The sequence below is a fragment of the Heptranchias perlo genome, chromosome 2, assembly GCF_035084215.1.
Source record: "Heptranchias perlo isolate sHepPer1 chromosome 2, sHepPer1.hap1, whole genome shotgun sequence".
Taxonomy (NCBI): Eukaryota; Metazoa; Chordata; class Chondrichthyes; order Hexanchiformes; family Hexanchidae; genus Heptranchias; species Heptranchias perlo.
The window spans coordinates 124,207,177-124,453,233 of NC_090326.1; the positions used below are offsets into that span (position 1 = coordinate 124,207,177).

A 246,057-nucleotide genomic window follows, 5' to 3' on the forward strand; every position below is an offset into this window, starting at 1 on the left:
ATGGAGTTAGATCACAGATCAGCCATGATCTTATCAAATGGCGGAGCAGGCACGAGGGGCTGAATGGCCTACTCTTGTTCCTATGTTCCTATGAGATGTGATGCTACAGATGCATGCTAGGTACAAGTGCCTTGAATTTCTGTGGAGGTTCTACCAACCTACTGCTGTAACTTCGGCAGAAGATCGGTGGAACCGCCCGAGAAATGGTGCAAATGACTGTTCATGAGTTCTTCAGGGTTTCTGCTTCAATCTGCCACAGGAGTTCGGGACAGCTCTGTGGAAATTCTGCCCAAAGACTTTTAATTATATGGATATAATCAGTAAATCTTGAGTAATTACATTTTCTTTAAGTCACTCATGCCACTGTATACTTTCCTTTTCAAAACTCATCTCCGTTTCTAGTTATCAAACACACGCAACCTTCAAACACCTCCACCAGCATCAGTTCTCTCCCATCCCCATCCCATCCACAACATTTCAGTCAGAAACAAACATCTATAAATTACTCAGCATAACTTATGATACACAAACTGACAAATACCCAGGAGAGAAGGACTTCCAGCCAATTCCTCAGATGATATTCATAAACTGCTCAGGTTTCATTCTCTTCATTTATAATGTCATTTCAACTACTTCAATAGAATTACCATCCTGCAACCTATTTCCCAGATTTTATTCCCGGATTATGTCTATATCACCTTCCTTCTCATCTTCTTATTGATTCAACTTTGTAAAATGTGCGCCAGTCCGATTTGAGTTGATGCTTAGTACTAAGAATTTCAGCAAAAAACAGCAAGCTTTTGTTTTTTGATTCAATTAAGATAGACGAATTCAAAGCCATAGCTTTTAACCATGTGTATTTACTTAAAACGAAAAAATCAGCATTTGATAAGTATTTTTGAAAATGAAAATAAATGTGGCAAAAGTTAGTTTATTTTATGAACTAAATGTAAAGCATGTGGTTCTCAATTAAAACCTTACACATGATGACAGCATTTCACCAGTTCACTGTAGATATCATTATTCAGTGAGTTTCTGTTCCATGATTCCAGATTTACGTCTTAAAAGAAGGGGTAATTCCATAATCCTGCATTCCGGGGGGAGGAAGCTATGCTAACAGGAAGCACGAGTCAGAGATAGGGCTACAGCATCATAGGCTGCATCTTAGTTTCACGCAACCTATGAGTGTGGCTCCCTGTTTGGAGCACAGATCACAGAATCAATCTTAGACTTTCTATTTATTGGTGTGTTTAGCTGCACCACTGCATCATCAGGTCTCATATGTAAATCTCACTATAGATATGTCCCATATTGTTATTGTGATGCAGAGCTGCCTCCAGATCTATCTCTAAGTTTAGAACCAGTGGAGCCAAGAGTCTATAGTCCTTCCGATTCATTCCCGAGTGTGCTGGAAGAGGCACAAATTAGGTCAGGGCCCGGTTATGCTAGGTCCTTGCCTTCCCTGGGAGTTTTCTGGGAGCTTCCACCTATCCCAAACAAGGCCATCTACATAGGAGAGAACAGGGACTCCCTACATCAGGAATTCCTGGATCTCTAGCCCCCAATGGGACCTGACATCATCTGGTCAGACCAAGTGGTTATACCAGCCATAGGGCAAATACGAGCCTGGGACATCTGGAACCGAATTGTGTTCCAAAAAAAAAATTCCCCCTGGGAAATTGGAGTGAAGAATTTGTATCCTGCTACTCAGTTTTCCAGCATTTTCCCATTTCTAGGGGATCGGAGGGATCATTATCTGTGACTGATTTAGAAGATTTTTAATAACTACTACGTTAATTGAAGACAGTTAACACTGTCATTAGCATGCTATTTCTCTGTGATTTTTGCAGCATGATTTCATACACAACAAATTAATTGTAGTGTCACTAAATTATCCTCCATTCAACCTTAACAATTATTAGTGACTCGCATGGCCTTTGCTAAGAGTGTGGTTTCCAGTACACAACTGATGAAGTGCAGGAAATTGCACTTAAGATCAAATATAATGTATGATATTAGTAACAACTGGATTAATGCATTTGTATAAAGTTCCTTTTTCTGCTATTTTAATGATGGTGTTGACGTGCTGAAATAAATAGATTAATTCCTTTGTTGAATTAGGAATGTGTTGATTTGTTTGCCCTACAGAATCGGTTTATACCCCTGAGGGGCAAGAACTCTACTTGCCAAAAAAAAAGCCATGGACAACTAAACAGGTAAGGGACAGTATAAGACATAAGGAAAGGGCATACAAAAAGGCAAAAAATGGCACAGATCCTGGTGAATGGGAAAGATACAAAGATCAACAAGGGGTCACAAAACAGATAGTAAGAGCGACAAAAAGAAAGTATGAAAAGAAACTCGCAAGGGATATCAAAACCAATATGAAGAACTTTTATAGTAATATTAGGAAAAAGAGGGTGGTCAGGAGCAGTGTTGGCCCCTTAAAAACTGAAAGTGGGGATATTGTCATTGACAATGGGGAAATGGCGGACATGTTGAACAATTACTTTGCATCAGTATTTACAGTAGAAAAAGAGGATAGCATGCCGGAAATCCCAAGAAAACTAATATTGAATCGGGGACAGGGACTCGATAAAATTAACATAAGTAAAGCAGCAGTAATGAAGAAAATAATAGCACTAAAGAGTGACAAATCCCCAGGACCAGATGGTTTCCATCCCAGGGTTTTAAAGGAAGTAGGTGAGCACATTGCGGATGCCCTAACTATAATCTTTCAAAGTTCTCTAGATTCAGGAACTGTCCCTCTAGATTGGAAAATTGCACATGTCACTCCGCTTTTTAAGAAAGGAGAGAGAAGGAAACCGGGGGATTATAGACCAGTTAGCCTAACATCTGTTGTGGGGAAAATGCTGGAGTCTATAATTAAGGATAGGGTGACTGAACACCTCGAGATTTTTCAGTTAATCAGAGAGAGCCAGCATGGATTTGTGAAAGGTAGGTCGTGCCTGACAAACCTGATTGAATTTTTTGAAGAGGTGACTAAAGTAGTGGACAGGGGAATGTCAATGGATGTTATTTATATGGACTTCCAGACGGCATTTGATAAGGTCCCACATAAGAAACTGTTAGCTAAGATAGAAGCCCATGGAATCGAGGGAAAAGTACGGACTTGGTTAGGAAGTTGGCTGAGCGAAAGGCGTCAGAGAGTAGGGATAATGGGAAGGTACTCACATTAGCAGGATGTGACTAGTGGAGTCCTGCAGGGATCTGTCTTGGGGCCTCAATTATTCACAATATTTATTAACGACTTAGATGAAGGCATAGAAAGTCTCATATCTAAGTTTGCCGATGACACAAAGATTGGTGGCATTGTAAGCAGTGTAGATGAAAACATAAAATTCCAAAGCGATATTGATAGATTAGGTGAATGGGCAAAACTTTGGCAAATGGAATTCAATGTAGACAAATATGAGGTCATCCACTTTGGATCAAAAAAGGATACAGGGTACTTTCTAAATGGTAAAAAGTTAAAAACAGTGGATGTCCAAAGGGACTTAGGGGTTCAGGTATTCAGATCATTGAAGTGTCATGAACAGGTGCAGAAAATAATCAAGAAGGCTAATGGAATGCTGGCCTTTATATCTGGAGGACTAGAGTACAAGGGGGCAGAAGTTATGCTGCAGCTATACAAAACCCTGGTTAGACCGCACCTGGAGTACTGTGAACAGTTCTGGGCACCGCACCTTCGGAAGGACATATTGGCCTTGGAGGGAGTGCAGCGTAGGTTTACTAGAATGATACCCGGACTTCAAGGGTTAAGTTACGAGGAGAGATTACACAAATTGGGGTTGTATTCTCTAGAGTTTCGAAGGTTAAGGGGTGATCTGATCGAAGTTTATAAGATATTAAGGGGAACAGATAGGGTGGATAGAGAGAAACTATTTCCGCTGGTTGGGGATTTTTGGAGTAGGGGGCACAGTCTAAAAATTAGAGCCAGACCTTTCAGGAGCAAGATTAGAAAACATTTCTACACACAAAGGGTGGTAAAAGTTTGGAACTCTCTTCCACGAACGGCGATTGATACTAGCTCAATTGCTAAATTTAAATCTGAGATAGATAGCTTTTTGGCAACCAAGGGTATTAAGGGATATGGGCCAAAGGCAGGTATATGGAGTTAGATCACAGATCAGCCATGATCTTATCAAATGGCGGAGCAGGCACAAGGGGCTGAATGGCCTACTCCTGTTCCTATGTTCCTATAACCCTTAGAGCCACCTGAGGAGGAAGAAGTGGAGGCATGAGAACAGGAAGATCAGTAGGAAGCCAAGGATGAAAAGGAAGAGCAAGGGACACCAATCCTGCCAGCTGCTAAAGCTGTAAGGTAGCAAATCATTGACAAATGCTTCAGTTGAATCTAAACCCCTCCCACCCACCCCACCACTCGCACCATCAATCCTACCATCACACTCAGTCCTTACATCCTCCTGATGGATTTCCTCAAATTCTACACACACATAGCTATTGGAATGACATCACTAATCATGGTCAAAACAACACCAGTGCACGGAAACTGTGCACAACAGCAAACTGGTTCAGAACGATGCTTTAGAGAATTGTAAACAAACAAGTTTAGAAACTAAAAACGACCCTAGTGCAAACCTCTAGTGCTTGTCTTAATCTGATGCTCCTATAAGGTGCTACCCCAGTGGCTACAGCATGGGAGGTGGAAGCTTGCTGATAATCACCGATGGCACCTTGAGGAGCTCTGTCCTTAAAGGGCCCAGCTGCAAGTTGCAGCATTTTGGTGGTGGCTTGAGCAGTCTGGCCCAGCTGGCTGTCTTGCACCAACACAGGCACAGGTTGAGAGGCTGGCAGGGGAGCAGGAATGCTGTCATCCTGAGAGAGAACAGTACGCGCCTCTCCCATGGCTCCACTGTGGTTGCACCTCAGCACTCCCACTGCTCTGCTCAAGAACAGAGTGCAGGAGTGATGTGACACTTTGGAAGCCCCGTTCCACGCACTCCTTCATGCTTTCAAATGTGGCCTTGCCAGAATCATGTCTTGAATCTGGTCTATTTAGCCTACTTGGATGTACAACCATTAATACTATAATTATACTGTCATTATAAATGTCAAGACTACTAATAATTATAAGACATCTTTTATTTTGACATGAGCCTATGTGGGATGCTGAATACTTCCACATCGGCTGAATAATGTAGGTTTCTATGCATGTTGCAAACATTTATTTAAAATACATTTTTTTTTTATTCGTTCACGGGATGTGGGCGTCGCTGGCAAGGCCAGCATTTATTGCCCATCCATAATTGCCCTTGAGAAGGTGGTGGTGAGCCGCCTTCTTGAACCGCTGCAGTCCGTGTGGTGACGGTTCTCCCACAGTGCTGTTAGGAAGGGAGTTCCAGGATTTTGACCCAGCGACAATGAAGGAACGGCGATATATTTCCAAGTCGGGATGGTGTGTGACTTGGAGGGGAACGTGCAGGTGGTGTTGTTCCCATGTGCCTGCTGCTCTTGTCCTTCTAGGTGGTAGAGGTCGCGGGTTTGGGAGGTGCTGTCGAAGAAGCCTTGGCGAGTTGCTGCAGTGCATCCTGTGGATAGTGCACACTGCAGCCACGGTGCGCCGGTGGTGAAGGGAGTGAATGTTCAGGGTGGTGGATGGGGTGCCAATCAAGCGGGCTGCTTTATCTTGGATGGTGTCGAGCTTCTTGAGTGTTGTTGGAGCTGCACTCATCCAGGCAAGTGGAGAGTATTCCATCACACTCCTGACTTGTGCCTTGTAGATGGTGGAAAGGCTTTGGGGAGTCAGGAGGTGAGTCACTCGCCGCAGAATACCCAGCCTCTGACCTGCTCTCGTAGCCACGGTATTTATATGGCTGGTCCAGTTAAGTTTCTGGTCAATGGTGACCCCCAGGATGTTGATGGTGGGGGATTCGGCGATGGTAATGCCATTGAATGTCAGGGGGAGGTGATTAGACTCTCTCTTGTTGGAGATGGTCATTGCCTGGCACTTATCTGGCGCGAATGTTACTTGCCACTTGTGAGCCCAAGCCTGGATGTTATCCAGGTCTTGCTGCATGCGGGCTGGGACTGCTTCATTATTTGAGGGGTTGCGAATGGAACTGAACACTGTGCAGTCATCAGCGAACATCCCCATTTCTGACCTTATGATGGAGGGAAGGTCATTGATGAAGCAGCTGAAGATGGTTGGGCCTAGGACACTGCCCTGAGGAACTCCTGCAGCAATGTCCTGGGGCTGAGATGATTGGCCTCCAACAACAACTACCATCTTCCTTTGTGCTAGGTATGACTCCAGCCACTGGAGAGTTTTTCCCCTGATTCCCATTGACTTCAATTTTACTAGGGCTCCTTGGTGCCACACTCGGTCAAATGCTGCCTTGATGTCAAGGGCAGTCACTCTCACCTCACCTCTGGAATTCAGCTCTTTTGTCCATGTTTGGACCAAGGCTGTAATGAGGTCTGAAGCCGAGTGGTCCTGGCGGAACCGAAACTGAGCATCGGTGAGCAGGTTATTGGTGAGTAAGTGCCGCTTGATAGCACTGTCGACGACACCTTCCATCACTTTGCTGATGATTGAGAGTAGACTGATGGGGCGGTAGTTGGCCGGATTGGATTTGTCCTGCTTTTTGTGGACAGGACATACCTGGGCAATTTTCCACATTGTCGGGTAGATGCCAGTGTTGTAGCTGTACTGCAACAGCTTGGCTAGAGGCGCAGCTAGTTCTGGAGCACAAGTCTTCAGCACTACAGCTGGGATGTTGTCGGGGCCCATAGCCTTTGCTGTATCCAGTGCACTCAGCCATTTCTTGATATCACGTGGAGTGAATCGAATTGGCCGAAGACTGGCTTCCATGATGGTGGGGATATCGGGAGGAGGCTGAGATGGATCATCCACTCGGCACTTCTGGCTGAAGATGGTTGCAAATGCTTCAGCCTTGTCTTTTGCACTCACGTGCTGGACTCCGCCATCATTGAGGATGGGGATGTTTGCAGAGCCTCCTCCTACCGTTAGTTGTTTAATTGTCCACCACCATTCACGACTGGATGTGGCAGGACTGCAGAGCTTTGATCTGATCCGTTGGTTGTGGAATCGCTTAGCTCTGTCTATAGCATGTTGCTTCCGCTGTTTAGCATGCATGTAATCCTGAGTTGTAGCTTCACCAGGTTGGCACCTCATTTTTAGGTACGCCTGGTGCTGCTCCTGGCATGCTCTTCTACACTCCTCATTGAACCAGGGTTGATCCCCTGGCTTGTTGGTAATGGTAGAGTGAGGAATATGCCGGGCCATGAGGTTACAGATTGTGCTGGAATACAATTCTGCTGCTGCTGATGGCCCACAGCGCCTCATGGATGCCCAGTTTTGAGCTGCTAGATCCATTCTGAATCTATCCCATTTAGCACGGTGGTAGTGCCACACAACACGTTGGATGGTGTCCTCAGTGCGAAGACAGGACTTCATCTCCACGAGGACTGTGCGGTGGTCACTCCTACCAATACTGTCATGGACAGATGCATTTGCGACAGGTAGATTGGTGAGGACGAGGTCAAGTAAGTTTTTCCCTCGTGTTGGTTCGCTCACCACCTGCCGCAGGCCCAGTCTAGCAGCTATGTCCTTCAGGACTCGGCCAGCTCGGTCAGTAGTGGTGCTGCCGAGCCACTTTTGGTGATGGACATTGAAGTCCCCCACCCAGAGTACATTTTGTGCCCTTGCTACCCTCAGTGCTTCCTCCAAGTGGTGCTCAACATGGAGGAGGACTGATTCATCAGCTGAGGGAGGACAGTAGGTGATAATCAGCAGGAGGTTTCCTTGCCCATGTTTGACCTGATGCCATGAGATTTCATGGGGTCCAGAGTCAATGTTGAGGACTCCCAGGGCCAATTTAAACATTCTGTAACTCTACATCATTTGATTAATTAGGAATTTACATAAATTCATACTTTGGGCTTCATTTTTGGAGGTTTCAAAGTTGAGGTCCTCCAAAACAATATTTGAAGCTGTTGTGAATTTTGAGGCTTTTGTAGAGAAGTGGAAATGATGATAGTTCTTGCCCAAGATTAATATAGGAAGCATTGGAAAGAATATATGCAATATAGGCTTCTAGACTCTGCAGTTCTAGTAGAGTGGTTTAACCCACCACTAGTCTATTTATCCTTCTACTCAGTACATTGGCAGGGATCAGATAGATGGATCACCACCACAGGATTGCAAACTGTCCTTCCCTCAGACTACCAAAGATCACTGGCCATTAAATTGCCAGGGATTAGATGAAAGCACAAGATCTCAGTCCTCGAGCCCACTGGGAATCAGATAGATACACCACTGTCGCAAAATCACAGGACACCTCCTAAGTAGACTAATAATAATCAGGTAGACACATCATCACCCCAGGAACATATACCACTCTCCCACCAAACCAAACAAAATTACAATTTTTAAAATAAGATCAGTTCCTTCCTTTGTCATTGCAGCTTCAGCTACTCACAGCAGCATTTGCTTGGTACTACTGTTAAGGTGATTACAATGGCCCCAAAAAATACCCGTATTTACCTGCAGATTCAGGATGCATATGGGGTGGGTGAGAACCTTTGGTGGCTGAAGTTGAAGCTCATGCCAGGGATTTCCTATGTGGGCAAGGGTAGCTGGTTGTTGTGTCCATCCACTTGCAGCCAGATGGAGGCAGGACCAGCATCACCAGCTAGAATTCTCGCTAGTCCCATCTCCTCTGCCCACAACATACTATATACATGCAAGATTTAAGCATACAGCACATTTTTGTAGTGAAAATGGAGCCCACAAGAGTTAGTTTCATGCCCTGGAACATTCAGGAGGAGACTTTTTGTCAGAAGGTCAATGACCTTCCTGCAAAGGGGTCACTTTTTTCTTTTTGCTTAATTTTTTCAGCCAGACCTGCCAGCTTTGCCTACAAGTGGCTGGCTAGCCCCACATTTCGATGAGCCACCCACCCCGCAGTGCCAATATTGGTGTGGGCACCCACAACAGTTTGAAAATTGACTGACTCCAGAAAACCCAATAGGTTCAGGCTTATATGTCACTGGCGGGAAAAAATCTCACTCCACCATAGGTACGATGGAGAACCGAGATTTAGGGTTTTGGGGCTGATTTTTCTGATGCCCATGTTGGGGAGTACAACATGTGGACAACAAACTAGGAGTGCACTTCATCTAAGGTCTAAGAGTAGCATGGCAGAAGTGCACTGTGCCAAAGGTCAGAGAGTAACACCCTGCTTTCTTGTCGGGGCTTATTCATTCTTGAGATTTGGACGTCACTGGCAAGGCCGGCATTTATTGCCCATCCCTATTTGCCCTTGAGAAGGTGGTGGTGAGCCGTCGCCTTGAACCACTACAGTCCGTGTGGTGAAGATTCTCCCACAATGCTATTGGGTAGGTAATTCCAGGATTTTGATCCAGTGACGATAAAGGCACTGCGATATTTATCCAAGTCGGGATGGTGCGTGACATGGAAAAAAACTTGGAGGTGATAATGTTGCCATGTACCTGCTGCCTTTGTCCTTCTTGATGGTGGAGGTCGTGGGTTTGGGAGATGCTGCTGAAGAAGCTTTGGTGAGTTGCTGTAGTGGATCCTGTAGATACTGCAGCCATAGTACACCAGTGGTGGAAGGGGGTGGATGTTTAGGCTAGTGGTTGAGATGGCGATCAAGCGGACTGCTTTGTCCTCGATGATGTCGAGCTATTTGAGTATTGTTGCAGCTGCATCCATCCAGGCAAGTGGAGAGTATTCCATCGCACTCCTGACTTGTGCCTTGGAGGCTTTGGGGAGTCAGGAGGTGAGACACTCGCCACAGAATACCCAGCCTTTGACCTGCTTTAGTAGTTATGGCATTTATGTGGTTTGTTCAATTGCATTTCTGGTCAAGTGACCCCTGGATGTCAATGGTGGTGTATTTGGTGATGGTAACACCATTGAATATCAAGGGAAGCTGGTTAGGCTCTCGTGTTGGTGATGGTCATTGCTTGGCACTTGTGTGGTGTGAATGTTACTTGCCCTTTATCAGACCAAGTCTGGATGGTGTATGTGGGCATGGATTGCTTCATTATCTGAGGAACTGAGACTAGAGCGGAATACTGTGCAATTATCAGCAAACAGTCCCACTTCTGACCTTATGATGGAGGGAAGACAATTGATAAAACAGCTGAAGATAGTTGGGCCTAGGACGCTGCCCTGAAGAACTCCTGCAGCAATGTCCTGGAGCTGAGATAATTGTCTTCCAACAACCACAGCCATTTTCCTTTGTGCCAGTTATGATTCCAGTCACTGGAGAGTTTTCCTCCTGATCCCCATTGATCTCAGTTTTACTAGGGCTCCTTGTTGTCACACTCAGTTGTATACTATCTTGATACCAAGGACAATCACTCTCACCTTACCTTTGGAATTGAGGTCTTGAGGTCCTGTGTGTATGTTTGGATCAAGGCTTAAGGCTGTAATGGAGTCTGGAGCCATGTGGTCCTGGTGGAACCCAAACTGAACATGGGTGAGCAGGTTATTGGTGTGTACTTGACACACTGTTGATGACTCCTTCCATCACTTTATTGATGATTGGGAATAGCCTGATAGGTAGTAATTGGCCTGGTTGGATTTGTCCTGCTTTTTGTGTACAGGACATACCTGGGCAATTTTCCAGTTAGATGCCAGTGTTGTAGTTGTACTGGAAAAGCTTGGCTAGAGGCTTGTCTAGTTCTGGAACACAACACTATAGCCGGGATGTTGGCAGGGCCCGTAGCCTTTGCTGTGTCCAGTGCACTCAGCCGTTTCCTGATTTCTAGACACAGAAGGCATCAAGGGGTATGGAGAGAGAGCGGGAATATGGTATTGAGATAGAGGATCAGCCATGATCATATTGAATGGCGGAGAAGGCTCGAAGGGCCGAATGGTCTACTCCTGCTCCTATTTTCTATGTTTCTACGTCATGTGGAGTGAATTGAATTAGCTGAAGACTGACATCTGTGATGGTGGGGTCCTCAGGAGGAGGCCGAGAAGGATCATCACTTGGCAGTTCTGACTGAAGATGATTGCAAATGCTTCAGCCTTTCCTTTTGCACTCATGAGCTGGGCTCCACCCTCATTGAGGATGGGGATGTTCATGAAACCTCCTCTTAGTTGGTTAATTGTGCACCCTGCTTAATGGGGCTTGTGCATGTTGGGGCTTTGGAAGAGCCTGTGAAGGAAACAAAGTTAACAAAGGCAAGATTAATGTTGGAAACCTGGAACTTGCTGCCGGAGGTCAGTGGAAGTTGGTGCACTCTCTCCAGATCATTCCATTTCCACAACATTCAGCCTCCCCTTGATCAACCTCTTGAGCCTGAAAACAAGCAGAGCTAGGCTGCCCTGCACCAGTGGAAGAGCAGCAGTGCAAAGACAACTGATCTTGTAGCCTGACTGACAGAGATTGAGAGCCAACTCGGGTCCCAGAGGCTGACAACAGCAATCAGCCATCATCCTTTAGCCCTGTTTGTAGCCCTGGGACATCACTTCGGAGAAGTACCAGATTAGTTAACCGTGCACAAAAGGCATCCGCAATTAAGAACGATGGGGAAAGAATTAGATAGACGATAAGATGAAAATATCTGTCCAGTAAATATGGTGACACTGGTCAATGGTGTGTGTAAATTCCATTTCATGTTAGAAAGAATTGAAGGCTCTGAAGGTGGTGGAATGGTTGTGGTAGGTTGTGGTGACAGAATTTTTCCAGGAAGGTCAAGATGGAGGAATTGAATGATGCTGTTATGCAGTATGACAACTTTAGGTGAAAGTAACCAGAATGATTCTGCAGATGATTCTTCCTGTTAGTGCCTGCATGCTGTAGGGCTTTTCTGGAGGCTCTTTCTCATCCTCCAGCATATCTTCCTACTCCTCATCAGGCTGAGCCTCTTACTGGATCATCTAGCTGATTCCCCTATCTATTTCAATGCTACGCAGGACACAACATGCTACCATGGTCCTCAGTCCAATCATCTTCAGCTGTGTCATCAATGACCTTCCCTCTGTCATAACAGCGTCAATATAACGACAGCCACATCACTACCAGGTCTACAATTGAACATGATATAGGGCTGCTCAAGTTGCGCTTCAGGTGCCTTGATCGTTCTGGGGGAGCGCTTCAGTATGCACCAGACAGAGTGGGACGCATTATAGTCGTGTGTTGTGCCCTGCACAACATGGCACAACAGAGAGGGGTGCCGCTTGAGGAGGCCCCATCCACATCTGCCATCCACATGGAGGAGGAGGAGGAGGAGGAGCAACCCATGGGCAGAACAGCGGCTCACCTGGCTTCTCGTGAGGCCAGGGAGCCACTGATGTGTGAACGGTTCTCTTACCATCAGACAGTGTGAAGAGTCCAGTCCTCACCACCTGGACAGAGCAGCGCCCACACCAGCCCCACCCCCTGCACAAAATAGTCTTGCAACTACACATACACCCACTGTAGAGTGATCCAATGGGTGGCATCAAGTGTGGGCGTTCATGGTGAACCTCATGAAAGGGCCTTATTTCAGAAGTCAGTCAAGAATGGCCAAGACGTGGCAGTAGTGGTGACAATAATAATATTTAATGTGAGTTTAACAAAAAGCAAATATAAATAAAAAACATGACCAACCGTCAAACACACTTGTGCATCCCCTTCATACTCACAAAACCTTCGCCTTTCGCTTCCGACTACCTCTACATGGTGCATCCCCTGTGGCTGCAGCAGAGGTAATGACAAGTTGCTCTTATTCATGCCCTGACCAATCAGATGCTTCGGGCCTACGCCCTCTGAGTTTTGGTGCCCGTGAGGGCCCCTCCAAAGACTGCTCCACCTGCACCTGACTCGGCCACCTGGAGAGGAGGCAGCATTGCGGGTACTGGTTGAGAGGAGGGCAACGGGTGAGACGTGGGAGTGCTTTGAGTGGCGTCCCCACTTCCATGTCCCCTTTTGCCATCATCCCTCCCCTGGGCCAGGCCCACACCACTCCTACCACTCTGCTGGATGACAGTTTGGAGGACATGTGTGAAGCCTTGTAAGGCCAGTGCTAGTGTTTCTGCCTGCCTGTTTAAGGCAGCAGAACGTATTTCACCCTGAGTCCGAACGGCCATAGTCAGGGCCTGAATGGACTCATTTGTGAGCCATGCTTTAAGCTCCATGGAGGCTCATCTTCCCTCCATCGCAGACCTTCCCGCACTTACCCGCGACAGTATGTCAGAGATGCCCTCACGTCCCTGTGACAGTATTTTTTTTATTCGTTCATGGGATGTGGGCGTCGCTGGCGAGGCTGGCATTTATTGCCCATCCCTACCTGTACCTGTGCCACCATTCCACTCATGCAGGAGTTGGACTCCTCCATCCTCTGCACTATTGTAGAGAGTGCACATGGCACCTGTTCCAGCACCTCGCAAATGTGCTGCTGCCCCTCGATCATTCTCCTTTTAAAGGATGGCCCCTGGGGGTCAGCATCTGTGTCCAGCTGAGCAGAGCCTGGAGAGGAGTGCTCCCACCGACGGGACTCTCCACAGCTGCCCCTGCCACCAGTGTCTGCTCTTGCTCACATGTGTGTGGTGACTCACCATGTGCGACCCCAACTAACTGCGGACCGGGACCCACCGAGGTGTGTGTATCTGCGCTGGTGAATGGCTCACTCAGATGTGACGGTGCACCCTCAGAGGCTGGCAGGTCCTCTGAGGAATCGCCCTCTGCCATCACAGCGGTCGCTGAAGGCCCTATAAGAGAACAGAAGGCAATATTAAGCATGATCACAGATGTGTCATGTTGTGATGAGCGTACTGAGGTGCTGAAGATGGCGGGGCATGTTAACATCAATTCATATTGTGTGTGCTGAATGTTAAAGTTCTCTCACCAGACGTTTGTTGGGTACCAGTCTCGGTGTCCCCAACGGACAGGCACTCGAGGGTGTGGCTCAGCTCCAGCACCTCCTGCTCCGCATCTGTGAAGATCACAATCTGTTGCGGCCGCCCTCCAGTCCTCGCCCTCTACCATGCATTCTGGGCTGTCTTCTCCTACAAGGGGAGAAAGTACAGACGCATGAATGAGTGATGGTGATGTGGCCAACTGATGAATGCATTAGTTTGGGTGCGGCTGACCGTGAAAGAGATGCATCAGAGGGTGAGTACGAGACAGAGCCATGACATTGTATGAGGATTGGGTTGAGTGGTAGTGGTGGGGTGAGTAATGGGGAGGTGAGAAAGTGCTGAGGAAGTGCAAGTAAATTGAGAATGAGCCTTAATTGGGTGTGAGGAGTGATGTGATAGAGTAGTGTTGGCAGTGCAGAATGAGTTGGGGGGGTGGGGGCGGTGATGTGGAAGATGGAATGTAGGAGAATGAGTAAGTGTACTCATTTTGGCTGATCTAGTCAGGTCATTGAAGCACTTCCTGCACTGGATCCTGGTGCGAGAGATGTTGCTGCTGCTGGTGACCTCCTCTGCCACCTCAAGCCAGGCCTTCTTGGTGGCAGAGGCAGGCCACATCCTCCTGTCTGCTGGGTAGAAGACATCCCTCCTCCTCCTCACCCCATCCAGTAGCACCTGGAATGAGGCATCATTGAATCTGGGAGCAGCCTTTCCCCTCTGCTGCTCCATTGTGCTGTGTGGGTGTTTGCTCCAAGAGCAGCCATTGGAGGACTGCCCCTTTAAATAGAGCTCCTCCAGCTGACAGCCTGTGATGTAGGTGTGCAGTCCGCCCGATGCGCAGCTTTTGGACGGCAAACCCGGAAGCCACGTTAAGTGGCTCCAATTGACCCGCGATCGCGTGGGAAACGGACAGATTTTATTGGGCGGGTTACCCACACGCCCAATCGCCCCCCCCCCCCCCCCGCTGCCATTCTGCCTCCCCGCTAATATCGGCCTAGTGTCACTAATGTGCTACAGCAGAATTTCAGCCCCGTGGTGTCCGGGTCTGTAGAGTGGCCCTGGATGGAGAATAATGGTCCAGGTCCTGGTCAATAGATGGAGGGCAGTTGTTGATCCAGAGTAGTATGTGCAGACAGCGATTTGTGATCTGGAGATTTGGTTATCTTTTCTCTACCATCTGCTAAGACTTTAAATGCTGATTTCTCTCCCCTATCTACAAAATATACAGAATGAAGAAAGAAGCTGAGGAATTTAAGCTGATGAAGTGACTGGAACAAGTGCTGCTATTTTTATAGCAGTGAAGTGATTGTGCAATTTACTGGCCAAAACGCTTACAATTAGAATTGCAGATGCTTGTAAATTTGCCATGGCCTGCTGTTCTGCAGGGCTATGCCCTCCTTTGTTTTCTTTGTTAGAAACATTTTACTGTAAAATAAATATGTTAGAAGATAATATTTGTGGCAAAACACAGCAGGTTGATACCTGCAACAAATACATTTTTTCCTATCTAATCCAACGTAATAAGGCAGAGAACAGTTCCTATTACACTTAGAAGTGAATTGTGATTTCAACAAAATTGGAATGGACAAGAACCATTCAAAGCACATGGTACAACCTTTCTTGAGTTAATGGGGAATTTTCCTGGTGGGTTTATGGGCTGGTTGTTGCTCCGCATCAAGTATCAATACTTCTATTTGTCATTTCTTATCCTACAGCGGTTTCTCACAGAATACATCTAAACAGACAGTTTTATCAGCCACAAAAATGGGATTTGCCCTCCTACAGTACATAAGTGCTGTTTGGATTGACTAGCTATATTTCACAGTAAATCTCTTTCCACTGCTGCACATTCATAAATAATGAATTAATTCGTCACCCACATTAATGATTACTTGCTTTCTATTTACTTAGTACTAGTGGGTTGAATTATTGTTAGCACTACAGCATTGTTTGCGGCAGTACTGACAACTTAATATCATGCAAGCTTGGAAATGGAAAACAAAATTTGGTTATATGATCCTAGAAATTACTGAGAGCGATATTATCGTATGAACGCTTAGTGCAGTCATATCCAATTCCTCGGTCTACTGTTTTAATGAATGTGTTAACCCATTTATTTTAGAACCAAGTTTTACACAATTACATTGACACACGGCACTCTTACATGTGTCAAGTTTGCTTTAAATTTTTTATGTGATGTAAAACTGTTTGCAAGGGCTCTTAATGTAATGCAGAATAAAGCTCCGTATGTATCTGCTTTAAGTACCATGAAACTAGCTGTCCGAAGCCATCCATGATTTTGAAAGTACACATGTGTAGTGCTATTGGCTGTGCACCAAGACAAAAGTGCTACACACATCAAAGCATAAAGTATCTACTATAAGTCCACTGACTCCCACAGCTATCTTGATTACACTTCCTCCCACCCTGCTTCCTGTAAGGACCCTATTCCATTCTCCCAGTTTCTCCATCTCCGTCACATCTGCCCACACCATCCTCCTCTAACACCTCTCCTCCGTCACATCTGCCCACACCATCCTCCTCTAACTCCTCTCCTCCGTCACATCTGCCCACACCATCCTCCTCTAACACCTCTCCTCCGTCACATCTGCCCACACCATCCTCCTCTAACACCTCTCCTCCGTCGTCCAGCTAGGTGAGACTGTACTTGCCTGGTTCCATTCTTATCTATCCAGTTGTAGCCAGAGAATCACCTACAATGGCTTCTCTTCCCACCCCCGCACCGTTACCACTGGAGTCTCCTGAGGATCTATCCTTGGCCCCCTCCTATTTCTCATCTAAATGCCCCTCAGCGACATCATCTGAAAATACATTGTCAGGTGCCACATGTATGCTGACGACACCCAGCTCTACCTCACCACCACCTCCCTCGACCCCTCCGCTGTCTCTCATTTGTCACACTGCTTGTCCGACATCCAGTACTAGATGAGCAAAAATTTCCTCCAACTAAATATTGGGAAGACCTAACCACTGACTCCATCCCTCTCCCTGGCCATTGTCTGAGGCTGGACCAGACCATTCACAACCTTGGCGCCCTATATGACCCTGAGATGAGCTTCCGACCACATATCCACTCCATCACCAAGACCGCCTACTTCCACCTCTGTAACATCGCCTGTCTCCGCCCCCGCCTCAGCTCATCTGCTGCTGAAACCCTCCTCCATACCTTGGTAACCTCTAGACTTGACTATTCCAATGCTCTCCAGGCCGGCCTCCCATCTTCCACCCTCCATAAACTTGAGCTCATCCAAAACTCTGCTGCCCATATCTCACCAAGTCCCGTTCATGCATCACCCCTGTGCTCGCTGATCTACATTGGCTCCCGGTCTGGGAACGCCTCGATTTTAAAATTCTCACCCTTACTTTCAAATCCCTCCATGGCCTTGCCCCTCCCTATCTCTGTAACCTCCTCCAGCCATACAACCCTCCGAGATCTCTGCGCTCCTCCATTTCTTGCCTCTTGTGTATCCCGGATTTTAATCGCTCCTCCATTGGCAGCTGAGCCTTCAGTCCCTAAGCTCTGGAATTCCCTCCCTAAATCTCTCTGCCTCTTTACCTCTCTCTCCTCCTTTAAAACGCTCCTTAAAACCTAACTCTTTGACCAAGCTTTTGGTCACCTGTCCTAATATCTCCTTATGTGGCTCAGTGTCAAATTTTGTTTGATAATCGCTTCTGTGAAGCGTCTTGGGACGATTTACTACATTATAGGCGCTATATAAATATGAGTTGTTGTTGTTGTTGTTGTTGTTGTTGTTGTTGTGGTGGTGGTGGTGGTGGTGGTGGTGGTGGTGGTGGTGGTGGTGGTGGTGACCATGCCACCTTTCACACCAGTGCTTCCGATATGTCTTCCTTTTCCTCAACTGAGGATTCCCCTCCACTGTGGTTGATAGGGCCCTTGGCCGTGTCTGTCCCATTTCCCGCAGTTCTGCTCTCACCCCTTCCCCGCCCTCCCAGAACCATGATAGGGTCACCTTCTACCCCACCAGCCTTCACATTCAATGGATCATCCTCTGCCATTTGTGTAATGTGCTACACACATCAAAGCATCTCCAGCGTGATGCCACCACCAAACATATCTTCCCCTCCACTCCTCTTCAGCATTCCGAAGGAACCATTCCCTCCCCGACACACTGGTCCACTCTTCCATCACCCGCTCTCCTCCCCATGGCACCTTCCCGTGTGAGCGCAGGAGATGCAACACCTGCTTTTTCACTTCTCCCTTCCTACTGTCCAGGACCCCAAACACTCCTTCCAGGTGAAACAGTGGTTTACTTGTACTTCTTTCAATTTAGTATACTGTATTCGCTGCTCATGCTGTGGTCTCTTCTACATTGGGGAGACCCAACTCAGATTTGGTGAACGCTTTGCTGAACACTTCCATTCAGTCCGCAAGTATGACCCTGAGTTTCCAGCCACTTACCACTTTAATTCCCCATCCCACTCCCACTCTGACCTCTCTGTCTTCAGCCGCCTACATTGTTCAAATGAAGCTGAATGGGAGCTCAAGGAACAGCACCTCATCTTTTGATTGGGCATTTTACAACCTTCCGGACTCAACATTGAGTTCAACAACTTCAGATCATAGCCACTGCTCCCATTTTTTCAGACAGCAGGTGCTAGTAATGGTTTTGCTGTTGCCATTTACAGCTTCTCCTTGCCTTGCACCATCATCCCTTTTGTCATTCAATGAGTCCTGCTCTCCACCCTATCACAGACCTTCCCTTTTGTTCTTTCCTCCCCTCCCCTTCCTCCTCCCCACTTTGCCTGGCTCTGTACTTGCTTAAAAACTGTTAAATCTCTAACTTCGTCCAGTTCTGATGAAAGGCCCTCGAACTGAAATGTTAACTCTGCCTCTCTCTCATAAGAACTTTTAAAATAGGAGCAGGAGTAGGCCATATGGCCCCTCGAGCCTGCTCTGTCATTCAATAAGATTATGGCTGATCTTTGGACTGAACTCCACTTTCCTGCCCAATCCCCATATCCCTTGATTCCACTACAGTCCAAAAATCTATCTATCTCAGTTTTGAATATATACAACGAATCAGCATCCACAGCCCTCTGGGGTAGAGAATTCCAAAGATTCACAACCCTCTGAGTGAAGAAATCTCTCCTCATCTCCGTCTTAAATGGCCGACCCCTTATCCTGAGACTATACCTCCTAGTTCTAGACTCGCCAGCCAGGGGAAACAGCCTCTCAGTATCTACCCTGTCAAGCCCTCTCAGAATCTTATATGTTTCAATGAGATCATCTCTAATTCTTCTAAACTCTAGAGAGTATAGGCCCATTCTACTTAATCTCTCCTCATACCAGGAATCAACCATCTCATCCCAGGAATTAATCTAGTGAATCTTCGTTGCACCGCCTCCAAGGCAAGTATATCCTTCCTTAGATAAGGAGACCAAAACTGTACACAGTACTCCAGGTGAGGTCTCACCAAAGCCCTGTACAATTGTTGCAAGACCTGCTGAGTATTTCCAGCATGTTCTGTTTTTATTTCAGATTTCCAGCAACTGCAGTATTTTGCTTTTGATAAATCTCAACAGGATGATTAAATTAATAGTGTTCACTAGATCTTTTATCAATAAAACCGTGTCAATCTGAGAAATATAACTATTATTACTTTTAAATGCATTTGAATGCATTGAATAAATGAACTAAGCTTTACTTTGTCAAGAGTCATTAAAATTCAATCTTGTTTCATTAATTTTCATTGTTTTTACTCATTGCAGTGCTTACTGATATTGTGAATAGACATTTGCCAAATCAGAAAGGAAACTGATGTAAACATAACACAGAACTATACCCTTCTAAATGGATGGATAGGACAGTGATCTCTCAGAACATATCTAATGAAGAAACGTATGCCCTTTATACCCTTTGTCAATTTGTCTTTTAGAGAATACGATATTATGAAAGATAGATGATCAGCCATGATCATTTTGAATGGCGGAGCAGGCCCGAAGGGCCGAATGGCCTACTCTTGCTCCTATTTTCTATGTTTCTATGTTTACAGTAGGATTAGAGTCGTATAATGTAATATACCTACCCAAAATTCATCAAACGGCATTGTACAAGGCTGTCCCAAGCTGTAACACAAATTCATCATGGATGTAAAGAGCAGAAATATTGGAATACTTTTTCTAATTTAGGACTGAAGCACATTATCAAGATTTAGTGACAATATATAATTAGCTCTAAATGGTACTGTATCTGAGAAATGCTAAAACTGAGGAGAACATACAGAGTATTTTGTTCTCCATCACTGACTTTATCCCAAATTTGCATTACCTGCAGAATCACTAAATAATGGCCATGTTCATCACCAATGACCAGAGTAAATTACATTTGTTTACTTGCAAAAATTGTAACATTGCCTTAATTATCCTGCTTTTAACAGATCTGTCATATTTATATATCATGGAGAATTCTTCATCTATGCTAATCCTTATCTGCCATAGACTGACTTACTTACCCAAGTAACAATGTTTCATTCACACTTCAAAGATGTTGAAATGCCAGAAGTGGATGTAGAGCCAATAAGACGGGATAATGAGTAATTGCCAGATGGTTGACTAGTCTAGAAAAGTAATGCTGTAATACTGTATGAAATGCTAAGCCATATTTTCTTCTTTTCACTAATTTTACCAAAAAATTAGTTGAGTGAAAAGTGTTGTAATATCAGTAGAAAGCTCCAATGTACTATTAATAGGTGTTTAACACTGCTCTGAGTATTACTAACCCCCAAACAAAAGAATAAAAGAATGGCAATTGCAAAGGGAGAAAAAAAGATTCTTTTTGCTTGGGGCTTGTCAAGGTCCCTAATGATGAACTTGCGCCACTTTCGACAGCTGCAGTTAAATTGAAAAATGATCATTTTGCTGCAGGTAGCTTCACAGTAATAAAATAAATGATTGGTACAGACACGGTTTCTGCCCAAGAGCACGGATGTTGCAGCCATCAGTTGGTATATCGCAGTGGAGCAGGAAGAGTTGGTCTGCCCAGGAGCATTTAAAGCACATGACTCAAAGCAGGTACTACCCCAGGCAGTGGTACATAATAGAGTGTATGGGCACAGCGCAGGAGCAGTGCATGAGAAGATTGACGATCAACAGGGGCTGTGGGACTAAAATGTGCTGCCTATGCCACAAAGATTTGCTGTGACAACCAACTATTCTTGAGGCACAATCAATGGCGGGGAAGATCACCTCTTTTCTCAGCCTTTACGTCACAGGGACCTTTCATAGGCACATAGGAACAGGAGTAGGCCATTTTGCCCCTCGAGCCTGTTCCACCATTCAATGAGATCATAGAATCATAAAAAGTTACGGCACAGAAGGAGGCAATTCGGCCCATCATGTCTTGGCCGGCCGACAAAGAGCTCTCCAGCTCAATCCCACTTTCCTGCACTTGGTCCGTAGCCCTGCAGGTTACGGCACTTCAAGTGCACATCCAAGTATTTTTTAAATGAGTTGAGGGTTTCTGCCTCTACCACCCTTTCAGGCAGTGAGTTCCAGACCCCACCACCTCTGGGTGAAAAAATTTATCCTCAGCTCCCCTCTAATCCTTCTACCAATTACTTTAAATCTAAGCCCCCTGGTTATTGACCTCTCTGTTAAGGGAAATAGGTCCTTCCTATCCACTCTATCTAGGCCTCTCATAATTTTGTAACCTCAATTAAATCTCCCCTCAGCCTCCTCTGTTCCAAAGAAAACAACTCCAGCTTATCCAATCTTTCCTCATAGCTAAAATTCTCAGTCCTGGCAACATCCTTGTAAATCTCCTCTCTACCCTCTCTAGTGCAATCACTTCTTTCCTGTAATGTGGTGACCAGAACTGTACGCAGTACTCAATCTGTGGCCTAACTAGTGGTTTATACAGTTCTAGCATAACCTTCCACCCCTTATATTCTATGCCTTGGCTAATAAAGGAAAGTATCCCGTATGCCTTTTTAACCACCTTATCCACCTGTCCTGCTACCTTCAGGGATCTGTGGACATGCACTCCAAGGTCCCTCTGTTCTGCTACACCTCTCAGTATCCTACCATTTATTGTGTATTCCCTTGCCTTGTTTACCCTCCCCAAATACATTACCTCACACTTCTCCGGATTAAATTCCGTTTGCCACTTTTCTGCTCACCTGACCAGTCCATTGATATCTTCCTGTAGTCTACAGCTTTCCTCCTCACTATCAACCACATGGCCAATTTTTGTATCAACTGCAAACTTCTTAATTATACCCCTTACATTAGGTCTAAATCATTAATATATACCGCAAAAAGCAAGGGACCTAGTACTGAACCCTGTGGAACCCCACTGGAAACAAGCTCCCAGTCACAAAGACACCCGTCAACCATTACCCTTTGCTTCCTGCCACTGAGCCAATTCTGGATCCAACTTGCCAATTTCCCTTTGGATCTCATGGGCTTTTACTTTTCTGACCAGTCTGCCATGTGGGACCTTGTTAAAAGCTTTGCTAAAATCCGTGTAGACTACATCAAACGTTATCTCCTCAAAAAATTCAATCAAGTTAGTCAGACATGACCTTCCCTTAACAAATCCATGCTGACTGTCCTTGATTAATCCGTGCCTTTCTACATGACGATTCATACCGTCTCTCAGAATTGTTTCCAAAAATTTGCCCACCACCAAGGTAAGGCTGACTGGTCTGTAATTACTCGGTCTATTCTTTTCTCCCTTTTTAAATAATGGTACAACATTAGCAGTTCTCCAATCCTCCGGCACCATGCCTGTAGTGAGAGAGGATTTGAAAATGATGGTCAGAGCCTCTACTATTTCCTCCCTTGCTTCTCTTAACATCCTGGGATACATTTCATCCAGGCCTGACGATTTATCTACTTTCAAAGATGCTAATCCCCTTAATATTTCCTCCTTCACTATGTTTATCCCATCCAATAGTTCACACTCTTCCTCCTTAACTACAATCTCTGCATCGTCCCCCTCTTTTGTGAAGACAGACGCAAGTTATTGATTAAGAACCATACCCACATCTTCCATCTCCACACATAGGTTACCTTTTTGGTCTCTAATAGAGGCCCTACTCTTTCCTTAGTTATCCTCTTGCTCTTTAAGTGTTTATAAAATATCTTTGACTCATTTGTGACTTAACTCCATATATCCGCCTTAGCCCCGTAGTCCTTAGTACCTTTGGTTAACAAAAATATATCAACCTCAGATTTAAAATTAATAATTGAGCTAGCATTAACTCCCATTTGCAGAAGAGAGTTCCAAACTTCTCCCGCCCTTTGTGTGTAGAAGTGTTTCCTAACTTCACCCCTGAAAGTCCTGGCTCTAATTTTTAGAGTCCCCTAGTTCTAGACTCCTCAACCAGTGGAAATAGTTTCTCTCTATCTACCTTATTAGTTCCCCTTAATATCTTGAAACCTTCGATCAAATCACCCCTTAATCTTCTAATTTCCAGGGAATACAACCCTAGTTTGTGCAATCTCTACTCATAATTTAACCCTTGGAGTCCAGGTATCATTCCAGTAAATCTACGCTTCATTCCCTCTAAGGCCAATATATCTTTCCTAAGGTACGGTGCCCAGAACTGAACACAGTCCTCCAGGTGTGGTCTAACTAGGGCTTTGTATAGCTGTAGCATAACTTCTACCCTCTTGTATTCTAATCCTCTAGATATAAAAGTCAGCATTCCATTAGACTTTTTGATTATTTTCTGTACCTGCCCATGACATTTTAATGATCTATGTACATGGACCCCTAGGTCTCTTTGGACCTCCACTGTTTTGAGCTTTTCACCATTTAGAAAGTACTCTGATTTATCATTTTTAGATCCAAAGTGGATGACCTCACACTTGCCTACATTGAAATCAACTTGCCACAGTTTTTCCCATTCACTTAATCTATTAATATCTCTGTAATTTTATGCTTCCATCTACACTGCTTACAATGCTGCCTATCTTTGTGTCATCAGCAAACTTGGATATGTAACTCTCTATCCCATCATCTAAGTCAATAAATGCAGTGAATAGTTAAGGCCCCAACACAGATCCCTGTGGGACACGGCTAGTCACATCTTGCCAATTTGAGTACCTGCCCATTATCCCTACTCTCTGTCTCCTGCCGCTCAGCTAATTTCCTAACCAGGTCAGTAATTTGTCCTCAATTCCATGAGCTTTGACTTTAGCTAACAGTCTCTAATGAGGGACTTTATCGAATGCCTTCTGGAAGTCCACATAAACAACACCCATAGACATTCACCTGTCCACTACTTTAGTCAACTCTTCAAAAAATTCAATCAGGTTCATCAGGCATGACCTACCCTTTACAAATCCATGCTGGCTCTCTCTGATCAGCTGAAAATTTTCAAGGTGTTCAGTCACTCTATCTCTAGACTCCAGTAATTTCCCAACAACAGGTGTTAGGCTAACTGGCCTATAATTCCCTGGTTTCCCTCTCCCACCTTTCTTAAATAGCAGAGTGATATGTGCAATTTTCTAAATTTTCTAAAGGAACAGTTCCTGAATCGAGGGAACTTTGGAAGATTATAGTTAGGGTTTCTGCGGTGTTCTCACTTACTTCCTTTAAAACCCTGGGATCGAAACCATCCGGTCCTGGGGATTTGTCACTTTTTAGTGCCGTTATTTTCTTCATTACAGTTAATTTACTTACGTTAATTATGGTGAGTCCCCGTCCCTGATTCAAAATTAGTTTCCTTAGAGTGTCCAGCATGCTATCCTCTTCCTCTACTGTAAATACTGACGCAAAGTAATTATTTAACATGTCTGCCACTTCCTTATTTTTATTTACAATATCACCATTATCAATTTTCAAAGTGCCCACATTGCTCTTGACCACCCTCTTTTTCCTAATATAATTTTAAAAATTTTTTGTGTTGGTTTTGTTATCCCTTGCAAGTTTCTTTTCATACTCCCTTTTTGTAGTTCTTACTATCTGTTTCGTCACCCTTTTCTGTTTTTTGTATCTCTCCCAGTCGCCAGGATCTGTGCTATTTTTTGGATTTTTGCATGCTTTTTCTTTTAGTTTGATGTTGTCCCTTACTTCTTTTGTCGTCCATGGCTGTTTTTTTTTGACAAGTAGAGCTCTTGGCCCCTAGGGATATAAACTGGTTCTGTATCAAGTTAAATTCTTTTATGAACACTTCTCACTGATCTTCTGTTGTTTTACCCATGAACAGATTTGCCCAGTTTACTGTGGACAGTCTCTGTCTCATTGCGTTGAAGTCAGCTTTTCCTAAAATTAGAATCTTAGTCGCTGATACGGGTTTCTCCCTTTCAAACACAACATTGAACTCGATCATATTACTTCGCTATTAGATAAATGTTCACGCACGTTGGGCTGTTAACTAAATCTGGCTCAATATTCATTAAATCTAATACAGCCTGCCCCCATGTTGCAGAAAGCTGTCCTAAACACACTCAAGAAAGTCACTACCTTTCTGACATGAGCTCTTCTGTTTATCCCAATCCATATGAAAATTAAAATGCCTCATCAAAACCACTCTGCCTTTGCCGTATGCTTGTCTAATCTCTGCATTTGTACATTCTGCCACTTCACAGCTGCTACCAGGGGGCCTATACACAACTCCCACTACAGTCCTTTTCTTTTTCTTAATTCTACCCATAAAGTGTCCACTGCCTGCTTACCTCTCGTAATATCCTCATTATTGAAATAATTTAATTCTTAATCACTAAGGCGACTCCTCCCCCTCTACCAGTTTCCCTGTCCTTCCTGTAGACCTTATAACCTGGTATATTCCATTTCCCGTCCTGACTGTCTTGCAGCCATGTCTCAAGTAATGGCTACCATGTTGTAACCTCTAAGTTGAATTTGCGTCTGCAATTCATTCAGTTTGTTCCTTATACTCCGTGCGTTTGTATAAAGAACAATTATTTGGGCCATACATCCTAACCGGTCCTTCTGCTCTAAGGTTGTTTTTCTTACACATTTCTTATTTCTTTCTCCTAATTTAATTACATTACATCTTTTAGTTTTCCCTTTACCTGTAGTGCCTAAAGCATAATTTCTGACTATTATTCTACTCTCTTCCTTTTTTTTCTTTTAGAATTATTATTTATACCACCTTTTCCACCTGAGCCCTCCCCCCATTTACGAGTTTAAAGACCTTGTGACCGCCCTATTTATTCTTTCTGCTAGGACTCCGGTCCCAGCCCGGTTCAGGTGGAGCCCGTCCCAATGGTACAGTTCCTTCCTCTCCCAGTACTGGTGCCAGTGTCCCATGAAATGGAACCGCTCTTTCCCACATCACTCCTTTAGTCACGTGTTCACCTCCCTAATCTGCTTATCCCTACGCCAATTAGCATGCGGCTCAGGTAATAATTCAGAGATTATAACCCTTGAGGTCCTGTTTTATTAATTTAGCTGCTAGCTCCTGGTACTCTCTGAACAGGACCTCTTGCTTACTCTTTCCTGTGTTGTTGGTCCCAACATGGACCACAATGACTGGATCCTCCCCCTCCCACACCAATATCCTTTCAAACTGGTTCAAGATGTCCCTCACCCTGGCACCAGGTAAGCAACATAACATGTGGGATTCTCAATCCTGCTTACAAAGGATGCTATCTGTCCCCCTAATTATTTTTTTTATTCATTCATGGGATGTGGGCGTCGCTGGCAAGGCCAGCATTTATTGCCCATCCCTAATTGCCCTTAAGAAGGTGGTGGTGAGCCGCCTTCTTGAACTGCTGCAGTCTGTGCGGTGAAGGTTCTCCCACAGTGCTGTTAGGTAGGGAGTTCCAGGATTTTGACCCAGCAACAATGAAGGAACGGCGATATCTTTCCAACTTGGGGTGGTGTGTGACTTGCAGGAGAACGTGCAGGTGGTATTGTTCCCATGTGCCTGCTGCCCTTGTCCTTCTAGGTGGTAGAGGTCGTGGGTTCGGGAGGTGCTGTCGAAGAAGCCTTGGCGAGCTGCTGCAGTACATCCTGTGGATGGTACATACTGCAGCCACGGTGTGTCGGTGGTGAAGGGAGTGAATGTTTAGGGTGGTGGATGGGGTGCCAATCAAGCGGGCTGCTTTGTCTTGGATGATGTTGAGCTTCTTGAGTGTTGTTGGAGCTGCACTCATCCAGGCAAGTATTCCATCACACTCCTGACTTGTGCCTTGTAGATGGTGGAAAGGCTTTGGGGAGTCAGGAGGTGAGTCACTCGCCGCAGAATACCCAGCCTCTGACCTGCTCTTACATGGAAACATAGAAACATAGGAAATAGAAGCAGGAGTAGACCATTCGGCCCTTCAAGCCTGCTCCACCGTTCAGTATGATCATGGCTGATCCTCTATCTCAATACCATATTCCCGCGCTCTCCCCCTTGATGCCTTTTGTGTCTAGAAATCTATCTAGCTCCATTTTAAATATATTCAGTGACTTGGCCTCCACAGCTTTCTGTGGTAGGGAATTCCACAGGTTCACCACACTCTGAATGAAGAAATTTCTCCTCATCTCAGTTGTAAATGCCCTACCCTGTATCCTGAGACTGTGACCCCTCGTTCTGGACCCCCCAGCCAGGGGAAACATCCTCCCTGCATCCAGTCTGTCAAGCCCTGTCAGAATTTTATAGTTTCAATGAGAGCCCCTCTCATTCTTCTAAACTCTAGTGTATACAGGCCTAGTCGACCCAATCTCTCCTCGTACGTCAGTCCTGCCATCCCAGGAATCAGTCTGATGAACCTTCGCTGCACTCACTCTATAGCAAGTATATCCTTTCTTAGGTAAGGAGACCAAAACTGCACACAATACTCCAGGTGTGGTCTCACCAAGGCCCTGTATAACTGCAGTAAGACATCCTTGCTCCTATACTCAAATCCACTTGCAATGAAGGACAACATACCATTTGCCTTCCTAACTGCTTGCTGCACCTGCATGTTTGTTTTCAGTGACTGGTGTACAAGGACAACCAGGTCCCTTTGTACATCAACATTTCCCAATCTATCACCATTTAAATAATACTCTGCCTTTCTGTTTTCCCTTCCAAAGTGGATAACTTCACATTTATCCACGTTATATTCCATCTGCCATGTATTTGCCCACTCACTCAACTTGTCTAAATCGCCTTGAAGCCTCTTTGCATCCTCCTCACAACTCATGATCCCACCTAGTTTTGTGTTATCAGCAAACTTGGAAATATTACATATAGTTCTCTCATCCAAATCATTGATATATATTGTGAATAGTTGGGGCCCAAGCGTTGATCCCTGCGGTACCCCACTAGTCACTGCCTGCCACCCCGAAAAAGACCCATTTATTCCTACTCTCTGTTTCCTGTCTGTTAACCAATTTTCAATCCATGCCAGTATATTACTGCCAATCCCAAGTGCTTTAATTTTGCACACTAACCTCTGATGTGGGACTTTATCAAAGGCCTTCTGAAAATCCAAATAAACCACATCCACTGGTTGTCCCTCATCTATTATACTAGTTACATCCTCAAAAAACTCCAGTAGGTTTGACTCTTGTAGCCACAGTATTTCTGTGGCTGGTCCAATTAAGTTTCTGGTCAATGGTGAACCCCAGGATGTTGATGGTGGGGGATTCGTCAATGATAATGCTGTTGAATTTCAACGGGAGGTGGTTAGACTCTCTCTTGTTGGAAATGGTTAGTGCCTGGCACTTGTCTGTTACTTGCCACTTATTAGCCCCAGCTTGGATGTTGTCCAGGCCTTGTTGCATGCGGGCTTGGACTGCCTCATCATCTATGGGGTTGTGAATGGAACTGAACACTGTGCAATCATCAGCGAACATCCCCATTTCTGACCTTATGATGGAGGGAAGGTCATTGATGAAGCAGCTGAAGGTGGGAGGGCCTAGAACACTGCCCTGAGGAACTCCTGCAGCAGTGTCCTGGGGCTGAGATGATTGCCCTCCAACTACCACTACCATCTTCCTTTGTGCTAGGTATGACTCCAGTCACTGGAGAGTTTTCCCCCTGATTCCCATTGACTTCAATTTTACTAGGGCTCCTTGGTGCCACACTCGGTCAAGGGCAGTCACTCTCACCTCACCTCTGGAATTCAGCTCTTTTGTCCATGTTTGGACCAAGGCTTTAATGAGGTCTGGAGCCGAGTGGTCCTGGCGGAACCCAAATTGAGCATCGGTGAGCAGGTTATTGGTGAGTAAGTGCCGCTTGATAGCACTGTCGACGACACCTTCCATTACTTTGCTGATGATTGAGAGTAGACTGATGGGGCGGTAATTGGCCGGATTGGATTTGTCCTGTTTTTTGTGGACAGGACATACCTGGGCAATTTTCCACGTTGTCGGGTAGATGCCTGTGTTGTAGCTGTGCTGGAACATTTTGGCTAGAGGCGCGGCTAGTTCTAGAGCACAAGCCTTCCGCTCTGCAGCTACAACTACCACTGCATGCTCCTCCTCCTCCTCCCCCCTTTGGACAGCCTCCTGCTCCAGGGTGCCATGGTCAGCATTCTGGCTGTCTTTCCGACGGTCTTTGTCCTCATCCTCACAGGTACCAAATACATTGTACCTGTTGGATAGGATCAGTTTCTGTGGATCCTTGTTCTCTATCTCACCTGGGTTCCGCTTACTCTGTATACTATCGGTCACACCAACCTTGTGCAGATCCTGTACCTCTCTACGAGGTGTGACCAAGGTCTGGAGCAAACTGTCTAGATACCCCTTCTCCTCCCTTACGTGTCAGAGTGTCTCCAGCTCGCACTTCAATGACTCTGAGCTGGAGAGATTCGAGACGGAGACATCTGCTGCAAATGTGTTCACTCGGGACATTCTCGATGTCCACAAACTCCCACATACTGCCGTCCAGACACACAGGAGGATAAAATTTGATAAGGGTCATTTTTGGGTGGGGGTAGCATGATGCCTTATTACCCCACGCCCAATGACCCCTGCGCAGGCAGGACGTGACTTTCAGCCGGCCCGAGGACTCACCTGGAATCAGTGTTCCATTCCGGGCCTTGCATGTGGAATCAATGCAATTCGCACTTTCCATCAGCAGGGGAACCCAATCTCTTAAAGGGAGGATGCTTCTTAGAAATCTCTTAAAGGTAGCTCGTTCATGTTATTTTCTGAAAATAACAGTCTGATGTCTGCACGGTGTCAGACATCATACAGGTAAAACACAGATGCAGGTCCTATCACTATGTTTACACACTGATGAGTTATATTAAAACATTAAATAAAGGTTGCGCACTACTAAATCCCATATCCACCAATCTGCACACCAGACCTCACCAATCGGCTGATCTGAGTTGGTACCAGGCTTGTGAGAGTGCATGCACCAAGGTTCTCTGCTGATGTACTAGAGACCTTGGTGCAAGAGGTGGACAGAAGGAGGGACATCCTATATCCTCAGGGAGGGGTGGGGGGGCGCAAGAGGCCCTCCAGACATATATTCAAACGGCAATGGGAGGCAGCGGGGGTAAAAGTCAACACCAGGCGCACAGCATCATGAACATGGATGCAGTGCAGGAAAAAGTTCAATGCTTTGACATGAGTAGTCAAGGTGAGTGAGGTCAACTGAAAATGGCATCTCCTACCAACTGCACCACACACTACACCTCCCATCCCCCACATACCATCAGTACTCAACTTTTCCAATCAGATGCTTCCTCTCACCCTTTACACATTACCACTGTTGCAAGCCGCCCATCCACAACTCACAGGCCACACACACTGGCAGCTATTCAACCATGACAGGCACATCACCCAGATACATGTCCCTCTTTCTTGCAGGAGAAGGTGGCGCATATCAGGAGGTAGCAAGTGGCAGTGGCATTTAGCCCCTCAAGCCTGTTCTGCCATTCAAAGAGATCATGCTGGACCTGTGACCTAACTCCATATACCCGCCTTAGCCCCATATCCCTTAATACCCTTGGTTCACAAAAATCTATCAATCTCAGATTTAGAATTTACAATTGAGCTAGCATCAACTGCCGTTTTCAGGAGAGCGTTCCAAACTTCTCCCACCCTTTGCAAGTAGAAGCATTTCCTAACTTCACTCCTGCACATCCTGGCTCTAAATGTTAGACTATGTCCCCTAATCCTAGTATTCAAGTCTAGGGGACCTCCAAAAACAGTTACAAATGTCTCAGCAGCCAGAAACAATAATCCAGCCACTAACCTGTAAATCCTGCACGGTCCCTTTAAATAGCACTGGCGGGGGGGGTCCTCCAGGCACTCAAAGACACGTTCAGATGGTCAGGGTTAAGACTGTGCATTGAGTTGAGCGTTAAGTCCCAAAATAGTGTCTATCACTTTAAATCAGCGTTACACACTGATTGAAGCCATTTTCTCCCTACTTTACATGATTCCAGCGTTCCTTATCTGCGCCTGCGTTAACTCCTTTACTAAGAGTGCATCCAGCGCACGTCACGCTGGAAACGCAGCCAAGGCACCATCTTGGATGTTGGTGAGGCCGTGTAGCGCCGAAACAATGGGCACTACATAGCCCAATTTAGTGCCCATAATCTGCTCTGCCATTCCTTATTCTATATTTATTTATAGATAATTACTTTTTAATCTGTTCTGTTTTTGTTTTGCTTTTCTTAAAAAAATTAGCACCTCCTTCCCCCTCTATACCTAATTCCCACTCTCATCAAATTCTCAAGTTCCCACTCGGTTCACAATCCACTCTCTTCGCGATGTGCTCTATTCTTCAGCCTTTCAGTTACAAGTGATATTTCAAGTGTCAACCATTTTGTTTAATTGCCTTTTTTCTTTCCATTCACTTCAGTGCAAGAGAAAATTGAGCAGGGTGTAAAATGGGCAGCTGACCCGCTGCTGCCTGTTACCCGCCCAGCAGGAATAGTTAAAACAAGCCCTAGGTGTTTTCCTAGCTAAGGCAGCAGCAGTTTTGTATTTGTTTTTTGAGGACAGTAATGCTTGGAGTTGCACTAAGCACAGATAAATAATGCATTAGCACTTTTTCCCAACATTCCAGCCTCTTTACTCACATCTACATATTCCTCTAAATTTCACGAACGGGAATTTCAAGTGTGACCCTGAGCTCTCTGTCGCTTGCCAATTTAATTCTCCATACCACTCCTACTCTGACCACTCTGTCCTTGGCTATCTACACTGTTCCAGTGAAGCTCAATGCAAGCTCGAAGAAGAGGACCTCATCTTTCTACAAGGCACTTTGCCGCCATCTGGCCTTATAATGACATCTGTAAACAATTTTACAACACCAAGTTATAGTCCAGCAATTTTATTTTAAATTTACAAGCTTTCGGAGACTTCCTCCTTCCTCAGGTAAATGTTTCAGGAGCTCCTTGAAGCCTACGCATTTATACATATAGAACAATACATGGTGTTTACAGACTGCCCCTGCAACTGCCCGTTGCCAAGGCAATCACCGTGTTCAGACAGAGAGGTGTCACCTGCAGAACCCCCGAATACACATTCAACAAAAAAACAAACAGGGAAAAAAAACAGAGAAAAAAAACAGAGAGAGGCAGAAACATCCGGAAGGCAGAGAGAGCCAGCAAATGACCCATTATATTAAAAACAGATAACATTTGTTCGCTGGTGGGGTAACGTGTAGCGTGACATGAACCCAAGATCCCGGTTGAGGCCGTCCTCATGGGTGCGGAACTTGGCTATCAATTTCTGCTCGACGATTTTGCGTTGTCGTGTGTCTCGAAGGCCGCCTTGGAGTACGCTTACCCGAAGGTCGGTGGATGAATGTCCATGACTGCTGAAGTGTTCCCCGACTGGGAGGGAACCCTCCTGTTTGGCGATTGTTGCGCGGTGTCCGTTCATCCGTTGTCGCAGCGTCTGCATGGTCTCGCCAATGTACCATGCTCTGGGGCATCCTTTCCTGCAACGTATGAGGTAGACAACGTTGGCCGAGTCACAGGAGTATGAACCATGCACCTGGTGGGTGGTGTCCTCTCGTGTGATGGTGGTATCTGTGTCGATGATCTGGCATGTCTTGCAGAGGTTACCGTGGCAGGGTTGTGTGGCGTCGTGGACGCTGTTCTCTTGAAAGCTAGGTAATTTGCTGCGAACGATGGTCTGTTTGAGGTTGGGTGGCTGTTTAAAGGCGAGTAGTGGAGGTGTGGGGATGGCCATAGCGAGGTGTTTGTCCTCATTGATGACATGTTGAAGGCTGCGGAGAACATGGCGTAGTTTCTCCGCTCCGGATGTTTCTCCTTCCGGATGTTTCTGCCTCTCTCTGTTTTTTTTCTCTGTTTTTTTTCCCTGTTTGTTTTTTTGTTGAATGTGTATTCGGGGGTTCTGCAGGTGACACCTCTCTGTCTGAACACGGTGATTGCCTTGGCAACGGGCAGTTGCAGGGGCAGTCTATAAACACCATGTATTGTTCTATATGTATAAATGCGTAGGCTTCAAGGAGCTCCTGAAACATTTACCTGAGGAAGGAGGAAGTCTCCGAAAGCTTGTAAATTTAAAATAAAATTGCTGGACTATAACTTGGTGTTGTAAAATTGTTTACAATTGTCAACCCCAGTCCATCACCGGCATCTCCACATTATAATGACATCATCAACTTAAAACCTTAACTACAGCTCCCATTTTATCTCTGACAGTAGGTGCTGGTAATGTTGTATGGGTTTACCAGCGCTTCTGATTTCAAAATTTGCAGATGACACAAAACTTGGAAGTGTAGTAAACAGTGAGGAGGATAGTGATAGATTTCAAGAGGACATAGACAGGCTGGTGGAATGGGCAGACACATGGAAAATGAAATTTAATGCAGAGAAGTGCGAAATGGTACATTTTGGCAGGAAGAACAAGGAGAAGCAATATAAACTAAATGGTACAATTCTAAAGGGAGTGCAGGAACTGAGAGACCTGGAGGTATATGTGCACAAATCTTTGAAGGTGGCAGAACAAGTTGAGAAAGCAGTTAAAAAAGCATACGGGATCTTGGGTTTTATAAATGGAAGCATAGAGTACAAAAGCAAGGAAGTTATGTTGAACCTTTATAAAACACTGGTTCAGCTACAGCTGGAGTATTGTGTCCAATTCTGGGCACCGCACTTTAGGAAGGATGTGAAGGCCTTAGAGTGGGTGCAGAAAAGATTTACTAGAATGGTTCCAGGGATGAGGGACTTCAGTTACGTGGATAGACTGGAGAAGCTGGGGTTATTCTCCTTAAAGCAAAGATTAAGAGAAGATTTGATAGAAGTGTTCAAAGTCATGAAAGGTTTAGATAAAGTAAATAAAAAGAAACTGTTCCCATTGGCGGAAGGGTCAAGAACCAGAGGACACAGATTTAAGGTGATTGGCAAAAGAACCAAAGGCGACATGAGGAAAAACTTTTTTACGCTGCAAGTAGATATGATCTGGAATACGCTGCCTGAAAGGGTGGTGGAAGCAGATTCAATCATGGCTTTCAAAAAGGAATTGGATAAATACTTGTAGGGAAAATATTTGCAGGGCTATGGGGAAAGAGTGGGGGAATGGGACCAACTGGATTGCTCTTACAAAGAGCCGGCACGGGCTCGATCGGCCAAATGGCCTTGACAAACATCATTGGATTTTGAGGAGATAACAGACATGGTATATGGGAGAAATGCAATGGATGCAATGTACATGGAAGTCAGGAAAATCTTTGACAAGGTACCGCACAGGACTTTATTAGAGAAGATTGTAGGGTATGGAATTCGGAAAAGGATAACAAACTGGATTAAAAATTGGTTAGAAGAGAGAAACCAAAGAGTAGGAATTAAGGGCAGATTTTCAGAGTGTTTGGAAGTGAGTAGAGGTGTCCTTCTGCTCACTCTATATATAAGAATGATTTGGATATAAGCCTAGATGGATCGAAGCCACAATTCGCAGATGATATCAAAATAGGAGGCATATTAATTCTTTAGAAGACCAAATGAAGTTGCAAAAGGATTTTGATAAGATGGAGGAATGAGCTAAAAAGTGGCAGGTGGAATTCAATGTCGGTAAGTGTGAGATTATATATTTTGGTAAAAAACTAGCAATTGTAATTATACTCTGAATGGAAGTAGACACAATGTTGTGGAAATGCAGAGGGATTTGGGGGTAAAGGATCATGGGACATTAAAAGCAGCACCTCAGATTGATACAGCTGTAAAAATAGTTAATGGAATTCTAGGTTTTATCACAAGAGGTAAAAATATAAAAGCCAAAAGGTAATGATGAGCCTTTATAAAACCTTAAGACCTCCGTTACAGTGCTATGTGTAGTATTAGGCTCCACACTATAGGAAGGATACTGAGGCTTTAGAGAGGGTATAATGCAGATTTATTAGGGTGCTGCCTGGTATAAGGAAATACAAATACGAAAAAATACCAGAAAAATTGGGATTTTTTTCATTATTTTTTTTTATTCACTCATGGGATGTGGGCATCACTGCCAAGGCCAGCATTTATTGCCCATCCCTAATTGCACTTGAGAAGGTGATGGTGAGCCGCCTTCTTGAACCACTGCAGTCCGCACGGCGAAGGTACTCGCACAGAGCTGTTAGGGAGGGAGTTCCAGAATTTTGACCCATCAACGATGAAGGAACGGTGATATATTTCCAAGTCAGGATGGAGTGTGACTTGGAGGGGAACGTGCAGGTGGTGGTGTTCCCACGCACCTGCTGCCCTTGTCCTTCTAGGTGGTAGAGGTCGCGGGTTTGGGAGATACTGTTAAAGACGCCTTGGTGAGTTGCTGCAGGTGCATCTTGGTACACACTGCAGCCGTGGTGCACTGGTGGTGGAGGGAGTGAATGTTTAAGGTGGTGGATGGGGTGCCAATCAAGTGGGCTGCTTTGTCCTGGATGGTGTCGAGCTTCCTAAGTGTTGTTGCACTCATCCAGGCAAGTGGAGAGCATTCCATCACACTCCTGACTTGTGCCTTGTAGATGGTGGAAAGGATTTGGGTAGTCAAGAGGTGGGTCGCATGCCGCAGAATACCCAGCCTCTGACCTGCTCTTGTAGCCACAATATTTATGTGGCTGATCCAGTTAAGTTTCTGGTCAATGGTGATGCTAAGGATGTTGATGGTGGGGGATTCGGTGATGGTAATGCTGTTGAATGTCAAGGGGAGGTGGTTAGACTCTCTCTTGTTGGAGATGGCCATTGCCTGGCACTTGTCTGGCGTGAATGTTGCTTGCCATTTATCAGCCCAAGCCTTGCTGCGTGCGGGCACAGACTGCTTCATTATCTGAGGGGTTGTGAATGGAACTGAACACTGCAATCACCAGCGAACATCTCTAATTATGACCTTATGGAGCGAAGATCATTGATGATGCAGCTGAAGATGGTTGGGCCTAGGATACTACACTGAGGAACTCCTGCAGCAATGTCCCGGGGCTGAGATGATTGGCCTCGAACAACCACTATCATCTTTCATTGTGCTAGGTATGACTCCAGCCACTGGAGAGTTTTGCCCCTGATTCTCATTGACTTCAATTTTACTAGGGCTCCTTAATGCCACACTCGGTCAAATGCTGCCTTGATGTCAAGGGCAGTCACTTTTACCTAACCTCTGGAATTCAGCTCTTTTGTCCATGTTTGGACCAAGGCTGTACTGAAGTCTGGAGCCGAGTGGTCCTGGTGGAACCCAAACTGAGCATTGGTGAGCAGGCTATTGGTGAGTAAGTGCCGCTTGACAGCACTGTCGATGACACCTTCCATCACTTTGCTGATGATTGAGAGTAGACTGATGGGGCGGTAATTGGCCGGATTGGATTTGTCCTGTTTTTTGTGGACAGGACAAACCTGGGCAATTTTCCACTTTGTTGGGTAGATGCCAGTGTTGTAGCTGTACTGGAATAGCTTGGCTAGAGGCGCGGCTAGTTCTGGAGCACAAATCTTCAGCGCTACAGCCGGGATGTTGTCAGGGCCCATAGCCTTTATTGTCTCCAGTGCATTCGTGGAGTGAATCAAATTGGCTGAAGACTGGCGTCTGTGATGGTGGGGATCTCAGGAGGAGGCCGAGATGGATCATCCACTCGGCACTTCAGGCTGAAGATGGCTGCAAACGCTTCAGCCTTGTCTTTTGCACTCACGTGCTGGGCTCTGCCATCATTGAGGATGGGGATGTTTACAGAGCCTCCTCCTCCCGTTAGTTGTTTAATTGTTCACCACCATTCACGACTGGATGTGGCAGGACTGCAGAGCTCTGGATCTGATCCGTTGGTTGTGGGATCGCTTAGCTCTGTCTATAGCCTGGTGCTTCCTACTGTTTAGCATGCATGTAGCTTCACCAGGTTGGCACCTCATTTTTAGGTACGCCTGGTGCTGATCCTGGCATGCTCTTCTACACTCCGCATTGAACCAGGGTTGATCCACTGCCTTGATGGTAATAGTGGAGTGAGGGATGTGCCGGGCCATGAGGTTATAGATTGTGGTGGAATACAATAATGCTGCTGCTGATGGCCCACAGTGCCTCTTAGATGCCCAGTGTTGAGCTGCTAAATATGTTCTGAATCTATCCCATTCAACATGGTAGTAGTGCCACACAACACGATGGATGGTGTCCTCAGTGTGAGGACGGAACTTGGTCTCCACAAAGACTGTGCGGTGGTCACTCCTACCAATACTGTCATGGACAGATACATTTGCGACTGGTAGATTGGTAAGGACGAGGTCAAGTGGGTTCTTCTCTCATGTTGGTTCTCTCACCACCTGCCGCAGGCCCAGTCTGGCAGCTATGTCCTTCAGGACTCGGCCAGCTCGGTCAGTAGTGGTGCTACCGAGCCACTTTTGGTGATGAACATTGAAGTTCCCCACCCAGAGTACTTTCTGAGCCCTTGCTACCCTCAGTGCTTCCTCCAAGTGGTGCTAAAGGTGGAGGAGGACTGATTCATCAACTGAGGGAGGAAGGTAGGTGGTAACCAGCAGGAAGTTTCCTTGCCCATGTTTGACCTGATGCCATGAGATTTGCAGGGTGGACTGGGCTTGGTTTGCCTTTGTCGTGTCTGGTGCCTAGTGGTCTGATACTGGATGGTCCATCCAGCTTTATTCTTATTATGACTTTTTGTAGCGGGATTGTACAACTGAACAGCTTGCTAGGCCATTTCAGAAGGCAGTTAAGAATCAACCACATTGCTGTGGGTCTGGACATATAAACCAGACCGGGTAAGGACAGCAGGTTTCCTTCCTTGAAGAACATTAGTGAACCAGACGGGTTTTTACAACAATCCAGTAGTTTCATGGTCACCATTACTGATGCTAGCTTTTTATTCCAGTTTTTATTTAATTAACTGAATTGAAATTCCCCAGCTGCCGTGGCAGGATTTGAATTCATGTCAACCAGGGATTATTAGTCCAGGCCTCTGGATTACTAGTTGAGTAAAATAACCACTATGCTACCGTACCCTTGCATGGTAGCATAGTGGTTATGTTGCTGGACTAGTGGTTAGAACAATACAGATTATGATGATATGAAAAGGGGATAAAGGGGAACCAGTGGACATAGTGTATTTAGACTTCCAGAAGGCATTCGACAAGGTGCCACATAAAAGATTATTACTTAAGATAAAAAATCACGGGATTGGGGGTAACATTCTGGCATGGGTGGAGGATTGGTTATCGAACAGGAAGCAGAGAGTTGGGATAAATGGTTCATTTTCGGACTGGCAACCAGTAACCGGTGGTGTTCCACAGGGGTCGGTGCTGGGTCCCCAACTCTTTACAATCTATATTAACGATTTGGAGGAGGGGATCGAGTGCAACATATCAAAATTTGCAGATGATACAAAGATGGGAGGGAAAGTAGAAAGTGAGGAGGACATAAAAAACCTGCAGGGGGATATAGACAAGCTGGGTGAGTGGGCGGAGATTTGGCAGATGCAATATAATATTGGAAAATGTGAGGTTATGCACTTTGGCAGGAAAAATCAGAGAGCAAGTTATTTTCTTAATGGCGAGAGACTGGAAAGTACTGCAGTACAAAGGGATCTGGGGGTCCCAGTGCAAGAAAATCAAAAAGTTGGTATGCAGGTGCAGCAGGTGATCAAGAAAGCCAACGGAATGTTGGCTTTTATTGCTAGGGGGATAGAATATAAAAACAGGGAGGTATTGCTGCAGTTATATAGGGTATTGGTGAGACCGCACCTGGAATACTGCATACAGTTTTGGTCTCCATACTTAAGAAAAGACATACTTGCTCTCGAGGCAGTACAAAGAAGGTTCACTCGGTTAATCCCGGGGAGAGGTTGAGTAGATTGGGACTCTACTCATTGGAGTTCAGAAGAATGAGAGGCGATCTTATTGAAACATATAAGATTGTGAAGGGGCTTGATCGGGTGGATGCAGTAAGGATGTTCCCAAAGATGGGTGAAACTAGAACTAGGGGGCATAATCTTAGAATAAGGGGCTGCTCTTTCAAAACTGAGATGAGGAGAAACTTCTTCACTCAGAGGGTGGTAGGTCTGTGGAATTTGCTGCCCCAGGAAGCTGTGGAAGTTACATCATTAGATAAATTTAAAACAGAAATAGACAGTTCTCTAGAAGTAAAGGGAATTCGGGGTTATGGGGAGCGGGCAGGAAATTGGACATGAAGCTGAGTTCGGATCGGTCAATGCCCTGTGGGTGGCGGAGAGGGCCCAGGGGCTGTGTGGCCGGGTCCTGCTCCTACTTCTTGTGTTCTTTAGATTTGTGGTTGGGATCAGATCAGCCATGATCTTATTGAATGGCGGAGCAGGCTCGAGGGGCCGATTGGCCTACTCCTGCTCCAATTTCTTATGTTCTTATGTTCTTATGAAAGACATGCTTAAAATTATGAATTGTAAACAATTTTACAACACCAAGTTATAGTCCAACAATTTTATTTGAAATTTACAAGCTTTCGGAGGCTTCCTCCTTCCTCAGGTAAATGTCAGGAACTCCTCGAAGCCTACGCATTTATAAATCACAGAACAATACATGGTGATTACAGATAATCTTTGCAACTGCCCGTTGCCAAGGCAATCACAGTGTTCAGACAGAGAAGTGTTACCGACAGAGCCCCCGAATATACAGTCAACAAAAAAAAAACAAACAGAAAAAAAAACAGAGAGAGAGAGGCAGAAATATCCGGAAGGCAGAGAAAGCCAGCAAATGACCCGTTATATTAAAAACAGATAGCTTTTGTTCGCTGGTGGGGTTACGTGTAGCGTGACATGAACCCAAGGTCCCGGTTGAGGCCGTCCTCATGGGTGCGGAACTTGGCTATCAATTTCTGCTTGACGATTTTGCGTTGCCGTGTGTCTCGAAGGCCGCCTTGGAGTACGCTTACCCGAAGGTCGGTGGCTGAATTTCCCTGACTGCTGAAGTGTTCCCCGACTGGGAGGGAACCCTCCTGTCTGGCGATTGTTGTGCGGTGTCCGTTCATCCGTTGTCGCAGCGTCTGCATGGTCTCGCCAATGTATCATGCTCTGGGGCATCCTTTCCTGCAACGTATGAGGTAGACAACGTTGGCCGAGTCACAGGAGTATGAACCATGCACCTGGTGGGTGGTGTCCTCTCGTGTGATGGGGGTATCTGTGTCGATGATCTGGCATGTCTTGCAGAGGTTACCGTGGCAGGGTTGTGTGGTGTCGTGGACGCTCTTCTCCTGAAAGCTGGGTAATTTGAGGTTGGGTGGCTGTTTAAAGGCGAGTAGTGGAGGTGTGGGGATGGCCATAGCGAGGTGTTCGTCGTCATTGATGATATGTTGAAGGCTGCGGAGAACATGGCGTAGTTTCTCCACTCCGGGGAAGTACTGGACGACGAAGGGTACTCTGTTGGTTGCGTCCCGTGTTAGTCTTCTGAGGAGGTCTATGCGATTTTTCGCTGTGGCCCGTCGGAACTGTCGATCGATGAGTCGAGCGTCATATCCCGTTCTTACTAGGGCGTCTTTCAGCGTCTGTAGGTGTCCATCGTGTTCCTCCTCGTCTGAGCAGACCCTGTGTATTCGCAGGGCCTGTCCATAGGGGATGGCCTCTTTGACGTGGTTAGGGTGGAAGCTGGAAAAGTGGAGCATCGTGAGGTTGTCCGTGGGCTTGCGGTAGAGTGAGGTGCTGAGGTGCCCGTCTTTGATGGAGATTCGTGTGTCCAAGAAAGAAACTGATTCTGAGGAGTAGTCCATGGTGAGCTTGATGGTGGGATGGAACTTATTGATGTTATCGTATAGTCTCTTTAGTGATTCTTCGCCGTGGGTCCATAGAAAGAAAATGTCGTCGATGTATCTGGTGTATAGCGTTGGTTGGAGGTCCTGTGCAGTGAAGAAGTCCTGCTCGAACTTGTGCATGAAAATGTTGGTGTATTGTGGTGCGAATTTGGTCCCCATGGCTGTTCCGTGTGTTTGGGTAAAGAACTGGTTATCGAAGGTGAAGACATTGTGATCCAGGATGAAGCGGATGAGTTGTAGGTAACCTCTGCAAGACCTGCCACGGTAACCTCTGCAAGACATGCCAGATCATCGACACAGATACCACCATCACACGAGAGGACACCACCCACCAGGTGCATGGTTCATACTCCTGTGACTCGGCCAACGTTGTCTACCTCATACGTTGCAGGAAAGGATGCCCCAGAGCATGGTACACTGGCGAGACCATGCAGACGCTGCGACAACGGATGAACGGACACCGCGCAACAATCGCCAGACAGGAGGGTTCCCTCCCAGTCGGGGAACACTTCAGCAGTCAGGGACATTCAGCCACCGACCTTCGGGTAAGCGTACTCCAAGGCGGCCTTCGAGACACACGACAACGCAAAATCGTCGAGCAGAAATTGATAGCCAAGTTCCGCACCCATGAGGACGGCCTCAACCGGGATCTTGGGTTCATGTCACGCTACACGTAACCTCACCAGCGAACAAAAGCTATCTGTTTTTAATATAACGGGTCATTTGCTGGCTTTCTCTGCCTTCCGGATGTTTCTGCCCTGGTCTCTCTGTTTTTTTTTCTGCTTGTTTTTTTTTGTTGACTGTATATTCGGGGGCTCTGTAGGTAACACCTCTCTGTCTGAACACTGTGATTGCCTTGGCAACGAGCAGTTGCAAAGACTATCTGTAATCACCATGTATTGTTCTGTGATTTATAAATGCGTAGGCTTTGAGGAGTTCCTGACATTTACCTGAGGAAGGAGGAAGCCTCCGAAAGCTTGTAAATTTCAAATAAAATCGTTGAACTATAACTTGGTGTTGTAAAATTGTTTACAATTTTCAACCCCAGTCCATCACCGGCATCTCCACATCATTAAAATTATGAAAGGATGGGGCAGGGCAGATAGAAGGTGACTGATTCCAGTAGTTAAAGGGTTAATTAAGAGGGGCCATAGAAACAAGATTAAATGTAAAAGATTTAGAACAGAGGGCAAGAGAAACTTATTTACATACAGAGTTGTGAAGCTGTGACATTCACTTTCAGGATTAGTGTTTGAGGTAAGTCAACATTCAAGATTAGATTGGATAGCTGGATGAAGGAAAAGAGGATAAAGAGATATGAGAACGGGATGCATAAATGTGAATAGGATTATTTGCTCACATGGAGGGTAAACACTGACACGACACTGAATGGCCTGTCTTGGTTTTGGAACTTCTATTTATTTCATATGTTATCCTAACGTTCCCAATGCTTCCTAAAATTAGACAAAAATACTATTGGTATAGAGATGTTCACATTTCTAACAGTAATTTTGTTTTGCACCTCTTCAAACATTAATGGTAACCGGCCTCACCATCACATCTTCATTGTTTTCATCAATTATTTCATTTTCCTGAAATGGTACTGTAATGGATTGAGCTGATAGTTTCAGAGTCCTTATGAGTTTACTAACAAAGCAAAAAAAAAACCATAGGGTAGATTTTAACTCTTGGGCAGCAGGCCAACAGTCAATTTCAAGGACTGGGCCTCAGTATCATGCAGCCAGTGAACTGCACATCCCAAATGGGTGTCCTGTTGCAGCTCGCAGGCTCCAGACTGATGCAATATCAGGCAACCCAGAGGCCGATTCGGCCGGCAGGAAGGTAGATCCGGAGGGGGGGAGGTGTTGCGATCGTAGAGCTTGTGGGGCGTGGACCTCGAAAATGCTTCGGGCCCTATATACATCATAAGACCCCGATTTGCATACAGTAATGAGATTCCCACACGATTCAGGCGGTACCAGGGCCATGCAGATAATGGCCCCAACAAATACATCGGCACGGTAACAGGGCGGTAAGTTCACCACTGCTATTTTAACTTTGCTTAACGCTCGTCAGGTTTTGCACCATCTCAATCTGGAGCCCAGCCCTGTTTCTGGTGGGTGGCCCGAGTTATTGTTATATGTCATGTTTCTTTCCTTCTTTCTGTGATAATTTGACAATGAGCTCCAGACAAGAACATGGAAATGTAGGAACAACTTACTGCATACAGTAAGGGCAAAGGGGAACAGTACCACATGATGCTTTTTACATGTAAGAAAAACTGCCATGGCTTTCAGTAAGGGAGGTCACCCTAACATTCCAGCTTTAAATTAGTCCTCTGAATCTGCTCTATATCTATAATTTACTTCACGTGCACAATATCACACTGAATACACCTACAGACACACACACTACCGATATATTTTATTAACTGGTCCACTCGCTCCTGATTGAGATGGTGTGAAACCTGACGTCTGTTAAGTGAAAGGGGCAAAGTGCAGTAAGAGCCTCGCGAGAGTGTGCAAGGCACGGATCGCGGAAGAACAGCCGGGCTGGTGAGTGACAGGCGGACCGGACTGGACCTGGATCACCCGGGCTGGTGAGTGACAGGCGGACCGGACTGGACCTGGATCACCCGGGCTGGTGAGTGACAGGCGGACCGGACTGGACCTGGATCACCCGGGCTGGTGAGTGACAGGCGGACCGGACTGGACCTGGATCACCCGGGCTGGTGAGTGACAGGCGGACCGGACTGGACCTGGATCACCCGGGCTGGTGAGTGACAGGCGGACCGGACTGGACCTGGATCACCCGGGCTGGTGAGTGACAGGCGGACCGGACTGGACCTGGATCACCCGGGCTGGTGAGTGACAGGCGGACCGGACTGGACCTGGATCACCCGGGCTGGTGAGTGACAGGCGGACCGGACTGGACCTGGATCACCCGGGCTGGTGAGTGACAGGCGGACCGGACTGGACCTGGAGCACCCGGGCTGGTGAGTGACAGGCGGACCGGACTGGACCTGGAGCACCCGGGCTGGTGAGTGACAGGCGGACCGGACTGGACCTGGATCACCCGGGCTGGTGAGTGACAGGCGGACCGGACTGGACCTGGATCACCCGGGCTGGTGAGTGACAGGCGGACCGGACTGGACCTGGAGCACCCGGGCTGGTGAGTGACAGGCGGACCGGACTGGACCTGGAGCACCCGGGCTGGTGAGTGACAGGCGGACCGGACTGGACCTGGAGCACCCGGGCTGGTGAGTGACAGGCGGACCGGACTGGACCTGGAGCACCCGGGCTGGTGAGTGACAGGCGGACTGGGACTCGATTCGTGCAACCGCTGTACCGACAGTGTATGGAGTCATAGATCTACTGTATTTAGACTGATTGTTGCAGTTATGTTACTTAGTTCATTTTAAAGTGCTAAGTGAGCAGAAATAGTGAAGGTATTCTGCTGAACTAAAAAAGAATTACTTGTTTGCACTTTCCCTTTATAGAAAGACAAGAAGCTATTATAAGAGTTGTTGATACTGTGGGATATTATCACGTTTTTAAAAAAAATCTCTTGCGTGCAAAGGTTACTAAAGCTGGCGGACGATAAATGCTGTGTTCGCGTTACATTATATTACATCCGACCTGTGTCCTGCTATGACTTTCAACTATTTGAAAATGCTAATTCCTGTTAAGTGTAGTGTTCAGGACAACCTTTCTCATTAAAGTATACGCGGGCTTGCAAACAAGCCACAACTAATCGACTGTTTGCTCTTAGTTTCCAGGTGTGCCTCAAGAAAATGCCAGAGTTGAGTGGGAAAGTTCAGACTGTGCTGGGTCTGATCGATCCCAGTCAGTTGGGCCGCACCCTGACCCACGAGCACTTGACAATGTCTTTTGCTTTCTGTTACTCGCCACCACCACTCAGCCAAGAAGCGTGCTCTGAAATGCCGATAGCCATGAACAACTTGTACTGGCTCAAACAAAACCCATATTCTCACAAAGGCAACCTCTTGTTGAGCGAGGAGACCGAGGCGGTAAAGGAGGAGCTGCTGCATTTTAAGAAAGTGGGTGGTGGAACTATCGTGGAAAACACAACTGCTGGGATCTGCCGAGATGTGAAGACCCTCAGGCGTTTTTCTCAAGAGACGGGGGTCCATGTCATTTCAGGGGCAGGATTCTACGTGGGTGAAACTCATTCACCTGAAACGCGGAACATGACCGTGGAGAAGGTAAGTGCACATAACTGGGGTGAAATCAGGGCCATGGATAGACAAGGACACAATATTGTGATGGATTAAATTGAATAAGCCCCTTGCTTTTCACCAATTGCGATTGATGTGATAAGTGAACCTGTACCACTGTAAAGGGGGGGGGGGGGGTGATACCAGAAGAACACCAAATGGGTGATCTTGAAGTATTCTTTCTCCAATGGATTTGTTTTATTAAAACATGCTGGCGATGAGTTTTTGACCCAGAGCAGATTTTTAGTATTACTGGACCTATTTCACTTAGGGGGTGGGTGGGTGTTAATCATGCTAGTGCCTTTCTTTTTTGCCTTCCATCCATTTTATCATTACTTCAACACTGTACTGATTCACTCAAGCCATATAGTCAATAACCAAAACATGCTGATCTTGAAAATCAACACAAACGAGCTGTGAAAACCATTCCATTTGTCCCAGTAGAACTTGAAATAAATGGATTACATATTGTCAGCAATAGATAAAATATTATCAGACATGTAATTTTGTGCAACTTAAGTATTTTTTTTAAAAAGCAATTCAGTAATTTCAAGCCTGCAGAGTAACCTCTCCAGCAACAGACGATACGTTGTTGACCTCACGAGTCAGAGTATCTCAAGACCACTTAATTTCTAATGGACCTTGGAATGTTATAGAAAATGTACCTTGTGGAGTTAAAGGGACAAGCCATGTAGCAGCAGAATAATACATTGTGTCTTACATGGTATAATGCTCCTGTCCTTTTAGAATAAAACAACACAGCCTCCAAATTATCAGGAGAAATGCAATGGAATGTGTGTATTTGTGTGTATAAATTTTATTTAATTAGTATACATTTCATGATACTCACATTTCTGTGTCATGCTTCAAAAGAACTAAAGGATACTGGAGCTAGAATCATTCCAATTTCTGAATGGGATAATGAGCCTCAAATGAATTTATCAATTTACACCTAAAATTAAAAGCAAGCATTTGACATAGGAGCCAGAATGACTAACCTCTGAATGAGTTTACTAGTCACTTTTTTTTTAAAAAGGAAATAAAGCTAGGGTTGTGACCTTAAGCCTCAAGAGAAATTAAACTGTGACAATACACAGTGTTTAGTTAATAGCTATTAGGCTTTCTTGCCTGAAAGAGATGCACTTTAAAACATCGTGCAGTACATGGTTTAACCTGGTCCTTATAAACACATCTGACTTACCATAAGCATACATTATGTGTCCATCACACTTCAAGGGTTGCACGGAAATTTCTGTCAAACTTTATATAAAAAAAAGTATTAAGTCACTTGGAATGTAGAAAATAAGTCTCACTGCAATTGAAAATACCTTAATTGACACAGGAGTCAGAAGGCCTGTAACCTCTGACTGATCTTACCAATCACAAAATAAAGCCAGGATTCTGACCTGCAACCTAAAGAACATTTCAACTCTAACTTTACCTACATTACAAAAGTGATTACATGTCAGAAGTACTTCATTGGCTGTGAAACACTGTGGGATATCCCTAGGATGTGGAAGGTGCTATATAAATGCAAGTTCTTTGTTTCCTTCTTAACTTCATCATCTGTTTGCTTAACAGCAATTAGACTGTAACCTTAAAGGAATATTGCTTCACCTTTGCAGCAAGGTAGTAAGTTGTGCATTACATGATATAACAATGCTATTCTGGTATAAAACAGAAAATCATCTTATTTACCATAAGCAATGCCACTGATTTTCTGTTTTTTAATATTAAAAAGTCTTGTGTCTGGTTTGTGTTTGGCACACTTTGATACAGATATAAAACATTTTTTTTTCTAAAAAGGAAACCAGTGATTGACCTGGAGCCTGACATTTACCATTAGTTATGCAATATCAGCAATTTCTAAATAGCTACAGTTACCTGGATTTTCTATTAAGACAAGTGGCCTTAAAAAGGATAAGCTAGGTTAGCAATTACACAATCACAACCGTGCTCTAGATATCCATGGGCAATGCTATAGGAAATTTGCATGTATCTGTAAATATTTAACTGTTGATGTAACTTGGAAGTTATTTGTGCAGTTGTGTGTTTAACACCTGTAATCATTAATTTGGTCTAAGAAACGAAGAAATTAAGTTTAAAAGTTGACAGAGGAGGTGTGCAGAAACTGGGTTTATGTCAGTCATGCATGTACGAGCTATAACTAGCTTATATGCATTCACATAACTAACTAGCATTATATGTACACAAAATGTTTAGTTATTCAGGTTAGCTATTTATTCAAGAGGTAATACATAAAATGAATGACTAGTCGCTGAATTTGTGTTACTGTTTGAGGTAGAATCTACATTTTTTTTGGGTGTAGCTAGAAATTGCGTTGAGGAAAACCAGTTCCAATGACTATCCTGCTGTAGATGGCTACCAGGACTCTAGTTGGCCTTGATATGTTAATACTTTTTAATTGCAAAACCAATATTGTTGATCTCGTTAGAAGTACTTCTCGATAATTATCAGTATAGTCAACAATCCATTTTATCTGGCTGATGGTCCACTCGTCACATTGATAGCTAGTCAGGCTTCTGAAGGCCCTGTTCCTTTTGAAGTCCAATTGACAGCTCGGAGCTTGGTAACCAGAGGATATTGATTCTGTAGTATAAAGGTGACAGCCTTTCCTAGTTCATCCGTTCTTTTCATACTACTGTACTGCAGCCTTTGTAGGGTTGATATGTTAGATAAAACCTTGCATTCAAATTTTAGATTGTAAATGCTGGTTTAGTACTACATTTTTAAATATATTTTGTACTTGAAGGGACATGAGTTGGAAATTCTGTAAGTGAGTGAAATCTGTCTTAGTGAATTTTTGCTGCTTTTAATCTTTACTTTTAATAGACTTGTTTCATAGGGGCTGGTTTTCGCTTTCAGCAGGGTTGGAAAACTAGAAGTAGCGGATCGATCGCCGCTTATAGACCCGCCCAATTTTCCTTTCCATTGAAGTCTACCGCCAGTTTTCCATCCTCCCGCTGAAAGTGAAAATTATCCCCCATAGTTTATGGCCTAGGCAGCACAGTCTGGTAGAGTGTTTATTGTTCCATTATCCAAAATTAGGAGAACTTGAGCGTGTTCATGTCAATTGAGTAAGCTATTACAGTATCAAGACCCCCCATGCAACGTTATGTTGCCAGATAAAATTACACTGTGGTTCATAAGGACTGAGGACTCGCTTTTGGTGTTGGGCACTAGAGAAGTATCTTTTAAAGACTAAACACATAACACTAATAGCTTTCTTCCTCCTTCACTTTCATAACTCTATGGATCTCATAGATGTGCCACTTAATTAATAAATCTTTTCAGAAGACTAAATTTATATATTTCACAAATAAAGCCACAATTTCTCCATTAGTCTGTTATTTGCACTCTAACATGGAACACAGTGTTGATCCCAGTGTGTGTCTAGTACTTGTAGTATGAAAGCAGTATTGGTAAATAATTGCCTTTTATTTTGTTAGCATTATATGCCTCTTCTGAATGTGACATATACCGTTACAGACAGGTAATTACATCCTGCAGAAAAAAAATATAGTTCAACTGACCACACTGCTGCACTTGATCCACCATAAATATAAAGAAAATCAGTGAAAGGTTAACTAGTTCTAGCATATGACTACATCTTGGGCATGCTTCATTGAATGTTTCCTTTGGTATTTTCCATAGTAATCCTTAGCCAACCTAGAAACTCACTTAATAGGGTATAAATATTAAAACCATTATATGCGTTTTCTGTTTTTAAAAATTGCCTATTATTAGTAAATCATTTAGATGCCAGACTGATAACTGATTGCCCCATCACTGACTAAGGATTTATTGGTTAATGAATCATTCAGCTGTCATTTTGGTAAAATACAGTTGCATGGCAAATAAGTTGGAAGGGCATTGTTTATATTTCAAAGCGTCATGCAACTCATAGGAGGTCATTTTCACTTTCAGCGGGGGGCAAAATTGGCAGTACCAGATCAGCCACCCGTAATAGAGCCTGCCCTATTTTCCTTTCCGTTGGGGGCGGTTTTCACTTTCACCGGGCTTGAAAACTGGCGGGAGCGGATCGGGCGGGGTGTGTAACAGGCAGCCAATCCGCTACTTCCAGTTTTCCACCCCTGCTAAAAGTGAAAATCGGCCCCTTATAATAGTCACATTGAATCATCAGATTTTATTGTTTGTACTAAACGCAGTAAAGAGAGTTTTCAAAATATTGATGAACATTTCTGAAGGGTGCACTTAGTCCTGAATCCCATAATATGAAATTGGTTGGAATGAACAAAATAGTTTTACATACAACAAATGGTTGTGAAAATGCTAAGAAAATAAGCAGTCATAAAATTGAGCTGAATAGATAATTTAACCAGTTAAATTCCTCACAGAGCACAATCATTCCAACTGTGTATTTTCATAATGTAAAATCTTAATGTTCTGCTCATGTGAAATTAAACTAACCTACAGAATTGAAATGACTAGGGCATAGAAGTACACTGATTATCAAGGGATTTTAATTCAGCCTCCTTGTCCTATTGGGCTCAGTAACTTCTCCAGGTCAGTTAAGCTAAATCATAGTTACATCGAGAACCATTGAAGATTAGTGACATTGAAGTGTTATTGGTTGAAGTGGAGCAATGCCATCACGTAACTGCAGAAGCCCTGCAATGGGGAGGGTAATATAACTGTCTTCATGTACCTGTAGCTGCTGAAATCATTAGTGTAGTGCCATGTGTGTGTGCATTCACAGATAGTGTTTTGTTATCCCATCCCTTGCCCCTCACCCCTATCAGTTTACTATTGCTCTAGGAAAGCATTTCAGTGAGTAAGCATTATGCTTCACAGATGATAGTGTCTGGATGTTGTTGCTGGTAAGAATTCAGTCACCACCTTGAGATTGTTTTGTTTATCCTGCTGAAGTAAAGGTCAGCACAGGCACGTAATTGTACTTTTAGAATGGGGTTGAGAAAAACCTTGGCACATAACAAGCCCTGAAGATATATTTTAATGATGTAGCTGTCCAGTAACCCATTTTGGTTGCCTAATATGATGAAGCTGAGAAGACATGGCCTTTTTAAGTAGAGATGTAGCAAAGTGAAGGGTTTTTTCCCCACAGATTACTGGGGCAAGTTGGTTGCAGTCTCTGCCAACAATGGTAGAGCAGAGGAGGGAAAGTGTAGGTTGCAGGCAAGTACATGGTCCTGGAGGAGAACTTGCAGCTGAGCATGAATATTGTAAAATTGCTGCACTGAGGGACGGAAAACCAATGGAATCCGGCAAGGATCAAGGGAACATATGAGCAAGGTTTGTGTAGAATAGAATGTGGACAACAAACTCTGGAGGAATTGGAGTTTGTGGGGTGGAGCTTGAGAGGCTAATGAGGATATTAAAAACTTCAAGCCTGTAGTTGTTAAAGATGTGGATGAAGGTTTCAACTGCATTTGGGATGAGATAAAGTTAGAGCGAGGTAATGTTTCATCAAGTGGAAGTAGGTGGTCTTGGTGATAGACAGGATATGGTTTTTGAAGCTTGGCTTGGAGTCGAGTAGGACACCAAGATTGTGCACAGTTGTGTTGAGCTTGAATGGGTATTCAGGAAGATGATGGAATCAGGTCAAGATATGGCGTTTCTGGTAGAGGCCAAACAGGATGGCTTTCCATTGTTGAGTTGCAAGAAATTCTGGTTTATCCATAGCAAGTCTTTAGATCAGCAACAGCATAGTGAAAGTTGAAGTATCGAGGGTGCAATGGCAAGGAAATGTCAGGTATTGAAGATGTACACATGAAAACTGACCATTTTTTTTATTCGTTCATGGGATGTGGGCGTCACTGGCAAGGCCAGCATTTATTGCCCATCCCTAATTGTCCTTGAGAAGGTGGTGGTGAGCCGCCGCCTTGAATCACTGCAGTCCGTGTGGTGAAGGTTCTCCCACAGTGCTTTTAGGTAGGGAGTTCCAGGATTTTGACCCAACGACGACGAAGGAACAGCGATATATTTGCACGTTGGGATGGTGTGTGATTTGGAGGGGAACGTGCAAGTGGTGGTGTTCCCATGTGCCTGCTGCCCTTGTCCTTCTATGTGGTAGAGGTCGCGGGTTTGGGAGGTGCTGTCGAAGAAGCCTTGGCGAGTTGCTGCAGTGCATCCTATGCATGGTACACACTGCAGCCGCAGTGCGCTGGTGGTGGAGAGAGTGACTGTTTAGGGTGGTGGATGGGGTACCAATCAAGCGGGCTGCTTTGTCCTGGATGGTGTTGAGCTTCTTGAGTGTTGTTGGAGCTGCACTCATCCAGGCAAGTGGATAGTATTCCATCACACTCCTGACTTGTGCCATGTAGATGGTGGAAAGGCTTTGGGGAGTCAGGAGGTGAGTCACTTGCCGCAGAATACCCAGCCTCTGACCTGCTCTTATGGCCACAGTATTTATGTGGCTGGTCCTGTTAATTTTCTGGTCAATGGTGATCCCCAGGATGTTGATGGTGGAGGATTCGCCGATGGTAATGCCGTTGAATGTCATGGGGAGGTGGTTAGATTCTCTTGTTGGAGATGGTCATTGCCTGGCACTTGTCTGGCGCAAATGTTACTTGCCACTTATCAGCCCAAGCCTGGATGTCATCCAGGTCTTGCTACATGCAGGCATGGACTGCTTCATTATCTGAGGGGTTGCGAATGGAACTGAACACTGTGCAATCATCAGCGAACATCCCCATTTCTGACGTTATGATGGAGGGAAGGTCATTGATGAAGCAGCTGAAGATGTTTGGGCCAAGGACACTGCCCTGAGGAACTCCTGCAGCAATGTCCTGGGGCTGAGATGATATACTTATGGATAATGTCAATGAGGGACAACATCAATGAGGAATAGAAAGGGGCCGAGGGCAGCATTTTGTGGCACACCATGGGTAACCTTACAGGCACGGGATAAGCCATTGCAGGTGGTATGCTAGTTACATTAGACAAGTAAAGAAAGAACTTGTATTTATATAGCACATCCCCAGGATGTACCAAAGCACTTCATAGCCAATGAGTTACATTTGACGTATCTTAACTGTTTTGTAGGCAAACACAGCAACCAATTTGCACACAGCAAGATTGTCCTACAAACAGCAGTAAAATGTAGGATCAGAACCATGTGAGGACAGTGCCAAGGACGTGAACCATGGAGAAGAGACAGTGGAGGTTGATGGTGTAGTTGACCATGTTGAAGGCAACAGAAATGTCAAGGAGGATGAAGAATAATAACACATCACAATCACAGAATGTTGTTGGTGACTTTGACCATGGGGGTCTCAATGATGTGGGTTGGTTGCAAGCAAGGCGTGGTGAGGGGGCTAGCCACAGAGTTGGCTGGCAATAACACAGATCAGAATTTTAGAGAGTAGAGAGGTTGAAGATGTGGCAGTAGTTTGAGCAGTTAGGATAGGCTTTTGAAGAAGTATGGAAACTATGGCAGTTTTGAAAGGCGGAAGGAAACATTTCCTGAGGAGAGGGAGCAGCTGACGATGTGTGTGAGCATTGGGCTGAGGAGGGGTCAAAGAATCAGGAGGTGGGTCTTGTGGAAGAGATGAAGCTATAGTTAGCTGCATTTGAAGCTGGTGTGGGGGTGAGCTGGGAGTTGCTGGAGGAGGCTAGTGTCAGATGTGAGGACAGTGAGAGCATGATGGTGAGCTTGGAGGAGATGGTTTCTAATGGAGAATGAAGTTTGAGATTTCCCTTGCATTCCAGAATGATGCTGGAGTAATGAGGTGATTTGACGCAGAGAGGCACTATTTTTCCAGGTGATCGAGCCAGATCCGGTGGTCATTGACCAGGCTGGTCATGCACCACATGCCTGTAGCCCTTGGATTTGAGTATATGAAGGTGGGAAGTGGCAGAGGTGGGAGATTTCGGGGAGTTCTGGTGGTGATGAGGTTACTGAAAGAGGAGACAGGAAGCTGCTGAGTAGGTCAATAAAGCAGTGGCATTGTAGCAGGTTGAGAGTCACTGAGTAGATCAATGAGATAACAGCATTGTAGCAGGTGGGGCTCAGAGATGAGGGTGAGGGCAGAGGCTGGTAGTGGAGGGATTGGGGTAGACAGGAGGATATAGATAGCGAAGGGAATGAGGAAGTGGTTGGAGATGGCCTTGTCAAGTGTTAGAAACCTTGAAGTGGTGAGGGCATGTGTAATAGCAGGATTGAGGGAGGGGCTGGGCATGGATATGGGTGAGATTGATCAACAACATGAGAGCAGAACAATCGAGGAGAGCAGATGGGGCAATTTGGGTGTAGGTTGAAATCACTGAGCAACCTAAAAGAGTTATCTTTGTCATGAGCGCTATTTTTAACAGAATAAATTGTTGTGGGCTGATGGCTTAATTATACCACCAGGTTTGGTTTGTTGTAGTTAACAGATATTCTAGTGAATGAAGTTCTCCATGGAGCTGATGGAACTGACATCAAATGTGGAGTGATTGGAGAAATTGGCTGCTCGTGGCCAATGATGGAGAGTGAGAAAAAAGTTCTTCAAGCCACAGCTCAGGCACAGGCACAGCTTGGCTGCCCTGTCATCATTCACCCAGGCAGAAATAGTGACTCACCTTTCCAGATCATCCGAATACTACAGGAGGCTGGGGCTGACATCTCCAAAACAGTCATGTCCCACCTAGACCGGTAAGTGAAGAATGTTGTAGAAGAGCAGATGTCCAATACTCTTTCTTCAAATTACATTTATTGAATAAGGAGGATTTATGGAAGAAAAATGGGATTTGACTTGCCTGAAATTATCCTATCCAAATTAGATGACTGACTACCATAGGAGAGCAATCCAAAAAACAGTATATTTGGGTAAGTGAAAAGAGGAATTATTATTTGTAAAGCTAATACAATGTAACGGAAATATATTTAGTGCTTCAGTTTCTGTATGTCCTTTTTGGACAAGTGAAAAGAAAGTACCATGAAATATTTTTGCCTTACTATACCATACTATACCATTCTAGCAAGTTTAGATTTATGCTGTGATTATAATATGATGTTTACTGTTTGTTGTATTTAACTCACAGGTTAGAATGTATGTTACGCTTCACAGACTTTCCAGAAGCAGAAACTCTTTACTGGTGCTATTATTACATACCTTTTGGATAGCGCTGGAGGAAGCTAGGATTACAAGTTTCAGTAGAAATATTAGCATGAATAGTTTTTTTCAAAATTTGTACACCTGGTCTGTCATCTTTAAAGTATGACTGTATCAATTGAATACACAATATAAATTGTATTAATTATTGCAGTATTATCAATTTGATGCATATCCCTATAGAATAGTCAAACTTCTAACATGAGATGATCTGAATTTGGTTAATACTTCGGTATCTACACAAATTTGGAGGGTTAAAAGCTGTAGGGGGATACGTATTGAGGAAGTTGCAGAGATAGTGTGGGGTGAGGTCATCAAGGGATTTGAAGATGGGATCAAGGATTTTAAATTCAAGGTATTGAGTAATGTGAAGCCATATATCTTCATAGCCAAACTTTTACTTAGTCTCGGCGCCATTTTGTGCTTCTGTGAAGCACATTGGGATGCTTTTCTATATTAAAGGCATTATATAAATGCAAATTGTTGTTGTCTTGGTGATAATGACATTTTTGAGAGGGTGGTCCCTGAGCAAACGGATGATTAATGAGGTCGAGGGAACCAGGAGGGATAGTTGAGTGGGGGGGGTTTCTAGGGAGCAGGAGGTAGGTCTCGTAGTATAGATGAGCTTGGAGAGGATAGGGGATAAAATGGAAGAAAAACTGAAGAGTGATGGGATTGAAGGTAAGGTGGACTTGAGGTTAGGGGAAGAGGAGGAAACTAACAACAAGAGTCAGCGACATAGATGATCTCAATCTTAGAGTTGAGGAGATCCATGAACTCTTCATATTTGGTATTGGAAGTGAGGGTGAAGGGGAAGAGAAAGGGATTTGAGGAGGTAGTTAATCATGAAGAAGAAGCCTTGATTTGTTCTTGCTCTGGAAGTAAGAGGGCCTGAAGACATGGCATAAGACATCAGAATGACATGGTATGTTCAAAGGTGCATATTTTGAAAATGATAGGAGAGATACCATCAGGACCCAGATAACAAATGATCAAATGTGGTGAGGATAAAACTTGATGTAAGTAATAGTTGTAGAACAGAATAGAGTGGAAAAGAAAAGTGAGGCAAATGGTCAGTTGTCTCTTTAGGAAAGCTAGCAACTGAACCAGGAAAGCAGAAGGTTGGAAAAGATGATTCACAAGAGGCAACCTTGACAAAAGAAGGAAAAGCAGCTGAAGGAGCAGGAAGACAGCATTAGAATCATAGAATGGTTATGGCACAGAAGGAGGTCATTCGGGCCATTCTCTGCAAGAGGAATCCAGCTAGTCCCACTCCCCCACTCTTTCCCCGTAGCCCTGCAAATTTTTCTCCTTCAGGTACCAATCTAATTCCTTTTTGAAAGTTGACCCTGCTTCCACCACCATTTCAGGCAGTGCATTCCAGATCCTAACCATTCGCTGCATAAAAAAAGTTTTTCCTCATGTCACCTTTGGTTCTTTTGCCAATCACCTTTTGTCCTCTGGTTCGCGACCCTTTCACCAGTGGGAACAGTTTTTCTTTATTTACTTTGTCTAGACGCTTCGTGATTTTGAACACCCCTATCAAATCTCCTCTCAACATTCTCTGCTCTAAGGAGAACAATCCCAGCTTTTCCAGCCTATCCACGTAACTGAGGACCCTCATCCCTGCAACCATTCTAGTAAATCTTTTCTGCACCCTCTCTAAGGCCTTCACATCCTTCCTAAAGCGTGGTGCCCAGAATTGGACACAATATTCTAATTGTGGCCGAACTAGTGTTTATAATTGTTCAACATAGCATCCTCGCTTTTGTACTCTGTGCCTCTATTTATAAAGCCTAGGATCCCGTATGCTTTCTTAACCGCTTTCTCATCCTGTCCTGCCACCTTCAACAACCTGTGTATATATACTGCCAGGTTCCTGCACCCACTTTGGAGTTGTACCTTTTAGTTTATACTGCCTCGCCTCATTCTTCCTACCAAAATGTATCACTTCGCACTTCTCTGCGTTAAATTTCATCTGCCACGTGTCCACCCATTCCACCAGCCTGTCTATCTCCGCTTGAAGTCTATCACTATCCACCTCACTGTTTACTACCCTTCCAAGTTTTGTGTCATCTGCAGATTTTGAAATTGTGCCCTGTACAACAGTAATGAAGAAAATAGTAGCACTAAAGAGTGACAAATCCCCAGGACCAGATGGTTTCCATCCCAGGGTTTTAAAGGAAGTAGGTGAGCACATTGTAGATGCCCTAACTATAATCTTTCAAAGTTCTCTAGATTCAAGAACTGTCCCTCTAGATTGGAAAATTGCACATGTCACTCCGCTTTTTAAGAAAGGAGAGAGAGGGAAACCAGGGAATTATAGACCAGTTAGCCTAACATCTGTTGTGGGGAAAATTCTGGAGTCTATAATTAAGGATAGGGTGACTGAACACCTCAAGAATTTTCAGTTAATCAGAGAGAGCCAGCATGGATTTGTGAAAGGTAGGTCGTGCCCGACAAACCTGATTGAATTTTTTGAAGAGGTGACTAAAGTAGTGGACAGGGGAATGTCAATGGATGTTATTTATATGGACTTCCTGAAGGTATTTGATAAGGTCCCACATAAGAGACTGTTAGCTAAGATAGAAGCCCATGGAATTGAGGGAGAAGTATGGACTTGGTTAGGAAGTTGGCTGAGCGGAAGGCGACAGAGAGTAGGGATAATGGGTAGGTACTCACGTTGGCAGGATGTGACTAGTGGAGTCCCGCAGGGATCTGTCTTGGGGCCTCAATTATTCACAATATTTATTAACGACTTAGATGAAGGCATAGAAAGTCTCATATCTAAATTTGCCGATGACACAAAGATTGGTGGCATTGTAAGCAGTATAGATGAAAACATAAAATTACAAAGGGATATTGATAGATTAGGTGAATGGGCAAAACTGTGGCAAATGGAATTCAATGTAGGCAAATGTGAGGTCATCCACTTTAGATCAATAAAGGATAGAACAGGGTACTTTCTAAATGGTAAAAATTTAAAAACAGTGGATGTCCAAAGGGACTTAAGGGTACAGGTACATAGATCATTGAAGTGTCATGAACAGGTGCAGAAAATAATCAATAAGGCTAATGGACTGCTGGCCTTTATATCTAGAGGACTATAGTACAAGGGGCCAGAAGTTATGCTGCAGCTATACAAAACCCTGGTTAGACCGCAACTGGAGTACTGAGTGCAGTTCTGGGCAGTGAACCTTCGGAAGGAAATATTGGCCTTGGAGGGAGTGCAGCATAGGTTTACTAGAATGATACCCGGACTTCAAGGGTTAAGTTACGAGGAGAGATTACACAAATTGGGGTTGTATTCTCTGGAGTTTCGAACGTTAAGGGGTGATCTGATCGAAGTTTATAAGATATTAAGGGGAACGGATAGGGTGGATAGAGAGAAACTATTTCCGCTGGTTGGGATTCAGGGAGTAGGGGGCACAGTCAGTTAGAGCCAGACCTTTCAGGAATGAGATTAGAAAACATTTCTACACACAAAGGGTGGTAGAAGTTTGGAACTCTCTTCCACAAACAGCAATTGATACTAGCTCAATTGCTAAATTTAAATCTGAGATAGATAGCTTTTTGGCAACCAAAGGTATTAAGGGATATGGGCCAAAGGCAGGTATATGGAGTTAGATCACAGATCAGCCATGATCTTATCAAATGGCGAAGCAGGCACAAGGGGCTGAATGGCCTACTCCTGTTCCTATGTTCCTACACCCAAGTCCAAGTCATCAATATATTTCAAGAAAAGCAGTGGTCCCAGCACCAACCCCTGGGGAACACCACTCTACACGTCCCTCCAGTCTAAAAAAACAGCCATTCACCACTACACTCTGTTTCCTATTACTTAGCCAATTTTGTATCCATGTTGCCACTGCCCCTTTTATTCTGTAGGCTTCAATTTTATTGACAAGCCTATTATGTGACACTTTATCAAACGTCTTTTGGAACTCCATATAGACAACATCAACCACATTGCCCTCATCAGCCCCCTCCGTTATCTCATCAAAAAACTCCATCAAGTTAGTCAAACGCGTTTTGCCTTTAACAAATCCTTGCTGGCTTTCCCTTATTAATCTACACTTGTCCAAGTGACTATTAATTTTGTCCCAGATTATTGTTTTTAAAAGCTTCCCCACCACCGAGGTTAAACTAACTGGCCTGTAGTTGCTGGGTTTATCATTACATCCTTTTTTGAACAAGGGTGTAACACTTGCAACTCTCCAGTCCTCCGGCACCATCCCTGTGTCTACGGAGGATTGAAAGATTGTGGCCAGTACGTCCACAGTTTCCTCACTTACTTCCTTCAGCAACCTAGGATGCATCCCATCCGAACCTGGTGACTTATCTATTTAAGTACAGCCAGCCTTTCTAATACCTCTATCAATTTTTATACCATACAGTATCTCACATACCTCTTTTTATTTGTTCATGGGATGTGGGCGTTGCTGGCGAGGCCGGCATTTATTGCCCATCCCTAATTGCCCTTGAGAAGGTGGTGGTGAGCCGCCTCTTGAACCGCTTCAGTCCGTATGGAGAAGGTTCTCCCACAGTGCTGTTAGGAAGGGAGTTCCAGGATTTTGACCCAGCCACGATGAGGGAACGGTGATATATTTCCAAGTCGGGATGGTGTGTGACTTGGAGGGGAACGTGCAGGTGGTGTTGTTCCCATGTGCCTGCAGTAGTTGACCGGGGAAAAGCAGCAAAAATTCTGAGTCCATCCTAGTTGGTTGATTGGGGGACAATTTTCCAAGTTTTCCTGCCACCAGTACATCCTCAGAAAGTTACTTCTGTAGTATCAGACAAAACGGATCTAGTTTATAGAGAAACTATTCAAAATTAGTCCCTGAAGAGAAATGTGATCCCTAGAGTTTTAGCAGTCTGAAAATATCATCATAGTAGGTACAGCACAAGGGGAGGCCATTCGGCCCATCATGCCTGTGCCGTCTCTTTGAAAGATCTATCGAATTAGAACCACTTCCCTGCTCTTTCCCCATAGCCCTGATATGTTTTTCCCTTCAAGTATTTATCCAGTTCCCATTTGTAAGTTATTATTGAATCTGCATCCACCACCCTTTCAGGCAGTGCATTCCAGATCGTTACAACTCGCTGTGTTTAAAAAAAAAATGTTTCCTCATGTTGCCTCTGGCTCTTTTGCTGATCAACTTAAATCTGTGTCCTCTGGTTACCAACCCTTCTGCCACTGGAAACAGTTTCTCCTTATTTACTCTATTAAAATCAGTCATGATTTTGAACACCTATCAAAACTCCCCTTAACCTTCTCTGTTCTAAAGAGAACAACCCCAGCTTCTCCAATCTCTTTGCATAATTGAAGTCCCTCATCCCTGGTACCATTCTAGTAAATCTCTTCTGCTCCCTCTCTAAGGCCTTGACATCCTTCCTAAAGTGTGGTGCCCAGAATTGAACACAGTACTCCAGCTGAGGCCTAACCAGTGTTGTATAAAGGTTTAGGTGAATAATTCCCCAGTACAGTAAAAGTAGTCGAAGGTCTGTGAGTAGCATTTAACTTCAATAGAATACCAGTAGCAGTTTTTACAGTTTCTAAAACACATGTATAAAGCCCTTTTGTAAATGAACCACAGCTGCATTTGACCTGTGTACACCATTGTCCAGCTATATGGTAAATACCAAGCCTATCTCCATTTCTGGTGCATGTGTACTCTTGGATAATAAATTGCAAAATGTCCTCTTGGTCTCGTCAAAGGAGTTATTTTCATCCAGCTCAGTAATGACCTCAAAGACATGACCATCTTGGAGGGCAGTAACTAAGCCGATGAGAGCAAAGAATCAATTGGTAAGGGGGAATGGTAAATTCTAAACAGTTGCAACATAAGAACATAAGAAATAGGAGCAGGAGTAGGCCACACGGCCCCTTGAGCCTGCTGTGCCATTCAATAAGATCATGGCTGATCTTCGACCTCAACTCAACTTTCCCATCTGATCCCCTTAGCCCTTGATTTGCCTAGAGTCCAAAAATCTATCCATCTCAGCCTTGAATATACTCAATGACTCAGCCTCCACAGTCCTTTGGGATAGAGAATTCCAAAGATTCACAACCCTCTGAGTAAAGACATTCCTCCTTATCTTAGTCTTAAATGGCCGACCTCTTATCCTGAGACTATGCCCCCTAGTTCTAAACTCTCTAGCCAGGGGAAACAACCTCTCGGCATCTACCCTGTCAAGCCCCCTCAGAATCTTATATGTTTCAATGAGATCACCTCTCATTCTTCTAAGCTCCAGAGAGTGTAGGCCCAATCTACTCAAATTCTCATCATAGGACAACTCTCTCATCCAGGAATCAATCTAGTGAACTTTTGTTGCACTGCTTCTAAGGCAAGTATATCTTACATTAGATAAGGAGACCAAAACTGTGCAGAGTACTCCAGTTTGGCCTCACCAAAGCCCTGTAAATTGTAGCAAGACTTCCTTACTCTTGTACCCCAACCCCCTTGCAATAAAGATCACCATGCCATTTGCCTTCCTAATTGCTTGCAGTACCTGCATGCTAACTTTCTGTGTTTCTTGTACGAGGACACCCAGATCTCTCTGAACACCAACATTTAAAAAAATTCTGTTTTTCTATTCTTCCTACCAAAGTGAATAACCTCACATTTCCCCACATTACACTCCATCTGCCATCTTAGTGCCCACTCATTTAACCTGTCTTCATCCCTTTGCAAACTCTGTGACCTCTTCACAGCTTACTTTCCCACCTAGATTTGTATCGTCCCTTCACTCGGTCCCTTCATCTAAGTCATTAATATAGATTGTAAATAGCTGAGGCCCAAGCACTGATCCTTGCGGCACCCCACTAGTTACAGCCTGCCAACCTGAAAATGACCCGTTTATCCTTACTCTCTGTTTTCTGTCTGTTAACCAATCCTCTATCCATGCTAATATATTACCCCAACCCCATGAGCTCTTATCTTGCATAACAATCTTTTATGTGGCACCTTATCGAATGCCTTTTGGAAATCCAAATATACTACATCCACTGGTTGCCCTACCAGTTACATCCTCAAAAAAACTTTAATAAATTTGCCAAACATGATTTCCCTTTCATAAAAATCATGTTGACTCTACCTAATCATATATGATTTTCTAAGTGCCCTCTTACCACTTCCTTAATAATGGATTCCAGAATTTTCCTGACTACTGATGTCAGGCTAACTGGCCTATAGCTCCGTTTTCTTACTCCCTCCTTTCTTGAATAGTGGGGTTACATTTGCTACCTTCCAATCTGCTGGGACCATTCTAGAATCTAGAGAAATTTGGAAGATCACAACCAATGCATCCACTATCTCTTCAGCCACCTCTTTTAGAACCCTAGGATGTAGGCCATCAGGTCCAGGGGATCTGTCAGCTTTTAGTTTTTAGCTGTTAGTTTCTCTAGCACTTTTTCTCTACTGATATTAATTACTTTAAGTTCCTCACTCTCATTAGCCCCTTGGTTCCCCACTATTTTTGGTATGCTTTTTGTGTCTTCTACTGTGAAAATGGATACAAAATATTTGTTTAACGTCTCTGCCATTTCCTTATTTCCCCATTATAATTTCTCCTGTCTCAGCCTCTAAGGGACCAATGTTTACTTTTGCTACTCTTTTCCTTTTTACATACTTGTAAAAGCTCTTACAGTCTGTTTTTTTATATTTCTTGCTAGCTTACTCTCATACTATTTTCTCCCTTTTTATCAATTATTTGGTCATCCTTTGCTGGTTTCTAAAACTCTCCCAATCCTCAGGCTTACTACTATTCTTTGCAATATTATAAGCCTCTTTTAATCTAATACTATCCTTAACTTCTCTAGTTAGCCATGGGTGGATCACTTTTCCCGTGAAGTTTTTATTTCTCAATGGAATTATATTTGTTAACAATTTTGAAATATTTCTTTAAATGTTTGCCACTGTTTAGCTATCGTCATACCTTTTAATCTAATTTCCCAATCTACCTTAGCCAACTCACCTCTCATACCTATGTAATTGGCTTTATTTATGTTTAAGACTCTAGTTTCGAACTCAAGTACATCACTCTCAAACTTATCATGAAATTCATCATATTATGATCACTCTTCCCTAGAGGATCCTTTACTATACGATTACTAATTAACCCTGTCTCAATACACAATATAAGAATTAAAATAGTCTGTTCCATGGTTGGTTCCTCGACGTATTGTTCTAGGAAACTAAAGAATCTACAGTGCTACCAGACAATGCGATGCCCAGTCGCCTATTATCTGATATTCTCTGCAGGGGCATGCGGTGGAGGTAGATGCTGGGTCTTTAATAACACCCAGTCTGGGAGAGAAAATTGTACCTTGTGGAGGAAAGTGTATGCCTGCATAAGCAGGCCATTGATAATGTACATACCAGTATATAATTTAGAATCAACCATATACACACTATGCATATTGTACAGTTGGGCTGGGTATAGTTATGAAGCAAATGGGCACTCTTGTAATTTGCTCATCACGCTGATGCTGACCCAGAATCCTACTCCATTCTGATCCGGGATTCAGCTGTTCAGAGCTTCCTTAAGTCATCCAAGAGCCTTTCCACACTGGTTCCAAGGCTGTCGTCCACTCCTCTGTGGCTGAGTCATTCACATCTGTGGAGCATTTTTCAACACATAGGTGCTCCCAGAGCTGGCTAAGTAGTTTTCTGTAAACCTGTAAATGGAATACACAATCACACTTTAGTCTTGTAACCAAGTGTAATTGTAGTATTGGTCTCCCCCACACTACAGAGAGTACCTTCGATTTTTTTTTTGTTTGCACAAAAATTGTGCCATCCATGGCTGAATTAGCTTGTTAACTGTTTGAGAAGAATTAAAGGATCATTATTGCAGATGCACCATGATTGTCTGGTATTTTTCATTCCTGCAAATGATATTTTATTCTAAGGAATTGCATATTTCTAAGTTGCATGTTCCTGCAATTTCATTAGCAGTTTATTAACTATGATGAAAACAGGCTTTTCTACTGCTTTACAAAAAAAGAATGTCAGACCCCTAATCTTTTCAAATAACTACCTCAGATTGTAGTAGAAATAACCACAATGGTATATTTGTTTTAAAATAAGTTGTCTGTTTTTCTTGCATATGTCTCTTCCTCCATGTGTCTTTTGATCCCATTCACTATGTAGAGTTGATCCTTCTGTATGGCAGCTGTTCATGTTCCTGCGTGTACCTGTAATGGTTCAAATCATGGGTGGCACTGTCTTATTCTATGCATCCTGTTCAAATACTCCTATTGAGGGAATCTTGAGGTGTCAGTTTTTCATCCATATGTTGTAATTTCATCAGTTTATAATCTGTGCATTCATAGTAATGTACTAATATAGCATAATACATAGTGTGTTATTTAATTGCCCCCACCACCACCACCACCACCATAGTTTCAACTTCACCTTTACTCCTCTTCCTCTGTTGACTTCCTTGGCCTCACAACTTGTCTGACCTCAAATGGAATTCCCACAACCACCCAATTATTAAAGATACTTCCAAGAAGCTCAGTTTTATCTTTCATGCCTAAGGGTTCTCTTTCACTCGAAATCATCCCTCTCAAAACTGTCATCAACTTTTTCTTTCTTTGACTGAATTATTCAGATCAGTTTTAACAAATCTATCATACTGACTTTACTCCACCCACATAGATGACGGCCTGGTCAAGGTGCAACATTCAACTCCATGTGAGTCTGCTGGATAACTGTGCAGGATCTGAAGCACCAGTAATGCTAATTGGATGTGCCTGCATCAAATAACTGTCTTGATTATTCTTATTCTACCAATGTAAATGATGCGTTTATATTTCCGACATTACAACAGTGACTACATTTCAAATGTACTTAATTGGCTGTAAAGCGCTTTGGGACGTGAAAGGTGCTATTTAAATGCGAGTCTTTCTATGTTGGGATTTACCTAATTTAACTTCTCAATTGCCATTTTCTGCATGAAAGTACATTGATGTTAGGTGGAAAATCACCAGCAAAATTGCCTTGCATCCAATGGGACAGGGTTCTACAATGTCAGGATTGACGTGTTTGTTCTATATCTATCTATCTATCTATCTATAAAAAATATAAATAGCCTAAGACGTATGAAGCAGTGCGCAGCCATTCTTACCTAGTAGTTGCAGTCGTAGCGGTGGTTCATATGTAAGCATGATGAAAGCGAATGTAAATAAATATTTTTGTGTTCATATTCAAGCACTGCTAAATAGAATGCTCTTCTTCTGACCTAGGAAAGGCAATTGCTATTTATGTTATTTCAGCACTGATGTTATGGAACCATGCTTAAAGTGAAAACCTAAAGGTTAAGAGTTCCACAAAAAATGAAATGCCACCATCTCTGCAGTAGGTAATAACATAGCTGAGATACTGGGGTAATGAGCTTTGACTGTTATCTATATAATATCACAGTAGTCCCACAATTATGTTAATATAGTATTCTGTTAATCGTACACAAAGATATCATGTTTTAAATTCCATGAGGAACAGGTGGCATTTAGTTATGTTCTTTCACCCCCCGAATGTATATAATTTAAGGTATATTCTTGAGGCTGTAGAGAGGCCACTTAAGCCCACAACTGACCTGGGAATGCTTAATGCTGATACTGTAAAAATGTTAAAATATATGCTTTTCCGTAGTAATTGTTCCCAATTTTATAAAAATGTTAATCTTTTTATAAAGTTTGGCATTACTAAACTACCCCTTACATCTGTGTATCACCACATCAAATGAAATAATTTGAAAACATGGCCCTATATATGCAATACAAAATAACTGGTGTTTACTTAGGTTCCATCAGTTTAGCTTGGATTCAAATGAAATAAAAGTGTCAATAGACCAAACCCAACGTAAAAGCATACCATATGAAAATCAATGGAGTTTTATCAGAATGAATGGCTGAATTTAGCATCTCAAAGAGCTTCACACAAGGAATTTCTTTTAAGTGTTAGCCATTTTGCCCAAGCAACATTTCACAAACAGCCATGAGATAAATAATCTGTTTTTAAATGGTGTTGGTTAAGGGGGAGATGTTGGCCAGGACACTGGGAGAACTCCCTCCTCCTCTTTGATTAGTGCATGGGGTTTTAATGTCATTACTTGCAACAACAGACCAATCAGACAGAACCTCAGTTTAAGGTCTCATCTGCAGGACAGAACTATCAACAATGTAGCAGTCCTTCAATGCTGCACTGAAGTGTTAGTCTAGATAATGTGCTGACGTCCTAATTTGGTGCCTTTTAACCCACAATCTTTTGATGTGGAGATGCCGGTGATGGACTGGGGTTGACAATTGTAAACAATTTTACAACACCAAGTTATAGTCCAGCAATTTTATTTTAAATTCACAAGCTTTCGGAGGCTTCCTCCTTCCTCAGGTGAACGATGTGGAAATCCACATCGGAAATGTGGAAATCCACATCGTTCACCTGAGGAAGGAGGTAGCCTCCGAAAGCTTGTGAATTTAAAATAAAATTGCTGGACTATAACTTGGTGTTGTAAAATTGTTTACAACAATCTTTTGACCCAGAGGTGAGAGTGGTGCTTCATAAAATAAACTGAAACTGTTCTAAGCATTTAAAACATCCAACTAAAACTCCAAGTTAATTTACCTTTAACTGAAAGTAGCCACAGAGCAGACAAACTCCTAGGCCGGAAGAAACCAGGAACTGGATTCATAAGCAGTCCCATTTATGAATCAAAGCTGCAGCTTCTGAGGTCTACTCAATTCCCAACCGTTTTGCTACCTGACTGAGCTGCTTCAACTCTCCTTTTGTCCTTTCACAGCCTAACTGAGAAGATCTTTATAGATCATCCATTACCTTTTACTTCATTTCAGCTTTTTAAAAGAAATATTCACAGGATATCTTTGTGATGGTAGTTAGCATACCTGACTCTACTTTTACCTATTGTTCCTTATTCCCCCTGTGGGTTTTGTTCAGTAATATAAGGTGGTTCACTTACCTTCCAGTTCTGATAACGCATCTCTATCCAAAATGTTAACCTTTTTTTCTCTCTCTCTCATGCTAATGGACCTGCTGTGTATTTCCAGCATTTTCCATTCTATTTCAGATTTCAAGCAGTTGCATTTTTTTTTCTTTTTATCTGTTCCTTTTAACTCCATTTAAAAAAAAAAATAAGTTGGTTCTTGCGCATTGTTTTGGGGTGATCTAGTAATTTTTATTACCTACCTTTCCCTAGACTAAAGAAAAGACAGGTGACCTATTCCCAGGCCTTTATTAAATACCCACAATGAGATGCAAGAAAGATTGGCCTCAAATGAGCTCCTCCTAAAAGCTTTCTTTTTCCATTTTTCTCCTGTTTACCTCTTTCTCTCCCCCCCCCCCCCCCCCCCCAACGTTAAAATACCTTATCTCATGGTGGCCACAGTACTTCATCCCACTAGTCTGTGACACACCATATTGGTACTCCTAGTGTATTGTGCTATCAGAAAGGCCTATTCAATTTAAATTAAGATTGGATATGGTAGTAGCCATTGGGATGGCCTCGCAAGTGACAAAGATTGAACAAATGCATTGTTCGAAAATTTTTTTTTTGAAACCTTTGGGTTCCCAGTTTGCCAATAGTTATTGAACATTAGATAAATGTATTGTGAAATTACAGATGGTCTTTGTGAGAGTGAAGGTTAATTGGGACAGTTTGCTCTTTGGTGTATTTTTTTTATTAATTTGATGCCATGCAAGGTGCAAATGTCTCAAGAATTGACCTTGATTTCTGGGCATAGAAAGACCATAAGAATTTATATTTGACTTCTACGTGGCAAGCTAGAGCCCTCCTGTGACTTGCTTCCTAATCTGAACAACTCTGGTTTACCAAAAGCAAAATACTGCGGATGCTGGAAATCTGAAATAAAAACAGAAAATGTTGGAAATACTCAGCAAGTCAGGCAGCATCTTTGGAGAAAGAAACAGAGTTAAAGTTTAAGGTCGATGACCTTTAGTCAGAACTAAAGGAAGTAAGGAACAGGCTACCCATTGTTTCAACCTGTTCTTGCCCCATGGAACTTATTTCTTCCTATCTCGACTTTTTTTTCCCCGGTTCAGTCTCTTCCGACCTACATCCATGACTCTTCCAATGCCCTCTGCCACTTTTACAGTTTCCTTTGCACCATGGATGTCCAGTCCCTCTACACCTCCATCCCCCACCAGGATGGCCTGAGGGCCCTTCCTTGCTTCTTCCTTGAACGGTTCCCACCCTCCACCACCCACCCTCCACCACCCACCCTCCACCACCCACCCTCCACCACCCACCCTCCACCACCCACCCTCCACCACCCACCCTCCACCACCCACCCTCCACCACCCACCCTCCACCACCCACCCTCCACCACCCACCCTCCACCACCCACCCTCCACCACCCACCCTCCACCACCCACCCTCCACCACCCACCCTCCACCACCCACCCTCCACCACCCACCCTCCACCACCCACCCTCCACCACCCACCCTCCACCACCCACCCTCCACCACCCACCCTCCTCTGCCTGGCTGTACTTGTTCTTACGTTGAGCAACTTTTCCTTTGACTCCACTCACTTCCTCCAAATAAAAAGTGTCGCTGTGGCAACCCGCATGGGTCCTAGGTATGCCTGCCTTTTCATGGGATACGTGGAACATTCTTTGTTCCAGTCCTAATCAGATCCTCTCCCTCACCTCTTTTTCCGGAACATTGATGACTGTCTTGGTACCACTTCTTGCTTTCACCCCAAACTGGAAAATTTGATCAACTTTGCTTCCAATTTCCACACTCCCCTCGCCGTCACATGGTCCATCTTCGACTCTTCCCTTCCCTACATCAACTTCTCTATCTCCATTTCTGGGGATTGACTGTCAACCAATATCTACTACAAGCCCTCCTACAGCTACCTCGATTACACTTCCTCTCACCCCGCTTCTTGTAAGGACTCTCTTCCATTCTCTCAGTTTCTCCATCGCATCTGTTCTGACGATGCCACCTTCCACATCAGTGCATCTAATATGCCTTCCTTTTCCCTGAACCGAGGATTCCCCTCCACTGTGGTTGACAGGGCCCTCAACTGTGTCAGTCCCATGTCCCGCACTTCTGCCCTCACCCCTTCCCCACTCTCCCAGAACCATGATAAGGTTCCTCTTGTCCTCACCTTCCACCCCACCAGCCTCCACATTCAACGGATCATTTTCCGCCACCAAACACATCTTCCCCTCCCCTCACCTTTCAACTTTCCGAAGGGACCATTCCCTCTGCGACACCCTGGTCCACTCTTCCATCACCCCCAACACCCGATCCCCTTCCCATGCAAGTGCCGGAGATGCAATACCTGCCCTATCACCTCCCTTCCCACAGTCCAGGGCCCCAAACACTCCTCCCAGTTGAAACAGTGATTTATTTCTGTCAATTTAGTGTACTGTATCAGCCGCTCATGATGCGGCCTCCTCTACAATGGGGAGACCAACCGCGGATTGGGTGATCGCTTTACTGAACAGCTCCATTCAGTCCGCAAGAGTGACCCTGAGCTTCCCGTCATTTGCCATTTTAATTCTTTGTCCCATTGCCACTCTTATCTCTCTCTGTTCTCTCAGCCTCCTACACTGTTCCAGTGAAGCTGAATGGAAGCTCAAGGAACAGCACCTCATCTTTCGATTAAGCACTTTACAACCTTCTGGAATCAACATTGACTTCAATAACTTCAGTCCATAACCACTGCTCCCATTTTTTTTGGACTAGCAGGTGCAGATAATGGTTCTGCTGTTGCCATTTACAGCTTCACCTTTTGTTTCTTTACTTGTCCCGTTACTACCCTCTATGCCTTGCACCATCATCCCTTTTGTCATTAAATCACTTCTGCCCTCCACCCTATCACAGATCTTTCCTTTTGTTCTTTCCTCTCCTTCCCCCCCCCCCTCCCCCTCCCCTCCCCCCCCTCCCCCCCCCCCCCGGCTCTGTACTTGCTTAAAAATTGTTAAATCTTTACTTCATCCAGTTCTGACGAAAGGCCATCGATCTGAAACGTTAACTCTGTTTCTTTCCCCACAGATGCTTCCTGATCTGCTGAGTATTTTCCATTTTCTGTTTTTATTAACTGGTTTACCAACTGATGGTTAACAGCATTTGAATCATTGCAATCAGGGAACGAGGTTCAGGCAACAACACTAATATCTGGAGAGAAAAAAAGAATGGATGAATAAGTTAAGCTAGCAATTGTTGCCCAGGTCTTCCAGTTATTATATTATAGAAGACTGATAGCCCTGCCAGCATTGTAGAGCAGTCGGTCTTCTGCATTGATTTTTTTAGCTTTTCGACAGCACAGCAAAGGTTATTTCACTCGTGTGAAGACAGCTATTTGGTCCAGCAGTTGAGCAGCAGCAATGAAGTACATGATGCAAAGATTCTGCATGAATGGTTTACCTGGCCATGCTTAAGCCTGGATTGACTAGAAAATTGGCCATTTGGAGTTGTATTCTTGTTTTAAATGAAAAATTGTAGCAATAGCTAAAGTGGGTTTATATGGGAATAAGTGGTTAACATACTAAAAGTACATAGAGTTACATAGCGCCTACAGCACAGAAACAGGCCATTCGGCCCAAATGGGTCTATGCCGACGTTAATGCTCCACACGAGCCACCTCCCTCCCCTCTTTGTAAAAAGCAAATGGAGGAAGGGAAGAGATGTGAGAATAAGTATTTACATTTTTATTTTAAATTGTTGATGTACTTGTAGTCTAGAATTAATATTACAATAATAAAGATACTACAGACATTTGAGTATCTTACTATTGTTACTCTGTTCTTTGTTTAAGCTTAAAACTTTCAACCAGCCTAGGAAGCATGTGTTACCGACTAATATCGTTTCATGAAGGACTTTGCCAACACACCTTTGTAATTTCTGAGCTGCTTCATCTGATTCCACTGCCCTGTCCAATTTAGTATTATCAGCAAATTTGATCACTTTGCATTGAGTTTCTGAGCCCAGGTCATTTATGTAAATGAGAAACAGTAGTGTTCCCAACACCGAGCCCTGTGACCCCTCCTATTTCTACACCCCCCCCCCCCCCCCCGAGATAACTCCTGTAATGAGTAGTCGTTACTTTCTACCCATCAGCCAGTTCCTTATCCATTCATATGGTTTACCCTGAATTCAGAATGAGCTGGGCAAAATGTGAGTGGGCGTAACAATTACAGATGAAATTTAATGCAGACAAATGCAAAGTGCTGCACATCAGATGGGAAAATAAACATCACACTTAATTCATGAATGGTGTTGAAATTGCTGAAAATGAAGTGGAAAGGGACCTGGGAGTTGTAGTAGCCTCAATGTTCATGTCCAACCAGTGCAAAGCAGTAATCAACAAAGTAACTATAAGGTTCACTACATAGCCACAGAATAGAAAAGAAGTCAGAGGAAGTCAAGATCAAACTACAGTGTTTTGGTCTCCTAGTGTCATGGTTCTGAATTACAAGGAAAAGCTGGAGAGATTTGCGCTTTTCAACCTGGAAAGAAGGTGTCTGAGGCAATCTTGGGAGGTATACAAGGTAGCAAAGATTAATATCTGGAATGTTACTTTAAATTAAATTGTGGGAGTCGGACAAGGAGACACTGGTTCAAATTAATAAAAGGTAATTTTATGACATATCAGGAAGTTTTAAGGCAGAGAGTGATCTCCACTTGGAATGGACTACCCAGAAGAGTGGTGAAGGCAAAAACCCTGGATTCATTTGAGGACCAATTGGACGGTGCCCTGGGAGGGGGGAGGGGGGGCTGTGAGTTGCTTCTGGGTGGATGAATTAATATGGTTCTTCATGGTCGTCGGCATCCCTAATTATCACGTGATCTACCCGCAGTTTAAGGGTTAATGGCTTTGGACTATACTGAGTCTAGGAGCAAGAGATCATTTTTCATGCCAAACAGGCATGTGGTATTACATCACTGGGCAAATACAGACTTTATAGTTAGGGAATCACTGGCTGTGACAAGTGTCGAGTATTGTGGACCTTTTGTTGTATTTATTGTAATGAACCAAATTATAGGACAAAGAACAATTCGTTTGTCGTTTTAGTTCTTGTGTTGAAGTCGTACATGGACTACTATTGAAGCACAGATTCTTATAGCTTATGTCAAATTTAGGGCTTGTGTTGTGTGAGTTGCTCCATTCGGCGCTTACCTGCCACTTGACTATTTTAACTTATTTAGTGCTATTCTAAAAGAAAATGCAGGCGCGTTAAATTGGATGTTACTGAAATCAGTAGAGCACCTTTCGAAACCTTAATGGGGATAATAAGGAGATTTTGACGTTTTGGTAGCTCGATGGATTTTTAGAAACACTTTATAATTTTTGGAGACAAGTGGGCTTCTCGTCCTCCAACACAGGAGTACCGGGAATCGAGACATTACTGGAGAGCTGGCTCCTGTGGTCGGCCACCGTCATATCACATTCCAGTGGTTGCTGAGTATCTGAAAATCAGTTTAACTTGTTTATATTAAATTTGTGTTGTCGTAACCTACCGCTCTATTACAGTATACGTTAATTGATTATACTTTTCCGCAATCGTACTATTAAACCATGATAATTCTAACAAAAGGGCTTTCATTCATGCTTTCAAAACCAATTCTCTGCTGTGTTGTAATAAAGCATATTGCATGGTCAAGAAAATGTAAACTTGATAACGCTTTGAAACAAAAATATCTCCGGACTCTCCAGGTGACCCAGTATGTGCAACCAGTGACCTTTTCAAGAATGTTTAGACTAAGAAAGTGGAGAAAATCGTTTTGGTTTAGAAAAATCTTCAATTGTAAACTCCACCCGGGTAATATCGCTTGTCTGAGGGGGCACTGAGCGAAACTTCGACCAATGTTTCAAACGGACGCTGCAGAATCCAGTGTTGAGCAGGAACGTTGATGGTACTGAGATTATACAGCGTGATGTTTCTGGTATGGTGATTCATTAACCCTTTGGAGCCCACGTGTCTTTTGAAACTTGCCAAATGCGCTTCAATCGGATTGACAAAGCGCAAAAATGAACATTGGACATAAAGGACACGGATACCAATGGGTGGTATGGCGGGAGTACCGTTCGCTGTTGAAATGATGGTGCAAACATGTTGCCCCAAGGGGCGGTGAAATTCGACCTGAGAGTGTGTGCATTTCTACTTGGGACTGCATTTTCATGTTGGTGACTTTTTTTTTTACTAGGACCATACTTGACCAGGATAAGCTGCTCGAGTTTGCCAAACTGGGAAGTTACCTCGAGTATGATCTGTTCGGCACTGAAATGCTGAATTACGTTTTTAGCCCCGCTGTGGATATGCCATGTGACATTGAAAGGATCCATCGGTAGGTAGATACCTAGAAACGATGTCACAGGGATACAGCCCTGGACTGCCTTTTATTGTGTTATGGCAAATAAGGTTTACTTTAGTGGGTTAGAATTTTATATGATTATATATTCTGTAGTCTATTTGATATGTATATTTTTAATTAATCTTTGCTATGGCGCAGTTAATTCGATAATCAGAATAGCTCTTGAAGCTTTTAAAGAGTCATTTTTTAAATGTAAATTCTCATACATGCCTTTTCAAGTAATTTCAAGTTTCAGGTGTTCTCCACAAAGTAAACTACCATTTCTTTATTTTTGCAATTACACTTAAATTGCAATGATTGTGTTTACGGAACGCGGAGGTTCAGCTGTAGATCGATTCTACGGTGCGAATTTTTAACTGTTAAAAATACTCGACATTAGAACGAGTTTCCACGATGTCCAATAATGAAATACTGAAATCAAAAAACTTTGTATAAATAGCAAGGAAACACACGGGCTGTTCGCTGCAAAATGTACGTTAAATTCCATGACAAACTGATGGTTCTCACTAATAATAAAAACAGAAAACGTTGGAGAAGCTCAGCAAGTCAGGCAGCATCTGTGGAGAAAGAAACGGAGTTAACGTTACAGGTCGAAGACCTTTCGTCAGATCTGGAAGATGTTAAAGTTTTTGAGCAAGTACAGAGCCAGGGGGAGGGTGGAGAGGAAAGAACAAAAGAGAAGGTGTGGGATGGGGTGGAGGGCAGGAGTGACGGTGCAAGGCAAGGAAGTTGGTAATGGGACAGGTTAAGAAACAAAAGATTGGTCAGGAGTAGTTGTAAATGGCAACAGCAGAACCATTACCAGCACTAGCTGTTCAAAAAAATAGCAGGAGTGGTTATGATCTGAAGTTATTGAAATCAGTGTTGAGTCCGGAAGGTTGTAAAGTGCCTAAATGAAAGATGAGGTGCTGTTCCTCCAGCTTACGTTGAGCTTCATTGGAACAGTGTAAGAGGCCGAGGACAGAGAGGTCGGAGTGGGAGTGGGAAGGGGAATTAAAATGGCAAGCGACCGGCAGGTCAGGGTCACGCTTACGGACAGAGCAGAGGTGTACAGCAAAGCGATCACCCAATCTGCGTTTGGTCTCCCCAATGTAGAGGAGACCGCATTGTGAGCAGTGAATACAGTCTACTAAATTGAAAGAAGTGCAAGTAAACCACTGTCTCACCTGGAAGGAGTGCTTGGGGCCCTGGACGATGGGGAGAGTGGAAAAGGCAGATGTTGCATCCCCTGCGCTTGCATGCAAAGGTGTTGGGGGGGAGGGCTGCAGGTGTTGGGGGTGATGGAAGAGTGGACCAGGGTGTCGTGGAGGGAGCGGTCTCTTCAGAATGTTGAAAGGGGTGGGGAAGATGTGTTTGGTGGTGGGATCGCGCTGGAGGTGGTGGAAATGGCGGAGGATAATCTGTTGAATGTGGAGGCTGGTGGTGTGGAAGGTGAGGACAAGGGGGACCCTATCATGGTTCTGGGAGGGACAGGAAGGGGTGAGGGCAGAAGTGCAGGAAATAGGGACAGACACGGTCGAGAGCCTTGTCAACTACAGTGGAGGGGAATCCTCGGTTGTGGAAAAGGGAAGACATATCTGAAACACTGGTGTGGAAGGTGGTATCGCCAGAACAGATGGAACAGAAATGGAGAAACTGGGAGAAGGGAATCGAGTCCTTACAGGAAGCGGGGTGGGAGGAAGTGTAATCAAGGTAGCTGTGGGAGTTGGTGGGCTTATAATAGATACTGGTTGACAGCCTATCCCCAGAAATGAAAATAGAGAAGTCCATGTAGGGAAGGGAAGATGGACGATGTGAAGGCGAGGGAAGGGTGGAAATTGGATGCAAAGTTGATGACATTTTCCAGTTTGGGGAGAGAGCAGGAAACGGTTCTCACTGTTTTGTAAAAGCAGCTGCATTTTGATATTTGATTAGTTCAACACTCACAATGTATCAGCATGTAGAATAAAAGAGGGCATCTCGTTTTAAAGAAAAGTTCACGTTTCCTTTACTTTGAAACTGTAATCTAAAGTGCACTCATACCTTAAACAAAAGGAGTAACCCGCGTATTGAAAAGGTAACTCTACCTGAAAATAATACCTATGAAACTTGTGATCTAAATTAGGATGGATGCCTTTTATCATTCATTCCACAATTGCCACTTGGTGATTGTTTTTGCTGCGATATAAATATGCGATTGAAAGTAACGTTTAGTTCTGTATAAATAGATTATTTATTTAATATATTCATCAATATCGTGACGTATTTCCGTATATATTGCACTGCCCCAAGAATGAATAACGCCTTTTACCAAAAACGTGATGTTTTTTTCTTTTAAATTCCATTTCTCTTTTTGATAGTTCGATTAATTGAACATTAACGGAAAACTCGTAATCTGGCAAGTGATAGGTCGTAATCTTGTTTCTAGTTTTGCTAAAGCCTACACGGGACCAGGGAACAAGGTAAAGCAACTTTAGAAGTCTAGGCATTTGAGGTAATTTGAAGAGTCAAGTGGTAAACTGTAGAAATTTTGCCTGAGGAAGGCTGCTATTACCTGACCATTGTGCTTTTTAAAAAAAAGTTCCATGGAAAGCGTAAGAAGTGGATTGCAGCTCGGGTACTGGTCAGCGTTCTGTCTTGAATGGACCACTAATGGGGGTTGTATTTTCAGGATCCGTTTGCTGGTTGAAGAGGGTTATGGAGACAATGTGCTGATAGCCCACGATATTCACACGAAGAACAGGCTGACTAAGTACGGAGGACACGGCTATTCCCACATTCTAACCAACATAGTTCCGAAAATGAAGCAGCGAGACATTCTCCAGTCTGCTATAGACAAGATTTTAGTGGAAAACCCGAAACGTTGGCTAACGTTCAAGTAATTAAATGGACACTATCCGTTTCTTCTTAAGTCATTTACAATTGATTTTAAGGCCTATGTTTCCCAATGGACTGATTTAAAAGTTGATTTAAAGGCAGTGTTTTCTCTATAAATCCGTAATTCCTAACTCACTTACGTATTCTTGACCTGTGCAGGTCAGAGAAACGATGGATTAGTGGCATAATTTAAAGAGTGCTTGTTTTGTGGTGGCCTCCTATTTGGTTGTGCAGCGGTAAAGAAACGTTGAACAAAATTAATGAGGCGGATCGTACAATTTGTTGCAGCATTTACTGTAATAGGAAAGGATTTGTAGCAATTAAACAACCCGCTTGGGGCTAATCTGACTCGGGCTATAAGTTCTCGACTTGTTGCCTGCCTTCCACGGCGTGTAAAATTGGTGCTAGGGATACAGCAAATGTCAATCAAAGTGAAGCAAATGTATGGAATATTTCTGAAATTTAAACTATTTGCTTACGTAACAATAGTGGCTGCATTAAAAGTAATTTGTTGGCTGTAAAGCACTATGGGATGTCCCGAGGACTTGATGAAGTGCCGTATAATATACGAGTTCTTTCTATTATTGAGCCTTCGCTTTTGTTTCCTATTGATTATCAATAACTTTCATATTTTAATGTTAGCACCATGTTAGCAACGCAAATATTTTGTGAAAATTATGTATGTAACAAGCGAATCCCAATAAACAATTACTTTGTAATAAAAACAATCTGGTTGTATCAAGCCTGTATAATGAAAGGGCGAGAAAATGAAAGTGGACCTGTTGCTTCAGATTGTTTAACTACTTGTTTGAAAGGTATTTATTTGAGGAAAATTTCTTCTAACCTCTGACCCAAAGTGTAAGACGATCTTTCCATGTACAGTGCAGAATTTGTATGAATTGACATATTAAAACAATGCCACTTTTACATTAAATTTTACATCAAATCAAAGAGAACTTGAATTCTAAAACAAAACAGTCCAGACATTTGAAGGTGTTGTATCCTCTTTTAATGAACAGCAATATTGTATAACAGTAACTGAGTTATTGTAATAAGTAGCAAAAATTTAAAATATAAATGGGAAAAGGAAATGTCTGCCTTATACAAAACTTCAAATTGCGTCCTATTCCTAAACTAAACAATGATAGTTGTGGAAGTAAAAGCAAAATACTGCGGATGCTGGAAATGTGAAATCAAAACAAAATGTTGGCAATACTCAGGACAGGCAGCATCTGTGGAGAGAGAAACAGAGCTAACGTTACAGGTTGATGACCTTTACATTTCTAACTTCTCCTTCTGATGAAACAGTTTATAAGCAAGTACAGAACCAGAGGGGGAGAAAAAAAAGGGGGGGGGGGTCCGGTTAAATCTCCAACTTCAACCAGTTCCAATGAAAGGTCATCGACCTGAGAGGTTAACTCTGTTTCTCTCTCCACAGATGCTGCCTGACCTGCTGAGTATCAACAGCATTTTCTGGTTTTAGTTGTGGACGTAATTGGGTGTAAAATGTCTTTTTTTAAAACTAAATTTAATGTAGAGGCCTAAAGCTGGAAGCACATTTTAACACTGTCCAAATATTACATGATAGGTTCTCGAAGAGAATCCCACCGCACTCGGTGGAATTACTCCTCAGCCAGGTAGAATGTATCCTATTAAAACATAAGAATACCGCGAAGGAACCTGCAAGATTGAATGGTTTGAACCCATACAGTTTAGTTAATCGGTCTAATAAGGTCATATTGTGGGGTATGAAAGGTTAACTAATAATCAAAATGTAAGCAGTCAAATCAACGTGCCGACCATACTGAATTTAAAATCACTATTGTCCTAGCGATTCTTATGTATTGCATGAAAATATTGAATACTTTAACACTCATTTATATGATCAAAAGATTTGCTTTAAAAATCTATGGCATCTTATTGCATATACATATATATCGAATTTGAAATTCATGCCACAGCGATCAGAAAGCTGCACAGTATCTATTGCACGCATGTTATTCTTTATATTAATTTGTGATTTTTAAATGAAAAGATGACTCCAATAGTAGGCAAACATCTTTTTAAAAACAGCAGCATACTCATTTAATAATGCAATTATAATAGTTGTTAGGAAATCGTTGCTCACCACAGCGATTAATGTGGAAACTCCAAGCAGAGAAATGGCTAGTCACGACAACCAAAGGGATGCTGCATGGATAAAGCTGTGAGTTCAATACATCAAAGCATCAGAGAATGAGGAACACTTGAAAATCCTGCTTTTTTTCCCCCCACACGATCTTGAGGTGGGGGACAGACTTCCTCTCACAAACACAATGCTAATATTGAGAAATTGCTTTGGGTGGAAAAGTCAGACTAACCCAAACAGCCTATTTACATGGACATGGTCTTTTCGAAGTGTGCAAGTATGTTTCAAATAGCTTTTTTTTAAATTGAAAAACGTCTAGTTGTATCCAGAAGTACGGTGCACATCTGGTGACCGTCCATTTGGTTTTTGCAGTGATCTTTCTAGGCCGTGGGGATCCCGCCCTCAGTCGTTCACGCAGGAGGTGATTCGATTTGGTTCCTTCTTTATTTGTTCGCTCTTCCCTCAGTCTGCGTAGACTATAAATCCAGAGAAGGTGCTATACTTGTTGTTATTACCGCCATGCGCCTTGCCACCATCCAGTTTAATATAGACTTCATCCCCTGCATCCAAGTGCAGCACCACGCTGTTACTGGCATAGTCGTAGTTCTGGTCGGCGTCCTGGGCAATGGCACTGGCTCGAACCTGCAGAAGGTTACGGAAAGTTATAGAAACTGCAAGGCGAATTTGACAGCTACTTTCAAGCAGCACCAATAGCCGGGGAGCCCTTTGCATCAGTTTCCATCACTCATATCCTTTTATCTGATCTATTTTGTCAGTGTCTGTCTTGTTTAATCTGCTCTAGTTGTATTATTTGTGTTTATATCGGCCCATTTGCACGTCTCCTGTCAATTGGCTTATGTGATTGTTCACGTCCAATCTCTCCCGTTCTCTTATTTTAGTCTTAAGCACAACCGATTTACAATAAACATTAATGTTTGCATCCCCACCCCAATGGAAACACATTTACTTATAGATCACCTGTTCCTCTCTGGTTAATATTAGTGATGAATGTTACAATCATGTCAACCGTTTTGTTATTAAAAACACAGCATAGATATACTTTGTTTCTAAGCTAAATCTTTCCTGGGAGCTTTATACAACAGACAAGTAAGTTGTGCTAAACGCGGGAATCATACGGTTCAATTCATTGGGAAGTCTTGCAAATTCATCAACGAATTGGAAACTCACGCGGCGTGGCTTGTCTGCACGCACATACCTTCATAGGGTAACAAAAATAAAAGAGCATGAAAGTCTATTAAATATCCAATGATAACTTTCCCACAGTTCCTGCAACTTGTTTGAAGTATCGCTCACCTGCCCGTTTTTACAGAGATCAGCCCACATGCTGGTGCCGTCCCCTCCTCTCATCAAAACGTGGTAAGTGAAGAAGTAAATCCCCGGGATGGAGCAGGTAAACTTGCCGGTGGTCGGGTCGTAGTGGTTGCCCAGATTGGTGACCACGTCGTCGAATTTGAGCATCTCGTAACCCTCGTGTGGTCGTTTGAGGCCGGCGTAGAAGGCGATCTTCGGCACTGTGCTGTAGGTGGCAGCGCTGATGGCTCCGGCATTTGGTCCCGGAGGTCCCGGCAGGCCTGGTAGCCCCGGTCTGCCCGGATCCCCCTTCCCCCCCGGCGGCCCAATGGGCCCCGGTGGCCCTGGTTCCCCGGGAGGACCCCGCGGTCCAGCTTTCCCCGATCTCCCGGGCTCCCCTTTGGGTCCTTGGATGAAGGTGGGCAAGGGCATCACACTGTGATCTCGCACCGTCTCTGCCGCTGCCGTGGTGGCTTTCGTTCCGTAAGGGTCGCAGACCATCCTGCAGGTTCCCAGCATCTCGTAGTGAGCAGAGGTACCGGCCGAGTTGACCAGGACTGGGATCAGGATGACCAACAGAAGGACCATGACGACTCCCACCGCCGCGGCGATCAGTCGCTTCTTGCGGACGACCCGCGTGAGAGGTGGGCGATCGTCCTGTCTGCTTTTGGAAGAAATCGTGATGGCTATGTAGAAACCTCGACCAGGGAGAAAATAAGTACTACTTGTCCGTGCAGTTTGGCCGCGGCTTGACTTGACTTGGCCGGCTCCCAGTACAGTGGCAGATTGGATGCGCTCAAGTCTGAACTTGGGCTGTTGAGTGAGACGGTTGTTAGACGGTGTCTGGAATTTAAGCGGGGCCACAGTCTAAAAACATCTTCTTCTCACGCCTCCAGCCAGTTTCCACCTGCCCCGATCCTATATTCACGTGTGAGTGGAAGAGCAAATCATCTGAAAGCACACACACACAAAAAAAGGTTCTTCAGTCCTTATCGAATTAGTGGCGATCGACTCCTCTTTCAAATGTGCCACTCCACCTGACGCCTCACAGCTATTCCGACACAGCAGCGAAATAAAAGCATCAGTAGATGGCTGAACGTGAGGATTGGATAACCTGTTGGACTTCACGCATTCATGCCATGGCTGTTATTTATAAACAGTCACTGAAAGTTCCTTCCCGTAGATCCAATCTTCATAGCAGGAGAGAGAGAAACCCCCAAATACATTAACACAGAATACATTCTGAAACACAGCTAGACTGAAAAATTGCCTCGCGATTCACGAACGAGCAATCTGAATGGAAGGCTAACTGCAGGCTCCCACCGGGGAAAGGTAATTTGAAAGTCTAATGTCAAGAAAAGAAGCACCCCTGTCATTCGTGGCAGCGCCTGCAAAAAAAATATTTGCCTACCAAATCAGTGATGAATATAGTATAGTGGGCAGCGTACACTGTGCAGAAATATTTAACAATCTCCATCGACATGCAAGGGTACTTTACCTGCACCACCTTCACATTTTTATGTGATCCGTTAAGGTCATGTACCGTGACACTAGAAAACAAAGATACATCGATCGTTCGTCCTTAAGAATAAATGTCAGATCCGCTGTTTACAGGCGCTGGAGTGAGCTTTAAAGCTGCCCAGTTCGGCATGTGGGAAGGACACAAGGCAAGTGCTTGATATTACTGTACCACTCTATGTTCGCCAGGTCAAAGCCGATCAGAACTCATAATACTTGGCGGTTTTTAAACACGTTAATGTCACTGCATTGTAGAAATGTCACATAATTAAGTGTGGAAGTACTGCCTGTGATTATTTCCCGAAACATAGCTTCATGTTAGGCGCCATCTAAAAATGCCTCACATCTAAATTAAGATCCACTTCTTTCTATGAAATAGACAATATTTTGTTGGATGGTTTCTATCTGCTGAGCAATGACGGGCTTCGATAAATAATGTTAAAAGTCAGATTAACAAAACTGGGAGCTTCTCAACGTGGGTTTAATATTTTAAAAGATCAGAGTATAAAATACAGAATTTTACAGAAGTGGCACGTTTGATATTTAAACGGGGGTTGCTCTTTTTTTGCAAGTCAGAATGTAAACAAGACAATGTGTAAACCTCTGTTCCCTTTATCTTTCTCATATGAGCATAAAATAGGATTTTGAACTTCACGCCTTACCCGTGTAATTGTGGACAATGGCAAAGAGCAATTGGCCTTATTCACATGTTTGATAAGATTTCACACGGACCACACCACATAAGAACTTAATTGCCAACCTTACCAGGGCCGCCTTCTGATAGCTGTTAGATTGCAGTATTGAATCTCTTGGCGGGGAGAGAGGAGTCGCAAATGCCGGTTTCATTAGTGCAGTATTTGGGGAATATGTTTCGAAATGTTATTCTGTGCATTCGCTTAGCCCCACAGTTTTACACATGTGGCATAAACTAAATAAGAAGCTTGGAACTGTCCCGTTGTACATGCAGGTACAGCAAGCAATCGGGAAAGCAAATAGTATGTTCGCCTTTATTGCAAGGGGGTTGAAGTACTAGAGTGAGGAAGTCTAGAGTAAGGAGACCACACCTGGAGTACTGTGTACAGTTTGGTCTCCTTACCCAAGGAAGGACATATTTGCCTTAGAGGCAGTGCAACAAAGGTTCACTAGATTGATTCCTGGGATGAGAGGGTTGTCCTATGAGGAGAGATTGAGGAGGATAGGCCTATAATCTCTGGAGTTTAGAAGAATGAGAGGTGATCTCATTGAATCATATAAGATTCTGAGGGGACTTGGCAGGGTAGATGTTGAGAGGTTGTTGCCCCTGGCCTGAAGTCTAGAACTAGGGGGCATAGTCTCAGGATAAGGGGTCGGCCATTTAGGACTGAGATGAGGAGAAATTTCTTCACTCAGAGTGTTCTGAATCTTTGGAATTCTCTATCCCAGAGGGCTGTGGATGCTCAGTCATTGAGTATATTCAAGACTGAGATCGTTAGATTTTTGAACTCTAAGAGAATCAAGGGATATGGGGATCAGGTGGGAAAGTTGAGTTTAGGTCAAAGATCAGCCATGAACTTATTGAATGGGGGAGCAGGCTCGAGGGGCCGGATATTCTACTCTTGTTCCTATTTCTTATGTTCTTATGTTTTCTAATAATTGATGTACCGATTAATACAGAGCATCTACTAGCATCTATCATAATATTACCCATTTGCTCAATAAGAATTTACTTACATAGACGTTACAACACGGAAGCAGAGCATTGGGCTCAAACAGTTCCTGTGAGTTTACCCTTCACTGGGAGCAAATAGTCCTAATCACGTTTACCTTTTTGTTCTCATATCCCTTCTTCCTGTTTTTCTTCATCCAGCTATCCAATCTAATCTTGAATGTTGACATAGTTTCTGCCTCAACCACTAACTCTGGAAGCCTCACAACTCTCTGGGTAAAGAAGTTTCTCCTGCTGTCTGTTCTTAAACATGCTGTGCCCAATGTTCATGAATGATAGTTAGATGACTGGAAATTTTAATTTTCATCTTAAAGAAGGAATATACAGTGTGAGTTTGGCACTTTCCTTGGGCTTCGATTGTTTACGCGATTTCTGCTTGTTTACATCCATTTTTATATTCTGGCATATGTTAATGAGATTGGCAGGTAATTTGGGTCTAAATAGATATTGGTAAAATGAGTGCATGAATGGGCGTAATTCTGCATGTAACTTCCCGATTACAGCCCCACAGGAAATTCCACCCCGAATGATTATTTCCTCTATGTATTCACGAGAAGACACGAGTAACTTCCCCTTCGCAAACAGAGTTATCCCAGTCAAAATTAATTACTTTGATATAAATGAGATGCAAATGCTAAACAAGCTAAAAGAGCTCAAAAGCTAATAAATCCTCAGGGACAGAAGGTATATATGCCAGATTGCTGAAGAAGACTAAGAAGGAGATTTTTTGAGGCATTGACAATCATTATAAGGGAGTCACTGGACGCTGTAGAGGCAGATTGAAAACAGGTCAAGGTAGTGTCCATGTTCAAAGAGAACAACAAACAGGCACAGGCAACTACAGATCGAGTAGTCTTTCATCAATTCCATGTAAAATAATGGAATAGATTACCAGGTGTAAAATTGCAAATTATCTATACAATAAAATGTAATTATCAGCAGTCAACACAGATTTTGAAGGGTACATATTGTACCTCGACTTCCCAAAAGCATTTGACAATGTTCCACACAAAAGGGTATTAGTTAAGTTCAAAGCTGTGGGCATTCAGGGTAAATCTTGAGTATGGTTAAGAAATTGGCTGAACGGTAGAGAACAATGAGTACTTCTTAGAGGAGGTACTTCTGGGAGAGGGAAAGTACTGATTAGGTTGCTTCAGGGATCGGTGTTGGGACCACTACTGTTTCTAATTTATATCAGTGATTGGACTCGTCTCTATAGTTCATGTGCCACCAATCAGATTGACAATAGCCAGAACATTGACTCTTCAAGGTGATGGCTAAAGTATGACCTTTCAATGTGAGATGTGTGAACTGTTTTGTATCTATGTCCTAGAATAGAGGGTGCACACTGGGATAGATATAATAACTTGTTGCGTTAGCATAATTAGATTTTAAGAAGATGAGTGATGTTTTTGATGAATTGACTTTGAAGCAGTTTAATAGATTGAATTCTGCATTGGCATAGCAGTCATTGCACTATGAATATGGAGGTGTAATATCAATATTTTTTGAAATCAGGCCCATAACTTAATGCTATCCATTAATTAAACTCCTGTCCTCATAAGACCAGATAGCTTGTGGCCAAGATTTTTACAATTCCATTTTGGAATACCCAATATTTTATACTTTTTGGGCAAACCAAAGCTAAGCCTACACCACCACTTGTTCGATGGGTTTATGTAGCTGTGCTCATAATGTGGCTTTCATAAACTGCTAGGGATTCTTTTACACTCTTCAAATAACCAATAAAGCTTTTCATGGCCAGATAGATTTTATTCCACTAGACTATCAGGATCAGGTATCCAGTACCAGACAGCTAGGGATTCCAACAACAGAGATGTGTACCTATTCCCTACAATGTATGAGAGTATAGATAAATAACTATCACTGGACTGCCACAGGTATTCAGATCACGAGGTAGTGTGGATGAGAAAGGCCATTAAACTCATCCAAGTAATCCATCTGAAAAGACCATAAAGTGCCTCCATTGCAGCATCCAATTATTTTGTAAATGATTCCAGGATTTTGCCTCCACTACTTATAGTAGTCCATTTCATGTGCTGATCACACTTAAGACGGACTTTCTGATATTAATCCTAAATTTGTTTTTTATACTAATTTGAACCTTTATCCCCTTCTTGCTCTTACAATTTAGTTTCAAGTAATTTTATGGATTTACCATTACCATATCTTTTACTACCTTATAAACGTTTATGGGATCACCTGTCAGACATCTTCTTTCAAGGGTAAAAAGTTCAAGTTTCTTATGTGTTTCTTCATAAATCATAGCTCTGATGCTGGGGATTAGCCTTGTTGCTTTATTTTACACTGCCTCCAGTGCTAGAATGTCTCTCATGCATCTTGGTGATCAGAACTGCACACTGTAGTCAAAGTATGTTCTGACTATACAGTTGCAGCATGGCTTCCTTTGACTTGTATTCTATGTTGTATGTCAAGTATCCAGCCTACTAAGATTCTCTTTCAATTGCATTTATTGTTCACTGTATGATTTAACCAATTGCATGCTCAGCATAGCAGAATAATGTCCCCAATGGGTGCAAAAGTACATTTATAAAGTAAAGATGTACTATCTACTTATGACAATGGGTAAGGAAAAATGTCCACATTCTATTTATAAGAGTGAATAGAGACAATTTTCTATGTTACACGTAATCTCAAACAAATGCATTTGAGATCTTTCAGACCACAGTATTCCAAGTAAAACATCCATATTCAATCATCCTTACAGGTTTCATTTGGAGTTGTACAGAAGGTAGTGCTACCAATCTGCTAAGCATGAGAGAATCAAATTGGTTTTTCCATCCTCAAATCACAAAGTATGTTGAGAAACTCAAAAAAAAACTGGTACCTAAAAATCTTGAGAATAGAAGTGAAAAACTGCTTTGAAATCTGCCTAAATATATCACTGAAGCAGCCTCCTCTTTCCACGATATCCCACTGGTTTCAAGCAGAAGAATCCATGGATCAAGTGAAAAGTTTTTGACCAAGCTGATGAACTGGGCAAGTAAAGTAAATGAATGGTAAACCAGCACTGATATCTGTTAACAAGTTGACAAAGGACCATTGTGGTTAAGTTTGCAGAATGAAAGGAAAAGTAGCTACCCGTGCACTGTACTGACCTAAAGGAGAACTGTGATATATAAATGGAATCAATGGTACCAAAGTCTTTATTCATCAAAGATGTAAGGGCACGAAGTGAACATACAAAGGGATATGCAGATCTCTTCACAAGCAATTAAACATCACTTAAACAGTTTTGAAGACCTCTAGCTCAGTTACTGCACGTCAGGGTCACGGCGGAGCTGTCCAAAGGGGAAACTGAGACAATAACTTTTGTTTTTCAACGGTGTTCGATGACGCCCAAACTCTCTGATCTACAACGATACCAACAGAACTGAACGTTAGAGGAAAAAATACATTAATGTGCAAGAGAGAACCTTACTACTGACTTGATGGAAGGAGGGGGTTAAAATAAAATTTGCAAGATGAGAAGACAACTGTAATCATGATTTTCTAAAGGAATGAGAGATCACAGTGTGTGGAAATTAGTCTTATAAACTTAACAACTTGCTTTTATATAGCAGGCGACCTCAGGACGCCCCAAAGCGCTCCACCGCCAATTAAGTATTTTTGAAGTGAAGACATTGTTGCAATGTAGGTAACACTTGTTAGGAAAATAAAAACAATAAATTGAGTCAGTTGAAACATGTTGGGCAAAGACTGTTACTTTGGTTACCCTCGCTGGACTAATTGCTGCAGATTTTTCTGCTGTCGCAACACAAATTAAATATGTCAAAAGGAAAAGAACAGCTCCTAGTGTGACTGACTACAGCGATTGGACGCGAACGTTGTAGATCAGACAATTCGGGCGTCATCGGACACCCTTGAAAAATGCAGTTATTGTCTCAGTTTTCCCTTTAGATAGCTCGACTCTGTCCCTGACATGCAGCAATCGTGGGGATTTATGCAGAGGGATTCAATCCACGGGCTATGCAAAAACCATAAATCACCGGCTGAAAATCAATGCATCTTGGTCGGAATGGATTTCTGCGCCCTTGAAATGTAAACTGAGTAAATGAAAATGACAATTTTCCAAAAAGACTTCAGCAAATGAGCAGACACAAAGTGTTTTGTCATCTCTCGATTGAAGCTGAATCATATTTGAACACATTGATTACTTTCCATTGACTGCATATGAATTATGTTAAACACGGCATTTAACTTGATCTTAACTATAATTTCTTGTTAAAATCGATTGAGGGTTGAATATCGAACCCGTTTAACGACTCTTGACACTGACACAAAGTACAATATGAACTAAACCCCGTGACGTTTTTGGCCACACATTTGCGTTAAGAATCCAACTTTAAAATAATCTTAACCAAAAACAGACAATGCTATAAAGACATAGCAGGTCCGTCAGCACTTGTACAGAGAAAATGCAAGTTAAATATTCTGATTTGTTTCAGGGTGAATATAATCCTGCCAGGATTGTTTTAGGCACAGAATGTTGGGTATCAGACCATCTCTATTTTGACTGCAAACAGATTACATCAACAAAACAGACAGAACTAAATTACTGGGAAATGTGCATTTTACCATAATACCTAACATCCCGTGGTACCCGGGGTGTAGTTAGGAATTGATGTTAAACTTTTTGCATTCAAAATGGAGATATGTACCCATATTTTTGTTGATTTCTTTATTACAATCCGCTGAACTTCGCTTGTATCCAGTTCAGTCAGTGAATTACTGTATTTTCGTTCACTATTTCTTTAGATGATCGCGAGAAAATAGGAATGAAAACGTTTTATTTTTCTGTTTGGAAAGAAGCACATTTCCGATGTATCGTAATTTCCTGGCAGCAGAGGTACGAAACTTCTGGAGGGTGTGTGGTCACACTGCATCACTGGAGGACTTGATCTGGACAGTATGTCGTTTAAGCAATTATCTTCTGGGTAGAAAGTCTCTTTCCCAGGCTCAGCCTTAAGAAGGCAATGCAGTGGACGGTGTGGTATATCACGGAACGATTATCATGGTAGATGTGAATGTAGTACATACTGTTCACGTGAAAGAATGACTGTAGTCAAAGGAAAATGTACCAGATTGGCCAACTGTCATCAGGGATATTACAACAACGACGTGCATTTATATAGCCCTTTAAGGTAGTAAAACGTTTTGTTTGATAACGCTTCAAAGGAGCGTTATCAAATAAAATTTGGCATCGAGCCACTTAAGGAGATATTAGAACAGGTGACTGGTCAAAGAGGTAGATTTTCAGGAAAGTCTTAAAGGAGGAGAGAGAGGTAGAGAGGCTGAGTGGTTTAGGAAGGGAATTCCAGAACTTAGGGCCTAGGCAGCGATGAAAATCGGGGATATGAAAGAGGCAAGAATTGGAGGAGCGCAGAGATCTCGGAGGAATGTAGGGCCAGAAGAGGTTACAGGAATAGGGAGGGGCGAGGCTGTGGACGGATTTGAAAACAAGATTGACCATTTTAAAATCGAGGCAATGGCAGACCGGGAGCCATTGTAGGTCAGCGAGCACAGGGGTGATGGGTGAATGGGACTTGGTGCGAGTTAGGATACAGGCAGCAGAGTTTTGGATGAGCTCAAGTTTACAGAGGGTGCAAGTTGGGAGGCTGGCCAGGAGAGCATTGGAATGGTCCAGTCTAGAGGTAACAAAGGCATGAATGAGGGCTTCAGAAGCAGATGAGCAGAGGTAGGGGCAGAGACGGGCGATGTTACAGATTATTAGATATTAGGGACATTAGATAATTAATAACAAGGCATGTAGCCTCAGTGATACAGTGAAAACCAGTGACTTTATATTCCTTCTGAAGTACAATGTCTTTAATAGGACTTATAAAGCATAAAGTAATTATTAGTTTCCCCAGGAATAATATGCTTGGAGCAGGGTTTCAATATTATATTTGGAGCAGGTTCTTTATATTGTACTTGGAGCAGAGTTTCTATATCATACTTGGAATGAGGTTTCTATGTTGTACTTGGAGCAGGGTTTTTATATTTTACTTGGAGCAGAGTTTCTATATCATACTTGGAACAACGTTTCTATATTGTATTTGGAGCAGGGTTTCTATATTTTACTTGGAGTAGGGTTTCTATATTGTATTTGGAGCAGGGTTTCTATATTTTACTTGGAGTAGGGTTTCTATATTGTATTTGGAGCAGGGTTTCTATATTTTACTTGGAGTAGGGTTTCTATATTGTATTTGGAGTAGGGTTTCTATATTTTACTTGGAGTAGGGTTTCTATATTGTATTTGGAGTAGGGTTTCTATATTTTACTTGGAGTAGGGTTTCTATATTGTATTTGGAGCAGGGTTTCTATATCATACTTGGAACAAGGTTTCCATATTGTACTTGGAGCAGGGTTTCTATATCCTACTTGGAACAAGGTTTCTATATTATACTTGGAGCAGGGTTTCCATATTATCCAACCACATATCTGCTCCATCACCAAGACTGCCTACTTCCACCTCTGTAACATCGCCTGTCTCCACCCATGCCTCAGCTCATCTGCTGCTGAAAACCTCATCTATGCCTTTGTTTCCTCTAGACATCACTATTCCAATGCTCTCCTGGCCAACCTCCCATCTTCCACCTTCCATAAACTTGAATTCATCCAAAATTCTGCTGCCCATATCCTAACTCGCACCAGGTACCGTTCTCCCATCACCCCTGTGTTCACTGACCTACAGTGGCTCCGGTCCGGGAAGGCCTCAATTTTAAAATTCTCATCCTTGTTTTCAAATCCCTCCATGGCTTCACCCCTCTCTATCTCTGTAACCTCCTCCAGCCCTACAACCCTCCAAGATCTCTGTGCTCCTCCAATTCTGGCCTCTTGCGCATCCCTGATTTTAATCGCTCCACTATTGGTGGCCATGCCTTCAGCTGCCTAGGCCCTAAGCTCTGGAATTCTCTCCCTAGACCGCTCTGCCTCTTTACCTCTCTCTCCTCCTTTAACATGCTCCTTAAAACCTACCTCTTTGACTAAGTTTTTGGTCACCTGTCCTAATATCTCCTTATGTGGCTTGGTGTCAAATTTTGCTTGATAACGTTCCTTTGAAGCACCTTGGGACATTTTACAATGTTAAAGGTGTTATATAAATGCAAGTTGTTGTTGTATATTATACTTTGAGTTGGATTTCTATATTATACTCGGAGCAGGGTTTATATATTGTATTTGGAGCAGAATTTCTATATTGTATTTGGAGCAGTGTTTCTATATTGTATTTGGAATAGCGTTTCTGTATTGTACTTGGAGCAGGGTTTCTATATTATACTTGGAGCAGGGTTTATATATTGTATTTGGAGCAGAATTTCCATATTGTATTTGGAGCAGTGTTTCTATATTGTATTTGGAGCAGGGTTTCTATATTATACTTGGAGTAGGGTTTATATATTTTATTTGGAGCAGAATTTCTATATTGTATATGGAGCAGTGTTTCTATATTGTATTTGGAGCAGTGTTTCTATATTATACTTGAAACAGTGTTTCTATATTATACTTGGAGCAGTGTTTCTATATTATACTTGAAACAGTGTTCCTATATTATACTTGGAGCAGTGTTTCTATATTATACTTGAAACAGTGTTCCTATGTTATACTTGGAGCAGTGTTTCTATATTGTACTTGGAGCAAGGTTTATATATTATACTTGGAGCAAGGTTTATATATTATACTTGGAGCAGGGTTTCTATATTATACAGAGCAGATTTCTATATAATACTTGGAGCAGAGTTTCCAAATTGTACTTGGAATAGCGTTTCTCTATTGTTCTTGGGGCAGGATTTCTATATAATACTTGGAGCAGGGTTTCTATATTATACTTGAAGCAGGGTTTCTATATTATACTTGGAGTAGGGTTTCTATATTATACTTGGAGCAGGGTTTCTATATTATACCTGAAGCAGGGTTTCTATATTATACTTGGAGCAGGGTTTTTATATTGTATTTGGAGCAGGTTTCTGTATTTTACTTGGAGCAGTGTTTCTATTGTCAAAATAGTATTTTATTTTTATATTCGGTTTAATCAATAACAATTCACATTTATCTAACACCTTTAATGTAGTAAAACATCCCAAGGTGCTTCACAGGAGCGATATCAAACAAAATTTGACACCGAGCCACATAACGAAATATTAGGATAGGTGACAAAAAGATTGGTCAAAGAGGTAGGTTTTAAGGATCATCTTAAAGAAGGAGAGGTAGAGAGGCGGACAGCTTTAGGGAGGGAATTCCAGAGCTTGGGACTTGGACAACTGAAGGCACAGCTATCAATTGTGGGGCGAAGGAAATCGGGATGCACAGGAGGCCAGAATTGGAGGATCGCCGATTTCTCAGAGATTTGTAGGGCTGGAGGAGGTTGCCTTGATAGGGAGGGGTGAGGCCATGGAAGGATTTGAACACAAGGATGAGAATTTGAAATTTGAGGCGTTGCTGGACTGGGAGCCAATGTATGTCAGTTAGCACAGCACACGGGGCACCTTAGATTCATTAAGCCTACACAAGTCACTGCACTTCAAAGTAATTCATTGTTTATGAAGAACTTTGAAAGATGTCTATTATAAAGGATGTGCTAACAGGACACTTAGAAAATAATAATAGAATTTGGCAGAGTCAACGTGGATTTTGAAAAGGAAATCATGTTTGACAAACCTATTGGAGTTCTTTGAGGATGTAACTAATAGATTAGATAAGGGGGAACCAGTGGATGTGGTGTATTTGGATTTTCAGAAAGCTTTCGATAAGGTCCCACACAGGAGGTTGGTGAACAAAGTTAGAACACATGGAATTGGGGGTAATATACTGGCATGGATTGAGAATTGGTTAACAGACAGAAAACAGAGTAGGAATAAACGGGTCTTTTTCAGGTTGGCAGCCTGTGACTAGTGGGATACCGCAGAGATCGGTGCTTGGGCCCCAGCTATTCACAATCTACATCAATGATTTGGATGAGGGGATCAAATGTAATATTTCCAAATTGGCTGATGATACAAAACTAGGTGGGAAAGTGAGTTGTGAGGAGGATGCAAAGAGGCTTCATGGGGATATGGACAGACTAATTGAGTGGGCAAGAACATGGCAGATGGAATATAATGTGGAAAAATGTGAAGTTATCCACTTTGGTAGGAAAAACAGAAATGCAGAGTATTTTTTAAATGGTAAGAAATTGGGAGATGTTGATGTTCAAAGGGACTTGGGTGTCTTTGTACATAAGTCACTGAAAGCAAACATGCAGGTGCAGCAAGCAATTAGGAAGGCAAAAGGTATGTTGGCCTTTATTACAAGAGGATTTGAGTACAGGAGTAAAGCTGTCTTACTGCATTTATATAGGGCCTTGGTGAGACCGCACCTGGAGTATTGTGTACAGTTTTGGTGTCCTTGCCTTAGAAAAGATATACTTGCCATAGAGGGAGTGCAAAGAAGCTTCACCAGACTGATTCCTGGGATGGCGGGATTGTCGTACAAGGAGAGATTTAGTAGACTAGGCCTGTATTCTCTAGAGTTTAGAAGAATGAGAGGTGATCTCATTGAAACATACAAAATTCTTACAGGGCTCGACAGGGTAGATGCAGGGAGGATGTTTCCCCTGGCTGGGGAATCTAGAACCAGGGGTCACAGTCTCAGAATAAAGGGTAGGCCATTTAGGACTGAGATGAGGAGAAATTTCTTCACTCAGATGGTGGTGAATCTTTGGAATTCTCTACCCCAGAGGGCTGTGGAGGCTCAGTCATTTAGTACATTCAAAACAGAGATCGATAGATTTCTAGATATTAAAGGCATCAAGGGATATGGGGATGGTGCAGGAAAATGGCATTGAGATAGAAGATCAGCCATGGGAGCAGGCTTGAGGGGCCGAATGGCCTACTCCTGCTTCTATTTCTTATGTTCTTATAAGGTGCTTTAAAAATGCAAATCTATGGAAAGTGACTTTAAATCTGCAGTTCATTATCAGGGTACCCATGGTCCCCTGAAAGTTACCTGAAAGTGAATTGGGGTGGAATTTCCCAAAACTTTTTCTGAAATTACCCACAGGTTTTTTTTGTCTCACCCAGAAGTTAGTATGGGTTGTACTGTCTAGTACATTGAGTGAGCATTGCTGGGCCTGATGGTCCATATCTGCCCTTCTTTTCATTTGGTTCAGAGATCCCTATGTAAACACAAGCACACAATTTAATGTATTTAGGTTGACTGTTGGCCCTTGGCCACATTAACATCTAAGGGTGTAGTTAGTAAAATGTGCACTTCATTACAAGATCTGCTTCTAGGAAGCACTTCATTATCACTGAATGTGAATGGTGTTTCAACAGCCCAAAGTGCAACACGCTACCATCTATTTGCATGACGTTTTTTTTCAGATCTTGCTTTTCAAAATTTTACTATGTTTACACATTTGGTAAAGTTGCTTTATATATTGTCCCTGTGGTAACTTCAGGAGTCTACATTACCACTGGGTTTGTTGCCATTATTATGTACCCTCAAATGGCACTGCACATTAAGATGATTTGTTGGAAGTGGGTCTGGGCTAGGGGTCTTGATAAGAAGAATGCAGGATCCTTTCTATATTGTGTTTGGGTAGAAATGGGTTCTTATGGAAGCTTTGCAAAAGATGTAACCATCAGCGGCCCTTGGGTAAATGGGCCCAGGGATCTGAGAACCGGGGAGCCAGGGATCGGAGGCCGGGCAGGGAGTGGCAACGATTTGAGGGGGTGGTGGGACAGGTGGCGATTGGGTTGAGAGGAGCACTGTTGCTCCTCCCAGCTCCACATTCAGGTAAGTTACTCACCTTCTTGGTTGGGCCTAGCAGGCGATCCCTAGGCTTGGTTTCCCTGCGTGCAGCCAGCACAGGCATTGGCTGCCTCAGGGCAGACTGATCTTGGAAAGGAGGCCTCAAAAAGGCGTTAGACCCCTTATTTGCATATGAAAAGGACACAATGCCTGCTACAGGCGTGGGTAAAGAATGCATATGTTTTGTCCTTAGCCAATATGGAGGGTGACACACTTCTGGCCGGAAATGTGTACACGCTTCCTACCTGCCATATTGAGGCCTTAGTAGCCTGAGTAGCACTCGAAAAACGGGTGCTGTGTGCGGACCAATTTCTAGACCAAAACGTTCTAGTACATTAATTTTCCCCAAAATGGCATCCAGGAATATATTTTCTGGCTGGCAGGATCAGTCCTGCTGGTACAGAATGTGCGAACAGGTGCCAGGAAATTGGACCAGGATCCCTTTTAGGACACCTAAAGTTCACCTTGCATGAAATGTGTGATAGTTTCATTTAAACATTTAAATCTATGGAGATAATGCTCAGACTGATTTTTTTTCCATGCTCAGACTGATTTTTTTTCCCCATCTGTTTAGAATGAGATTGCACTGTGTTCTGCTCTCCCATCTGATGTTTACGTAGTGATGTATGATGGAGCTCTTAAAGGGAGAAACCAGTTTTTGTATTTTTAATTTAATTTTTTTCAGTATCTTTTTAATGCTGGCTTTTATATTTAGTTAATTTATTTTCAAAACATTTTTTCAGAATACATAGGGAATGTTTACGTTAAAACAAAAATTGCTGAAAATTATCTGCCAAAATTGCAGGAAAGTTGACTGCAACTTAAATATTTAAGACTTCAGTAGAACATGAAGAGCTTAGCAAAGGGAATTGTAAAGCAACTTTTCTAATTCAAACTTTCTTGGGAATTCAGGGAGTGACGAGGCATTTTGTATAATCTGCAGTGCTGTGATGGTCATGAAATTAAGTTAAATTTAATGATGAGGATTGGTTTTAAAGCGTATCAAGTACAATAATTCACAGTTGAAGAGGTACTATAAGAAGGCATTGCCAAGAAAATCTACAGCTACCAGAGCCAGACAACCTTCTCCTATCAATATACCATCAAATATGAGGTCCTGGAACCAATGACTGCGGACAACTACCTTTGCAGGCTCTGGGTCAACACAGAGCCAGTTGCACAGTTGTACCGTCTGCTGTAAGAAGATCTGCAAGAAAAATTCAGTTGAATCTTCAGTTACTTTTTCCAGCTATAATTCTACTGTACAAGTTAAACATCATCAATCATTATTCCAGAGCCATCCATTTATTTTGCTTCACTTTCAGGAACTCTATCTAGCATTTAGACACAGTTCAAAGTTGGAATGTCTTTGTGGGTGGCTTTTGCCTTAATCTTTATAACACTAGCAAAAGACCACATACTGCAATCTAACCACTAGCATTAAAATATCTAGTTTATAACGTAAATATTTCTCTTACAACTGGAGAAGATTCAGGTCAGACCTCGAGCCTCAAGCAGCCAGTAGAGACACAGTCCAAGTATTAAACAAGCTGGACTATTTACTAATAGAAGCAAAGTAATGGGGAGGTCATACTTTGAATACAACAGAGATTTCTGTTATCTAGCTGTACTTAAAGTAGATAAGTCACCCGGTCCGGATGGGATGCATCCTAGGTTGCTGAGGGAAGTAAGGGTGGAAATTGCAGAGGTGCTGGCCATAATCTTGCTAACATCCTTACATACAGGAGGTGTGCCAGAGGACTGGAGAATTGCAAATGTTACATCCTTGATCAAAAAAGGGTGCAAGGATAAATCCAGCAATTATAGGCTAGTCAGTTTAACCTCGGTGGTGGGGAAACTTTTAGAAACAATAATCTGGGACAGAATTAGCAGTCTCTTGGACAAGTGTGGATTGATTAGGGAAAGCCAGCACGGATTTGTTAAAGGCAAATCATGTTTAACTAACTTGATAGAGTTTTTTGATAAGGTAACAGAGAGGATAGATGAGGGCAATATGGTTGATGTGGTTTATATGGACTTTCAAAAGGCGTTTGATAAAGTGCCGCATAATAGGCTTGTCATCAAGATTGAAGCCCATGGAATAAAGTGGGCAGTAGCAGCATGGATACAAAATTGGCTAAGTTACAGGAAGCAGAGAGTAGTGGTGAATGGTTGTTTTTCGGACTGGAGGGAAGTGTACAGTAGTGTTCCTCAGGGATCGGTACGAGGACCAATGCTTTTCTTGATACATATTAATGACTTGACTTGGGTGTACAGGGCACAATTTCAAAATTTGCAGATGACACAAAACTTGGAGGTGTGGTGAACAGTGAGGAGGATAGTGACAGAATTCAAGAGGATATAGACAGGCTGGTGAAATGGGCGGACACGTGGCAGATGAAATTTACCGCAGAAAAATGTGAAGTGATACATTTCAGTAGGAAGAACAAGGAGAGGCAATATAAACTAGAGGGCACAATTCTAAAAGGGGTACAGGATCAGAGAGATCTGAGGGTATATGTGCACAAATTGTTTAAGGTGGCAGGGCAGGTGGAGAAAGCAGTTAAAAAAGCATATGGGATCCTGGGCTTTATAAATAGAGGCATAGAGTACAAAAGCAAGGAAGTCATGATGAATCTTTATAAAACACTGGTTCAACCACAACTGGAGTATTGTGTCCAGTTCTGGGCACTGCACTTTAGGAAAGATGTGAAGGCCTTAGAGAGAGTGCAGAAAAGATTTACTAGAATGATTCCAGGGATGAGGGACTTTAGTTACGTGGATAGACTGGAGAAGATGGGGTGGTTCTCCTTGGAGCAGGAAAGATTGAGGGGAGATTTGATACAGGTATTTAAAATCATGAAGGGTCTAGACAGAATAGATAGAGAGAAACTGTTCCCATTAGCGGAAGGGTCAAGAGGACATAGATTTAAGATGATTGGCAAAAGAACCAAAGGTGACATGGGGAAAATCTTTTTTACACAGCGAGTGGTTATGATCTGGAATGCACTGCTAGAGGGGGTGGTGGAGGCAGATTCAATCATGGCTTTCAAAAGGGAACTGGATAAGTACTTGAAAGGAAAAAAATTGCAAGGCTACGGGGATAGGTTGCGGGAGTGGGACTAGTTGGATTGCTCTTGCATAGAGCCAGCACGGACTCGATGGGCTGAATGGCCTCCTTCCATGCTGTACCCTTTCAATGATTCTATGATTTCACTATATTAGACATCAGTATTCTCAATCTGTTAACCCATTGTTCAGGGAGATAAACGGACATTAACTGGCCATTATGAAACTAGAATAATTGAAGATTCAAAAACCACAAGTCAAGGTATGTACAATCATTAAATAAGTGATAATAAATACTGGGAGCTGCAGCAGGACTTTTGTAAAGATCATTGTGAAAACTGGAATGCAGTTTCAGTCCTATCTCTTACAAAGTCATTATGCTGGGTGGGTGTTGGTAGATATATAGAATATCTATTTGAGCTATATCATCACAATTCTTAGTTATCTGGTCTATGGTACTGTGGACTCAGAACAATTGTTAAGTATGTTTTCTTTAACCTATAAATTTTGAATTTCAATATAAAATATATAAAACCAAAAAGCATACCATGGGAATTAAAGGTGTAATTTTTTATGTCTGTAGTGAGGAAATATTGACATCTATTATAAGAGAAGCAATTTAACAACATACATTAAGATTAATAGTAATAACCTCATACCACATGGGTTTATGGAATGCTGGTGATAAAGTATAGCAATGACTGAAGCTACTGCAGTTGATACTATATATTTTGAGGTTTAAGAAACACTTGAGGCTGCTTAGAAACAGAAAAGAATTTAGGCGCAAAAATGTGTCCCTTCTCAATAGATCAGATCTCATAGTAAAACGTAATAGGATCAAACGGGAAATTGTAAACTGGATAATACTTTGGTGAGGTAATAGGTAACCAAGGGTAGAAATCAATGGGAATAGTTCTAATTGTGTGGCCATTAAAGCACTTAAGGTGTCCAGGGCATTTAGTGGACATAATTATTAATTATGTTCATGAGGGTGCTGTACGTCAAATGCATATCTTCCTAGTATCCCTCTCCACTCACATCGCCCTTCCTGCTCCCAAACCCACTTCCTTCTGTGTCCACCTCCCCAAGTCACTTACAAACGCACTTTCAAATTCCCAACTCTCTACCCTTTGGCCCTCCATTCACCATGACATTTCTGCAGCTACCGATCTGCTCAATCGCACCCTCACCTTCACTTTTGATGCCCCTGTCCCCATTAAAACCATTACTCTCTGACACCCTGGTCACTCCCCCTGGTACAGCCCTCATCTCCGCTCCCTTAAGTCCAAGGACGCAGACTTGAACGTTTATGGCGGATAAGTGATTCAACCATTCATCGGCAGATCTGGCTGGACCACATAAAGCTCTGTCGGGTCCTGCTCTCCTCTGCCAAAACTGCTTATTACAATGATAACCCCCGGCTTCTCTTTACTACACACCGTCTTCTTAAACCGCTCTCCCCTGCCCCCTCCACCTTCACCTCCAACAAGTGTGAGGAGCTCCTGGACTTCTTTGTCACTAAAATTGACACCATTCATTCAGCTGCTTCTGCCACTTCCCTCTCTTCCCCAGCTCACCAAGTCAAACTTCCCCTAAGGTTCCCCCCTGCCCTAGACCTGAACTTGCATTTTGCTCTAGTTTCTCTTCCATCTCCCCTCATGTCCTCTCCAAGCTCATCTTGACCATGAGACCCACCTTCTGTTCCCTTGACCCTATTCCCACCAAACCGCTGACCACCCAACTTCCCTTCCTGGCCCCAATGTTAGCTGATATTGTTGATTGTTCTCTCTCACAGGTACTGTCCCCCTGTCTTTCAAATCTGTCATCACCCCCCTCACAAAAAACCCACCCTTGACCCCTCTGTCCTTGCAAACTCTTGCCCCATCTCCAACCTCCTTTTCCTCTCCAAAGTCCTTGAATGTGTTGTCGCCTCCCAAATCCATGCCCATCTTTCCTGCAGCTCCATGTTTGAACCTCTCCAATTAGGTTTCCACCCCTGCCACAGCACTGAAATGGCCCTTATCGAAATCACAAATGGCATCCTATGTGACTGTGACCATGGTAAACTATCCCTCTTCATCCTTCTCGACCTGTCTGCAGCCTTTGACGCGGCTGACCACACCACTCTCCTCCACTGCCTCTCCTCCGTCGTCCAGCTGAGTGGGACTGCTTTTGCCTGGTTCCATTCCAATCTATCTAGTCGTAGCCAGAGAATCACCTGCAATGACTTCTCTTCCCGTTACCGTTAAGTCTGGGTCCCCCAAAGATCTATCCTTGGCCCCTTCTATTTCTCATCTACATGCTGTCCCTTGGTGACATCATCCAAAAACACGTCAGGTTCCACATGAATGCTGACGACACTCAGCTCTACCTCACCACCACTTCTCTCGACCCCTCCACAGCCTTTGATTTGTCATGCTGCTTGTCCAACATCCAATACTGGATGAGCAGAAATTTTCTCCAACTATATATTGGGACGACTGAAGCCATTGTCTTCGGTCCCCACCACAAATCCCTCCATGGCCTCGCCCCTCTCTATCTCTGTAAGCTCCTCCATCTCTACAGTCCTCCGAGATCTCTGTACTCCTCCAATTCTTGCCTCTTGCGCATCCCTGACTTTAATGGCTCCACCATTGGTGGCCGTGCCTTCAGCTGCCTGGGCCCTAAGCTCTGGAATTCCTTCCCTAAACCTCTCTGTCTCTCTCCTCCTTTAACATGCTCCTTAAAACTTAGCTCTTTGATCAAGCTTTCGGTCACGTGTCCTAATATTGCCTTATGTGGTTCAGTGTCAAATTTTGTTTGATAACGTTCCTGTGATGTGCCTTTGGACATTTTACTACATTAATGGCGCTACATAAATGCAAGTTGTTTGTGAAGAATATTGAGTTGAATGGTTAAAGCCGGATTTTAAATGGAAAACAATATTGTGTAAAAGTCCAACTAGCAGAGGAATAGCAAATACTTAATACCAAGAATTGCAAGATAATCTATCTTTGGTGATGTTGGTTGAGGAAAGAGTGTAGACCAGGACAGTGGGAGAACTCCCTGCTCTTCTTCAGGTTAGTGCCACGGGTTCCTTTAACATCCACCTGAACAGTCAGACATGGAGTCAACAATGCAACACTCCCTCACTAATGCAGTAGTGTCAATCTAGTTTATATACTGAAGTTCTAGAGTAAAGCTTAAACTTACAATCTTCTGACTCAGAGGCAAGAGTGCTCCCAACTAAGCCGATATTGAAATTTGAGTGACTATCAACATAATCTCAGCCCCAAGGTGAGCTCATGCTATGAACCACATTCTAGTGTTACTCAAAAGATAATAGATTACTACATGCAGTAATAAAAGCGGGACAACTATTAAATTCTACAAAGCTTTTCAGTGAGTAAATTTAATTTCTTAAATCAATTAAAAGTTCTATTAAATTGAAATATCCTTTTCCTTGACTTTTAAAAATTTGAGTTTTGAGAGAACAAAGGAAAGAAACATTGCAAGAAGCAATTTAAAAATCAGCTCTCAATAATGAAACTTGACCTTCATATCCTTTACATTATAAGGGTTGCTAAGCAGTTAAAAGTATACATGTTTTCATATGTACTTTTTGTGGTCTTATGCTAGTTTTATAAAGATTAAGGCAAGAGCCACCTACAAAGATATTGGCCCAGATTTTGCTGCCAAAATAATGGCGAATGTGTTATTAATGTGTAAATCATCCAGCAACTTGTGGAGAGGAAGAGATACCCCGTGAATTGTGAATCCCCACAAGTTGCTGGACGATTTGCGCCGCTCCATTGTTAACCTTGCAAAAATGGCATCTAACCTTCAATCTCCCTGTGAGTTTCATGAAATTGATGCATTTGCATATTAACTGCCCATTAAACTCAGCGCAGAAAGTTACGGCTGGAACTTAACAGCATACCTTTTTAATTACTAGATTTATATTCCTGCAATGCCAATCAACTTCTCCAGCCCAGAAAGGGAACAATTTAAACTGTGGAGTCTCATTCCTACAGGTAGTAAATCGTTGTTAAGAGATTTTTAAAATTTAAACTGTTTTTCCTTTGTCTCTTTTTTTCTCTCTCTCATAATGCAATCTTTCTTGCCCTCTCTTTATTTCTATTTCTGTACATGATTTGCCCTCTAATTCACCCTATTGTTTTTCCTCTGTTTCTTTCTCAATTCTTAAATCGTGTTGGTTAAGGAGATGGACTGTTGGTCCTGTCGTTCACCAAAGTCCCAGATGCCCCATTGCCCTTGCCATGCCGTCATCAGCTCGCACTTCCAGCAACCTGCAGGGCAAAATTTTTTCAAGCTGAAGGGTGAAGAAAAAACTCTTAAACAGGGCACATCGCAAGACGCCCCACTTCAGCAAAATCTGGGCCGTTCTTACTTTGAACTGTGCATAAGTGATAGAGTTCCTGAAAGTCAAGCAAAATAAATGGATTGCTTTGGCATAATACTTAATGACAATTAAACTAATGTTTATCCATTTCCATGCAAATCACCTGAGTTTTCAGATACTTAGCTGATTTGCATGTGAACTACATTACTTTGCACCTTGTTGCTGTTTGTGGGATAAACATGAATGTATTGTGAGGCCCAGGTCCCCAAATAAAGGCTTAGGTCAAGAGTTGGTTAGAACTGAGCACAGGCAGTGTCTGGATGTATGCTAAGTATACTCAGCAGAGTCATCATCAGGAATAGTAAAAATAAAACCCAGGAAATACACAAACATGAGCACCACTAAACATCTGAGAGGCAACACAGGGAAGGTAAATCTGAAGTGGCTGTAATGAGCGAAGTCTGTTGGAAGATGTTTTTAGATGGGGAGTAGTTTCGTAGAATTTCCTTGTTTATAAATGGGTCGTCTAAAAAAGAAAGCAGATGCATGACTTTTACTGGTATAGATGAGTACTCCACTGAGTGAATTACAGTATGCAAGACTGTAACACTGAAGGGTTGAAATAAGAAACAAATACGTGCATTTTTATAGCATCTTATCACATCTCTCAAACATCTCAAAGTCCTTCAGATGCACTGAATTACTCAATGCTCCAACATAGTTCCCTTCCACCATCCCAAACCCTGGCTTTAACATCGGCACATCAAAATGATCAAAAAGTGGAGAAAATATTCCATAATTTGTTTTCAAATGCTCGGACACCATTCAGATTTCAATAAGGTATAGTGGAAATTAAGTTAATTTTGCAGGTTCACCTGAAACACTTCAGCACTCTTCAATCTGTACTGCTAAGTGCAGTCCAGCTCATACATATAAAGATGGTAGACAACAGATTAGTCATAGTTTTTAAAAAATACAAAATTTTTATTTATATTTCAGTGTATGGACTCAAGATATATAGAATGTATCACAGCTTACAGAATCTAATCCAGTCCAGAAATTCCATACAACCACCTCTTATCACACAGTTTAGGGTAACACTCATTATTTCAACCCACCCACACATGGGCAGATGTACTAGTAACTATAAAGACTGAATGTTCCTTACAAACATTTTTACGAGTCCAAGTATTGTTTCACAAGTTATATATTAGACAAATGTATACATTTGTCACTGTAGGTAGAGCTGATTGCAGCACAAGACATTAGTATAAATAATTCAATTAAATTGTGCGGAATCACAGAATTTCATATATTTAAACGAAGGCAGTCCCAACAAGTTGGATAATGGAGGAGAGGCGTTGGAGAAAAATGATTTTGTCGGTCTGTCAAAGACGGCAGAAAAGCAGAGGATGAAGAGGAGGGTTAATTGTACGTGGTCACAGCCACAGAGAATGCAAGTCGTAACTCTGGTTAGGGTGGTTTTGGTGCTAATGGGAAGGATGGAAACCTGATTCAAGATGCTCAAACAAGGAGTTGAGGGAGATGGGCATGGATCTGGGAGGCAACAACACGTTCAAAGTCTTTGAAGAGGAAAGGGAGGTTGGAGATACGGCGGTAGCTTGGGAGGACAGTGTTTGAGGGTAGGTTTTTGAAGGGGAAGGTGTTGGCAGCCATTTTGAAAAGGAGGGGGAATGGTGCCTGAGGAGTGAATCCACTTACAATGTGAGCTTTTATGGAGGCCAGGAAGAAAAGTTAGGTGGTCAGTAGTTTAATGGGATTGGGGTCACGGAAGCAGGTCATATGGATGAGATCAGCTCAGAGAAGGCAGGGGGAGAGATAGGAGAGAACATAAGAACATAAGAAGTAGGAGCATGAGTAGGTCATATGGCCCCTCAAGCCTGCTCTGTCATTCAATCAGATCATGGTTGATCTTCGACCTCAACTCCACTTTCCTGCCTGATCCCCATATCCCTTGATTCGCCTAGAGTCCAAAAATCAATCTATCTCAGCCTTGAATATACCCAACGACTCAGCATCCACAGCCCTCTGGGGTAGAGAATTTCAAAGATTCACAACCCTCTGAGTGAAGAAACGCTTCCTCATCTCAGTCTTAAATGGCCGACCCCTTATCCTGCGACTATGCCCTCTAGTTCTAGACTCTCCAGCTAGGGGAAACAACCTCTCAGCATCTACCCTGTCAAGCCCCCTCAGAATCTTGTATGTTTCAATGAGATCACCTCTCATTCTTCGAAACTCCAGAGAGTATAGGCCCATTCTATCCAACCTCTCCTCATAGGACAACCCTCTCATCCCAGTAATTAATCCAGTGAATCTTCGTTGCACTGCTTCTAAGGCAAGTATATCCTTCCCTAGATAAGGAGACCAAAGCTGTCAGGTGAGCTCTCACCAAAGCCCTGTACAATTGTAGTAAGACTTCCTTACTCTTGTACTCCAACTCCTTTGCAATAAAGGCCAACATGCCAGAGAGAAACTCTAGAGAAAACATCCAGAGGCTGCAAATTATTTGATCAAGGTGGTAATACCAGCACAAGGACTTGTGCAGTTTTAAAATCTTTTAGATGTAGAATTTCAACTTCATTTTTTTACAGAAAGAGGCAAAAAACAACTCTGTGTTACTCATGTCTTAAACTGTTGAGTTTGTTCTTTTACTATCCTGACATAGGGTATCAGCACTTGTCAAATGCAACACTGCACTGTTGCTTAGTGATTATGAGAATGAAAATGTGTGGGAATCCTTCAAATGTTTAATTAGCTGAAGTAGCAACAAATCTTCAGATAAGGTGCTCGACTTTAATGATTAAGTTTGTTCTTTTGTCATTAAGACCAGTTACCTGATTTGATCTTTCTGGATATCAATACTAATGACAAGAGGCAGAGGAGGAGGAGAAAAGAAGTTAAAAAGAATTAGGGAACTGCCTGTTTCTACATCAGAATACATTTTTCATAGGAAGGCAGCTTGAACATCAGTGTAAATTTACTGGCAGATTACATGCAAAATTTTGTTTCCTTCATTTTCACAAAGCAGTTTTAAGGAAAGCTTTGTTTAGTGAAAGTTAGTTTATCTCCAAAACCCCTGTATGTAACCTCAATTATGTTTGGACATTCCCATTCCTATGGCAGTACCAATGTAAACTTGTTGTCACCCCAATTGCTTTCGAGGTTTCACAATGGTTAACAAAGTTTATCCTTTAAGAAAATGATGTAGCAGCATGGATCTTTTGAAACTTTATTGTGTCTTTTTTTAAACTGTGGTAATAGAGGTTATAAAGTTGATTTGAAAACACATTACTATTGCAGGAACTCGAAAATCAGCAGCAGCTCCCCAGAGCCACATGACCAAGGTGTGTCATTGAACAAGCCATAGGCATGTTGAAAATGCGCTTCAGGTGCCTGGATAGGTCTGGAAGAGCCCTTCAGTACTCACAAGTGAGGGTGTCCATGGTGTGCTGCGTCCTGCACAACACAACGCAGCAGAGGGGATTAGAGGTGGAGGAGGACAACGGCGCTCATCAAGCATACTCTGCTGGTGGCAGAGGAATATGAAGATGGTGCACCCATTGCCAGACCTGCCGCACACATTGCCACCTGTGATGCCCTCATATCTCACAGGTTCTCAGTGAGAGTTGCAAATTAAAGAATTTAACATACTCAGGCCGCCACCAGCAACACCCACCCCATCCTCCCCTTTGCACAAATCAGCCCTTCAACCACGCATACACCCACTGCACACCCGGCTAATGGGTCCCGTCACGTCTTGGCATTCATGATAAAGCAAATGAAAGAGCAGCTTCACACTCGGGACACAATAAATGCCAAGATATGGAAGCAATGATACTCAATAAATTTAATGTGCCAATGTAAGAAAAATTATAAATTAACATGATATTTCTTCAGACACCCTTGTGCATACCCACGATGAATTACAATTGCGTACTTTTACGCTTTCTACCACTTCTACGTGGTGCTTTCCCTGCGGCTTCAGCAGAGGTAGGGGCGGGTTGCTCAGATACCGGTCCAGACTGCTGAGATGCATCTCTAAGGAATCTTACAACACCAGGTTATAGTCCAACAGTTTTATTTGAAAATCACAAGCTTTCGGAGGCTTTCTCCTTCGTCAGGTGACACTCAGCTTTCGGAGGAGAAAATCACAAGCTTTCGGAGGAGAAAGCCTCTGAAAGTTTGTGATTTTCAAATAAAACTGTTGGACTATAACCTGGTGTTGTAAGATTCCTTACATTTGTCCACCCCAGTCCATCACCGGCATCTCCACATCAGAGATGCATCTCGGCATACACCCTCTGGGTTTTGGAGCCTTTGAGGGCCTCGCCAAAGACTGCTCTACCTGCACCTGTGTAGGGGCAGACTTGGCCATTGGGAGAGGCGGCAGCATTTCAGGAACTGGTTTGGGGGGGGGGGGGGGGGCAACGGGTGAGACGTGGGAGCGCATTGAGTGGAGTTCCCACTTCCATGTCCCCATTTGCCATCATCCCTCTCCCAGGCCAGCATCACATCACTCCCACCAGTCTGCTGGACAGCAGCTTGGTGAACAAATGTGTCGCCTTATAAGGCCATGGATAAGGCATCAGTCAGTCTGTTTAAGTTGAGAATTCTCCTTGAACTTGTGAAGGTCCTGGAAAACAGAAACCGATTATTCATTGGAAAAGTGACAATCTTTCCAATGACCATACTGAGGTCTGTCACAGTTCACTCATTGATGAAATAAATTCATCATGTGTGAAAGATGTTGAAGTTCTGTCACCAGCCATCTGCGGGATCCCAGTCTCTCCATCTCTGATGGATAGGGATGCAACTGTCCCACTTATTTCCATGGCTGCCCCCTCCGCATCTGTTAACTGCACTGTGGTGGTCCACCTCCAGTTCTTGTCCTTCCCTTTGCGATTTGCGCGCTCTTCTATAAAGGGAAGAAAGAACAGACCTGTGAGTGTCTCAAGGTGCCGTATTCACCTGATGAATGATTGCTTTGCGTGAGGCTGACCATGAAACAGATTCATCAGAGGGTGACTATCAGACAGATGCATCACATTGCATCAGGATTGAGGTGAGTGGCAGCGGTGGGTGCATAAATGGGGAGGTGAGGAAGTACCTGGAAAGGATGGTTGTTGCTGAAAGTTAACTGGATGTGAGGAGTGACGTGATGGAGTTGGCGTGCCAATAGAGTGGGGTGGGGAGGGTTGCACAATACAGAATGTGGGTGAAACATCAAATGTACTCACTTTTCTTGGCCTGGTCAGGTCATTAAAACACTTCCTGCACTGCAGCCTAGACCTGGGCACAGTGCTCCTGCTGCTGACCTCTTCTGCCACCTCCAGCCAGGCCTTCTTAGTGGCAGAACCAGGTTTCTTCCTCCAATCAGTTGGGAATAATACCTCCCCCTCCTGCTTCTCACAGCATCCAGCAGTGCTTGAAGGGGTATGTCTGAGAACCTGGATGCTGCCTTTTCTCTATGTGCTTCCATAACATTATTTCCGTCTTTCTCCTCCAAAATCCATTTCTGTACTGGCCCTTTAAATAGTGGAGTTCAGATCACGTAATGTGTGTGCGCAGTACGCCCGCTCCGCAGCTGGGAGAAGCGAGACCCGGAAGTAAAATTAAGCACTTTCAATTTAGTTGCGATCGCAGATTTCGACCCGCTCAGATGACTTACGGGTAACTTTTTAAAAATTCGTTCATGGGATGTGGGCGTCGCTGGCTAGGCCAGCAGTTATTGCCCATCCCTAATTGCCCTTGAGAAGGTGGTGGTGAGCCGCCTTCTTGAACCGCTGCAGTCCGTGTGGTGAAGGTTCTCTCACAGTGCTGTTAGGAAGGGAGTTCCAGGATTTTGACCCAGCAACGATGAAGGAACGGCAATATATACACTCATGCAATTATCTACCCAGCCGGAGTTCCTGCCTCCAGGTAAAAATTATGCCCTGAATACTCTACCTAGTCAAGGATCTACAATGGTCAAGACTGATTTTCAGAGCTAGGGAACTCACTCAGTACCAAGATCATTGAGGTTTCACACTTGAATTCAGTGCACTTATAAACACAGGCACCAGCTCCCAAACAGTTACCTTCCTTCTATAGCCTTCTGGAGCGCCGATAAAATGGTTATGCCTGTACTTGAGTCAGCCATTGCACGTGAACTGACTTAAGAAAACTTAAGTTTAGAATAAATCTTTAATCACTAGTGCCACACACACACACAAAACATGTTCACACTTTAAAAAAAAAATGATTTTCTTCAGCTGGTCTCCATGCAGCAGCCAATGTAGGCAGGGGAGGAGAACATCTTGTATGGAAGTACAAGCCAGTGCCAGGTTTTGTCTTCCTGACTCCTCAAAAAAAAATTCAGAACACTTAATGCAGCCAATGGCCAGAAATATTCAAAAGCAAATCCCAATATCCCTTTAATACACAGGACACGTTGCGGTAGCACTGGTAATAGTTGGGATACTGATATTTATAGCTGTGCCAGATATGAAGTGTGTGGTTTGTATATTATTTCATTTAGTTTCTAACCATCTTGGCCAGCCATTCTTGTTGACATTTTGGGGCACAGCCAGTTTCATTGTCAGAAAGAGAAAAAACTAAGCTGCCCTGTACTTTTTGTAGCACACCTGAAGATATTGCATTTCAGTCATAGAGTGAGACATCTAGAATGAGTCAATATATCAGCGCATATTGTAATATTGAGCTAATATTCCATTTGTAGTTCAACAATCGATTGACAAGTCATCTTGGAGAATTTGGGACAAATAGGGAGTACAAAATTGTTACTGGGAAATGATGAGCTTGGTGGGACTATGAAATTATTTTAATGTTATCCCGTAGGAAAAAAATTGATAAGCTTGAAAACTAAATTTAAATACTTATATAATTGAAAAAGATTATGAAATGATTGCAAGTAGGTATCCAGTTTTCAAAATAAGACAAATGCACCATCCACCAAATCTGCTGTCCATTATTTTACTGGAACTCCAGATGCGACGGATGGCTTTAAACTCAAATCAATCTCACAAAAAAAGTGTTTGCCCATTTAATTTATTGAGGATTAATTAATTAATTGTTTAGTTGCCATAATTTGCTTTAGTCCCTTTTGGGCTGGACAGAGAACAATAGACAGGATCATCTGTTTAGGAAACACAATACAATCTTATATAAACCTTTAAAAGAAAAAATACTGAATGCTACATATAAATATAGATTTTATTTAAAAATCACAAGTAGCAGTAAAAATACTACGTAGGCAAAAGAACAATTTTGAAAGCACATGTAACAACAAATACAAAAGTATGCATTTCTTTTAGCATACATAACTTATTCTGTGTAACACTTGTGAATAAAAACTTGCCTAAAGTGTATTTACTCATCAAGAAAGTTTTGTGGCAATTACGAAAAGAATGTTTAAGCTCTGTGGCATACAAATAACCACTTCAGGATATTAAGCTGTAAAAACTACCAGGGGGCACAAAAGATCATATTATATTGTGCCTGACATAACATGTTAGGATAGTTGAGGTAATAAGTACAGATCAGAGGCACATGCAAGAGGAATTCAACAGCAAGATGCAAATCAATCGACTTCCTCATTTGTTTTTGGCAGCCAGAGGCTTCCGGCTTATCTTCTTAGACTTGTCATTGCTTTTCTTTGGAGGTTCGGGGTTCGCTTGCATGTGTCTACCATAAAGGCTATAAGAAAACAGAAGAGATAGCTTGTAAAATTGGCAATATTCAAAAAAGACAGCGACACAATTACACTGAACGAGAGAGATAGAATGCCCATTTACACCACTCCGAGCTTCATGCCTAACCAGAAAGCCCAAGGGGTCAATAAAGTGACAGAGAGAAATAGTGTCAGAGGCCTCCCAGGCTATTTCAGCATGATTGATGACTTTAGGATAGCTACACAGCCATCAATGCCACATTAATAAATATCGCCGATTAAATGTTGACAAAGTATCCTGTGATTTAGGAGGTTGGAGCTCCACAGCAGTCAAATGACTATTTAAAAGATTTAACTTAAATTTTGCTAATTAGAATTTAGATTCTTTATTCTTTCAATTACAAATAATCAAAAGATAAGCAAATGGCTGCTGAAAGAGCAGCAAGAACCATTTAACAATCTAAAAAACAAAGGCTTGCAGTCAACAGAATCTCTGCAGTATCAGGTCTAGTAAAGACATTTCCATGTTAGCCTGATTTACACGAGTTAATTTTATTTGTGTACTTCGAAATTTACTCAAGACTCGGTCAGTTATTTTACAAAGCCTTTTTATGCTCATTTCCAAAACAAAATTTTAAAAATCCTATTACATTTGATTTTATTAATTCAATAACTGCATTATTTCAAAATTGATTTAAAAACATTTGGCCATTCAAATTTTCACTATGCTTTGTATTATTGATGATAATGCAAATTTTCAAATCAATTTTCAGTGTGCATAAAATATTTTTGCAGATCTGCAGTTCAGTGGGAAATTTGCAGTTAGAGTGATGCCAATTTTATTCAGAAAAAGTGCTGCTTACTAATGTGACTGGGGTAAAAAGATTGGGAAGGTGGTGGTTGGAATCAACAACCTTAAAACAATTAATTGGAAAGATGCTCATTAAGTTTTATCAGTCTACTAACAAACTTAAAAACAGGTGGAGATGACAGCAAGGATATTAGCTGAGGCCTTTGGTTATGTATCAGAGGTCTAAGCTGTCATTGCAGTGCACACAGTTCAGCAAGCACTGTCTCAGGGGATTGAAAGAATACACTAGAGGTAACAAATGCTGGATGGATCAATAGATGGAGCTTAGTTCTACCCTCAGGTAGCAAATTTATTTTTTACTTTTAATTAAATTACATGCAGTTTAATAAAACATTGTTCATTAAAACAGTAATTAACTATTCCCAAAATTTATGGCACTAACCATAAATTCACTACAAACTGCACAGAAAACTGGAAATATAATTCAAATCTTTTTTATACACTTGCATCAAAATCAGTGCTAAATTGGGATAATTTAGTTATAATCGATAATCATACTATTCAAACTGCAAATTAAAAAAAAATACATTGATGGAAAATGTATTAAAATGTCATCTCCCCATTCCTCCTCACTTTCTCCACCCACTCCCCCCACCAAAAAAAACCTGCCAGGCCTGCTCTGGATTGAAAGGATCATTGTGGTGAGAGATCACATCGTCAGATAGCAGCTCACTTAGGAATTAGCTGGAAACAACCAGCACTGACAGGAGCAACCAACTGAACAATGACAAATGTTACCCAAATAAGCTGAAGAAAATGGGAAATTCTGCATGCTCACCAAATTTATCTAGTGAGAAGCTGAGCCCAATTGATCAAGAAGGCTCCAGATTTGGTTCTCACTCAGTGCTGAGTTAGCTGATCTCAGGTTAGCTGATAGCAGGTGGTAGAGATGCTATAATGGTCTCGGTACCCCTGGGTTAGGGAGGGAAAAAGAAAGGCAACCAGGCTTCCTGCTCTCAGTTATTATTCAGAGATCAATAGTGTATTGAATGATAGGGACATAGAAATGCATGCAGTTCTGCTGTCTCCCATGTTGGGATTGCCTGCCTAACATCCACTGTCTAACCTCACATGAAAACTGCTCATGGGCAAGGTTTCGGGAGGATGATCAGCACTGGTGGCATCAAACCCCAGGAATTAGTCAAATACCTACAGGAAAGGAGAAAATTGGCAATGAGGGGGGTAAAAAGCAGCAAAATACCAGTTCAGAATCTATTTTATAGATAAATAGAAACTGCAACTACACAGATCCATCTCAACTCATCTTTGACATCAATTCACATTTAACTTAACAATGATTTTTGCCAATGATTACATTAAAATAGCTTATCCACTTCCCACTATTCCTAGAGCATAAGGCTGAAGTCTTCTGTAAATGCTTGATGACTTTGTACTCAATAGAAATTTAAAAAGCAAAATGACTGAACAATATTGATGTTCTGTTAGTCTGCAGTATTAATTCCTTTCAGCCATAAATGGGATGCAACTGGTATATTTCCATGTAGGGGTGGAGGGGAGAGATGGGGAATAAGGGAACTTAGTGGTTTCTGTGATTAAACCCTTATTTAGGAAATCAGTACTGGAATATTTAGATCTGAAATCAAAATACAAAAAAGGTTCTTACAGCAACCTGCTGTTTATTTTAATAGGGGTAAATTAATTGGTTAAAAATTAAAATAAAATACAAGCAATGTAAAGGATTCTCATTAAATTCTGCTAAAAAGATGACTTTTCTAAATGCAATTTATAGATCCCCTCTACTCCTTTATTAAATCTACCTCGACAAAGTTACCACACTCAAATTGGATGACAAGTCAGGGATTCACAGTTGCTTTGCCACTAACTGCAGACTCAAACATGTCAAACAGCCATTATAAACTGGGGTGAGCAAAACAGACTTAATTTTGGCATGTACCATTAACTTATTCGTTGGCAGTGAAAGAGAAATGGACTTAGCGGGACTTGATACTTTTTTTAATTAAATGTGTACTGGTACATTGAATAGCCTGTTTCTGTACTGTAGACTCAGCCCAACTGGTCCACAAGAGCCTCCTCCCTCCCTACTTCTTCAACCCCAACAGCATATCCTTCTATTCGTTTCTCCTTCGTGTGCTTACCTAGTTTCCCCTTAAATGTATTTATGCTATTTGCCTCAACTACTCCTCATGGTAGTATGTTCCACATTCTAACCACTCTTTGGGTAAAGAAGTTTCTTCTGAATTCCCTATTGGATTTATTAGCGACTATTTTATATTTATGACCTCTAGTTTTGGACTCCCCCCACAAGTGGAAATATTTTCTCTACATCTACCCTATCAAACCCTTTCATTATCTTAAAGACCAGGTCACCTCTCAGGCTTCTCTTTTCTAGAGAAAAGAACCTCAGCTTGTTTAGTCTTTCTATTGGTATATCCTCTCAATTCTGGTATCATCCTTGTAAATCTTTTTTTGCATTTTCTCCAATGCATATCCCTTTTATAATATGGAGACCAGAACTGTGAACCATGTGGTCTAACTAAGGTTCTATACAAGTTCAACATAACTTCTCTGCTTTTCAATTCTATCCCTCTAGAAATGAACCCCAGTGCTTGGTTTGCCTTTTTTATGGTCTTACTAACCTGCGTTGCTACTTTTAGTGATGTGCATCTGTACCCAGAGATCCCTTTGTTCCTCTACCCCATTTAGACTCTTATTATCCAAGCAATATGTGGCCTCCTTATTTTTCCTACCAAAATGCACCACCTCACACTTATCTATATTGAAATTCATTTGCCAATTACATGCCCATTCTGCAAGTTTATTAACGTCTTCCTGTCTTTTATCGCATTCTTCCTTTGTATTAACTACACCCCCCAATTTTGTGTTGTCTGCAAATTTTGAAATGTACTTCCGATTCCAGAGTCGAAATCGTTGATGTAAATTTTGAACAGTGGTCCCACCACCGATCCCTATGGAACACTACTTCCCACCTTTTGCCCATCCGAGTAGCTACCCTTAACCCCTACTCTCTGTTTTCTGTTTTGTAGCCAGCTTGCTATCTATTCTGCTACCTGTCCCCTAACTCCACATGCTCTGACCTTAGTCATGAGTCTACAACGTGGTATCTTATCGAAGGCCTTTTGAAAATCCAAATATATTACATCTACTGCATTACCCTTGTCTACTCTTCTTCATTAAGGTTGGTCAAGCATGACTTTTCCTTCGGAAATCTGTGCTGACTATTCTATTATATTTTTGTTTGCTAGATTTTTTTCTATTATATCTTTGGGTAAAGATTCCATTATCTTTCTTACCACCGTACATTCAGTTAAATACATGCAACCTTGAGTATTCCATTAATCGGTCACAAAAAGGTAGAATTTTTAAAAAGTGACTTTAGTTGTACAATACAGATGACAATTAATATTAAGGAAGAATCCAAAACAAGTGAATGCACACAGTACTGATCTATGACTGGTACAATGTATCCACAAATGCAGTCAATTATGACCTGAAACTGGTAGAAATCCATTCCCAGCAGAATACAATCACTTCTGATACTTAAAACTCAGTAACAGAAAATACAAGTTCACCTTTATTTTTGACACAAATCTTTGAAGGTGGCAGGATAGGTTGATAAAGCTTTTAAAAAAAGCTTTTAAAAGCTTTATCAACGGTATCTGTAGCTTCATAAATAGAGGCGTAAAGTACAAAAGCAAGGAAGTTATGCTAATCCTTTCTAAATCGCTGGTCAGGTGTCAGCTGGAATAGTGTGTTCAATTCTGGGACCACATTTTAGGAAGGATGTCAAGGCCTGCAAGAAGGTGCAGAGGAGATATACTAGAATGATACCAGGGATGAGGGGCTTCAGTTACGTGGAGAGACTAGAGAAGCTGGGATTGTTCTCCTTGGACTAGGGATTTAATAGGAGGTATTCAAAATTATGAGGGGTTTTGATAGTTTCTCCTTATTCATTCTGTTTCTACTGGTGGGTGGCTCGGTAACCAGAGGACACAGATTTGTGGCAAAAGAACCAGGAGAGATGAGGAGATTTTTAAAAAAAAAAGTGAGTTACGATCTGGAATGCGCTGCCTGAAAGGGTGGTGGAAGCTAATTCAATAGTAACTTTCAAAAGGGAATTGGATATACACTTGAAAAGGAAAACAATTGCAGGGCTATGGGGAAAGAATGAGGGAGTTGGACTAATGAATAGCTCTTTCATAGAGCCAGCACAGGCACGATGGGCTGAATGGCCTCCTTCTGTGCTGCAAGATTTTATAATTTTATGAATAGGGAAATGATCATTGCAATATACTGAATACTTTTAAAATCAGACTTGATATAAAACTTTAAGTGATATGAAAACATAAGTGCATCACCTACTTGAATGTCTACCTAAAGTGTGGCTGTGCCTCAAATCACATCAGATGGTGCATCATTTTAAAAAAAATTCGTTCATGGGATATGGACATCGCTGGCAAGGCCAGCATTTATTGCCCATCCCTAATTGCCCTTGAGAAGATGGTGGTGAGCCGCCTTCTTGAACCGCTGCAGTCCGTGTGGTGAAGGTTCTCCCACAGTGCTGTTAGGAAGGGAGTTCCAGGATTTTGACCCAGCGATGATGAAGGAATGGCGATATATTTCCAAGTCGGGATGGTGTGTGACTTGGAGGGGAACGTGCAGGTGGTGTTGTTCCCATGTACCTGCTGCTCTTGTCCTTCTAGGTGGTAGAGGTCGCGGGTTTGGGAGGTGCTGTCGAAGAAGCCTTGGCGAGTTGCTGCAGTGCATCCTGTGGATGGTACACACTGCAGCCACTGTGCGCCGGTGGTGAAGGGAGTGAATGTTTAGGGTGGTGGATGGGGTGCCAATCAAGCAGGTTGCTTTGTCCTGGATGATGTCAAGCTTCTTGAGTGTTGTTGGAGCTGCACTCATCCAGGCAAGTGGAGCATATTCCATCACACTCCTGACTTGTACCTTGTAGATGGTGGAAAGGCTTTGGGGAGTCAGGAGGTGGGTCACTCGCTGTAGAATACCCAGCCTCTGACCTGCTCTTGTTGCCACAGTATTTATGTGGCTGGTCCAGTTAAGTATCTGGTCAATGGTGACCCCCAGGATGTTGATGGTGGGGGATTCGGCGATGGTAATGCCGTTGAATGTCAAGGGGAGGTGGTTAGACTCTCTCTTGTTGGAGATGGTCATTGCCTGGCACTTGTCTGACGCGAATGTTACTTGCCACTTATGAGCCCAAGCCTGGATGTTGTCCAGGTCTTGCTGCATGCGAGCTCTGACTGCTTCATTATCTGAGGGGTTGCGAATGGAACTGAACACCGTGCAATCATCAGCGAACATCCCCATTTCTGACTTTATGATGGAAGGAAGGTCATTGATGAAGCAGCTGAAGATGGTTGGTCCTAGGACACTGCCCTGAAGAACTCGTGCAGCAATGTCCTGGGGCTGAGATGATTGGCCTCCAACAACCACCACCATCTTCCTTTGTGCTAAGTATGACTCCAGCCACTGTAGAGTTTTCCCCGATTCCCACTGACTTCAATCTTACTAGGGCTCCTTGGTGCCACACTTGGTGAAATGCTGCCTCGATGTCAAGGGCAGTCACTCTCACCTCATTATCTAACCAACAGTCAGCCTAAGCAACCTAATGCAGACAACTGATGCCTTTACATTCTATAGAACAATTATAAAATCAATCTTTCCAAGAACCCTTTTTAGAAAAGCAAACAGGCGATATTGAAAGGCTCAGATTTATTAACCATAAAGATATTTCTAACCACCAGTAATTAGTCCTTATAATATTCAAATTACATAACTTTATATTTCCAGATGTGGTACTTTACAATTCCTTTAATTATAGCAGCCAGTCCGCCTCCATAAAGAGATAAATATAGCAGACTGGAAAGTATTGACTTTATGATCATTTACTTTAACAGTAGTTATAAATCTGTTGCTTAAGGCAGACCCAATTAAAATTAAATCTCATTCAAATACGCCAACTGAAGATTCATAAATAGAAATTTCTATAGTGAAAGGAAATCTAAAAAACCCACAACTTCAATATCCAGATGCAAGCAATTAGAACTGTTAGAAATGACAAGCCCACTGCCAAGTCAGTTCTTATTTCCTGTATACGGCACAGGAATATTTAAAAAACACAAATTAGCAATTTAAATACATTTAACAAGAAACTGCACTGAAACACATTTCATAGATCGAAACGAAAACACTTCTTCTCTTGGTTGTCCTTTGCACACCTGTAATTTCTTTTGATGTGATTACACATTATTTACATCACTGTACTCTTGCTGTCATACTGCAACTCGAGAAACAATGCTAGAGCGAAATGTAAAACAAATGGTAGTTACTTCACACATAAAAGATATCAACTTAATTAAATTGTCCATCATGCAGTGAATTATGGTCTCAAAGAATTAAAGATTTCTACTTTAGAGCCAAAAGGGGTTTAGATTCAGCAGCAAGATAGAGGGATGAAAATGGTGTCTTCATACAAGGTTCATAGGCAAAAGTTACAATAAGCTGGATGGGATGAATGACTTTGCTCAATTCCACCTTGATGCAAAGTGGAACACTGCATTCCATTTGGTGACAACGTTCTATTGTCTTAGAATTGAGGGTGGCCAAGTCTCTGGAAGTTGTGGCCATGACTATATACGTTAATCCTTCCTTCCAACCCTGCATAAAACTGACTTCTCTCCTTCTACTACCTCAGTCATCTGAATGTTTTGAAGCAGACCTTACTGAATCAGGCATCAGATTACTTGCTGTAAATATGCACAATAGACTCCCCAAACTACGAAGATTTTAAATGTTCCAAGCACTGGTTTACAGGAACAAAACCATTCCCCCCTCCCCCTCAAAAGAATTCACCTAGGAATTTCATTGCACAGCAGCCAGTTTTTTTTTTGTGACAATTCAGATTCATTTTTTTTCTTTCCCCACACCTCCTATTCTGAAGGCAGGGACTCAAGTGGGGATACAAGTTCCACAAACATTCCCAGCCCTCTGATACATCATCCAACTGTCCATCCTGCATGCTTAAGCCTAGAAAGTGTTGCTAACAATCTGACTAAGGAGAGGGGCAGGAATCGTAGTCCAAGCCTGACTGTACGGTCAGCTAATTTGCAGACACACTTTTCAGCTGGCATCTCTGGACAGCGGCCAGGAATTGTAAACTTGGTTGTTTTCCCCCTCTCTACCCTAGCCTGGGGTCTGGATGCCAACTATACCCCAAATTGCCAATTCTGGTTGCTGGTAAGTTATGTGGTTTTAGTTGGGTAAACCAGAGTAGAACCCATGCACACACTTGGGGTGACCCTAAGCTTTGGCTCATCAACCTGAGCTTTCGCTTTCTGGACTCGGTTAAGGGAGGTGTGGTGTGTACATTACTTAACAGGGCATAAAGAAACCACTTTTATAGATTTTTCAGCAGCTTGGGTTGGAGACCCAATTGGTAATTGGCCCTGTGCATCACCTGGTTGATCAAAAAAAAAACTGCCACTCTGGCTGAATTAAACAACTTAATTCTCTTTAAAAAGACACATTTGACATGAGGCAAAGATCTCTTTCAAAATGGAAAGGGGGTATTATTAAAATATCTATTGTTCAATCATTCCAGGGAAAGCAAAAGGTCAAAACTAGAACAATAAATAAAAATATATTTTCTCAAACCAGTCCTGGCAGTTTTGGAAACTATTGCAAGGCGTTTGCTTGGATGTACAATTTCAAGTTGTCAATAAAATAAATCTGGTTATAACAGCAAACCTGGTTTAGGTATAGGGCTGCATCTTCAATGCACACATTGGTCATACCAGTCAACAGGTCGGTTTCTGTAAACTGCAGCTTTATCAGCTTTCTTGTCAAGTGCAAGGAGCGGTTGGAGTTTTGCCCATTAACTGCAGAATGGCAAAGATTTTTAGCCATCATGACGTCTTCAGATAATTGCAGCACCCTAAGAACCATAATGTAATTATGCACCTACAGTTTGAAATTCCACAGAGTAAGCAAATTTCTCATTAATTTAATGTGTGAACCTTCCCAATATACAGGTTATTCTCTAAACACCATTGTCAACAGTTTGCCACAGACCTGGAGGATATCACTGGCAGAAGAGTAAATGGGGTTTCAAAGTGGTACAAGATGGCAAGCAGCAAAAGAGATGGTGTTACTCTGCACTCTCTAACAGCAGTGCCATCACAGATAGCAAGGTGAGCACTTACTATTAGGAGATCATATCTTTGGCCACAGCAGGCTTAGCTGAACTGCTCATAGCTGCCCAATAGCCTTAGGCTAACAGGAGTTTTCATTTTCTGGCATATATACTTTACTTCTCCAGCCAACACACAAGTTGGAAACCTCCTGCCAGCAAAATGTCATTACCAGCAACTTTTAAACAATTGCATCTGAGAAGGTACACGTACAGTTGACACCCCACAACATAAAATGGGGCATCAGAAGCTGCATCCAGCAATGCAGAAATGCTTCCTTAAGTGATTCTGCAATATTAATGCAGCATTAGGCCCTTGTAGAGAATACTGCCACTCAAGTCCATTCTTATTGGAATTCAGAAAAGGTCAAATCACAGGCACAAAGGAATTGCTAGACAGGAAAAGACCAAGGTCCATCGAGTTCACCTTCTACCATCCTGGTAGTCGCATGATACAGCAATAATGGAGATAAGGAAGACCCAAGTGGTGGAAAGCTTTGGGAACCACAGGACTAAAGTCACCTGTTCCTCCCAAGCAAGCTACACTTATCCATCATTTCTCAAATTACTCACTATATCCCAAAATATTATTTTCTGAAAAAAATTCAAGTTGCATTTGAATGAATCAATACTATCTGCTTTCACCAACTCCTTAGGAAGCCTGTTCCTAAATTTACTGTTTGCTCATTAAAATGTTTCCGCAGATTCCTTTTGAATCCCCTCCCCTTCCCCTCCCAGCACAGGCCATGACCTCTGGTTCTACAGTTCTGGACAAAGCAAAACATGGTCTAAATTATCTAGTCCCTTAGAATCCTAAAAACAGCAACAATATGACCTCTTAGCCATCTCTTTTCCACCGAGAATATGCCCAATTTACATCGCTCCTCATAATTCAATCTCATTCTGGTTGCTCTCTTCTGTATACTTTCATTAACTGCAATATCCTTTGACAACCAGAATTGTACACAGTATTTTAAGTGCTGTTGCACTGATGATTTGTAAAGTGGTAGAATTATCTTACTATTTTGGCTCAATATTGTCTTTTTAATACATCTGATTACTCATTGCCACTAAGTATTGTTGTGATAGCTTTAATTTATTTTCATTGAGGATCTCCCAATCTCTTTCATTATCTATGTGCATTATTTTCTTTACACTTAAGTAGTCCCTTCCTGATTTTTTTTGTTCCCATGTGAAGTACTTTACATTTCTCTACATTGAATTTCATCTACCACATGTCTGCTCAATTCCTTGATAGGTTGTTCTTCATGGGCAACAATAAAAAAAATTGACCGATTAAATATAAGGCAACACATTATACTGGCACCAGAGGAATGGCTTTTAGCTGGTTTTGAACTTTTAGCATTTAATACACAAAGTCTATGAACCAATACATACTGCAGTGGCTTAGTGGTAGCACTTTGTTCTCAGAGTCAGATGGTTGTGGGTTCAAACCCTATTCCAGGGCTTGAGTGCATGATCTAGGTTGACACTCCAGTGCAGTTAAGAGGCATCACTGCATTGTTGGAGGTGTCGTCTTTGTGATGAGAAGTTAACCGGAGGCCCTGCCTGCTTGCTCGGATGGATGTAAAAGATCCCATAGCATTACTCAGAGGAGCAGGAGTATTCTCCTGGTATTCTGGCCAACACTTATTTCTCAACCTACACCACAACAAACAGATCAAATGGTCATTCATCTAATTTGTGGGATCGTACTACATGTGAATTGGCTGCTATGTTTGCCTATAATACTACAGTTCAAAACTAATTCATTGGCTGTAAAGCACTTTGGGACACCCCGAGCACATAAAAGGTGCTAAATAAATGCAAGAGTATCCCTTCAATCATTGAAAATCACAGTATATCAGAACCAAAGATAAACAGCGAGGGCTGGTAACATTATTGAAAAAGGCATAAAGAGTGAGTACAGGATAGTTTGGTGATTTTTCAATCTACTACCTGTTACATGGGGAAATGTATATATTTACAAAAGCTTCACTGAGTGACCGCTTATTTCATATTTAGCCACAACTTTTAATCAAGAATTAGATTAGATCAAGAATTTTTTGTTCACATTGCCTTAAAGCACTTGCTGGGTCACAAGTACATTCTTTATTAATGCATGATTTTTTTCTTTTATGTTTATTCAGTTACACAAATTCTACTTAAAAATTAGTGTATTAAATTGAGTGTATTTATTCTTTAAGTCTAAAAACCAGCTCCCAAAGCATTTTTAAAAATTAGGTAAAATAGCATAGACGTAACGCTTGTAAACATAGTTGCATCACCCTCTGGTACCTCACCCGAATGGCCATTCATGTGCGAGTATTGGTAGGCTACTCACCTAAATCCCATTATCACACTTCCAGCAGGGGTCACTGATCAGCAAATTAGGAATCTGGAACCCTGACAATTTTCCTCTTCCTAACGGAAGGGTGCTGAGGTCAACTGTAGCACACCTAGCATCAACCTGGCTGAGATGAGCTAAATCAGCACAAATTTACCCAATCTGTATGGGCAGTAATGGGGTAAACACGCATGGGACCAACGATTGAATGTTGAATGATGGATTAAACAAGATGAACACAAATCTCTCAAATTAGCTTGGGAAAGCTAAAAGATCTGAAAGTGGCTGAATTTAAATGAAATGAAGTTACCAACTGCAAAACTGGCGAGTGCATATCTCAAAAGCAGAATAAACATTTTAACACCCATAAAATGTTTGTAAGTACAATTCTAATTGGTCTTCCTGGTGATTAGAAAGGTGATGCACAAAGAACACTGTGGAATTGGATTCAGGTCAAAGAGGGAGCAGTTCGAAGATAAGAACAAAAATAAGGTTATCCAGTCTTAAATCCACGATTGGGACCTGAGAGATTGCCCTTTTGCCTCAACACTGTCTGTATTCCTCTATACTACACCCCTGCTGAATCAAGAATCTGACCATTTTGTTTTAAAACTGATGCTTAGTGTCACCCAATAACAACTGTTGCTTGATTTTTCTAGTCTTCTGTCCTATTTGTTTCAGCCTCAATGAGGTCCTTCATATGGCCTGATAAATTCACCTAGATTTTACAAGAAAAAAACACATCTGGCCTGTTGCTAAGTTCTGAAGAACTCTGAAATGTCAGCCTTGCTAGAAGATCACTTCCCCACATAAAATTTTAAAACTTACAAATGTTCTAATAAAAAAACCTCCATTGTGGTAATTGACAAGCAAAGGGATTTTGTTGTTCTACTGCACAAATAAAACCCTAACTGATAATCATCAGTTCCCTGTTATCCAGCCAATTAGCATAATTTACAACTTCATCTCAAATTCCATGAGCTTCAAACAAACTACATCAGATGTGAGGGACCTGATCTTAATTTTCAGAGCATATGATATCCAAATTTTCCTATAATTCCAATTAATTGCCTTTGAATTAACTGGAGTACACTGTAGTTTTTCCTATAGGTGATCATTGCTATTTCATTTTGCTCAAGTTAACTTTGCTTTTGACCAATTTCTGAATATAGTTTTTAATCTTCCATTGACAGAACTTTACTAGAGATAACCACTTCTTCCTTTTGAGTTTACACATATTTTAATTCAAAGTTGTGCTACTTAGATGTCCAAGTTCCATTGGGAATGATGCAAATAAAGCAGAAGGAACTGGGGATGAAAACTTTTTTCATGTTAACCTGTCAATGCACTCATTAGTGCAGCAGTATTTGGAGTAGAAGTGGCAAAAATTATTTGCTTTATCCAACTAAGTACATTTTTAAAATGGCAGTTGAGTTTGGAGAGGAGTCGTCGTCGTCACTGGTCATTCATTTGTTTGCTGTTTGTGGGATCTTGCTGTTTGCAAATAGGCTGCTTGCTACTTGTACCCACATAACAGTGACTGCACTTCAAAAATTGGTTGTAAAGCACTTTGTGACATCCAATGGACCAGTGAGGGGCATTTTCTTTTATACTCAGGAGGAATGAGGATTGAAACAGTATTTAAAAAAAAAGCCAAATCATTACAACAACTGCTGAGAAAACAAAATTCATGTGGTATATGATGCAACAACGTATTACTCAAATTTGTTCCACAAGAGCAAGCCCTACATATTCACTCGCAATATTTATCTACAATTGCAGTTGACCCAATAGGTTAGGAGTGCACCTAGATATTTCACTGTTGCATATATGTATATATTGACATGGTGTAATTGTACACAAATTGGTTACCAATCTCCAGAATTGCTTCTTTATATAGTAAGTAATGAACATTGTAATATGCAAATTGCAGATTATGCAGCTGTACTATTCAAATCTATTGCATCTAATCATAGTAGGTACAGTGCAAGAGGCGGCCATTTGACCCATCGAGCCTGTGCCGGCTCTTTGAAAGATCTATCCAATTAATCCTATTCCCCTGCTCTTTCCCCATAGCCCTGTAAATTTTTTCCCTTCAAGTATTTATCTAATTTCCTTTTGAAAGTTCCTACTGAATCTGCTTTCACCACCCTTCCAGGCAGTGCATTGCAGACCATTACAACTCGATGCATAAAAAAATGTTTCTTCATGTCGCCTGACTCTTTTCCCAATCACCTTAAATCTGTGTCCTCTGGTTACCAACCATTCTGCCACTGGAAACAATTTCTTATTTACTCTGTCAAAACCCTTCATGATTTTGAACATCTCGATAAAATTTCCCCTTAACCTTCTCTGTTCTAAGGAGAACAACCACAGCTTCTCCAATCTCTCCACATAACTTAAGTCCCGCATCCCTGGTCCAATTCTAGTAAATCTCTTCTGCTCCCTTTCCAAGGCCTTGACCTCCTTCCTAAAGTGTGGTGCCCAGAATTGAACTCAATACTCTAGCTGAGGCCTAACCAATGTTTTATAAAGGTTTAGCATAACTTCCTTGCTTTTGTACTCTATGCCTCTATTAACAAAGCCCAGGATCCCATATGCTTTTTTTTCTTAAAAACAGCCTTCTCAACTTGTCCTGCCATCTTCAAAGATTTATGTACATGTACCCCCATTAAATTGTACCATTTAGTTTATATTGCCTCTCATTCTTCCTACCAAAATGCATCACTTTATACTTCTCTGTTAAATTTCATCTGCCATGTGTCTATCCATGTCACTAGTCTGTCATTATCCTTCACATTACCACATTTCTGCATTTTGTGTCATCTGCAAACTTAGAAATTATACCTCTATACACAAGTCCAGGTCATTAATATACATCAAAAAGAGCAGTGGTCCTAATATTGATCCCTGGGGAACATCACTGTAAACTTTCTTCCAGTCTGAAAAACAACCAACCATTCACCACTACTCTCCGCTTGCTGTCCCGTAGCCAATTTTATATCCACCCTGCCACTATCCCTTTAATCCCATGGGCTTTAATTTTGCTAACAAGTCTATTATGTGGTACTTTGTCAAATGCCTTTTGAAAGTCCATATACACATCAACAACCGGACTACTCTCATCAACCCTCAGTTACTTCAAAGTTCAAGTTAGTCAAACACGATCTTCCTTTAACAAATCCATGCTGACTCATTTATTAGCCTGTACTTTTCCAATCTACAGAATCGAAATCTACAGAATAGCAACTGCCTGTGAACTTTTATAAGACAAATGCAATTAAGGATTAAAAATGTTATATATAAAAAACAAAGGTTATCGTTGAAGCCGTGCAACATTATGTAAGTGAACAATCAATATTTAAAATGTAAACAACTTTGTTTTGTGATTTTGTATTTGGATCTTCCACTGCTCTTGTAATACAAATGCTAACAATACATCATCATGCAAAAGGAATAGAAGACAAAGATATGTGCATCTCTATATTCAATATCTTATGTTAATATCTTCAAGTTAAATTCTATCACATATAATAGTTCAAAATAGACAATCTTCTTTACTTCTTACTAGATTTGCATCTCAATTCTGAAGACATCAGGAACAAAGGCAGAGAAGAGAAAAGACACTTGGTATATGCAGCTCTAGAAAAAGGTCCAGCATTAACTGACTTGGTTCCTTGTAAATTGTTACATTCCCCCCCTCCAATTACAATTTCCAAATACTTTCCAATTCTATTGATAATTCATCGTGCACCATTATGAGCTTTTTAATATTTTATAAATATCTGCCTGTACACTTCAGGTGTCAAGTCACAAGTGGTGAGAATGGGTCATTTCACAATCGCGCTCTACACTGTCCATTAGATTATGAGAAAATGAATGAGAAAATGCACTGAACATTTTTGCCCAAAATGCTTTATCCCAGTTATGGTAGTTTGCCTCATTCCAAACTTCTAAAAGGAGGCAAACATATTTAAGGACTTTTGAATTTTGTAAAAAGATTCCACAGTTTGGGTTGGATTAACTGGACACTCACTCACTGGTCTTGCTTTTCTCAATCGGTCCAAATTCATGATATTGATGTTTCTCGTTTTCCTTCATCTCAATTTAGGACCAATAGTTTGATCCAACTGCATCCAAATTGCTTCAGCTCTACCTTGCAATCCAGTATCATTGCCCTCAAGAACAATTAACAAAACAGAGCTACACCATCTCCTTTTTGGCCGACTCCAAGAACCGCAATTCTTCCCACCCCCTTTTCTCCAAATTACAATCAGGATTGACTGATTGCAAAGTTTTCCAATCCCAATCTTGTGCAATTGAAGATGGAAGTAATGTATCTTAATATGTTGGCTAAAATTGTGTATTTTTTTTTAAAAAACCAACTTAGCTGTATCCAGGCAGTGATCAAATGACAGGTAGGGTAATGTTGGCATATTCCCACCATCTCCATATGAATGATTTATCTTCTTTATATATTCCAAACTACTCAGTGTTTGTGCAATATATTCCTTAACCAGCCACTTTTGGCAAAGAGAGTTTTAAGAGTATATCCTTTCAAATAAAAGAAAGACTTGCATTTATATACCGCCTTTTACGACCTGAGGACATCCCAAAGTGCTTTACAGCCAATGAAGTACTTTTGAAGTGTAGTCATTGTTGTAATGTAGGAAACACGGCAGCCAATTTGCGCACAGCAAGGTCTCACAAACAGCAATGTGATAATGGTGAGATAGCCTGTTTTTAGTGTTGTTGGGGGAGGGATAAATATTGGAATCACTTGCATCCCTTTAACTGAAATTATGCCCCATCATTTGAATAAAACCCATATCTCAGATGTCTACAAAATCTAATTTCGCCATGACTACACAAGATGAATTTTAACATTTTGTTTCACATGCTTCTACCATTAACAAAAGTATTTTAGGGTCCTATTAAATCCCTGTTTCTGAATGCCCTCCCTTTGTAGTTAAGATTATAGCAGTAATAAAGCTGTGCCTGACATTTCAACAGTTTTATTACTGCAATATAAACGTTTATTTCAGCATCATGTGTGCACTGGAAATGTAAAATCCATCTAGCCTATGAATTAGTACTTGACTTCAGTGAAGACAATATTAAGTGGTTTATCAACAATAAATATAAACATCAACTAATCACTACAATATAATGAAACTGCCCTTCTACGAAAACCCCTTTTGCATCACAATGCCGTTGAAAGTTAATATCTGTACTACAGCATTACACATTAAGCCAACCCAACAAAAATCTAGACTTTTTTTCAATTTTCTTAAAAGGATGTCTGACATTAGTGACATATTTCAATTAATACTGAAATGAATAATAAAATCATTCTTCTGAGACACCACAAGTGCTTACTCACTTGTTTAGATGCAGAAGTTGCATATTTATGCAAATAAAATATTAATTTATATAGATTTTTGCTGTGCATGATTTTTTTTTGCAAAATGCCAGCTGTAACAGACAGTTCATCAAAATGAGTCAGGGACATTTGATTTGTCATTTGTTAACTGATGAGCATGCAAGTCTGCATTTTTAAAAAAAAACCGTGAGTAAGATAGATATTTTATTGCTGAAGACATTTCTAACTACAGGCAAACCACTAGGGCAGCATTTTGTCAAACAACTCTATTTGAGCCTTCTGACAGTGCTGGTATCTATTTACTACTCCTGTCCTCAGGCAAGCTTCATCTAAAAGTAACTGTGGAAAAATTGTAAAGAAAGGAAACTAAGCTTCATAGGCACAATCACTGGCAAAATGATGGTAGGGACAGCGAGGCCTACTCACTCAATGCCACACCCACATGCCTTTGTTTGAGGCTGGCTCAAACAAATTGTCATTCTTAATAAACATGAACCAAACCATCTTATGCAATGGGATTTTTGGCCTGGGCCCCACTAAAATCTTATGTTCCATTAGCCAAGGCTAAACTAAAGGTGGTGCAAAAAAAAAGCTAGTCTCCTTCTCACCACTTGCTTTCCCTCCTTTCTCTTCCTCACTTTAGGTTCTTCCTCTCTCTCTTCCATTTCCCTTTCTCATGCTTTCTAACTTCCATCACATTCTCCACTTTGCCTGTCTCTCCTCCCACACTTTTCTTTTTCTCTTCTTTTTACTCTAATTCTCTGCTATTAAACTGCTATCTGTGGGGAACACTATAGGTATGAGGGAGTTGGATGGCTTTCAGCCAGCTAGGCAGGGAGACTGACTAAGCAGAGAATGGACCTTTAACAACAGAGTGGGTACCAGGGCTTTAATGCAGAGAGGGGATTTCAAAAGAAAAAGGGGGAAACTGGATGATAGAGCAGGGAGCCGGGATTTAACACAGATTGAAAAATGGGACATTAACACTGTGGCTGTGTTACAGAATAGGGATGGGCTTTTAAAAAAAGTACAGGTGGAGCAGGAAGTTGACAAGCTCGCTTCTGCTGAATGTTGGTTGGAGCTGTCCCAGGCTGTGGCTGCAGCGGTGACCAGAATGCACACATTTCCTCTACATAGTCAGCCAGCATGTGGTCACAGAAGTGTTTTTTTTTCCAAAATTAAGAGTTTGCCTCCCTGTCCCCCAAAAAGAATGCTACTATTCTTGATATATCAACCTTTTAAATATTAAAAATATTAAATCTGCACTTCCTTTCTAAAAAAGTTACTTTGTGATGTCACATTTTTGAAACACATTTGCCAACTTTTCCCCCCTAATTATAAGTTCCTATGTCCATGAAATTGCATATATAAACTTATCAGCTGTACTACATCCTCCTGCTAGTGATATTGCAGTGGTACCTCAGTTTTGCATCTCCTAGCTCCTCAGCCTGTACTGCAGAGAAACTCCTAAACTATCAGCAGGAATCCATTTTAAGTTCTTTAAAGACGGAGTGCTTTTTTGACTAAGTGAGTGACTTTCCCATACTATGCTCGGAAGCTCCGCTGCCACCCCTCCATATCAGCCAACAGGAACTCAGATCCCCATGCCAAGCCCCAAAGTTTTAAAAAGTGCTAAAAGAACTTAAAACTCACAACAGGAACCTAGCTTTTGTTAGCATGGGGGCAGGGTTTATTTTATTTAAACAAGCACCTGTGCCTTTATGTCTTCCTCCTACTGCCTTCCCCATGACTGCCTTTTGCTGCCCGCGCTGAGTGACACTGCCATTCTCTCGTTTGTCCACACTCGCCGCTCGCACCCTCCTCCAAACCTTTTTCTCCCACTATAAAACTGTTCCCCAAATTGACAACGTCATCCCTGCATACTTCCATATCCCAGCTCAGTCCTACCACACCCTGATAACCCCTTTCCAAGTTCTGCAAGATGCAACCCCCTTCAGAGATCTGCCATCCCCTTGCACTCAGCCCAATGATCTCACACCAAATTTCTCTAGTTCTCACCCCCCAGAATCCCTCGTCAGTATATCCCAGACTCAAACATCGGATTCCAGTACCACTCTCCCAGCATAGTTTTAACTTAATCCTTTCCCCACCTCACCATTGATACCCACCATCATCCCGTGTTCCCACACCACAGCACCCCTCTTCCTGCACTTCATAGCCTGACACTGCCCCACTCCAGACTAAACAGAATTTGAACCGGAAATCAAAAACAGTTCCACAATATACTACTAAAAATGTCATTGACTTATTCAATCCATGTAAATTAAGTGGCCCTGATAATATATTGGACATTACATGGAATGAAGCAGCGCATTCCTTGACTCACCAAGACTACCACCACAAGTATATCAAGTGTATATTTCCTGTTCATCACACTCCAATTTCAGTGTTATATTTCAAAAAAATTAAAGATACAAAAAAGTAGTCATTTGACATAGGAGTTAGAGCCTCTGACAACACCAAATATAACTTTTGGGGAAAAAAAGGTCAAGGTAGTTACCTGCAGGATGAGTTTGGTGCAATATAAATTATGCTGACTGCATACACAACAAAATACAAGATTGTTGTGTATGATTTATAACAGCAAACATGTGTATTTAAAACTGTGATGACGACATTTGAATCAGCAGACTGTGACTAGTGAATATTTACAGAGAATTATTTGAACTGGTGAACATTTAAAAAGTAGTTAGTTGTGCATTTATAGTTTCAAAATATTGGTTGCATGCTGGTGTGAGTGGTAACTGATTATGCATCTACGACAGCTGGGGATTCAATAAAAAGGCAAAGTTGATGCACTTGTCAGAATTGCTTAACTGTACTCTTTTTAAAAAAAAATAGAATTGAATGAATTAGTGGCTCTTCTATAAGCTAATATGCAACCACTGCAGGATCCTCAAGAATGCTTAGATGGAAGAAACCACAGACTAATTTTGACAAAGGGCCCCACGTTACATCATGTAATTACAATTCATTCCTTTCACTATGTTCAGGTACATGGAAGAACACAAGCATGCAATATTAACATTGCATCCATTAAACAGACACGAACAAAAATGGTCAAGCATCCATCTTACTTCGACTAAAATGTTAAATGAACCTGAATTCCATTTCAAAATCAGTATTTTCCTGTTACTATCTGAAATCCATTCATCAATAAGCTTCAATAATTGAAAATAATGGCTACAATAGTGTCATTTTGCAAGCTGTACAGGAGTGCTTATGTTTCCACTTCCACGAGTTACTAATGGAATCCCCCCCTCACAAAGCAGCACAGAAAAATCTGCAGCCACCACTTTTTTATCCTGATGCAATTACAAAACTTTATTATTGAGTGCATGTTAACTTTAAATATATAATCCTCTAGAAAAGAAAAAGTTACTGCCATTTGTGCAAAACGTTTTAGCTTCAGCTTTACGATGACAATGAAGCACATCTCAGGACATCATAATGTGTCACACCAATGTGTGTGAGAGAGAGAGACCTGATAGTGATTTGATGAGGGCTGTCTGGTCTATGTGGCTCAGCTATGTGCTGGCTTTACCCAATTGATCAATTCCTGGTCTGTGCTGAGATAGCTGGTATTGCACAGGATAGCAGTAGGCATACCCTCTGGGCTTGAGGGAAATAAAAGTTCCCAGTCCTAATCGGAAGAATCATAGAAAGGTTACAGCACGGAAAGAGGCCATTCGGCCCATCGAGTGCACGCTGGCTCTGTGCAAGAACAATCCAGCTAGTCCCACTCTCCTGCCCTATTCCCGTAGCCCTGCAAATTTTTTCCTTTCAAGTACTTATCCAGTTCCCTTTTGAAGGCCACGATTGAACCTGCCTCCACCACCCCTCGGGCAGTGCATTCCAGATAACAACCCCATTCGCTGCGTAAAAAAGATTTTCCTCATTTCACCTTTGATTCTTTTGCCAATCATCTTAAATCTATGCCCTCTGGTTCTGGACCCTTCCGCCAATGGGAACAGTTTCTCTCTATCTACTCCGTCTAGACCCTTAATGATTTTGAATACCTCTATCAAATCTCCTTGCAACCTTCTCTGTTCCAGGGAGAACAACCCCAGCTTCTCCAGTCTATCCACGTAACTGAAGTCCCTCATCCCTCGAATCATTCCAGTAAATCTCTTCTGCTCTCTAAGGCCTTCACATCTTCCCTAAAGTGCGGTGCCCAGAACTGGACACAATATTCCAGTTGTGGCCAAACCAGTGTTTTATAAAGGTTCATCATGACTTCCATACTTTTGTACTGTACGCCTCTATTTATAAAGCTATCTCTATTTATAAAGCCCAGGATCCCATATGCTTTTTTAACTGCTTTCTCAAACTGCCCTGCCACCTTCAACGATTTGTGCGCATATACCTCCACATCTCCTTGTTCCTGTACCCCTTTTAGAGTTGTGCCCTCTAGTTTATATTGCCTCTCCTCGTTCTTCCTATCAAAATGTATTACTTTGCATTTTTCTGCGTTAAATTTCATCTGCCACGTGTACGCCCATACCACCAGCCTGTCTATATCCTCTTGAAGTCTTACACTATCCTCCTCACTGTTTACTACCCTTCCAAGTTTTGTGTCATGTGCAAATTTGGAAATTGGACTTGGGTGTACAGGGCACAAGTCATTAATATATACGAAGAAAAGCAGTTCTGCCAGCACCGACCTCTGGGGAACACTGCTGTTCACTTCCCTCCAGTCCGAAAAACAACCGTTCACCACTACTTTCTGTTTCCTGTCCCTTAGCCAATTCTATACGCATGTTGCTACTTTATTCCATGGGCCGCAATCTTAATAAGCCTACCATGCGGCATTTTATTAAATGCCTTTTGATAGTCCATATACACATCGACTGCATTGCCCTCATCAAAACACTATCAGGTTACACACACACAGAATGGTTTATTAAATACAAGCACAACTGACTGCTGAAGCTCACTTGCCATTATGAGTTATGCCATTGCCACTTGGCAGTTTACTCTTAATTCCTCATTCCCAGTATGTATTCAATGTATCCTGTAATGCAGAAGTCTACAGTCTAAATTAAAGTACACTACTCACCAATCATCCACATCTTTAAACCAATATGCAATATTAACATATTAGAGTACTTACATTTAGTATGAACTTAGCTTTTGAAGTTTAACCGCCACAAACTGATAGTGGCAATTCAGAGAGTAAATCCTTTGATTCCGGCCCTTTAAGAAAACCATGCACTAGGTGGTCACATCAGTTCTCTACCTTTTTCTCAGCTACACGATTAGTTCTTTACCAACAGGAGACCTTGTGACCAGAAGAGCACTAAAAACAGTCAAGTATAATGTCATGTCATGTAACTCTAAGCCTTACCAGATCAGGTACAGAACAGGTAGTAGACCGAGAGGGAGTTTTATATGTTAGGGTTGAACTTCTTTCAAAGAATGAGGAAAACAATAATAGGTTGGTAATTTGACTTCTTCCACACTTGTTTAACCTTCACGTACTACTATGGCATAGTCTTGTACAAGGACTGAAGGTGGAGTCTCAAGGCTTTGGAAATGATTGGACTCTGGAAAAGATTGATAGTACTTGATGCAAATTTTAAAGCTGGAAGTCAACATGGATCAGTGGCTGAAACTGGAAGTTAGCTGGAGGCAGTCTGATTGGTAGGCTGCAGCTGAAAGTGGCAGTGGTGTAAAAAAGAAAGGAGGTTTAAGAAAAAGCTACTAGTTAATTCATATGAATCAAAAAATCTTCAAGAAGTTCTTACAAATTCAGAGCTACTTAATAAAAATGAACAAAAGTAAAAAATATTTTCCTGTTTGAACAATCAGAGAAACTGGGGCCACAGCCTAAAGCATGGAGCTCATGATATAACTTTCTTAAAAGGGAAACAGCCAAAAGTTAGTTTATTCCTTCCCTCATTGTTCATTCAACCTCATGGACAAGAAAAATGCTGTCAAGACAGGACATGTGTCATTTTTACAGCTTGGATGAATACTAAGGTTGGCTTGTTGCTTCTCTATGATGCAATCAGCTTAAGCACCAAATTGGAGCATTCAGTTAACAACTTTAAAACTGAATAAGAGCAGTTTATAGTAGTTACAGCATAGCAGACTGCCATTCGGCCCATTGTGCCGGTTACTTGTAAATATTGAGGAAAACCCTTTCAGAAATACCACACTGTACAGTTTGGACAACAAACAGGTCATCTAATTGTCACAAGTTAATTAAAAGCAGTTAGAGTTACTCACATTAATCACTGAAATGCCTATTTGCAAGAAACACTTAATTTAATGAAGTGGGTGACGAAAAGCTACAAGTATATATTTTTCACAGTCTTGTCACTTGTGTCTGGTCTCAGACACGAGGCTCATCAACACCGTTGCACCGAGATTTCCAGAGTGTCAGATTACTCTGTGCAAGTGTGAATTTATACTTTCTAACATCAAATCAAGCTTTAATTGCTATACTTTTATAAATTGTGTGGCTTCTGATGTGGTATGGAGGGCTTCACTACATAATAGTTCTTAAAAATGCTTAGTTTTGTGAGATTAATCAGCTCAACTTTCTGTTAAACAAATCTTGCAGACTTCAAGCAAAAAAAAAATTCCCCTTGCCACACTACCTTCAGGGATGAGGACCTGCAGGCAGATTTTAGGGAGCTAGGAAAATAAAGTTTAATAAGCAGGACCTCAGAAGGTAGTAATCTCCAGGTTATTCCCAGTGCCACGCGCTAGTGAGTATAGAAATAGGAGGATAGTGCAGATGAATGTGTGGCTGGAGAGAGGGCTTTAGATTCCTGGGGCATTGGGACCGGTTCAGGGGGAGGTGGGACCTGTACAGGCCAGACGGGTTGCACTTCAAGGGCCGGGACCAATATCCTTGTCGAGAGGTTTGCTAGTGCTGTTGGGGAGGCTTTAAAACTAGCTTGGCAGGGGGATGGGAACCAGAGTGTAGATTCGGAAGGGAGAAAAGAAGAGCTGGAAATGGAAGGCAGAAAATTAGTAAGCGAGTTTGGAAGGCAGAGGGAACAAAAGCTAGGAAAGAGACAACAAAGGAGTGTGGCTGTGCTAAATGGTATATACTTCAATGCAAGGAGTCTAGTGAGTAAGGCAGATGAACTGAGGGCACAGACAGACACATGGAAGTAGGAAGTATGATATTACTGAAACAACTTAAAAAGAGGGGCAAGAAGAGCAGCTCAACATTCCTGGTTACAGGGTTTTCAGATGATATAGAGGTGGGGATAAAAAAGGAGAGGGGGGTGGCAGCAATATTGGTTAAAGAAACAATTACAGCTGTAAGGAGGGATGATATGTTAGAAGGATCATCAAATGAGTTGAACTGAAGAACAAAAAAGGGGCAATCACACTGCTAGGAGAGTACTGTAGACCCCCAGTCAGAGGGAGATAGAAGAGCAAAAGTGTAGACATATTTCTGAGAAGCACAAAAACAATCGGGCAGTAATAGTAGGGGATTTCAACTACCCTAATATTAATTGGAATAGAATCAGTATAAAAATGTATAGAGGGCACAGAATTCTTAAACTGCATTCAGGAGAACTTTTTTTTTTTAAATCAGTACGTTGCAAGCCCACCAAGAGGGAGGGGGGGGGGCAGTTCTGGATGTGGTTGTAGGGAATGAAGCTGGGCAGGTGGAAGGAGTATCAGGGGGAGAGCATTTTGGTGGTAGTGATCATAACTCAGTTAGATTTAGCGTAGTTATGGAAAAGGACAGAGATAGACCAGGAGCAAAAGTTCTCAATTGGGGAAAGGCCAATTTTACCAAGCTGAGATGTGCTTTAGCAAAAGTGGACTGGAAACAGCTACTTGAAGGTAAACCAGTGTCAGAGCAGTAGGAGGCATTCAAGAAAGAGATAGTGAGGGTTCAGAGCAAATATGGTCCCAGAAAGAAAAAGGGTGGGATTCCCAAATCTGGAGCCCCCTGGATGTCAAAGAGCATACGGGATAAGATATGTCAGATACTGAGAGGTCAATACTGCAGAAAGCCTAGAGGAGTATAGAAAGTGCAGGGGCAAAATTAAAAAGGAAATTAGGAAAGCAAATAGGGCATGAAAAAATATTGGCAAGTAAAATCAAGGAAAACCCAAAGATGTTTTATAAATACATAAAGAGCCAAGAGGATAACTAAGGAAAGAGTAGGGCCTATTAGAGACCAAAAAAGTAACCTATGTGTGGAGGCGGAAGACGTGGGTATGGTTCTTAATGAATACTTTTTTTGTGAAGACAGACGCAGAGGGGGACAATGCAGACATTATAGTTAGGGAGGAGGAGTGTGAAATAATGGATGGGATAAACATAGTGAGAGGAAATATTAAAAGGATTTAGCATCTTTGAAAGTAGATAAATTGCCAGGCTCAGATAAAATGTATCCCAGGCTGTTAAGTTAAGCAAGGGAGGAAATAACAGAGGCTCTGACCATCATTTTCCAATCCTCTCTGGCTACAGGCGTGGTGCCGGAGGACTGCTAACATTGTACTGTTGTTTAAAAAGGGAGAAAGGGCTAGACAGAGTAATTACAGGCCAGTCAGTCTAACCTCGGTGGTGGGCAAATTGTTGGAAAAAAAATTGAGGGACGGTATTAATTGTCATTTAGAAAGGCACGGATTAATCAAGGACAGACAGCATGGATTTGTTACGGGAAGGTTGTGTCTGACTAACTTGATTGACTTTTTTGAGGAGGTAACAAGAGGATCGATGAGGGTAGCGTGTTTGATGTAGTCTACATGGATTTTAGCAAGGCTTTTGACAAGGTCCCACATGGCAGACTGGTCAGAAAAGTAAAAGCCCGTGGGAGTCATGACCACAGATCCCTGAAGTTAGCAAGACAGGTAGTCAAGGCGGCACACAGGATACTTTCCTTTATTAGCCGAGGCATAGGATATAAGAGCAGGGACGTTATACTAGAATTGTATAAAACACCAGTTAGGCACAGCTACAGTACTACGTACAGTTCTGGTCACCACATTACAGGAAAGATGTGATTGCACTAGAGAGGATAGAGAGGAGATTTACGAGGATGTTGCCAGGACTGGAGAATTTTAGCTATGAGGAATATTGGATAGGCTGGGGTTGTTTGCTTTGGAACAGAGGAGGCTGAGGGGAGATTTAATTGAGGTGTACAAAATTATGAGGAGCCTAGGAAGAGTGGCTAGGAAGGTCCTGGTTTCCCTTAACAAAGAGGTCAAAAACCAGGGCGGCATAGATTTAAAGTAATTGGTAGAAGGATTAGAGGGGAGTTGAGGAGAAATTTTTTCACCCAGAGGGCGATGGGGGTCTGGAACTCACTGCCTGAAAGGGTGGTAGAGGCAGGAATCCTCATTGCATTTAAAATGTACTTGGATATGCACCTGAAGTGCCACAACCTACAAGGCTACGGACCAAGAGCTGGAAAGTAGGATTTGGCTGGGTGGCTCTTTTACGGCCAGCACATACACGATGGGCCAAATGGCCTCCTTCTGAGCTGTGAATTTCTACGATTCTATGATCTATAAACACACGTCAGACCCATGCATTGCCATTCCTCGACATGCTTGTAATTAATTTTCCATTTTATTTTCAGAGATTGAGCTATTGGGGGGGTGGGGGAGAGAAATTGAGGGCTGGGTGGTGCCATGGATTAACACTTCATCCTTTCACTACTGGTAACTGGGGTTGAATCCAACTCAGAACAAGACGATCAAAGTAGATCCAAAAATAAGACTACAGATATTGTTGTTGATGCACTATTGAGGGGCTAATTGTGCATTACTTCAGGTTTTTGAGAATTACAATGCATGCTGTTTGTCCCTTCCCCCGCACCTTATGGTTCCTGAAGCTGCACTAAAATGTGTGCTTTAACCCTGGCACAGTGGGCCGTCCAATGAAGCAGAAGTAATAAATCCTGACAATCAGCCCTGAACTGCAAATATGAGGCACTTAAAACAGCTGCAATAAGGGAAGCCAGTTCAACTGTTTACTGAGCAGTATTGCTGAGGAATAAGTGCAGCAGAGGAGGGAAAGCTAAGTTTGCTGACGAGGCCCTCGAAACCCTGCTGAAAGAAACCAGGGAGAGGAGGGACACACTTCAGGATCCCCAGAAGCATCAGGCTTGTGAGGTGGCAGAAAGTATCTGCAGCAGCTAATAGGAATAAGACCTCAAGAAATCTGCTACGGTAAGCTAATATTGTTCTAAATGACAAGTACCTACCCCTAAGCACACATGTAATAAATCCTCTTTGCCAACAGTTTCATCCTTTAATGTTGCAAGACTGTTACCTAGCTAACCCTGCCATAATTGTACCAAGACATGAATGCTTCATTGGAATAGTGAGACAGGATTAATGCTACAGTTAAGAAATGGATATGATAATCTATGTGCACAGCAACAATTAATAAAAGAGCATAAGAAACAGGAGCAGGAGTAGGCCATACAGCCCCTCGAGCCTGCTCCGCCATTTAATAAGATCACGGCTGATCTTCGACCTCAACTCCACTTTCCCGCCCTACCCCATATCCCCTGATTCCCTTAGTGTCCAACTATCCACCCATCTTGGTCTTGAATATACTCAATGACTGAGCATCCACAGCCCTCTGGGGCAGAGAATTCAGAAGATTCACAATCCTCTGACTGATGAAATTTCTCCTCATCTCAGTCTTAAATGGCCAATCTCTTATCCTGAGACTATGCCCCCTAGTTCTAGACTCTCCAGCCAGGGGAAAACAGCCTCTCAGCATCTACCCAGTCAAGCCCTCTAAGAATTTTATACATTTCAATTAAATCACCTCTCTTTCGTCTAAACTCCAGAGAATATAGGTCCAATCCACTCAACCTCTCCTCATAGGAGGCCCCTCTCATCCCAGGAAGCAATCTAGCGAACCTTCGTTGCAATGTCTCTAAGGCAAGTATATCCCTTCTAAGGTAAGGAGACCAAAACTGTACACAGTATCAAGCAGCGCCCGGAAAAGGAACTTCATCCAAAGAATATGCGTATTCAGGTTGTAACATGCAGTATCCCCCAAAAGCAGTCCAACTGTATGACACGGTCACTGCACTTTTACAGGAGGTGATCCGAAGAAATTTAAAGGTATTTACTCTTTTTGAAGAGGCTACTATTGAAACCATTGGACATGAGAGCATTGATTGAGTGGGCAATTTGCAAAGCTGAAGGCCTGCTTTGAGCTCAGGACTAGAACCATAATGTTCATGTCGTATCATCCTACTGGAGTGACTGTCACATACTTCACCATAAAAAAGTATTGCTTGAAGGTGGTTATTTTAGGCAGTATTTTACATAGAAGAAAATTGACAGGTAGTGTCCCTGACCAAACCAACCCTTCACTTGCACCTGGTACCATTATCATCACCTTGGCCAAGCTCCAGGACAGCTGCACACATGGAAGATATAGATAGACAGTGAGGTTAAAAAGACAACACAGGGTGAGGAGGAACAAGTGACAGCAGCTGCTGAATCTGAGAATCTACTCAGATTCTCATATCTCCAAAGAAATAGCTATTTTAACTGCATCCATCAACTGCAGTGAAAAGTTAGTTTGATAATCACATTTGATCTACACTGTAATAAATAACAATTTGCATTCATATAGCGCCTTTAGTGTAAACAAGTGACAAAGATGTCTGATAAAGCTAGCTGAAGAGAAGAAATAGTCAAGGAAGCCCAGTCCTACTTATCACTGTTGGTAACTTTTTAATTACATCCGGGTGATGTGCTTTGGGACATTTTTCTATGTTAGAGGGGTCATATAAACTCAAGTTTTTGTTGTTGTTTTAGTGTTAGTCTTCCATAGACCTACATCTGATCAGTATTGGAATATTGAAGCTCTGTTGGTAGCAGAGTGTTTTTTTCCTGCCTTCTATTCAGTATAGTCCAAATTATGCAAATCAGTAGAGTTTGAGAACGAGCTACTCGATATCACAGTCCATCCTCTATGACTGACACACGGCTGGCATGAAGCTGCAAAAGAAGAGATGCCTATGCTTAACTCGCACGTCCACAATACTAGAAACACAAAGCTGCTACAGCTACAACACTCTGCAACTGAGTGCACTGAATACAACCAAGGCTATGGGCCCCAACAACATCCCGGATGTAGTGCTGAAGACTTGTGCTCCAGAACTAGCCGTGCCCCTAGCCAAACTGTTCCAGTCCAGCTACAACACTGGCATCTATCCGACAATGTGGAAAATTGCCCAGGTAGGTCCTGTCCACAACAAGTAGGACAAATCCAATCCGGTCAATTACCACTCCATCAGTCTACTCTCAATCAGCAGCAAAGTGATGGAAGGTGTCATCGACAGTGCTATCAAGAGTCACTTACTCACCAATAACCTGCTCACCGATGCTCGGTTTGGGTTCCACCAGGACCACTCGGCTCCTGACCTCATTACAGCCTTGGTCCAAACATGGACAAAAGAGCTGAATTCCAGAGATGAGGTGAGAGCGACTGTCCTTGACATCAAGACAGCATTTGACCGAGTATGGCACCAAGGAGCCCTAGTAAAATTGAAGTCAATGGGAATCAGGGGGAAATCTCTCCAGCGGCTGGAGTCATACCTAGCACAAAGGAAGATGGTAGTGGTTGTTGGAGGCCAATCATCTCAGCCCCAGGACATTGCTGCAGGAGTTCCTCAGGGCAGTGTCCTGGGCCCAACCATCTTCAGCTGCTTCATCAATGAACTTCCCTCCATCATAACGTCAGAAATGGGGATGTTCGCTAATGATTGCACAGTGTTCAGTTCCATTCAAAACCCCTCAGATAATGAAGCAGTCCATGCCCGCATGCAGCAAGACCTGGACAACATCCAGGCTTGGGCTCATAAGTGGCAAGTAACATTCGTGCCAGACAAGTGCCAGGCAATGACCATTTCCAACAAGAGAGCGTCTAACCACGTCCCCTCGACATTCAACGGCATTACCATCACCGAACTCCCAACAACAACATCCTGGGGGTCACCATTGACCAGAAGCTTAACTGGACCAGCCACAAATACTGTGGCTACAAGAGCAGGTCAGAGGCTGGGTATTCTGCGGTGAGTGACTCACCTCCTGACTCCCCAAAGCCTTTCCACCATCTACATGGCACAAGTCAGGAGTGTGATGGAATACTCTCCACTTGCCTGGATGAGTGCAGCTCCAACAACACTCAAGAAGCTCGACACCATCCAGGGCAAAGCAGCCCGTTTGATTGGCACCCCATCCACCACCCTAAACATTCACTCCCTTCACCACCGGCGCACTGTGGCTGCTGTGAGCAGCATCCACAGGATGCACTGCAGCAACTCGCCAAGGCTTCTTCGACAGCACATCCCAAACCCAAGACCTCTACCACCTAGAAGGACAAGAGCAGCTTGCACATGGGAACACCACCACCTGCATGTTCCCCTCCAAGTCACACACCATCCCGACTTGGAAATATATCGCCGTTCCTTCATCGTCGCTGGGTCAAAATCCTGGAACTCCCTACCTAAACAGCACTGTGGGAGAACCTTCACCACACGGACTGCAGCGGTTCAAGAAGGCGGCTCACCACCACCTTCTCAAGAGCAATTAGGGATGGGCAATAAACACTGGCCTTGTGAGCAACACCCACATCCAATGAACAAATAAAAAAAAGCTTAGACTTGCTTATGATAAATCTGGTTATACTTTTAAACAAGATCCAAAAAAAAGGTGGTGTTGCTCAGTGTAGTAGTGCTCTATTTACCATACAGATTGTTATTGCCACAGTATCTTCAGTCACATGATAGCATGTTGAGAACAGACTGTGCACAACAGCCACCAGCAACCACAATCATTAGGCAGAGGGAATTGTACTATTTGTACCACGACTACATTAAAAGACTTTATTCAATAGAGTAGAATTTCCCATTTTATCATAAGCAGCTATAACTGGTGGTGGGCAGAGTCAAAAAGTAAATGAATAATTCGAATTTTTATACATAGGACATTTTCAAATTTGCCAATTTTCTTTATGAACATGCCACAATTGACAATTTCTTGTAAAAGGCACTGGCAGAACAATGGACATTTTTGAGCAACAAAATCAACAAGATTGTAATACTTGGGCTACACTCCCTGGATATCAAACAGGCAAGACACACTGCACATTTACAGTTCTCAACTTAAATAGCTTAGAACATGAAGTTTAGTGGAATCACTTTCCTTCTGAACAAGAAACAGTCAAAGTGATTAATTTTACATTGATCTGAACCCTTACTACGGAAAGGCCATGATTTCACCATCATAAAGACCCATTAATGCTCAATAATATTAAAGCAATCATTTCCAGTATCGTGGTATGTCCAGCAACTGAGGAACGCACTCATACAAACACAGTCCTGGTCTCAACCTATCCCCAGTGGTCCAGTTTCAACCATTTTAGATGGAGCCCTTAACTACTGTGAGGCATTCATCGAAGGTAGGAAAAGATGAGAGGTGCAACCCGTCCCACCCTATCACCTTTCATCAGCAAGGATGTCAAAATTGGGATAATTAGGCATTACATACTGGCACAGGCCTAGTGAGATTAAATACACATTTCACTCACTTCTACACTGAAGCTCATTTTATATTTTCTTCTGTAGCTTTTAGGTTCTACTGTAATATTTTATATTGGAAGTGCACAAAACATATTTGTAAACTATGAAAAATACTTGGGACTCAGAAGCGTTGAGCAAGAAAAATATTAAGTTGACAATTAGGATTGAGGTTCATGTAATGCAGTCCCACAGAGTCTGCTCTGCAAAGTTTTTTTTGAAAGATTGAGTTTTTTTGATTTGAAGAAATATGGGGTGTGATTTTAGCTTGGAGCCGGGAACCCAGCACATCCGTAGATATTCGTGTGGGAAATCTGGACGTCGAATGAGCGCGTCGCAATCTGCGATCACAATTCAATTCATAGATCATAGTAGGTACAGCACAGGAGGCCATTCGGCCTATCGTGCCTGTGCTGGCTCTTTGACAGAGCTATCCAATTAGTCTCATTCCCCTGCTCTTTCCCCTTCAAGCAGTTATCCAATTCCCTTCTGAAAGTTTCTATTGAATCTGCTTCCACCACCCTTTCAGGCAGTGCATTCCAGATCATTAAAACTCGCTGCGTAAAAAATGGCGCCACTGGCTCTTTTGCCGATCGCCTTAAATCTGTGTCCTCTGGTTACCGACCCTTCTGCCGCTGGAAACAGTTTCTCCTTATTTATCCTGTCAAAACCGGTCATTATTTTGAACATCTCTATCAAATCTCTCCTTAACCTTCTCTGTTCTAAGGAGAACAACCCCAGCTTCTCCAGTCTCTCCACATAACTGAATCCATTCAATAGTAAGTTTCATCCCTGGTAAATCTCTTCTGCACCTTCTCTAAGTCCTTGACATCCCTCAACCGTGGTGCCCAGAATTGAACACAATACGCCAGCTGAAGCCTAACCAGCGTTTTATAAAAGCATAACTCCCATGCTTTTGTACTCTATGCCTCTATTAATAAAGCCCAGGATCACATATGCTTTTTTAACAGCCTTCTCAACTTGTCTTGCCACCTTGAAAGATTTGTGTAGGTGCACCCACAGGTCTCTGTTTCTGCATTCCTTTTAAAATTGTACCATTTAGTTTATATTGCCTTTCCTCATTCTTCCTACTAAAATGTATCACTTCACACTTCTCTGCGTTAAATGTCATCTGCCATGTGTCTGCCCATTTCACCAGTCTGTCTGTGTCCTCCTGAAGTCTGTTACTATCCTCCACATTGTTTACTACTTTTCCAAGTTTCGTGTCATCTGCAAACTTTGAAGCTATGCCCTGTATACCCAAGTCCAGGTCATTAATATATATCCAAAAAGAGCAGTGGTCCTAATACCGACCCCTGGGGCACACCACTATATACTTCCCTCCAGTCTGAAAAACAACCGTTCACCGCTACTCTCTGTTTTCTGTCCCCTAGCCAATTTTGTATTGTTGCTGCCACTGTCCCTTTAATCCCATGGGCTTTAATTTTGCTACCAAGTCTATTATGTTTATTCTTTATCGAATGACTTTTGAAAGTCCATATACACATCAATGGCACTACCCTCATCAACCCTCTCCGTTACTTCATCAAAGAACTCAATCAAGTTTGTCAAACATGATTTGCCTTTATAGAATAGAATCATAGAAGTTTACAACATGGAAACAGGCCCTTCGGCCCAACATGTCCATGTCGCCCAGTTTATACCACCAAGTTAGTCCCAATTGCCTGCACTTGGCCCATATCCCTCTATACCCATCTTACCCATGTAACTGTCCAAATGCTTTTTAAAAGACAAAATTGTACCCGCCTCTACTACTGCCTCTGGCAGCTCGTTCCAGACACTCACCACCCTTTGAGTGAAAAAATTGCCCCTCTGGACCCTTTTGTATCTCTCCCCTCTCACCTTAAATCTATGCCCCGTCGTTATAGACTCCCCTACCTTTGGGAAAAGATTTTGACTATCTACCTTATCTATGCCCCTCATTATTTTATACACTTCTATAAGATCACCCCTAAACCTCCTACTCTCCAGGGAAAAAAGTCTCAGTCTATCCAACCTCTCCATTCATTTAGGATCTCACCCATCTCTTGTGGTTCCACACATAGATGACCTTGTTGATCCTTAAGAGGCCCTACTCTCTCCCTAGTTACTCTTTTGTCCTTTACGTATTTGTAGAAGCTCTTTGGATTCTCCTTTGCCTTATCTGCCAAAGCAATCTCATGTCCCCTTTTTGCCCTCCTGATTTCTCTCTTAACTCTACTCCGGCAATCTCGATACTCTTCAAGGGATCCACTTGATCCCAGCTGCCTATGCATGTCATATGCCTCCTTCTTCCTTTTGAATAGGGCCTCAATCTCCCGAGTCATCCAAGGTTCCCTACTTCTACCAGCCTTGCCCTTCACTTTATAAGGAATGTGCTTACCCTGAACCCTGGTTAACACACTTTTGAAAGCCTCCCACTTACCAGACGTCCCTTTGCCTGCCAACAGACTCTCCCAATCAACTTCTGAAAGTTCCTGTCTAATACCATCAAAATTGGCCTTTCCCCAATTTAGAATTTTAACTTTTGGGCCAGACCCATCATTCTCCATAGCTATCTTAAAACTAATGGAATTATGATCACTGGTCCAAAGTGATCCCTCACTAACACTTCTGTCACCTGCCCTTCCTTATTTCCCAAGAGGAGGTCAAGTTTTGCCCCCTCTCTAGTCGGGCCATCCACATACTGAATGAGAAATTCCTCCTGAATACACAACAAATTTCTCTCCATCCAAGCCCCTAATGCTATGGCTGTCCCAGTCAATGTTGGGAAAGTTAAAGTCCCCTACTATTACCACCCTATTTTTCTTGCAGCTGTCTGTAATCTCCTTACATATTTGCTCCTCAATTTCCCGTTGACTATTTGGGGGTCTGTAGTACAATCCTATCAAAGTGATCTCTCCCTTCTTATTTTTCAGTTCTACCCATATACTCAGTGGGCGAACCCTCGGATATATCCCCTCTCACTACTGCCGTGATGTTCTCCCTAATCAAGAACGCAACTCCCCCTCCTCTCTTACCTCCTGCTCTATTTTTCCTATAGCATCTGTACCCTGGAACATTGAGCTGCCAGTCCGGCCCCTCCCTTAGCCGTGTTTCAGTAATAGCTATAACATCCCAGTCCCATGTACCCATCCATGCCCTGAGTTCATCTGCCTTGCCCATCAGACTTCTTGCATTGAAATAAATGCAGTTTAATCTAGACTTCCCTTGGTCTTTGCCCTGTTTTCTCAGACCATCTGTCCAATCATGTTTTGTACACTCTCCCTTACTGCCTTTTGTTTCGGTCATCACTTTACTTCCCACTGACTTCCTGCATCGGTTCCCATCCCCCTGCCACATTAGTTTAAACCCTCCCCAACAGCACTAGCAAACACTCCCCCTAGGACATTGGTTCCAGTCCTGCCCAGATGCAGACCATCCAATTTGTACTGGTCCCACCTCCTCCAGAACCGGTTCCAATGGCCCAGGAATTTGAATCCCTCCCTCTTGCACCACCTCTCAAGCCACGTATTCATCCTAGCTATCCTGTCATTCCTACTCTGACTAGCCCGTGGCACTGGTAGCAATCCTAAGATTACTACCTTTGAGGTCCTACATTTTAGTTTAACTCCTAACTCCCTAAATTCAGCTTGTAGGACCTCATCCCGTTTTTTACCTATATCGTTGGTACCTATATGTACCACGACAACTGGCTGTTCACCCTCCCCCTCCAGAATGTCCTGCAGCCGCTCAGAGACATCCCTGACCCTTGCACCAGGGAGGCAACATACCATCCTGGAGTCTCGGTTGCGTCCGCAGAAACGCCTGTCTATTCCCCTTACAATCGAGTCTCCTATCACTATAGCTCTGCCACTCTTTTTCCTGCCCTCCTGTACAGCAGAGCCAGCCACGGTGCCATGAACCTGGCCGCTGTCACCTTCCCCTGGTGAGCCATCTCCCCCAACAGTATCCATGCTGACTTTCATTTGCTAGCCCATACTTTTGTCCTGGATTAATGTCTCAAAGTTTCCCCACCACAGACGTTAGGCTGACTGGCTTGTAATTGCTGGGTTTATCCCTCAGCCCTTTTTTGAACAGGGACGTAACATTTGCAATTCTCCAGTCCACCGGCACCATCCCCATCTCTAATGGGGTAAATATTTGTACTTCCGGGTTTCCCTCGCGTCGGGCAGCCAGATTGACAGGCTGGCTGCTTATCGGGAGGGAGAGATCAATCGTGGGCCATGGAAGAAATCGGGGGGGTGGGGGGCGGGAGTGGGGGGGAAACGTGGATAACATTGGGTGGGCCTTGGAGAAGATCGGGGTCCACCATTGGTTGGAGAGGAGGGGTGGGGGTGGGTCGGGGGTTCGGCTGATCGTGGGTCATGGCGTGCCAGGTGAGCTTGTTGGGCCTGGATGAAGCACTCCTGCTCCGCCTGGCCCACAAGCAGTTCAATAAAGGCGCTCACCCCATGGATCCGACCCTTCCCGTCTGCTTTCACCTGACGTGAATCAGAAGCGATGGGAAACCCAAACAGGTACGGTTAAATTTGTTATAATTTCTAATACACAAAAAATTAAGTGCCTCAACTATCGCAATGAGGTACACTGTCCCTTGAAGTATCCGCCTGCTGGCTTTAAGTAGGAACGGGACTTCCTGGTTTCTGCTGCGGCGCATCCAAATGCGCCTGGATTAAACCCAGAAGTGGGGGCATTGGCGCCAGGATGCGATCCCGCTCCAAAAATCAACTATTTTTACTGCCCACCCACCCATTCTTGGGGGTTAAAATCACCCCTTTGATCTGACTTCAATGACTGAAAATCATTTAAGCAAAATCTAACTAGGCCTCTCTCATTGATGGAGGATGGCCTACACCAAGTCAACATCCACCCTCCACAAGACATCTAGTGATCTGTATATAGTGCACTGTGGCAAAACCAAGAAACAGAGACGCGCGCACACACAGACAAAAGAAAAAAAGACTTGCATTTGAACAGTGCCTTTCACCTCAACAGGTCCCAAAACACTTTACAGCCAAGGAAGAACCTTTTTTGAAGTGTAGTCACTGTTGTAATGTTGGCAATGCAGCAGCCAGTTTGCACAAGGCAAGGTCCCACAGACAGTAATGAGATAAGTTACCAGATAATCTATTTTAATGATGTTGGTCGAGGGATAAATATTGGCCAGGACACTGGAGGGAACTACCCTGCTCTTCTTTGAAATAGTGCCGTGGGATCTTTTACATACACCTGAGAAGGAAGAGGCCTCGGTATAACCCCTCATCCAAAAGACAGCACCTCTGACAGTGTAGCACTCCGTCAGTACTGCACTGGAATGTCAGTCTCGATTTTGAGCTCAAGTCTTGAACCCATAACCTTCTGACTCAGAAGTGACAGTGTTACCACTGAGCCATGGCCAACACCTAGTACCGACAGACCTAGGATTTATCCATCCATTAGACAACACTGAGAATAGGCCTTTTGAAATCTCTAAGCCTACAAAATTCAAATAGGGTAAACAGAAAGAAATATAAACACAAGTAGAACTGAGTTGCTTGGGTTTTATGGGATGATTGCCAGGGTTTTAGGGCCAGAAATGGCTGATTGGCTGCAGTTTGGACACCTCTGGGTTAAACTATCATATAGAAAATAACCAGAAAAGGATTAGTAGACAAGAATACTGTAACCACGTTCCACAAAGAGTATGCTACTTTGCCTATTTGGTGAAATTTATCAAAAATTCTTTCCAAGGAGGTATTACAGTCAAATTTCTACAGAATGGTAACCTTTACCCTGTATTTTAGGATAACGAAGCCTTTTCTCTCTCTAACTGCCAAACTATGCTGAACGTTCAAATACATAGCTCTTTGTTATGAATTCTGCCAGGATTGTACTCTCAAACCACTGAGGAGATTCACTTAACTCTCAAACATGCAGCAAAAAATAAATAAAAATGTTTACTTATACTAATGAACACTGGAGAAACAAACCTTAAAAGTAGCAGTAAACTTTGAACAGCCATGCCGAGTACTAAAATAAATATATTGAGAATCTACAGGAGATACTAACCTATGATGTCTAACTGTAATAATGATTGGTACAGTAGTTAGTGGTTATGTTACTGGACAAGCAATCCAGAGGCCTTGACTACAAATCCATAGAACGTGAGTTCAAATACCACCATGGCAGTTTGAGAATTTGACTTCAGTTTAAAAAAAAAATCTAGAAATAATAAAAAGAAAAAATCTGAATCAGTAAAAGTGACCGTAAAGTTGTTGGATTGTCGTAAAAACCAAACTAGTTTACCAATGTTCTTTAGGGAAGAAAACCTGCCGACATTATCTGGTCTGGCCTATACGTGACTATAATCCCATACCAACATCATATACTCTAATTGCCCTCTGAAGTGGCCTAGCAAGCTACTCACAGTTGTAACAAACCACTAGCAGTTCAAGAAGGCCCACCACCACCTTCTCAGGGCAAACAGGTTTTTTAAATAAATGACAGCCTTGCCCACATCCCAAGAATGAAAAATTAATGCTTTTTTAAAAAAAAACTAATACGATTAGCTAATAGAATACAATGCAATACTTCTCTCTCCATCCTGATTTTATATACACATACAATATATATTTAAACTCCCCACCCCTAACTAGGGAACCAGAAGACAGTTATTGCATTTCTACTATTATATTGATTGAAATATCAACAAACTTAGCATAGATTAGGAATAAAACCATGCATCTTCCTGATTGGAAAAGCTCAGCACCACACCATACCACATGGTGCATTTACCCATTGAGCTGTTCGGGGGAAAAGCCTGATTGGGCATACTTCTCTAATAAATTAACACATGCAATTCAGGGCACCAGGCTGGACAGCTACTTAAAATACAAAAAGTATACTTACCTCATCCCATGTGTCCCACAGAATTAAGTTTGAAAGAAAACTTTAATTAAAAAAAGATCAGCAGCAGGTGAAGGCTCCTCCATTGATCCCAAGAGATGGGAACTTGATTGGAAAAGATGCACAGAGCATGTAATTTATTATGTCAAAAAAAATGCATGCACTGATTGAGGAGGGTGAGGGGGGGGGGGGGGGGTGGAGGGGGGTCAGGGGCTCCAGAAGTAGGAGTTGAATTTAATCCTTCACTTTAATTAATATAATCTTCTGGGATTGAAATAGGAGCCATTTATTTCTTCAAAATTAGTAATTAAAAAGGACATTTTGAAAAAAACAGCCTTCATGCTTTTCAGATGACTAAATACTTCATATCAAAAGTACCTCCCAAAACATTATTACAAAGGATTTTGGATATCTGGAGCTCGTGGATGCTGGGCCAATTGAAATTTTCATGACAATAGATTTTTTGGAGGGTATCAAGGGATTATGGAACAAAGATGGGTAAATGGAGTTGAGGTCTAAAATCAGTGATGATCTATTTGGATGGCAGAACAGGCTTGAAGGGCTGAATGGCTTACTTCTGTTCCAATGTTCCCATCAACATGCATTTTCACCTCCAACATAGTAAAATGTCCCAAGCTGCTTCAAAGGCAAAAAATGTTAGAGGAGGTGACTGAAGGCATAGTGGAAGAAGTAGGCTTTTGAAAGTAGGGAAGAGAGGAATCAAGATGGAGGGGCTTGGATAGAGAGCTTCAGAGTATAGGTCTAAGACAACTGAAGGTGCAAAGGGATTGGGTTAGAAAGTGAACATACAGGGTGCCAGAAGAATGGAGGGTGCACATTGTCATGCAGGGCTAGAGGAGGCAAGAGAGAGACCACAGAGGGGTTATGAAATTTAGAGTTTGAAATCAATGCTTAGGAGAATGGTGAGCCAGTGCAGGTTGGCAGAATTTAGTACGAGATGAGATGAAGGTGTTAGAGAAGTTGAGCCCGAAATGACAAAGGTAATGAATTAGTTTCAGCAGCAGTGAACAGTGAGGGTGAAGGCAGACAATGCCGCAAAAGATGAAAATAGGTGGTTTTGATAATGAATAGGATATGGGATTTGATGCTCAGCGGTGTGTAGTTATTGGTAAGAGCCGAACAATTGGCTTTGATCTTGCCGATATTTAGGTTGCAGAAAATATTGGTTCTATGCCTTGATATCGTACAAGCAAATCAGTCACCTCACAGTCACGGAGGACAGGGTGGTGGCAGAGAGGTAGAGCTGAATGTAGTCAGAAAATTATGGAGTATGACCCTACGCCTATGGATGATGTTGCCAAGGGCGACATGCAGACAAGGCATAGAAGGTGGAAGAATTTACCTTCCCCTTTAGTCACTGTGACCTTACAACAAAAAGAATTTTTAAACAGAAAAATAAAACCTATAATGTGCTGATATACTCTTCTAATAATTAAAAGAGTGTATGAGGTCTTATGACCTTTATTAAAAAAAAGGTAACTTAAAACACCAAATATAGAATTAAAGATATAGCAAAAATGAGATATCAGTTAAAATGTAACACACCCAATCTGCTGGAAGGGCAATCTCATTAACACCTGTCCAGCACCAACTCTATCTGTTGAGCCTAACTCATCAAAATAAAATGCAATTAATTTTGCTGGAAACACCACAACCCCAAAGCTGCTTCTATCTTGAATCACCTAACTCATCAAATAGAATGAAAAAATGTAGGAACATTGCTCTGATGTAGTTATACTCAGAAATATGTTTACTAGAACCATCAACTTATTCTCCATTTCTTTCATCAAAGCTAGATTTCCCAGTTAAAATATTAGTTTCTTGCCATAAACTTTAAATACATTTAAGAAATAAAACATGAATTTTGTGCTACACTTAATAGATCTGCTTTATACAAGCATGATTTAGCAGGTGCTTTTAAACACACAACACTGGTATGTAACTTAAAAGCATCACTTGTCATTAACCAGGATTACCAACTGCCCTACATGAGGTATTGATCATAATCTCACATCAACGGAGGCCTCTATATCCATTACCTACAGCGACACAGAAAAGAGCCCATCAGCAATGTGCTGCTTTGCACTATCCTGCCAGCTGAGAAAAAATAAATCTATTGACAGAAATTTAGGAGCCTTTGTGTTTAACTGCTGCTCCCCTTACTTGGGCCAAGATCAACCCACTTCACCACAAAACAGACAGGTTGAAACCTAAAGAACGCAAACAGGTTAGGTTTTAGAATCATAGAAATTTATGGCACTGGAGGAGGCCATTCGGCCCATCGTGTCAGTGCCAGCCGAAGAAGAGCCATCCAGCCTAATCCCACTTTCCAGCTCTTGGTCCATAGCCTTGGAGGTTGCGGCACTTCAAGCGCATATCCAAGTACGTTTTAAAATATACTGAAGGTTTCTGCCTCTACCACCTTTTCAGGCAGTGAGTTCCACACCTCCACCACCCTCTGGGTGAAAAAATCTCAACTGCCTTCTAATCCTTCTACCAATTACTTTAAATACATGCCCCCTGGTTTTTGACCTCTTTGCTAAGGGAAACAGGTTCTTCCTATCCATTCTTTCTAGGCCCCTCAATTTTATACAACAATTAAATCTCCCTTCAGCCTCCTCTGTTCCAAAGAAAATAACCCCAGCCTATCCAATCTTTCCTCATAGCTAAAATTTTCCAGTCCTGGCAACATCCTTGTAAATCTCCTCTGTACCCTCTCTAGTGCAATCACATCTTTCCTGTAACGTGGTGACCAGAACTGTACACAGTTCTCTAGTGGTGGCCTAACTAGTGTTTTTTACAGTTCTAGCATAACCTCCCTGCTCTTATATTCTATGCCTCGGCTAATAAAGGAAAGTATCCCATATGCCTTTTTAAACCACCTTATCTACCTGTCCTGCTACATTCAGAGATCTGTGGATATGCACTCCAAGGTCCCTCACTTCCTCTACACCTTTCAGTATCCTCCTATTTATTGTGTACTCCCTTGCCTTGTTTGCCTTCCCCAAATGCATTACCTCACTTCTCCGGATTGAATTCCATTTGCCACTTTTCTGCCTACCTGACCAGTCCATTGATATCTTCCTGCAGTTTACAGCTTTTTTCTTCACTATCAGCCAACATTTGTATCATCTGCAAACTTCTTAATCATCCCCCCTACATTTAAGTCTAAATGATCGATATATACCACAAATAGCAACGGACCTAGTACTGAGCCTTGCGGAACCCCACTGGAAACAGCCTTCAAGTCACAAAAACACCAACCGTTACCCTTTGTTTCCTGCCACTTAGTTGATTCTAGACCCAACTTGCCACTTTCCCTTGGATCCCATGGGCTTTTACTTTTCTGACCAGTCTGCCATGTGGGACCTTGTCAAAAGCCTTGCTAAAATCCATGTAGACTACATCAAACATACTACCCTCATCAACCCTCCTTGTTACCTCCTCAAAAAAATGCAATCGGGTTAGTCAAACACGATCTTCCTTTAACAAATCCACGCTGACAGTCCTTGATTAATCCGTGCCTTTCTAAATGACGATTAATACTGTCTCAATTTTTTCCAATAATTTGCCCACCACCGAGGTTAGGCTGACTGGCCTGTAATTACTCGGTCTATCCCTTTCTCCCTTTTTAAACAACGGTACAACGTTAGCAGTCGTCCAGTCCTCCGGCACCACACCTGTAGCCAGAGAGGATTGGAAAATAACGGTTAAAGCCTCCACTATTTCCTCCCTTGCTTCTCTTATCAGCCTGGGATACATTTCATCTGGACCTGGCGATTCATCTACTTTCAAAGATGTTAAACCCGTTAATACTTCCTCTCCCACTATGTTTATCCCATCCAATATAAGTCTTACTATGGAATACACACATTATATGAACCTAATGGACCAAAGTCAGAATATAAAATGAAGGTGTGGATTTGGCTCTTAATTTAAATAGTCTATCAAAAAAATTCTACATGATTATTCTTTCTTATAAAATACTGAGGTCTAATCAGTAATTACTGGACCGCAGTAAAATATGTTCTGATATTTCACAAGGTGCATTATTTTATTAATACTATATACGTACACCCGAGATAGTGGCCCAATAATCAGGCCCAACACTTCTTTATTGGCAGGTCTTGTAAAACTGCAATCTCTCAACTCCTACTTGAGGAAACACTCTCATGCAATTCGAGGTCCCATGTGGCCTATGCAGCAGAGAATTACTGGCATAAGCCAGTTCCCTTGATAAAAAAAAATTCAAAATTTTGATTTCACCATTGGTGGTAGAGCTTCAGCCTATTGGTTCTACTCTCTAAATGACTCCCTTTCAGTCTTCTACCTCTCTACCCTGTTCTCCTTAAAGCTTCCTTAAAAAACATCTTTTCAACCAATCGTTTGGTAACCTTGCCTAACACTCCCACAATGCATTGGCATTTTTTCCCTTTTCAATTTTCTGCTCTGTGAATCACCTTGTTTTTTTTAAAAGAAACATTGAAGACAAGTTGTTGGAAAAAGAAAAAGCTTTTATAACGAGACAGAGAGGAAAAAAAAGACATAACTGTGCATCTTCTCTGCCCACCACCACCACCACCCCCCCCCCACTTCTATCCCAGTGAATTGCCACATTTGATGGATTAAAATTCGTAACAAAACATCAAGTGCTAGGGACATTGGTTTTAAGAATTTTATTGAAGATGCATTGCTATTCTGTAAGTCTGATAATGGAGTCTTGTGATCAATTGTTAGATGCAATTTGTGAAGCATCTGTTTTGCCACCAATTGAAACAATATGAAATGGTACACTCTATTAATATATTACTCTGTAGATTTGCACCACTTTAAAATTGTCCCAAAGCACAGAACTTGGGTTTGAAAAAGTGATATTCCTTATTAAATGTGTACGGTATACACCAAAGAAAAGGCAGAAGCTAAAAATTTGAAAAGAAATCCATCACAATACAGGATTAAAATAAACTTTAATGGACAAACAGATCAATAAAAAGATGCCAGTCATAAAATTTTATAGCTGCTTAGAGGGCTGCTAAAATTATATCTTGGTCTAGTCAATGCCAAAATGTCTTTTTAATTTAGTTGTCAAATAAAGACAGGTGGCAAGTTATGTTTCAGACTACAGAGTTATCAATTATTTGGAAAAAGCCATGGTATTTGGGGATTTAGATTACCCTTTATGACTTATTGTTTTATTTTTCTAAAAAGATATAAACTAGAGATATCAGCCTTTGAAAAAAACCTTAAACTGCCAGTTCCTTAACTGATTCTCTACCGCCAACAGCTGGCTTTGTGATCATCATGAACAAAGCAAATAGAACTCTGTCATCCCTAGAAAAGAAACACCTTGAAAAATACAAAATTATTGGGCATTAAATATTCACCCAGCATAAACAAAAATGCACTTCTGCTTTTGCTTCTTTGCAATTAATACCAGCTTATAAGTTCATAGTTGAGACGTCTGTACATGTATAAAACATGACTAAACTGCTAATCATACTGTTTTAGAAACCTCCTCAGTGTCAACGTCCAATTAAAATTCTAAAACAAGTAAGTGTCGAATCAGAAAAAATAGTGAAAAAAAATTGATAGGTTTACAAATTTTTTTTTAAAAAAACAAATGGTGACAATACACTGAATAAATAATTCTGAATTTAGAATGAAGCCCATAATAAGTTAATGTAATGTCAGCAATTTTTAAAAGTTTTCACTTTTTAAAACCAATATCTTAAATTAGGCCATAGAAATAGTGTGTGAAGGTATCAAATATCGATGTCAAAACGAGTTTATTAAAAAAGATTGTTAAAGTTGACTTGGAGGTCAATAAATAAGGTTTGAAGTTTATGGACTATTTGACTCAAACATACATACATGTACATACATCCTGATCAGCTATACTGAAATAAATAACCGTTTTGAAAAGGAATTAATGCCTTTTGTGATCATCTTGCATTGGTTTTCACTATTAATAGATCTCAGAACACTGTCAAATGTAATTCTGTACACTGCTAGCTTTTGTCAAAGCACTAAGTATCACAGAAACATGCATTTTGCTGATCTGGTTTCATGCTGCAATAGGGAACAAACACTTTTACAGAATAACAATCACCTACAGCAATTCTGCATCTGAACTCTGAAATGGCAAGCACTTTTAGATGGACAACAATACAAAAAAGAAAAAAAATAACCCCCAAGAACATCTGAAATGAAAAAAGATGGATAAGGAATGCTAATATCTGGATACTATTTGCATTGGCTTGATAAGTAGGTTTAGTAACTGTAGTGCTTCATCAGTTCAAATTTCAAACTTAATCTGCAGTCCAAAGTGTATCTTTGGCTTAAAATTGCATTAATTTTACAGTACAAAATTTTTAAAAAATTCAAAAATAAGATTTTGTAGTGTATGTGAATTACATTATATTTATCCGTCTACAATAGATCAAAGGTAGCTTGTCTGTATACAATAAGCTGTCTTTCTGTTGTCAATCATTTATGAGAGAGTCAGGGATTTGATGTTCATGTATCCTCAGCCAAATCCCTAAGTCTCTTCAAAATGTTAAATGCTTAGAGTGCGCTGCTGTGTCAAATCCTCTCCCTTGGTACGTGTTAGCCTGTCAGCTGCCTACAAGAGAACTTGCACTCCCCTGACAACATTTTGATAGGTGTCACTTACTTCCATTCACAAATTAAGTTGTCACCTTAATCTTTCTCAATCAAGACTGCTCTTCAGGGACAATCATTCTACCCAGCAAGTTAACAAGAGCGGACTGTTCCATCATAAAACTATTAGGAGAGAGGATGCGCAGCATGCCAACAGCTAATGTAAATAGTTGTCAGAAGATTGCCATTTAACAGAACAAAGACCTAGATACCAGGAACAAAAAGAAATAGTGCAGATGCTGGAAATCAAACAAAAACAGAAAACACAGGAAACTCTCAGCAGTTTAAAATCAACATCTGTGGAGGGATCAACATGACGTTGCAGGTAATGAATTCATCCTCAGAATAGAGGAAGATTCTTTCACACATCTGACTCTTTCCCCCTGACGTCAGCCTTCCCAATCTACCTCGACCCCTCTCTCTGGCCTCCTATCGGCTCTCTATCTTTTATACTGAGAACTGCCAGCATGATATTGGCTGTCAGTTTCTTCACTCCCCTCACATCTATCGTCCTCCAACAGCGCACTGTTCTGAGTTTTGAGGAAAGGTACACACCCGAATTATCTCTTTTCTCTCCACAGATGCTGCTGGATCTGCTGCGTTTTTCCAGTATTTTCTATTTTTGACCTGGAACGCAGGGCTCCCTCGACATTTACACACTGGTACAGGTTCTTTGAATATTATTTAATTTCAAAGACAGGTAATGAGCAGACCAAGAAACATTATGAAAGGACGAAAGCTAAATTGGATAGATATGGATGAATAACTGTACCAATTACAAAAAAGCACCTTAATGGGTGTACTTACATGAAAAGATTTTACAATGACCCTTTGATCTCTAGGCAGTGGGATGCACTTTTCTACTGCCTTTCCCAGGCCTTTACAATTCTCATCACTTGGGTGCTTTCTGGGCACTAACTCTCAAACTCACACAATCCATCATTTCTTTCTGTCATCATCTTAGGCATTCTTCAGATCCTTTGAGACTGCACTTACAACACAAAGGTCACTTTGAAACTTGACTAAATGGTACAATGAAAATAACAAAATAAAGCAGTTGAATCGCAGTAAGCAGCTGCCTTTAACTACTGCTTCATTTAATCAGATACAGAGCTATGAGCATATGCGTGATTTAGCAGGGAGGTTACAGAGAAACTAGAACACACTCTTCTCAGCTTCACAGTTTCAACTGATGAGAAGGAAATGTTTCAGTCAAAGAGACGGAAGTCACAGTAAACCAACTAAACACAAAAAAACAGCACCTACAAGACTATTTTATATATAGCTGTTAATCTTTCTACTTAAAATTTATCTTGCCATTTAGAAAAATTCAAAATCTAAAGATGATAAAACAGCAAGTCTGCTTGGTCCAAAGGGCTACAAGTTGACTCTACATGGTTCATTGACAAGTTCATATTATGGAAAATACTGTGCATGCATTGAACATTTTCAAAATAAAATGATTACTCCTGGTTCTCAAACAAAAAAATTCCAACATTAATAATGCTGTCCAAGGGTTACTCATTAAATGATTATTTCTGCTTGACTGTTAAAATTAGATACTGCATGGTAAGCACCTGGGGACATTTTCTTCTACATTAAAGGCATGATATAAATGCAAGTTGTTGTATTTCCTACTCACCAGGCTACATGAATAATACTTATATTTAATTTGGGAATCAATTATAACACAAGAACACTTCTTGATAAGGCCATACTATGGTTTTGACCTTAATTATCTTTGAACTTCACCACTGTAAGTAGATTTAAAATTTACTAACAATTATGGGCCACTACCTTAGCTTTATTTGACATTTGGAGAAACAGATCATTCCTTTGCCAATCCTCAGTTGCCAGGGACCATGGCTCAGAATCTCAGATATGACCAGAATTGACAGGCCAGTCACCTTGTTGTGTTTTTTTTTTAAATTGTGGAGTTGAGGATTCTCTTGATTTACAAATCTACTATTTGGCAAGTCTGATTACAAGACAGATAGGACATAGTGAAAAATATAATATGTAAGTTCTGTACCATTGTTAGAGATGCTGTTGGAATCAAAATGGCAGTCCACTGCATGTAAACAGATGTCTAGGATTTAGTATAGATTCTAGTTACAAATAGAAAAGTAATGGCACACTAAACTTATATAAAGATTGAGTGTCTGTCACACTCCCAACATCACAGTCTGTATAAAACACCAAAATCAAGAATCTTAAAAAAAAAGGCACCAAAAAACCCTAAATTATTCCCTGTTGTTTTTTCTGACCTAGAGAGATAACAAAAGGGATGAATCAAGCAGCTGCCAATCTAAAAAAATTCAATAATTAAACTCAAACTGACCACAGGATCGATTTCAATCACTTCCCATAGAGAGTTCATGAGCAATAGCCTTAAGAAGGGACAGACCCAGTTTGCATCTAAATATTACAACCATGCTCCAGGCTATCCATGTTCACCACGACAGGAGATCAGCTAGTTTAAAAAAATGCTCAATTACATTCTCTTGCCAAAAGTAATTGTATTGGCTGGGAAACCTTTTCCTTGGTGTGGTGGGGTTGGGGCGGTAGAAAGAGAGATAGAGATGGAGATAGATAGAACTGGCTTAATTCAAGCCTCCTTTTCAATAAAAAGGCAAACAACATTCTGGGTGTAATATTTTATACACATATGTACACATATACATGCACTGATTATAAAAGCAAGGAAGTGATGTTGAATTTGTACAAGTCATTGTTTATGCCACAGTTGGGAATAGTGTGGGCAATTCTGGGCACTCCATGCAAGAAGGATATTAAAGCCATGGAAAGGACACAGTAGAGGCTGAATAGAATTCGACCAGGAATGAGGGGTAGTGGTTATGAACACAGGTCAATTGGGGTTTGTTTGTTTGTTTTTTTTTTAAATAAAAGGAAAATGGAAGGTTAAGGCAGAGCCCAAGACATTTTCAAAATTATGAAAAGCTTTGGAAACAAATAATGAAAGATCGTTTCAACTAGATGGTGAATTAGTAACGAGGGAACACAGACTCAAGATTATCACTAGAAGAAGGTGGGGGAAGTTAGAAGAAATTTTCTCTGCAGTTATTGGAATATGGAATGCTTCAAGACAAGTGACTATTGAAGTGCAGACTGTAACAACATTTCAAAAGGGAATTGGAGAAATATTTGAAAAGGAATGTAAAAAAAGATGCAGGGAGAGGGGATTACAGTAGATAGTTGTTTTTTTTAAAATTAGTTCATGGAATGTGGGCGTCTCTGGCAAGGCCAGCATTTATTGCCCATCCCTAATTGCCCTTGAGAAGGTGGTGGTGAGCCACCTTCTATTTCAGTTGAAGAGCTAGCATCAGCATAAACAATGGGCCAAATGGTCTCCTGTTATATATTCTATAATAAATACAGGGATTTGGGAAAAAAGTACATATCTATGGGTAGACGAGAGGACAGAGATGAATACAAGAATAAGGTTAAAGCGGTTAAGAAACTGCATAGGAAAGCAAGGTTAAAATGCAGGGAATATAAAGTTCAAAGTCAAAAGTGTTTAGAAATATATTTGTATCATACAGGCAGTCAAAGAAATAATAGGATCCCCGATGTTTTTACGGTTGCCACCATATTAAAAGGGACCGAGGGATGGCAGCTATCCTTAGCAATGACCTTATGTGAATGCTCATGGAGGAAACCATGGAGCAGTTTCCAAACAGAACTGGAATTTCTAGGGAAGGACAAGAAAATAATTTAAAAGTGTTAAAAATTACGAGAAACATACAAATTAAGAGCATTTGTTTGCTAAGAGTGCTTGTTACTGATTCAGTGTGCTGGCCAATATTTATCCCTCAATTAACATCACAAACAGATTATCTGATCATTATCATATTGCTGTTTGTGGGACCTTGCTGTGCGCAAATTGGCTGCCGCGTTTCCTAAATTACAACAATGACTACACTTAAAAAAAAGTACTTCATTGGTTGTAAAGTGCTTTGGGACGTCCTGCGGTCATGAAAGGCGCTATATAAATGCAAGTCTTTCTTTCTTAAAAGAGAACAAGGCACATGACCATGATGGACTGCACATTAGGGTACTTAAGGAATTGGCTAATGAAATTGAATACATCCTGGCACTCATTGAAAAAGGGCAAATATAATGCCAATTTATAAAATGGGACATAAATATAACCCAGGTAGCTGTGGGCCAGTGAGCCAGACATTTGTAATAGATAAAACATTAGATAGCCCCCTGAAGGAGGAGATAATGAAGCACCTAGAGCAATATGGACTAAGAGGGAATCAGCATAGCTTTATAAGATTACTATCAGATGTAAAATCTCAGACTTCAAGGCGATGATGGATTTAATCATAATGGGAAAGTCAACAACTTACATTTGACGTAGGAAAACATCCCAACTCAGATGTTGTATATTTAGATTTTAGCAAAGCTTTTGACAGTGCCACAGAGGTGATAAACCAAAGAGGTCAAAAGCACAGAATGGAGGGGAGGCATTTTCAGTAATGGATCAGAAATTGGTTAAGAGAAGTAAAGGGCAGTTGTATCATAGTCATACAGTACATAAGGAGGCCATTCGGCCCATCGTGCCTATGCCGGCTCTTTGAAAAAAATGAGTACTGCCCTCCTGCTCTTTTCCCATAGCCCTGCAAATTTCTTTTCAAGTCTATATCCAATTCTCTTTTGAAAGTTACTATTGAATCTACTCCATCATCCTTTCAGACAGTGCATTCCAGATCAGAACAACTCGCTGCATTAAAAAAAAATCTCTCATCTCCCCTCTGGTTCTTTTGCAAATTATCTTAAATAATGTTTTAGGTAAAGTTTAGGGTTTAGATAAAGTAAATAAAGAGAAACTGTTCCCATTGGCAGGCAGGTCAAGAACCAGAGGACACAGATTTAAGGTGATTAGCTTTTAAGCAGCCAGTAGTTATGATCTGGAATACGCTGCCTGAAAGGGTGGTGGAAGCAGATTCAATTGTGGCTTTCAAAAAGGAATTGAATACTTGAAGGGAAAAAATTTGCAGGGCTATGGGGAAAGAGCAGAGGAATGGGACTAACTGGATTGCTCTTACAAAGAGTCAGCGCAGGCCCAATGGGCCAAATGGCCTCCTTCTGTGCTGTAACCATTCTATGATAAATCTGAACTCTGGTTACTGACCCTGCTCAGTGGAAACAGTTTCTCCTTATTTACTCTATCATAATTTTGAACACTTCTATCTTTCTCTGCACTAAGGAGAACAATCCCAGCTTCTCTAGTCTCTCCAACCTGGTATCATGTTGGTAAATCTCCTCTGCACCCTCTCGAAGGTCTTGACATCCTTTCTAAAGTGTGGTGCCCAGAATTGGACAAACTCCAGCTGAAGCCTAACCAGTGTTTTGTAAAAGTTGAGCATAACATCCTTGCTTTATACTCCAGGCTTCCATTAATAAAGCCTAGGATCCCCTATGTTTTCACAGCCTTATCATCTTGTCCTACCACCTTCAAAGCTTTGTGTATGTCAACTCCCAGGTCTCTGTTCCTACACCCTCATTACAATTGTACCATTTAGTTTATATTGTCTCTCCTCATTCTTCCTTCCAAAATGCATCACTCCACATTTCTCTGCATTAAATTGCATCTGCCACGTGTTTGTCCATTTCACCAGTCTGTCTATGTCCACCTGAAATTTGCTACTATTCTCCTCACTGTTTACTACATTTCCAAGTGAACTACAATAGAATGAAGAAAGGTGATTAGCAGGGTGCCTCAGAGATCAGTGCTAGGGCCATTATTACTTTCCTTGTAAATTAATAGCTTGAAAATGAGGACAGGAAAAAATAAGTTTGCTAAGGTAGGGGCATGTTGGGAACAAACATACCAAATACGGACGGACTGACCAGACAAGTGACAGATGTTGTTTAATGTAGATAAAAGCAAGGCGGTGAGAGCAAGAAGGTAAATAAGCAGCGAGAACGTAACATGTCCTGTAATCTGTTACTGTTCAAGACAGGAGAGGAATTTGGGAGTACTCATGGTTAGCTCATGTGCACCGTGCAACAGCAGTTAAATAAGGTCTTATGGTGTATATGGTGATATATAGTCCTAGGAGGCAATAGTGAGCTTGTAAGCAGTAAGAGTTCAACCCAACTCAGTAGTGTACATTCTGGTCATCACAACAGAGTGATATCTTGATTCCACAAATAGTACAGAGGAGTGTAATTTAAATTCTACTACAGATTAAGCACCTAAGTAATGAGTAACTAAAACCTGGGTCTATTTGCACTGGAGAAATGGTACCTCATCTTGATTGTCTCAAAGTTTTAAAGATTCTGAAAAAAAGCTGAACCCTAAAATTGTTTGACATAATTACAAACTCTGTAATCAGAGGCACGCATATAAATGGAGGAGAGGGGGGAAAAAAGGCAAACGGTTAGTGTAGATTTAACTACTTGACAGAGAGTGATGAATGTTTGGTACAAACTGTCCAAGGAAGCATGATGGACAGTGTCAACAAATTCAAAAGGGAGCGCGACAGTTTTTTTTGAAATAGCGACTTAGTGACAAAAGAGGGTACAGTATGGTATTTTGAACGTTGTGACCAGCTAAATGGGACCTGTACATTCCCATGTTGCTACAAGTATAGTTATTTCAACCCACTCAGAAATTTGCTGCCAACTGACTTGCACACCCAAAATGCCACAAAAATAGAACAAAAGGGAGTCATCATAGCAAAGTATATTAGTATGGCCACATTACTTGTCACCCACTAGTGACTAAATTTGACTTGTGCAATAGGGAAATGCCGAATATATTTTCCCATTACCTAAACATTCCAGTCAAAAAGACAGTATTCACTTGACTGTCTAACAGTTTCAGAGAAAACACATGAAAAGGGCATGAAAAGACCATTAGCCCATCCAGTGGACAGTGCAACCTTGCACACCAACCACAGATCTAGCAATTTTTCTGTTTTCTTCTCTTGGGAGAAGACAACAGAAAAAACTGTGGACAATTCAGGAAAGACCAGAATTTTTTTCTCCAGCTTCCCAAGGCAATCAAGCTCCAGAAGACCACAGCTGCCGAAAACTCTGTGTCCTAACCACAAAAAACAGGTCAAACCTCACCTTGCCAATCACTAGTCTATCAGAGTCTTCCCAATCATCACAGTGATAGGAGTCATCATTAGTCAATCAAGCATCGCCTACTCACTAATAACATGTTCGCTGGTTGTGAATAGGGCAACAGGGGACAGGGACAAATTACCTCCGATAACTGGAAATATCCTCTTCTCTGAAGCTTGCCAAATTCTTTTTTAAAAAGGGCTGTGATGACCCCATAAAACATGTCTTTGCAGTCTATTCCAGAGGGTGATGACTCTCTGAAAAGAAATACATCCCGACATCTAACTTTAGGTTTTGCCTGCAAATTTTATAGACATGACCTACTATTCTTATCTATTTCAAATAACCTATCTAACCAGATTGTATTTAATGCCTTCGTTCAATGACTCAGCCTCCACTGCTCTTTGGGGCAAAGAAATCCAAAGGTTCACAACCCTAAGAAATGTCTCCTCATCTCCATCTTAAATGGACGACCCCTTATTTGAGACCAAGCCCTCTAGTTCTAGATTCCCCTATGAGAGGAAACATCCTCTCAGCATTTACCCTGTCAAGCCCCCTCAGAATCTTGTATGTTTCAATAAGATCTCTCATTCTTCTAAATTCAAGTATAGGCCCAATCTGCTTAATCTTTCCTCATAAGAAAACCCTTCCATACCCAGAATCAACCTAGTGAACCGCCTCCAATGCAAGTATATCTTTCCTTAAAATAAGAGGACCAAAACTGTACGCAGTACTCTAGGCGTGGTCTCACCAGCACCCTGTACAGTTGTAGCAAGACTTCCCAGTTTTTATACTCCATCCCCCTTGAAATAAAGGCCAATATTCCATTTGGCTTCCTTATTACCTGCTGCACCTGTACCTAACTTTTTGTGTTTCATGTAAGAGGACACCCTAATCCCTCTGTACCGCAGCATTTTGTAGTCTTTCTCCATTTATATAATATTTTGCTTTTTTATTCTTCCTACCAAAGTGGATGACTTCACATTTTCCCACATTATACTCCATTTGCCAAATTTTTACCCACTCGCTTAACCTTTCTATATCCCTTTGCAGACACTTTGCGTCCTCCCCACAACTTACTTTTCCACCTATCCTTGTATAATCAGCAAATTTGGCCACAGTATACTCGCTTCCTTCATCCAAGCCATTGATAGATTATAAATAGTTAAGGCCCCAGCACTGATTCCTGCGGCACCCCACTAGTTACAGATTGCCATCCTGAAAATGACTCCTTTATCCCGACACTGTTTTCTGTTAGTTAGCCAATCCTCTATCCATGCTAATATATTACCCCCAACACCATGAGCTTTTACCTTGTGCAGTAACCTTTATGTGGCACGTTATCAAATGCCTTTGGAAATCCAAATATACTACATCTACTGGTTCTCCTTTATCCACCCTGCTCGTTATTTCCTCAAAGAACTCTAATAAATTTGTCAGACACGATTTCCCTTTTATAAAACCATGTTGATTCTCCTTGATTTTATTTTGAGTCTCTAAATGTCCTGCTACTACTTCCTTAATAAATCGATTCTAGTGTTTTCCCAATGACAGATGTTAGGCTAATTGGCCGATAGTTATAGTTTTCTGTCTCGCTCCTTTCTTGAATAGGGGCGTTACACTTGCCGTTTTCCAATCCGCTGGGACCTTTCCAGAATCTAGTAAATTTTGGAAGATTACAACCAATGCATCCGCTACCTCTGTAGCCACTTCTTTTAAGACCCTCGGATGCAAGCCATCGGGTCTAGGGAACTTGTTAGCCTGCAGACCCATTAGTTTGCCTAGTACTTTTTCTCTAGTAATAGTTTTTAGATCCTCCCATCCCTTTGCCCCATGATTATCTACTATTATTGGTATGCTTTTAGTGTCTTCTACTGTGAAGACAGATACAAAATATCTATTCAATCCCTCTGCCATTTCCTTGTTTTCCATTATTATTTCCCCAGTCTCATCCTCTAAGGGACCTATACTTACTTTAGCTACTCTCTTCCTTTTTATATACACTTGTAAAAGCTCTTACTGGTCAGTTTTTATAGTTCTTGCTAGTTTACTCTCAATCTGTTTTCTTCCTTTATTATTTTTTTAGTCCTCCTTTGCTGCTTTCTAGAGTTTTCCCAATCTGCGGGCTTACCACTAATCTTTGTCCTATTGTATGCCTTTTCTTTTAACTCGATACCATCCTTAACTTCCTTTGTTAGACATGGTTGGTACACCCTTCTCACGAAGTCTTTCCTCCTTACTGGGATATATTTTTGTTGAGATTCATAATATCTTTTTAAACGTCTGCCACTGCTTATCCACCTTCTAATTTGTTTTCCCAGTCCACTTTAGCCAACTCTGTTCTCATGCCATTGTAATTGCCCTTATTTAGGTTTAATACAGTAGTTTCAGATCCAAGATCCTCACTCTCAAACTGGATGTGAAATTCTATCATCTTATGATCACTGTTTCCTCAAGGATCCTTTACTTTGAGGTCATTAATTAATCCTGTCTCATTACCCATTACCAGATATAAAATGGCCTGTTCTCTGGTTGGTTCCACAACATATTATTCTAAAAAAGTCCCGAATACACTATGAACTCATCCTCAGGTTACTTTTGCCAATTTGATTTGTCCTATCTATAATGAAAGTTAAAATCACCCATGATTATTGCATTACCTTTATTATAGAGGACAAGCTTTATTTAGGTAAAGTTTATATTGAGTATGTTTTTAAAACAGAGCAGCTGTGCAACAGACATAGAGCATCTCCCCATTCTAAATTTGATATTTTTTTTAAAAGTTGAATTTTGAAAAGAAACAAAGCTTTCTTGAAGGAAACAGGTAGGAAGGGAGGAAATGAGGGAAACAGATTGAAGACGAGGGAGCCACTAGCTTCTGAGCACCCATCCATGGGATTTGGGAGTGGGTTTGGGGGGGGGGGGGGGGCGGGGCGGGTGAGGAAATAGTGGATGGAGGATTAAAAGGGGAGGCGAAAATGGAGCGAAGCATACTGTGGTTGAACGGCAGATAGTTCAAAAGGGAAGAGGCCGGGGCAGGAGTGGGAAAGTGCACGTGATGGGGGAGGTGATGGGAAAGAAGCCACTGCGGGCCACACTTTCTCTTGCAGCCCCCACCAAAAACATCTCCTCTGCAAATAAGACAGAGAAAGAGAGACAGAGAAACAGTAACAGAAAGAAAAGAGTGAGAGAGTTAGGAGAGAGACCATAATCTTCGATTTACCTTGTGCAATGCCACAGAAGATCCAATAGACATTAATGAAAATGAACAGCAAGAGGATCAATACAGAGCCCTGAGAAAATTTGACCATAACTGGACCCCAATCAAATCCACTCCCATAACAATAACTGAATGCAGGAGTTGGGATGTCTTGTTGAAGTTGTACAGGGCATTGGTGAGGCCACACTTGGAATACTGTGTACAGTTCTGGTCACCCTATTATAGAAAGGATATTATTAAATTAGAAAGAGTGCAGAAAAGATTTACTAGGATGCTACCGGGACTTGATGGTTTGACTTATAGGGAGAGGTTAGATAGACTGGGACTTTTTTCCCTGGAGAGTAGGAGGTTAAGGGGTGATCTTATAGAAGTCTATAAAATAATGAGGGGCATAGATAAGGTCGATAGTCAAAATCTTTTCCCAAAGGTAGGGGAGTCTATAAAGAGGGGACATAGATTTAAGGTGAGAGGGGAGAGATACAAAAGGGTCCAGAGGGGCAATTTTTTCACTCAAAGGGTGGTGAGTGTCTGGAACGAGCTGCCAGAGGCAGTAGTAGAGGCGGGTACAATTTTGTCTTTTAAAAAGCATTTGGACAGTTACATGGGTAAGATGGGTATAGAGGGATATGGGCCAAGTGCAGGAAATTGGGACTAGCTTAGTGGTATAAACTGGGCGACATGGACATGTTGGGCCGAAGGGCCTGTTTCCATGTTGTAACTTCTATGATTCTATAACCAACTTCTTGCATGATTTCAACTGGCTACTTATCGAATGTAATAACTGTCCCACAATCCCATGAGATCTAATATTTCAAACAATTTTTGGAAGTCAAGCTACATCAACTGGACTATGTTCATTCAAACATTCTGGTTACTTTCTCAAAGAACTCAATCAAGGACCAACATTTTCTAAAATTTTGGGGATATTCCTAATATCCACCAACTCTCCAAGTGATCATATATCACATCTCAACACTTTCCAACAGCTTCTCTGCCACTAAAGTCAAAATTATGAGACTATAAATTTCCAAGGCCAGATTTCTTCCCTTTTTTAAATAACAGGACCACATGAACCACCTTCCAAATCATAGAATCCAACCCAGACTCAATAAGCCACTGAATGCACGAGCTAAAGGCTCACATATGACTTTCCCCCATTTCCCTAAATACTGGGGAAATGGAATCAGGTCCTGCAGCATTATGAATCCTGAGTGCATTAACTTTATCTAAAGCCATTTTCACAGTTGTAATGAAGCAGTTTTAGCTGCACGCCTATCATGTAAAATTGGGACCACAGCATCTCTTCAGAAGTGAAAACCATTGCAAAGCCTCTATTAGCCAGGTTTTTAAATCTCTGCACATAACCTGCCCTGACTATTCTCTCCAAGGACCAATACAGTCCTTGATTGCTTGTTAACTACAAACAACTGAAAAATGTTTGCCACTTCTGCAACTGTTCACTAACATTCAAGGTTAAATATCATTGCAAGTAGCAAAATAAAAACTATTCTCCTTCCCCCCTCATAGTTCATCACATTTACATTAATAAGCTCAAAAGTTGAACGGCTTGATAATTACATTTCCATGCAGAATTTATCTACATATATAAAACTGAAGAAAATTCAGACAACTCCTTGGTGCTCTCTTCCCCTTCCTTAATCTATAGCCTGACACACACTCATCGACATTTATAACCTCCTCAGATAATTCACTGCTAAGCTGAGTGAATTCAGATCATAGAGAAATCACGTGAATGCACAGCAGAGCACATCCCTACTTTCTCTTTGCCTGCTGGCATAACCCAGGGAGGCCTGACCTAGACCCAAGACTTTGTCACTCATCCACTTACTTTTTAAAAAAAAAGTGTACATGTAATTGTTTAATGAAATTCTGAAAAATTTTAAATAATTTGTTAAGTGCCAAGTAGGGAAGTTAAAAATATAAGCCATAGGTGGGTAAATATAAATAATTACCATTTTCTACCATTAAAGTAATTTTGAAGCAACAGAAAGAACCAGGAAATGATAATTAGCTTCAGTACAAAAGTAAACAGCTTGCAAGCCAAACACTAGGGAAAGAGAAACATTTTAAAACAAATTGGTATAGACAGCATAACAAAATTAAAGGCACATTATTAAAATATTTTGTATACTATTTTTAATCTATGAGCTATGTACAGGAATCAACTAGTTGAATTTTAATCAAGCAATTTACATTCAGTCTACTTACTATTTGTAGGTTTCAGAACGAATATATTCAAAGACATGGGATACACCTAGTTGAAATTGGTCAGCAATTGGTGTAACCCAAGGGTTGTTCTCTGCTTTGAAGACTTGTTTTGGACCAGTTAGGTCTAAATTACCTGCAAAAATAGAGAAAAAAGTTCTAAGACATAATGCATTGTAATGGTTTTGTTACAGTGTAAAAAAAAGTAATTAAGCAACGAATACAAAGAAATTGAAATTATCTTATGAGCAATGATTCTTAACTTATCCAACTGAAATGAATTATCTACTGCGGAACCAAGTGAACAGGTTTGGATATCAAGAACAGTCAGTGGAATAATAATCATATTCCTTTTCAATGTTTTGCTGCATCTGTAGTTGCCATCTCAAATGCTTTAAGTACTCATAAAAAGGAACACAAAGTCATGCATTCACACACCATTGCATCTGGGACCAGAAGGAAGAAGGGTTTTCATTTAGGAGACCCCAAGTTGATATTTATGAATCTGAATTGAAGGAATTTTAAGGCGAAAATCAATGAGCTTGTACAGAGTAGAACACAATAATGACTACAAGCTGAGAAAACATATTTTAAAACTGTTACAAGTATATAGAATATATTTTAGTACTCAACTTGCTAACCTTTCAGCAGAATGGCTTGTAGCTTAAAAAAAACAAAAAGGCATCTCAGATCAATAAAACTCTCCCATTTCCCAAAAGGAGGTCAGGAAGACATATACTATTTTTGCAAAGATAGTGCTTCAGTCATAAAAAAGGTCAGATAAACTAATTCTTACTTCCAGTCTTTTCTTTTTTGCTAATAGGTCTCCCTACTTTTGTAATCTTATCCTACTCCTATTCCATTTGTGCATGGAAAATATTAAAAACCCTCCCAAACATAATACAAAACATTTGTTCAATATTACAATTTTTTTTTCCAAATACAGGTTTTATTCCTTGCAACAAATCCTAAAACAGGAGTTCAGAATAATGACAGCATATTTTAAACAGTAATATAGCATCTCAAGGTAAGGCTATGCTCAAAAATAAATGTGACTGAATGGAGACAACCATGTGTTGTTATTTAACCTGACAAGTTATAAAAAGAAATGGAGAGGAAACTTCTTATTTTTAGCACAGGAAGAGTTTTGTTGCTAGGTTGCAACATTTAGTTGTATACAGTCTGTTACACATTTGCCAGAATACATATGTTTATGCAATGTCCAGTTTAAAATTTTTATTAATTTCCTTATATAATTGGAATTTTAAAACAGTTTTAGTTTTGCATGGTGGGAAAAGATGTCAAAGACATTTAGCAGATCCATCTTCTTCAGGTTGTGCACAATACTACAAGTAGGTAAACAATGAGCCATTCAAGAAGGTTTGATCCTTATACAACATTCTTTCTCCCAACTCTAATTTCTATGGCACTAATGCTGATTTTCCACATAATAAAAAAAAGTTTTATCCTACATGCAATGCACTTTATGACCAATTGCCATCATTTTATTTCATTTTTGAGGCTAATGCCATTCAGCAATTTTCTTGAGGCCTCAGCCCAACCCATTTCCAAGAGGTGCTGTAGCAGCTAACAAATCTGCATTTTATTTACATTAAAGCACACACAGTCTTCTTGTACTGCCATTCTATTTTGTAATGATTGAGCATAGTGACAGAATAAATCAGCAATAGTACAGGTATGCATGCATACATTCATACTGGAGGAGAGTAAATAAACTGAAGTGTCACTCCAACCCAATAATAGTGCTATGAAGAGCTATAAACTCACCACCACTACACCAGTAGGCAGGAACCATCCACACGTATGCAGGGGCAGGGGAAGAGGTGATAGAGCTGCCAAGACTTATGTACATTTTCAGTCCTTATTATATACACATTAAATATTGCCTCAGCTTATAATGTTAAACATTTTACTCTCTTCAACTGAATTAAAAGAAAGAATGTTTGAATTTGAAGTCTTAAATAATTACGAGAAGGAAAAAGAGGGGATTCGGAAAAGCATTTGATTGCAAACAAGGGTAGGGGATGGGAACATTCCCTCTATATAGATCAGAGAATATCCTAGTATTATCCCCCCCTTGTAATCTACCCCATTAATCACCCACATTACTGATACAGTCTAGTAACTAAGACGAGGAATCTGTTAATAGCCTATTTCATAAAAAGTTGAGAATCGGCTGATGTGCCATCTTACTTCAAGAGCAGATGGTTCTAGCTGAAGATTGCATTCAATGTCAGCTACCTAACCACACACACACACACACACACACACACACACACACACACACACTTTCACTAGAAGCTTTTATGTTGCACAAGACCCCTAGGAGTAGCACCAGTCCCTGAAGCGCAGGTCTCTCGCAGCTAGCTACAATCAGAATGTAAACTTGCCAGGATCTGGTTAGTGAACAAAGAAAATTAAAGCCCCACTGCAGGGTTTCATGTTATTCTAAACAGGCGTAGAAAGAGAGGCATCTGCCATTATGTCATCATTTTTGATCTATATGTAGTAATAATAATAATGAAATTATTTTTCATTGAAAAAAATCTATTTAAAACACACAACACTTGCATGCTATTGGCAAATGAATTTCAATATAGATAAGTGTGAGATGGTGCATTTTGGTAGGAAGAATTAGGCCACATACTGCTTGGATAATAAGAGTCTAAACAGGATAGAGGGGCAAAGGGATCTTGGGGTACAGATACACAAATCACAAAGTAGCAACTCAGGTTAATAAGGCCATTAAAAAAAGGCAAACCAAGCACTAGGGTTCATTTCTAGAGGGGTAGAATTGAAAAGCAAAGATGTTATGTTAAACTTGTATAGAACCTTGGTTAGACCCCACTTGGAGTATTGTGCACAGTTCTGGTCACCATATTATAGAAAGGATAGAGGCATTGGAGAGGGTGCAAAAAAGATCCACAAGGATGATACCAGAACTGAGAGGATATCCTTATCAGGAAAGGTTGAACAGGCTTGAGCTCTTTTCTCTAGAAGAGAAGGCTGAGGGATGACCAGATAAGGTAGACAGAGAGAAAATGTTTCCACTGGTGGGAGTCCAAAACTAGAGTCATAAATATAAAATAGCTGATAATAAATCCAATAGGGAATTCAGAAGAAACTTCTTTACCCAAAGAGTAGTAAGAATGTGGAACATGCTACCACAAGGAGTACTTGAGGCAAATAGCATAGATGCATTTAAGGGGAAGCTAGATAAGTACTTGAGGGAGAAAGGAATAGAAGGGTATCCTGATAGGGTTAGATGAAGTAGGCTTGTGTGGAGCATAAACACCAGCATAGACCAGTTGGGCCATGTAGCCTGTTTCTGTGCTGTAGTTTCAATGTAACTCGATGTAATACTTGTATGCAAGTAATAGCAATATACAGCAAATAATGGGAAAAAGTAGGTCGTAAAAATGTAGCCAAAAGGATATCCACAGTGAAATAATAGGAACACAGGAAAAGTACAGCACTGGAAGAGACCATTTTTGGTCCATTTGTCCACCCACAGAGAATAAGCTATAGTGTAAAGGAAAGCCTACAATAAATTAGGCTTGGAGAACTGAGCACCACCTGATAATGTGTACCTACTTCAATGTGCCACAATATATTACCTTATTTTCTGTAAGACATTATCACTTTATAAAGAGTGCTATATTCAAGTTAGACAGTAAATTGTGTCATTCTTTGACAATTAATCAATAAAACTGCCTGTTGCCTCACTTAACTTTTCTGATTTCTGTTCTTGGCATGTTTCATTATTCAATAACACATGCAGGAAGCGTTTCACCTTTCTGTCAGACAGAAGCAATAGCCTTAGCTGCTGTACGCTCCAGTGCTTCCAGTCAGGGAATTCTCACCCATCTCCCTCATCTGTGACTCAAGCAGCTTTAGCATTCTAACTAGGATCAAACAGCAGGCAGCAGGATTAAGCAATATGACAAAAGCAACCTAATAAGCTAAAACCGCTCAATTCTAAAGCTACGCTGGATAGATCTAAAACACGAGTATCTGCCGTTCAATCTTCAGCAACAGGCCACAAGGGAAAGTAGGCTGCATAGTGATTAGCTGCAACCCTCCAACCGAAATAGGCTTTATGGCTAGAAAAGATCATGCGTCACTCAAAAGAGTTTTGCCTAGTATAGCCAAACTGATTAGTGGGAGCAACTACCGTACAAAATTTCTGTACACTGTATCCAACACATTAAATTAACCATTTCCCCACAAAACTTTAAAAAGGGACAAGATAGTAATGAATTCAATTATTTTGGCCATTCTATTAATGTACATAGTTTAATTAGTTGTGAGGCTTCAATATATAAAATCTCATCAGGAGGGATTTGTTGCCCATTGCTCAAACCTGGGCAGAATTAGTAATTTATTGTCTATATTAATCAACCTAGGGAATTCTACCTTCTGCTTCCAACCTTTATCATCAGGTCTATCATATTGTTTTGCATATTTTCAGTCAATTTAGTTAGTTTATTCATACATTGAATACATAAATGATGTAATGATTGAATGCATGTTGCAGCTTGGTATTATTCTCCCATGTATGGCACAAAAACTTAAAAGTACATAACCAAAACACAGACTTTATAAAATTATCAAAATAAAAAGTTTACCATGAAGAATGCTGGATTTATATAGGAACAGGAGTAGGTCATGCAGCCCCTCGAGCCAGTTCCACCATTTAATTAGATCATGGTGGATCTGTACTTCATCTCAGGATTGGTCATCATTTCAGCCCAGTTCTGACAAAATGTTAACACATCTTTTCACTTTTCAAATGCTCCAGATCTGTTTATTTCCACCATTTCAGTTTTTTTCTTTATATTGATGAAGCAGACTACATTGCACAAAAGCTGTACCCCTTATCCAAGTTTCCATTGCTTATATCACACTTTTGTTATTTTTACTTCCTTTTTGTAGCGAACTCCATTTCAAGATTTAAGAAAAAAGTAATGCAATTTCATGAAAACTCTCATGGTGTCAACCTTCACTATATTCATCTGCAGAAAACAAAATTACCCTCAGCTTTCAAATCTACCCTACAGATTATTTTACATAATTAAACTACAGTAATCTACCCAAATCTGATACTGCAACAAAGAGAAAGTGAATAGGACATTTTATATTGAGAACGTCACACCACTTGTAATATCCACTTTGGTTCTCTTTAACCATCTCTTCACTAGTTTAAGTGTGCACTAGAACTACTGATTTCAGACCCTGGTTGGGGACAGGAGTGTCTGCACTCTTGATATATTTAAATAAACTCTGGGGAAATTTTAAAAAAATGTCGGTAGGATCTCCGGATAACTTTTTAAAACTTACTTTCAGCCCAACTGGCCTAGGCCGGTGTTTATGCTCCACACAAGCTTCCCCCCACCCTACAACATCTAACCCCATCAGTATAACCTTCTATTCCTTTCGCCCCTATATACTTATCTAACTTCCTCTTAAATGCATTTATGCTATTCGCCTCAACTGCTCCACATGGTAACAAGTACCACATTCTATCCACTCTCTGGGTAAAGAAGTTTCTTCTGAATTCCTTATTTGATTTATTAGTAACTATCTTATATTTATGATAGTTTTGGATTCCCCCACAAGCAGAAACATTTTCTCTACGTCTACCCTCTCAAACCCCTTAAGAATTTTAAAGGCCATTTTAGGCCACCACCTCAGCTTACTCTTTCCTAGAAAAAGAGAGTCCCAGTCTGTTCAGTCTTTCCTGATGGTTATAACCCCTTAGTTCTGGAATCATCCTTGTACATCTTTTTTGCACCTTCTCCAGTGCCTCTAAATCCTTTTTTGTAATACAGAAACCAGAACTGTGCGCAGTACTCCAAACGTGGAGTAACATAACTTCTCTGCTTTTCAATTCTATTCCTCTAGACGTTAACCCCAGTGCTTTGCTTGCATTTTTTTTGTAATGGCCTTGTTAACCTGCATTGTTACTTTTAATGATTTGTGAATCCGTACCCCTCGATCTCTTTGCTCCTCTACCCCATTTGGACTCTTACTTTCCAGGGAGTACGTGGCCTCCTTATTTCTCCTACCAAAATGCACCACCTCACACTTACATAATTTGAAATTAATTTGCCATTTACACACCCATTCGCAATTTGTATCAATTGGTAAGTTCCACAGCCAATGGAAAAGGACCGGTGCAGCAGCTGGCTCCAGAACTCACTGGCTATGGATTAAGTAGCAAAAATTGGCATAGCCAATGTTGGACAAAGAGCTAAAAATGAAATCTTGCTGTTCATAGCAGAAGGTTTATAACCATGTTCAAATTTCAAATTTCTTTGGGTACATGAACTGCCAGTTTGGCAATGGTCAGAAAGACAATGGATTCCATTCCTATCAATTATTAAAGCAATAATAGACAGGCCAGCACAGTGTCTTCATATTTGTGGCACAGTGTTCACATTTTTTGCAGTTTCTTTTGGCTAGTCATAGTTGAGCATCATGTACATCATCTTTTTAATAGCAAAATCATAGGTTCCTTGCAGCAGCACTAATTTTTTTTTTAAAACAGAGAATAATTTGCGATCCCCAAAGATTAGGGTACTATTTAGAAAGGCGGCATCAATCTGGCACAAAGCTCTAAGCAGCTGAACTAAGTCTCTAATAAAAAAAAAGTTTAAGACCCTAAAAGAACTAAAGACTGAATCTAACCACTCATCTTTCATCACTATTGCTGTACTTGAGAACACTTTAACTTTGTATCAGTCACTCAAAGGTTAAAATTCGTAATCTACTTTGAGGCATTAATCATACTATTAAAACCCTTCACCTGCACAATAATTTAAGATTGATGATATGTGAATATTCTGGGGAATCGGGATTTCTACCATTGAATTTCAGGCGAAAATCTAATGAAATTTCACAGCCAAACCATTTGGCCCCCACAGGTTCTAATAGTGAATGATATGTGCAATAACACAAAATTGCCTAAGGGATGGAGAGCGCAGTCTAGTGAATGCTTCTGTAAAATGGTTTTTAAAAAAATTCCAGTAGAAGGTCAACTTATCATCAAGCTTATATTGCAAGTGTGGTGTCATCTAGTATTGACACTAACCATTTTCACAATTTTTTTATGCAATACTGCCATATTTTCAATCAAAAGCATCGTGGCACTCTATAAAACCTTGTCAAAGCAGAAGACGAGGTTTGGAAGAAGGAACTTTGCATTCTCAGAGTTTTGAATCATGACTCAAGAGTAAGCAATGGGCCATTAATCAAATCATTAATCTCATAGCAATTCACAATACTAACACAAGCTGTTTTTGCATGTAGGAAAATATTGGCTGTGGAGTAACTCACGAGTGATTCATTCTAAAATAATACAGAGGTGTTTTTAGTTCCTGTGTAAATGTAGATCATATCTGAACTACTAGTTGAAGAAATTATGTAATTTATATGGCGGTCATGATATTAAATCACTTATGCACACAAGGCAAAGGGTGGCTGACATTTGAAATGTATGTTTGACTTTAATATATGCAGACTGGTATGATGAAAATCCAGTGCTCAGAGATGTCAATTTTCTTAAAACATATTGTCAGTTAATTCTCCAGTATTAAAATTAAAACATCCATATCTTTCATCAGTAAGCCGCATGGAACTTACAAGAATTTCATGAAAACCAAAGCAAAACCACCTTTAGTCTGATTACACAGTGGGCTTCAAATATAGCATTCAGGCCAGGGTAATGTGTACTATGATCAATATGTCATTCTTGAAGTTTCAAGTGATATATTTTTGATTCCGATCAAAGCAGTCAAAATTCTAATCCCTGACACCTTCAAATCGCCCCCAAACCTTGCTCACTTGCCTCCCAAGCACTACCCTCTATAAACTCCAACTCACTCAAAATTCCACCACTCACACACTGTCCTGAACTAAGTCCCACTTGTTAACCACTCCAATCTTCAACAACCTACATTGGCTCCCTGTCCCCCAATGCATAGTTTTCAAAATTCTCATCTACTGATCCCTCCACAGCTTCACCTACTCCTTTGGCCTCCCTTATGTCTTGTCAGGGTACTGGCCATAATCTTCCAATCATCCTTAGATACAGGAGTGGTGCCAGAGGACCGAAGAATTGCAAATGTTACACCGTTGTTCAAAAAAAGGGTGCGAGGATAAACCCAGCAACCACAGGCCAGTCAGTTTAACCTCGGTGGTGGGGAAACTTTTAGAAACGATAATCTGGGACAAAATTAATAGTCACTTGGACAAGTGTGGATTAATTAAGGAAAGCCAGCAGGATTTGTTAAAGGCAAATTGTGTTTGACTAACCTGATTGAGTTTTTTTTGATGCGGTATCAAAGGGTTGATGAGGGCAATGCGGATGATGTGGTGTATGTGGACTTCCAAAAGGCACTTGATAGAGTGCTACATAATAGGATTGTTAGCAAAGTTGAAGCCCACGGAATAAAAGGGGCAGTGGCAGCAGGGATACGAAATTGGCTAAGTGACAGGAAACAGAGTGTAGTGGTGAACTGTTGTTTTTCGGACTGGAGGGAGGTATACAGTGGTGTTCCTCAGGAGTCAGTGCTGGGACCAATGCATTAATTCATATATATTAATGACTTGGACTTGGGTGTACAGGACACAATTTCAAAATTTGCAGATGACACAAACCTTGGAAGGGTAGTGAACAGTGGGAGGATAGTGATAGACTTCAAGAGGATTTTTTTAAAAATTCATTCATGGGATGCGGTGAGGCCAGCATTTATTGTACATCTCTAATAGCCCTTGAGAAGGTGGTGGTGAGCTGCCTTCTTGAACCGCTGCAGTCAGTGTGGTGAAGGTTCTCCCACAGTGCTGTTAGGAAGGGAGTTCCAGGATTTTGACCCAGCGACAATGAAGGAACGGCGATAAATTTACAAGTCGGGGTGGTGTGTGACTTGGAGGGGAACATGCAGGTGGTGTTGTTCCCATGTGCCTGCTGCTCTTGTCCTTCTAGGTGGTAGAGGTCGCGGGTTTGGGAGGTGCTGTCGAAGAAGCCTTGGCGAGTTGCTGCAGTGCATCCTGTGGATGGTACACACTGCGCCGATGGTGAAGGGAGTGAATGTTTAGGGTGGTGGATGGGGTGCCAATCAAGCGGGCCTGGATGGTGTCGAGTGTTGAGTGTCTTGTGTTGTTGGAGCTGCACCCATCCAGGCAAGTGGAGGAGTATTCCATCACACTCCTGACTTGTGCCTTGTAGACAGTTGAAAGGCTTTGGGGAGTCAGAAGGTGAGTCACTCACCACAGAATACCCAGCTTCTGACCTGCTCTTGTAGCCACAGTATTTATATGGCTGGTCCAGTTAAGTTTCGCGTCAATAGTGACCCCCAGGATGTTGATGGTGGGGGATTTGGCGATGGTAATGCCGTTAAATGTCAAAGGGAGATGGTTAGACACTCTCTTGTTGGAGATAGTCATTGCCTGGCGCGAATGTTACTTGCCACTTATCAGCCCAAGTCTGGATGTTGTCCAGGTCTTGCTGCACGCAGGCACGGACTGCTTCATTATTTGAGGGGTTGCAAATGAATCATCAGCGAACATCCCCATTTCTGACCTTATGATGGAGGGAAGGTCATTGATGAAGCAGTTGAAGATGGTTGGGCCTAGGACACTGCCCTGAAGAACTCCTACAGCAATGTCCTGGGGCCTCCAACAACCACTACCATCTTCCTTTGTGCTAGGTATGACTCCAGCCACTGGAGAGTTTGCCCCCTGATTCCCATTGACTTCAATTTTACTAGGGCTCCTTGGTGCCACATTCGGTCAAATGCTGCCTTGATGTCAAGGGCAGTCACTCTCACCTCACCTCTGGAATTCAGCTCTTTTGTCCATGTTTGGACCAAGGCTGTAATGAGGTCTGGAGCAGAGTGGTCCTGGCGGAACCCAAACTGAGCATCGGTGAGCAGGCTATTGGTGAATAAGTGCCACTTGATAGCACTGTCGACGACACCTTCCATCACTTTGCTGATGATTGAGAGTAGACTGATGGGGCGGTAATTGGCTGGATTGGATTTGTCCTGCTTTTTATGGACAGGACATCCTTGGCAATTTTCCACATTGTCAGGTAGATGCCAGTGTTGTAGCTGTACTGGAACAGCTTGGCTAGAAGTGCAGCTAGTTCTGGAGCACAAGTCTTTAGCATTACAGCCGGGATGTTGTCGGGGCCCATAGCCTTTGCTGTATCCAGTGCACTCAGCCATTTCTTGATATCACGTGGAGTGAATCGAATTGGCAGAAGACTGGCTTCCGTGATGGTGGGGATATCGGGAGGAGGCCAAGACGGATCATCTACTCGGCACCTCTGTCTGAAGATAGTTGCAAATGCTTCAGCCTTGTCTTTTGCACTCACATGCTGGACTCCGTCATCATTGAGGATGGGGATGTTTGCAGAGCCTCCTCCTCCAGTTAGTTGTTTAATTGTTCACCATCATTCACGACTGGATGTGGCAAGACTGCAGAGCTTTGATCTGATCTGTTGGTTTTGGAATCGCTTAGCTCGGTCTAAAGCACGTTGCTTCAGCTGTTCAGCATGCATGTAGTCCTGTGTTGCTTCACAAGGTTGGCACCTCATTTTTAGATATGCCTGGTGCTGCTCCTGGCATGCTCTTCTACACTCCTCATTGAACCAGGGTTGATGCCCTGGCTTGTTGGTAATGATAGAGTGAGGAATATGCCGGGCCATGAGGTTACAGATTGTGCTGGAATACAATTCTGCTGCTGCTGATGGCCCACAGCGCCTCATGGATGCCCAGTTTTGAGCTGCTGGATCTGTTCTGAATCTATCCCATTTAGCACGGTGATAGTGCCACACAACACGTTGGATGGTGTCCTCAGTGCGAAGACGGGACTTCGTCTCCACGAGGACTGTGCGGTGGTCACTCCTACCAATACTGTCATGGACAGATGCATTTGCGACAGGTAGATTGGTGAGGACGAGGTCAAGTAAGTTTTTCCCCTGGTGTTGGTTTGCTCACCACCTGCCGCAGGCCCAGTCTGGCACCTATGTTCTTCAGGACTCGACCAGCTCAGTCAGCAGTGGTGCTACCGAGCCAGTCTTAATGATGGACATTGAAGTCCCCCACCCAGGGTGCATCTGTGTCCTTGCTACCCTCAGTGCTTCCTCCAAGTGGTGTTCAACATGGAGGAGGACTGATTCATCAGCTGAAGAGGACGGTAGGTGGTAATCAGCAGGAGGTTTTCTTGCCCAAGTTTGACCTGATGCCATGAGATTTCATGGGGTCCAGAGTCAATGTTGAGGACTCCCAGGGCCACTCCCTCCTGACTGTATATCACTGTACCGACACCTCTGATGGGTCTGTCCTGCGGGTGCGACAGGACATACCCAGGGATGGTGATGGAAGAGTCTGGGACGTTGGCTGAAAGGTATGATTCTGTAAGTATGGCTATATCAGGCCATTGCTTGACTAGCCTGTGGGACAGCTCTCCCAATTTTGGCACAAGTCTCCAGATGTTAGTGAGGAGGACTTTGCAGGGTCGACTGGGCTTGGTTTGCCTTTGCATGTCCGGTGCCTTGTGGTCCGATGTTGGGTGGTCCGTCCGGTTTTATTCTTATGACTTTTTTTTTAAGCGAGATTTTACAACTGAGTGGCTTGCTAGGCCATTTCAGAGGGCAATTAAGAATCAACCACATTGCTGTGGGTCTGGAGTCACACATAGGCCAGACAGGGTAAGGACGGCAGGTTTCCTTCCCTAAAGGACATTAGTGAACCAGGTGGGTTTTTACGACAATGCGGTAGTTTCATGGCCACCATTACTGATACTAGTATTTTAATTCCAGATTTTATTTAATTAATTGAATTTAAAGTCCCCAGCTGCCGTGATGAGATTTGAACTCATGATTCTGGATTATTCGTCCAGGCCTCTGGATTTCTAGTCCAATAACATAACCACTATGTTACCATATCCTAATTCAAGAGGATATAGACAGGCTGGTGGCATGGGCAGACACATGGCAAATGAAATTTAACACAGAGTAGTGCGAAGTGATACATTTTGAAGGAAAAGCGTTTGCAGGGCTACGGTGAAAGGGCGCAGGAGTGGGACTAGCTGGATTGCACTTGCAGTGAGCGGCAGGGGCTAGATGGGCCGAAAGGCCTCGTAACCATTCTATGATTCTATGTCTTGTCCCATGCCCCAACTCTGGCCTCCTGTGTATTTCTACCCTCCCCAGCAACCCTTCCCCCCGCCCCCCCCCACCACCGCCCCACAACCCCCCACTCGCTCCATGGCAGAACTTCAGCTGCCTAGGCCCAATTCTCTGGATCAACCTTCCTATAACCTCCACCTCTTTTCTCTTCTCCCCAACTTTAAATGCCTTCTCAAAACCTACCAACTCAATCACACCTTTGGTCACATCTCCTAATTCTTCCATTCATACTTCTTAATGTTCACGCCTCTGAAGTGCCTTAGAGCATTTTTCTACATTAGAAACTGTATAAATGCAAATTTTAATAATTCTTTTAGAATATTATATCCATAAAAAGCAGGGGAGGAATATGCACGGATTCTCAATTCTCCCCCCACCCCCAATTAGATAAGCAATAGCCAATAGCCTGGAAACTACTGTGAGCAATGTTATTGTACAAATACTTAATGTGCTAGTATCAAATTCCTCTATTTTAATGAAGGTGGTAGTCTGTTTAAAATTATCTGATCAATGCCTCCATTAAAAAAAAGTAGAGAAATGAATTTGATGAGTGCATTAAGTGTTTGTAGTATAACTTTGGTAATAGTAATTTATAGGCTCTTATCATCATATGTTGCACACAACAGTAAAGAGAGGTTATTTATCACAGGAGACTTTATGGAGGTTGGCATATTCACTGCTCCAGAGAATCATTTGTTGGTGATGTACGGATTTGTTAATCTCTAAAATTTTCTACATGTCGAAGCCCAGGGAAAAAAAAATGTATTGATCAAAGCCCCTATGAATGTGAAGGCATTATTATTTCAAAATACCATTCATTCAATAAGCTACCAGTCCCAATCTTATCAAGATGAACCATATTTGTGTCAGTTATAATATATTTGGTTTACAAATCTAGTGAAATGTCTTGCGATACAGTTTACCAGCTGACCTTTATCTTTTTTTTAAAAAAGAGAATTATGCACAATAACACGATCAGCAAAGTGATCACGTCGACCATATAACAAATGTAGATAACTATACTTTAAATATAAATAACTTGCCTCCTCCGTCCGAACTAAAACCCAAGTTCTAAAAGCAAAAAAAATAGCAGAAAGTACTATCTACCTTGTTAGGAAATAGACACGGCCACTGATGTACTGTTTTCACTGAAAATGGACAGAATCACTGAATTTGATTCAGAAAACTCCCAATAAAAGTGAAATTTGATCTATTCAGTCATTGTGCGTCAATGACTCCAGAGATATTTTCTGTTTTATCTCCCTGTGGAGGTGGCATTCAGGTGTTGCCCGTCAGCTGACATCAGCTACAAGCCTGCCAACGAGCAGATGCATTGGATGTATCGGAGATACACTTTCTCTTCCTGGATGGAAATTGAAAAACATTCAGAACAGGTGAATGCTAACCGTCTAGGTGCCTGATGTAAAAAAAAAATCAAAAATTTGCAAAGAGAGGCAAGTGAGATTTTCCATTCCCAACAACTGTACCTCATACCAGGACCAGTGCTAACAATAGAGTTCTTCCATTCTAATTTTCACAGTACTGCTGTGCATGAAAATTATTTCAGATGACATGGGAGTACTAATGCAGAGCTCTCCATTCCCCTGATCTTACTGAGCCAAGTATGGAATTAAAAAGGTTACAGTTTACAGAACAACCATTGGTGAAAGAAAAAAATCTGAAAAATAAATGTATACTTCACCTGTTGTTTTTAAAATATGAGAAATCGATTGATTTACACACACAATTTTTTAATAGCTTTCCCCATGGGTATTAATTTAAAATCCTCAGTTCTCAATCCTGACATAGCTTCATAAGTTATATATGTACTTCAATCCAGACACTTTAAAAAAAGGAACTACAACTAAGTTATCATAAAACACCAATAAAAAAACAAAAATGTTAGGCCGGATTTTGCTGGGAACGGCGAACGAACGGCACCTGCCATTCGTTAGAAAGTTTATGGGCAAGTGCAAGTCTATGAGCTTTTGCACAGCAAGTTCCTGTAAATTAGAGATCCAAACAGCGTGGTGCCCTCTACAGGGCATCTGGGACCTGTGTGAACAGGGCAAGCAACTGTGTGTCACCTTAACCAATCAGATTGAAGCATAGTTAATAACAGCGCAGTCAAAACCAGGAAGTGTAAGTTAGAATAGTGAATTCAATGTCAAATCAGGTACAGAAAACAAAATAAAGAGAGGCTAAGAAAGATTGAATTGAAATAAAAGAAACAAGGAAAAAGTTTGAAAAAATTATTTAAAAAAAAATGTCCAATAATAATTAAAATCTGAAGGAATGAGACTCCACATTTGTAAAAGTTAATTTTCAGTGGCCAGAGGGGCTGTTTGGCAGTAATTAAGACTTACCACGCCATTAAATGGTACTTCGACTTGAAATGACTTGACTTTTGTTGACAACTTTAGCCCGTATCTGCAACTTCAGTACAGGAACTTCCCGCCTTTCAATATATTTCATTGGTGAGCCAGACACAAGATGCCATTTTTGTACAGCTTTTGGAGGAACATTGAATCTCAGAGAGCAACTTCTGGATTTCCGCGTTTAACTGCGCATGTTCGGTCACCAGGAGTTGCTGTCCGATTTGCACATAAACAACAGGTGAGTGCTGTTGGACTCACTGTTATTTTTGCAGCAAAATTTGGCCCAATTATCCTCTGCATGAGATAGTTCTGTTCTTTAGACAATTACCACTTCACTCAAATTAGTTTTAAAATGCCAAGTATCCAGTTTTTAAAATAAGATTTCGATCTATTAGCAGTACCCAAAACATTTCAGTACATTACAGAATATGCCAGACAATCTGGCCCCTGTTCTTACCCATTTCAGGGGGAAGCACGGTTAGTCGATTTCCTTGAATATGGAGCTCCTTCAACTGAGACAAGTCCCCAATCTCCTTTGGCAGCGATATGAGGTCATTGTCCCTTAGGCTGATCTGAAAATGCAGAGCCATTAGACCAATTCAGATTTCAAATGAAATAGCTTACAAACAATTCTTAGTTTGCTTCCTGTCACTATCTCAATTTATTACAAGTCTCTAATGATGATCAAAGGGTAGTGCCAGGTGCTGTGGTTTATTCCAGCAAAATAAACCCCAGAGCTGCTCAAATTGACTTCATTCAGAACTTACAGGAGCTGCAAAAGTGAATTGATTTTTGAAGAATTTAGATAAATTACTTACTATCTGCAGCTTCGTGAGCTTCGCAATTTCTGGCGGCAGCATTTCAAAATCGTTGTCACTTAGATAGAGTGCACGCAAGGTGGCTGCAAATTAAACAGCAATATATAAACAGTGTGGCATGTAACCAGACCACTGAAGCCCGATCAATAAAAGTAGTCAAGCTTGATTAATAGCCTTGGCTTTGCAAAAGCCTCTGACATGCCCAGGGCACCCAATAATAACAAGCAGGTCAAACTGGTTTATTGTGCTGATGCTTGGGTGAGGAAAAAGTGACCACATCCTGAAGTATTGACACAATTAACAACTTCAGTAACAACAGATGCTTGTTGCCCCTAAAAAGACAGCGAAAACAGTTATCAGCTTGGCTCACTACAAATCTTTATGGCCTTTGCTAATACAACCTAGTATGAAATATGCAGTACTCAACTTCTACATTTTTTGAATGGATACAGCATGATTTTCATGGAAAGCAAATTAAGATCTTTACACATTAACCACAATGTTCACTAACCACTTAGTGTTCTCTAGTTACGAAGTCAATTATGTTCCATTGTCAAGATTTTACCTGCAGCCTATTTCTATAAATCAAGCCTTTAGTTGATGACATACCCATGCACAAGTTCCAAACTTTTACGGTGGAACGAGTGCTTTGTGCAACAAAAAATAAAATGGAATTTGGTCCTAAACACAGATTATAAATGTCAAACCACTACTGCACGTGCATTTTAACAGCTTCTCAAGTCACTATGGGAGCTCCCACACAGGTAAATGTCAAAACTACTTCAAAATCTTTGCAGAGGAGAATGAGCTACTTAGGATTGGCAGCATGTTTCCTTGTTACCTCTTTTACTCTCCTCACTTAAGCCACCATGTATTGTAAATAGGACACTTTTAAAAGCGGGATGGTAAGACTCAGTGTACAAATGCAATGTTTCATACTATAATGCAGTGAAGGAGGGTGCAACCACTTTGGACATCCAGAGTAGTTCCGTAAACTGGATTTAAGTTCCATCTTTGACATTTTAAAAAAAAAATCACCATAAAACATAAAATGGCAGGACAAAATCCTGAACACAATCATACTCATTCATGCCCAGGCTCATGGTATTCAGTCTATGCCAATAGGCACAAAGATAAGAAGGTTGAGTGTAGATCACCAAAGTGAGTTCTCTAATAGCAGCTGAAGACTGGCAAACAGATCCTAGTAGGTCAGAAGAAAGGTTATAAAAACATCTTGTAGCAGATCTGTTGTTCCATCTACATTTATGGATAGAGAAAGTTGGCAACCCTGACTGCACAGCTGGTCAACTAAAGTGAAGAACACTAAATTCAGGGTTTCAAAGAAAAATACCAGCAACACCAGGCCATAAACCAGCAAGCACCAGGCCATAAACCAGCAAGCACCAGGGATTTCAAATGTGAAGTATGCAGAAGGCACTTCCTATCTCATATTAGCTTTTGCAGCGATGTACACTGTCACAACTATGTCACAACTATCCCCCGTTAGCTTCAAAAGCAAGGGGCTACCTGTAATAAGAGTTCTCTACCTAGAAGTCAACCATTAAACAGTTCTTAATCCTCCTGCCTTGCCCAGAAATTGAAAGCAAGATTAAGTTGTGGTTGCTATTAGAGTATCAGAACATAAGTAAATAGTGAGAGATACCCGGGATATTATCTGCCCCGCCAAAGAACCGAAGCATTTTCTGTTGAGGTGGATGTGTGCATCCCCAGAAAGTAGACAGATAGTTCTAAATTGATAAGTGCTCAAGATATTAGGCAATGCAAAAAAAAAGTGTCACAGTTAAAATATGGCACACAAGGGAATAAAATTCACCCTATCAAGTCATAATCAGTGAAAGTCAGCACAGATATGTTAAAGGAAATCATTTTTGACGAACTTGATTGAGTTCTTTGATGAAGTAACGGAGAGGATTGATGAGAGTAGTGCGGTTGATGTTGTGTATATGGACTTTCAAAAAGCATTTGATAAAGCACCACATAATAGACTTGTTAACAAAATTAAAGCCCATGGGATTAAAGGGACAGTGGCAGCATGGATACAAAATTGGCTAGGGGACAGAAAGTAGAGAATAGTGGTGAACGGTTGTTTTTCAGACTGGAGGGAAGTTTACAGTGATGTTCCCCAGGGGTTGGTATTAGGACCACAGCTCTTTTTGGTATATATTGATGACCTGGACTTGAATATACAGGGCATAATTTCAAAGTTTGCAAATGACACAAAACTCAAAAATGTAGTAAACACTGAGGAGGCTAGTAACAGGGTTCAGGAGGGCATAGACAGACTGGTGAAATGGGCAGACACATGGCAGATGAAATTTAACACAGAAGTATGAAGTGGTACATTCTGGTAGGAAGAATGAGGAGAGGCAATATAAACTAAATTGTACAATTTTAAAAGGGGGTACAGGAACAGAGGGACCTGGGGGCTTATGTACACGAATCTTTGAAGGTGGCAGGACAAGTTGAGAAGGCAGTTAAAAAAGCATATGGGTTCCTTGGCTTTATAAATAGGAGGCATCAACTACAAAAGCAAGGAAGTTATGCCAAACCTTTATAAAACACTGGTTAGGTCTCAGCTGGAGTATTGTATTCAATTCTGGGCACCACACTTTAGGAAGGATGTCAAGGCCTTAGAGAGGGTGCAGAAGTGATTTACTAGAATGGTACCAGGGATGAAGGCCTTCAGGTTATTTGGAGAGATTGGAGAAGCTGGGGTTGTTCTCCTTGCAGCAGAGAAGGTTGAAAGGAGATTTGATAGACGTGTTCAAAATCATGAACAGCTTCGATAGAGTAAATAAGGAGAAACTGTTTCCAGTGGTAGAAGGGTCGGTAACTACAGAACACAGATTTAAGGTGATTAGCAAAAGAACCAGAGGCGACATGAGGAAAAAAAAAATTATGCAGTGAGTTACTGTGGTCTGGAATGCACAGGCTGAAAGGGTGGTGAAAGCAGATTCAATAGTAACTTTCAAAAGAGAATTGGATAAATTCTTGAAGGGAAAAAAAAATTTGGAGGGCTATGTGGAAAGAGCAGGGGAGTGGAACTAATTGAATAACTCTACCAAAGAGCCAGCACAGACACGATGGGCCAAATGGCCTCCCTATGAAAATATTCAATTCGTCCAGCTTTTCTTCTATACTGGGAAAAAAGTGTTGTAAATAGAGTAAATGACAGCTATGGCCTAGACAAGTAATTACATACTTCAGTCATGCAAGAGAGTTTTTTTTAAATTAAGTATGTTAATGGTACTAATTAAGTACATTGATTTTTCAGGATTTATTTTTAGATATCAAGGTAGATATTTATTAATATGATATCAATTACAATTTAGTCATAAGAAGGATTGGTAAACCAATTAAAAGGACTTTCCTTCTAACTCATGATGGTGATCATAGACGAAAGAGATCAAGAACCTTTAGTGTTGATGGATCAGTCTAGCTTTATTTCCCTTCCACTATGCGGCACAACAAAATTTATCCCAGCATATAAAAAAAGCTAAAATTATCTGGAACAAGATGCAGTAGGAACAGAATTTTGCATTTATATTTTTTCAAACAATGCGTTCAACACTAAAAAGTGATGTTTAACAGGGCGTACAAGAAGAAAAACGACGAACACAATACAGCTGCAAAAAAAAGTTTTTTAAAAAATGGTTCCCTTCTCCCCCCCCAATATTAAATGTACATTTATTACAAACTCTTGATAGTATACAACCATTAGTTTTCATGAAAAAGGCAATGCCATATTGTACTTGGAGAAATGCTATATAGGTTTAAATCCTGATTAGATGTGTTACTTTGGAAGCAGTGGTGATTCGCTATTGCAATTGGTCCCACTTCAAGTCAGCTGGATTAACAAGTCCAATTGTAAGCTCAATTGCATCATGTTCATATCACCTGAAACACTTGGTTAAATTGCAGCTGGGTCAAAATTGCAGAGCAGCAGTCTGTTCAGTATGCCTCTGCAATCTAGCAAAAGTCTGACTATATGAAAATAGAAAAAATAAAACTTTACATATTTTAATTAGAATATGTTGTTGTACTCATATAGTGAATGTATAAAAGGAAAGACAGTTAAGCCATGCTTCATCAACATATAAAAATCAAAATCTTTTAAATTACTGGGTCAAAATCCTGGAACTCCCTACCTAACAGTACTGTGGGAGAACCTTCACCACACGGACTGTAGCGGTTCACCACCATCTTCTCAAGGGCAATTAGGGATGGGCAATAAATACTGGCCTTGCCAGCGACGCCCGCATCCCATGGATGAATTTAAAAAAACATTAAACTGAGAGCAAATCTCAAGTCTGAATTGCAACCATTTGCTCCAAGACACGAAGTAATTTGATATTAAAAGAATTTGCAAAACAGGTGCAAAGTGGTTACAAGATTGTGATAGCACAATGCAAGACCTAGGGCCTTGCAGCCATCTATGAGAGACCTGAAGTGAGATATACAGAATCATGTTACAGGGTATTATAAGGCAACACCTCTAGTTTGTAAAGCATAATCAAACATCTTATATAACCTATTTTATTCATTTTCAAAAGGTCTGCTGCCAAATTTCAATTTAGTACTAAAATGCAACTAATGTGCACCCCTTTCAATTATCTTCTATACAGGCAACCAGATTAAAGAGAAAGAGCCCAAAACATACTGAAAACTACCTAATTTCACTCCTACTACTGGTCAATACAGGTAAGCACAAATATAAAAAGGGTTTTAAAAAAAAGTTTCCTACTGAGGTAAAAGAAGTTGCCAGGTAGGGAATTCTCATTCAAATTGTTGTACGTCAAATCAAGCACTTCCAGTGCTGGCAGAGACCCAAATCCTCTTGGCAGAGCGTTTAATCTGTTCATGCTGTTGGGGAGGGGGGTGGAAATAAGAAGTTAGTTTACAGTCCCAAAATAAGATACTTACACAGAGGTATGTGAACACTCATCTAGCTACATTAAAAATTGAGTTGAGGTTCTTTTCTGACCAACTGTTGGCCGACAATCTATCACCTAGTTGCCCCGAGAAGGTGCTGGTGGGCCACCTACTTTGTAGTGATTTGATACAACCAAGTGGCTTGTTAGCCCATTTCAGAGAGCAGTTAAGAGTCAACTACAGTTGTGTGGGACTAGATTCACATATAGGTCAGATTGGGTAAGGCTTTCTTCCCTAAAGGGCATTAGTGAACCTGATGGGTTTTTTTTTTTAACAACAATCCAATAACTTTATGGTCACTTTTTAAAAAAAACTGATGCCAGTTTTTTCAAATTCTCGAACTGCCACAGTGGGATTTGAACTCATTCTCTGGATCATTAGTCCAGGCCATTGGATTACTATTCTCGTAACATAACCTCTACGCTACCCTACCTCCTCACCTGACCCTCCCCCATTGCAACAATTTCTTTTCAATATTTTTATTTTAATATATAAAATGTGTCAACAACCTAACCCGAAAGTTCTCTCCCTTATAGGCAAGACTGTTACTATCTCCTGTCCCTGTTGAACCCCAGATACGCCACCAAATTACCTTAACTCCCAAAAACATGTAGTTCCCAGTGTGTGCTCTATTGTTACAACAACAATCTTAATGTGGCAATGTATTCTGCTCTACGCGTCATGTACTAAAACTGCACGGTGGTTTAAAATATATAAAACAAATTAAAACTAGCACAAGCCACAGGGACTTCAATTGCTTGTGTTCTCAACCCACTCCCCCCAGTCAATTCCTCTTCCACCTCTCATTCATGAAGACAAATGAACACCTGCTCCATTCCCCCACAAGCATTCTGGAGTGTTTGTACTTGGGCCTAAGTTTAGAGCTGGGGCTCCATGGGTGGACTCACAAAGCTCAGAAATGGAACCATTGCATGGTCATGCCGGTCAAGGTGAGGAAAGTTCCTCTGAGGTCCCAGACCTCTGATCTGCACTGATCAAAGAATCAGACAGCACAGAAGGATGCCATTCAGCCCATCATGCCTGTGCCAGCCCTCTGAAAGAGCTATCTGTTTAGTCCCACTCACCTGCTCTATCCCCATAGCCCTGCAAATTCTTTTACTTTTCAAGTATATCAAATTCTCTTTTGAAAGTTACCACTGAATCAGCTTCCATCACCCTTTCAGACAGCGCATTCAAGATAACAACTCGCTGCAGAAAAAAAACATTCTCATCTCCCCTCTCGTTCTTTTGCCAATTACCTTAAATCTGTGTCCTCTGGTCATCAAACCTCCTGCCAGTGGAAAGAGTTTGATGTACTTACTAATGTTACCAATCTCTAAACACAGCAGTACGAGGTCCACTATCAGCATGGTTAGGTGAATGGGAGGAGATGTAGATACCGGTGAATGAGAGCATCTGTTTGGTGTACTGTCCCCACAATATAATTATGGATGTGGAAGGCCATTCCACTCATCTTAATTCATCCATCCAGAAAGACTCCAAAATCCCCCCCACTGCAGATTCAAATTGCTTCTTAAATGATTACAGAGATTTTGCCTCCACTATTCTATCTGGACGCCCATTCCATGCATTGATCTCTCTGGGAGACTAAGAACTTCCTGATCAGTCCTAAATTTAGATTTTACTAGTTTGAACCTATGTCCCCTTATCCTATTCTCACAATTTAACAAACTAATATTCCGGATTTACTTTTTACATTCCCTTAACTTCCTTATATACACATCTATAAAGGTTACATTTTCTACAGTCAATACTCCAAGTTTTTGCACTCTTTCTTCATAACTCAGGACATTGGTAAGGAACTAGCCTTGTAATTCTCCTTGCACTGCCTGTAGTGTTTGAATGTCTCATTTGTGTGTCAAGGACTCAGTACTCGAGATGTGGTCTGACCAGAGCACTGTACAGTATGACAACTTTCTGATTTTGTTTTGCCTATATAGTTCAACATTCTATTGGCTTTGTTGATTGCTGCTCTGCATTGGTCAAGCATTTTGAACATCAAATCTACCAAGATTCTCAGGCCTCTTTCAACATCATGAAATGGCCTATCAGAACCAGCGCCAGCTAGACGTAAGCAGTCCATAGCACTAGAGACAGCCTGCTCGTGGGAGTTCTGTAATGGTATTATATATTCACAGGGATAATTCTGTTAATATATAGAAATAAAACTAAATGCAATCAATAGATTGGATGTAAAAAAAATAAACATTGTGTCTGCAGGTTCATCTGATAGCTAAATATGTCAACAAAATTACATTCTACAAAAAACAATTTAACTGCCAGTATCTCAATTAATGAGGCAAAAAGGCAAACAGGTAGGGTTAGGACATGGACTCTTTTAAAAAGAGTAGTGGCAACAGCCTGATGGCACTCAGCCTCAGTGACTCTACTGTTCTCCCCAGCCAGAGTCTCATGCCTCTGCTCCCAACCATAGCCCCACCAACGGTTCCTCCTGACCCACGCTTGGGATTTGCTTTGCTGCTGTGGTTACAGGAAATTGCCCCCACCATCCCACTTCGGATACCGCTCTGACTCCTGCCCAAATAGCCCATAAAGAATGACAGAAGATCTACTAGCTTTGATAAAATAAAATCCTTATACGATAAAGACAAAAAAAAAATAGTTCATGCTCCAAAATCATATTTAGAAATTAACATTATAGTCCAGTCCTAACCTTCCAACTGGTAAATGAATACCAAAGCCCAAGGTCCATTTGAGGTGGAAAGGGATCAAAAGATTTAGAGCTGAGGCTTACTGCTAGAAGTGAAAGGGAGATGGAGTGCATACTGCATCAGAACACTAGCCTTTTACCTTCCAAGATCTGGTTTTGAATCCAGTCTAGCCAGATGGGATAAATGTTCTCATCTAACAGCAATTTATGGGTTTTGAGTAAAATGAGCTTAGATATCCCAGATTCCAATACCCCAGTGGACAAGAGTTAGCACAGATTCAGTAATCTTGCATTGAAAAGGGCATTAGGTGGAGGAGTACAAGAAATTGAAATGTTCTTCTTGAATTTTGTGTCCCCTGTTTGGAACTTACCATTTAAAAATACTAAAATCAGGTTATTTCTACGATTTAATAAAAGTGTTGAATTTCTGAATGGGCACTTTCATCTCTTTGCACTTTCCCCATTTTCTCCAATATATTCCAACTCTACCGTCCATTAAGATCTACCTACCCAAGGTTAAGATGCTTCAATTTCTGCAGGCTGCTGATTTGTGTTGGAAGATCTTCTATCTGATTATTGAAGAAATTCAGCACTTCCAGATTCCTCAGGTCAGCTACGTTTGCTGGAACATCTGAAAGTAAGGGAACAAAAGTACAGTTACTATCACCTCTCATTTTACAGCAGATACCAGTGCAAGGAGAGGAAGCAAAGATAACCATTATGCTGAAAATAACTACTGTACTTTTTGATTACACCATAGGGCATGAGTTAGTTCATCATAACATGTACTCAAAAGTATGATGCTGGCTGCCCATTACCTTCCCCATCAAGCAAAAGAATTTAAGAGTAGTTCTAAATTTTATTAGAAGCGAATCGAGGGACAACAAATACAATTAGAAATCATCACCTGTGAAGAAAGAAAATTTGGTCAGAGTATAAAAGAAACAAAATAAAACTAAAAGCTAGATTGGTCACCAAAAACATACTAAATATCACTCCAAACTGAAATAGAAGAGTACATTATGTTATTACACAGCAATAATCTAATTGACAAAACACAAGAGTGAATTTTGAACTGTTTATAAAATTTACCTAAATGAAGAGTTTAAATCCCAGGTGTGAAATCATTCTGTAGGATATGCTTTAATAGTCTGGATGGTTTAAATTTTGTGCATGTGTTTTTACTTAGTTTTCAGTTTGTGCTAGCAACAGTTAACAGAACAGATACCAAATGACACCATGTTCAGATTTAAATGTGATGAGAGCTCACATCGGAGAACTCTTGATCATGACATAATTTGAAGCAGCACGCAATTAACAGGATCTGTGTGGCATAAAGCACAACTGGCTGAAAATGTACGTAGGCATTATTTCACAAATTAAAAGTTTTAGTACCACAAGTCATTCACAGGTGAATGAACTCTATATATTTTACACTTCATAGTGAGTTATTCAGTTATGAAAAGGTGCAGTTTATTATGGCAGGTTTCATTTTCAATGTGTGCGCCGAGTGATTTCTGATCCAAGGGTTGCTTTAGATCACAGGAGTTTAGCCCATAAATTTGAACACTTGATCATTTTACCTATAGTCGGATACTGTGATCATAAGTTGAATGTATGGCCTTCCAAAAAGGCATTAAATATGGATGTCCAGAAATTACCAGGAATATCCATATTCATTCCTTTTTCACTCATTTCCCCTCCTCGCTCTCTTATTTGATGTTAGATATTTTGGTTCTACCTTATTGGTCTAAGAAATATTCAGTAAAATTTACATGGTTTAAACGGACCTTACGAGAATAAACATCTTTAATTTCAAGAGGTCTGTATCCAAATGAGAAAAATCTAAAAACCTAGAATTAATGTCCATATTTACTCTGTAGGATAAACATAGATGGAGCACACTGAAAAGAAAAAGGAAATGGGGAAGGTGTCCGGAAAGAAGTTATTTTTGTCAACAAATTTAAAACATAGTACACTTGGTCACTCATTGAGTCTTTCCTGGGTCTGCTGATTCATGGACTTGTGACCATTTCTAAATTGACAGTTAGTTGCAAGTCCTGACTAGGACTATTAACAGCCAGATTATTTCTACACATTTTAGTTCCAAATCCATGTTAAAAGACTTCATGTTCACATGCTCCAAATGAAAGCAAGAGTGTTTGGGTTGACTATGCTGGATTGCAGAGAATAAAAAGTCTTGCAAAAGATTGTAGTAGCCGTCAAACAGCTCTGCACCGTTCCGCCATAGGTTTGCTGCCTGAACAGAGAGCAACCAAAAAATAAAAACCAATAGTAATTTAGTGAACAGCAATGTTTGCCCATTCTCCAATATGGAAGTCAGGGAACTCAAATCAATAATAAAATAGGTTACAACAGATTAGTTGTGGATCAATGCTTACTCATTAGAAACAGCATGGTCCACATGCTGTGAATTAATCAGCACAGATTTAAATGCTAGTCAACAAGCTGCACAAGTTTAAACACAAATGTCAAATGATTTACTGTTAAAAAGATTAGAAATATTATACAAAAAGGATCCACGATCTGAATGCAGTTTACACTGATTCACAAACTCCCAGCAGGTAATAAGAGAATGTGTGATGTCAACAGCAACCGGGAAGGGCTACAAATTGCCATGGATCAAAAGTTGCACACAGAACAATCAATGGTAAAAATAAGTAACGTCAAGAACAGATATCCCGAGCTCATGGACTATGGTCTCCGTTATAAACAGGCAATTAAGGTCACTTACATTGCTTCTTCTTCCCCATCCCCCTTCCCCCCAAAAAAGTAACATTGTTCAATTTTATAATGCTTGCTTTGCAATAATTCCAATAATACACCCATCTACATTATGAAGTCTTGCAATTAGCAGGCATCACATTTCATTTTGTCGTACATGCAAAGTGTGCAGACTGTATAACACTTTTCACTGGCTCAAATCAACTGTTAAAAAGCAAAAATAATCATAAAATCACTTAACTGGACAATACTAAGAGCCTCATATTAGTGAGCAGGTAAGTAGACTGGCAAAGTATTAATGAATGAGTAGATAGTAAAGCAAAAGCAACCACATGGAACTGGCAAGCAGGACAAGGGGAACCAAATGACATTGCTCAAGTATATTTTTAAAGTGCTTCAGAGTGACCAAAAAATAAAATTTCTAACATCAAATGCATAAAATTAAGCTTATCCATAATGACCTTTTCTGTGTGAAATTTCTCCAAAAGCAACAGCTTGTATTTATATAGTAACTTTACCATAGTAAAACGTCCCCAAGGCACGTCGCAGGAGGGTAATCAGACAAAAATTGACATCGGGCCAAAAGGAGGAAATATTAGGATGGTGACTAAAAGCTGGGTAAAAGAAGTAGGTTTTAAGGAGGTCTTAACAAAGGAATGCAGGAGAGGTTTAGGGAGGAAATTTCAGAGTTTAGGATTTACCCGTGGAGGCCTGTCCCACTTTAAGGGGCCTGGGACCTCAATTCCAGATTCTTGTGCGGTGAGTGCTGATTCACTGTATACCTTCAAGAGAGCGCTGGACTGGCTCCTGGTTGGGACGGAGATCACATCATACAAGATAACAAATAACGTGAGTCATGGTCAATGTGGTCTCCTGGACTAGTTTCGATTGCCTAGATGGACTGGAGAGGAATTTCCAGATTTTGTGTTTTTAAAAAAATATATATTAAATTGGCCTTGGGTTTTTGCCTCTCCCAGGAGATTACATGGCACCTATAGGCTAAGGCATCTCTTGATGTGATGCACAAGGATCACAACTGTATGAGACAGGCAAGATGGACCTGCTCAACTTTTCTTGTCTGAAATTTTTGTATGTTCTTTCAAATGTTATTTCTGTAGCTTAACCAAATAGACTACAATTCACAAAATATAGATAAAAGCTGCCTCCTTTTGAGTTTAATGACTATTATGGGGGGAGGGGTGCAAAAGGAGTATAACACACACCATGGTTATTTTTATGATCAATAGATAGACTGGGCATTCAGTCAGTATGCCAAGAGAGTTTTGTGAACTCGTTTCCTCACCATTGCAAAAACATTGATAGAGATAAATACAGCAAAGCAATTATTAGAATGGACTAAAACCTTGAGGATAGCTGTGGGGAAACCTTTTATTAAAACAAAAGCACAACTAAGTTGGAAGTAACTGACAAGAAAAAATGTAAATACAAGAAATAATAGTACAGACATGTAGATTTTACAGAACCAACTCAGCTGTATTTACCAGCCTCTGTCCTAGAAACACCTCTGCTCCTGGTCTCAGTTTCAGGAATACTTCTATCCTGGCTGTAGCCACTTACAGGTTGAAAAGTAAACTGCCAATGAAACTGTATTAGTTTGTAGCTGCAGGGGCAGGAAGCAGCAGCATCAAAAGGTAGGAAGTGTTAAGATTCACTGGAGCCTGCTGCTCCAATACTTTTATTGATTTGTTGTTGTGCCCACTTTACTATTTCACTTCTGTCCACTTTTCATTTAATTCACTTTAATGCCATATAAATTTTATGGGACCCGCTGTTCTATGAATTGATTGATGCACTGGTGCTACAATGTTGTTGAGTATCCTTTCATTGTTATCATCGTGTCGTGAGGCACGTGGTTTGTGTTGGTTTCTGTGGGTTCACTTTTCCTCTTCCAATTGTATATGGTGTCAAAACATTTTGTTCACGTTCTCCTGTTTAATCTGTTATTTTTAAAATCTCCACACTATTATAGTAGCAGCTTCTGCTGCCTATTGTTTTAGGATGTACGGTCGTCTTATTTCTAGGAAAAGAGATAAAACTATTCAACACTGACTTTCTATGTGCAAAGCCATTGAAGGTCAACTAGTGTATAGAAAGTTTTATGTCGAACATGCACTTGCTATTTGCCTGAACGTAAACCAGCAGACAATCTGAAGGGACAGGAACACGTGAATGAACAGTAAGAAAGGCGGCTAGAAAACTGCCAGTGGTTAAAGGCATAAAATTTTCTTAAGGAACAATCTAAAGAACCTAGCGAAAAGAAAAGTGAAAAGAAAAAAAGCATAACTAATAAAATTACTCTTTTTTTTAAACAAAGTGCCCATTTTTCTTCACAGTAACTCTGAAATTTTTTAAAAACAAAATAAAGAACATGTCAAGAAAATGACATTTCACAATAACCCAAAATTGTCTTTTAATATCTTCATTAAAGTTTTTTTTTTAATGTGAAGACCTTAGTCTCTCCCCAAAGCCTGGGCTGGGACTGGATATTTATGCCCAGAATTGCAGCTGAATGCAGATCCTGCAGTCTGAAAGTGTGCCGTGTGCACATTTCCCTGGATGCTCAACGTTTCTCTTCAGATTCCAGCAGTATCAAGAGAGAAAAAAATGTCAAATAATTAATACTGAGTGCTCTTGGCCTGGAAAAACTTACAAGCACTTCACGATTCAGTTGCCTGACCAATTAGTGACTGACCTGAATTTGTGTTCACTTTACAATAATTAAACTTTGTTGCTTTAAAAAGGAACACTGAACCAAGCAAAAGAAGTTCTGCATTACTTGGAGTAAAACTGTTCATATCAAGACGACCAGATTACGGTGTGTCAGGTTCATGTACATAAGAGAGAGAGGGGACACAAAGCTTTGACTTTTTTTTGCCCCTTCATTAAAGCACAACCATCGAACAACTGGCAGCCATCACAGAAACAATCAAATTGCTCATTTTTTTTTGGAGCCACTTTCTGCACATGTTGGTTTTCCCCTCTGCCTGTTTATTTATACTAAATGTATATTAAAGATGTCAATAATTCTTAAAAGAAAATCACAAGAAACTTACCCAATGCATCTTTATAAATTCATGCAACAAATTTTCCCGACAGATCTAATCCCTCCAATTCTAAAAGCTTGACTCTACTCGATTCTGGGAGATTCCAAATCAATGCTTGGGCCTTCGATGGTTCCTAGGGTCGAGGAATGTATGAATGCCATTCAATTTCTCTTTTTGGGGCCTTTATACACCATGGGCTGTCAGAGCCCTTCTCTACACTTTTCTGCTCCCTTCCATTGTGTCCTGGACATTTAATATATACATATTTCATACAAAAGTAAATCACTTCTTTTCAGTCAGGTTGTATGATGCACTGAGCCAATTCCACCGAAGGATCTGTGATAAGAAAATTTATACTGTATATCTACAATACAAGCCAGGGCTCTATAAAAGACGTGGTCTTGGGGTGAGGGAGAGGCGAGTCAGATGGAGCAGCCTCACCTGCAATTTCTTTCAAATGCTGATGGACCTGCTGTGCATTTCCAGCATTTTGTTTTCGTTTCAGGTTCCCAACATAAGCAGTTTTTCTATTAATCTTTAAAAAGTATACAGGGACCAGGCTAATGCATAAATTATAGGTCTACAGAACGGAGATCAATTTGCATAAGGTTAGGCTGTCCCATTAATGGACTTTACGCTAGATTTGAAACAGCAGTCTCCTACTGCAGCAATATGACACTTGCATTTCTCATAACAGCCAACAGTATGGCTACTTAACAAAATTGCCAATTAGTGCTGAATTATGAGCAATTTTGTGGCAGCAACTCCTGCTTTCTTGAAACTGCGTTTATGGTCCAAAGCAGTTTAATTCAGGATTCTTACATAATCATAATTTGTTTGGGTTGCAAATTGACACAGGTCCCATAAGGACATGATTCTAAATCTATTAACTTAATCCAATCTCAATTTGCCAAACTGCAGTTAAGTGGTACTGGATCTTAACCAATTAAGAGAAATTATACAAAATATTTTCTTGCTCCCAGATGTAACTTGAACCCTCAATAATAGGGTGATGAACCCAGAGGATTATGAATTCAAACAAGAATGAATCTGGAGATATCACACTGCAAATGGTTCTATTCATTATCCCGGTAAGAACATTTTCCCAAGTGGTTCTATTCAGTCTTTACTTTAAAATTGGATGCTTCACATGACACCAAGTTGATTACAGTTGAAGGAAAACATTTCTGGATAATCAAAAGCACCAAATGGCAACTCTGCAGGATTATATGACAAATTTCTAGCACCTTGAAAAAAAACCTGCAGTGAGACTTCGGCCAGTTCCAGCAGGTCCAAAAGCCACACCTTGTTTGGTTAGCATGGAGTCAGAAGGATTACTGCAATTTCTTCTGCTTTAACAGCTTGTATTCCAGTGCCAAAAAGGTAGCTAAGCAAGTCCCCAATGCCGACTGATTTTGGTTTGACTGAGATTATGGGTCCTCCCCACCTGAATAGCCTATTTGTATGTGGAGCTTAAAAATAGGAAGAATTCATTTTGCCTCCTCCCAGTTGATCATCTTGAATATTTGTTTAAATATTGAATGCTATTTAAGAAGACAGCATCCAATATTTAAACAAGATCATCTGGGAGGGGGAACTTTTGTTAGGCAACAGAAGCAACATAGTTGAAAATGGCAAGCTTTCTAAAGCAATGACAAATCTGTTTAGCCCACATTGTGAGGGAAATAACTTACAAGAGCGTATCAATACTTAATTACTTTAAAAAAAGATAAATTATTCCAGGGAAAAGGAATGTTTGTCCTGAGCACTGATTCTTAGTCAAGTAAACTATTGTTAAAAGTCAGTAACATTAACCAGTCAGAAATATAGGCACAGAATTTCCTGGAGACCTATGGCATTGTAATGACACATCTATGTTGTAGACTCCGGTTTATGGCGCAAAAGTCCCAGGAAATTATGGTTTACGACACGCCATAATTTCTTGGGACTTTTGGACTGTGCCGCCATATTCCCTTGCCAAAACAGTGAAGTTAATTGTAAAAGACCCTCTCTCTCTAAAATAGTACAGACCCCCGTTAACAAAGTGCATGTGGTGGGAAACACTGGTCTTCATCTCCCTGCAGATACAAGTCATTTGTTGCATTGTTTCTGATTTGCTGCTATGCTCGTTGCTGCATATTCTAAATCAGCCTTCCAGCATATTTTGGTGTAAATTTATCACTGGAGGATCAGGATGCACAATGGTCCAACTTATGGCATTTGTTGCCAATAACACCGTTGTAGGAAATAACTGGCCATTCTGTTCAACACATACAAATTGAGTAACTTACTGCTGGTGACTGACTCAAAAATATTAATAGAGCTACAATAAACAGCCACTTAGTACGGGATTTGTAACTACTGTAGTTGGCTGTCCTCATGAGTAATGGAGAAAACATTAATGCATCCATAATTAGACTATCAGCTATTAAAGCACAACATTTACAAAGTAATAAAAACAACTTTCATGTATTGCACACCACCTGTAATCATCAGCTAAGAAGTAAATTCATTTGCTCACAGGGTTTACGTAGACGCTCGTTTATTAAAAACTTGTAAACTTCACTATCTGCACATTTGCATTAAATCACGTTTTCTGTCCTTTAAATTGGAATTGTCATATAATTCACATAGCTAATTTAATTTGTAATGTGTAGTAATAAAAATATTAGGTAGCAGAATACATTTTCTGAATTTAGTAAGATAATATACCAGTCAAATTTGTTGAGAATTTATCTATTTCAAATCACATAATAATGATGATAAATATTCCCTGCCATTATGTTTGTAGCACAATGTAACATTTATACTAGCCCACTGTAAAATTTGCAACAGGACCTCAATCCTCTGTGTGCCAGTAAATAAGTTAATGAGCACAATCTGTACTTTATTTTATCCTGAAAATACATCATCTGGACTATGAACAGCATAAATGCCATCTTTTTACATACTATGGGAATATCCATCTTGCATGGTGTCAGAACAGGATCTTTATATTTAACAATGTATGGTTTGGATGAGTTACAAGAACATTCTTATGGTTACTGTGTGTTGTAGGCACAAGTTTATAGTACCCCTATAAATTCACTCTCAGCTCAACAAGTTATTGTTACCTCCGTAATGTCTCCTATCCCCACCCCTGCCTCAGCTTATCTGCTGCTGAAACCCTCATCAATGCCTTTGTTACCTCTAGATTTGACTATTTCAATGCTTTCCTGGCTGGCCTCCCATCTTCCACCCTCCATAAACTGGAGCTCATTCAAGACTCTGCTGCCTGTATCCTAACTTGCACCAAGACCCGTTCAACCCTGTGCTCGCTGACCTGCACTGACTCCCAGTCTGGCAATGCCTCGATTTTAAAATTCTCAACCTTGTTTTCAAATCCTTCCATAGCCTTGCCCCTCCCTTTCTCTAACCTCCTCCAGCCATGGTTAGTAAGTTTGCAGATGACACCAAGATTGGTGGCATTGTGGACAGTGAAGAAGGTTATCTAGGATTGCAACGGGATCTTGATAAATTGGGCCAGTGGGCCGATGAATGGCAGATGGAGTTTAATTTAGATAAACGTGAGGTGATGTATTTTGGTAGATCGAATCGGGCCAGGACCTACTCCGTTAATGGTAGGGCGCTGGGGAGAGTTATAGAACAAAGAGATCTAGGAGTACAGGTTCATAGCTCCTTGAAAGTGGAGTCACAGGTGGATACGGTGGTGAAGAAAGCATTCAGCATGCTTGGTTTTATCGGTCAGAACATTGAATACAGGAGTTGGGATGTCTTGTTGAAGTTGTACAAGACATTAGTTAGGCCACACTTGGAATACTGTGTACAGTTCTGGTCACCCTATTATAGAAAGGATATTATTAAACTAGAAAGAGTGCAGAAAAGATTTACTAGGATGCTACCGGGACTTGATGGTTTGACTTATAGGGAGAGGTTGGATAGGCTGAGACTTTTTTCCCTGGAGAGTAGGAGGTTTCGAGGTGATCTTATAGAAGTCTATAAAATAATGAGGGGCATAGATAAGGTCGATAGTCAAAATCTTTTCCCAAAGGTAGGGGAGTCTATAACGAGGGGGCATAGATTTAAGGTGAGAGGGGAGAGATACAAAAGGGTCCAGAGGGGCAATTTTTTCACTCAAAGGGTGGTGAGTGTCTGGAACGAGCTGCCAGAGGCAGTAGTAGAGGCGGGTACAATTTTGTCTTTTAAAAAGCATTTGGACAGTTACATGGGTAAGATGGGTATAGAGGGATATGGGCCAAGTGCAGGCAATTGGGACTAGCTTAGTGGTATAAACTGGGCGACATGGACACGTTGGGCCGAAGGCCCTGTTTCCATGTTGTAAACTTCTATGATTCTACAACCCTCCGAGAACTTTGCACTCCTCCAATTCTGGCCTCTTGCGCATCCCTGATTTTATAATTGCTCCACCACTGGCAGCCATGCCTTCAGCTGCCTAGGCCCTAAGCTCTGGAATTCCCTCCCTAATCCTTGCTCTCGCTCGCTCCCCTCCATTAAGATGCTCCTTAAAATCTACTTCTTTGACAAAGCTTTGTCACCTGTCCCAATATCTCCTTACGTGGCTCAGTGTCGAATTTTGTTTGATAGTGCTCCTGTGAAGTGCCTTGGGACGTTTTTAAACTACGTTAAAGGCAAGTTGTTGTAGTAATACAGAAGCCAGCCTCTGTCCATTTAACACAGACAGCATTAAGTCAGGATGAGTGAGCTGGATAGTTTAAGGCAGCAGGTAATAAAAAGGTTGTAAAGTCATCTTAACAGGGATTAAAACCATTCTGTGGCCAGTTATATGAATTGTAAGTCATGCTTTCTGGAGACTTAAAAGGGAAAGACAACTTTGAGGGCAAGTACGATTACAGTCAAAAGAAATTAGCCCAAGGATGCTGAAAATACATATCAGGTCTGTCTGCATTCAAAGAGAGTTTGGAAGGGGGAAAGATCCACAAAGGGGTCTATACTCTTGAATGATGGCTCATTTTTTTATACACAGTCTGCCTATGTATTTTCTCTATTATCATTGTTAAAAACAATTTCACAAAGCAAGTGCTGACACTCAAGTAACATCAGGCAGTTGAATGCACTTTAAACACATCTGCTACACAGAATTTACTTTAGAAAAGTGTAGCCTTAGAGGTGACCTGACACAGGTCTATAACAAAATTAAAGGGCTGGATAGCATGCCTATTGATGGATTATTCCAGTTCAGCAGATTGGGGAGGACCAGAGGACACAAGTTTAAATTATGCAAGTGTAGGAATAGACTGGATGTTCAGCGGTTCATCTTTTCCCAGGGAGCAGTGAGCCTCTGGAATACACTGCTGGCTGGTGTGGTGGGTGTGGACTTTCTGTATGCCTTCAAGAGGGAGCTGGACCGGTTCCTGACTGGGGCAGCGATAGCATCATATATAAGAGAAGCGTCTTTATAGCTAACACTTGGTCCACGTCCAAGTCTCCTAGACTTGTTTCCATCGTCCCAGAGGGTCGGAGAGGAATTTTCCAGAATATTTTCTCCCTTATTAGCCCCGGGATTATTTTTTGCCTCTCCCAGGAGATTACATGGCTGCGAGGGGGTGGGGTTGGGGGGAAGGAGTATTTAGGTCAGGATGCTCCAGCCATCATGGTGTGGGGCACGCTTGATGGACCAGCTGGTCTTTTCCTGTTCGTTAACTATTGCAAACATACAAAATTATCTATATTTACCAGTCCTCCAGATTCATTTCTGCACACTATTATTTAAACAAAAAACAAATTCACAGCAAACGCACAAGAGGATAAAATGGTTCACACACGTTTTCGGGCACGAACCGGGTGGCACGTGCACTCCATGAGTTAGAGGTTGCCAGCCCATGGACCGCCCAAAATTAGTCCTTAAGCCTGATCATATTTCAGGCGAGGTGCCAGCGCCTGTCACACCTCCAGAGGCAGCTCGCCACTCTGGTCCCCTTTAATTTCAAGCTGTCTGCCTCGCCTGCAGTGGCCCCAGGTCAAGTCCTGGCGGGATGGGGGCCGAATGTGGTAAGGAACTGCTTCACATAAAAAGGTATGTGCAACAACATTTTTTGTGGCGTTCTTCAGCAGTCCCTTTAGGACCACTGGTTAGGTTGCATGCAGATCTTATAATCTTGAGCAAGCCCGACGCCTATTCGGGGCAAATAAATTTATTGTATTAGGCCCCTTATTAGCACATTCAAGGGGATGACCGCTTGCTTTAGGTGGCCACCGGGGGGCCTCTACAGCACCCAAACCAATAAGGCATTGGACACGTTTCCGATGCTGTTTGGGCATGGGAGCTGGGCCTCCTAAATTGGACTTCTTGTACCCCCATTTTCTGCCTGGAAAACGAACAAAACAAGATCCAATTCCACCCCAGCTGTTTGGCCCAACATATCCAAACCAAGCTGAGACTGGATGCTTTGCAGGGTCCCACATATCATCTTTTATTAGTTATCCAAGAAAGAATGAACAAACTCTAATAAACACAAATGAGTAATGGTGCTGGTTAAGTACCACTCACAAACTTACCCCTGGTAAAACATTTTTGTTCCAAAGAGCCTGAAAAAGTGCAACATTAAAAAGGGACTGGGTAGAGGAAATAAAAAGACTGCTTGGGGTGATTAATTCAAACAACTAAAAGAATTTAATTTTTTTAAAATCACTCACACACATTTTCCAAGTGAATTATAGCTCACAATTTGGTACTAAAAGTAGCAAGTTTATAGAGCTTAAAAGATGGGCTCCAAGGTTGACAGCATTTAACTTTAGGCCCAAAGTTCACTTAAATGCAGACACCAAGGCCCGATTTTCAAAGGAAATTGCGGGTGTGTTGAGGGCAGGGGGGTGCGAAAATCCCGAGTGGGTGAAAAAGCCAGCTCCAACCCGCCGACTTCCGGGTTCCCCACAGATGCGTGTGTGTGTGCCCGTGCACCTCAAGAATGCGGAAGTCCCACCGGCAATTAAAGTTGGCGGGATGATACTTAAAGTATCTAACTGTATTAACTATTTGATGTAGTTAATTTCATGCTGATTGAGGCAGGGGACGACTTTTATTCAGCCTCTGCGTGTTTCCCGTGCTGTGGGAAATACTCCATGTTTTAGGAGATGTGTTTCAGCCAGCAGCCAGTTGACATTGATATGCTTGTTTGACAGATGAGAATAAAAGATATTGCAGCAGGGTACTCAGTTCTCAGACAAACTTTTGGCTGGGAGATCTTTGTGTTTTGACTAAAAATTCTTGGTTTCCACTCAGAATTGTTCTGTTTACACACATTTACCAACTTTCGGACCCCCTCAAACTGACACCATCAGGATGGGGGGCATGATGGCTGCATTCACCAGTAGATCAGAGGACGAGGAACATCACCATCCTTGCCAGGCACGGTGTGCACTTCCGCCACTTGTAGCTCCACAACAGTGCTGCGCCACAGGCACTTGCATAAGAGCACAGAGGGGAACAGCAGAGGGAGCGACGTTGTAGGAGGCACTACCCTCATTAGAGGGTCTACAGACTGAGGGTCAGCTTCCTAGACCTCTAAGGAGCAGTGCATACGGAGGCCAAGAGTGAGTTGCAAGGTGGTCGAAGACATCTGCAGCTTCCTTCATGCAGAGCTGCTCCCAGCTGGCCTGAGTGGCATCTTATTATCCGTTGCTGTCAAAGTCACCACTGCCCTCAACTTCTTCGCCTCCGGATCATCCCAGGCTGCCACTGAGGACATCGCCGGGGTCTCTCAGTCATCTGCACACAAGTGCATAAGGCAGGTCACCGACAGCTTGTTCCACAGGGCCTCGCAGTATGTCAACTTCCCCATGGACGACCTCAGCTAGACGAAGATGGCAGTGGAATTTGACTCTATGGCTGGCTTCCAATGGGTGCAATCGATTGCACCAATATAATACGAGCACCTCCACGAGCCAGGACTGCTTCATTAACAGAAAGGGATATCACTCCATCAATGCTCAGCTCATTTGTGACCACCGCAAAAGATTCTTTCACACGTGCGCCAGATTCCCTGGCAGCTGCCACGATTCCTTCATTCTGAAGAAATCAAACATCCCGGGCTTCTTCCACGCACCGAACACCCTTAAGGGCTGGCTCCTCGGGGACAAGGGATACCCACTGCACTCGTGGCTCATGACACCTCTGAGGAACCCCATCACCGAGCCACAGCGTCGATACAACAACAGCCACATCGCTACCAGGTCTACAATTGAGCATGATGTAGGGCTGCTCAAGATACGATTAAGGTGCCTTAATCGTTCTGGGGAGCGCTTCAATACGCACCAGAGTGGGACGCATTATAGTAGCGGCTCAACAGAGAGGAATGCCGCTTGAGGAGGCCCCATCCACATTGAGGAGGCGGCGGAGGAACCCATGGGCAGAGCAGCGGTTCACCTGGCTGCTCGTGAGGCCAGGGAGTCACTGATATACGAACGGTTCTCCTAACATCAGCGTGAACAGTCCAGTCCGTGGACCACTTGGAAAGAGCAGTGCCAACACCAGCACACACCAACACCCGTGCAAAACAGTCCTGCAACGACACATACATCCACTGTAAAGTGACCCAATGGGTGACATCAAGTGTCGCCGTTTATGGTAAACCTCATGAAAGGGCGCAATCACAAAAGCCAGTCAAGAAAGGGCAAAATGTGGCAGTAGTGGTGAGAATGATAACATTTAATGTGAATATAACAAAAAACAAATATAAATGAAAAACATGACAGTCTGACAGACACCCTTGTGCACACCCTTCGTGATCACAAATCCTTAGCCTTTCTCTTCCTACTGTTTCTATGTGGTGCATCCCCTGTGGCTGCAGCAGAGGTAGTGGCAGGTTGTTCTTATTCATGCCCTGAACGATTAGATGCTTTGGGCCTATGCCCTCTGGGTTTTGGAGCCAGTGAGAGCCCCTCCAAAGACTGCTCCAGCTGCACTTGTGCAGGGGCAGACTCGGCCGCCTGGAGGGGAGGCAGCCATTGTGGGTACTGGTTGAGAGGGGGGCAACAGGTGAGACGGTGGAGTGCTTTGAGTGGCGTCCCCACTCCCATGTCCCCTTTTGCCATCATCCCTCCCCTGGGCCAGGGCCACATCATTCCTACCACTCTGCTGAGCAACAGTTTGGAGGATACGTGTGATGCCTTGTAAGGCTAGTGCTAGTGTATCTGTCTGACTGCCTGTTTAAGGCGGCAGAATGTTGCTCACCCGAGTCTGAACGACTGTTGTCAGGGCCTGAATGGACTCATGTGAGAGCCGGGCTTGAAGCTCAATGGAAGCTGCCATTCTCTCCAACGCAGACATTCCCGCACTTATCAGTGCCGCCATTCCACTAATGCAGGCGTTGGACTCCCCTATCCTTTGCACTATTGTGGAGTGTGCGCGTGGCACCTGTTCCAGTACCTTGCAAAATGCTGCTTTCCCTCGATCGTTCTCCTTTTAAAAGATGGCCCCTGGGGTTCAGCATCTGCGTCCAGCTGAGCAGAGCTTGGAGGAGTGCGCCCACTGACGCGCACTCTCCACGGCTGCCCCTGCCACCAGTGTCTGCTCGTGCTCACTTGTGTGTGGTGACTCACCAGGTGCCAACCCAACTGACTGACTACTAGGACCCACCGAGGTGGGAGTATCTGCGCTGGCGGATGGCTCGCTATGATGTGACGGTGCACCCTCAGGGGAGCTCCTCTGAGGAATCGCCTTCTGCGTCACCGCGGTCATTGAAGGGCCTGTAAGAGAACAGAAGGCAATATTAAGCATCATCAGAGATGTGTCAGGTTGTGATGAGCACACTGAGGTGTTCAACATGCCAATCACTGTTAACATCAATTCATGTTGTGCGTGATGAATGTTAAAGTTCTGTCACCAGACGTTTGTAGGGTGCCAGTCTCGGTGTTCCCGTCGGACAGGCACTCGAGGGTGTGGCTGATCTACAGGGCCTCTTGTTCTGCGTCTGTGAGGACCACTATTTGTTATGGCCTCCCTCCAGTCCTCACCCGCATTTTGCGCTCTCTTCTCCTAGAAGGGGAGAAAGTGAGTGATGGTGAAGTGGTCAGCCGATGAATGCATTGTTTTGGGTGAGGCTGACCATGAAAAAGGTGCATCTGAGGGTGAGTGAGACAGAGACATCCATTGGATCAGGACTGGGGTGAGTGGTAGGGTCACAAATGGGGAGGTGAGGACGTGCTCAGGAAGTGAAGGTAAGTGGAGGATAAGCCTTAAGTGGGTGTGAGGAGTGATGTGATGGAGCAATCTTGGCAGTGCAGAATGAGTTGGGGGGGGGGGGGGGGGCAGGTGGTGGGTGCGGTGATGTGGAACACGGAATGTAGGAGAATCAGTAAGTGTACTCACTTTTGCTGACCTAGTTAGGTCATTGAAATGCTTCCTGCACTGGATCCAGGTGCGGGAGATGTTGTTGCTGCTGGTGAACTCATCTGCCACCTCGAGCCAGGCCTTCTTGGTAGCAAAGGCAGGGCACTTCCTCCCGTCCGCGGGGTAAAACACTTCCCTCCTCCTCCTCACCCCGATCAGTAGCACCTCAAGTGAGGCATCGCGGAATCTTGGAGAACCATTGACCCTGTGCTGATCCATTGTGCTCTTTGGTGTTTGCTGCAGCAAAAAAGCCTTTGGAGCGGTGGCCCTTTAAATAGAGCCGCTGCAGCTGACAGCCTGTCGTGCGGGCGCGCAGTCTGTCCAGACTTTCGGACAGCAAACATGGAAGTCACGTTATGGGCCATAATTAACTTGCGATCGCGTGGGAAATGGTAGGATTTTATTAGTCGGGTTACCCGTGCACCCATTGACTCCTCCCCCCGCCGTCATCCCGCCCCCCCTTTGAAAATCGAGCCCCAAGTGGCAAAGTATTTTATGCCTAATCTCCTTCAATGAGATAAACACCATTTTTTATGATTCAAAAACTTTCCTTTTACAGTTTATAAACCTATCTGAGCTCATTGTTGCTGTGGATCATAAGATAATTGCGTAGATGGAAAACAGGATTAAGATAAATCAGTGATTTAATTGATCAAAGTCAATTACATTCGAATGTCAATGTATTCGAGACAAGAATGATCGCCACTATCTTAAAGTTTCATTACACAAAGTTAGCTCCATGTATTCTTATGGTATGCCCTCTTATAGGTAAGGCACAGCTACTCATTTATACAGTGGAGAAATTTAACAGCAGATAAAGAATGTGGCAGTCAACCTCTAGGTGGTCAAAACAGACTGAAGCCAGTAAAGCTGGCAGTGGCATATTTTTGGCTTTTGCTGCTAGTTTCAGTGATGGATAATAAACTCAAAAGGGACTTCTTCTGTTCCTGACATTTGAACAAACAAAAAAAAAGTGGATTTCTTTCTGGAAATAGTTCTACCAAAAAAGTGTTCAATTGTGTTCAACTTACTTTGATTTGGGCATGGCTGCTTACTAAAGATTGATTTGCCTTCCCATCCTAAAAAAAACTGCAGCCTCTTATTCTACCAGGACCTACAACATGATCCATGTTTTGCCTGCACAACACCCCATCCGAATTTTTTAAATTTGTTGTTTTTGAAATCCAAAAAAAAGTGCAGTCTCTGAAATGACCTTGTATACAGCAGTATCGTTTGCATTTCAGTAAAAGCAGAAACCCTGCTCAAATTACAGTGCTGTGAACTGAAAACAAAAAATACAAAGCCTCTCTCCCAGCCACCTACACTGTCCCTTGAAAATGAATTAAATTTTGATCCAAAGAGAGCATGAAGTAATTAAACTCAAACATTTTCATAGAAGACACCCCCTAAAAATTATCTAGCTTACATATAACTGCATTACATATCAGGTTAAAAAAGAATGGGTTATTTTCCAAATTACATTCCCAGCAGGAAGCCCCAAGTCACCACACGTGTGAATCAGAACTTTGGTACAGTTATGCATGATTTTATGACTAAGTCAGAAAATTCCGTACAGCATGCGCCTGAATTTCCAACTTGCAGACTGTAGGCGAGGTTCCCTGCTTGGATCACAAAGTCAGAAAATTACACTGAATAGTAAAAGTCTCAAAGAAGGGAAATTAGCCAGGAAAATCTTACAATGGAAATTAAACTATCTCGCTTCTTCTGTAAGTTTATGGTTGCTTAATGTGCATAATTATACAAGGCAAAAGTACCATTTATAGTTTAACATGTATTTATTTGGTTTACTATTTGACATTATTTTCATCAAAAGATACAGCCTATGCTCAGTTTCTGCCAAGGAAATTGCTCAACACAATGTGCATCAACAGTGACCCCTTCTGGATTATTGTAATACTACTGTTCAGAACATAGACATACTTCCGATAATGTTTTGAAACCGGTAGCTAATGAGAGCACGATGGAGCCCTCAAACCTGGAATTATACCACCAGCTCTGATCAGCTTTCGAGTCTGGGATAAAAGGAGTTCCACATTATGTACGCTTATAGTTCAAATCATAGAATCATAGAATGGTTACAGCACAGGAGGCCAATCGGCCCATCAAACCTGTACCGGCTCTTTGTAAGAGCAATCCAGTTAGTCCCATTCCCCTGCTCTTTCCCCGTAGCCCTGCAAATTTTTTCCCTTCAAGTATTTATCCAATTCCTTTTGGAAAGCCACGATAGAATCTGCTTCCACCACCATTTTAAGCAGCACATTCTAGATCGTAACTACTCGCTGCGTAAAAAAACATTTTACTTCACGTCACCTTTGGCAAAAGAACCAATCACCTTAAATCTGTGTCCTCTGGTTCTTGACCCTTCCGCCAATGGGAACAATTTCTCTTTACTTACTTTATCTAAACGCTTAATGATTTTGAACATTTCTATCAAATCTCCTCTTAATCGTCTCTGCTCTAAGGAGAGCCACCTCAGTTTCTCCAGTCTATCCACGTAACTGAAGTCCCTCATCCCTGGAACCATTCTAGTAAATCTTTTCTGCACCCTCTCTAAGGCCTACACATCATTCTTAAAATGCAGAGCCCAGAATTGGACACAATACTCCAGTAGCGGCCAAACCAGTGTTTTATAAAGGGTCAACATACTTTCCTTGCTTTTGTACTGGTTAAAAGTAATTAATAGAGAGCAGAGTGAATTTTTGGCTGTTATCATTGAAAAAGATTTTGAAATCAAAATACTTTTCAAAAAAATTGTTGGACCACCTGGAAACTTTTCAACACACCTCCTTGAGGCGGAGTCATACCAGTTGCCTAAATTCAATTTGGGCAACTTCACGAGAATTATACTACACATTTTGCATCAATGGAAAGCAGTTTCAGCTTTGAATCAACACAAAAGGCATCATGCACAGATTAAAACACAGAATTATTGTTTCCTACATAACATTACCTTTTCCATCAATCCAGCCAATATGGAGCAGGAACACTAAGTTTTAAATGTGTTCAGATGTTCTTCTAAAGAAGTCAGGTGGTACTGTTGCATTAGAATTAACTACTATGGGATACTGTACTATGATCTTGGGTTACCACAACTGAACTGGTTAAATAAAACAGCATTGATTTAACAAGATAGTCTTAAGTCTACTCTGAAAGACAATGAATGGGGAAGTGGTGTCTATTTTTAATTAATAGATCTGACAAGATGCTACCTTGCCATCTTTTTAGTGGTCATCACTACCAAGAAAAGTAGTAGGCAACATGATAAAAGGCAGCTACTTTTGGGTTAAATTTAAGACACAAATGTGTTGTATCTTCACTCTATTCTCTAGTGGAAGAGTGCAAAGTAGTGGAAGGACTCACAAGCTGGAGGGACTTAAGAGTCTGACAAGCCGTGACATGAACGCTCCTTCCACAGCCATAACCATCTTATAACAGCCGATAGGGTGCTTAGAGACAAATGTGTTAATAGTTTTAGGAGTTAATGTATTATTCTGGCTATCAATTTAAACAATAGCCACCAAGGTTTTGGCTTTTGGAAATACTCGCTACATGCGCAAAAATCTGGACAATGACATCCTCGTAGCAAGCAGACCATAACTTCTCTACCAGTATGAGGCAAATATTATGTACAGTCTGCCAACCATTAGTTTTTAAATATAGGTCACTTGAAACATTTCAGGAAGTGACAATATTAAGACAAATTTGTTGCTACAGCCAAATGAAGGGAGGTACACCTTAAGAAAGGTATTTTGTTAAGATTAGCGGAGTATTGCTAATGTTCCAAACCATACAAACAACAAATGAACTTCCTCCATTTACAATCTATATTCATGACTTAGATGAAGGGACCGTGTGCAATGTATCCAAGTTTGCTGACGATACAAAGCTAGGTGGGAAAGTAAGCTGGGAGGAGGACACAAAGAGAATGATATTGACCCTGAGCCAGGAAGGCAGCGGGGGGTCAAATTGCAGACAGGAAACCCGGAAGTACGATTTTGACATACGGACGTTTTTTTTTGTTGGTTTGCCAACCGACTGACCGGCCTGATTGACAGGCTGGTGTCAGTCAGATGGGGGAGCAGCCAGGGAGAAAGCATGTTCAGATATGTCTTTCTTTGTATGGATTGGGGGTGGAAGGAGGCTTAACGGGGTATGGATTGGCACGGGATTAGGAGTGCGCAATCGTTGGGGGGGGGGGGGGGGGTTGCTGCAGGTAGGCTTGTTGACCTGGGGGGGGGAAGCACTCCTGCTCCTTCTGGCCCACAAGCTGTGCCAAAAAGGCACTTAACTGTTAGTCCCGGGCCTTCTAGCCTCCTTTCACGAGGCGTGAAAGAGAAGGCCTGGGAATCCCGGCCCCCGGGATTGAAATCGGAAACTGTGGAAAATGGAGGCCCGAAGCCTCCTTGAAAGGTTTCAAGGCCAGACCTGCCTCCTGGGAGCGGTTGGTTGCCCACCCCAGTGAAAACCGGTAATGGGCAGGTTGGAGGTGGGTCTGAAATGGTTGCAATTTTGAATGCCCAGCCCCCAACCCACCTGTTTTTCATTGCTAAAATCATGCCCAAAGAGTCTGCAAAGGGATATAGACAGATTAAGTGAGTGGGCAAGAAGGTGGCAGATGGAGTATAACGTGAGGTTATTCACTTTGGTAGGAAGAATATAAAAACAGAATATTTTTTAAATGGCAAGAAATTATCAAATGTTGGGTGTCCTCGTACATGAAACACAAAGTTAGTATGCAGGTACAGCAAGCAATTAGGAAAGCAAATTGCATGTTGGTCTTTATTGCAAGGGGGTTGGAGTACATGAGTAGGGAAGTCTCACTACAGTTGTACAGGTCTTTAGTGAGATCACACCTGGAGCACTGTGCACAGTTTTGGTCTCCTTATCTAAGGATATACTTGTCTTAGAGACAGTGCAACAGAGGTTCACTAGATTGACTCCTGGGAGGAGAGGGTTGTCCTATGAAGAGAGGTCGAGTAGAATGGGCCTATACTCTCTGGAGTTTAGAACAATGAGAGGTGATCTCATTGAAACATAAGATTATGAGGGGGCTTGACAGGGTAGATGCTGAGAGATTGTTTCCCTGGCTAGAGAGTCTAGAACTAGGGGGCATAGTCTCAGAATAAAGGGGTCGGCCATTCAAGACTAAATGAGGAGAAATATCTTCATGCAGAGGGTTGTAAATCTTTGGAATTCTCTACCCCAGAGGGCTGTGGATGCTGAGTCATTGCATATATTTAAGGCTGCTATGGATAGATTTTTGGACTCTAGGGGAATCAAGGGATATGGGGATCAGGCAGGAAAATTGAGTTGAGATTGAAGATCAGCCATGATCTGATTGAGTGGCAGTGCAGGCTCGAGGGGCCGTATGGCCTACTCTTGCTCCTACTTCTTATAACCATGTCAGGTTGGTTCAGTAGTTATAACTTTCTGACTCTGAGGCAAGAGTACGAGTTCAATGCCCATTACAGGATTTGAGCATGTCAGCCAAGGAAAATAAACTTTGACAACTTCAGGATGTCTGAAAGTGCTTTACAACAAACGCATTGCATTTACCTAGCGCCTTTAATGTATAATCAGACAAAAATTGACACCGAGTCAAAGAAGGCGATATTGGGACAGATGAGTAAAAGCTTGCTCAAAGAAGTAGGTTTTAAAAAGGAGCATTTAATGAAGGAGAGAGAGGTGGAGAGGATGGAAAAATTTAGGGAGGGAATTCCAGAGCTTAGGGCCGCCAATGGTGGGGTGAAGCAAGTGAGGGATGCACAAGAGGCCAGAGTTGGAGGAATACAGAGCTCTCGGAGGGTCGTAGGAGGTTACAGAGCTAGGGAGGGGTGAGGCCATGGGAGGGATTTGAACAAGGGAGAGTATTTCTAAAAAAAGACATTGGTGGACCAGGAGCCAATGTAGGACAGCATGCACAAACTCCGTTCCCTAGCCACCAATCGCATGCCCCTCCCTGGCCATCGTCTCAGTCTGAACCAGATGGTTTGCAACCTCGGTGTCTTATTTGACTATGAGCTGATCTTCCGACCCCATATATTACCTATCACCAAGACCACTTACTTCCATCTCCGTAAAATCACCCATCTCCACGCCTGCCTCAGCCCATCTGCTATTCAAACATGCTTTTGTTACCTCCAGACTCGACTAATGCAATGCTCTCCTGGCCGACCTCCCATCTTCCACCCTCCATAAATTTGAGCTCATCCAAAACTATGCTGCTATATCCTAACTCGCACCAAGTCCTGTTCACGCATCACAACACAGCTTCAGTCTTCCAAATATTCAATTGGAGCAAATTTCGGCTTATCCAGGACTGGATTACAGACAAGTAGTCTGACAACAGAGGCAGTGGAGGGGTCAAGAGAGTCGGTCGTGAGGTAGAACTGGGTGTGGTCAGCGTACAGGTGGAAGCCGACGATGTAATGTCTTTAGATAGATCCTAGGGTACTCCAAAAAGGTAACGGTGCGGGGGCGGGAAGAGAAGCCATTGCAGGAAATTTTCTGGCTACGACTAGATAGATAAGAGTTGAAGCAGGTGAGGGCACTCCCATTCAGGTGGACAACAGAGGAGAGTGGTGTATATTACTTTTAAAGTGTAGTCACCATTTTGTGGACAAATGCAGCATCCAGTTAATTGGTTTTGGTCGAGGAATAAATGTTGGCCAGGACATTGGGAGAATTCCTCTGCTTTTTTTTTTCCAGTAGTACGGCCACCTGCACAGGCTGATGAGGCCTCAGTTTAACATCTCATCTGAAAGAAGTCACCTCCTCCAATACAGCACTCCCTCAAAGTGTCAGCATAAATAACATGCACAAATCCTGCACTTGGGCTTGAAACTACAATGTTCTGACTCAGAGATTACAACCACTGAACCAAACGGACAACTATGGAGGAAACATTAATATACACCTCCCTTCTCCTTCCCTGCCCCTATTGCCCTGTGTAGTTGACAAAATCCTGCCTTTCAAATTCCTCTACTTAACCTGCCACTGAATCATCTCATTCTGCATGCTTAAGAGCTGACTGAAAAAAAATCAGCCTCATTGGCTGAACACAAGGCTGAAACCAAATCAGGGTGAGGCCCGATATGATCCCAGCTCCAAAGTGGATAATGGTTTGACAGAGGTAGGAGGGAAGTAATGAACAAAAGCAAGGTTTTAAAACCATCAATTTGTATTGGCATGCATAAGCACTTTATTACTCTAGTAATTCACTTCTTTCACCCAAGAGGTTAGAGGTGATTTTTTTTTTTAAAAACAGTAGATCAAGGGATACAACATACCTTAGAATCGCCAGGACTCTAAGGGTTAATTACACAGTAGCCAGTTTAAAGGTTTTCATTTTCAATTCTGTACTGACAGATCTATCACAGATTTCACAATGACACCTTTAGGCTAAACTGTCAAATGCTATTAATAGTGCAGTAAAAGTTCAATACTACTAACTCACTTCATAGACCATCTTTAGTGATTAACAGAGGGATATAAATAGTACAGAATAGTGCCACAAAAACTTAGTTAACTGACTTGTAATATATCCTGTTTTAGATTAGGTTATTGACACACAGAAGATAAAGTTATAATTAAAAAACACTAAACTAAAACATTTTAGAATTGAACAATTTCTGTAACAGTCTAAAAACTACAATGTATTTGGCACCATGTGAAAGGAAAGGGTCACCATGATGTGAAGGGTAAGGCCCACCATGATGAATCACACACATTAAACATTTTAGTTTAATGCTGTAGGAGCTTCAGGGCCAAAAGGAGACAAATTCCATCTATACTGGATGTGATTCATCACCCAACAGGTGAGGATGGGGACTTTTAGTAAATCAGACTAAAATTAGATATTAACCAAGTGTATCTCCATCTTGCTCTCACCCCTCCCCACATTAGAAACCCCAATGGAACCCTAATGAATTTTAATGGGACTCATTTCATGGTCACTCCACTGCCCCTCCTTCAAAAGAAAAGCCACAGCTCCTCTGGTATATAGTTGCACTGGAGAAACACACACAAATATTCAAACTATTGTTTTTAATTATTAATATGTACCTTTGCAGGAAGAGAAACCTAACTGAACGATAATAGTCACTACCACAGATATAAAAAACTGAATTGAGAAAAGACCTCTAGTGTTCAATAATAATCAAAACAGGTAAGCAAACAATGCAATAGTCATATTTTTGTTAAAAAAGTGAGACTGTCAGAATATAAAAAGATACAAGAAAAAAAACTTCAGCAGCATTGCTCCAATCGTAGTGGAGAGTACGACTTTGCCCAGGAAATGTCAAGTACTAAATTTAAGTCTTTTTTTAAAAAAAATTGTTAATGGGGAAAAAGTAGCTTTAGACTATAAATTGTAGTGCCTGAAAAGCAGGACAGATTTACTGAAAGACCATCATTGTAATGTAACATTTTATTTTGTGGACATTTTTTTTTAAAAAGGCTTGCATATGTCAATTTGAAAAAGAGATAGCAAGAAACAAGTTTTCACACACAAAACACAATGCCAGAAATACTCTGTAGCAGCTAATTAAACATGTACAGCAAACTTATCCCAATTCACAATATATTTCAACTGAAGAAATCAGGAAACCTTTGTAAAATTTTATCCAACAAAACTGGTTGTAATGAATTGTCTGTCCCTCCTTCTCCCCAAACCTAGGAGATTTCTTTAATGCTAAAATAAATCTAAGATGACCATTACATACACAGAGCATAGGAATTATTGGAACATAGGGAAGTACATAACTGGAAGAGTTTCCGCAGTCCATCTCACTGATCCAAGAAAAAACATCATCGCCCGCTCCCTCCAATATCCAATTCTCCCATGTTTTCCCATACTTTGTCTCCACAGGTAGTCGATTCGATACATTCTAAGTGTAAACTGTCTCTGCCCTGTTCCTCTTCTATGCCAGTGTCCTTTGGCTGTAGGGTCTGCAGCGAACTGGAATAAATTTACAGGGTTCAATTTACCTAGAAAATCTTGAATAATATCTTTTTTTCATTTCTTCATGGGATGTGGGCATCACTGGCGAGGCCGGCATCTATTGCCCATCCCTAATTGCCTGCGAGAAGGTGGTGGTGAGCCGCCTTCTTGAACCGCTGCAGTCCGTGTGGTGAAGGTTCTCCCACAGTGCTGTTAGGAAGGGAGTTCCAGGATTTTGACCCAGCAACAATGAAGGAACGGCAATATATTTCCAAGTCGGGATGGTGTGTGACTTGGAGGGGAACGTGAAGGTGGTGGTGTTTCCATGTACCTGCTGCTCTTGTCCTTCTAGGTGGTAGAGGTCTTGGGTTTGGGATGTGCTGTCGAAGAAGCCTTGGCAAGTTGCTGCAGTGCATCCTGTGGATGGTACACACTGTGTGCCGGTGGTGAAGGGAGTGAATGTTTAGGATGGTGGATGGGGTGCCAACCAAGCGGGCTGCTTTGTCCTGGACGGTGTCGAGCTTCTTGAGTCTTGTTGGAGCTGCACTCATCCAGGCAAGTGGAGAGTATTCCATCACACTTCTGACTTGTGCCTTGTAGATGGTGGAAAGACTTTGGGGGAAGTCAGGAGGTGAGTCACTCGCCGCAGAATACCCAGCCTCTGACCTGCTTTTGTAGCCACAGTATTTATATGGCTGGTCCAGTTAAGTTTCTGGTCAATGGTGACCCCCCCAGGATGTTGATGGTGGGGGATTTGGCAAAGGTAATGCCGTTGAATGTCAAGGGGAGGTGGTTTGACTTTCTTGTTGGAGATGGTCATTGCCTGGCACTTGTCTGGCGCAAATGTTACTTGCCACTTATCAGCCCAAGCCTAGATGTTGTCCAGGTCTTGCTGCATGTGGGCTTGAACTGCTTCATTATTCGAGGGGTTGCGAATGGAACTGAACACTGTGCAATCATCAGCGAATATCCCCATTTCTGACCTTATGATGGAGGGAAGGTCATTGATGAAGCAGCTGAAGATGGTTGGGCCTAGGACACTGCCCTGAGGAACTCCTGCAGCAATGCCCTGGGGCTGAGATGATTGTTGGAGGCCAATCACTACCATCTTCCTTTGTGCTAGGTATGACTCCAGCCACTGCAGAGTTTTCCCCCTGATTCCCATTGACTTCAATTTTACTAGGGCTCCTTGGTGCCACACTCGGTCAAATGCTGCCTTGATGTCAAGGGTTCTCTTCTCCAGAATAAATAACCACAGGCTCTTCAAATTCTCCTCATAGCTCAAATGCCTTAAGCTGGGTAATAGTTTGGTGGCCCTTTTCTGCACTGCCTCAAATGCTTGGATATCTAGAACTGTGCACAAAGCTCCAGGTGTGGCCAGATCAATACAGTAACTTGTACAGAGACACAATCATCTCCTGGGATTTGTGCTCTGTCCCTCTGGTTATACATCCTAATATACTTTTCCTTACTGCTGCCATACACTGTGCTGTCAGTTTCAGTTAGGTATTCAACAGTACCCCAGGATCCCTCTCTCGTCATGTCCTGTAGCCTAGAGCCATTTAGTTAATATCCCTTCTGTTTATTTCCTTTTCCTACTCTCATTACCTTGCATTTGCCCACATTAAATGCCATTTGCCACACTTCAGCCCACCTTCCCAATTTATCCAGAACCGTTTATATTTGGTTTGCTTTTTAGCTATTGTTTGGAGCCACATCCCCAAAAACTTGACAGTTTTGTTTCTGTCCTTGGTTCCAAATTATTCATATAAACCATAAACAGTAATGATCCCAGCCATGATTCTATGGCACCCTACTGGTGACTCCTTGCCATGTAAACACAGCTCCGTTTGCAACCATCTTTTGATTTCTCTGATAACATTTCAGGTCGATGGCTTTTTAACTCTGTTCCTCTCTCTCCACAGATGCTGCTTGACCCACTGAGTGTTTTCCAGCATTTTCTGTTTTTATTTCTTTGCTTTTTCTGGTTTAACCAATTTTCAATCCATCTCAGAATCTTGCCTCCTATTCAATGCCTTCCTACCTTGTGCACTCATTGCTTGTGTGGTACCGCATCAAAAACCTTGCTGAAATGTCACAGGATTTCCATTATCAGCAGATCCGTCATTTCATTAAAGAACCTAGTAAATTTGTTAGGCAGGACCTAGCTCCCGTAATTCCATGCCAAACCAATCTGCACATTTAATTATCCCCTCTTTTAGGATGATTTCTAATATTTTATCCACATCAGACTTTAGACTCACTGGCACAATCCTGGGTCACCCCTATACCCCTTTTAACGATTGGCATTATGTTAACTTTTACAATCATCAGGCACTACTCCAGTTTAAAATGTCACTATTGATGAAACTAGGACAAAACAAATTTAAATAACCTCTGAGTAGGCTTCAGAGAATCAGAGTGATGCAGCACAGGAGGAGGCCATTCAGCCCATCCTTTGGCTCTTTGAAAGCTATCCAATTAGTCCAGTCCCTGCCCTTTTCCCATAGCCCTGCAAATTCCACCCCCCCACCCGCTTCTAGTATTTATCCAATTCCCTTTTGAAAGTTATTATTGAATCTGCTTCCACCACCCTTTCAGGCTGTGCATTCCAGATAATAACTTGCTGCATAAAAAAAAATTCTCCTCTTCTCGCTTCTGATTCTTTTGCCAATTACCTTAAATCTGCTGGTTACCTTGTATGAAGTCCATCTTCCTGTAACTTCCTCAGCCATTCAGTGTCCTTACATAAAATGTCTTTTAGTACTTCCTCCATTTCTTTTCCTCCTTCCTTCCTTCCCACCCCCCTCCCATCCACCTCCAAGAATTCAACTTTTGTGCTGGGGTTACTGCCCATGGTCTCCTCCATGGACACATTACTAACGTATTTACTGTCATTTGGTGTCAGATCACCCTTGGAATCTTTCAATGACTCCAGTTTCTTTTTTCATCCACATGCTATGAAAATATTTATAGGCTTACTTGTCATTTATTTTAATACTCCCCATCATATAATACTGTGGGGGAGGAATTCCTGGAGTGTGTACATGATGGTTTTCTAGACCAATATGTTGAGGAACCAACTAGAGAAGAGGCGATCCTAGACTGGGTATTGTGCAATGAGAAAGGATTAATTAACAATCTTGTTGTGCGGGGTCCCTTAGGGAAGAGTAACCATAACATGATAGAATTCCGCATTAACGTGGAGAGTGAAGTCGTTGAATCCGAAACTAGGGTCCTGAATCTAAATAAAGGAAATTACGAAAGTATGAGGTGCGAGTTGGCTATGATAGATTGAGGAACTTTACTAAAAGGGATGAGGTGGATAGGCAATGGCTGATATTTAAAGAGCATGTGCAGGAATTACAACAATTATTCATTCCTGTCTGGCGTAAAAATAAAACAGGAAAGGTGGCTCAACCATAGCTTACAAAAGAAATTAGGGATAGTATTAGATTCAAAGAGGAGGCATATAAAATTGCCAGAAAAAGCAGCAAGCCTGAGGATTGGGAGCAGTTCAGAATTCAGCAAAGGAGGACAAAGAGATTGATCAAGAGGGGAAGAGTACTGATTAAGAGTAGGAGAGTAAACTAGCAGGGAACATAAAAACTGACTGTAAAAGCTTCTATAAATATGTCAAGAGAAAAAGATTAGTGAAGACAAATGTAGGTCCCTTACAGTCAGAGATGGGGGAAAATTATAATGGGGAACAAAGAAATGGCAGAACAATTAAACATATACTTCGGTTCTGTCTTCACAAAGGAGGACACAAATAACCTCCCGGAAATGTTAGGGAGCCAAGGGTCTAGTGAGAGGGAGGAACTGAAGGAAACCAGTATTAGTAAAAAAAGTGCTAGGGAAATTAATGGGGCTAAAGGCTGACAAATCCCCAGGGCCTGATAATCTATATCCCAGAGTACTAAAAGGAAGTGGCCCTGGAAATAGTTGATGCATTGGTGATCATCTTCCAAAATTCTATAGACTCTGGAACAGTTCCTACAGATTGGAGGGTGGCAAATGTAACCCCACTATTTAAGAAAGGAGGGAAGAGAAAAAAAAACAGGGAATTACAGACCACTTAGCCTGACATCAGTAGTGGGGAAAATGCTAGAGTCTATTATAAAAATGTGATAACAGAACACTTGGAAGGCATTAATGGGATTGGACAAAGTCAGCATGGGTTTATGAAAGGGAAATCATGCTTAACAAATCTACTGGAGTTTTTTTGAGGATGTAACTAGTAGAATAGATAGGGGAGAACCAGTGGATGTAGTGTACTTGGATTTTCAGAAGGCTTTTGATAAAAGGTCCCACACAAGAGGTTAGAGGGCAAAATTAAAGCACATGGGATTGGGGGGAATATACTGGCATGGATTGAGAATTGGTTGACAGACAGGAAACAGAGAGTAGGAATAAACGGGTCTTTTTCCAGTGGCACGCAGTGACTAGTGGGGTACCGCAGGGATCAGTGCTTGGGCCCCAGCTATTCACAATATATATCAATGATTTGGATGAGGGAACTAAATGTAACATTTCCAAGTTTGCAGACGACACAAAGCTGGGGTGGAATGTGAGCTGTGAGGAGGATGCAAAGAGGCTCCAATGTGATTTGGACAAGTTGAGTGAGTGGCAAGAACATGGCAGATGCAATACAACGTGGATAAATGTGAGGTTATCCACTTTGGCTGTAAAAACAGAAAGGCAGATTATCTGAATGGTGATGGATTGGGAAAAAGGGAGGTGCAACGAGACCTGGGTGTCCTTGTACACCAGTCGCTGAAAGCGAGCATTCAGGTGCAGAAAGCAGTTAAGAAGGTGAATGGTATGTTGGCCTTCATTGCAAGAGGATTTGAGTACAGGAGCAGAGATGTCTTACTGCAACTATACAAGGCCTTGGTGAGACCACATCTGGAGTATTGTGTGCAGTTTTGGTCTCCTTATCTGAGGGAGTGCAACAAAGTTTTACCAGACTGATTCCAGGGATGGCAGGACTGACGTACGAGGAGAGATTGGGTTGACTGGGCCTATATTCACTAGAGTTTAGAAGAATGAGAGATGATCTCATCGAAACATATAAAATTCTAACAGGACTAGACAGACTAGATGCAGGGAGGATGTTCCCGATGGCTGGGGAGTCCAGAACCAGGGGTCACAGTCTCAGGATACGGGGTATGCCATTTAGAACAGAGATGAGGAGAAATTTCTTCACTCAGAGGGTGGTGAACCTGTGGAATTCTCTACCACAGAAGGCAGTGGAGGCCAAGTCATTAGATGTATTCAAGAAGGAGATATATATATTTCTCAATGCTAAAGGGGTCAAGGGATATGGAGAAAAAGCAGGAACAGGGCTTTTTAAAAATTCGTTCATGGGATGTGGGCGTCGCTGGCAAGGCCGGCATTTATTGCCCATCCCTAATTGCATGAGAGAAGGTGGTGGTGAGCCGCCTTCTTGAACCGCTGCAGTCCGTGTGGTGAAGGTTCTCCCACAGTGCTGGTAGGAAGGGAGTTCCAGGATTTTGACCCAGCAACGATGAAGGAACGGCGATATATTTCCAAGTCGGGATGGTGTGTGACTTGGAGGGGAATGTGCAGGTGGTGTTGTTCCCATGTGCCTGCTGCTCTTGTCCTTCTAGGTGGTAGAGGTCGCGGGTTTGGGAGGTGCTGTCGAAGAAGCCTTGGCGAGTTGCTGCAGTGCATCCTGTGGATGGTACACACTGCAGCCACAGTGCGCCGGTGGTGAAGGGAGTGAATGTTTAGGATGGTGGAAGGGGTGCCAATCAAGCGGGCTGCTTTGTCCTGGATGGTGTCGAGCTTCTTGAGTGTTGTTGGAGCTGCACTCATCCAGGCAAGTGGAGAGTATTCCATCACACTCCTGACTTGTGCCTTGTAGATGGTGGAAAGGCTTTGGGGAGTCAGGAGGTGAGTCACTCGCCGGAGAATACCCAGCCTCTGACCTGCTTTCATAGCCACAATATTTATATGGCTGGTCCAGTTAAGTTTCTGGTCAATGGTGACCCCCAGGATGTTGATGGTGAGGGATTCGGCGATGGTAATGCTGTTGAATGTCAAGGGGAGGTGGTTAGATTCTCTCTTGTTGGAGATGGTCATTGCCTGGCACTTGTCTGACACGAATGTTACTTGCCACTTATCAGCCCAAGCCTGGATGTTGTCCAGGTCTTGCTGCATGTGAGCTCGGACTGCTTCATTATTTGAGGGGTTGCGAATGGAACTGAACACTGTGCAATCATCAGTGAACATCCCCATTTCTGACCTTATGATGGAGGGAAGGTCATTGATGAAGCAGCTGAAGATGGTTGGGCCTAGGACACTGCCCTGAGGAACTCCTGCAGCAATGCCCTGGGGCTGAGATGATTGGCCTGCAACAACCACTACCATCTTCCTTTGTGCTAGGTGTGACGCCAGCCACTGGAGAGTTTTCCCCGATTCCCATTGGTTTCAATTTTACTCGGGCTCCTTGGTGCCACACTCGGTCAAATGCTGCCTTGATGTCAAGGGCAGTCACTCTCACCTCTGGAATTCAGCTCTTTTGTCCATGTTTGGACCAAGGCTGTAATGAGGTCTGGAGCCGAGTGGTCCTGGCGGAACCCAAACCGAGCAACGGTAAGCAGGTTATTGGTGAGTTAGTGCCGCTTGATAGCACTGTCAATGACACCTTCCATCACTTTGCTGATGATTGAGAGTAGGCTGATGGGGCGGTAATTGGCCGGATTGGATTTGTCCTGCTTTTTGTGGACAGAACATACCTGGGCAATTTTCCACATTGTCAGCTAGACGCCAGTGTTGTGGCTGTACTGGTACTGAGTTAGACGATCGGCCATGATCATTTTGAATGGTGGAGCAGGCCCGAAGGGCCCAATGGCCTACCCTTGCTCCTATTTTCTATCTTTCTATCATAACTTCATTTTCTACTTTAGCTCCCACCAGTTTCTTGACTCTCCATCTTTTGTCGCCCCCTCATTCACCATGTCGCTTCCATCGTTGCCCAGATTGGTCTTTTCCCTGTTCCTCATATTCCCCAGTGGCATTTAACTGTTCTGTATTCAGTGTATAAGATTTCTAAACAAGATCTATTTCCCCCCCTCTAATTGTGCTGTCCAGTACCCATCAAAATCTTCCTTTCTGAAGTTGAATTACTAATTAGAGACCAGCGTCGACAGTGGCGGAAGAGGAGCCTTTCTTTCTCTCTCCCACAGAGTTGGATGTTCGGGGATGTTCGGTCGGCAGCGGGGAAGGAGGAGCGGACCTGGTTGGAGTGGCGGCGAGTCGATAAAGGGAGCCCCGAGGCTCAGGTAGGCCTCAGACCAGCGTCGACAGTGGCGGAAGAGGAGCCTTTCTTTCTCTCTCCCACAGAGTTGGATGTTCGGGGATGTTCGGTCGGCAGCGGGGAAGGAGGAGCGGACCTGGTTGGAGTGGCGGCGAGTCGATAAAGGGAGCCCCGAGGCTCAGGTAGGCCTCAGACCAGCGTCGACAGCGGCGGAGGAGGAGCCTTTCTTTCTCTCTCCCAGAGCGGTCGGCAGCGGGAAAGGAGGAGCGGACCTGGTTGGAGCGGTGGTGAGTCGATAAAGGGAGAAGCGGAGGCCTGAGGTGAGTAATTAAACTCACCTACGTGAGTCTTTTTCCCCAGCGGGGAAGGAGCTTCGCGGGCTTTTTCAAAGGCAGGGGGCGGGGCCAATTCATTGGTGCCCATATATAGGTGGAGCGGTTGCTAAACCCGAGACACTACACTAGTAGTGACTCCCACCCTCCCACCTCCTCTAACCTTTTGGGGGGTAGAGGGAATTTAAAGGGTAGGTTCAATTTTATATTTTGTTTTCAGGGACTTAACTCCTGGACCCAAGATAAATAAGAAGCAAAAAGTAATCCAAGTGGGACGTCACCAAGGAAGAGGCAAGTGATTGGCTGGTGAGTATTTTCCTGCTGAATTTGTCTAAGGTTAGAGTTTGTGGATTCTCGGGTCTCTGTTGTGTAGTGGGGGACTGCTGTTCAGCAAGGGCCCTTGAGTATACCTTTTAATTGAAGTGAAATTGGTGGGATTCATTAAATTTGAATTAATTAGTTAAAGGGTAAGTCATGTCAGGACAGCCCAGCCCCGTGTTATGCTCTTCCTGCTCTATGTGGGAAATCAGGGACCCTTCCGGTGTCCCTGACGACCATGTGTGCGGGAAATGTATCCAGCTGCAGCTGCTGACAAACCGCATTGCGGCACTGGAGCTGCGGATGGATTCATTATGGAGCATTCGCGATGCTGAGAACGTCGTGGATAGCACATTTAGTGAGATGGTCACACCGCAGGTAAAGGTTGTACAGACAGGAAGTAATTGGGTGACCACCAGGCAGAGTAAGAGGAGCAGGCAGACAGTGCAGGGGTCCCCTGTGGCCGTCCCCCTCTCAAACAAATATACCGCTTTGGATATTGTTGAGGGGGGATGACTTATCAGGGGAAGGCAGCAGCAGCCAACTTCCTGGCACCAGGGGTAGCTCTGCTGCACAGGCTGGGAGAAAAAAAGAGTGGAAGAGCTATAGTGGTAGGGGATTCTATCGTAAGGGGAACAGACAGGCATTTCTGTGGCCGTAAACGTGGCTCCAGGATGGTTTGTTGCCTCCCTGGTGCCAGGGTCATGGATGTCACTGAGCGGCTACAGGGCATTCTCAAGGGGGAGGGTGAGCAGGCAGAGGTCGTGGTCCACATTGGGACCAACGACATAGGTAGGAAGGGAGATGAGGTCCTGCATCAAGAATTTAGGGAGCTAGGTAGCAGATTAAAGAGCAGGACCTCAAAGGTTGTAATCTCTGGATTACTCCCAGTGCCACGGGATAGTGAGTATAGAAATAGGAGGATAGAACAGATGAATGCGTGGCTAAAGAGTTGGTGCAGGAGGGAGGGTTTCAGTTTCCTGGATCACTGGGCCTGCTTCTGGGGAAGGTGGGACTTGTACAAGTCGGACGGGTTGCACCTGAACCAGAGCGGGACAAATATCCTTGCGGGGAGGTTTGCTAGCACTGTTGGGGGGGGGGGGGGGGGGGGGGTTTAAACTAACTTGGCAGGGGGATGGGATACAGAGTGGAGCTACAATAGGGGGTGATGTGCAGCCAAATATAGAGAAAAAAACAAGTCAGCTTGGAAGACAGGGCAAATATGTGAGGGCAAGGCTGGATGGCATCTATTTTAATGCAAGGAGTCTTGCGAATAAGGTGGATGAACTGAAGGTGTTGATAAACACATGGGAGTATGATATTGTTGCTGTCACAGAGACATGGTTGAGGGAGGGGCAAGACTGGCAGCTCAATATTCCGGGGTACAGAATCTTCAGGCGAGACAGAGGGGGAGGTATAAGAGGAGGTGGGGGGGGTCGCAATATTAATTAAAGAATCAATTACTGCCATAAGGAGGGATGATATATTAGCAGGTTCCTCTAATGAGGCCATATGGGTGGAGCTTAAAAACAAAAAGGGGGCAAGCACTTTGATGGGAGTGTACTATAGGCCCCCAAACAGTCAGGGGGAGATAGAGGAACAGGTATGTAGGCAAATCTCAGAAAATTGTGCAAATAATAGGGTAATAATAGTGGGGGATTTCAACTTCCCCAATATTAACTGGGATAATCAGAGTGTAAAAGGCTTAGAGGGTACAAAATTCTTAACGTGCATCCAGGAGAGCTTTTTGAGTCAGCATGTAGAAAGTCCTACAAGAGAGGGGGCGGTACTGGACCTAATTCTAGGGAATGTGGCCGGCCAAGTGGAAGAAGTGCTAGTAGGTGAGCAATTTGGTGACAGTGACCATAATTCGGTGAGATTTAAGGTGGTCATGGAAAAGGACAGGGAGGGGCCGGAAATAAAGGTTCTAAATTGGGGGAAGGCCGATTTTAATAGGATAAGGCAGGATCTGGCCAAAATGGACTGGGATCAGCTGCTTGTAGGAAAATCCGCATCGGAGCAATGGGAGTCTTTCAGAAGGGAGATTGAGACCATACAATGGCAACATGTTCCCGTAAAGGTCAAGGGTGGTTCCAAGAACTCCAGGGAACCTTGGATGTCAGGGGATATACGAGAATGGATTAGGAAAAAAAGGAGGGCTTTTGGCAGATACAAAAGGCTAAAGACGGAGGAAGCCCTAGAGGAGTACAAAAAGTGCAGGGGGATACTTAAAAAAGAAATTAGGAGATCAAGGAGGGGCCATGAAATAACACTGGCGAGCAAAATAAAGGAAAGTCCTAAGATGTTTTATAAGTATATTAAGGGTAAGAGGATGACTAGGGAAAAAATAGGGCCCATTCGGGACAAAAATGGCAATGTGTGTGTGGAGCCGGCAGATGTAGGAGGGGTTCTAAATGAATTTTTTGCATCTGTTTTCACTATGGAGAAGGATGATGTAGACATAGAAATACGGCAGGGGGACTGTGATATACTCGAACATATTAACATCGAGCGGGAGGAGGTATTGGCGGTTTTAGCAGGCCTACAAATGGATAAATCCCCAGGCCCGGACGAAATGTATCCCAGGCTACTGTGTGAGGCAAAGGAGGAGATTGCGGGGGCTCTGACACATATATTCAGAACCTCTCTGGCCACAGGGGATGTGCCAGAGGACTGGAGAACCGCTAATGTAGTACCATTATTCAAGAAGGGGAGTAGGGAAAAACCGGGGAACTACAGGCCAGTGAGCCTAACATCAGTGGTTGGAAAATTATTGGAAAAAATTCTGAAGGACAAAATTAGTCTCCACTTGGAGAAGCAAGGATTAATCAGGGATAGTCAACATGGCTTTGTCAAAGGAAGATCATGTCTGACTAATTTGATTGAATTTTTTGAGGGGGTGACTAGGCGTGTGGATGAGGGTAACGCAGTGGATGTGGTATACATGGATTTCAGTAAGGCCTTCGATAAAGTCCCCCACAGGAGACTGGTCAAGAAGGTACGAGCCCATGGAATCCAGGGTGCCTTGGCACTTTGGATACAAAACTGGCTTAGTGGCAGAAGGCAGAGGGTGATGGTCGAAGGTTGTTTTTGTGACTGGAAGCCTGTGGCCAGTGGGTTAACACAGGGAACGGTGCTGGGTCCCTTGCTGTTTGTGGTCTACATTAACGACTTGGATATGAATGTAAAAGGTATGATCAGTAAGTTCGCTGATGATACAAAAATTGGTAGGGTGGTAAATAGCGAGGAGGATAGCCTCAGTCTGCAGGACGATATAGATGGGTTGGTCAGATGGGCGGAACAGTGGCAAATGGAATTTAACCCGGAAAAGTGCGAGGTGATGCACTTTGGAGGGACTAACAAGGCAAGGGAATACACAATGAATGGGAGGACCCCAGGCAAGACAGAGGGATCTTGGTGTGCAAGTTCACAGATCCCTGAAGGCGGCGGAACAGGTAGATAAGGTGGTAAAGAAGGCATATGGGATACTTGCCTTTATTAGCCGAGGCATAGAATATAAGAGCAAGGAGGTTATGATGGAGCTGTATAGAACACTGGTTAGGCCACAGCTGGAGTACTGTGTGCAGTTCTGGTCGCCACACTACAGGAAGGATGTGATCGCTTTGGAGAGGGTGCAGAGGAGATTCACCAGGATGTTACCAGGGCTGGAGCGCTTCAGCTATGAAGAGAGACTGGGAAGATTGGGTTTGTTTTCCTTGGAGCAGAGGAGGCTGAGGGGGGACATGATTGAGGTGTACAAAATTATGAGGGGCACAGATAGGATGGATGCTGGGGAGCTTTTTCCCTTCGTTGAGGGTTCTATAACGAGGGGGCATAGATTCAAGGTAAAAGGCGGGAGGTTTAGAGGGGATTTGAGAAAGAACTTTTTCACCCAGAGGGTGGTTGGAGTCTGAAACTCACTGCCTGAAAGGGTTGTGGAAGCAGGAACCCTCACAACATTCAAGAAGCATTTGGATGAGCACTTGAAATGCCATAGCATACAAGGCTACGGACCAAATGCTGGAATATGGGATTAGATTAGACAGGGCTTGATGGCCGGCGCGGACAAGATGGGCCGAAGGGCCTCTATCCGTGCTGTATAACTCTATGACTCTATAGTCTCTCTTCCATCATTAATCTAAAAATTATCCCCATATTGTGATCACTGTTGCAAGGTTTGACTGCCCTGCTCCACCACCGTCTGGTTGTTACTTAATATTTGGTCAAAAAGCAACCCTACCAAGATTGCATAGTCCTTTTACATTTGATCCAATCACACCCCTGCTCAGGTAGGTTAGTGCTTTTTTTTGTTGGGTGGAAAAAAAAGAGAATGCAAGAAGTGGGAGAAACTTCCTCCTCATTCTCAAGGTGCTGATTCTTGCTAGGGTTTGGCTCAACAGGTACCAATCTCTCAGTTATCTCACCCATATGGTGAGTTTCAAGTCTAAGCCTGCACATTGAGTGCTGACAGGTTATTCAACAGCAGGGGGCATCACATCTAAAGGATTACAGTGCACTGGTCTGCAATGAAGGAAGGAATAATCAATAACATTGATAATGGGAGGTTTACACAGAAAGCACATCCTTTAGTTTAAAAAACATGACTAGCTGGTCTAAACTCCATTAGTCATTTGTACAGAATTAGAACTTAGTTCTCTCAAATTTGTAACTTGAACTAGTAAATAAAACCTAATATACAAACACCAATCCACTTCATAACAGCACTTGTCCAAATGATCAAACAATAGTCATAAAGCATTGTCTAAACAAAAATTAACTTTTTTTTTTTGAGGGAACAGCACAGCAAAGGCCTCCCACTTCTATCTAGCAACATAGGAGCAGGAGTAGATCTTTCAGCCCCTCGAGTGTGTTCCGCCAATCTTTTAGATCATGGCTGATCTGTACCTCAACTCCCTTTACCTACCTTTTCTCTTCTCCATATCCCTTGATAAAATTAGGACGAGACCATTCTAAGACTTTTTAAGATTATGCTGCCTTGTTCTGGATTCCTCCATCAGAGGAAATAGTTTCTCTGCATCTATCCCATCGAATCCCTTTATCATTTTCAATATCCCGATTAGATCACTCAAGGGAATACAGAAGAGGACACAAAACACCTCCCAGAAATACTAGAGAACCAAGGGTCTGGTGAGAATGAGGAACTGAAGGAAATTAATATTAGTAAAAAAAAAAGTACTAGAGACATTAATGGGACTAAAAGTCAGTAAATCCCAAGGACCTGATGATCTACATCTCAGGGTTTTGAAAGAGGTGGTTATAGAGATATTGGATGCATTGGTTATCATCTTCCAAAATTCTATAGATTCTGGAACGGTTCCTGCAGATTGGAGGGTAGCAAATGTAACCCCACTATTTAAGGAAGGAGGGAGAGAGGAAACAGGGAACTACAGACCTGTTAGCCTGATATCAGTAGTAGGGAAAATGCTAGAATCTATTATAAAGGATGTGATAACAGGACACTTAGAAAATAATAATAGAATTTATCAGAATCAACATGGATTTATGAAAGAGAAATTGTGTTCGACAAACCTATTGGAGCTCTTCGAGGATGTAACTAGAATAGATAAGGAGGAACCAGTGGATGTGGTTTATTTGGATTTTCAGAAGGCCTTTGATAAGGTCCCCCACAGGAGGTTGGCGAACAAAGTTAGAGCACATGGAATTGGGGGCAATATACTGGCATGGATTGAGAACCGGTTAACAGACAGAAAAACACAGTAGGAATAAACTGGTCTTTTTCAGATTGGCAGACTGTGACTAGTGGGGTACCGCAGGGATCGGTGCTTGGGCCCCAGCTATTCACAATGTATATCAATGGTTTGGATGAGGGGACCAAATGTAGTATTTCCAAATTGGCTGATGACACAAAACTAGGTGGGAAATTGAGTTGTGAGGAGGATGCAAAGAGGCTTCAAGGGGATATAGACAGACTAATCGAGTGGGCAAGAACATGGCAGATGGAATATAATGTGGAAAAATGTGAAGTTATCCACTTTGGTAGGAAAAACAGAAATGCAGAGTATTTTTTTAATGGTAAGAAATTGGGAAATGTTGATGTTCAAAGGGACCTGGGTGTCCTTGTACATGAGTCACTGAAAGCAGACATGCGGGTGCAGCAAGCAATTAGGAAAGCAAATGGTATGTTGGCCTTTATTACAAGAGGATTTGAGTACAGGAGTAAAGATGTCTTGCTGCAATTATGTGGGCCTTGGCTAGACTGCACCTGGAGTTTTGTTCATAATTTTGGTCTCCTTGCCTAAAAAAAGCATATACTTACCATAGAGGGAGTGCAACGAAGGTTCACCAGACTGATTCCTGGGATGGCGGGATTGTCGTATGAGGTGAGATTGAGTAGACTAGGCCTGCTAGAGTTTAGAAGAACGAGAGGTGATCTAATTGAAACATACAAAATTCTTACAGGGCTCGACAGGGTAGATGCAAGGAGGATGTTTCCTCTGGCTAGAACCAGGAGTCACAGTTTCAGAATAAAGGGTATGCCATTTCGGAGAAATTTCTTCACTCAGAGGGTGGTGAATCTTTGAAATGCTCTACCCCAGAGGGCTGTGGAGGCTGAGTCATCAAGTACATTCAAAACAGAGTGATAGATTTCTAGATATTAAAAGGCATCAAAGGATATGGGAATGGTGCAGGAAAATGGCGTTGAGGTAGAAGATCAGCCATGATCTTGTTGAATGGCGGAGCAGGCTCGAGGGGCCGAATGGCCACTCCTGCTCCTATTTCTTATGTTCTTACAAAACAAGCTGTGGCTCAGTTAGTGGCACTCTCGCCTCAAGTCAAAAGGTCGTGGGTTCAAGAGATGAGAGCACAAAATCTAGGTTAATAGTGTAGCACTCCCTCAGTACTGCACTGAAGTGTCGGTGGTGCCGTCTTTCAGATGAGACGTTAAACAGAGGCCCTGTCTGCCCTCTCAGGTGGACATAAAAGATGCCAGGGCACTATTTCGAGGAAGAACAGGGGAGTTCTCCCCGCTGTCCTGACCAATATTTATCCCTCAAATCAACATCACCAAGAACAGGTTCCCTCATCATTATCACATTGCTATTTGTGAGACCTTGCTGTATGCAAATTGGCTGCCGTGTTTCCTACACTGTAACAGTGACTAAACGTCAGAAGCGTTTCATTGGCTATAAAGCACTTTGGGATGTCCTAAGGTCGTAAAAGGTGCTATATAAATGCAAGTCTTTCTTTTATTTGAAAGAGTATACTTTTAAAACTCTCTTTGCTAAAAGTGACTGAGTAGTTTGGAATATACAAAGAAGATAAATCATTCTTGCCCTATATGGAGATGGTGGGAATATGCCAACATTACCCTACCTGTCATTCGATCACTTCCTGGATACAGCTAGGTTGGTTAAAAAAGTACACAATTTTAGCCAACATTTTACGGTACATTACTTCCATCTTCAATTGCAAAAAATTGCAGTTTTCCAATCCCAATCAGTCAATCCTGATTGTAATTTGGAGAAAAGGGGGCAGGAAGAATTGCAATCCTACATTAAAGTCCCTTAGTAGAAACCTGGAAAAAGCACTGTTTCATCAAGGAAAATAGCACAAAATGCTGGAGCAGTAAAGTGGATTTTATTACTGTACTGCTGTATAGCCTTTGATATGGTCAGCCACACCATCCTCCTCCACTGTCCATCTCATTGATTCCACTCTTACCTATACGACAATAACCAAATCATCTGCAGCAATGGCTTCTCTTCTCACCCACAAACCATTGCCTTGGTCCCCTTCTCTTCCTCATCTACATGTAGCCCTTGATGACATCATCTGCAGACATTGGGTCAGCTTCCACACGTACACCAACAACACCCAACTCTACCGCTCCACCGCCTATCTTGACCCCTCCAAGCCTTGATGTTGCCAGACCGCCTGTTCAACATCCAGACTTGGATAAGCCTCAAGCTCCTTCAGCTAAACCCTGGGAAGACTGAAGCCATGGTCTTCAGCTCCTGCCACAAACTCTGTATCCTTGCTATGGAACCCAACCCCTTCTCAGCCATCGTCTCGGGCTGAACCAAACAGTTTGCAATCTCGGCATCCTATTTCACCCAGAGTTGAGCTTCCAAAACAATGTACATTATGGTGTTTTTCTACATTAAAAGGCACATATCCTAACTCGCACCGAGTCCCGTTCACCAATCATCCCTATGCTTGCTGATCTACATTGGCTCCCGGAACACCTCGATTTTAAAATTCTCATCCTTGTTTACAGATTCCTCCGTGGCCTCGCCCCTCCCTATCTCTGTAACCTCCTCCAGCCCTACAACCTTCTGAGATGTCTGCGCTCCTCCAATTCTGGCCTTTTGCGCATCGGATTTTAATTGCTCCACCATTGGCAGCCGTGCCTTCAGCTGCCTCGGCCCTATGCACTGGAATTCCCTCCCTAAATCTCTCCGTCTCTATCTCCTCCTTTAAGAAGTTCCTTAAAACCTACTTCTTTGACCACAATTTTGATTATCTGTCCTAATATCTGCTTATGTGGCTCGGTGTCAAATTTTGTTTAAAAATCACTCCCGTGCAGCGCCTTGGGACGTTTTACTACGTTAAAGACGCCATATAAGTGCACGTTTTTGTTGTTGTTGTTGTATGAGCATTTTAACTCATGAAATATGCATTCAGTAGTCCAGTTTGTCAGATCAGCAAACCAATGAAAAGCCATGCTTATCAGACAAAATCCACTTTAAACCCTATTGAAAAAAAAACTAAGAACACTGCCACTTGCTACGTTGTTTTACTCATACATATTAGAAGTTTAAGAGTTACATACAGAGCATGAGCTCAATAGACACATTATCACACATTAGCTCCACACAGTTTATGCATGTGCTTCAGTTTCTATCAAACTGATCATTCATTTGATATGTGACAAATTATGAACAGAAAAAACAAAGTTTTAAAAATTCCTGTAACTATGGCGTTTGCATGGACTTTCAGTCACTACAAGACTTGGCTTATTTTTGACTCAAGCACATTACTTCATGGGCCAAATCTTCAAGTCCAACCTGGCCAACTGTTTTTTTTTTGCATCATCCTCTAGTAATATGGAAGACACAGTGGTAGCAATCTACAGGCTACATTTGTTCTTCAAACTCTTGCCCTTTCTTCAGATGATTTCAACAGTCCCATCTCAAAAGACATTACCTGTTTTAACTTTGCATGATTCACCCTTATTGTTGAATAGAGTTCACTTCTGCAATAACATTATACCCAGGAGTTAAGACAATTGGCCTTCTTTAGGACAAACCTTTAACACAGTAAAGATAAATTGGCAAAGCAAGTATACATTTCAAATTGCAATGAATTGGTTTGCAATTTATTCAGCGATTCCATTAAACTCCCTATTTCTACCCAACTCCTGATAAAATAAAAGCAGAGCATAAAAGTGTAGGTAAAGTACCTTCAACATAAGGTACTCCGCTAATCCTTAGAAATACTTAAAGAAAACTCCTACCTTAAAATTCTAGTGTCTCCTTTTAGTGCAACAGGTATATTCGCTCCTCCACAAAAACCTACTATTGCAGGTCTCCACATCAGCTACAAGACACCCCAGCAAATCGCTCCATAGGGATTATGTCCTATACGACACCAACTTAGATAGCCGGAGCCTATTCTTTGGGTAGATATTTTACAATTTCCCAGCAGCATTTAAATTGTGTTTCATAAAAGAAGTAATCATTGAAGTTTACTTACTTGTTAACTTGTTGTGACTCAGCACCAGCTGGGTGATGTTAGAAAGAGTGACTGCAACAGAACAAAACAACAATGTAATACAAGTAGAAATCAAGACAATATCTTCAGTCTGAACATAGACCCAATGGTGAAGGATACAGAATCAGGTCCATTTTTAAAAAAAAAAATCTGCTTTTATTTCAGTTGCTACTGAAAATAATCTTACATCACCTCCCCAGGAGGAAAAAAAAAGTTAAAACAGGTGTCGGTGAGATTGATCTTTATGTTATTAAAGCAAGACACTTAAGTCAGCCAGCTACAAAGTTGGTCCAACACATCATGTTGAAACACTTATTTTGATGGTGAACATGGGAGGCACTGAACATCACTGGGCTACTTTGGGCCTACTAACCAGTAGGCCCAAAGTAGCCTTGGACAGCATTATTCAGCACTGTCCAAGAAGCAATCGCCATCCATTTAATCTTACAAAGATGAAATCAAAGTATAACAACATTTTAGACACAAGCAAAGTACTCAGAAGTAAGTGGCATAGTCACGAAAGGCTAGACAAAGCCTAATTTCATCTGTAGGTGATTTACACCTCCATCAAATTTAATGCTGTGGAAAAGCAAAAACTTATAGGGGAATGGAGGAAAACTTTAATTTGCTTTAAAAAAATCTCCATAAATAAGATATCTTTACTTGTGAATTTGAGACAGTGCCATTTAATTGTATTTCAGACCACAGTGTAAACCCTGTAACATATAAACACTATAGCATCCTGTAACTTCTAAATGTACATAATTCAGATTAGGCAATTAACTTATAATTCAGATCTCTCTCTCCCAGGGCAGAAATTCTATGAAAGATACAATCATCAATTTTGCAAATCTAGAAATAAAGGGCGTAACTTTTAACTTCGGCAGGGACACAGCAGGCGGATCAGCCGTCCGTTATACTCCCCGACCGATTTTCCATTCCATTGCCCGTTATAAGCCCCTGCCGAATTTGAACGTTCTGCCCAGATTTTCCTCCATTGAATATCATAAACCAGGTAAACTTACCACCAACTGACAAGTTTATGAGAACTCGTGCTTTCATCTATTCACCATCATTGCACTTTTAATCTGTTCATGCTCATGGCAAGAGAAATATTTGTTGCATTATGACTTGTAGGCTGCACCAGATATTTCTGTTGTGAACAAAAAGGATATTTCCCATAACTGGTTCATAGGGAGCGAGTGCTCAAAGTGTGATCGTCATATCTTCCTAGTCTTCAAAATAAAATGGAATATGTGCCTTAAGCTACTTTCTAGCCTTTGGCCCTCCATTCGCCACGACATTTCCGTAGCTACCAATCTGCTCAATCATACCTTCACCTCTAACTTTGATGTCCTTGTCCCCATTAAAATCATTACTCTCTCTCACCCTGGTTGTTCCCCCTGGTATGGCCCTAATTTCCACTCCCTCAAGCCCAAGAGACACAGGCTTGAACAGTTATGGTAGACAACAGGTTTAGCCATTCATCGCCAAATCTGGCTGGACCACATAAAGCACTATCAGGTCCTGCTCACCTCTGCCAAATTGCTCACAATTCCAGGATCATCCTGGAATCCAAAGATAACCCGAGCTTCTCTTCTCCACTACAAACCATCTTCTTAAACCAGTCTCCTGCCCCTTCCAATAACAAATGCGAGGAGCTCATGGACTACTACATCATTAAGATTGAGGCCATCGGTTTAGCTGCCTCAGCCGCTTCCCTCCCTTCCCCTAGCCCACCAAGCCAAACTTCTCCTAAGGCTCCCCCCGTCCTAGCTCACATATTTCTCTAGTTTCTCTCCTACCTCCCCTCATGCCCTCTCTGAGCTCATCTGGTGCATGGGATCTACCTCCTGCTCCCTCGACCCTTCTCATACAAAACTGCTAACCATCCAACTTCCCTTCCTGGCCACCATGTTAGTTGATATTTTTAACGGTTCGCTCTCCTCAGGTACTGTCCCCCTCCCCTTTAAATCTGCCGTCATCACCCCCTCCTCAAAAAAAACCCCACCCTTGATCCCTCTGTCCTTGCAAACTACCGCCCCATCTCCAACCTCCCTTTCCTCTCCAAAGTCCTCGAGTGTGTTGTTGCCTCCCAAATCCATGCCCACCTTTCCCACAACTCTATGTTCGAATCCCTCCCCTCAGGTTTCTGCCCACAGTACTGCAACGGCCCTTATCAAAGTCACAAATGACATCTTATGTGACTGTGGTAAACTATTCCTCCTCATCCTTCTCGAATGGTCTGCAACCTTTGACACAGTTGACCACAATATTCAACCCCTCTCCTCAGTCATCCAGCTGGGTGTGACTGCCCTTGCCTGGTTCCATTCCTATCTATCCAGTCATAACCAGAGAATCACCTGCAATGGCTTCTCTTCCCGCTCTGGCACCGTTACCTCTGGAGTCCCCCAAGGGTCCATCCTTGGCTCCCTCCTACTTCTCATCTTCATGCCGCCCCTCAGCGACATCATCCGAAAACACAAGGTCAGGTTCCACGTGTATGCTGACGACACCCAGCACTACCTCACCACCATCTCTCTTGACCCCTCCAGTGCCTCTGATTTGTCACGCTGCTTGTCTGACATCTAGTACTGGATGAGCAGAAATTTCCTTCAACTAAATATTTGGAAGACCAAAGCCATTGTCTTGCACATCCCGATTTTAATCACTCCACCATTTGCGGCTGCGCCTTCGGCTGCCTAAGCCCTAAGCTCTGGAATACCCTCCCTAAACCCCTCTCCTCCTTTAAAGACACTCCTTAAAACCTATCTCTTCGACCAAGCTTTTGGTCACCTGGCCTAATGGGCCAGAATTTACTGCCAGTGAACGAACGGCACTCACCATTCGTTAGACTTGCCCGTTTAATTTCCATAAGCTTTTGCACGGCAAGTTGCTGGAAGGGCAAGAGGGAAACGACACAGTGTCCTCTATATGGCATAAAGAACCTGTGTCTCTCCTTTAACAATGCTTCAATCTGACTGATTATGAACAGCACAGAGTCTGAACCAGGAAGTGTCAGTTAGAATAGTGAATTCAATGTCAAATCAGATACAGAAAGTGAAATAAAAAGAAGGAAAGATTGGATTGAGAGAAAAAAAAGACAAGAAGGTAAAAAAAAAAATTTTGCTTTAAATTTTTTAAAAATCTACAACAATTAAAAGCTGATGGACTGAGACTCCATACTTGTAATAGTTAATTTTCTATGCCAGAGAGATTGTTCGGCAATAATGAAGCCTTATCACGCCATTAAAAAGGGTAATTAGACTGAAATGGACCAGCCTTAACTTTCTGTGGCGAGTTTAGTTCGTATCAACCATGCAAGCACAGGAACTTCACACCGTTCAATGCATTTCAACGGTGGGGCAGACAGAGAGATGCCGTTTTCGGGAAACCATCGGCGGAGCAGCGCGTCTCAGACAACAACTTCCAGATTTTTGCGTTTAAACACGCAGCTACCCTCACCTGAAGTTGCTGTGCGATTTGCGCATAAATAACAGTGAGCATCATTAGCCTCACCGTTATTTTGACAGTAAATTCTGGCCCATTATCTCCTTTTGTGGCTCGGTGTCAAATTTTTTGATAAATGCTCTTGTGAAGCATCTTGGGATGTTTTTCTACGTTAAAAAAGGTGCTATATAAATGCAAGATGTTGTTGAACCAGATTTACTAAACATAAACAGCAGCAAAAGATTAATAGTAGGTTTCATCTCCTCGATTCACAAAAGAGACAAATTTGTGCATCGAGAGTTAGTCTGCTGAGTGGCCAGAGTTGAATGATAAGCCAGCCACTTTATTATGGGGACAGACGTCACCTGTGTGCACAGTTCAACCAAGCCCCTTGACTGGCATAGTGAATGAAAACTGTTCTAGCGCCAGGATGTGAACTGCTATGTACTCAATGATTTCCCATTTTTTCAAAGCTGATGCAACATGCAAAGGTACACAATTTGATAGCCAATTTATCAGGGGATCCCAAAGAACTAATCTAAATCTACATTCTAAATGGCTTTACACAAATCAAAAAAAAATTGCATCTCTGGGACTTTGTAAACTGAATTGAGCCTTTCATCAATGTCATAACATGAATTCAAACATAATCCCTTCAAGGCCATATAGGTAAAAGTCCCAAAGCATTATACAGACCATTTGGCCTATCAACTCTGCACTGACTCTCCTCAAGCTACTTAGTTTAATTGTACCCTGAATATTCCTCTCTTTCAAGCAATTATACAATTCTCTTTTAAAAAGGATTTATGGACTTTGTTTCAACAATGGTTTGTGGCAGAGAATTTCACATTCTAACCAACCTCTTGCGTGAAGAACTTTTTCTAACTTTCCCTTTAATTCTGTGTGTCCTTTCATTACTGACTTGGTAGCGACCCATACCAATTATGTTATTATAACCCTTCATAATCGTGAACATCAGGGTATCCTTAACCACTATCGTGAAACAAGTGCTTCTCAAGCTTCTCTTCATTAAACTCTTAATCTATCATGGTAAATTTACAATGTTCTTTTTAAAATTAGAAAGCAAATCATCCAAGGCATGCCACAAAAACACACACACCCCCTCTTCTTTCTCTGCATATTTCATAGCCAATCTGTAATCTTACAGTGGAGATTTAGAGGATTACAGTCATATTTCATGAAGCAATGCATTTCACAAAATCATAAATTGATTTCTATGTGAATTTAGCAATAAGCAATCACTAATACAACATGAGATATGATCACAATAGAGTCTGTAACTCAGCCTCAAATTAACACAAGGAAACAGAGAAGGCGTAGCATTTATAGGATGTCCTGAGGACATTGCTATTTGTGGGACCTTGCTGTGTGCAAATTGGCTGCCACGTTTCCTACATTACAAGAGTGACTACACTTCAAAAGTACTTCATTGGCTGTAAAGCGCTTTGGGGCATCCTGAGGTTGTGAAAGATGCTATATAAATGCAAGTTCTTTCTTTCTTAGCAAGCAAAAAAAAACATACACAGACTCAAATGAAACCAAATAGGTTACTCTCAGAAGTGGAGCAAAAACTATATACTGGCACAAGGAAATAGGAAATTACAGAGGAAAATACTCTTCAATTTAGCAGGATCACTGTGTTTTAGCATGAATTTTGATTTCTTTACGATTCATTATCAGTGAGTCAGTTCAGCACACACCATTTTCTTAAAATCAGAATTAAAGTGTAACTATGGGATATGCACAATTAAAATCTGCATACAAGAACTTCAGTGCTGTCATACCAAAGTCAAAGTGGTGACTAGGTCAGAATCAGGAAATAACTTTTAATTCAAACAAAATTTCAAGTTTAGTTGTCAAGAAATCCCCCAAAAATTCTGGACCCCTGGATCCCCCTGTTTTATTTGCTCTTAGTTTATCCATTGTAATAGGTACTCAAAACATCAGAACTATACAGTACATGAAAAAAGGTTTGGTGCAAAAAAAAATTGAAAAACAATTCTGCTTGCCACACTCTCCCCATTAAATCAGCCCCATTTTAAAATCTGATTTAACCTTTTAAACTAATCCAACTTGTCCTAACCTTTGCCCCACAATAAAATTAACTTTTAAACCTTTTGCTTAAATTTATTTTGCTGCCTCCAACCCATTTTGGAGTCCAGAACAAGCTTTGGCAAAAAAAAAATTCATTGGCTGAAAACCACCTATAACAAAGTCATCTTTCAGTTAAGAGTAAGCCCATGCTTGGAAGATTGATCTGGTGATAACAGATATGACCAGGTCAGTCTTGGACAGGCTTATGCTTTCCCTCAGGAAGAGCTGGCAGAACAAGTACACTCACTGACAGCATCTGGACAAGCAGCTCATCTGCTTCACTTGATTGGTTAAATGTGCTCCCACTATATGTGTGAGATTTAGCAAACAGGCTGTTAAAAGGTGGTCTTCTGAAATCACCACAAAAGAGTTTTAAAAAAATCATGGTCATTTAAATTTAATAGGCAAGGGTGGAGGTGTACATCAGGTTGGCATAATGCAGAGAATGTGTTATATATGGAGAGCAAGTACATCATTGTAACATATCATTAAATGTCATGGGCAAGGAAACCTCCTGCTGATGACCACCTACCACCCTCCCTCAGCTGATGAATCAGTCCTCCTCCATGTTGAACACCACTTGGAGGAAGCACTGAGGGTAGCAAGGGCACAGAATGTACTCTGGGTGGGGGACTTCAATGTTTATCACCAAGAGTGGCTCGGTAGCACCACTACTGACCGAGCTGGCCGAGTCCTGAAGGACATAGCTGCCAGACTGGGGCTGCGGCAGGTGGTGAGCGAACCAACGAGGGAAAAACTTACTTGACCTCGTCCTCAACAATCTATCTGTCACAAATTCATCTGTCCATGACAGTATTTGTAGGAGTGACCACCACACAGTCCTCGTGGAGACGAAGTCCCGTCTTCGCATTGAGGATAATATCCAACATGTTATGTGGCACCATCACCGTGCTAAATGGGATAGATTAAGAACAGATCTAGCAGCTCAAAACTGGGCATCCATGAGGACTTGTGGGCCATCAGCAGCAGCAGAATTATATTCCAGCACAATCTGTAACCTCATGACCCGGCATATTCCTCACTCTACCATTACCAACAAATCAGGGGATCAACCCTGGTTCAATGAGGAGTGTAGAAGAGCATGCCAGGAGCAGCACCAGGCATACCTAAAAATTAGGTGCCAACCTGGTGAAGCTACAACTCAGGGCTACATGCATGCTAAACAGCAGAAGCAACATGCTATAGACAGAGCTAAGCTATTCCAAAACCAACAGATCAGATCAAAGCTCTGCAGTCTTGCCACATCCAGTCGTGAATGTTGGTGGACAATTAAACAACTAACGGGAGGAGGAGGCTCTGTACATCCCTATCCTCAATGATGACGGAATCCAGCACGTGAGTGCAAAAGACAAGGCTGAAGCGTTTGCAACCATCTTCAGCCAGAAGTGCCGAGTGGATGATCCATCTCGGCCTCCTCCCAATATCCCCACCATCACAGAAGCCAGACTTTAGCCAATTCGATTCACTCCATGCGATATCAAGAAACAGCTGAGTGCACTGGATACAGCAAAGTCAATGGGCCCCGACAACATCCCGGCTGTAGTGCTGAAGACTTGTGCTCCAGAACTAGCTGCGCCTCTAGCCAAGCTGTTGCAGTACAGCTACAACACTGGCATCTCCCTGACAATGTGGAAAATTGCCCAGGTATGTCCTGTCCACAAAAAGCAGGACAAATCCAATCCGGCCAATTACCACCCCATCAGTCTACTCTCGATCATCAGCAAAGTGATGGAAGGTGTTGTCGACAGTGCTATCAAGCAGCATTTACTCACCAATCACCTGCTCACCCATGCTCAGTTTGGGTTCCGCCAGGACCACTCATCTCCAGACTCATTACAGCCTTGGTCCAAACATGGACAAAAGAGCTGAATTCCAGAGATGAGGTGAGAGTGATTGCCCTTGACATCAAGGCAGCATTTGACCGAGTGTGGTACCAAGGAGCCCGAGTAAAATTGAAGTCAATGGGAATCAGGGGGAAAACACTGCAGTGGCTGGAGTCATACCTAGCACAAAGGAAGATGGTAGTGGTTGTTGGAGGCCAATCATCTCAGCCCTTGGACATTGCTGCAGGAGTTCCTCAGGGCAGTGTCCTAGGCCCAACCACCTTCAGCTGCTTCATCAATGACCTTCCCTCCATCATAAGGTCAGAAATGGGGTTGTTCGCTGATGATTGCACAGTGTTCAGTTCCATTCGCAACCCCTCAGATAACAAAGCAGTCCGTGCCCGCATGCAGCAAGACCTGGACAACATCCCAGGCTTGGGCTGATAAGTGGCAAGTAACATACCTGCCAGGCAATGACTATCTCCAACAAGAGAGTGTCTAAGCTCCTCCCCTTAACATTCAGCAGCATTATAATCACCGAATCCCCCACCATCAACATCCTGGGGGTCACCACTGACTGGAAACTTAACTGGACCAGCCACATAAATACTGTGACTACAAGAGCAGGTCAGAGGCTGGGTATTCTGCGGTGAGTGACTCACCTCCTGACTCCCCAAAGCCTTTCCACCATCTACAAGGCACAAGTCAGGAGTGTGATGGAATACTCTCCACTTGCTTGGATAAGTGCAGCTCCAACAACACTCAAGAAGTTCGACACCATCCAGGACAAAGCAGCCCGCTTGATTGACACCGCATCCACCACCCTAAACATTCACTCCCTTCACCACCGGCGCACAGTGGCTGCAGTGTGTACCATCCACAGGATGCACTGCAGCAACTCACCAGGACTTCAACAGCACCTCCCAAACCCACGACCTCTACCACCTTGGAAGGATAAGAGCAGCAGGCACATGGGAACACCACCACCCGCACGTTCCCCTCCAAGTCACACACCATCCCGACTTGGAAATATATCGCCGTTCCTTCATCGTCGCTGGGTCAAAATCCTGGAACTCCCTTCCTAACAGCACTGTGGGTGAACCTTCACCACATGGACTGCAGCGGTTCAAGAAGGCGGCTCACCACCACCTTCTCAAGGGCAATAAATGCTGGCCTTGCCAGCGACGCCCACATCCCATGAACGAATAAAAAAAATCATAGTATGATACACTACAAGAGGTCATTCGGCCCATCGTGCCTCTGCCAGATCTTTAAAAGAGCTATCCAATTTGCCCCTTGAAGTATTTATCGAATTCCCTGTTGAAAGTTATTATTGAATCCGCTTTCACCGCCCTTTCAAGCAGTGCCTTCCAGATCATAACTCGCTGCATAAAAAAAATGCATTTCTCATGTCGCCTGCGCATCTTTTGGTAATCACTAAGTTTATGTCTTCCGGTTACTGGCCCTTCTGCCACTGGAGACAGTTTCTCCTTATTTACTCTATCAAAACAGTTCATGATTTTGAACACCTCTATCAAGTTTCCTCTTAACCTTCTCTGCAAAATCACCAATATTTTTTTAAAAAAACAATCAACACTGATTAGAAACTTAAAGAAACAGGGAAGATATAGCAGTTGCTGGGGCTAGGAAGGCAGCTGACAGTCAGAACCTTGATGCTTTATCTAGTAAACATCACAAAAAAATAACTGGATTTTAATTCTAATGCATGTCTTTTATTTTAAGTTTTAAAATTATGCAATACACCCTACAACCCCCACCCCCATAACCGAGCCACACAAAATGTTCTAGGTTAGGATCATGTATTGAAGAAGGGAGCGAGGGCTTGTTGATTGGCGTGTAATTACATCCAGTATAGTTTTAACTCCAAACTTTTGTCAACAAGAATACAAACCCCAGTTTCCATTTATGGAATTAATTACTACAAAGAAATAGTGAAAGATGAAAAGGTACTGCACTTACAGAGTCCAGAAATATCCAGCATAGTGGAGATTCCCTTGTCACACAAATCCAAGTCTGTTTGATTCTTTTCCTTGCATTCTTCTACTATTTTCTTCAGCGATTTCGACATTTTCTGCAGCGAAATAAATTAAACAACTCGATAATACCACAGCACGTTTGTTGCCCAGTCAGAAGGGCTAAAATACTCGAAAGTTTTAAATATTTAACTATAAATAACTTGGATGCTTGTTGCAATCTGGGCCTCTGGCTATGTATTATTTTAACCCCACAGTTGAAAAACAACCCACTTTGTTCTAACCTTGCTCTGCCGCCTATTAGAAACACACCGCCCAGAGAAAGGAAATGTTTAATTAAACACAAAATAAAACATCCACTAACTTCTTTTTTTTAACCTGGAACTCGAGGAGAATCCTCCAAATACCAAAACCCACAGCACACCCAACCGGAAGGCGTCAATCAGACCAGATGAATTCCTGCATTTCCTAACGCTTTGACTTTAAAAGGACATTTCCTCCAGCAGCAAGGGGAGGGCACGCCTGTCAATCACCGTCACCGTCCAATCATTGCAGCCCATACCAGCCAATCAAAAGGACCAGCAAACTCCATTGGTGGAAACTAGTGACTGTACTGTTTGTAACCATTGGTTCAGCGGTGTTACATTATAGCCGAGTGTTCATTGTATCTCAGTGGGGGACCGTGCAGTGGAGGCTATTCGGTCCATCCTGCCTGTGCTGACTCTTTGAAAGTGTTATCCAATTAGTCCCGTTGCCCTGCAGATTTTTCCCCTGCTAAATGTTACATGGGCCTTTTGAGAGGGAGGAGTAGGAGGTGATCTCAGTATCATTTATGAACCTGCCAATGTTTGCGTTATGAATGAAGACTTTTAATAATGGCTTGGTGGTTAAGGACTTAGTTCTGTTTCCATCTCATTGGTTAAATAATTTAGAGCCAGATTTTAAAATAAAAACAGTAAGTCTTTGCACGTATAGTCTAACGAGCTGAAAATAATCTTATAACTCTTAAATTCCATTAATAATCTGAAATAGTTTACTTGAAAAGTTATGAATGTCAGGTTTGTGCAGAACTCCTTTATAAAGGTTTGACCATTGTGTGTTGTGATGCAAAGTGGCAATTGTCATGGAAGTTAAAATTCGAACCAATTTAACAGCTTTCTCTTTTGGAGGCGTGATGTTGGCAGCCAAAGGGCATTGCAGGTTTATGTGACGTTCGGAAAATAAATCTGAGGGGTTTGATTTCAGTCTGGTTACTCTGGTTTAGACATGTTGAAGGTGTCTTAACAAGATTTAAGTGATCCTGCCTTATGTTTACAATGTTGCATGATGCTTTTAGGGTAAGCTTTTATAGCAGCGCTTATGCAGAAATTTGATTAAATAGCTAGAAATGGCCATGTTTATCCAAACTTGCATTCTATTATAGCATTCATGACCATCTCCAAAAAGAAAAAACATAACCACCTCTCCTTGACATTCAATGGCATTACCATTGCTGAGTCCCCCTCCATCAACATCCTGGGAATCAGCAATGACCAGAAACTGAACTGGACCAGCCATATAAATACTGTGACTACTAGAGGAGGTCAGATGCTGGGTAATCTCTGTCAGTGGCTTACCTCCTGAATCCCCAAAGCCTCTCTACCGTCGACAAGGCACAAGTCAGGAGTGTGATTAAATACTCTCTAATTGCTTGAATGAGTGGAGCTCCAACAACACTCAAGAAGCTTGACACCATCCAGGACAAAGCAGTCCACTTGATCGGCACCATATACCCCAGTTTACATTGAATAACATCAAAACTACAGCACAGAAACAGGCCATTCAGCCCAACTGGTCTATGCCGGTGTTTATGCTCCACACGAGCCTCCACCCTCCTCCTCCACATCCTGTGTACCGTGGCTGCAATGGATACTATTTACAAGATGCATTGCAGCAACTCACCAAGGATTCTTAACAGCGCCTCCCAAACCCACAATCTCCACCACCTAGAAGGACAAGGGTAGCTGGAGAATGGGAACACCATCACCTTCAAGTTCCCCTCCAAGTTGCACACCATCTTGACTTGAACATATATCACCGTTCCTTTGTTGCCGCTGGGTCAAAATCCTGGAACTCCCTACCTAACACATTTCGGGAGCACCCTCACCATATGGAGTGCAGCGGCTCAAGAAGATGGCCCACCATGACCTTCACATAAGGCAACTAAGGATGGGCAATAAATGCCGGCCTTGCCAGCGATGCTCACATCCGGAGAATGAATAATTAAAAATGAAAAGTCGCTCGATGGCTAAAATAATATATTGGGGAGGTTCTTGCAGGTAAGTTGTTTCTAAGCACCCTTATGCTTAATAGTTTTAACAAAATTAAGACTGATAAACCTAGAAAAAAGAACGTAAAGAAAAAGCAAGGGTTTATCCTGGGTACGGTAGCATAGTGGTTATGTTACTGGACTAGTAATCCAGAGGCCTGGTCCAATAATCCAGTATCATGAGATCAAAACCCACCACGGCAGCTGGGGAATTTAAATTCAATTATTCAATTAATTAAATAAAATCTGGAATTAAAATACAAGTATCAGTAATGGTGGCCATGAAACTACCAGATTGTCGTAAAAGCCCATCTGGTTCACTAATGCCCTTTAAGGAAGGAAACCTGCCATCCTTACCCGGTCTGGCCGATATGTGACTCCAGACTCACAGCAATGTGGTTGATTCTTAATTGCCCTCTGAAATGGCCGAGCAAGCCACTCAGTTGTAAAATCTCGCTTAAAAAAAGTCATAATAAGAATAAAACCGGACGGACCACCCGGCATCGGACCACTAGGCACCAGACACGACAATGGCAAACCAAGCCCAGTCGACCCTGCAAGGTCCTCCTCACTAACATCTGGGAACTTGTGCCAAAATTGGGAGAACTGTCCCACAGACTAGTCAAGCAACAGCCTGACACAGCCATACTCACAGAATCATACCTTTCAGCCAACGTCCCAGACTCTTCCATCACCATCCCTGGGTATGTCCTGTCCGACCGGCAGAACAGACCCACCAGAGGTGGTGGTACAGTGATATACAGTCAGGAAGGAGTGGCCCTGGGAGTCCTCAACATTGACTCTGGACCCCATGAAATCTCATAGCATCAGATCAAACAGGGGTAAGGAAACCTCCTGCTGATTACAACCTACCGCCCTCCCTCAACTGATGAATCAGTCCTCCTCCATGTTGAACACCACTTGGAGGAAGCATTGAGGGTAGCAAGGGCACAGAATACACTCTGGGTGGGAGACTTCAATGTCCATCACCAAGAGTGGCTCAGTAGCACCACTATGGACCGAGCTGGCCGAGTCCTGAAGGATATAGCTGCCAGACTGGGGCTGCGGCAGGTGGTGAGCTAACGAACACGAGGAAAAAACTTACTTGACCTCGTCCTCCCCAATCTACCTGTCGCAAATGCATCTGTCCATGACAGTATTGGTAGGAGTGACCACCGCACAGTCCTCGTTGAGACGAAGTCCCGTCTTCGCACTGAGGACACCATCCAACGTGTTGTGTGGCATGACCACCGTGCTAGATAGAACAGATCTAGCAGCTCAAAACTGGGCATCCATGAGGCGCTGTGGGCCATCAGCAGCAGCAGAGTTGTATTCCAGCACAATCTGTAACCTCATGACCCGGCATATTCCTCACTCTACCATTACCAACAAGCCATGGGATCAACCCTGGTTCAATGAGGAGTATAGAAGAGCATGCCAGGAGCAGCACCAGCATACCGAAAAATGAGTTGCCAACCTGGTGAAGCTACAACTCAGGGCTACATGCATGCTAAACAGCAGAAGCAACAAGCTACAGACAGAGCTAAGCGATTCCACAACCAACAGATCAGATCAAAGCTCTGCAGTCCTGCCACATCCAGTCGTGAATGATGGTGGACAATTAAACAACTAACGGGAGGAGAAGGCTCTGCAAACATCCCCAGCCTCAATGATGGTGGACTCCAGCACGTGAGCGCAAAAGACAAGGCTGAAGCGTTTGCAACCATCTTCAGCCAGAAGTGCCGAGCGGATGATCCATCTCAGCCTCCTCCCGATATCCCCACCATCACAGAAGCCAGTCTTCAGCCAATTTGATTCACTCCACGTGATATCAAGAAATGGCTGAGTGCACTGGATACAGCAAAGGCTATGGGGCCCGACAACATCCCAGCTGTAGTGCTGAAGACTTGTGCTCCAGAACTAGCTGCGCCTCTAGCCAAGCTGTTGCAGTACAGCTACAACACTGGCATCTACCCGATAATGTGGAAAATTGCCCAGGTATGTCCTGTCCACAAAAAGCAGGACAAATCCAATCCGGCCAATTACCGCCCCATCAGTCTACTCTCGATCATCAGCAAAGTGATGGAAGGTGTTGTCGACAGCGCTATCATGCGGCACTTACTCACAAATAACCTGCTCACCGATGCTCAGTTTGGGTTCCGCCAGGACCACTCGGCTCCAGACCTCATTACAGCCTTGGTCCAAACATGGACAAAAGAGCTGAATTCCAGAGGGGAGGTGAGAGTGACTGCCCTTGACATCAAGGCAGCATTTGACCGAGTATGGCACCAAGGAGTCCTAGTAAAACTGAAGTCAATGGGAATCAGGTGGAAAATTCTCCAGTGGCTGGAGTCATACCTAGCACAAAGGAAGATGGTAGTGGTTGTTGGAGGCCAATCATCTCAGCTCCAGGACATTGCTGCAGGAGTTCCTCAGGGCAGTGTCCTCAGCCCTACCATCTTCAGCTGCTTCATCAATGATCTTCCCTCCATCATAAGGTCAGAAATGGGGTTGTTCGCTGATGATTGCACAGTGTTCAGTCCCATTTGCAACCCCTCAAATAATGAAGCAGTCCGAGCCCGCATGCAGCAAGACCTGGACAACATCCAGGCTTGGGCTCATAAGTGGCAAGTAACATTCGCGCCAGACAAGTGCCAGGCAATGACCATCTCCAACAAGAGAGATTCTAACCACCTCCCCATGACATTCAATGGCATTACCATTGCCGAATCCCCCACCATCAACATCCTGGGGGTCACTATTGACCAGAAACTTAACTGGACCAGTGATATAAATACTGTGGCCACAAGAGCAGGTCAGAGGCTGGGTATT

The 246,057-nt window shown here is 42.3% G+C and overlaps 3 protein-coding genes across 7 annotated transcripts; 1 reads left to right on the plus strand and 2 right to left on the minus strand.

The window, feature by feature from the left end:
- Positions 1–43,421: 43,421 nt before the first annotated feature.
- On the plus strand, positions 43,422–76,264 carry pter (phosphotriesterase related). 4 transcript variants are annotated; one of them, XM_068007066.1, is made up of 5 exons: positions 43,422–43,528; positions 44,745–45,198; positions 53,583–53,848; positions 72,513–72,653; positions 75,331–76,264. In XM_068007066.1, the coding sequence occupies exons 2-5, from the start codon at positions 44,767–44,769 to the stop codon at positions 75,539–75,541; spliced, it is 1,050 nt and encodes a 349-aa protein (XP_067863167.1). In that variant the 5' UTR covers positions 43,422–43,528; positions 44,745–44,766; the 3' UTR covers positions 75,542–76,264. The 4 variants fall into 4 exon arrangements, with proteins under 4 accessions (XP_067863167.1, XP_067863169.1, XP_067863166.1 ...); XM_068007068.1 differs by having other exon boundaries at positions 43,478–43,572; XM_068007065.1 differs by lacking the exon at positions 43,422–43,528 and adding an exon at positions 44,024–44,100.
- A 280-nt stretch (positions 76,265–76,544) lies between these two features.
- LOC137342997 (complement C1q-like protein 3) lies at positions 76,545–79,825 on the minus strand. Its single transcript, XM_068007069.1, has 2 exons — positions 78,979–79,825; positions 76,545–78,306 (listed from the first exon to the last, which is right to left on the minus strand). The coding sequence occupies exons 1-2, from the start codon at positions 79,561–79,563 to the stop codon at positions 78,127–78,129; spliced, it is 765 nt and encodes a 254-aa protein (XP_067863170.1). The 5' UTR covers positions 79,564–79,825; the 3' UTR covers positions 76,545–78,126.
- Positions 79,826–107,657: 27,832 nt separating this feature from the next.
- rsu1 (Ras suppressor protein 1) lies at positions 107,658–241,390 on the minus strand. 2 transcript variants are annotated; one of them, XM_067998949.1, is made up of 9 exons: positions 241,282–241,390; positions 240,904–241,015; positions 231,497–231,547; positions 189,193–189,313; positions 185,803–185,921; positions 181,038–181,120; positions 180,677–180,791; positions 165,628–165,760; positions 107,658–108,158 (listed from the first exon to the last, which is right to left on the minus strand). In XM_067998949.1, exons 2-9 carry the CDS (start codon positions 241,010–241,012, stop codon positions 108,056–108,058), a joined length of 834 nt encoding a protein of 277 aa, XP_067855050.1. In that variant the 5' UTR covers positions 241,013–241,015; positions 241,282–241,390; the 3' UTR covers positions 107,658–108,055. The 2 variants fall into 2 exon arrangements, with proteins under 2 accessions (XP_067855050.1, XP_067855059.1); XM_067998958.1 differs by having other exon boundaries at positions 241,202–241,292.
- Between the last annotated feature and the right edge of the window lie 4,667 nt (positions 241,391–246,057).

Excerpts from the sequence above, each read along its gene's own strand:
- rsu1 (XM_067998949.1), bottom strand. The coding sequence starts at position 241,012 with ATGTCGAAATCGCTGAAGAAAATAGTAGAAGAATGCAAGGAAAAGAAT. Across the intron at positions 231,548-240,903 it reads GCTGGATATTTCTGGACTCT|TCACTCTTTCTAACATCACC; the intron begins GTAAGTGCAGTA and ends GTTCTGTTGCAG. Across the intron at positions 181,121-185,802 it reads TGGCAACTTCTTTTACCTCA|CCACCTTGCGTGCACTCTAT; the intron begins GTAGGAAACTTT and ends TTTAATTTGCAG.
- pter (XM_068007066.1), top strand. The coding sequence starts at position 44,767 with ATGCCAGAGTTGAGTGGGAAAGTTCAGACTGTGCTGGGTCTGATCGAT. Across the intron at positions 45,199-53,582 it reads GGAACATGACCGTGGAGAAG|TTAACAGATATTCTAGTGAA; the intron begins GTAAGTGCACAT and ends GGTTTGTTGTAG. Across the intron at positions 72,654-75,330 it reads GACATTGAAAGGATCCATCG|GATCCGTTTGCTGGTTGAAG; the intron begins GTAGGTAGATAC and ends TTGTATTTTCAG.
- LOC137342997 (XM_068007069.1), bottom strand. The coding sequence starts at position 79,563 with ATGGTCCTTCTGTTGGTCATCCTGATCCCAGTCCTGGTCAACTCGGCC. Across the intron at positions 78,307-78,978 it reads ATCTCTGTAAAAACGGGCAG|GTTCGAGCCAGTGCCATTGC; the intron begins GTGAGCGATACT and ends AACCTTCTGCAG.